Here is a 243,793-nt window from a genome sequence, read left to right on the forward strand (position 1 = left end):
CTGATCCTGATTCAAACGGTGTACCTGTGGGTTATCTCCATTGTTAGTATGTCCTGTCATGCAACTCTCATTAATTGGAACTCCTCAGAATAGAAAGTGTAATTTATGGTAGCTCCCTACAACTCAAACCAAATGATCCATTTGCTATCTGCACCATACAACCACCCCTTTAAAATATTTACTTTAACCTACTGTAGAGTTAATAGTTTCAGGGATCTCATAACTTTTGGTTTCCACTTCCAAATTTGCCAGATTCAAGGCCTTTTCTCCAGTCGTTACCAGGTATCTCCCAGTCTGCCTGCAACCTCCTGACCTCACCAATCAACTATGCCATCTATGCAATACAACCACTCATTCTTTACCTGGAGTGACCCCAATGCCATCACTCAACCACATTACACTTACAGTGTTCCCGGTATTACCACCATTTGGCTACACTAACTGTGCTCCAACTTGCCTTAAAATGCTTCCCTTCTGTTATTCCCATAGTGCAACTTGGCCCACCTGTTTACCTTATCTAAAAGAAGACCAAGAGGTGATTTACAGCTTATAGGTATCTTCACAGGGAAAAAATAGCAGATGCTAAAGGGCTCTTTAATCTAACCAAGAAAGGCATAACAAGAACCAATGGATGGAAGCTGAAACCAAACAAATTTCAGATTAGAAATAGCTCAGTTATCAAGGGAAGTGGTGGATTCTCCATCTCTTGACATCTTCAGATCAAGATTGGATGCCTTTCTGGAAGATGCTTTAGCCAAAAATGAATTACTGGGCTCAATACAGAGGTCACTGGGTAAAATTTAATGACATGTGTTATACAGGAGGTCAGACTAGATCAGTGGCTCTCAACCTTTCCAGACTACTGTACCCCTTTCAGGAGTCTGGTTTGTCTTGTGTACCCCCCAAGTTTTACCTCATTTAAGAACTACTTGTTTACAAAATCAGACATAAAAATACAGAACTGTCACAGCATGCTATTACTGAAAAATTGCTGACTTTCTCATTTTTACCAGCTAATTATAAAATAAATCAATTAGAATATAAATATTGTACTTACAGGTCAGAGTACAGTATATAGAGCAGTGTAAACAAGTCATTGCCTGCATGAAATTATAGTTTGTACTGACTTTGCTAGTGCTTTTTTTATAGCCTGTTGTAAAACAAGGCAAATATCAAGATGACCTGATGTACCTCATGGAAGTCCTCTGCGTATCCCCAGAGGTACACATATCCCTGGTTGAGAACCACTGGACTAGGTCATCTAATGGTCTCTTCTGGCCTTCAGTTCTATGAATCCATAATATAACTTGATTGGCCGATAAAGAGGAGGAAGAGGTAGGTGAGCTGTCTCCCAAAATCCATCCCCTATCTAGAGTTAAGAAAAATGTTGCACTCATTTTGTTCATAGTCGGAGTATTGATCTCAATTTCTAAATTGCTGGGGCCAGACCCCCCAGATGGTGTAAATCTGTGTAGCTCCACAAAAAAGTCACTGGAGCTTCATGGATTTACACAGGCTGAGAATCTGGCCTTAGTTTTTTAGTATTTGAGCTGAAAATTAACATCAGTTGTAAGACTCTCAATATGGCAGGACATTGAGATTTTCTTTGTGCTAATGATGCTGGATGCTGTTCACATCATTCGTTTTTCGATTAGCTTTTGACAGTAGAGGATAATACAGTGGAGTCAATATCTGTCAAATTGATTAGATACTGTTGGATTCCATACTGCAGTTAGAGAATCCTGCCCAGCAACAGGGGGAAAGATTGGACACAGCAAAATAATATTAACATAAGAAAAGACACATGTAAAAGCATCTCACTGTTCCATTTGCTGTGTACTTTACTTAAACACATAGGCCCTTGGGCCCAGCTGGTAAAACACAGGTACAGCTCCACTGAAGAGTCTGCAACAATGGTACTTTGGCCATTTATACCAGCTGATGATTTGGCCCATAGTTCTGACTTCTGTCTTCTGTTCAGTTTTGGTTCGGTTTCTAACGATGAAGTGGTGGTTTTTTAGGTCATAATACTTTGGCCCGTGCAGGGAAGCACAGTGCACCTTTATGATTGTGCAAATGTTTTTATAATGGTAAGTAACTTGTTCTTTGACATCAACATTGCTTTGCTTTCCATTTTTTTCCAGCGTCAGCTGAATCTGGCTTGTGGAGCCAAAAATTGCAGTGTAGATGTTCTGGCTTGGGCTGGAGCCCAGGCTCTGAAACCAGGGGTAGGGCTCAGAGCCCAGGCTCCAGCCCAAGCCCAAACATCTACATAGCTACTTTTTAGCCCCACAACCTGAGCCCCAGCAGCCAGAGTCAATTGACCCAGGTTCTGAGACTCAGTGCTGTGGGATTTTATTGCAATGTAGACATACCCTCAGACAGCCATAGAGCTCAAAGCCACACATTAGAGCCTTGATCCTGCACTAATGACTTCATTATCTCTACCGCAGAGACCCATATGCATGGCTCCCAGTGCATTACTTGGGCCAAAATCAACAACTGTCCTGCAAAATTCCCTCACCTCCCCATTACTGGCTGAGGATTCCTCTTGGATACAGGTTTTGCAAGTCCCAAAAGCCAGTTCTGAGTGTCTGACCATTCACTCCCCACTCTCTTCCTTTCAGAAGGTCTACTAGAGAAAAAAGAATGTGATACCATTAGACAAAGCCTGATAACGTGCAAGTGTGGGAAAGATATCAGCATTGTCAAAAGCACCTGCCAACGTGACTATATTTAACCAAGCCTGATCTCTCTTGATGGCATGAAAAGTTAAACATTTTATCCCAAAGGTTTTGTTGGGCGTCTCTACTCATTTCTTTTCAAACTGATTTAAGTCGTCAGCATTTGATAATCTACTTAAGGCCATGATGCAACATAAAACCCATTACTTGGGAACCACTTGACAAGAGTCCAACCCCAAATCTCTTCCTCTTTTATGCTCCTTGGCAGGATTCAAGAGACCATGTGAGAAAGAGTTAAGTGTCTGGGAGGTCAAAGCAGCTGGACCAAACAAGCAGGAAGGAGAAGCCAGAGACTAGGAGAGAAGGATGGCTATGAGAAAGATAATGAGGTCACCACCAGCACCCTAAACTCACGAGAAGGTGACTGTGGGTGAGAAGCTCAGAACCAAAGGGTCTCTGATTTCTGGTGGGCTGTTTGTTCCTGGCAGAAGTGGCCAGGAGATCTCGGCTTGTGACAACAGCCTTTGGCTCTTGTCTAAGATAGTCAAATTATTTTTAAACCACATTGGAACATGAATTGTGATGTTGCATTTGTTTTACCCATTGCCAATCCGAACCCCATTTATTTCCCTTACAGGGCAAGCTCAGCCAATGAATCTGTCTGCTTATTTTTGTCACCCAAAGCCAGCATGTCAAGTTACATTTCTTCATTTCTTCCATCAGCTATCGTGGTATGAGACCTGGACATGTTCCAAAAACAACATGGAATACAGACTGCTGTGTTTTGAAGACCTGACCCAAATTATGTATTTATCCAGAGGTTGAAGTTCTCACGAGCAACGGGTGAAATTCTTAGGGCAGAAGCTTTGGGCAGGAGAGGACGTAATACTGAAAATCAGGAGTATGAGGGTAACAAAGGGCAATGTTAAAACCAGGAAATTCATATTTCGAAATTATTTCATGATTGACACCAGAGTCCCCTTTACATTAAGAAGCCAAGATGAGCAACGTATGGATCCTCTTAAAAATAATAAAGGCAAAGCTCCTATAAATGCTAGAGTATGTTAATACCAGTAACACACAAGCTGATTGCCTATGGAAAGGAGAAACTTTTGCAGTTTTCCAGGAGGTTCATTCTCCTACTGCAGGATACAAATATTGTAATTCCCTACTGACTTCAGTGCATCTCCCACAGTGGGGTAGTAGGAATTTATTAGCTTCAGTAGGAGTTATTCATATCTTGCATCAGGAGAATGAAGCCCCAAAGTTGATCTAATCATTGTCTTTTTGATCACTGTCTTTTCCCCCTGAATCAAAATATGCCGGTCCTGTTATCAGACTTAAAGAGCTGGTGTTAGCACAGGATACATACTCAACTCACTAATCTTATCCTTCTGTATTATCCAATATCCGTAACAAGTCCTAGCCCTGGTGTACAGTGGGGATACTGCTGGAATCCCTAGGGGAAAGGAGCGGTGTATATGATTGTACTAGAGTTACCAGTTGAAGTGTTGACTGATGACATCTGCACTGGAGTTAGATGGTCAAGATTCCTTCAGAGTGCAGATGCACACAGAATAATTCATGTCCTAACACTTTGTACCATTTAGTCAAACAGCTGTTTTAGCTCTGCATTCTTTCCTTGCTTCTATGCATTTACCATTAGGCAAAATACACTCAAGTTAAAAATAAAGTAAAGTAGCACTTTGCATCTCGGCCAATCCTGCGTATAAACTTCCATACTGGAACCACCTCTCAGTAACACCTCTTGCCTCCTTTAGGAACATTCTTTTTGATGCAAGAGAACAGTAATAACATTAAATGATATAGAGGATAGTGCATTGTCCTTGGCTTACCGGCAGATGCAATATAATAGAACCATAGGGTTAGAAGGGACCACAAGCATCATCTAGTCTAGCCGCCTGCCAACATGCAGGATCTGTTGCATCTAAACCATCCACGACAGATGGCTGTCCAGCCCCTTTCTGAAAACCTCCAGTGAAGCAGCTCCCACAAACTCCCGAGGCGTCTGTTCCATTGTCCTACTGGGCTTACAGTTGGAGTTTTTCCTGAGATTTAATCTAAATCTGCTCTGCTGTAGTTTGAACCCATTGCCTCTTCTCCTGCCCTTTGTAGCAAGAGAGAACAATTTTTTCCCATCTTTTTTATGGCAGCTTTTCAAGTATTTGGAGACCGCTATCATGTCTCCCCCTGCCCCCTAATCGCCTCTTTTCCAAACTCAACATACCTTGTTCCTTCAGCCTTTGCTCTCATGGCTTGCCTTCCATCCCTTTGATCATCTCTGTCACTTGCCTCTGGATCCTTTCCAGTTTCTCTTCATACTTTCTATACACTGGTGACCAAAACTGGACACAGTGCTCCAGGTGAGGCCTGACCAGCACTTTGAGTAGAGCAGTAATATCACCTCACTAGACTTGCATGTCATGCTGCTGTTAAAGCAACCTAAAAGTGCATTTGCTTTTTTTTTTTTTTTTGGCAACAGAATGATAATAATAATACCTAGCTCTTCTTTAGCACTTTTCATCCGTAGATCTCAAAGCACTTTACAAGAGAGACCAGTGTCAGTAACCCCATGGAAAGTATAGAGTTGTTGGATTGCCTAGAGCAATGTCTAAGCATTTCACTGTGGGAGAATACTTTTATATGCATGTGCGCATCCAGCGATGCTGAGAATACTGTTAGAGATCAGGCTGACACCTATATGGGAGGCAAATATCCCACATCTGCCTACTGTTGGGTTCTCATGCCTTCCTCTAAAGCATCTGGTGCTGGTCACTGTCAGAGGCAGGGTGCTGGGCTAGATGGACCTTGTGACAGATCCCATCTGGCAAGTCCTATGCCAGATTTCCCCTATTGTGCCACTCATCTGAATGGCATTGGTCAACAAACCCTTCCAGGAACATATCTGTCAATAGCAAAAAGGGAGTTAACAAGTCTTATGGCCAAATCCTACTTGCTGAATGCTTCTGCTACCTCCAATGGGGCTGTTCGCCTGAGTAAGGGGAGCAAGATTTAGCCCTCAGTCTGTAAAGAAAAGATCTAAAAATTGGAAAGGTTTGGGTTTAAAAGTGAGAAACAAAAAGGGTGATATCCACTCTGTACATATGTGCTCATATACAGTGAAGAGTTTGGATTCAACCAAACTTTCCCCAAGTTATCAGAGGCCACAAGCTGAGTAACATGTCACCACTAAACAGGAAATGGAGCCCATTCCTCAGGTAAGTCGTGTCAACTTATCTTTTAACAATTCTCCTTTCCCCCCAGGAGCTCTGCCGCTGGTTCCTTGTAGACACCGCACAATGCATCACTCTTCTGGATTGTCACACATGGTACCAGAAAAGGCTCTGGTTCCACCCACATAGCCTCAAGTGAGTCATGGGGCTTTTTTGTATCTGTGGTAAAACTTCCTTTTTATCATAACATAGCTAAAGGGCCTGCTCTGGCAAGAGACAGGAGAGGCACACAGCACCTGGCAGGAAGTGTTCAGAGCCATGCCAGGAGACGCTGCCAATCCATTAAAAAGGTGTTCCTGTTAAATGGACTGCCTAGACTGATTAAAGCCCATGAGACTAGCGCACGTCTTCTGCAGAGAAATCACGGCACATTTCTTCCATTTAAACAGAAATGCTTTCTCACAGCTATACCCGAAGAGGGAGAAAACACCACTTGGCAATGAAGTGCCTCTGCTGGAATTGTTTATCCTTTGCGGCTGAAAACTATCCTGATTTTATTGATAGACTTAACACAGTGTGTGGCTTGAAGGAGGCGGGAATGAGGATGAAGACCTTGTAGGGGAGACTGGGGGGCAGAGTCTCCTCTCCTGGGAGGTTCTTAGAAAACACTTGCCATAGGGGCAATCTGGTTCATTCCCAAGACAAAGCAATTTGCCCTTCAAAAGTATTTTTATGAGCTTCAGGGATAGGCCATTGCTGGCCACGGAAGACCCAGCAGCATCCATGGTGGGGGAGTTTTAATGGGGGTCTCCTTCCAATCGGTTTTACTGGGTCAGCCTCACAAGTAGGGGCAAAAGGGATATACATACTCCTGGTCATCCAGGTACAATGTAAGAATGTGTCTCTCTAGTCAAACCACAAACAACGTGGAATAACTACTCAGAGCAAGATGACCAGGACTTCCCACTTCATGATGACTGTGATTGTTTATGTAATATGTAATGACAGTAAATCATAACGCAACCTAGAAGAAACCCCCAGTGAAAGATAAAACATGACCTTTTGAATTTTATCATTTTCTCAGTTATAGAGCCCTTTTCTTTATTACCCCATCCCACAACCCTTACGTCTATTATTTGTATTCCAGTAGCTTGTTGGGGCCCAGTCATGAAACAGGGCCCCATTGTGTTAGGTGATGTAAAACCACAGAACAAAAACCCAACCTTTGTATATTAATTAATGGGATTATATGATGTGGTTGCTTGCAATAGATAGATCTTTCTTTGGTTTGTTTTATTAATCATTCAACCAACCAAAGGAAGAACATTCCAAACAGGGGGTCTTGCATATAAACTTGCTACAGTTCAGAGCTCGTACCGCTCTAGTATATGTGGCAATTAAAAGATCTAGTGGAAAAGAACAGACTTTAATGACCGTGTGTCCTTGGGCTCTGGAGCGGGGGCCACAGCAACTAATAATAGATGAAGGTTTTCATGTTTTCCTTGTGTTTCTGCTGGGGCTGCTGTGTCATTAATTCAGCGTGTGCCTGAGTACTTAAGTTAACCATTCCTTTTGTGGCTTACTCTAAATCTTAAATTTTGCATCTGCCACATGCAAATGTGTGTTTTTAAAGTCCTGCAATCTCAGAGCTTTTAAATCCCTCTAGTTTGAAGGCAGACAGTGAGCTGAGGCAGAAAAGCTTGGTCAGTTTGTGACCATTTAGAAGTAGTTCATTTGCTCTTTTTGAGTAGATTCAGTTCCTGAGAGGCTCTTGGCTTTAGTGAAATAGAGGCAAGATAAGATCTATGAACCTAATTAGCCCTGCAGGGCCTGTGAATGCAACTCATTAGAAAATAGTCAAACATTTATATTTAAGTACCTTATTTACTGGAATTTATGTTGTATTTCTGAACAGATTTACATGCTTCACATTCATGCTTTTAACCACACAAAACAGTTAAGGAAAATTATGGAATCTTTAAAGATTGAGCTCACAAACAACTGGATTATAAATCTAAATAGTCTGGGATCTGAGAGACTTCATGGTAACACACTCAAGCACTAAACATACCATTTGTACCTCTTAGTTTGCAACAAACTTTTATGAGATGAACTATTTCCCTCAATCCCTCCGTAGGATTCATGTTAACAAGCATTATTGTGTGCTCACATTCAGGCCACCAGGGCCTATTCTGAGGGCCCGTCTGTTGGGATTTTAGGGACACATATAATCTATGGCAAAAAGAAAAGGAGTACTCCTTTTCTTTTTGCGAATACAGACTAACACAGCTGTTACTCTGAAACATATAATCTATGGGACGTAGTAAATCACTCCCTCTGACTACTTAGGGGGCTACACGAGTATAAACATGCTGGGGAGCCATCTGCTCAGAAGAGCTTTCACGAGAGGCTAGAATCAGGGTATAAAACCCTCCATCCTGAGCTACCCATCCACCTGCAAGGTTTCTAACACGTGCCTATGTCAGATGATGTAAAGGCAGACAGGTATGTCTGTGGCAGCCAGGATCTGGCACTAGGTGCTTCAGGAATATATATACTCACCCATTTGAGAACAAGAATTCTCCTCAGTGATTCTGAATTCTCCTTTCCTATGGTTCAGTTCCTCTGATTAACAATCAGTCCTCTGCCCCGAGAAGTAAGAATCCCAGCTGAAGGGGGGATCAGTGGGAATATTGGGTCTGAGCCTATACTTTGAAAAATGGTAATGGGACTTCGATGAGCCACGGAACTTGTATTCACAAGCTTAATTACTAGTCGTATTCCACATCCTAGACGTAACAAACGCCTTGGTAAACATCTGATCCAGCGCAGAACTTGAGCACAACGAGGAGTACAGTTGACTAATGGCTTCACTAGCCAATGGAACTATTGGTGTTCTTGGGTGTTTTGCTGGGTGTGGCCTTGTCTCTGTGACGAGTTACTGAATGACAAGCCAGAGCATGAATCTACATCACACCCACTTCTAACACTGTAACTTCCCACACGGTCGCTGCTACAGTATAGTGAAAAACCCGGAGTGTGGATGGGTGTATTACATTTCCACACAGCACTCCAAGACCGTCACTGCAGTGCCCACGTGGTAAGTTGCTGCACGGAAAGCTGGTGTCCTGCAGATGCAAACCCTGGCTTGGCGTGCAGTAACCCACCATGTAGACAAGCCCAGCGACCTGGATATGGGCAGACTTGAAAGCCAGAAGTAATGTTTTGAACTGAGGAACAGCCTTAGAGCTGGGGCTGGCCACCAGTTTATTAGGCCATGAGCATCTGGCTGGGCAGTGAATAAGGAAAACAAAGCAAATAGGACTTAAACACATTTCTTAGTGTTAAGCATTTGCTTAAGTGCTTTCCTGAGAGGGGTGGATTTAAGTACACACTTAAGTGCATTTCCAATGCAAGACCTATTACAGTGCTCTTCACTACTTTTGAAGTGGGGGCCACTTTGGGCAAAAAACCTTCACTGTGAGAGCCACATCAACTACTAAATTAACACGTTGCTTACTACTCCTTAATGATGTAATGTTACAGAGCCACTCGTGTAACTAAAGCAAAGTCTACTGGTACAATAAAAAGATACTCCTTTTATAAAATAATACCCAGGATAATATATGGAATCAAAAAGGCACCCTATGCAAGTAAACTTTTTAAGAGCAGAATAATGCAAAACTTGCTTTAAAAACTGGATGAGGGAAAGTGTGCCTGTTCCTCCTTGACTTTGTTCATGCAGTGTTCGTAATCTGTCATCGCAATCCTACTAAGGCAGTCCAAATGTTCATTGGTCAATTTGTACCTCTGTTTTCTTTTCACAATATTCATTGCTGAAAATGTGGATTTGCAGGTATACGTGCTGACAAAAAATGACAGCACTATTTGCACACAATGTTTCAGAGATGGGTATTGTGTACCAGGGACCATGTTCCAGAAATGATAAACACCTGTCTTAAGTTCAGACTTCATGATGTCATTTGTCTGAAGTTCCACAATTTCTCTCTCCAGTTTAGCACAGTCAGAACAAATGTCTGTGATAACTGGTGACAGAGATGTTACTGACACGTGGAAGGGGTTCTCAATTAAATTTTAAAACTCCTTGTACTCCATTACGTCTTTGAATCGAGACTCGAATTCCACCCTCAATTCTCCCAGCATTTGTACAAATGAATTGTAATTGAAGTGTTTCAAAAGCTTGGGATTTTCTGAGGTGACTGCGCTTAGTTTTGGAAAGTGAACAAACTGCATGTTGGGTATGAAGAATGTTGTAATCTTGTTTTGAAAAGCAGTTACAGCATGCAACATGTTACTAGGAAGTTTCTGTTTCCCTTGCAACTACAGATTTAGGGCATTCAAATGGTAAATGATGTCAGTCAAAAATGCCAGCTTAATTATCCACTCTGGATTTTCTAAGTCTTTCTCCTTCTTCCCCTTGCTTTCAAGGAATTCACAAATCTGAGGAAGGAGACCCAAAAATCTGTCAAGGACCCTGCCACGAGATAACCACCTCACTTCATTGTGCATCACTAGGTCGCCATATTCTGTCTCGTGCTTCTTGGTGTATAATGCAACGAAAGATGGCGAATTTGGGTATTTCCTTTCATTTCCTCATCAGGCCAATCAATCCATTCTCCTTCCCTCGCACATTTGGTGCACTGTCTGTACACACAGAAGTTAGCTTTGTCCAGTCCAAGTTATTCTCAGCAAAAAAAAATTGAGTAGGACAGTCAAAATGTTTTTCCCCTGTTGTTTGACCTTTCAAAGGTATTCAACACAGCAGTTCTTCCCGGAATAATTCTTCTTTGGGGAAACAAACCCAGACACACAATTGTGAGATGTCACATATATCTGTACTTTCATCCTATACTAAAACACGGTACTGCCAAAATATCTGCAGTTAACTGTTGTTGGATTTCTTTTCTGATTTCCTCCACCCTTCTCATTATGGTTGTGTCAGACAGTTGCAGCCCTTTTATTTGCTTTAGGATTGCATTTTTGTTATTAAAATCAGCATACAGGATGTCTGCAGAAGCCAGAAAATACTCTTTAACGATCTCTGCGTCAGTAAATGCCTTTTTATGTCTTGCTAAAATCCATGCAATTTCGAAAGATGCCTCTGTCAAACATTCTGCAATGGACCTCGATCTCTGTATTATTTTTTGCTGGCCTTATAGTGAAGCAGCAAGTTGTTCAATGTTACTTTTCCTTAGATTACTTAGATTTCCAGGTGGGTAATTTTCACTGACATTTGCATGCACTGTTGTGTATTGGCGTTCTACATGTCTGCGCTTAAAAGCAGAACACGTCCGCTGACCAATTAAACAAACTGGCTTCATGCATGTTTCATTAAGCACAAAGAAAAACTCATCAGTGCAACTTTCTTGAAACGTTCGGTTTTCATCTTCTAAACCACGTATCTTTCTCTTTTTTTGGCTGGCTCTGGGAGGGGCTCACAGCTGGGGCAGGGACTTGGGGTGCAGGAGAGAGTATGGGGTCCTGTCCCCAGGAGACTGCAGGTTGGGTGGTGGAAGAGAAATGCTGGTCCAGCACAGCTACTCCTGGTCTTACATGCTACTCCTGGTATTTATGCTGCAGAGCTATTCAGAACCTGCCCATTGAAGGGCCGGCACTTACTTCGGGCAGCCCTAGCCACAGGCCGCTCCCGGAAGGGGCCAACGTGCCCCACAAATCCCATTGGCCACAGTTCCCCGTTCCCGGCCAATGGGAGCTGCAGGGGTGGCGCTTGCAGGCAGGAGCAGTGTGCGGAGACCTCTGCTCTTCCCCAGCCGCTGGGGGCCACAGGGGTGTGCTGGACGCATCTGGGAGCGGCATGGGGCCAGGGCAGGCAGGGAGCCTGCCTCAGCTGCTGTCCCCCTGCCGCTGGAGAGCGCGATCGACAGGGAGCTGCACTTAGGGTCCATGGGAGCTGTCAGTGGCTCGTGGGCCTTGCAGTGAAGAACCCTGCCCTATTAGATTGGAGATCCCGGCAGAGGGAAGCCCCACATAAGACACCTATTGTGTCCACAGGATAACTTTGCATTTTAAATGCTTGGCCATGTGCACACTTTGAGACGTACCACCCCCCTGCCTCAATGAGTGGGGGAGCTTGATGGGGCTGGCGGAGAAGGGGGACAGTCCCAGCAGAAAAGGAGGGAGACACTTGCCAAGGAACACTAGGTAACTCCTTCCCTTAGGAGTCTCTGGGGCATTGGCCAGCTGGCGAGAGAGGCGCTGATTGGCCAGCATTCCCCAGCTCCAAGGATTTAGCCCAGCACAGGGGCCCTGTGGACCCTTTTTCAACTCCATTCCAGGAGCCCCACCCTACCCATTCGAACTAGGAATGGGAACCCAGCCTGGCAGATGCTGCAGGTCTAGCCTTCTAGTCAGGAAGGAATTTTTTCTCTCGTGGGCCAATTGACAGAAGACCAGGGAGTTTTTTGCCTTTCTCGCAGCACCCGCAAGCCACAGTGAGCTAAGTAGGAACGCCTACGGTACCTGACTGGGCTGGAGTTGTTTATTCACCACAACTTGCGGCCAGTTTCCAGTGTGGTTAAGAGAATAAAATGAACAGTTCCAAGAGGTAAAAGGCCTGGGATTTTGGTGATGGACGTTGGGCTCATAGGATAAGGTGAGACCTTGTAGCCTTCACAGGTCAAGGTCCCCATTCTGCTGCACATACTGTCCCCCTCACAGGATGCGAGGGGAGAGGGGAAGGTGCAAGGACTCAGAGAGCTGAATCCTGGTGGGAGGGTAAGCTGTGGAGACCCTACACTGCATTATGGATTATATGGGAAGGAGCCCTATAACCCTGACACTGGAACCAATTAACCGTCTAGTATGGGTGATGCGCAGGTAAAGTTTAATAAAGTTTAATAGAAGTCGCAGCCTGCCACTTAATTCCATACATGTGTCTGTCCTCATTTTGCCACTGTGTCCACATCAATTTGCTTGCTCTTTTACAGAGTGGAACTCTTAGGGTAGGCACTGTCTTTTTGTTCTGTGTTTGTACAGTGTCTATCACACCAGGGTCCCAGCCAATGACTGGGGCTCCTGTGCACTTCCGCAACATCAATACGTAATAACTTTTTTAACCCCATTGGGTTAAAACTGAAACCAAAGGTTTCAGATGATCTTTAAAAAGCCTGTAGTTTGAAAAAGCATGATCGTGTCTCTAGGGAGAGCCATGATTTACTTCTGAATGGTTTTAGCAATAGCAGCAAAGGCCCCTCCCCTCCCCCAAGTTACTTTTCAGCCTGCACGAATAAATCCTTTGTTACTAGAATTCTTTTTCCCACATTCCATTTCAAAGGAGACGTCGAGTGAGGGGGTTTTGGTTTTGGTTTTATATTTTTTAATATTAGGCCTTGTTGTTTCCTCTTCCTATTCATTGCAGAAGCTACAACTGTACGTGCATCTTAAGCAGTCATTGCAACTAGAATGCAGCGCTGAGGCAGAAGTATCTCTGTGAAATCAAGTTTAATGAGATATCAGAATATTACGTCTGCAAGTCTTGGCAGCTGGACAGTCCTTAGCAAAGGAGAGCCAGTTTTCCTAATCCAACATCAGGTTCATTTGTTTCACATTTCACAAAACATTTTCCCACATTTGTCCAACTGCGGATTGAAGGTTGTAGCTGACAACATAAATGTGCCCTCAGGTGAAAATCCCTAAACATTTCCCCTGGTGATCTTTGGGTCTGGCCATTACTAACCCAGATGCCTGTAATCAAGAGATCTCTGTGGACCTGCTAATTACTCCCTAGACTTTTCCACTAGCAATAAAAATCCCATTTGTCGCAGCTTGTTTGCAGAACTGCACTCATTTCCACAGAAGTGGCATTAATTAGCAAAAACCTGTGAAAATGGCTGGAGTTTATAGGTTAAAAAACAAAAACAAACAAAAAACCTACTCACAGAGTCGCTCCTAAATATTCCTATAAATTCAGGCATAGCAACCAGAGACCTGAAAGCCCAACTTTCTCAGCTGGAGCAATTTTTCATGCTTGCAGCAATAAGAGGGACATAATGGGGTGGTCTCCGTTTCACATGAAGGAAGTGGCTTCTCTGAACTCTATATGCAGATAGATGGTGAATGGCTCAGATAAGAAATCAGAGTTTCCTGATGGTGTCGTGGCATCTCTTGCTGTGGCCTGTAGTCTTGCTGGCTGCCCCCTATTCAAAGGCAGCAGGCCTCTACCCTGCAGGATACTTTCTCTACAGATCCCTCAGTTAAGGCCAGGAGATATTTGGGCCTCTATAAACTGCCCAGGCACTTTGGGGAACAGCCAGCATCCTGCTGGGAAATGAACGCTTTTCGCATTGGGCCAGCAGACTTTCCTTGAGGAATTAAAAACCCCCAAAATAGCTGTGAGGTTCGTGTTTCCATGCAGATTTTATTAACTTTCTTCCAAATAAGTCCCAGCACGCAGAAACTGCACTGATTTTTATCAGCAATATCTTTCTTGTAAGTGATGCGCTAGCTCTCAGGGTAGCAATGCCTCAGGTTTTTCAGAATTAATGCCTTTTCCCAACTGCCACTAAAACAGGCGTGGGAAAAGTAGAATTGCGAATACAGGAATGAATTTCCAGTTAATATACTTTTTACGTATAGGTATATTAGTTACGTGGGTGCTGAAGCGTTTCACGAGACTGGGCTAGAGTGCTCCCAATCTCGCACGGTTGAGCCCTTACACCATTGCAAAGTGGGGACAAAACACTACCAAATTGGAATGCTGCCAAAACAACAGAAAGGACCACACTGAATCAGGCCCATAGTTGCGATGGCCATATTAATTAGAGCTAAACGTTCATTTCTGTTTTCAAATGTTGGCGTTTCAATTACATATCCACACATTATTTTTTAAAACGGGAAACAATTTGATGAAATATTTGCAAAATGATTCCCTTATTTTTCAACCAGCTCTAGAGTTGGTAGAAATTTTTCAAATTTTTGTATTTTGAAAAAAAAAAAGGGGGAAATTTTCCCCCCCCAAATCCTCTCTCCCTCCTTTTTCAGACAGACACATTGTTCACCTGTTTGGATAAATGGTTTGAAAAATATTCTTTGTAGCTCACTATAAACATGACAATAAATCATTTGAGGGATTTTAAAATCATTTGGATATTCTACAGATAATAGAAGGCTCTTCAGTCCAGCAGACATAAGTATAACAAGACCCAGTGGCTGGAAGTTGAGGCTAGACAAATTCAGATTAGAACTAAGGCGAATATTTTTAACAATGAGGGTAATTAACCATTGGAACAAATTACCTAGGGTTGTGGTGAAGTCTTCAATGCTGGAAACTTTTCAAACAAGATTGGATGTTTTTGCTAAAAGATATGCATGAATTCATTCAGAGAAGTCCTATGACCGGTGTTATACAGGAGGTCAGACTAGATGATCACAGTAGTCCCTTCTGGCCCTATAATCTATGTAACTATGAATAGCGATATGTATTAAAGAGTGGTATATTAAATATTATCAAGTCGCCATTCCATATTTAAGATCTTTAGCCGAATGGATTAAAGGAATAGATTGTGAAGGAAGGGTCATCTGAAACCATATTTATTTAAACATTTGTTGATCTGATCCTATTGCTACTACAACTACTGTACACTGTAATAAGAAACTGTCAAATAATTGCACCAGTCATTATCATATGGAAGGAATTATTTGATTTTTTTAAACTAAGGAAAATCTTGAGGATTGCTGAATTTGCATTCATGAACCCATCTTATTTTCATACCATTTCATTTTAAAAACGAAGACCTTTTTGTTCTGTAGAGTGGGTTATTTTCTTTACCCCACCCTGTTTACTTCTTGTCCTTTAAAATCTTACAGTCTTTCCAAAGGATTCTATGAGGAAAATGGAAGTACTTTGTACTCCCTTACTGCAAAGAGACAAATTCATTCATCTTCTTCTGACAGCTCTCACCACTTTTCAGTTGTTACGGAAGATAAACTAATGACCTAAGGTTTGAAACTGGAACTGCCTCATGCTGAGAAACTTTGCTGTATATAGGCCACATGGAAGGTTTAATTTATTCCATTAGCTTTCTCGCTATCACCCAGAAGTTTATTGTACAGTACTTTTCTCCTTCAACTTTTACAGTTCATATACCTCATGAGAGACATGAAAGCAAGTCATCAAAGTTCCAAAGCAGTATTTTAGAAATCTTCCAGTAACCCTTTAGATTAGATTGAAATACAGGAATGGTAATATAGATGCTCAACAACCGCATACAATGTGACATGACAGATATATAATTTTCTGTTCTATGAACAAAAAAGAAGTTAGAAGAAAAATAGTTATTTTCTCCTGGAACAGAAAAAAAGCTCATATATCTTACTTAACTGGATTGTCCTTTGCTAAATAAACTTGCTAAATCCCACCCCAATGGGAGTCTTTCTATTGACTTTAATGGGTTTTAGATTAGGCTCATAATCATTCAAGAATATACCATTAGGTGCATTTTCATTTGATGCACAGAAGGGTATGTGGCGTAAGGCTAGAGTCTGCCCTGATATTTCAGCTGGGTAAATAGGTGTAAGGGAGAGCAAAATTTGTCTCGCTTGTCTGAAATGGTATTGTACAGAGATCAATTCATTAATGCACTGATAAGTAAGTTTTCAGAGCAAAGTCTGACTGAAGCCTAAGTATTCATCTTAGATAGGAACGTTGAAGAAATCCATTAGGTATTGGAATGAGAACACTTAAAATAAATGTAGCTATAATCCCAAATCTGCAGTAAACTGGAGAAAGGAGACTTGTTTAACCAGAGTGGAAAACATACTGCTGGAAAATGGAAAATTAATGTGACTAGAAAGCTAACTGGGAATCCAGACTAATGCTAGATTCCAACACACTCATGCAAAGGGCTTTCCCGAGACCACTTCTCACCCGCCCCCCACCCTCCCTCTATGCCAGTGAGGGAATCTTCTGTCCCACAGGCATTTTGATAGGCAAATTCGAAACAGTAGTACTGGCTCAAAACAATTCCTTCATAAACCTCACAGAAATGGTAGTACACAGGCTATGTTATTCTCTCCTATATTGGTTCTTATACCGCCCTTGTTACCATAGTAACTGAGCATCTTCCAGTAGTGCATTAAGCAACATGCGTAACATCTGTCATGTGAGGTTTGTTCTCTCAGCCTTGCCCCCTAAAATTAAATCCACCTTAATTAGTTCTCTTGTCACCCTCAGCGAACAAGTGTCTTGTGGAAGCAGTCTATTGACTCGCCATCCAGCATGGGGCATATGACCTAGCCATCTGGAGGAGTGATTGCTCAGTGCGGTGTTTTGTCATACAAACAAGTAAGATGCATAGGGCAGGAGTGTCATGGCAATGAGGTTTGCATTTTGAGCATCTTCTCCCATTGACATTAGCTACCCTCAACACCTCCGAAAATCAGGCCCCTGGTAGCTAATTTTTATCTGCTTTTCCCCTTCCATGGAGACTCTCTGGATATAGTTTAAAATGAGACCAAATCAAAACGTTATACCACTTGTGGAACTGCTGATTTCAACAATAATACTTTCTGCCATGATGGAGCAAGGTGATTGCCATTCTAGTTTGGACCAGTGTTGAGGGACCCCGATCAACATCAGGGCCCCGTTGTGCTAAGCACTCCAAAAACAGATTAAGAAACAGTCCCTGGCCTGATGAGTTTACAATCTAAACAAACAGGATGTGAAAGGGTTGGGGGAAAGGATATAATGCACAGGCAGAAAGGACAATGGGATGGCTTGCAAACATCATGCTAATTCTAGGAGTTGTTTGCTTGGGTGAGTTTGATGGGAGGGCTTATCCAAAGAGACACAAAGGAAGGGAAGGGGGACATTGAAAAGGAGGGGAAGAAGAGGAAAAAGAACCAGTAACCTGGTTTGTACAGTGGCCAGTACCAAGTTCAAGAGATTTTAGAGTAAGCAATTGTGGAATAACCTACCCATAGGGAATGTGTCTTCCTAATCTCCATTAGTTAGTAGTTGGTTTAAGCCTTGAAGCAGAAGGATTTATACCTCTGACAATATTCTTAATTTACATTAGTCAGCGTGGGTGTATGTAAGTCAAGAAATCAAATTAACCAAGTATACCCACCAGCTTCAAACAGCCATGTGTTTGAGATAACGGTCCTTTGTAGTTCTTTACCCACTCGGGACACCAGTAAGGTGTCTGCACCATTCATTGTGTGGTCCTGTTGCACTCATATGAAACAACTGTAAAAACAAATGGAAGGTTTTATTGGTTTTCACTGGAGTGGCACCCCCAGCTCTTCCAGCTGCCACGCCTGGCTCTTTGCAGACCAAGTCTGGTATTTTGGCTACAGCATGTGTTTTCTAAGTGCATACATAAACTAAAGCATCCCCATAAGGCCACAGGAGGCCTTCCTTTAAGTTTAGCAGCTCTAAGCATGATTCTTCAGCTATTCTTATATAACTCTCATCACCATCCTATCTGAGCAACTTCCAGTAGTCCATTGGCCTGTGCATCTCACCCTTTTCTGCCTTCTCTGTACTCCCAGGCTGCATTGCAATGCTGTCAGAGGCAGTCACACCTTGAGATCTATCAAATGCAAGCAAGTGGGAAGGCAAAACAGCAGATCCTACAGCCAGTCCTGAAGCTGTGCTGATATTTTCTACCACATTACCCCCCCCCGTTCTTGAAGAGCACCTTACATTTTTGCTTTTGGACTTGAAGTAATTTTTTCTAAATTGAATACATTTGTGTGCAAGTGAAACCACAAGCAGAATGAACCAATATTCTCCAACCAGTTTACAGACCATGAACAAAATCAAATAGCCAGGTAACTACAGCAGCTGTGGAAAGAAATGCTTAACTGCATGATGATGTGTAACACTTGTGTGCAATCAAGAAATTCCCTTGCAGATCAAATTTGATCAAGCACTTACACTGTTTAGGGATGCAAAAACAATGAGTCCTTGTGGCACCTTAGGGACTAAAAAATGTATTTGGGCATAAGGTTTTGTGGGCTAAAACCCACTTCATCAGATGCATGGAGTGAAAAATGCAGTAAGCAGTATATATATTACAGCACATGAAAAGATGGGAGTTGCCTTACCGAGTGGGGGGTCAGTGCTAATGAGGCCAATTCAGTCAAGGTGGAAGTAGCCTATTTTCAACAGTTGACAAGAAGGGGTGAATATCAACAGAGGGAAAATTACTTTTCATAGTGCTAACTAAAGTAATTTTTCCGCTGTTGATATTCACCCCTTCTTGTCAACTGTTGAGTATAAGCCACTTCCACCTTGACTGAATTGGCCTCGTTAGCACTGATCCCCCACTCGATAAGGCAACTCCCATCTTTTCATGTGCTGTAATATATATATATATATATATATATATATATATATATATATATATATACTGCTTACTGTATTTTTCACTCCATGCATCTGATGAAGTGGGTTTTAGCCCACGAAAGCTTATGCCCAAATAAATGTGTTAGTCTCTAAGGTGCCACAAGGACTCCTCGTTGTTTTTGCTAATTCAGACTAACACGGCTACTCCTCTGAAAACTGTTTAGGGACGGTTTCATTACATATAGATTTGACACCAAACTGACATCAAATCCTTCAATAACCAGATTCATCCGTTCAATAAATTAAATGTTCATCCAAGGACTTCATCACTTTACACCTTTGGGACAGGGAGCTTTTTCTCTCCCGGTTATCTGAGACTGCTTTTACACTAGAGATAAAGGATGTCTGGACACTGTCATATTCGAAAGGCTTATTCGTCCATTCTTTATTTGTTTCAGAGTAGCAGCCATGTTAGTCTGTATTCACAAAAAGAAAAGGAGTACTTGTGGCACCTTAGAGACTAACAAATTTATTTGAGCATAAGCTTGCATCCGATGAAGTGAGCTGTAGCTCACGAAAGCTTATTTCCAAATAAATTTGTAAGTCTCTAAGGTGCCACAAGTCCTCCTGTTCTTTATTTGTCATAAGTGAGTTTCTTGCAGGAACTCAGTCACATGTTCATTCATGGACAGGCTGTATTTTTAATAATGGGTTAAGCACTCCACCCACAAAGCATTACTTCCAACATATTAATAAATGAACAAGTGGTCTAAGTAATGCTTTTTTGGACACCCTGAGCCAAAATGAAATCATAGCTGGGGAACCAGCACACACCACATGACAATTGTGTCACCCATTTGAGCACTCTCACTTCAGTCAGTGTGCTCCTTGCAGCAGTTGGTTCATTTTTTAAATTAGTTATTAGTAGTATTATCATCACCATCTACTGAGTTGTTCATTTTCTGGGCATGTAATCCAGCCATGAGGACAGCTGCTTTGCTCATCAACACTTACTGCATTTACAATAGCTTTGGCATTGAGCATCCACAGGTCCCTTGGACTTCACCAATCCAAGGTTGCTCAGTGCCTCTCACAAGAGGTGTTCAGCAGTTTGCAGGATTAATCAACGAGGCAAACATACTCGAAAGAACTCTTTGCTCTGCAGGACCAACCTACTTAACTGCCTTGGCAGGACAGAGCCCTTAGAAAGTGGACTCTACTAACTTGGAGGTAGATAACATATATAGCACACTCACAGACCTCCAAATATCCCTTGAAAATTAACAGGTGAGTGCACCCAGGAACACACCTGTACATTCAGGAAAATATACAAAAACAGAAGGATTTTTGAAGGAGAAAGAGGCAAACTAGTCGCTAAAAAAACAAACAGATTGCCTCTACTAATAAAATAGCTAAAATATAGTCTGTGGCCATGATTCAGGAAAGCATCTGTCTTCAGGGAGGGTGCTTATGTACATGCTGAAAATTAAGCAGTTGTTTCTGTGGTGTCCTGAAAAGGGATGGACTTAAGCACAGGGTTAAGTGGTGGTCGGAGGCAGAGCTTGAGTTTGTTCACTTTACAGAAGGTACATTGTAAAGGTTTGCTCTAACTAGTGATGTGCAGTTATATTTCGATTCTTGTTTTTTTTTCTTTCTCCATTTAATATACAGGGGAATGACATTGCAGCTCAAAAGGGTTGCTTTGGGAGGGGTTATTCAAAGTGTGTCACAGGTACCTGGTTCAAGCTTGCTCACGTGCTAGGATTGCCTGCTTTCTGGTGCCTACTAAGTGATGATTAACTGACAAATATTTCTAAGTTAAACATTGATTTGCCTGTGCCTCCCTTCAGTCAGGTCTTCAGCGACCGTTCAGATTGTGTTATTACAAGAGAAACAACATGCGTCAGGTGCTTTACATTTCACAGTGAAAAAAACATAATTCTTAATGATTTGCCTCTTGGGGTTTTATTGTATGAAGTAATTAGACAATTCTGGGCAAGGCCCTCAGTTGATATAAATTAGTGTAGCTCCACTGAGATCAATTTAGCTAGCTCAATTTACAGGAGCTGAGGACCTGGCCCACCAGGCTGTGGGAAATAATGTAACAGAATAAGCTAGGTAAAATTCTGTGGCCTGTGTTATACGTGAGATCAGATAGACGGTCTACCGGTTCCTTCTGGCCTTTTCAAATCTATGAATGTATTCAGCTATTTTCCTCGCAAAGGAAAGATTTGCATTTGACAAGACCTGGATGTATTTATTACTGTGTCCCCACCATTGCATCAGCATTGTCCCAAGATCGGTTGTGAGAGCGTGAGAAAAATGTCTCCGCTCTGGATTTTGCTTCTCTCTTTTAAATTGCTCACCAGGCCGATCATAAAAATGCCCAGACTACATGTATGTAACACAAGATGTGGCACTTTCACCTTCAAAAACATAGAAACACGCCGTGTAGTAGTCCGAGCACAGAGTCAGAGACTTGGTTTTGTTTCAGATTTGCTACTCACTCTCTGCCTCTGGATTATTTGCTTGATTTCTCTGCCTCCTTTTCCTCTTGTGTGAAATTGCGGCCTACTCACCTTCCTCTCAGCCATATTGGAAGAACTAGTTGATTTTTATGGGTGCTTTATTTTGTTTACTTCAATTTAATAAAGACTTGGTCCATCAAAGCACTTAAGCATGTTCCTCACACCAGACATGTGAGTAGTTGCAGTGACTGCACTGGTGAAATGTAATGAGTACAATTTACAATGCCTGAAACCTAGCCTATGCCTTGCCACTGATCTTGTCCTTTTATCCTTTAAAACTGCTGCCCCCCTCTAACAGGAGAGTGGAACGGTCCCTGTGTCAGGGTGCTTCCCTCCATCTAGACTCCATGGGAGAATGCCCCTAACCCAATGGGGACAGTGGAGAGAGAACTACCGTAACTGGGGTTGGAGAGGAGTGATGGACTTGGAATGTTTTGTGTTCTCATGAGTTAGGACACATGAAAGTGTTAAAAGGGTTGGCTAAGGAGAGAAGCATGGCAGAAACAAGGAGGGGCTTGAGTCCTTATTGGATGAGGAAGGTAGTCACATCCAGAGGGGAAACGAATCTGTTGGGGATTATAATCTAGGTTTCCTGTTTTAACCATTGCCCCACTATCCCAGTTTCTGTGGAAGAGGGAGGTACGCTGACCAACCAGTTCCATAGAGATCAGACTGGAAGTGGTTAGGTGGCTGTGTTTGGCTCCATGGTTTTACTGGGAGGAGGAAGGACATAGCTAGATGCTATTTCTGCTCTTTTTAATATATATATTTTTCCATTGGGGTAATCCTTGGTCAAAATGTGCAGACCTGTGCTTAGCTGTCAAGTGTGCAATTAATGAGGTAGGGCTCCACTCACTCCTTTGATGTAATCCAGTAATTTGTCATCCATTTACAATACACTGCCGTTTGGCCAAATGACCTCTATCCAAAATACGTAGTTACTTGAATCCAGTGTGTGTCACCCATGTAGTCCTATGTTAACCAACCGCTAATACTTCTCAGTTAGCATCTTAGCAACTATGATTAGTCAGTTTAACAGACAAATATTTCAGAATGCAGTTGTGTCCACAGTGGTTAGTACAATTTTGGTGTTTTAATAAAGTTAAAAAATAACTTTAATAAAATACAAAGCATTCGAGCGAACATCAGCATTATTCCCTTTCTTCCCCATATTTCTCAATCAATGAAATTGAAGCTCAAAATAGCACTTCCATTTATTCAAACAACGGTTATCCAAAAGTTTTGGCTGTCCCCCAGGTCATTTGGATAAGAACGGCCATATTGGGTCAGACTAATGGTCCATCTAGCCCAGTATCCTGTCTTCTGACAGTGGCCAATGCCAGGTGCCCCAGAGGGAACGAACAGAACAGGTAATCATCAAGTGATCCATCCTGTCGCCCATTCCCAGTTTCTGGCAAACAGATGCTAGGGACACTTCAGAGCATGGATAAACAGAAGTGTACTGTATATCAGATTTTAAAAGTCAGAGAGTCAGATCTTCACCTAACACAACTCCATTGACATCAATGCAGCTAAGATGATTGACACCAGCTAAGGATCTGCTCTGTAATCTTCATTTACGTATGCAAAAGAAAAAGTTAGATATGTAAAAAATTACCTTGGGAAATTCCAAGAAACAAAAAAGCTTCATTTCAAAAGCCAGTTACGGTTACTAAATAGCTGTTATAGTTACTTATGACAGCATTTACAAGTACTGAAAAACAAGGGAGTGAATAGTTAAGGGCATCCTAAATCTTGCATTACTCACATATAAACCAACGGGCTCTTTAAAAATTTAAAGAAATGCATATTTCATCCCCCACAAAAATTAATGCTCTAGAAGCTGCCGGAGTAACTGGGTCTCATCCTATGTCTTGCGACAGGGCTATTAACACTTTCAACCCTAAGTTATGATAGGCAGTTGGAGCCATAAAATAAAGTTCAGCCTCTTCCCAGCTCTTCTGAGGGTCACACCTTAATTACAAATACTGCTTTCAGTATTCTCAAGATATGAGCACAAACGTTATACTTGCACAGATGGATAGATCTCAAAGGTAGGTCCAGACACATTTGTATTTACAATATACATTTTCCTACTGAACATACACAATTACAAGAAACAGTTACAAATTCTTTCAAAAAAAAAATTCCAGCCAGCCAGTAAGTGTATGACAACATTTTTCACGTATGCAGTCTTGTTGTAGCCCTGTCACTCCGAGGCTATTAGAGACACAAGATGGGTGAGGTAATATGTTTTATTGGATCAACTCGGTTGGTGAGAGACATGCTTTCAAGCTACATAGCGCTCCTTAGGTCTGGTAAAGGTACTAAGGGTGTCACAGCTAAATACGAGATCAAACAGATACGCTAGCATAAGTAGTTAGCACATATTCTGAGGGACCATTCCAAGTGAAGGGGCCCATTAACATCCCCAAAGTCACAGGACAAAAAGGGGAGTTAGTGGATTACAGATTGTTGTAATGAGCCATAAATCCAGTGTCTTTATTAAGACCATGATTTTTAGTTTCTGGCAAAGTTGTGAATTTAAGCTCCTAGACTTGCCTTTTGAAAGCGCTATGCAGGTTTCACTTTCCCGAACCCCCTCTTCTGGCTTTCAAACAACTTTCCCTAAGCTCATCATGAGAAACAAGCTCCCCACAGACCAGGGCAGCAACTCAAAGCAGCACCAGACCCTGCCAGAGCATACAGACATCTCTCCACTGCTACAATGATCAGCACCCACCAGAACACACCATTCAAGATCCATGGGTCCTACACATGCCTATCACAACATGTGGTGTACCTCATCCAGTGAGCTGAATGCCCCTGCCAAAATTATATGGGTGAAACCAGACAATCACTGCGCCCTCTAATGGACTTGCACAGGAAAATGATAAAACAAAAACACCCCATCACCTGTGGGTGAACACTTTTCAGAAAGGTTTCAGAGTAGCAGCCGTGTTAGTCTGTATCCGCAAAAAGAAAAGAAGAACTTATGGCACCTTAGAGATTTATTTGAGCGTAAGCTTTCGTGAGCTACAGCTCACTTCACTGGATGCAATGTAGCTCACGAAAGCTCATGCTCAAATAAATGTGTTAGTCTCTAAGGTGCCACAAGTCCTCCTTTTCTTTTCAGAAAGCCATCACTCTACAGCTGACCTATCAGTTCTCATCCTGAAAGGAAACCTGCACAACACTTTCAAAAGATGAGCCCGGGAGCTTGTTTGATCTTGCATTTAGCTGTGACACTCAGTACCTTTCCCAGACCCGAAGAAGAGCTCTATGGAAGCTCGAAAGCGTCTCTCTCTCTCTCTCTCACCAACAGAAGTTGGTCCAATAAGAGATATTACCTCATCCACCTTGTCTCGAGCATTTTTCATGTAAGAGTATCCTTTAAGAGAAGTTTAGATATTAAAATCAAGACAATAAAATTAGTATGTAAGGGGGAAGGTGGAGGGGGGGGGGGATTGGAGGTATGAATTTATGCATTTATTTATACCTGTTAAGAATAAAGGGCCAGATTCTCAGCTGGTGTAAATCACTGTCACCCAGTGGAAATCATGGAGTTATGTTGATTTACACCAGTTGAGGATCTAGCCCAGTATATGTGTTACATGGACAGTAAAATGTACTGTAGGACATCTATAGCTGGTAAGGCTAATGGCAATCTGGAGCGTTTATGTAAATCATAGAATATCTTGATTTATATGTTTGATGAATACATATTTAACTTTTACCTGAATGACAAATTGTATCTGTTTGATCTTGTATTTAGCTATGGCACTCGTAGTACCTTTCCCAGACCTGAAGAAGAGCTCTGTGTGGCTCAAAAGCTTGTCTCTCTCACCAACAGCAGTTGGGCCAGTAAAATATATGACTTCACCCACCTTGTCTCACTAAAATCCTGGGACCGACATGGCTACAACTACACTGCATACATCAGACTATATACACACACACATACCTATATGGAATATAAAATGTATATTCCCAGTTACCTCATCCCAACCACTTTCTATATCATTACTAGTCATATCCCACAGACTCACAGCACCCAGACGAGCCATATCACATCCTGCTGATACCAACATCATTGCTGATGCCAATGAGCTTTAGATCAGGCTGGGAGGTATGAAAAGACTGGTTGGGTGAGGCATGTGATCATGTCATTAAAGACTGTACCATAATGCATATGCACAAGGGTCCACATTAAGGTTACATTGGCAACCTTAATTCTGACATCTCCTAACTTTTGAGTGCTTAACTTTTCAACCTTAATATTGTGTGTGTGTGTGTGTGTGTGTGTGTGAGAGAGAGAGAGAGAGAGAGAGAGAGAGAGAGAGAGTGTGAGAGAGAGAGAAAGAGAGAGAAAAAAATGTTATTGGGCCCCAATCCCCTGCTCACTTTACACCTGTGTTTTTCCTCAGATAACATGGGGGAGAATGTGTGGATGCTGAAGGCTGATATAGCCCTGGAGTTTATCCAGTTACTCCTCTCCTGTGTGCAATTGTCTTTTGTATTATTATCAAAGCGTATTCCCCACCCCCTCCCCATGTTAGAAACCTTCTTCTCCAAATATTTGTTCTGGGTAGCAGTATACAGAATAAGTCTTATGTTGATTTTGTGCAGCCAGCATTCCTGAAATGTTACAGCTAAGCACAGAATTTGACCTGTAGCACAGTGGAAGAGAAGTTCAAACACAAGTTGAGATATCTATCCGACAGTACGAATGCCAATAAGCAATTTCCTTTTCCCAGTCCACCGTAGATTCTCATCAGATAGGCAATAACAGACACTTGCCAATTTTTTTTTTATAACCCATAAAATTTCTTCAAGCAGATTTCAAGCCTCCTTTGATCATTCTTTGCAACAATGAATCCAGGCCTTTGCCTAGGTATGATTCCTAGATCCCAATATATACAATAGAAGAGTCCCAGCCTACAGAAAACCTTCTCATTAAAGCCCTAATCTGTTCCACTACATTCTTGCAAGAGAATTATCCAGCTTTAGAGCATGCCTCAATAGTGAGCAGTAATAAGACTGATAGAAACAGCTTAAGTAATTGGATTGCTATATGGTATTGAATGTCTGACAACAAAAGATATCAATCGCTATTCTACCACTGAATCTTTGTTCCAGCAATGAATTCATTTAGTAATGTACTTGGAGGGTTGTGGTCCCTGCAGGAGGAAAAACAGATGAGGGACACAAAAGGCAGGCCCATCTGATGAGCACAGAGAAAGCAACTGTGCCATTCTAAGAAGTTAATTAGAGCCAACAAAAGCAGCAGACTGACTTGTTGATCATTACCATAATCACATTACTACACTCTTCTCTCATTCCCAGCAGCAGAAGGCCGGGTCTCTTTTTGTCTGGCCCATGAGCATCATATTAATTTTGTCACCTGAACTATACCACAGGCAGGACCTTTCTCTGACGATAGTTGTGAATGTTGCATTTAATGTGTTTTGGGGTTTTCCTTTATTTGTGAAAGGAGCCAAGAGAAATAACTTCACAAGTTTATTTAAACCTTGATCAATGACTACTGTCTTCAACTGTTTCTGCAAAAGAAGATTTATGTACAAAAGGAATCGTCCATAAAATTGTCTGCTTTTGACATATGATTCTTACTGGGCATGTACTTTTATGGCACATACTTTCTGGGTTACAATAATATATATGTAACCTTTCCATGGGGTATTGCTTACACAATAGCGATTTGCTCCTCACATTAGTTTTGTAGCAATATAATGCCACTAACTTCAGCTGAGTCATTCCTGACTTACACCAGTGCAAGTGATCTTGGCCCCTTGTTACTAGTATATAGGTTTTTTTTGTCTTTTTGAACAGCAGGATGTGGAGATTGTTCTGCGTTTAGATCACATTTCTGGATGAAAGCACATTCTAAAATGTTTAGATATTTCTAAATGAACCCGGCATTAGTACATGGTTTCCTACACTGAACAAACATCATGTCCAGTAGAAATTGAAATACATTTGATCTGGGCAAAGGTTTTCAAAACAGCCAAAGGGAGCGGGGCAATAGTTGTGCCTTTAGGTGTCTTAGACTCAGTTCTTCCACACCTGTATACCAGGGACTAGATTCTCTGCTGCGGTAGGTAAGTCAGCCTGGTACCACTGAGACCAGATTCATTGGCTGCAAGAATTCTATGCACCTCACAGAGAAACATAACAAGGGTAAAACACAGCTAGATTTCCACACGGACATTCTTCAAAATTACTAATGTGGTATCTAAAATGATTTAAATGACCCTGTGCCAAAGACTACAGGGAATTTAAAAAGGGCTAATCCCAGTTTGAACGGAGCAACAAGCACTTGTCAATTTAGGAAAAAGGGGTCTGATAGGGGACTGAAATAGAAAACATGGGAATGTGCCCATTCTTCCCATCAAAAGCCCAGTGCCCTCCATCAATAGGGTCTGAGATCAGTAAAATAATAGACTGGGTCTTGCCTAAGGGCTTTGGACGTTCAAATTAAAAGTCCACACTATCTAGGCACCCAATCAATAGCCAGGGAGCAAAGTGTCAAGTAGGCAGAACTTGCTGACTAGCCACCCCTAATAATAAACAGGCTCCCATATTCTGCAGTGAGGGCCCCGTCAAGCTACTCTAAGTCAATGAAAAGATCAGGTCTTAGCTAAACAGCTTGCCTTTTAGGTAACCAACTTTGGAGTGCATTGCAACAATCCAATCTCCAAGTGTTAGAGAGACGCTCCAGTCTATCCACATTTGTACAATGCCGAAAACCTACCTTGATCACGGCTGGCAGCCGACTTAAATCAGCTGCTGATTAAAGCCCACGCCCTGGCTCCGTACTGAATTGGTCTACTAAAGCACAACCCCCTCTCAAAGACAAGATCTGAGGACACGCTACTGCTCTCCATGCACCTCCAGACCAAAACCAACCAGCATAATTTGCATTTGCTAGTATTCATCTTAGCCAGTCTGATCTCTGCAACCATCCTTTCGCACCCCAAAAGTCCCCTTGTGAATCCGGGGTTGAGAAGCCAGACCTTTGACAAATCTCTACAACAAAGCAGCACATACCATACATCATGAAAGTCACTGGAGCCAGAGAGCAGATCTCTGGAGAGAGCCATGTGTGATCGGAGAGTGGTTAGATAATAGTTACTCACTATCGACTGGAATTGCTCTCCAAGGTATGGTTTGAAACACTTCAGTACATTTCCTGTCATACCCAACCAATATTCCAGCAAGAGCCATCAACAGCAAGAGAGAACCCATCCTCTGCTTTCTACACTGGCCTCCCAGAGAGTTCAAGATCTCAGCCCTTATCTTCAAAGCTCTCTATAGCTTGGGCCCAGGATACCTAAAAGGCCATCTAAAGCTCTGGGACAAAGACTTGGTTTGACAACTTCACTCCTCTGGCACAATGGAATTAATAATAAGAGTATAGTTCATCCTTACAGGAAACAGAACCTTCTCCAGGGGTAGTCCGAGACTGCAATCAATTCCCCAGTAACTAAGGACCATCACCAACCTCACCACTTTCTGTTCCAGGTACAAGGCACATTTCTTTGATCTTGTCTTCTCTAAAACACACAGGACGAGGTATATTTATTTAATAAAGAACACATTTGTACAAACTCTGGGGAGAGGATGGGAGAATAAACATTGCTTGATGCACCACTGGGAGATGCTCAGATACTACTGAGAGGAGCGTGGTATAAAAAACGTACATAGAATAGAATACGACAAATATTCAGCTCTTCTAGAGCACTTTTCTTCCATGGATCTCAGAGCACTTTACAAAGAAGGTCAGTATCATTAGCTCATTTTACAGGTGGGGAAACTGAGGCACTGGGAGGAGAAGTGACTTGCCCAAGGCAATCAGGAGTTCAGTGGCAGGAAAAGGACGCAGACTTCATTACTCACTAGGCCTCCCCTACCCATTCTGTTCAATCAAGACTCCCAAAAGCGCTCTATCAGAACGCTGAGCACTCAAGCCAGACTTGAATTTAACACAGAGGTCACTGCTGTTTCAGCAATCTCAGTGCTGTAGGCGATTCTACGTGGCGTGCTGATTAAAGTCAGCAGCATTTTGCCCTCTTGAAACCTACAGAAGTCTTTTTAAAACAAGAGTGATTTATTTCAACAATGATCTTCTGGTGGATTAAATTATGTGCTTTTGTCGCTCCATTCACCACAAATATAAGATCCCTGGATGCCAGTCATGGAAGCTCTGTCATTCTTTGAGACTCAGCACAGACAGCAACTAATCCTGATTCAGGAAAAGGAACTGTCTCTTTCCCATGGCCACAAAATGCCATCTCTGCCCCTCTGCTCAGCCCCACCACTTGCACAAATCCTTTGGCTTCCCCCTCCTGGACCCCTGGTTTGTTGCAATGGACATATAAGGCACATGGCTTCCAGAGACTCCAGTGAGCATGCTCGGAGCTTGATGGCATGACAGAAGAGTTAGGCTCTGAAAGGACTGATTGGTCACAAGCCAGATGCCCCAAAGCCATGAAGTTTAAGAGTATCTGCTTTAAAATACTTTAAAAGAAGAAAGATTTATTGAAGACGTAGTGCGTTTCAATGGGAGCAGGAGGACCCTGGCAGAGATATCGTGAACTTTTTAAGAAGGAATAAAATTTAAAAAGCCTTTCCTGCATCTTACAGATGGAACCATAACCCCAGCTAGTGATCTAGGAATTTATTAATCATCCATGTAGGGTTAGTTTTTGGCTCTCATGAAGCAGGCTGAAAGTTCAGAGGGAGGGCGTCAGTAAACTTGCATGAAGGAATCGGATCTTAACAGCCAAGACCTACAGATCCAAATAAAGAGGGTCAGAGGGTCAGGCCAGGTTTCTAGTCAGTGACTCACCCGAGTCTTGGAAATGGGGGAAAGCTGTGGCTCTTTCCTGGGGAAGATCCCATAAGTGTTCATCTTTCCCCTGCCTCCCCACTCCAGTAGTTCTATTTCCCTTGATTTCAACTTTTGCTTTCATGGCCCTTTTAGTTTTTCAGCACTGACTCAGTAAACAAAAGCCCGTTGTTCTGCATGTGCTGTTCTTTTCACCACCGACCAAGTTCATCTGAAATGAGCCATTTACTCCAGCTATCATCCATGCCAGCAGCAAGGCACCCTAAAATAAGGAGGGGGCAAGCCATCCTAAGACACGTGCTGCAGAATTAAAAGATATCCAACTCAACAGGCCCCCTCCAGGCAACATTACAAACACAATGGGATCATCTAGGAAGACCACAGGCCCTGAATCAAAGGAAATTCAGCACCCCCATGCTATAAGTCACTTTCAGTTTACCTATAGCAGCAAGTCTGATATACCATGGTTTCTGTCAGGTTGAAATGCTACAGTTCTCATGTAATTTAAATGCATTTCTTCACTCAGACACACTAAAAGCTAAAAATAGCCTTGAATATGAAATGTAACTGAGGCCTAGACTCTAACCTAATATAGGTATATTATAAAGAAAAGTAAAGTTTTATTACTTTCCTATTGTACTAATGTCATCATAAATCCCTCACTGGAAATAGGGAGTTCACTTCAGGCCTCCCTGTCTCCCCCCTCAAAAAAAAAACAACAAAAAACAGAACCAGAAGGGCTCCAGATATATTTAGAGGCCTGCAAAGGTTTCTGTATTAGGCAAAGTGGGAAAGTTTGGGAGAGTCTAGTCTAAAGACAAGTTAGGGGACGTGACAGAGGCTTATAAAACATTGAATGGTTTAGAGAAGGTGAACCAGGTTCTTCTGTTTATCCTCTCACCATATGAAAACAAAGAGACTGCCAGTGAAATGGAGAGGTAAATTTAAAATGGATAAAAAGAAAGGCTTTTTACACAGTGCATATCAACCAGTGGATCCCCCAAAGTATTAGCATTTATATGGCTAATGTTAATATCAGTCGCTAGATTAGACAGGATGAAACAAAATCAAGGATACAAACCCACATGCTCCCAGGCATAAATGACTAACGAAAGGAGTCAGGAAAAACCTTCCCGTGTAGGCTGGGAATTAATAATTGTTCACTCAGGGATTTTTCGTCCCTTCATCTGAAGCAGATGGTATTGACCACTGCTGGAGACAAAATATTGGGCGGGAGGGACTACTGGTCTGATATGGTATGGCAATGTTTATGTTCCTATATTGACAAGTTCTTTATCATGAATACACTACCTGTTTATACAAATAGCATTCTCCTTTTTAGGTACTGTCACTATTTTCAATTCAAAAATTATCAAAAAACCTTCAACACAAAGCTAGTACTGTGAAAGTGCTACTTATATAAAATTATTCTGCATAATAATATATTGACAAAAATCCAAGGGCTATTTTGAGCGAGTATATGATTCTGCTAACATCTGTAAGCGTAACCAGACACTGCAAAGCAACTACAGTGTAATAAAAGGAATAACTATGTAAAAGCAGCTGGTTTTAATGTTTAAAGATCTTTGTGAGAGGATTAAAAGCTTCTAGATATTTTTAGAAAGCTCGCATTATGAGCTGATCATTTTAACTGTGGCCCACATTACGAAGTCACCAAACATTTCATTATTTGAGAGAGATGCCTCTGTTAGGACACATTTGTCAACTGAAAATCACAACTTAGACATAACTCCAAAGTTGATATTAAAAACTAGCAACCATAACCGGGTCACTAGAGTGAAAGATTGGTCTTGTGATTAAAGCACAAGGGCATGGAGTCAGCAAGCTACTTAAGCACGTGCCTAATTTTAAGCACATGAGCAGTGTCACTGAAGGAAGTATAGCTGAAAGTTGGGCACGTGCTTAAGCACCTCCTGGACTGAGTCAGGGTTCAATTGCCTGCTCTGACACAGACTTTCTGTACAACTTTGGGCAAGTCATTTAGTCTCTCTGTGCCTCAGTGCCCTATGTGTAAAATGATAATAAGGCCTCTTTTCCTGTCCTGACCAGCTAAAATATAAAATCTTTGAGGCAGGGACTGTCTTACTATGTATCTGCACAGCTTTTAGCACAATGGGACCCTAGTCTCAGCTGAAACCTCTCGGTGCTTCTGGAATAATAATAATGGGGCATTTTACAGAGACGTGCGTTTTACACTTCCTTTGAAAAGTGAAAAGAAAAAAAGTGTTTCAGACACTTTGACCCAAAGCGTTTGCCTCCCTTGCACAACTAATCCCACTCATATTTGACCCCCTCTCCAAAGTCCTCAGTGTCCAAGGCCAGCTGAAGTCAGTAGCACGACAGGCCTGCACCAAAGCCCATGAAGTCAGTGGAAAATGTACCACGGTATTTGACACGCTTTGCATAAGGTGTGTAACAGGGACTTCCTTGACTGGCTCAGGGCCACCGGCCACCTCAGTTTGCACTCATCTCCACTGTTTCTCTCGCCTTTGGCATGGCTTGGTTGCCAAGGTGACCCGGCCCTGTGGCTAAGTCACATAAAAGTCCACCCCTTCCAAGTATCAGAGTCCAATACACACAGGAGTCTTTCATGCCAGTATTAAGCTAGGCACTGCCTTTCTTTCCTGAGGGCCCGCCCTCTTCCACTGCACACTTCCAACATTGGCCTTCCTCTGGGCTCAGCTCCAGCCCCTCCTGGGCTCTGATGAGTCCTGCCCTTGTTCAAAGGCTCATTGCAACGCCTCAGTAGGTAGCAGTGAAACACCTATTCAGTCCTCTGCTCAATAGCAGGGGTCACTGCCCCCCTCACAGGGTAGCAGCCATAGGGAGAACCTCACACCCACCATCTTGTCTGGGTTCCTGGTCTTGAGAGTCCTAAACAACTCAGCTTGCTACCTTCATAGCCTCAGATTTACCCCACTTCTTCCCAGGACCTTTTTCTTTATTACCCAGCCCTCCTGGCTGCATTTTTTATGGAGCTACAGTTCACCCTAGAGTTTCTCTCAGCTAAGCTTCCCACAAGCTCACCCCCAGCAGGCATGGTTTGGTCACGACATCATCTCTTCCCCTTGCTAAACATGGCAGAGGTGCAGCTGAGCCCCAACCCCCTTAAAAAGGTCCAGCTCACCCTGTGACAAAGCCCTTTTAATGTAAGGCCACCAGGTTTGGTCTGCAAAGGCCTGTGTACACCTGCAACATCATGCGTGTGTCTAGCCATCATAGATAACACCACCACACGTAAGAGGAGTCTGTCTAGGGAACACAAGTAGGGCTTCTGAGTCTAAGTTTTAACTGTTACAAGCAATACAACAACCCCGAGACCAAAAAGAGAGAGTAAGCCATGTTTATCCAATGAACACCAGAAATGGTTACTTGGTTTGTGTTGATGGTGCAATGACTGGGGCCTGGGCAGAAGGTCTAACCCAAAGATGAATCAGGTGCCAGCCCAGAGCCAGTGTCAGGGTAAGGTGGAGGAGCAGGGACCTGGAATAGGGCAGGACAGCAGGAACTGGGAGAAGACGGGGGTCTGGGAGAAGAGAACAGGAACCACCAGGAAGCAGGGCTCAGGAGGGGTCCATAATCACACCCAGCCAAGGATTCCTCGAGTTACTCAGACAACTTCCTGTCCTTACTTGCTGGTTTATATAGCATTCCTTAACCAACGGAGGGAAGAAGCAAGGGCCTCTGCGAGCTAGCCCTTCCCTAGTGAGCAGCTGAGGGGCAGTTGTGGCCTGAGCACTACCCATGGGCCCGGGTTTGAGGCCTGTGATCCCTCCCCGATGTCACCCCTTCCTGAGAACAGTTTGTTTATACAGGCAGAACCCCTGTTCTCTGGCTTGTATTTAAAAGGCATGTGTACCCAGAGCAGTAATTCAGGCTATGGGGTGGGGGTGATTTCTAAAGTGCACTAAGGTGCGGTGCACTAACTGGGCTGTGTAGACATCAGTGATGTGCACTAAAGGCTCCCCAGTGCCTTGAACATTGTACTGCTTGAAAGAGTAACTGTGTGTTTTTACAAAGAGAAAGCCCCATTTTTGGACATTTACATAGAACTCAAAAATTGCTAAAAAACAACATCTCCCCCCCTCCAATGAAATTAACCTTGCCAGAAGCCCCAATTATAAAGAACCCTGTACTCCCTGTGATCAGAAATGGCTGATCCCAGGCAAGTTCCCCCTTCAGAATCTCTCCCCACTTTGCTTTCCCCCTTCACCGACCTTCCTTCCCAAGCCCTGCATCGCAGGGACCTTCTCTCTAATAAGAGAGCTGGATGTGCCTCCCCCTTCAGGGCATGCTCATTGCTCTGTCCCCACTGAGCAACTCATATAGCCTCTGCTGGGCTTCTGGCTAGGAGTAGATTCTGGGATCCAGACCTAAGCACCACACAGTTTGTGACACCAAACACCCTGATCACACTGGGATTGTCCCAACTCTGAGTATCTGTCCTAGGGTCCCACGCAATTCTACAATACAAGCCCAGAACAATCTCCATAGGTGTGGAGGGACCCTTCATAGCATAGCCCTGTACTGAAACCAGCATGGCATTGATTTCCACTCCTGCAAAACCCACAGCTCCATCCTTTCACCAGCCACTGTTCAGCTGAGCAGAGGAGACATCTGGAAAGCCCTAAGGCAGCAACACTGTTCCTATCTGTTGTAGGGCTCACACCCGCCGATCACCCCTTTGCATTGAGGCAAGATGTTGTCACAATCTTCAACTCCAGCACCTCCTGCCAGCAGCCTGCCTCCGGCCTTCTGTGATTCAGGCCTCTAGCTAAGTCACCTAAGTTCAGACCCCTTCCAGGATACCATAAACAAGTCCAGATAAAATTAGATAGTTCTCCTATCCTCTTAACCCACTGAAGTCTTGTCTTCTCTACTTACAAACCCTATCTCAAGGCTTCCCTAGCAGGAACCTATATTATCCCTGTAGCATTCTGCCTACTTGTCTGTCTACATACCCTAACCCTGCGCTTTGCTCAGCTAGAAAGAGCTCTTTCTCTCTCCCAAACAAGCTCATTCAGTTTATTTATTATGGCTTAGGTCTGCCCCATCTGGTCAGGAGCCAATTAGCTACTTTCCTCCCCAGATCCAAGCATTACTAGTTGGGTGTATTTGCTAGCTTCAAAGGTGATGGGAGTTAAATCCCATCACTCAAGGATTTTTCAGCCTGTTCTGACCTAGTAGAAGGTGCTTTGGGCCTACCTCTGACCCACCAGGTTCAGTGACCTGATCTCAGCAGGTAGAAGGAAAAATATGAAGTGGAGACTTTGCTGGGAAATAAAACAGAACTTGGGAGGGAGAGTGAGGAAGAGAAACCTGAAAGAGAGAAGAAGGAAAAGAGAATTGGAGAGAAGAGATGAAGAAAACAGAACTGGACACCAAGGGAAAAGGAAGAGGAGACTGTAGAGGCGGAGAGGATAACATTCCCCTATTTGCACAACAAGATGGGGGGTAACAGAAGAAATAGACTGTAAGGAGGCCGTGAGGAGACCTAGAGAGGAAACTGGGCAGAATGGAGATCTGATTTCCTCATGAATCTTTCAACTCTGTGCATTCAGGCCAGGCCCCCTCCCCGTGCATGCTGTTTCCACTATCCTGCTGACCCCATGTCTAAGCGGGGAGCCTATGTGGGGTGCCCCTCTTTCCCAAAGGTCTTTGATCGTAAGTGCTTCCCCCTCCTTACCTATTTGGAAACAGACCGCAGTTATGCTGCACCTCTCTAGGAACAGATCTGAAACACAGGGCTCCTGTTTTTGAGGAGGAAAGGATATGTGCCCCTCTAAAGGATAGCACATAGCTCTTATCCCCAAAGTATAATCTAGATGTCCCCTTCGATAGTTTGCTTGTGGAAAGTCCCCTTTCCTCCCCCTAATGTAAAATGTCCGGCTGCCCATGGGTCTAGTGACAGTAAAGATGGCTGGTTATATATGTAATTTTCTCCTGTACTGGAAGGTATTACTCTGAGAATAAAGAGACGTGCAAAAATCTTTCTCTTGTGGTGAGTTTTCCTTAGCAAAGCTAGCTTGGACTGTCGGGGAATCGTCCTTCAACAAAGAAAACATTGTACACACACACACATTTATATGCATCCACTTTATCTTGCTAGTTATGGCCTTTTGTTGGAGAGAGACATTGCTATGTTGGACGCAGATAGTTTGAAACAACCTAAAACCATGCTGTGTACCACTTTCCTATGGCTACTAATCTCTCCAATCCCTTCCCACTAATGCCTGCAATGCATTCACAATGCCTACAAAACATCTTAAACACTGTTTCTAAATGAAACATCATGCTTAGAATCACAGTATAGGAGAACTGTCAACACTGATTTCCTTTCTTAATGTTTTAGTTAGATGGTCTAACTTTTTTTTTTTTACAGGCATCTAACTTGTCAGTTGATAGTGTCTATTCTTGGCTATTATTTTTAAGGAAGCCTACTTTGGCCCCAGCACAAACATCTCATTTGCTGGAGGCTGCTCTTTTGTCTAGCAATCTGATATACAGAGTCTATTGACTGGTCTACTGCTCACGCAGAGATGATCTTCTCCAGATACAGAAATCAAACTTTCACTGGGCTCCATTCATGCTAAAGGGCTAGTAACTGCTTTGTAAAAGAAATCTAACCCCATCCAACATACTGGAGAAATTAAAAATCAAAGGGCCGCCTCCTCCGCTGGTGCAAATCGGCTTACCATGATTAAAGGGAGCTATACCGATTTGCACCAGCTAAATTTCTGGCCCATTGTATGCTGCATTCCAATGAAAGACATGGATGAAGTGATGCTGATTTACACCAGCTGAGGATCTGCCCTCCGGGTGCAGTTTTTTTTTTTAAAAACACAACAAGGTCATGAAAAAACCCAGTTCTAGTGCTATGGAAGTCGATGACGAAACTCCTATTGACTTCCATGGAAGCAGGATCAAGGTCTCTGAGGCAAAGGATAACTCCAAGCAGTTCATTTGCAGACTGAGTCTGGGAGGTGCTGAGCATCTCCCAAGAGCTACCAGTTACCCTGCATTCCCACTGGGTTTTGATGGCGAGCAGCTCCTTGGAGGATCACATCCAGTGGAAAATGAGGACATGCAGCATTTCATTCTTGGGTTTTGTGCAAACGGCACACACTGGGCCAGATCCTCAGCTGGTGTAAACAGGTGTGGCTCCGGTGAGGCAAATGGAATGCATGGGGGCCAGTCCATTGAAGTCAATGGAGTTGGACTGATTTACACCAGCTGAGGATCTTGCCCAGTTTGTGGATACAGCTGACAGCACTAGCCAGCCTTACTCCTTGTTTTAATTTCATTTCTATGTTCAGCTGTCCTTGGCAAAGTGCAGACAAAACTATGGGCATGTGTAATTTTGTGCACAGCCAATGGAAGGCTGGGCAGATGCCTGGCTGAAAAGTGACCCCAGGAACTATGTGGGCCAGCCATTTTTGAGATGAGATTGCCATGGAAAACAATGGGAACTGGGCCTGAGTAAGGACTGCAGGACTGGCCTTTATTCACCTTTCCACTGCAAGACAAAGCAAAATGGGGCAGAATATCCCCAACCACAGCAGCTGGGGGGAGTGGAATCAACACAACACATGCCCCCCCACCTACCGGTCCAAGATCCTGGGAAACTCATTCTGCACTGACTCCAGTGGGGCTCCGAAGGCATAGGAAGAAGAAGAGACCAGTCGCTCTTCTCTGCACACTCCCCGAGGGCTGTACATAAATTAGCGCTGCTCAAAGAAGTGTTGACTTCACGTGTGTGCCTCTGTGGGATTGGGAGGCCGATGCTGCAAGGAGCCAAGCCACCTGCTGCAAGGGGCAAAGCATCCCCAGTTCCTATTAAAGGCAATGGGTGTTGAAGGCACATGGCTCTGCAGTTGTCCCTGCATTCTGGGGAAAGTTCCAACAGCCATGCTCCATCAGAGCAGGGGAGACAGAGCAAAATGAGGCTCTGAGATCCACAGGACAGAACCTGGATAGCCCAGCAGAATCTTAAATGGCTCCTGGGCTGCAGTCCTACCCCCTACAAAGACCTCTCCCTTATACCTAGACTTCTGGGAAGTGAAACTCATCACAGTGCAGGAACCCTTTATCTATGTTAATCCCTCCCTGCTCATGGGTTTGTTTGTGGGATAGGACATAAAGCTCTTGATTAAGTTTTCATTAGGCTAACGAGTGTAAATCTACTCCAATAATATTTTAATAGAATTGAGATATATTCTAATTATTATATACTATTATATAATATAAGCATTATATATCTTAGTGTTGAATACATAGGCTATTATTATAGCACTATATATACATACATATTTCAAAATATTTAAAATTTTGATCCTGGCCTTGATCCTGCACCATGAGGTCAATGGGAGTTTGCAGCATCAGGCAGTAAAAGGAGGAAGGAAAATAAGAAGTAAATTGCAAAAGGATGGGAAAGTATTAGAGAGGTCCCTTAGCACTGAGGGCATCCTTTGTATGTCACTTTATAAATATAAAAGGAGGACTTGTGGCACCTTAGAGACTAACACATTTATTTGAGCGTAAGCTTTTGCGAGCTACAGCTCACTTCATCGGATACATGGAAAGCTTATGCTCAAATAAATTTGTTAGTCTCTAAGGTGCCACAAGTCCTCCTTTTCTTTTTGCGGATACAGACTAACACGGCTGCTACTCTGAAACCTGTAAATATAAAAGGGGCATGCAAAAAACAATGACTAAAAGAACCTCTAGCCTCATATACCCCTCTCATGTATCTTCTTTAGCACTCTTGCATTCAGCGTGAGTGTAATATGAACAGACCTATCCATTTACAAAAGCTCTGCACTTCCCACCAGCCTTGTTTGTTATTTTATGTGTTTCTGCATCATTTGCAGAGTTTGCTTTGATCTACATTCCTCCTGGATGTGTGGTTTCCTTTTCGGCTACCAAAAGGAAAACTGTTTGGTTTGAAAATTTGCTTATTTTGAAGCTCTGCTGGCCCCAAATACCTATAAACGAGCAAAGCTCAAAGTTTGCCACTCTCCATCACCGGCTGCCTTCCCCTGAGGGAAGCCTACTTTGAAATAATGAGAGGCCTCTTCAGACATCTATGAATGGTGGGGCTAGATTCTCAGCTGGTGTAAATGGGAGCAATTCCACTGACTTTGATTGAGGTTTGCCGTCTTACACCAGTAGAGAATTTGACACGTGGTTTTTATTTAAGCACAATCCTGAAAAGTCAGGATTTCATTCCAGATATGAAACATTACAATGTGCGTGTAGTTTATTGCACTAAAACACCAGCAAAATAGGCAAATAACCGTTCTCTCAGCATTTCTCTGTTGTAGGCCTGATCCTGTTCCCATTGAAGACAATAGCAAAATTCTTATGAACTCAAATAGGAGGAAGGCCCTATATTATAGGCCCTATATTTTTTGCAATCTGATCGATAAAGCCCTCGGCTTCAATATGCGGCGGTGAATATAAAAGCCTGAGCCATTGTAATCCTTACTTCTTTTCTAACAAGTATTGCATGTTATCAACAAACTAGAAATAGTCCATAGACAAAACATAGTTCATAAATAACAGGTAAACAATCTTCAAATGAGACTAGACGGCAGGGCACATCCTTGGAGTGATTCTGTGACTGGGAAACAGGATACGTTCTATAAGGACCGTGCTGGACAATGGCCTCTGGGGAAAGCAAGAAATTAGACCTTCTTCTCTATGGGTTAGGCAGAAGGAGTCAGCTGGGGAAACTGGTTAGACAAACAAAACGCTAGAGAGAGGAAGGATGGTAAAAAATTGCCTCTGTGGCTTTAACAGAATCCTGACTTTAGGTTGAGCTTTGCTGCAGGAACTTTGTTGGAAGTTGCACATAAACATCAGGCAACATGACGAGACAGTTGCAGCTCAGGAGCAACCCCTCTGATGAGAGTCTCTCCGACCTCTCCCAATATTCTCAGCCAGAACATCCTTTCGAAGCATGCTCCCTTCAGAGAAAGTGACCAAAACCATGGACATTTCCACACACACACCCCTGCAGCTGATCTATTTTACCCCAGGCGAGCCCAGATCCTGGGGGGCTATCCTTTAATGAAAAGCTATCTATTCTTCTTGTTACAAGGGTCAGGATGACAAAAGTGTATCCTTGTCAACCCGCAACCAAAGAGGGCGGTGTTCCTCATTTAAAATAAATTTCTTCCCGGAAACGTATTCATATTTTATGAGGAGGAAATGTTGGTCCTATTTTCCACGGGGAAACAATAACCCTTCTGGCAAAATGTCTTTGTCAGAAACTTTCCAAACAAAAGAAGGCAAAGCAGAGTGGCTGACCACGCAGGCTAAACTCCCACTGAAGACCCATTGCTACTAAAATATAGCTTAGTACACTTCAGAAGAGTAAATAGAGAAAAACACAGGTTCTCATGGATCAGTACCTGAAATGATAAGTTCTGTGTAAGAATAGCTCCCCTTCTCACAAGGATAAACAGGGCAAAGTAAAACAGAAGTAAATATACTGAGAAATGCGTTCATATCCACAAAGGGCTATTTTCATTGCCAAGTAGCTTTGCTTGCCAGAGGGTGATGATGCATAGGTAGGGCCCAATCCTGAGCTGTTCCATTATGAACATTTTTCACAAAACGATCACTCTATCTCCAGCCTCTCAGTTCTCGTTCTCCAAGGAAACCTGAACAACACCTTCAAAAAATGAGCCTGGGAGCAAATCTTTACTAGACACTAAAAATCATGGTCTTAATAAAGACACTGGATTTATGGCTTATTACAACAATCTGTAACTCACTAGCCCCCCTTTTTGGTCCTATGACAGGTGGTATGATCAGGCCACTTCGCCTTGAACGGTCTCTTAGAATATGTGAGAGGGAAGTGGGGGGCAAGGTAATATCTTCTATTGAACCAACTTCTCCTGGTGGGAGAGACAAGCTTTTGAACTTACGCAGAGCTCTTCTTCAGGTCTTAGAATATGTGTTAAACTACTTATGCTAAGCAATCTGTCCCACCTTGTATTTAGCTGTGATACTCTGAGTGCGTTTCCCAGAGCGGAAGAAGAGCTCTATGTAGCTTGAAGGCTTGCCTCTCTCACCAACAGAAGTTGGTCCAGGAAGAGATATTACCTCACCCACTCATTCTGTGCCTGATCAAAAGCCCACTGAAGTCACGGAATTTGACTCTTAGGGGCTATGGATCAGATTGTTTCAGATACTGATATATGATAACTTGTGTTTTTCTGTACTTACTCTTCTAACATGTATTTAACTATATCTTAACAATAAACTTAATAAAGAATATATATATATATATATATATATATATATATATAAAAATACTGATGATGTTCTATGCAAAACATGCTATGATACAGACATATTTAAAATCCAAACATATTTCCATTAGTTAAAGCACCATCTTGTATGTACTGACATGACTTGTTCCGCCCTGAAGAGTTGTTACAACTGCCCACAAACTTACTGGTAGTCTACCAATTGGTTTTGCGAAGTGGCAAAAGGTTTTGGTGTTGTCAGGCAAAGAATGCTGATAAAACTCACCCATTTCTGCCAGAGCTGTCATTCTTTCTCATATCTACATGATATATGCCATTGGAAAGCACAGGCCTGGAGACTTGGATTGTAAGCTCTTTGGGGCAGGAACCGTCTTTTTGTGCTACGTTTGTATAACATTCAGGTCAACCGATTTTCACCCAGGACTGGAGTACTAGGCACTATGGTGATATAAATAATAAACTATAGTAATACAGAGGAGCAAGAAGGTTTTAAACACAATGGTGGTACTGTAATCAGATACCATCTGTCACATCCATGCCTCTGGATACTGCTCCATATCAAAACAAGATCTTTATTTGGCCCATTGAAATTTGTTTTGCCAAAATAAGAGACAATCCTTGCCAGTGTACAGTAACCACTAACCAAGGCTTAGGTGGAACCATACCTTGCTTCATAAAGACCCTGTGGAGGACAAGCTGATGGGAGATGAAAGGGCCCCCATCTCCTGCATGCTGGAGGAGGATAGGCTGTGAGGAGGTTCTCATATCTCCTGCAAACTTATTGAAAACTGCTGGGGGCAAAAAAGAGCTCTGAAAACTGACCCCTGAGCTTTGCCAGTTAACCCCAAAGCATTTATGAAAGTCCCAATATCGTGAACAAATTGGTCTCCCTGGATCATGCCTGCAGCTTCAGGCCCCACTTTATGGATGGTCAGTCCAGCAAGCTTCAGCGTCGTTATAAATAATTTAGAGCTGTTCTCAGACGTTCTACTGAGAAGGTGCATTTATTTATCAAAAAACATGTGGAGTTTTCGAAACATAGCATGTCCAAATCCCAGGTGAGTCACTGTGATGAACTTACCCATGACAAGGAGCTGGATACTTCAAATTCAAGGATCATCAGATTTCGTGCACTGAAGCAGAGGGAGCTGTTCACTTCAGATCTTTCATCTGGACTTTTAAAATCAATTGTTAGTATTAGTATTATAATAGCACCTAGAGGCTCCAGATAAGGTCCAGGGCCCATTGTGCTTGGCACTATACCTACATATGGTCAAAGACAATCACTGTTCCAAAAAGCTTGCAATCTAAATAGACAACACAGACAAAGGGTGTGAGGGGAAGCAAAGTTAAAGTGATTCACAGCAGGTCAGTGGCCTACTACTGGATCACAGTGACTCTCATACAAAATCATCCCCTCTCCTTTCTCTCTCCCTTTCCCATCCAGTCTTCTGCCTTGCTCACACTCTTCCTTCTTGCTCCCCCACATTCACAGGTCCTCACCATGTTTTCTCTCCCTTTCCTCTCCCAGTCTTCTACCCCACACATTCCCCTGCACAGTCACACCCTAATTAGTTGCATCAGCTCACACTCTTCAGTCTCTCTCATGCTTTCCCCTCCTTGAAGATCCCCTCAGTCTCCAGTGTCTATCATGCCCCCTCAGGCCTACAAATACACTCTGTGTAGGCCTTGGAGTTCTTTGGGGGATAAAAAAAGGCCAGCCAGTAGAGTTGACCCCATATGGGCCTACAGTGGGGTTCAAACCTGGGACCTTTAATATTAAATCCAGGAAACTGCCACTTGAGCTAAAAGAGGAGATAACTCCATTTACTGACAGCAACTATCATCTCCTATCTTTTTCTATGGACCAGCAGTGGAAGGGGACAAGCATCCAGTCTCTCCTCATGTGTGTTACCTCATTATCACCAGTCAAGACCTAGCACCTGACAACTAGAATCCTCCACAGACAAGGTAGAGGAGAACCCTTGGAAAGGAACATTTCAACAGTGTTTTCAGTTGCTCTCATTTGGTAATATTAATTATTATTATTTATGTTGCAGTCACCCACTGAGGCCCTCATCAGGATCAGAGCCTCATTGTCGTAGGCGCTGTATAAACACATTGGGAGCCATAGTCCATGCCCTGAAGATCTAATAGTCTAGGAAGCTGAGGGCACTGTGGGGATCCTGCAAATGCATATGATCGGTGCCCCCTGCCCTGGCCTCTCTGAGCCAGTGGTTCTCAACCAGAGATACGTGTACACCTTGGGGTACTCAGAGGTCTTCCAGGGGGTACATCAACTCATCTAGATATTTGCCTCGTTTTACAACAGGCTACAGAAAAAGCACCAGTGCAGTCAGAAGAACCTAAAATTTCACACAATGACTTGTTTATACTGTTCTATATACTATATACTGAAATGAAAGTACAATATTTATATTCCAATTGATTTATAATTATATGCTAAAAATGAGAAAATAAGCTATTCTTCAGTAACAGTGAGCTGTGACACTTTTGTATTTTTATGTCTGATTTTGTAAGCAAGTAGTTTTTGAGTGAGGTGGAACTTGGGGGTACGCAAGACAAATCAGACTCCTGGAAGGGGGACAGCAGTCTGGAAAGGTTGAGAGCTACTGCTCTAAGTCGTGTTATTCCCCCATAAAGGGGCTGCCCTGTTTCACTCTGGGAGCTCTGCAAATGAACAATTACACCTCCTTCATGGATTTTATTATTATTATCTGTATTGCGGTAGTTCTTAGTGGCCCCAGTCCTGAATCAGGGTCCCATTGTGCTCAGCACTGTACAAACACAGAACAGTCATTGCCCCAAAGAGCCATCTTATATGATCAGGGGAAATTTCTCATCTCTGGGCAAGAGTTAAGATCTCTTGAATTAAAAAAACAAACAAAGAGGAGAAGGAAACATCTCTAAGATAAGGAAGCTGACAGCATGAAACGCAGTGGGCCACATACAGAAAGAGCAGTATCTTCCACCCAGGCCGCACCTACCATCTTCTGCACTCTCAGTACCACAGCTTGAATCATTAAAACTGATCCACTTCAGTGATTAGGCTGATCCAAGGCGAGCGACGGAGGACGAGGAGGGGAAGAGAGTTAACACTTTAGAACATCTTGGCTTGGCAGAAGGAATTGGCTAGCTCAGGGGATTAGTAATGGAATACTGAGCCCGTCAGCTCTAGGTGACCAGAATGAATACGACCCCAGGTCAGGAGAGATCAAAAGCTGTTGCTGTTTGTTGGCCTTTATGCCATAAGTTGGTGGTCTTACTCCAGTTCCTACTGGACAAAGTGTCCGGGCCCCTAAAACTGGCAGTAGCTAGCCCCACTTACTAAAGAGGCCCAGGCGTGAATGGGTGTTGAAACTGAATGACTTGCGGAAGGATGACCCAATGCTAGCCTGGGATTTGGGAAACATGGGTTCGATTCCTTGGTCTACCACAGACTTCCTGTCTGAGACGTCACTTATCTTCTTGATGCCTCAATTCCTCATTATCTGTCAAATGGGGATATTGCACTTCCCTCCCTCAATGGGGTGTTGGGAGCATAGATTCCTTTAAGATGCTCAGGTAGTGCAGTGATGGAGGCCACATAAGTATCCGAGATAGCTCTCCTCTTGGCCCTAGAAGTGCAGCACCAGGTCAGGATGGGGGCAGTATGTTCTGTGACTGCATGTGGGATACCCCTCTCCAAGGCTGTCCATCCAGCCCCATTCAAGCGCACTAAATTCACTTAGTAAAATGTATCTTCCACAATGAAAGTGCTGACTCTGTGCTTCAGTGCCGTGGTAACAAGGACTCAAGCTGCCACCAGCTTTTACGTGACCCGTGATGCACACAGAAGATATCTGGGATGAACGGCTACAGCCTATGTCGAGCAATGTGAAACTAGATGATTATAACATCATGGACTTGACATCCACCCTCATGGATCTGACATCCATCAATCTATGAAACCGAAGAGGGAACCGTGAGGTATCGGTCACTGCTGAAGGCAGGATATCAGACTGCACAGCCCGGCGACGGGGCCTGATGGGGCAGAGCAAGAGCAATCCCTAGGGTCTTCTACCACATGAGGTTGGGAAATTGACATTTTGCCTCCTTTGTTGCGCCTTCGGAATACGGAGGGAGGTGCAGGTGACTGTAATAACAAACCCAGCCCACCCGCAGGGCTGCCTCGGAACATGGCCGCTGACGGATGCGAGCGTGTGAAGGATTCAGAAACACTAGCGTTTGCAAACTGGATTAAGTCTTTCAAACGCTAATAGGTTTCCAATGAGCCGCAGGACTGCTGCCGCTGCAGCTGTTCTAATTGGAGAATAAAAGAATGCAGGCTTTGTGCCTAGGGACCTGCTATTGATCCGAGCGGGAGGTGGGGGGGTGGAGAGAGGAGAAGGAGGAGGTTATCCTCCTTTGAGCTGGGGCAGCGGGGACGTTCTTTTCAAAGTCACATTAGCTAGTAGTAACAACAAAGACGACGAGCTGCTCTATACAGGATTGCACTTGTTGAGGACTAAAAGCATCAACAAAAGAAAGTCTCTGTTGCCTTGTGCAACTTGCAGCATTGTGGGCCTGCGAGACTCAACAGATGGGTCTCGAGGCTCCCTGATTAGGAAACAAGTTGCCTCCCATTGCATCTGGTCCCCGACCCCGCCTTGTGCTCACAGATTCCTTAGCATGTGCTCCCAATAAATATCCTGGGGGGAACCACAGACTTGAGTTGCAATAAGAGAGGGTTGTCTGCTAGGCTGATAAAGCCTTCCCACCCACGCATCCACCCCACCTCCTCTCTCCCCAGGGAGGAGAAGGGACAATAAAAGGCAGCCAACCGAAAACTCATTTTTAAAGGGGCAGGTGTGGAATTGCTCCTATGCAAATCGGCAAGAGACCCATTTGTTCCCCTCTGCCACAGTAAATAAAAATCATCATTATGGTTATCAAATAAAAGCAACACACAGATTAGAGAGCTGGGAGATTTGGGGGCTTGACGTTTGAGTCCTGGACCCTGATTCTAATCTCATGTACATCTATGTAACCCCACTGTCTTCAATGAAGTTACTTCTGATGTAAGCCCTGATTCAGCAGTCCATCACTATTCAGAACAGCAGGCTGTCTTGAATAGGGGTGGATTTAATCATGGGTTTAAATGCTTTCCTAACTCGCAGCCCTGGGCTAAGCGAGGGGAGAATCTGCTCCCATGTGTTTATAAAGACAAAACAGCAGACAGGGAGGAATGAACACAAAAGGCTCAAGGTGTTGCAGGAAGATCAATTGAGGACTGTCAAACAAACAGATTGGGTGGCACTGTTTTGTCATCTCACCCAACCCTCCCAATTCAGAGGTGAAGTCCTTCCCCTGGTGCTACCAGTCCTTTCTCCCCGTCTCCATTTCCCCTCAGTCATCTCAGCTCTCCCACTAACGTTCATGCGCATCCCCAGACACTTTGATCCCAGCAGCCTCCAAAGCAGGGTGAGAAAAGGTGAATAACAGATTACACTGGGCATCCAGAAGAACCTTTACAAACTATGCTTTACAAATTCTGGAGCTGCTCCCATCGAATTCAATGGCAAAACTCCCAGTGAGTTCCACGAGAACAGGATGAGGCCCTACTGAATGCAGATGGCTCTAGGATGGAGTGCACCAGGCAACTAGGACACAGCATACTGCCTATTAATGGAGGTGGGGGAAGGGAAATGTTAACTAAGGACACCCAGCAAAGCCCTCCTGTTGTGAGACCCTGACATCAATCCATATCTATGGCACTTTTAATATCCATTCAGAATTGACACAATCTGTGGTTTTAAGCTCCCGTTTGAAGGATCCACATAGAGTAAGCTGCATAGAACTCAAGTTATCTACCTGGGAAGGAAAAACGACTGAGGCCAACTCTGATGGGGTTTGGCCAGTAGCTCCAGGTGGTCTAAGTATCATTACACCTGAGGCTGAGACCACTCACATACTCCACTCACCTTGGAGCTTCAGTGCACATTGGAAACGGTACCGCCCACTTTTAAATTATTCCCTTTGCGATGACGGGCTTTAGCTGAGTATGACACTCAGAACAAAGTCTGGCCTACAGCTGTGGCATGCCGTTTTTCAACTCTTTGCCCAACAGTCAAGTGCCGGCCATGCCACTATGGATGCTACATACCCTTTGGGGCCAAGGCTTTGTTCAAAACACTTACCTTACCCAAAAAGTAGCTTCTACCAGCCAGCTGCGTGCAGCCAATGCCAAAGGACTAGGTAAGCATATGCCATCATGCCACTGTGTACATTTTTAATTTCCTGGGGAAACATTTTCCACGCAGCTCGGCCAGGGTGTTTTTTGGCAAGTGCGTTTCGGGATCTGGGCCTGAATTACTTAAGCACATGCCTAACTTTAACTGGGTTTACTCTTGTGCTTAAATATAGGCACTTGCTTTTGTACTTTGTGGCATCAGGGCATTTGTGGTCATATTGTTCTAAATGCATCCCTGGGGTAACTCCACGTACATCATTCATGAGGAATAAATGTCACCAGTGTGTGTAATTTTGTGGCAGCCGCGGGTAGAAATATCCTGGGCAAAAGAGCGTAAGCAATAGGACAAATACTGTGCATGTAAATTTCAAATTGCAACCCCTACAACCCTATTCTTTAGGCTCACTCCCTCAGTGTTAGGAAGCACTCCAATATGGTTCAGGTGAACTGCTCTCAGGATATTCCGAGATGAAGAGAGCACATAACAAATATACCAAAATGCCGCAATCAAACAAAAATTCAACATCAGAGAGAGAGAGAAAATGTGAAAACACTGGAACATTTTCTTGCTTCAGTTACAAATACAATGAAACTGGACCTCAACAACTAGTCAAAGACCTAGTAGGATTGGCTAATTGAAGTGATCGTCAAATAACAACGGATAATTAGAAAACTGGAAAGCAGGAGGTGTCTTAAACCAGGGCGCTGCTTATTGGAGATAGTCTTTAGCGCAGGTTTCACTGCAGTCACATTTGCAATGGACCAAGAATAGCTGAGGTTACAGTTTATCAAATGCAAGCGTCATCTTGTCCCTGATAGAGATGCCAGTACTGCTCAGTGTCATGGTCCTTGCATCTCCTGTAGGCTGGTCTGATTTGATAAGATGTACCCCTAACCAGAGTTCAGACTTACGCCTCATCTCTTTGTTTTTAGAACACAGAGATCTGTGATCCGATCACTGATGTGAAAGAATTCAATTGCGGGTGAAGAATAACATGACAAAGAAATTATTTCACAGGTCAATGTGGAGGCTTCCCATGCTTAAAGGATTAGCACGTAACAGCCATAAAAGTCATTTTTACACACACAAATACATAAAGGTAAGGGAGAAATTGTATTATTTTTCTTGGGGAAATAACCGTTCGGAATAATAGTTCATTACAACTGGATAAAGTTTTAAGGTAGTTTTTAATACAGCTTTCCTCACAACACCCTGTGAGGTACAGATGGGGAACTGAGGCACACAGAGACTCAATGGATAGATTTTCAAAGTCACAAAATCATTAGTCACTTTTGAAAATCTTGGCCTAGGGCTATAGGTTTAAAACTCTGCTGGGTCTGAAGAATTGCAGCCTTCCTGGAAATAAGCATGTTATTTAAAAGGATTGCTTGGCCAGTTGGTGAGCTGAATCTCTCTAAAACCTCAGCAGCTAGCCCAACTTCTAAAATATGGCTGTTTTCCCCTCTATTCCATTTGTTAAATAGAATGTAATTAGGGGAGTGGCCTCCACATTAAATATTTCCCATTAGTTTCCGACTGTTAAATGATTATGGAAGTGTAATTCCCATTCCATTCAGGTGATGACAAGCTTTAAAGGAGTTCAGTCTCACTTTGTAATTAGAGAAATTAACTTTCTAAGTTTAGATCACTCAACTGTGCAAATGGGTTCATCGGGTGGAATGTGTTGCTCTGAAATGTGTGTCAGCCAGCCATGAAGTGGCACAGCCACAATCACTGTATCTGTCACTGCCATGCTTGCCCAACCGGAGGGGTCAATTTCAGGATAATAGGAGGGAAAGAAAGTGTTCCGGGGGCATTTATGGACATGACTTTAACTGGAACGCACCTGTGACTCAGTGACATGGCGCGTATTCTTGCAAAAGGCTGCATTTTGCAAAGGGAATGCAACCCCAAGATAAAGAATTACCTAGTGGGTGACACTTACCCTTCAACCCCACCCAACAGTGGGTGTAAATGAGGTTTGGACAGGAGAAGGTTGGAGGAAGGAAACCGCCTCCGAGCATGCGGGCGGGGCTTGGTACTATTCTGTAGCCCCTCTACAGCTGCGAACCTCCCTTCACACGCTACCACAGGAGGTTTCATGACCACTCTATCCATGTAATTGTTGACCCACTGGTTAGCCCCTCTCCTGAATGCCAGTCTATAGTGGCCTATGCAGAGCCGGCACAGAACTCAGCCCCCACGATCCTGCATGAATTTCGCCGTATGGCCCCGATCTGCACCAGACATAACAGGAGTTTTGCCAGTGACTTCAGTGGGAGCACAATCAAACTCCTGTCTGAAGAATTTTGAAAAGTGCTGTTCTTAGTTTGCCCTTATATTGCGTGATTTAAAGCAATCCTGTGGGATTGTTTTTAGCTGTAATCCAGTGAGTCATAGACCTTTAAAAGGAAATTACAACTTCCCTAATGCACAAAAGAATTGATTTCATGACACCAGATCCTTGCAACCCAGACACTCTTTCTAAAGGCCATGATTCTGGTCCTACCAAAGACCTGGGCATAGTCGCAGTGACTTCAATGTGAGCAGGATCCAGGTGCTAGATTAGGAAACTGATTCAGAGCTGAAGTGCAGGATTACATGTAACACTGGCCCAGAGCCTGCCACATATTTATAACTGCGAACGTGGCTGTAACCTAATTATGTCAGAATGGGAAGATTAGCAGAAAGTAACTTCGCACAATGCAAAAAGCTCCGAGCTAAATCGTGAAAGGTTCCGAGAACCTGGTAGGCTCCCATATCTCCCACTGACCTCCAGGGAAGTTGTGCTGGGTCCATACCTTTTAGGATTTGGCCCTAAGCTAATGTGACATTATGACTGAGATTTTAAATGCACTGTTATGGCTCCCAAAGCAACCACAATTCAGCTCCCTTGGGCACATGTAATATTTGTATATTACTGCATATGCTGATCAATGTATGTCACAGAAACAGGTCATGGGCTGGTGTAAATTGGCTTAGTGCTCTTGACTTCAGTGGAGTTATGCTGATTTACACCAGTTGAGGAGCTGGACCTGTGAGTCTAGTGATCAGAGGTGGGGACTGAAAATTAGGACTTCTGGGGTAAAATTCTGAATTCACTAAATTAATGGAAATTTTCCCATTGATTTATGCGGGGCCAGAACGTCACCCCTTCTTTCTATCCACCTCTACCACTGACACACTGCATGACTTTGCCCAAGTCACTTAATCTCTCTGTACCTTGATTTACCCATCTGTAAAATGTGTATTCTAATACTGATGTTGAGAGGTTTAATTCATTAATGTTTGCAAAACACTCTGAGTTGCTTAGATAAGCAGTTTTCTATAAATGCAGTTAATGTGCCAGGTGACTGAGTCATGGATAGTGTGGGAACCATAACTTTACATTTCCTGAGTACTGGGAAGTACTCATCAGGTTGAGTAACCTTTCACTTAAAGCCCAGCCCCGGACCTGCCCTTAAGGCACAGTGCATGCTAGCAGGCAACAGGATAGTTAAAGCCCCAGAGTAACACTGGGTGAATAACGTTGGAATTGAATGTGCAGTCTAAGGAGCACACATTCAAATAAGCACAGAAGTCAGTTCATCCTCCACCAAAATGCAGCCACTTCATGGATAAAACACAAGTGTTCACCACCCCCAGGAACACGGTGAAGAGTAATACATTAGCAAATCTTTAGCGTTCAAATCCTTGGTAGCTGTGATAATATTGCTACTATAGTATCAAACTCTTGTACTTGAGCTCACAAGTTAATTAAAGGCGATCTGTGTGAAACTAATCCTACAAACACTTAAGCATGTGCCTAACTTTAAGCCCATACTTAACGTTACATATGTGAGTAGTTCCATTGACTTAAGTAAGACTACTCACATCTGTAAAGCTAAGTACATGCTCAGTGTTTGCAGGATCAGGGCCTATGCATACTTAAAATGTGGCATTTGTTGTGTCCTGTGCTGAAGATTCCAAACAGCAAAGATAAGAAGGAAACTAATTTTACATTTGCCTCTTTCTGGACCCAAGAGTCTTTTGGAAATGACTATCTCTTCAAGTGAGATCTCATTGTGGACTAGGTCTTCATGAGCATGGAGTAGCCTCCACTCAGCTGTGGCAGTCAGCGAGGTCCCTCTGTAGAGGTAGTTTTGCAAAATAATGTTGGATATTATTGTATAGCCTCCTGCAAACTGGAATGCTAAAACGTGGACTGAAATAGAAATGGTCCTAGTCCATTCACACTGTTTTGAAAGGCTAGTCTAAGTAGCCATGTTAACAGGAACAAGTTCTAAGCAAACACTGATCCTACAAACACTTGGGCATATGCTTAGCTCTATATACATATAAGCAGCCCCAATGAAATCAATGGTACAACTCATGCTTGCAGGACTGGAAACTAACAGTGTTTATCTAATGAGATTGAACCTCCCCGAACCACCAGTTGTAGATGCACAGAACTTCTCATCATACCAGGTTTATTTTCGAAGAGGGTGATGTACCTGTGTAATAACGTCACACAGGTATTATTCCCAAATATGTAATTCACTTTTGCCATAGAACTGAAAACAAGGAAAAGAATGTTGGTTCTGAGGTTGGCTTTTGCATTGCTGGATGAACTGACTAGTGTACAGTACAGCCTCTTAAATCAGGGTTCAGTTAGAAGGTGGGAGGTATTTCCCGCCTCCCAGCGCCTGGAACCATGTGCTTGTGTCAGAATCTCAGCATTCCTCTAAAAAAAGAGAAAAGTTTCTAGCCCTCGTGATTGCGAAGAAAAGCATGGAAGTGTGGCCGAGTATATGTTAGCCATACAGTGGGGCCTGCCTGAGTCTGCAGACAGCCTGAGACAACAACTGAGTGAACTACCTTGTGCAACTGCAGGGGTTGTTAACTCCAAGACCCACTGCTCTGGGAAGCCCTACTGACCCCCCCCCCCCCCCCAGCAGAGGACTGTGTGTTTGGCAGGAGAAGCAGCCTGCTGCAATCACATGCACAAATACTCTCTGATAAGGGGGGTAAACACTGGGTACCCCCTGCTTTTCTGGGGCTCCTCATGGAGGATCGTGGAAGGGTTCACATACCACTGCTTTTGCCTCTCTGGGAGAGGAGGGGATCCCATAATGCCTGGGGGGAGTGGGGGTCCCTGGCTGCTTTAATCCAGCCTTGGGCTGTGTGACTAGGGAATCCCTCCTTGTCTCTTGCCTTCCCAATAAGGGAAGGAAATGTAGCCCATACAAGAGCTGGAAGGCCCACGTTGCTAGGAGCGGTGCCAGCCCATTTCCCCTACAGCCACCCCCGGCAGACCTCTCCCCCCAACTCCGCTCCCCGCCGGGCACGGCTGGGAGCCGCCTATAGGTGCAGGGCCCCCAGCGCAGCTTCCACTCGCAAGGCAGCAGACGGCAGAGTCCTTCCCGCACCCCAAGGGGATTCAAGCGCTGCCAGCCCCTCCCCAGCCACTAGCAGGCGGCTCCAGAGACGCCCGGGGGAAGCCGTGTGAACCCAAAGCGGGCGCACCCGGAGCGCCTGGGCTGTAGAGGGCGACGGGTTCGCTGCCCTGCCCACGTGGCTAGCAGCAGGTTCTCTCCAGGGCAGGCTCGCCCCTCACCGCGGCCCAGGGGCTGCCAGATCACTTGGGGGGTTCCCCCCCTCGTGTGCACGCCGGTGCCCCCCGCGCTGCGATCGCAGAGTGTAAAAGGGGGGGGCGGTTATTGGTGGTGTTGCTAGACAAGCCCCCAGAGGCTTTGCAATCTTTTGGAGGGTGCTCCTGTTGCAGACACACGTGGGCGTCGCTACTGCCCCTTCCTCCCTCAGTCTGGGCTGGATCCTTTCCCGGGGGAGGGGGGTCGCTGCCTAGGGGCTGCTGCTAAGGCCAGCGGTGGATCCGCTACCTGGCTTCAGCAGGGAGCGGGCTTTCCGAGCCCTCTTCCTCCCGGCGGGGCTCCGCACCCTGCCTGCGCTTTGCATTGGCTGGGGGGGGGGGGGGCGGGATGGGACGTAGCCCCCTGGGCTGCACCCGAAAGGGTTAACAACCCCCCCGGTCCCGGCTGCAGGCAGCAGCCCCTGGGGCGTTGATCGCCCCCTCCTGCAAGAGACACCTTGGCTTGCTGCAAGCCCCGTCCACGCTGGCCCGCTGCGTGAGGCTATTCGTTGTGGCCAGCTCATCCTTATCCCCCCCCCCCCATACCTGTCGGCCATTGCTCTCACCTGCCGCGCAGCTCCCGCCCCACCCCTGCTGCTATCGCTCTCCCCTCCCCCCCCTCCCTCCAGGGAACCAGGCGGTGCCACTCCCCCCCCCACCCCCCCCCCCCACCCCCTCATGCATATTAATAGAGACGCATGCGCCGGCTGCGGCTTCCCCTCCCGCGGCCGCGGGATAGATGAAGCGGGCCGGCGGCGGCGGGGCTCCCAGACGGGCTTCCAGCTCCCTCTCTCTGGGCGCGTCGCCTGTGTCTCCCGGGGGGGAGGGCGGGGGGCCGCATTGTGCTGCCCTGAGCCGAGCGGCGGCCGGTGCTTTGAAAGGAAGAAAAGGCTCCGAATAATCGCCATAGAAAAGAGAAGAAAAGGCAAAGACAAGAGAAGAAAAGGCGAGGGCGGCCGCGGGAGGATAAGAGGCTGCCGGGCTCGAGCGGGGCGCTGTCGAGGAGCCGGTGAAAAGCGGCGGCGTTTGCCACCCGTGCATGCTCCCCGCGGCGGAGGCTCTGCGAGTCGGGAGCGGCGGCGGCGTGCAGGGAGGCGGCATGCTCCTACCCAGGCGACCCGCCCTCGCCCCTCTGCTCCTCGCCCTGCTCTGCCTGCGGGGAAAGGTACGTGAGCGCCCGCGCGCTGGGGGCTGCGGCGGCACGGGCCAGCCCCCGCTTCCTTACGCGGCAGCCGGGCTTCGCTGCGCTTTGCCGCGGGCGGGCGGGCGAGCTTCCTCCGGCGGTCCCCGCGTCGCCCTTTCTGCGGGGGCCCCTTATGTGCAACCCCCCCCCCCCGCAAAAAAAAAAATCCTTAAACGACGCGCAAGTGTTGCAGGCAAGGTGTTTTTGGACTCATTTAGTGAGATTTAATCCTAGCTTGGGGGGGGGGGGGGGTCCGTCCTTCAGCAAGCTGCAATTGCTGCACGGTTCCCTACTTTGATTTTCAAAAGCCCCTTAACTGGTGCAAGTCGCTCCTGACGAATTCGTTTTTATTAACCAGGCTCAGGGCACTCTTCCCTCGAGGCTTCCGTGCGGATCAATTTTGGAGGCGTTTTAAAAACCTCCGCGGTTTACCCAAGAGGTGGCACCTGGTTGTGATGTCCCTGTTGGACCGATCTGATACGCACACCCAATTTAAGGCTTTGAAAGCCGGGGTCCCGGTTCCCCGGGGGCGGGGAGGGGGTCTCCTTTGCAGCGCTCCTGGCAGGCGGTGGAGAGGAGACTCTGGTCTCCTGCCCTCCCGATGATCTGGGAGCTGCAAGTTTGGCGCTTGGCGGTGTGCGTAACTCGCTTTCAAAACCCCTCCGTTTGGGACTGAGTTCCCCCGGCCTTCGCGCTCTGGTTGCAGCCGCTTAAAGCAGCCAAACAGCCCAGTGATCCCTTTCTCTCCCTCCCTGTCTTGGGGCGAACAGGTGACTCGAGCGTCCGGACAGTTCGAACTGGAGATCTTATCCATGCAAAACGTCAATGGCGAATTGCAAAATGGGAATTGTTGCGATGGCCCCCGAAACCCAGGAGATAGAAAGTGTACCAGAGACGAGTGTGATACGTATTTTAAAGTTTGCCTGAAGGAGTATCAATCCCGGGTCTCTGCTGGCGGCCCTTGCAGCTTCGGCTCCGGATCTACGCCTGTCATCGGAGGAAATACCTTTAATTTAAAGTACAACCGGAATAACGAAAGGAACCGGATTGTTCTCCCGTTCAGCTTTGCCTGGCCGGTGAGTCAATATCGTGCTGCGCGGGGGAGGGGGTGCTCCCAGGTGCTCTGCATGGAAGCCTTTCTCTGAGTTGTAATATGGGCGTGGGGGGCTTGTGAAGTCAGTGTGGGGCCCGGGGGGGAGAGGGGAGTGGATCCTCTCTTTACAAAGAGGGAAGGGAACCCCCTAAGCAAACCCCGTTAGTGCCTTTCAAATCAGCTCCTGCTCTCAGTGGGTCAGAGGAGCGAACCCAGGATCGCTGCACTTTACAGCACCAATAAGGCTCTTAAGAGTTGTAAGGTCAGAAGTTCACTCCCCCCCTTTGCCAGTTAAGGCTTGTGCAGCCGCCAAAAGAGTGGCGGGCTGTCCAGCGATCCCATGTGAACAGTGTGTGTCATGCCTGGCTCCCTTCCCTGGGAGTGTTTGGGGAAGCTGCCTGCTTTCCCCAAGGGGCATCTCATTGCAGGCCTTGGTGTTGATGGAAGCTGCTGCTGCTGCTATTTGCAAACTAGCTGCCAACTTCCCAGGGAATCTTGTTACCGGCTTCGAGGCACTTGCAGACTCCAGAAGCTAAATAAAGAAAGAGCCGGGCTTAACTTTCCACCTTGGTACATTGGACTCTCTTCTCTCTCCCCCCCCCCTCACCGCTGGATAGTTGGCTCCATGTTCCTGGGTTCCCAGCACCCCTCCCTCCCCCAACAGCTGTGTTTGCAAACTCAGTGGCAGGGCAGAGACCACAAGGAGGTGGGGCCCAGGGCCATGTGCTTTGCTAGAACTGCTGTTAGCTCTTACTGGGAAGCTTTAATAGGATCGGGGCTTAAATTCTCAAGAGTGTTTCCCGGAGCCCCCCATGAACTCCCCTTCCCCCCCCCCCCGCCCCACATGCTGTGATTCTGAAAACTCTGGGGGGTTGAGAATATCTACTGGAGCTCCTGACAGCTGTGGCTGAATTTAAGCCCTGAATATAGTCAGTTTTCCAAATGGGTCATGAAACCACTGCTTGGAGTACATCAGCTGTCTATACAACACCCCCTCCTCTTGCTGTATACCTGTAATGTGTATACTCCAGTTCTGTTAGGGTCTCCTAAACTGGCTAAGCTTTTCAAAGCTAGGTGCCTAAACTTAGCGCCCCCCCCAAAAGCCTAGATCCCTTTAACACCCCCCCCCGGGTGCTGAGCAAACATAGCTTCACTGGGCCATCTGAGTGCTCAGCATTGTTGAAGGTCAGGCCGTTCTAACCTAGGTGCCTTAATATGGTTTTAGGAGTCTGACCTTGGGCACCTGGGCTTCCTTGCAAGGAAGGAAAGTAAAGTGCTCTTAACTGCATGCTGGGAGAGGAGGGCGTGTCAGTTCCCAGCCCCAACCGCTACCCTTGCTGGTGAGACTGAAGCCTATGTCCGCTTCTCACCCTCTCCCAAGCTTGGCCCACCCGCATGGGATAAGAACCCAAGGAGTCCCTGGATCACCATCACGGTCCCGCCTGCTCCCTCCAGTTGTAGTGCAGGCATGGACTCCATAATCTCGAAGCAGGCAGCCAGCCCTGTGCTGCCTCCTACCTGCTTTTAGTGAGTGCCAGGTTGGGGCTTTTTTTCGTCCCCCCCCCCGGGAACTGAAGGCTGCAGGGATAAACCCAAGCCCATGTTCTGAAGCGTTACAAAGTACGATAGTATAGTTTGCACAACTGTTTGGAAGTGTAAGCCCTATTTTAAAAAAAAAATTGATAAGTTTTATCTCCTTTCAAATATCCCATCGAAGGGATCAAGGGTTTTGTAAAAATCGGTGGTATTTTAAGTACTGCCAGGGGCTGTGGTGCTTCTGCTCTGGGCTCTGACGTTTTCACAGAGGCCGGGTTGATCTAGGCTGTTTTTTATCTTGCGTGTTTTTTTTAAAAACACTCTGAAGTGTGTTCAGTTTTTTGGTAACTTATTCACAGATGTGCAAAAGTTGAAGGCATTAAAAAAACCCAACCACAACCCTGGCTACATGTATTGAGCTGGTCTCCACTTAGTGAAAGACTTGCTTCCATTGTCCTGTTAGCTGGATCTAATCAAGCCAGGGAATCCCAGGATAGTAGAACCCCATCTTTGCACCATCACCTCTCAAAAGTCTTTTGGATGGTGTGAAGTTAGAAGTGCTGACTCCTATGCTAGAACTCTGTAACTGTTTCATGCCCCCCAAAGAAAACAAGCTGTTCTAAGATTGATCATCTATTTGTTCACTTATCGAACCTGCTTTCGCTTCCATGGGGAAATGGTGTTTACTGCTAGCCACTGTGGTTCTTAAAGCAATTGAACAAAGGAATACTTAATGTGGCAAAGCTCTTAGTTTGCATCTCTAATTTTAGTCCAAACATTTCAAGAGACCCTAATCTTTTTTTAAAGATACAAAGAGAATATTGAATCCCTTATAATGTGGTACTAATGTAACTCTGAAATGGAAACTTTGGTCTTACTCCATTCAATTACCACATTTATGATTACTTTAAAATGCTGTTTTCTCCCTATCTTAAGCGTGAGGACAAAAGTTTGTCTTGTAACGATTTGTCAGATACAGATTTGACTTGTATACACCAAAGTGAGAATTCCATTGAAGGTTAACAGAAGGCAGAGCTAAGTGTTAATCAAATTGCTAGTTGGCAATTCGTAGTAGCCTCTGAATATGCATCAGTTCTGTTATCTTTCTGTTTGAGGAAGGGCTTTTCTTGGACATTCCTGCTTTAGTGAGTAACATCAGGAAGCCTTGTTGCCTTGACTACACTTTTTTGACATCTTTTTTCCTATGCCAAACTGCTTCTCTGTGTCTTGTGTTGAAAATAGTTAAGATGTTTTTAGATCTGTAAAGATTTTTATGCACCAGGCAGGGTGTTTTTAAAAATAACAAACAAAACAACAAAAATCCAAGTTTGCGCTGATCACTTTAATTCTTAGATTCAGTTCCTAAAACGAATGTAGATCTGAAGAGCTGGAACTCGCCTTCTAAGAACATTGCATGATTTGCTGTTGTGTAGGTTTTGATATGTACCCTTGTGAGTAATGGGAGTGGAGACAGTGAGCTGTAAATTCATTTAAGTGATTGGAGGCTTGAATAAGTTGCTAGGCAACAGGGCAGTGGACCAGCATGAAGGAAATAAAGAGTACATCCAGAAAGCTGCACCTGCAGCCCTAAGCCAAAGAATGTGCAAATTGCAGTTCTTCTTTAAAAATACAACTATACTTTAGCTAAATACAACAGTTCATTTTAAGGCACCAGGAACTTTCTTCAGAACTTTGTACATCCATGAAACCTATAGGGAAGTTTCAAACCAAAATCTTCCTTGTTCCTTACATTGAAGTTTGTCTTTGCAGGTTATTGAGCATAATTCTGCTGTCATAAATGGTCAGTCAAAATCCAAAAGGATTAATTTAGAATCAGTTATAAGAATGGCATTTTCCAAAATGGACTGCAAAATCTCATGGCTTCTCATGCTTTAAAGGAGCCCTGCGTTCATTCAGCAAACAAAGTTCAGCATTAATGTTGTGTTTATGCAAAGAGTTACCTTCGGCTTCATTGAGGCTGTAACCATGAGGCAGGTCAAAGTTGGCAGCCTCTATGGTGTCCATAGATCAGATTTCAAAAAAACTTGTGATCCTTGTAATCATTTAACGTTGGCAAATTGTGTCAGGGCACCAAGAATCTGAGGTGCAAAAACCTCTAAACTGCTTCACTGTAAAACTTAAAGAAAAGTTTTGGATTTCACCCTTTGGCTAAGAAAACACTAGCTGTCTGTCCTTTTTATCAACAAAATTTATGCCTGTTCCTGAAGATGTGAAAGAAACACTCTGAACTGGCATTACATATTTTCTTCTAGTAGACACTAGCCAGAAATATAAAGACTTTTTTTGTTGTTTGTTGCTGGTTATAGGTTTTAACAGACGTGTGTAATATCAACATCCCTAATTTTAGGTAGTGCCCCTGTCCAAGGAAGAAGAATATATCAACATTGGAACACGTTTACCACTTTAATTATTGGTAAACAGTATTTTTCCCCATCTGAGTGCCATGGTTTGAATGGGTGGTATTATCCAAAATGGAGTGTGTATATTAAATGACATTCTGGAAAATAACTGGCATCCACATTCAAACTCTTTCCTAGGAATGTAGAGGAGTGATGTGTTTTTAAAAGGTACCTCTTCCACTCCTAATCTATCACTTTTTTAGGGACGCTTATGTTCCAGTCCAGTTTTGGATTTCACCTTCAGTGTGAATCCATTTTATTACAGTGCTTATAGCTGTAGTCCGTCCATAAGTAAATCAGTCCCACTAACTATTTTTTGTATGTAGGTACTTTTAGTTTGTTCTTGATTAAATAAAGGCTTGCTCTATCTGACTTCGGTGGGAGCTGAATGGGCCCAGGGTAGCCCTCCTTAAAGCGTGTGTGTGTGTATATATATGTATATAGAAGCTTCTTTAGATATCTCTCACACACATGCATATATATATATATATATATGAGATATCTAAAGAAGCTTCCATATATATATATAATTTGGCACTGTCATCTCATAACCTATGTAGCTGAATATCTGACTTTGTATTGCATAAGACTTGATACCTTTTGCGTTAGCTTTCCTCAGGTTAATTAGAACCTTATGTCCCTTTATTTCATTATGAACTGAGATTAGAGTGTAAGCACACTAATTCTTATTGCTGTTAAAACTGATGATGCAGTTCATTACATGAGATGCTATTTTGTCTCTAGACTAGAGATTTTTTTAATAAAAACTAGGTGCTGTTTTCCCAGGCTCGGTCCAGTAATTTAAAAGTCATATGGCACCTGTGGATTTCAGCTACAGTTCTTTAATACACTTTTAAAAACAAACTGGGAACAGGATTGTTCTTAAACCCTGAATTCACACTTAGTGTAGAATCACTAGCATTGAGGGTCTTTTAGTAAATGCCACTCGAACCAGTAACCTACATGCATCTTATAGATGGGGAAAGATGTCAAAAGAAAACTGAGTGGTGTGACTGCATGGAACTGGTGATTCTATGGTCCCTGCTCTACAGCATCAATTACACTCATTACTGTTGTTGTGTTCCGAAGAAACTGTAAAATGTGGATAGAGGCAGTTAAAGTGGTTTGTAAATAGTCAAACATTGATTCCTTTCCCAGCTCAGCCCAGGTTTTATGCACTTGGGTAATAAGTAGAAAGGCCTCTTGTTCAGGCTTGCTCTGTGTGAACCTGACTGTTTTGCTTGGCTGGTTACTAGGTATTTTCTCTATTAACCTTGCCACCCTTTTGTAACTGGTGCATTTAATTATCACTGGGATGCTTTAAACAGGTAGGGAGAAGGACAAGAATAGTGGGTAATCTTATTGGAGAGGGTTTAAAGTGACCATTGACATCTTGGCCTACTTACTGGGTCTTTTTGGTGACAAGTGAGAGCTTTGTGAAGAAATAACCTTGTAATCAGATAAGGCACTGATTAAAATGCTATTGTAATATTCTGCACCCTGCTGCTGAGATTCCCCCCCTGCTGCCCCCCAAACTGAAGTCTGTTAAAATTGAGATGCCATAGTTTTTTAAAGATCTTTTTCTGGCGCATTGTTTGGTTAGTGCATTCTAGTGCTGTGATTAGAATACATTGTAGTCCGGCCACCCAGACGGAGGCATTGACTGCTAATATTAACCAAGAACAATAGCGTGGCCATACTGACTGCAGTGAGGATTACAGGACATAATGGGGCCTATCCAAAAATAATGCTAATACAGGACAAGCAACAGGAAGCAGCAGTAGACTCAGCAGAGTTCGGCTCCCAGACAAACCATGGACTGACTTCACACAATGGCAACTTCAGCACATTATGTATTCACAGGATACTCATTATTCCAGCAGGCTTGCCAGATCAGAGATCAGCCTGGTTTATTGGATGCAGCACACATAGTTCGGATAGCGGTAATTTTGTGTCCTTCATCGTTTGGCAGGAGGAGGACAGCTGTATCACAGAGAAGTTCTTGACCAGTTTGGCTTGTGCTGTCAAAGAGAGAGGCTCCTGGCAGCTGCTAATGTAGTTACATTTGTTTGTATGGCCCATTCTTAATGTGGCAATAAAGTGTTTTACCTCGCTCAGCAGAGCCGAGATGGTGCAGAAAGTTGCTCTGTCAAAAGCTGAGTGTGTTATCCCATGGGCACATTGTGATTGGTCCTCAGATACCCTTCGCACGCAGGGCAGGGTGTTAATATAACCTTTGAAATTCTTGAAAGCCAGGGCCTATGGGAGGTGAGGTTACTGCCTGCATAAACAAAACCTGAGTGGTGTGCAATGTCATCTTGGGTATATAGAGTAAAACTTGTAGGGTTATGTTTTACATAGGGAGGCCCAGTGAGAAACTTGCAAGCTACCTTGTGCTCAACGAAGGAGATGAGTCTCTCTCTCCTCTTCCTTCTCCTGCCGAAGGGGCCATCCAGTGAAATATAGCAAACCAGTCGTCTTCAGCTCTGACAGCAGATGGAGTGGAAGCCAACGGGATGGCCCTGATGTGATCGGGCGTTCGTGTGGTGTCTTGACTCTGTCGTCATGTGATGATGTGGCACTGCAGTGAGAACCTTGCTGAGCAATCTGAGGAAGTGGTATTGTGGCTAGCTGTAAATCTGTTCTGGGCTGTCTGTCTCGCTCTCCCCGCCCCCTGAAGGTTTTAAAAAGTTCCTCATTTCTTCCTTTCTTCCCTGCCACGCCCCCTTCTAGCTAATGGGCGGAGTTGCTGTGGCTCTCAGCTCAAGGTCTCCTGTTCCAGGCTGGAGTGCGTAGGGATTGGCACGCTGCCGGAGACCCAGGCAGAGCGAGTGGAGAGCTGCAAGGCAGACTTGTCTCCACATGTGGCTGTCAGGGCACAGGTTGAGCATTGCTGTGGTTAACCTGATTTCCCTGTTTGACAGAAGAGAAGCATATACAAGTCAGATCGGACTTCCCGCTGCTCGTCACGAAGCGTGTGAAACATTGAATCGGCAGGTGTCTTGGGTGCTTAATCCTCTAGGACAGGAGTCGTGACCCCCAAAGGGGGAATATCCCTTCATAAACGACAATGACATTCCTCTGCTGATCTGTCCTGTTGAATCAGTATTCTTCAACATGTGGGGGGCCAAGATCCCAAAGGGTCTAACGACTTTTTTGGGGGAGGGGGCTTTAAAGGAGCTTGCTTCCCACTGCCGACAGTCCTCTGGACTTGCTTTCTGAAAATCTGGCCTCTTTATTGTGTCTCAGTTTTGGCCCTTGAAATTTAGTCCCCCGTGAAAACATTGACACCTATTTCTTCCAAAGACTTCTCTGCTTTTTAAACCCCTCCTGGATTATGCATCCATTCTGGCTGTGACTTAAAGCACTGAATAATCTGGAAAGAGGCAGCATTATCCTGTCACCCTCATAAGTGACTCCCAGTGACCGATTTAAAGGGCCATGAAAGTTCATGGGTTCTGTCATCTACAGATCAGGAATAAATATGGTGATTGTTGGCTTAGAACTGCCTTTAAGGTTCTCTAAACTCTTTGGTTTCACTTCGCTATCTAATCCACCTCCATAAATGTGTTTAGTGCTCTGAATACTACCACGCATAAGACCAGCTTTTTTAACTGTCTCCTAGCTTTGGTAAAATCATTCAGATGTGACCATGATGGTAACACGTTCTTGGTTTTGATTAAACCGTGAAAGTGTGAACATTCTGCAGACTAGTGGCTTGAAGTTCCTTTCTAGCATGAGACCAAAGCTGACTTGAATCTTTGCCTTCTGGTCAAGATTAGATTTATAGTGGCTAATTGGGTGTGACTCCATCATAGTTCACTGCTGATTTGCTGCCTGGTACCTTGCTTTGATGGAATAATGTGCATGATATGGAATTCTTGTGTCTGGATGTATATTTATTCAAAGATGTGCAGAGGTCAGTTGTGGGCATGGGAAAAATTAAACCTCCATGCTGTAAGTAGTCATTCCTGAGATATCTTAACTGTTGATCTGTAAAGTGGGAATGATGGGCACCTTTTAAAATAGGCTAACATCTCAACACTGTGTAGTCTTTGCAGAGAAATTCCTTATCATGGGTTGGTCAGATTAATGCAGTCACCTGATTGCATCTTAGGGGGTTTACTAGCTTTTTTTAAGTTTCAAAAAACAAGTATCTCATTGATAAACTTCCTTAAGCACAAATTTTTCACTTTGTCAGGGAGGGCACAACCAACTGGATGAAATGACAGTTCTCTCCCAAATCAGAAAATGTGGCTTTCTTTAGCTACATTTTTTTCTGTAAAAATACTTGCAAAGGTAGGGTTTTTTTTTGTATGGGCTTGGGGAGGTTGCCCTGTTTGGTGTTGGTTTAAGTGAAGCCCTGTGGTTTGTTGAAAATTGGTTACACAGGTATGTGGCAACAGTAGCTCTTAAAGCAGGGATCCTGCCTTTCCTTTCCTCGAGGGTGGATTGTGTTGGTAAACAAGCCTAAGGACTAAGCAGGGACTGTTGCTATGAGTTTAGACGGAACATCTTCCAAAACAATTATGCAAGGCCAAAAGGAAAACATCCTTAACTTTATTGAAATGGTGCAAGTTGTTGTCGTCATTTCTCAGTTGTAGCATAATATTTTTGCAAGCTTGCTGTAACATGTCATGCTCTCTGTTTTGGGTTTGGCAGTGTTGTAATTAAATGGAGGAGGAGAGGTGATGGTAGCCATGCCACAAGTGAAATGAAATGTACATTTAATTATGTCTCAGGAATTTTTACCTCTGACTTGTGTGGGAAAGCCTTCTAAAGCTGTTTCAGAGCATTTTCTCCAAGTTGCAAGCCTTTTCCCAGAATAGTAACAAATAATGTGTAACTTTATTGATGAAATATTAACCAAAAATGGTTAGGGCCGATCTATACTTTGCTTGGAAGGTTGGGCACATGTCTTGGCTTGCCCAGCTTTGCTTGCTTTTTTCGAAGCATTTTCCCACAGTTATCAGTGGACGAAATGGAATCTGAGTCTGCTTTGAATATGAAACGTATTTAGGCTAGATTCCAAGCTAGTGTCCATCACAAACTAGATTCTCCCTCCCCCCCCCCCCCCTTCAAAGGCTGCATGCTGTGTCCAGTGGTGAGAAATTAGTTGGCTTTGACTTTTTGGGGGGAGGGGAAGTCAGGAGGGGTTTTGAAGTCTGCCTGATGCTTACACCTTGCAGCTATAGTCTCTTATAAACGTGGTTTTGTGTCCGGTAACAGTATTTAATTACTACATGCGACTCTCTTTACAAATGGACTGATACTTAGTGCTGGCAAGAATATAAGTGAGTGTGAAAAATAAACCTCACTAATCTCAACTTCTCTTGCACAAGATTCTAGCTTGTGAATAATTTTGTCACACACCCTCCTTGCAAAAGGTTAGACTGACATCTGACTAAATCAAACCCATCACCTCTGTTTCCCTTTTTTCTAAATTCTTAACCTTTTGACTCTTTAAAAATCTGTATGTAAGCCTAGACATTTTTGGTAGCATGACAGTATTGGTGGGAGGGGGGGGAACACAGGATCGGGCTAGAACATAGCCAAATAAAGGTGGGGATAGTTCTAATGACTTTTGTTCCTGAGTCAGGTTTGAAGATAAAGGGAGCTTAGCTGTAGTACCTGGCATACTTCCAGCCTGAAGCAGTCTCTTTGGTTATTGGAGCTGCTGATGATTATTTACTATTATGATGATGGGAATGCTAGAGACCTGATTGGCAGATTAGTCTGTCTATAAATGTGACACACAGGTGTGTACTACTTCTCTTGCTTCCCTAATTCTTCCAAATAGTGTGATCTGAGGCTTTGTTTTACAGAGCCTCTCCCTCCCCGCCCCCTTCGGAGATTCATCAGTTTTTGCCTTAGTTACCTGATACTTGTGGGAGCAGTGACGGCCTAGTGCAGACAAAGCTTTCAAAGGGGTGCTGAAAAGCAAAGCCCTCTAGAGACTGCACTGCCGAGGCAAGCTGAATAATCTTTGCAACACCCCGGCTTTCAGGATGGAAAAAATGTCGGGATCTAAAATTAAATACAAAGCAGAAATTTCGTAACTAAAACTCTCTTCAAGCAGTTGATTATTCTCTCCTCTTCCCCCCTCCAACTGTGCATTTTTGCCAAACTTGCTAAATTCTAACTTACAGCCTAGTGTCAAAAGCTGTACTTCCAGGTTAAGTACATAAGATGCATTAGTGATGACAAAGATGAGCAATCCAAGGTGAAAGGTCTCAAGTCAGAGTGGATAAGGTGACTTAAGAGGTTACAAGAGGATCATGTTTGTCTCAAGTATAATCTGTTGCCTATTTATGTTTTCAGTGGATACAGTCTCGAGAGAGATGGAGATTTAATTTTTATTTTTTCCCATCAGATGCATATTAAAAATGTTTGCTTTTTTTAAAGGTGCTGTCTGTTTGAGGTACTAATACATATATATATATACATTTTGTTTTGTAGCGATCCTATACGTTGCTTGTTGAGGCATGGGATTACAGCAATGACACTTCTAGTAAGTATTCATTCTTTGGTTTACTCATTCAAAACTCCTCAATCAGCTCTCTGCTGAAAGGCTTTTATGTGAACGGGGCTAGTTTGTGACTGTATTCTCTCACAAATTGAGGGTGGGGCTTCTGCTGGAGCTTTGCATGTGGTTCTAAAGCACCTTGCAGGACGTAGGGAAGTCACACAATGCAGGGATCTGCGGCGCAGATTGCAGGGTCTGGGTCTGATAAGCGAGGACATGGGTTGGTACGGCCTACATCAGTCCCCAGGGAGGGGAAAAATCCAAGTGGGGAAAAAGCACATTTAAAAATTGTACCCCTTAAGTCCCCTTTTTTAAAAAACTACTTGAGTACCAGGAACCTAAATCCTCTTGACTGTCAATGAGATTTAAGTGTTGGTCACTTAAGCACCCTTGAAAGCTTTTTCTAGGCTATGCATCACTTTTATAAAAGCCACAGTGAGACTTAACGTAGTCATTATCCAGACTATTTTGGAATGATGAATGATGAGAAACTGGTGGTAGTACTTGTTTTTCTTGGGCGGGGGGGAGAATAGGTTCTCTATCTAGGGATTTGTATTCAGGAACTGAAAATATGTAGCAGACACCACCTGATAAAGTTGGCTGAAACATGGGGGATGCTTGAGGGAGAAGATCTTCCCCTGGAATGTCTTTGTTTGGTCAATTTCTTTGTCCTTGTGTGGTCAGTTTCAGCTTTACATACTAGTCAGAGGAAGCTATAAAGGCCAATGGCTTGTGAGCTGTGCTGCTGATATCCAGCTGTCACTGGGGTGTGTATACCTATAATTAAATGTTAATATTCACTGTATAAAACTACCACTAAATTTAGGAGTTCAGCCTTGTGCCTCTATTGTGGTTCCTTCTCTGGGTCCCTAAGACTCCCATGCTGCTGTTAACACAATAAGCAGTTTTGCTTCTGACCAGGAGTTGGAAATGCTCTGCCAAATGTTGCAAAGAAAATACTAGACCTTCTGTGCGCCATCCTGACGTCTGTGTCCCCTTCCCTCCCACCACCAAAATGCAATGAGCCCCACTTGAACTGTGAAGACAAACTACTTAAATCATCCACAGCTTGGGACTGGAATGGACTCCAGACGCAGCATGGTAGAGGGACCCACAGATGTGTGTGAAGTGTTAAAGCCTACTCTTTCAGTTCAATCTGTAGGGGCAAACCCCTGTGCCTGTGTGGACCCCACAGAGGCAGTGGCTGGGCACAGGATCCCTCTGCACGGATCAGAATTCAGGAACGGCCTTAACTTTCTAAGAAGTCCCACTAGTTCCACAAGTTAAGAAGTTCTCACGTAACAAAACTCACGAAAACTGCCAATAAGTGACACCCATGCTGTCCCTTCCTGTCAGCTGTGACTAATGACACTGTGAAAGAGCAGCATGCATGATTTGAGGTCCAGGACCACTGATCAGGGAACCTTTCTGCCTCGGTTGCACAAACTTCATTCAAGGGGGAAAATATCTAAAGGTGCTGCTATACTGGCAGTGTCCAACTATAAATGGAAGAGGTCTGCATTTAAAATGAAGGTCTTGTTTACAGTAAGATCGCAATTTTTTTTCAGCCTGGATCTCTGCCATCTCTACTATTATTTGAGCTCATCTTTTTTTCATGAAACAGACTTTCCAAAGCTTCACAATGAAGCCTTTCTTTGCTCTAATCTTCTGGAAGCAAAATTGTCTTCAGAGAAAACTGCCTCATGGTTTTCCCCCCCCGCCCAAACAGCATGTTTGACCCAGTGCAGACTTGTTCTTGCATATGTTCCTGATTAAACTCTCTCAATAGCTTCACCATTGTATATTTTTAATTGGGTCATCTAGGTGACCCTACTGCACAAATGCTTCCTCCTTCCTGGGGTGTCACCACCTTGCTGACAGTAGATTTGGCCAACTTTAAAGGAGATCTCCATAGAATTTTTAACAGGGAATGCTAAGCTTTCAATAAAATTTTTAAATGGTTGAAGTTCTGTAGGCTTCTATAGCATTTTCTATGAAACCCTAATAGTTTAATTTCATAAAATTCTACTGGACCTTTTTTTCTTTAGGGCTGTTGGAAAAAGTAGGGCATAGTATCATTGTGTCCTGGACACTGCTCTGGCAGGGTTCATTGTTTTAATGGCATATAACGGACCTGATGGAAATTTGGTCATTTAAAAATAAATCTAGACTTGACCTTCCCTTCTCTGTATCCTTGTCTTCCCCCACCAGCCGTTCTGCTGTATCCCCTGTAGCACTTAAGGTGAAACCTTGGCTCCATTAGGGATGTCTATGCTGCAAGTAAACCCCCCCCACCCCAGCTGGCCCCTACCAGCTGACTCAGGCTCACTGGCCTTGGGGCTGTTTAATTGTGGTGTAGATGTTCATGCTTGGCCTGGAGCCTGGGCTCTAGGACCTTGTGAGGTGGGAGAGTCCCAGTATGTCTACACTGCAGCTAAACAGCCTGATCTCTGCAAGTCTGAGTCAGCTGGCATGGGCCAGCTGTGGGTTTTTAATTGCAGTGTAGACCCATTGAGGTCCAAGGGAGTTTGACTTCCCTGAGGCCAGGATTTAACCCAGAGTTATTCTTCGCTTTGTCCTGGATTAGGTTCCAGCTCACTACTACTGTCTGTTGCTTCATCAATAAAATAAACAGCGCTGACAAGGGGTATGCCCAAGTGCGATTATAGCTTACTTGTATCAGTTGCACATGAATTCAAATCAAGCATAAGAGGCTTCAGCATAATGTGAATTAAACCATAGCTGGAAGATGTTTGGTGGCCCAGATCTTAAAAAGCAACCAATCAATTTGGGTGGCCACAGACAGCTTATGGTGCCTAACTTTTCTGAGGGTGGGTGCTCAGCAGTTTCTGAAAATCAGGCCCCTACAAGGCATATCAAGTGGGGTACCCAACATTGCTGGTCACACTTGAAAATTTTTTTGAACTTTAGCTGCACCACCCCAAATCAAAAAGAAACATTTATAGCTCTGCAGCTGAGCCAAACACTGCCTGAACCCTACCAGCTCTGTGGTGTAGAGCACAGTACAAGTTTTAATATCTTCAGAGGGCTTCTCTCTTCCACCTCATCACTTTCCAATTGGTTAATGTTTCCTCTAACCTCTTTATCAAAGCTTGAGATCCCAAGTCTGATGTCGTCAAGGGAATGACCAAGATCACTGTCACTAGGCTGGCTGGCTGGCTTCGTTCTTTACACTGTGTGCCTATTATTAACCTTAAACGGTTTTTGATGTGGACTGGGCGTCGAAGGGCTGTGGTGTCCCCTCCTGTCCTGCCAGGTGGGACTGGGGGGAGGGGGTGGAAAGAATACAAGAGAACATCGCATACTTGATGATGAAAATGCCTTTGCTCTGAGTGATGGCTAATGGCAGGTGTTGACCAGGGTCATGTATGTCTACATGAGCTCTCATCAGGAATTACGTATGCAGTGATATTACTGTGACCTGTATCCAAGAAAGATACTTTAATGATAACCAAAAAAGACCAACTCCGGTCACCTTTATTTCATGGTAAAATTCGGTGCACTAAAGATCTGATCCAAAACCCATTGTATTCATGGGAGTGTTGCCATTGGTTTCAGCAGGCTGTGGCTACGGCCCTAAAGGTCTAAGCAGCTTGAATGAAACATGGCAGTGCTACCTATCTATGCAAGAAATACATGCTCCCAAATGATATGGAGGGAGGGGTGACTGCATGGAGGCAAGAAGAGGAGCTTTGTACCTTTTTTTTTTTTTTGAGGGAAACATGGCTTTCTGGTGCCATGGAGTGAAATGGGTGTGTATCTTTATCCTTTGAGTAGTCCCACTGAAGAATAACAGATATGCATATGCTTAAGTACCTTGCTGAACTGGAGACCCTAATTTTATAGAAATAAGCTCACAAGATATTCCTTTATCCCAACAGAATTGCATTCAAGCTACAGTGTTGTACTGATGCAATTATACTAGTTGAAATCAGTACAGTTAAAGCCGTACAAAAACAGTGTCAAAAAGTCCTTAGGTACCTAAATCACTCTTGAAAATGGGATTTAGGCTTCTGAGTCACTTAAGTGCATTTTACCTCATGTCTGCTCATAATGGGAAGAATCTATATTACAAATTAATCATAGATCTGAAAAATGAGTTGGAAAGAGAACCTTTTAAAACCTAAAGTAAATAAGAAGCTGGTGCCATTAACTCTGAACTGTAAAAATGCAATAGATGCTGGACTCCTGAACCCAAGAATACCATGACAGTTTAAACACAGATCAACATAAAAAGAAAAGGAGTACTTGTGGCACCTTAGAGACTAACAAATTTATTTGAGCATAAGCTTTTGTGAGCTACATTGCATCCGATTAAGTGAGCTGTAGCTCACGAAAGCTTATGCTCAAATAAATTTGTTGGTCTAAGGTGCCACAAGTCCTCCTTTTCTTTTTGCGGATACAGACTACCACGGCTGCTACTCTGAAACAGATCAACATGCTTCTCTAGTGGGATAGCAAATACTTTGATTTATTTGGTTCTCTTCAGCTAGAGATGAATTGTTACTGCTCTGAGTAAGTAGTCTTTTTTGGAAGTTCCTTCTGAAAGCTAAAAATGGGCTCTCATGAACACATTTAAAGAAATTTAGAAAGAAAATAGCCCATGTGTCTTCATCAGCTTTGCAAAAGTTTTATTCAACTTCAAGTCTGCCTTATGTAAAGTCCCAAACTGTAAGTGTTGAAAGAACAAGTAAATGTTTTGATTCATTTTAATTCTTAAATGTGGTAGTCCTTCAGATAGAGCATTCTAACACATTACTGGCAAAGGGCCCTTCTATCTAGAATATTTCTGACTGTGGATTATGCTCCCATATACAGAAGTCTGGCCTGGTACTTTATTTTTGTTTTCGCACTGGGTTTGCAAGGGTATTTTGGCTATTTTATGATAAACTTTCACTCTGCAGGCAGGTGCTGCTAGCAGCAGGTCGTAAGGCAGTGTCAGATCATTTTAAGTCACAAGACCTGGACTACAAAGTGAAATACCACAGACATATACAATGTTCCATGCTCATGTGAAATATTATTATTTCAGGCTGTAATTTAGACAGTTGTAGGTTTCTAAAAGCCAGAAAATTTTGCTGGAACTAAATGTCAAGTACAAAGTTTAAACTCTTTGAGAAGTGCTCTTTAAGGAGAGAAGGGGAAATCTATACTACATGTATAAAGCAATTTGAGTTTGCACAGATCTCTGTTAGGCTCGTGTCTGCTAACATCTAAAGAGCTAATTTTCACAGTATTTCCTGGCCAAAACCGAGTGAGATCACTTATGCCAAATGTCACTAGATTTCTCCTCTAGAAAACTCTTTATACCTGGCTTCCAGAAGCCTGCAAGCCTTTTGCATGTGTCTGTCCAATTTGAAAGGTTACCTTATTAGACTATAATATGGCTGGAGGTTTTCACAAATGCTGAATACAGACAAATACAATACTAATTGACCAAGTGGAGCAAAATGCATGATGCACCAAGCTTAGATTCCTATCCCTGTAAAAGGTAGGAGTAAACGCAGTTTTGTTTTTTCCCTCCTCTATTTGCTAATTTTTTGATTCTTATTGGGAGTCATAAGGATGAGCTGTTCAAAAGGGGTGGTCAGCATTGGTCTAACTGTTCTCACTGATTTCAGTCTGGTTTCTGATCCAGTACACACAGTATGTGCATTTCTGTTTATGGCATATAGGCTTTGGGGCAACTTTTTCTTCGTTTTGGACACACAGTTAAATAAAGGCAGCATACAGCAGTCTCTCAAAATCCTGTTTGTGAGATGGACTTCCATCCAGTTCAGATGACCAACAAAGCATTAACCTCCCCTTTACTTCTGACTTCTAGACCCTGATAGCATTATCGAAAAGGCATCCCATTCCGGCATGATCAATCCGAGCCGTCAGTGGCAGACTTTGAAACAAAATGCAGGCATTGCCCATTTTGAGTACCAGATCCGCGTGACTTGTGATGAGCATTACTATGGCTTTGGCTGCAACAAGTTTTGTCGACCAAGAGACGACTTCTTCGGCCATCATACCTGTGATCAGAACGGCAACAAGACTTGTCTGGAAGGCTGGATGGGGCCAGAATGCAGCAAAGGTTTGTAACTAATTTTGAAGGATGTACAGATAATAATTTTGGATAGTTCAGTGGACATGGAGCACTTAACCTTGAGGTTGCTATTCTGTTGCCTGCTCATGTCAGCCCGATTCCTAGAGGATAACCATCCACCCCATCGTAACCCCTCACTGGTGCCTTTGTTGGTAGCCTTGGCAGAGAGGCCAAGGATTGATTGGGCAAGGACTGTTCTATCCAGTTCAGGGTTAAGGTAGACTGGCTGGGCAGTATACCACTGCTGCCCGTGTATCGATTATATAGATAATGGATTTTATTCTATGGGGCTTTCTATTTAATGGGCACAATTTTCAAAAGTGCCTAATGACTTGTTTAAACTTTACCCAGCATCTCTTTTGAGCCCCATATCAATTCAAGAAGCACTGGAATATTAGCAGGTGTTCTCTTCAATTGAGTAACATTGATTACCCACATCATAGCCTGGGAGTGAAATCTGGCCTCATTTGAAGCCAGTGGGGGTTTTTGCCACTGACTTTAATGGGGCCAGGATTTCCCTCGTGGGGCAGAACGTCTTCTGTGGTGCTTCAAAGCGAGCAGGAAGATGAGATGTGTCGTGAAGCTCAATGGGCAAACAATAAGCCTTTCAGCCGCAGAGTTCCAGGCGGTCTCCTACATGAGTGGACGTTGGGGAGCGTGTTCTCAATCCCTTAACAGCGTGAACTTTAGCAGCAGAAATGCAGAACCCTGAACTGGAAGAATGGATTGTCACCAAAATGTGTTTATAAAATATATGTGAAGTTTCAGTCTAGACTCATTGAAATGGTGTGTGCACACAGGTCTGGGGAAAAACATCTAGCTATTACCAGGCCAACTAGCACTGCATTTTTTGTAAGGTGAGGGAAGGGCTTCTCTCACTTTCAGATGCAGAAAGAGAAATTCTTGTAGAACATTATGGTGTGCAAGTTTATTAGGCACAATGGCTTCTCTTGGGTTGACACAGGTTCTTAAAACAGCATCATGTGGGATCCCTATTTAGTTAGCTGCCTGGATGAATTTGCTGTCGTAAGGGACACCCTACAACTCTTTCCAGTAGAGTTGATATAAGAGACCTGTTAAACCTTGGCTTTGGTAGGATTACAGTGCTAGTGAGAGATTAAAACATTCCCACGAGTGTGAGGATGTGGGAAATGGACAGCATACTTATTGATGCTTGCTTTTTTTCCCCCCCCAGCTATTTGCCGTCAGGGTTGTAGTCCCAAGCATGGTTCTTGCAAGATTCCAGGAGAGTGCAGGTAAACAAAATGATTTTGCTAACAAATTTGTAACAACTCATGCTGTGAATGCTGGACAAGGGGAAAAATCGAGCTGTCCAGCTATTTCAGGCAAGGGCATCTTTTTCATGCCAGTTGCACTGGATAAGCTATAAATGCATCTGAGACTTAAAGGGAAAAAACTTAAATGGCAGCATTTATGAATTGAATGGGACAAAAACAAATTATGGTGAATGCTTCCTAATGAGCAGTAACTAATTGTATAAATTGGTGCAACTTGTCTTTTAAAATGGACTGCTGACTGTGGGCTTTTCTGCCAGCAGTTCTAAATACAGCATTGCTTTTCTTCCTTACTCTCCCACCCCCTGCCCAGCTTTTCCCATCAATAGGCAGAAGTCAAGCATTCTTTAGAATGGGATTAGTAAAATCTCTTGGTTCTTTGGCTTTTCTGAGCCAGGCTCTGAGTGCTGAGAGGTTAATAGCGGGGATGGAATCTTGTCAGCAGACACTGATGAATGCAGAATTTTGTTGCTGTGCTTTGAAGTTGATTCCGGTCTGGGCAGGAGAAAATGAAAAGCAGAGCTTAGACCTAACTGAACCATTTAACAATTAAATTTTTGGAATGTTTTGAATTATTTTTTGTATTGGTATTTACAATAGGGGAGGTTTATTCCCTGATCAATGCAGAGTATTCGATATTTTAACATTGACACTACTTAGAGACGAACTGTGCTTAGAAATTTTGTTTAACCACTGATGGTGCCCATCTAGCAGGGAATAAGGAGCTGTGGTCTTATGTATGAAGTCATTTGGTCCAGTGACAGCATGTTACATACATCCTCTATGGCCACGGCTAAGAATGAGGAAGATTGGCAAAAGACAGAAGATGTTAAAAGGAACTGAGCAGTTTTCATCCCTTCCTAAAGGAAAGTTCAGAAACTGCATGTAGGAAACAAAACAATGCTACCTGACACTGTTGCTTTTCCCTTGTCTGGCTTTGGGGGGGCGCTAGAGTGAGGCAAAAGACATGACTCCAGTGGGTCTGATGTTTAACAGCATTGGTGTCAGCTGGTCCAGCTCCAAAACACCAAACCAAGATTTTTAATTGAGGCGCCTGTTGGAGTGGATCTGATCAGAAGTATTGGTCCTTTAGAAGTGGGCCAGATGCTTGAGGCCGCCTCAGCTGATGTACACCAAGGATTTGTGCTGCTGTCATTAGAATAAGCAGGCTGTGTGAGGGTTGCTGTCTCCTCACCAGAAGCGCCATTGTTTCCAGATTTCTTGTTTTTAAGGGTCTTTCTCTTTAAGTCTCACCTCCTGCCCACTGCCCAGACATGCACTTGTGCCCTTATTTACTTAAGGTGCAACGTTCCCACACTTCATTTGCACAGTCTTAAAACAATGCTGTCCTTCCGGCGCTCTCAGATAACTTCTGCTTGCCAAGGGAGCCTCGTATCTTTTCAAGTGAACACAGAAATAAGATTTGATTTTTTTTTTCCTCTGAAGTTTTGATGAGTCATATAGGCTGTGTTGTAAATGCAACCGAACTTAAAAATGTCCCAGCAGAGGCTTCTCTGGGGGCTGGTGTAACAGATGACTTGCAAACATACTTAAAATATCTTTTCCCCCTTTGAGAGTCAATCTTTTCAACACAGAGCTGCCAACAAAACCAAACTTACTCATGAATCATTATACAAGCAAAGGCACTTCACATTTCTCATGAGAAACTGCTCCATGCCTGTTATTAAATGAAAATAACTTAATGGATTTCTGTCTTGGAATTAATAGAAGATTCCTGTTGCTCTGCTTTGTTGGCTTTGGGCCTGTCCTTCAAAATGGAAGTCAGATCTCTAGCCTCTTTAAAAAGTTTGTTGCTGTAGCTTTTGTTTAACTAAAGTAAGAGTAAAGATTTTCAATGATTTGCCTCAATTTCCTAGCAGGGAGTGGAAGTGTGTAAGGGATGCAAATGTTTATAAAACTAAGGTGTTCTCTTGGACATACTTGGAAATAAAGTTGCATGCATATGAGCAGTAGCACTGGATTCAATGGAATTTTGCAGGTTCAGATCCTAAATTTGGTCTTTTTGCATCCTTCTCACTTTCTGTAAATGGAAAGACTTTTCCATGAGTTGTTGGGGAAAGACTGTCTCTCCCCCCCCCCATTTCCATTTTTTGGTGTCCTTTGCTCACAAAGAAACTTCTGCAAGTTGGACACAGGAACATCGTGTTTCACAAGGGCTTTGAACAGGCTGCTGTTGAAATAGCTATGGAAAAATTAATTAGGAGGATTTTTAGAAAGGGGAGTTAAACTTACCACTAGCTGTGGGTGATGAGCCATCACATAGAGCCCTCTAGCTTTTCCCATGAGATGGATTTACTGGTCAGAGAACAGCTTTTTTGAAAACTGAAAGCCTACCTGATGGCCTCACAAGGTTTATTTTCATAATTTAGTGATGGCTTAGTGAATAATTGCTGCTGATCACTTACCGCAGGCCCCATTAATGAAATACATTACTTTAGTTAGACCCTTGACTTCACACTTAAAATATATTGGGAATTGAGGGGTTTAATTCCTGTGAAAAATAGAACTGTTGAAAGTCTGAAGTGCACTCACATTGAAGAAAATGTCTTACTTTTGCACAGTAAATATTTCTTCTTCCTACCCTTTTTAAAATCAAACGAATCTCTGTAGTTTGAAGATTAGTAATGCTTATATTTTAAAATCCATACTCTAGACAGTAGATAAAACTAGTTTAGACCTGAATGCGAAGTGACTAGATATTCTCCCCCCACCAAGTGTAAACACTAGCTCTGAAGTACAGGGAAAGGGAGGGTTTTTTGACCAAACACCAAATTATGGGAGCCTTTTTAAAAATTCCATTATCATGCACGTTATATAACTTTATATAAAGGCTTTACCAGAATCTAGCAGAAACTAAAGGTAACTTCCTCTAAGATTGAGATGACTTGCTTAGTGCTTTATGACTTGCCTTGCAATGGGCTCTGAGTTGGTGTTTATGGCTTGGTTTGTTTGTCTTCCTGCACACACCGTGTGGCTCGAATGCCTGGAACCTTGCATTCATGAGGCTCTCCAGATAACCATTGTTTCCCCTGACTTTTTTTAAATGTATAATCCATTCTGTCAAAGTCCAGAGATTGATTTGTTGCACGCACCCACCCTCTTTGCCTCGTTTGTATGAGCCTCAGAATAGAGTATTATTGTGATGAATGGCCCCATGCTGCTTCTCTCAGAACAGTTATTCTTTTGTGAGCAGGCCGGCTTTAGAGACCTTGGCAAAACGGTTAAAATGTTTGTTTACAAGAAACCATGAAACAAACCTTGAATGGTTTCCTCCTCCCCTCCCCCCCCGCCCCTCCACCTCCCCCCCCCCCATCTATCTTAAAACCTTGGAGTTCTGCAGTCCCTTGTACTCTCTGGAAGTAATTCCAAGTTTTGTTTCCCTGTTCTGTTTTTATTAAGGTGTCAGTACGGATGGCAAGGCCAGTACTGTGATAAGTGCATTCCGCACCCAGGATGTGTCCATGGCACTTGCATTGAACCATGGCAATGCCTCTGTGAAACCAACTGGGGTGGTCAGCTCTGTGATAAAGGTATGCTAATCTTGTAGATAGCCAAGTGTAAAACTTGAATTTTAATGCTGTTGGACTTAGTTTTGAGAGAAAGCATCCAGAAACGTGGTGGGTTTTTTTGTCCTTTTTGTTTCTGCCATGCATTGGTTGTTAGCATACACACTTATCTTTCCTCTGTCCTGGCCCGCTTTTGTGTGTAGATACTTTATAGAACGTAACAGCACAAACCCCTCGTTGTTCAAGCCGTGTATTCTGGTGCTCCTCTTCTTACAGATCTTAACTACTGTGGGACTCACCCGCCTTGTTTGAATGGTGGTACCTGCAGCAACACTGGGCCTGACAAATATCAGTGTTCCTGCCCAGAGGGCTACTCAGGACAGAACTGTGAAATCGGTAAGTGCTTTGGCACAGCTGCGAATTGCAATCTAGCATTTCGTGGCTATTTTGCACACCTTGTCTGGGAAGCTGGCATTTTTAATACTGTTACTAATGTTGGCAAAGGATATCTGAGGAGCTCACAGTTGTTCCATGGTGAATGACTAGTATCTCCTTAATCAGACTCCGTCTAACTTTTGATGACTTCTGTAGCTCTCTTGTTAAGGAGTGCTGGAGTTGGTAGGAGAGCTAAATTGGCTCTAACCCAAGCAGATATAAGTCACGGTATGCTGATCAGGTCAGCTTAGCATGAAAGATGATTTCCTGCCTGCTTGATACTGTGTAAAACCAAAGGGTGCTAATGAGAATAAGATAGTGGTGTCTTGTGTGGTGGTCCAGGCGTGGAAATCTGCAGAGGGAGTGGTAGTGTGGTTACTGGTAGTACCCTTGGGCTGTCCCAAAACTGATGTGGTTGTGTGTTTGGTGCAGCGGAACACGCCTGCCTTTCTGATCCTTGTCACAATGGAGGAAGCTGCTTAGAAACCTCTACCGGATTTGAGTGTGTGTGCATGCCTGGCTGGGCTGGACCAACGTGCACTCTTAGTAAGTGATTCTTTAGGAATTTAAAAAAAAAAAACGAAACCACATATTGTAGTAAGAGGCTATTTCTTCCTAAATATTACAAAACTTACTTGTAACCACTGCATTTGTCCAGGAAGCAAACTTGTGCTTCCAGGAAGCTTGCGAATACCTCTTGCAATTTTTGCATTGGTTTTAAGTCATTTCTTCTGATGATGTACTGCTATTAGTGGGGCTATTAATACACTCAGGAAAATAATTAGAACAAACTGTGTCTTAAACTCAATGCTTTGTCTCTCAAGACCACTAACTCCTGTTTTAACAGCTTGCCAAAACTTTGCTTCTAGAGCCTACGATAAATTCAAGAGAGCAGGCCTAGCTTTCATTTACACTACGCCCCTTCATGCTGCTCCGATGTAAATTAAAAGCATCTTCATCTAAATGAGAATAAGGCCAGAAAGCTCAAGGAAAGCCTACTCTTCTCCCTCATGGACAGATCATAGTGGTGGCTGCTGCAGACTAATTCTATCAGTGGGGTGCCAGAGCTTTGGTATCTTGTAACAAATCTAAGTTTCTCCCTCCCATTCCTGCCCTTCATTTGCAGATATCGATGATTGTTCTCCAAATCCCTGTGGTCATGGAGGCACCTGCCAGGATCTCGTTGATGGGTTCAAGTGTATTTGCCCACCTCAGTGGAGTGGGAAAACGTGCCAGCTAGGTAAATATTGACTTGCTGTATTTCACGCTTTTCGACAAAACTGCTACTAGAGAAACTATGCAACTAGCAGCTCTGATCCTGCAAACACTTAAGCACGTTTGACTATAAGCCCAGGTCCCTCCATTGAAGTCAACGGGCTTATTCAGGTGCTTAAAGTTCAGCTTGTGTAGAGATGTTTGCAGAACTGAGGCCTAAACTAAACTCAGAATGGCTTCCTTGGTTCATTTTACTATCGATACACACTAGTTATTGCAGAAAACGCCTAATTATCACAACTAAGCGAACAAAGCCTTATGTAGGTATTTAAACTGCAGATGAACCAGGGTTTGTTTTTTTTAGAGAGTTTCTGCCCCACTCCTTCTCCTCCCTTTGGCCTTGTGGGAAAGTTGCTGTATCTCTTCAGCCATGTCAACTCCTCCAGACCAAGGAGTTCACAGCTGGGTTCCAAAATGTGGGTGATCTCATGAAGAATGAGCTGTCTGCATTCTTTATGCAACATACTAATCCCAGTGACCAAGCTGCAGTGCTCCTCCGAAATGCTTGATTGAGTCTCCATTGTCTTTTGTTTTTTTCTTTTTTTTTAAGTTTTTTCTTAATGAGTGGCTGGGTAACTAGCAATTAATTAGTGTAGCCAGTATGCTGTAATTAGAGAGAAATCAAAAGGTACTTCAGAGACTAATGTTTGATTGCCTTTTATTCCACTCTGGTGGTTAGAGGCTCTTTTTAACTTTGAATGAATTCCTGATTATTGCTATGAAAACAAGATGTAGATTTCCTCCCCCCCTTCCCCTCCCCACTGTATCTGTAGCTCAACATTTTGCTGTTCAAATTGTCTTTCAGATGCGAATGAATGTGAAGGCAAACCTTGTGTCAATGCCAACTCCTGCAGGAACCTGATTGGCAGCTACTATTGTGACTGCATTGCTGGCTGGTCTGGCCAGAATTGTGATATAAGTAAGCATCTGGGGGCATTCTGTGTCCAGCTCCTTGATCTGCTAAAAGCTGAAAGTTACTATACAGTCCACTGAATTGAGCACCACTTTCAACTTCAAGCAAGCAGCCCTTATAGCCAGTGATCTTTTCAGAAAGGGAGTAGCTTGTCTGGAATGAAAATACAGTTTTATCAAACTCATTAGTCTTTTAATGTGGCTATGTTCTGATAAGGTGACTAAAACAATGGTGTGAAGTTTCACAAACTGTACTAGAAGAATTGCTGAAGATCCCCACCCATTATAATAACCTTATCACAAGGAAGGCATGCAGGAAATTTGACAAAAGGTTTATGTAGCCAGAGTTTTCGAGACGCTTGAACTAGTAGTGTCTAGAGTAAATGTGAGTTGCCTCTAAATGTGTCCTAATTTTATTGCAGATATTAATGACTGTCTTGGACAATGTCAGAATGGAGGATCCTGCCGGGTGAGTTGATCATATTTTAGATGGTTATTAAATGTTGAAACCAAAGCAGTTGAGTCTGAATACCAAAGATGTAGGAAAAATACATGGGGCAAATTCACAACAGATGTAAATCAGCATGTCTCCACAGAAGTCACGGGAGCTAGGTCGTATTACACTAGTTGAGGATTCGGCTCCTTATAGTGGGGGAGCCGGGGGGGCAGAGGAGAGGTGTCCTTTTTAGGGGAGCAGGGCAGGGGGACTGTAGAACTGTGTAATAAACGACACATCTTCACCACCAGTGACAATCTTTGCAATAAACAGACACAGTATTATAATACATGCACAGTAAATGTGTCTTTTGTTTTAAATTTTGGCTTAATGTGTCATCCTGAGAAACATGCTCTTGCCATGTTTAATTTGCACTAAGGTTTTTGAGACAGTGGTGGCATGTTAGGGGTGATATAGTTTAGGCCTTTTTAAAAAATTTTTTAAACTTGAATATTCCTTTGCAGGACTTGGTTAATGGTTATCGATGTATCTGTCCGCCTGGCTACGCAGGAGATCACTGTGAGAAAGACATCAATGAATGTGCCAGCAACCCTTGCTTGAATGGGGGTCACTGTCAGGATGAAATCAATGGATTCCAGTGTCTGTGTCCTGCTGGTTTCTCAGGAAACCTCTGTCAGGTGAGCCTGGCTGAAATGCAAGCCCCAGATTACGGGAGTTCCTATCAGCCCTTTCTAGGTCTGCACACACTGAATACCTTGTATCCAGTGAACCATACTGTAGTTGTATAGCTGCCTGCCAAGGAAATGCTTGTGAAAAATTCATGGCTGCTGAAGATTTTTAGTTAAACAGATTGCAAGTGTTCGCGTGTCAAGTTTTGTTGCATGCTCACTGTTAACCTTCAGTGGCTGTTAAGTATCCGAGTGCTGTCTGTTGAAATCACTGCATGTATAACTGTACTCTGTATTATGCACTGTTAATAGTGGGAGCAGATAAAAGGGTCAGATTCCACAGGGTCTGCTGCTTGTAGCTCTGACCAGAGTGATAATCAAATCTTTGTTTTGCTCACTTTCTCCCTGCCCCCCTTCCCCGTCGTTTACAGTTGGACATAGATTATTGTGAGCCCAACCCTTGTCAGAACGGAGCCCAGTGCTTCAATCTGAACACAGATTACTTCTGTAACTGTCCTGAAGATTACGAGGGAAAGAACTGCTCCCACCTGAAAGATCACTGTCGCACTACTCCTTGTGAAGGTATGTGTTACGTACACACGCGGGGGGGGGCTGTTGTGCACGTGCATGTGTGCCCAAAAACATTTTCAACTCTTCTCCCAAAATAAGGCTCAGCAGGCCAAATTCAGCCTTGGAATAAATGTTTGTAGCTCCACTGAACTCAATGAAGCTGTGTTTCTTGTACACCAGAGCTGAATTTGGCACAGGGTCAATGCTTGGATGTAAGATACATTCTTTAAAACCTGCTGTGAAGTTCAGTTAGGCTCTGGAAGTAAAACATGGGTAGTAACTTGGAGGAGATGAGAAGCCAGCTTGCTTGGTAACTTGATAGATGTGACTAGATCACTTCCCGTTCTGTTTTTCTGCAGTAATTGATAGCTGTACAGTGGCTGTGGCTTCTAACAGCACACCCGAAGGAGTTCGTTATATTTCTTCAAATGTCTGCGGTCCCCATGGGAAGTGCAAGAGCCAAGCAGGTGGAAAATTCACCTGCGAATGCAACAAAGGCTTCACTGGCACCTACTGCCATGAAAGTAAGAACTAACAATGTTTTTGTTCTCTGATCCTGAATCTGCCTTTCGCAAATCCCAGCCTGTGAGACCACTAAAGGGTTTGCTCTGCCACAGCAAACTCTGGAACTTTGCATATTGCTCTTGGGTGAGGCAGTCAGGAATTCCCTAGGCCTATGGGGAAGTGTTACAACAAACCCTCTAGCCTTGAAATGTAGGCTTACAAGGTCTGAAGTGTTTAATACCGGATTTCACCTCAGAGTTTATGGGCTGCCTTTAAAAGCTCTGTTAAAGTGTGTGTATCTTTTAGAAAAATATTACTGGGGCAACTCGTGCTGGCTTTTCAGTTTTAGTCTGTTTCAGCTATTTCTTGTAATCCTTATCCGCAAATGGTGTTTCTAGAAAGTGTGTGTGTGTGGGGGGGTGTTCCTTCTGGCAAAGCTTAATTATACAGTCTCCAGTAATTGTATTTAGCTAGTTTCTTCAATCTGTTCACAGATATCAATGACTGTGAAAGCAATCCATGTAAAAATGGTGGTACTTGCATTGATGGCATCAACTCCTACAAATGTATTTGTAGTGATGGATGGGAAGGAATTTATTGTGAAACAAGTAAGTTAAACCCTCGACTCCCATGAAGACTAGAGATCCTGAAGCAGCGTTGGGGAGGAGAAACTTTGAATATACAGTCTTTATAATGTGCAGTGACCACCTGTAGTCTTGAGGCATGATTCAAAGCCCCCTAAAGTCAATGGAAATCTTTTGAGTTTTGGGCTGGGGCCGTTAATGCTTGGGGAGTTAGAGCTTCATTACACACTTGCTAGGTAGGTAAGTACAATTGGGGATGAGGGTAGGGCTGAGTCACAAAGGGCTTGCCCAAGTTAGCAGCAGAGTGGGAACTAGAAGTTGGCTCTGGTGGTCTAACCCTGTAGACAGTCTCCAGCAGAAAGCATTAATGTACTTGCTAGAGTAGCAAAATTGTGTTCGTTATCTGCATGTGGCGCTTGCATTTTGCATGTCTTGGCAGCAGACGGGGGAGAGCCTGCAAAGAACTGCTAGCCTTTGACTGACACCCAAACGGTGTAATTAGGCCTCGTTCCTGGTGGCTTTTATGCTGGGGGACTAGAGAAAGGTTTACTGACATGAAACAAAATGAGCTGTGGGGACACAATACAGAATAAGCATAATAAATCAGTGATCGCAGATTAAGAGCTGCAAGCAGATAATCCCCAACAGAGATTTGGGGCCAAATCCAGGGCTAGAACATGCCGCTGTCAAGCATGAAGTGTCTCCAAAGATGCTGTGCACTTCTTGCTCATTTTCTCTCTCAATACTTTCAGATATTAATGACTGCAGTAAAAACCCTTGCCACAATGGAGGGACATGCAGAGATTTGGTCAACGACTTCTTCTGTGAATGTAAAAATGGATGGAAAGGAAAAACTTGCCACTCCCGTAAGTCTTAGCATCTAACAAGTCTTCATCCACTTGCTGTCCTGCATTGCGAGAGCACTGGAACTAAGGCTGGTTTGGTCTTCCTAGGTGATAGCCAGTGCGATGAGGCTACATGCAATAATGGAGGAACGTGCTACGATGAGGGGGACACTTTCAAGTGCATGTGCCCTGGCGGATGGGAAGGAGCCACTTGTAATATAGGTAAGTGTGCTTTGTAACCTCCAGGGAGCAGATGACGCTCTCAATCTGGGGCTAAGCCCTCCCTCCCTCTGCACTTAAGTTGATGGCTTTCAAATCCTTATCAACTCTTGTTTCTGTTGCAGCGAGAAACAGCAGCTGCTTGCCAAATCCCTGTCATAATGGCGGTACCTGTGTCGTCAGTGGAGATTCTTTTACTTGTGTCTGCAAAGAGGGCTGGGAAGGACCTACTTGCACTCAGAGTAAGTCTCTCTGCTTGAGCTCTTCCAAAGTGTTGCCTGATGAGAACATTAGCTCATCCTGTTGCCCTCTGAGATTTGAGATGGAAACCAGAAGGGAGAACTGTTTGATGTAGGCTTTAGCATCACCTGAATCTTTGTTTTTAATGACATTCTATGATAGAGCCTTGACCTGGGCATGAGAAAGTTGCAAATGAGCTAAGTGGAGACAGATGTCGGCTTGTTTTCTCCTACATTCTTTTTCTACCAGCAGCCCTGTCTGCTTCCACTCATTTCTTCCTGTTAGATTCTTTACAAGGATTTCTTCCTGTGTACATGTGTTCCCCAGCGTAGCTAACAAATTTTGTGGTGGGAGCCTGGAATCAATTTAGCATAGAATTTCAGCATATTTTTTTTAAAAGTTAAACTAACTATATGTAGCTCAGGAACTGTGGAAATTCAGCACATCTTCACTGACGGCAGTGCTGTACTAGCCCATGGCTTTTATATTCATGTCTGTCATTTTCTCTTTGCAGATACAAATGATTGCAGTCCTCATCCTTGGTAAGTTATGTGAGCTGGGTGTCTCTCACGTCTTTTGCGTTAAACTGTTTTTTTGTATTACTCCTAGTGATTTGCATATTGGTGAACTGAGCTCTCCTGTCTGACCCTTTTTTAGTTACAACAGTGGAACTTGTGTTGATGGAGACAACTGGTACCGCTGTGAATGTGCTCCAGGCTTTGCCGGTCCAGACTGCAGGATAAGTAAGTGTTTTATGATTCTTGCTGATCTGACAAATGCTTATTTAAAATGTGCTGCACAATCAAAAGTTTTAACTCTGCTCTGCAAATCAGTTCAGCTGCAACACTTGTCCATATCTGGCATTTATGATTAGAGCCCTGCAAATCCACAGATATCTGTGGACCATTTTTGCGGCTTGGATGCTGATACAAATTTTGTATCTGCGCAGGACTCTCTTTGTGATCTCTAGATTGGGGAGAGGGGCAGGAGAAAATTCCCTTGAAAACCATTTGGGTTAAGTATATGCCTAATACTTCCAAGGATGTGTCTTGGTTCAGCAGAGGGGTTAGACTGTCCTTCAGTGTAATCTTCCCAGTTAGAACGTGTTTATGCTGCAGAGTTTTCTGTTTGAGGAGGAAGCATGCTCATTAAAATACTTGTAAATTAATAATCCACTTACAGACCCTGAGGTGATATAAGTACCCTGTAATTTAATAATTACAGGTAAGAGGACACTGACCTATCTTAATAACATAGCCATGGAAATGGACTTATTCATAGCAATAATAAAACTGGAAGGGGTTTAAAGTGGTCATCAGCCAAAGTATTTAGTATGTGGGCTAACCTGCACTGTGTCAGAGGAAAAAGTGAGCAGGTTTGTTTATGTAACAAAGAATGTGTCCTTGCCCTTTAAGAGCTTAAAATAGCCATGCAGTGCCAGGTTCTGATCTTCATTAGAATAGTGTAATGCCAGTGACTTTAGGAGTTATTTCAGAACTGAACTGGGGTAATGGAGATCAGAATCTAGCTCCCTGGGAACTGTGGAAAAACAAAGACGTTCAATACAGCTGATTGTGTCTCTCTCACACACCTGTTTATGTAGAATACTGTTTATAACTATATATAACTTCTCCTCCACCACAGATATCAACGAATGCCAGTCATCACCCTGTGCCTTTGGAGCTACATGTGTGGATGAAATTAATGGGTATCGTTGCATCTGCCCACCTGGTCGCAGTGGCTCAAGATGCCAAGAAGGTATTCCAGGCAGCATGTGACTAGCAACAGTATCAGATCCAGTTTACTTGCATATTAGCAACTTTTAGTAGGAGGAGCATGTTTAAGAATGTGAAAGTTCATAAATACTAGTTGGGCACAGGGATTAGAAATCCAACAGGACAAGTTCTTGGGTTTTTAAAAACACTTAACTGTATTTGATCTCTGTTCTCAGTTACAGGAAGGCCTTGTATTAACAGTGGGCGAGTGATGCCTGATGGCGCTAAATGGGATGATGACTGCAATAGCTGTCAGTGTTGGAATGGAAAGGTCGCATGCTCTAAGGTACGCTTTTTACTGTATCTGGGTTGCATTGTTTTCAGCTATATCGCAAACAGCGGTGCTATAAAAATTCATTCTTTTTTAGGTTTGGTGTGGTCCTAGACCTTGCTTGATATCTGCCAAAGGTCATGAGTGCCCAGCTGGCCACACCTGTGTCCCTATTAAGGATGACCACTGCTTTACACATCCCTGTTCTGGAGTGGGTGTATGCTGGCCTTCAAATCAACAACCGATAAAGACCAAATGTAATTCGGACTCTTACTATCAGGACAATTGTGCCAACATCACTTTTACCTTCAACAAAGAGCTGATGGTCTCAGTAAGTAACATAGTAATATAAATGTTGTTCAGACTACTGAAAGCAAGCTGCCATGTGGTATTGCACAAAACAAATGATTTCATTTGTGCAAGTCAAATGTTGTGGAGAGCTTCTAACTTCTTTCAATGGAAATCTGCAGTATTGATCCTGATCCCTGCCCTGTCACCAATACACAGATTTTCAGCTCTGCCATATCTAGGTATCTACTAATTCCTGCTTTTTGGATACGGTGCTTTTTCAGAAGATGCTACTTGAAGCCCCTCCAGTCCAAATTCTCACTTGTGTGTTTGGTTTTTTGGTGTTTTTTGTATTTTCAGGGTCTTACCACTGAGCACATTTGCAGTGACTTGAGGAATCTGAATATTTTGAAGAATGTTTCTGTTGAATATTCTATCTACATTACCTGTGAGCCTTCACACCTAGCACACAATGAAATCCATGTTGCTATTGTAAGTATACTTCTGATACCCTCTTTAAAAAAATAAATTAAATAAATAAAAAATAAAAAAACAACCAAACAAAAAAACAGGTTGTGGATATGTGTAACACATGGATTTAATAAAAACCATAATTCTAGGCTTTATCAGCACTTCCCATGGCTTCAAGTGCAGTTTCTTCCGAGAGTGGTAGGGGTATCCTACTTTTAGATGTAACATAATGTGCCTGAAAGTTTAACATCTGATAGCAATTCTGATAGTTTAAGGTAGCAAAACAGTTAGAATTAGAAGTCATCCCTTCATGTCTTCTATTTCCTGATTGATCTCTGCCTCTAGATGAGCTTGTTTTGAATCTTTTTCTTTTGCCTTCTGGAAAACTCTCAACTGATTGCAGAGGCTTGCTTGCGATGGTTGGTTATGGATGATATAGTTTTGGTATCCAATATTAACTAGACTCCTTTTGTCTTAGAGTGCTGAAGATATAGGAAAGGATGAAAACCCTGTCAAAGAAATCACAGATAAAATTGTTGACCTTGTTAGTAAGCGTGATGGAAACAACACACTAATTGCTGCTGTTGCAGAAGTCCGGGTACAGCGGCGACCAGTTAAAAATAAAACAGGTAAGTTTTAAATTGAGACTCCAAAAATTCATCTCTTGTAAAGAGGCAGCTTCATCTTACAATACAACTTGCACTGGTTTTAGTGGGCCAAATGTTTCAAACTATTTAACTTTCTAATCTTGAATCTTGGCCTTGAAGTTTCTGCCAAACTGTCCTAAAAGAGATTTGACTTTTCCTCTAAAATAGTGCCATTAAAGTCATCCCCTTGTCACCTTTTTACCCTCTTTTCCCAAATGGCCTGCACCATGGAGAAGGAAAGAAAAAATACCCAGGTGCCATTTGCTGGCTTTTGATAGTGACAAGTATTGCTATGTGATGGCTGTTACTGTCCCCACATGGAATGAATTGGATAGTCTCAGTCAAGATCCTAGTGGACAGTCCTGCTCCATGACAAACCCTTCAGAAATTTGGCATTCTTGTTGACAGCCTTAAGCAGAGAGACCAAGGATTTCAATGAGTATGGAGCAAATTACCCTCAGGCCAAGAGATGTTCCATCCAGGCTAGGGTCTTTGGCAGGGCAGTGCAGGGAAGCTTGCATTACCACTGTGATCTGGGCTATTTGTCAGCAGCACTCAAGTGAATTTAGCACTCACTAAGAACTTAGTTTGTTGTTTAAGAAGAGATTGTCTCCAGCCATCCTCTTTCTGTAAAGAAGGCTTATGTATAGAGGGTATTTTTGTGGGGGAGAGTCTCAACTGAAACATTTTACAGGTGAGGTTAATTGGTCTCACGTCTGTCTTCCAGATTTCTTGGTGCCATTATTGAGCTCTGTTTTAACAGTAGCTTGGATCTGTTGCCTGGTAACTGCCTTCTTCTGGTGCATTCGGAAACGCAGAAAGCAGAGCAGCCACACTCATACGGCATCCGATGACAACACCACAAACAACGTGCGGGAGCAGCTGAATCAGATCAAGAACCCCATTGAGAAACACGGCGCGAACACGGTCCCCATCAAAGACTATGAAAACAAGAACTCCAAAATCGCCAAAATAAGGACACACAACTCAGAGGTGGAGGAAGACGACATGGACAAGCACCAGCCCAAGAGCCGCTTTGCCAAACAGCCAGCGTATACGCTGGTAGACAGAGATGAAAAGCCCCCCAATAGCACTCCGACAAAACACCCGAACTGGACAAACAAACAAGACAACAGAGACTTGGAAAGTGCACAAAGTTTAAATAGGATGGAGTACATTGTATAGCAGACAGCGGGTGCTGCCATGCAGGGCCTTTCAATATCATTATAAGGCACTCAGAGCTTGTAGTTCTTAAACTGTTGTGTAATATTTGAGTCTAAGGCTATTATTTACTTAGAATCCCTGTGTTAATTTAAGTTTTGACAAGCTGGCTTACACTGGCAATGATAGTTGCTGTGGTTGGCTGGAATACCAAGTGCTGCATTTCACATCTATGCAAAACTAGTCAAAAGTGCCCTAATGTAAATTCAGCTGTAGCTGATACATCATGGAAATGTTTCATAAGGTATTGCATAGCCTTATTAGGTCCTCTTTAGTGTCAACTTTCTTTTTGCCAGATGTGTCCTGATTTATACATTTATAGAAAATACATTTTATTTATTTATTGAATCTGAGTTTTTTGTATATTGGTTTTATGGTGACGTACAACTAGTTCTGTATTTGAAAGTGCCTTTGCAGCTCAGAACCACAGCAACTATCAAAAAATAAGTTTATTTATTTTTTTATTGTATTTTTGTTGGGGTGGGAGGGGACTTGATGTCAGCAGTTGCTGGTAAATGAAGAATTTAAAGAGGAAAATGTGTTAAAAGTAGAAGTTTGTATAGATATGTAAATAATTCTTTTTTATTAATCACTGTGTATATTTGATTTATTAACTTAATAATCAAGAGCCTTAAATATCATTCCTTTTTATTTATATGTATGTTTAGAGTTGAAGGTTTTTGATAGCATTGTAAGCTTGTGGCTTCTTTATTTTGAATTTATTTTCTTGTTACATGTTGCCTATATGCCAAAATTAAGGTGTTCTAAAAATAGTTTATTTTTAACAATAGGACAGGCTTTCATGCCTTGATACGGTTTTGTTTTTTGTACAATGTCAAATGTTTCAAACACCTTCCATAGTATCACTTTAAGACTATTTGTAAGTACTGACTGAGGCAGTTTAGATTAGAACAATATTTTTTTTAATTTTTTTTTTTTTTGCTGCTTTAGACTTGAAAAAGAGTGACAGGCAGATAATCTGCTACAAAGCAGTTTAAGGGAACAAAAATGAGCTATAACTCTTATGTAGATGAAATGTGAGTGGTTGCATGTAATTAATTAAAATATCAAAATAGCGTGTGAAGTTGGAAGCACAGCAATCTCATTTTGTAAATTCTGATTTTTTTCACCATGAATATTGTAATACTGAACCACTTGTAGATTTGATTTTTTTTGTAATCTACTGCATTTAGGGAGTATTCTAATAAGCTAGTTGTTGAATACTTGAACAGTAGAATGTCCAGTAAGATCACTGTGTAGATTTGCCATAGATTACACTGCCCGCCTTAACAAGTGAGGAAATCGAAGTGCTATTACAATGTTAAGATCAAAAAGGCTTATAAACCTAGTAGTCTCATTGGTTAACCAGTGAGATCATGAAGATACCTTGTGATATTAGTGTTATATGAACATGAAAATGCATCTTTGATGTGTTTTTGTTCCTGGCAATAAATCTTAAAAAGTAATATTTATTAAACTTTTTGTATGAAAACATGAAACAGCGTGGCGGTTATTAAGCTTCAGTGAGGCACTTCCAGCTAGCTTTGTCACCCCAAAGGTTTATTAGTCAATAGTGATGGCCAGTGATAAGCTAGTGAGAGAAAGGATAGATGAGCTATGTACTCAAGGGCCTGATCCAAACACTACTGAAATCTATAGAAAGACTCCCACTGATTTTCAGTGGGCTTTAAATCAGGCCTAGGCTGCTTAAGTCTACTGTGTTGTAAGCTTTCATGCACTGCAGTTGTGAGACTCCCTGAAGGGGTGAAGAGAGGCATGCCCATCATAGCCTTGGGCTCTCTTAGGTGTCGGCAATGGTGGGTTGTGATGTAAGCAGTTGGGCTTGCACCACAAGCTCACTTCACATGGGCCATGGAACAGCTCAGCCAGATTCAAACCTGGGCAGGTAAAGCTCCACAAAAATTCTAATCTTCCTCCTTCGTTTCCAGAAAGCACAACAGCTGTTTTTGAAGTAACAAGTACTCCATAAGGAATTACACTTGCTTACATGTGGTGTTGGGCAGTTAGTGCAGTGAGTGTCCATAAAGGCAGCAGCCCTATTTGCATTACTCTTGTTTGACTGGCTCCATTGCTGATGGCATAAAACTGGATGAATTCTACCAAAATCAATAGAGTTACTTGAATTTTTATGCTGGTGTAGTGGTTAGAGGGGTAGCTGAGAGGACCTATTTTTTCTGATATTTACCATGGAAACCTTGTGGTAATGTTGAGCCTGATTTGCCCTGGCCTAGTGTAATCACACTCAGAGCAAAGGTGTAAGACACTGCAACCCTCATTCTGCTAGTGTTAGACCTAGACTGCACTAGTGTGAAGTGCAGACACTGCAGGACCAGGCTCATTATCTTACAATATCGGAGGGATTTCTTATCTGAAAGAGAACTCAATATAAACTGTAAAATTCTAGTATTACGCAAGGAATTTCTAGTAGGATCTCATTGAAACAAAAAATATCTAGAAACACTGGCAACACTCAAAACTTAACTTTCTGCCTTAGATGATCATTTAAAGTACAACTTTTTTCCATTCACAAAGTAAACTTTCTAGCTTGTCACTGTATAACCAACTTGAAAGTGCTCTAGTCTTCACAATCACATGTCACATTACTGACTCATTGCAACACCAGAGAATTGTCAATTTGCTACTTACCGAATGGAAGTCAATAAGATGAGCTATGGAGCAGCCTGCCACCACCTCTGCAAAGCTTGTGGTGAGTTCCCAGCAGCACTAAAAAACCAGAATATTTAGTGCAATTCATTTGTCTAGGCCACATCCACTTCCACAAACAGAGCTCTTTTTAAAACTGCTTAAAGGGAACTGGCAGCCCTCTTGCACAGCAATCTGAAGTTGAGTAACTAAGTACTTTCAGCTAGGATTGGTTTTTTCAGTTAACATCTGTATGTTTAATGGGGTTAGCCATCTTACCGCAAAGCAGCGCCACTGAAGATTTTGGACCTAAGGTAAGCCAGGAACTTGCCTTTACTAATTTAACAACTACAATTAAATGTTTGCCTCCTGTGAGTAGGCCAGTAGACTCCCAGTGTGACTAAGAATAGCAGTTTTAATCCCACTTTCTCCTTTTTAAACCAAAAACTGGGTTAGCACTTTGCATTAGGTTCTGCCTCTGCTTGTCTCAAATAACATCCATTTAATGGCCATGTCTACAGGTTCAAACTATTTCACAAGAGGTAACAAGTTCTTTTTTAAGATCTAGGCTGAGCAAAATCTAAATGAAACATAATGAAAGTTTCTAGACTTAATGAGTGTCAGTCAAGTGTTTTGTACTGAGATTCTTGTATGAAACCTACCATGTAACTAAAGAGGGAAAGTTTTATACTGTCTAGGTGGGACATTTGCTAAACAAAGGGCCCATTTTTCAGTCTAATATAAAAGACTGGACTTCATGTATCTGTAATACCATCTCTGAGCAGAGGATGCTTCTTATTCATAACCAGATAATCAAATTATGGGAGGTTGCCATAGAGAAACCTTGCACTACATGCTCATTGTGACTAAGTGGTAGCAACACAATTTACAGTGGTGAATTCAGAACATGATACAGCCAGGAGGGGGGGAGCTGGTCTCTTCTATTGTAAAAATAAATAGGGATGCAGAAGCTTTTTTTCACATGGCAAAAATAAAGCCCACATTTATTTATTTTTTTTTTTTTTTGTGGAAGTTACTTTGCCAGTGTATTGGGCTGGGCAAATACACAGTTTTGGTCAGGAGCAGCCTCCTGCTGCTGGAGTATGTTTATGCTTATTCAGCTCAGCATTGAAACAAGTCTACTGCCTGAGTTAGTTTTTAAAAATACAACTATTAAAAATACAAACTTTATAAAACAATTAAATTATTCTCCATTGCTCTGCATCAGTGGAGCTGTAGCTGCAACCAGATTAACCTATAAACTGGTTTGTTTACACTTGCACTGAATACAGCAAAGTCACTGCCCCTTAATATGGAAAATACTGTCCAGCTTATATAGAGGCAGGCATTTCTAAAACCATTCAATGTATTAAATAACCTTTAATTCTAATATTCTTGTCTCCAAGGGGTGGGGAAAGGTACTTTCTTCTGTGAGCAATTATTTCCCCACTGTTAATGTATGCAAATTGCACTTGATGTTGTAAACTTATAGCAATACCATTGTCTAGCAACTCTAAAGTGCATAAGCAGGCTCAATGGCAGCTTGCAAACACCTTCAGTGGGGTGATGTGTATCTTCCTTCATTAGATAGCATACCAACAGCACTTGCTCTTGTACTTACTGAAGCATGTGCATGGCAAGAGCTAGTATTTGCTCATGAAGCAGCTCCCTGCCACTACAGGTAACTCTGCCCACTTCTCCTTAGAGGTAGCATCATGCAGCTTCTCACCTGTCACCCAGTTTGAGCCCTCTTGGTGTTGGCTGGGTGCCTTCGATGCTGGTTAGCCACTCTAAGCATTAGGGCCCCAATGGTAAAGGGTGAGGTAAAGCTGCAGCCCACTCCACTAGCTGGCGACAGCTCCCTGGACTTCTGACAAGGTATCAAGAACTCTCTGCAACAGTGGCCAGGGGCTTTCCCCCAGCTGGCTTGTCAGTGTGGCTTAGGTGGACACTGTTCACTGCCACCTCTGCTCGGGCAGCCAGTGTTTCACAATGGCAGGTGTGGTTAGCATGGCTCTCTCTTTCCATCATGGAAGGGTGCTTCTCCTCTCACTGCAGCCTCAGAGGGAAGCTGGCAGCTGCTCTTTCCTCCTGCAGACCACCGCTCTGGAGCCCTGCTATGCTGCGCACCTAGCCTCACAGGCAGAGCCCCTGCTTTAGTCCTGTACCACAGGAAGCCCTGTGGGACCAGGTCAGGGGCACAGCCTAAAGCTTTTATTTATGCCATGAAGCCTGGGAATTCTCATACAGATGAATGAGGACTGGTCTCCACCCCATCCTGTGAACAAGGCTCTTCCACATCCACCCCTTTCTCCCTGTGAAGATGGAACAGGCCATATTGGCTCCTCCCCCTAAAATGAGGAGCAGGATCCTCCCAAACATAGACTGATGATATTCCAGGGTTCCCTGTCATTGCTGGGGATGGGGGCAGAATCTCTTCCTCCTCAACCTCTCATCTAGGTCAGGGGAGACTTAGATCATAAGGAGGAAGGTCCATGTCAATCTCCCCTCTACAGAATTTTCCAAATTAGGAGGTGGACAAAGCCATCAGTCCCAAAAAGCAATTCCCTAACAGAAGGGGAAAGGGGAAAAAAAAAAAAAGTCCCAACAAGGTGTTCGCCTTTTCCCTGGGGAAAAATCACAGATTCTGAGTGGCCTCACCCAGAATGCTGGAGGTCCATCAAATAAATGTGTCAAGCTGTTAAAGGCTTAAAGGCACTTGCCAGAATGCAGGGTCCACTGGAAAGTGCACTGGATTGGATTCTGCTCCCACTTCTAACACTGAATTGCTCTGTCACCTTGGGCAAGTCACTTTGCTCCTGTATTCAATGGAAAAACTGATCTTTGTCCTCCTCTGTAAAGTGCTTTCTGGTCAACACACCAAAAAAAAAAAATTATCCTTTTACATACTATTTTTACTTCAGCCCATCTTAGAACGGCCATACTGGGTCAGACCAAAGGTCCATCTAGCCCAGTATCCTCTCTTCTGACAGTGGCCAATGCCAGGTGCCCTAGAGGGTATGAACAGAACAGGTAATTGCCAAGTGATCCATCCCCTACCGCCTGTTCCCAGCTTTTGCAATCAGAGGCTAGGGACACCATCCCTGCCCATCCTGGCTAATAGCCATTGATGGACCTATCCTCCATGAATTTATCTAGTTCTTTTTTGACTTCCCCTAGAAACACAAAAAACAATCAACCCATCCCAACACCTTTGTCCTATTCAGCGAGATGTGTCATATGCCATTCAAAAGCCCATGAGATGTAAACATCAAAAATCTGCTAGCACTCAACTCATATAACCGACATGCAGATTTCTTACTGGGAAGGCAACTTACTTGAGGAGTCAGTCTTACTGGGCAGTTTACTTTGCACAGCTCACTTGAGCACAAGTTTCCTTTAGCAGAGCCACAGATAGTGACAAGTGGAGTTTTCTGCCGATTCTGTTCTTTTGGTGGAAACAAAATAAATGATTTTCTTGCAGTTACTATGAGCCAAGAAAAACAACTGAAATGGGTGCTGTACAATTACAAACACACACAAATACATAGTTAGTCTGATCCTTGATATACAGAAATGTGACTTCTGACATGTAGACTAACCAGAACTAGCACATGATTTATTACTCCTATGATAAGACCTCTGATAGCTGTATAATATTCCTGCAGACTACCATTGACCAAAAGTGAACTTATTTTAGCAGCTTTCTCTTCATACATAAAACTTGTAAAGGCCAAGCCAGCCTTTGATCTAAGACATTTACTAAGTTTAAAATTTTAACAGCTTTAATGTTAAAAACACAAAAAGGATAGTTTTCAGACATTACAGATTACCAAACTTTGAAAGAACTGCTTTATTATGTGTGTATTCAAGAAATCACAGCAGTTAAAAGTTTCCTGGATGATACATTTTTAGGGCAAGGAGGTCTCATTCTTTACAACAAATACATATTTTTAAGCATGATTTTTGCATTTCCTGGGGTTGGCCAGTCAGTTTCTCACAGCCTTAACCTTTCCCTGGACCTCTCTTGACAGATCTCTGCCAGCTGTGCTGGCAGTAGAAATTTCTAGCAAATTATGCCCTTCAATTTTTTCAGTTCTCACAGTGATTTGAAGTCCTACTTTAAAAAAGAGGGTATCACAGAAAGTATCACAGAAAGTATTTATTATTTCATGCAAAGTGGTTCATCATCACTGCAGAATACAACTGAGTCCTTAATATTACCTTTACCTGGAAGTATACTAAACATGTTCTGAAGCAAATTTTCTGGAAAATTAGGGTCCCAATAATCCACGCTGCTAGCTCATAATCTGTTGACCACGAAAAACATTTCTTACATTTTTCTGTTCCTAAGCCTAGCTCAGGATATCACTCAACACCATTGACCAGCATGATCCTGGATCATAACCTTTTCTCAATGAGCTGTATGTGGTTGGAGAGTGCATCAGAAAAACCTAAAGATCCAGGACAGCCAAGATCAGAAGGACAAAGGTAGCAAGAGTGTATGGCAACAGATGGTTATAGAGGCATGAAAAACTTCAGCAAGATCTGCCCACACCTGAGTGAATCATTCATGGTAGTCTTACCTTACACAGATGAAAAATGGTGATTATGCACAGCAGTGCCAGCTGAGGCTCCAGGAGTAATTGGGGATTATGCTGTAGCAAGGTGCTTTGGAAAGTCTCACCACTGGATAATTTCTTGCCTGAATAACTGCTTTAAAAGTATATGCATTCTATCTTATTCAATTAAGATGAAAACTAAATTAAAGGGAGTGTTTCAACTGAAAATGTAACCATAACTTTGAACTGTAATACCGACTAATAATAATACATGATGATACACACTGTATGCCATCAGATTTTGCTTTCCAGAACTTCTTGAATTAATTGACTTTATGCTTTTTCCCCCCTTTGTGAAAAAAGGCTTTAAAGCATTTAAGAAAATATAACAATGGGAAATTTGAGCCCTGCTTGCTCAAACATGTTAGTGTTTATTACAGCTGTAGTCAATGAGTTTGCCAGTCTTGATGAACCATGCATAGGATCTCTTAATAGGCAGAAAGGGATAAACAGGAAAGAAGAAATTCAAGTGATTTTCCATACTCAAGTCAATGCATGTTAACGGATTATCATCTGAATTTCTCCTGTTGTTAACACCCTAATTGTGCTACAACCTAGAATGTATTGGAAAGCTCACAGCAAAAGGGATCCAGGCACAAGCAAATTGGAAATAATGGAAATTGAGAACTCAGGTGGAACACGTGCTTATAACCTTTCCTTGTCTCAGTCTCTATACTACTCAACTATTTCACATAGACCATGCACGCAGCGATATACTAAATGTCTAAAATATTTGTATTGATACTTTAATATGACACTGATAATGGAATATTTTTTATATTTTTAAATCAGTTTTCTGGCAGAGCACCTTTTAAATAATGCCCCAATACTTCATTTAAATCACTTAATAAATATGCAAATGATTTCTGTTTCCCTCCTGATATCTAAAATGATCTTGTGGGGTGGCACTAAACATGTCCACCCTTCCTCCATCTACACTTCTGCCTGATACCTCTTCACTGTCAGCTTTGCTGCTCCTGTTACTCGTAAATGTCCTCTTGCATAGACTGGGGATGGGTGAGCATCAACAGGCATGCTGTGAAACGGACTATACAAAAGTGCTGTCAGATACACAAAGTCACCAAACTGAAAAAAAAAATGAAGAAAATGTCTCTTTCTTTAATCTCTTTCACATTCATAGTAATCAGAGGGGTTACTTGTAACAACTGTGGGTAGAGCCCTGTGTGGATACAAATTTATATCCGCGGATGCGGATAACCGCGGATATAAATCGGTATCTGCGGAACCGCAGGGCTCTCCTGGGAACCGCAGTGGTGAAAGGAGCAGAACGTGGGGCTGCCGCTCCCAGGAGCCAGTGCCCCACACCAACAGCTCCTCTGGCACGGCTGTACCGCCCGCAGCCCCACCCACTGTGGCGGGCATCAGGCTTACCAGCAGCTGTCCCTGGTCATGCTCTTGTGTTCAAGCAGCGCGCATGCTCCCAGACAGGAGACGCAGACAGCTGTGTGGAAGGGCTGGGGTCAGGGCTGGGGGCGGGGTTGCGGGCAGTACAGCTGCATGGAGGAACTACCATCGGCAGGGCACTGGCTCCTGGGAGCAGTGGCCCCACACGTTCTGCTCCTTTCACCACTGCAGTTCCCAGGAGAGCGCTGCGGTTCTGCGGATACCGATTTATATCCGCACATATCTGTATCCGTGGTTATAAAATTGTATCCGCGCAGGGCTCTAACTGTGGGTACAAAAGTGCCGTTCAAGTTGACAGTGTCCTACTCTCAACTGTTAAGATGACTGCTATCATCTAAGGCCCAACCTGCCAACACTTAGATTACTAAGTGCAACACTTGAAGCCACATATATTCAAACTGAAGTACATGGCGGCACTCCTGTTAGTAAGCTCTGTGCCAAGTAGCAGGAGTTTGTGAGACTGACTCCATATACTGTAGTTTCAGTGGCCATATTGATTTTAAGACTGACCAAAAATGAAATTTCTTGCCATTTTATTGTATCCATTTTAGGAAGAAAACTACAAATAATGAGTTAATTGGTACACAAAATGAAGTACACAAGTCATAAAAGCAATATTAGAAAAGATGTGACATTAGGAACTAACTCCAATGCCATATTGATAATAGTCAAATACTACAGATTTAGCTTAAACCCAAATACACAAAAGGAAGCTTTAGTAAGTGGCCCTCAAGTACAGATAATGTTTGATTTTTAATGTGTGTGCGTGCACTTACCCCAACAATAACTCCTGCACCTGAAGGTGATGGGCTTTGCACATACAAACTTCATTTCTCTCAATGAAGCATGCATGTGAAAATTCTACCACCCGTGTGCATAGCTAGCATGAGAAAAGTGTGTGCATTTATGTTGAGTCCCTGCTGAAAAACCAGGCCCTAAATGACTGTTGCACATATCAGTTTTTAATCTGGCTACGGTCTTACTTGAAAATATTTTAGATGAGAGCCCTATACTAGGGTACTTTTTCGTGAGTATTTATTTGCTTGACAAGGTTCCAAAGACCAAATGAATTAACCAAGTATTTTTCCCCCAAAAGACTAAATGATGAGCTTGTACCAATGAATAAAATGGTGAGTTTAGTAGTCCGCAGAAAAATGGAGAATCTGTACCAGTTAACTGACTATAGTGGAAGTTACTTTAGCATTTTTTGTCATCAGATCTCCAGATGCTGATTTATTAGTAGAATCAAAACATGTCCCTATAGAATGTCTAGCTTTAAATATTAACATTTTATTGTTAGAAAGTTTAGCAACATGGACACTATGTTTAACATTCAGTATTTTGATCACTTCTCTTTATTTAGAACTGCTTCCTAAAAACTCACCATATATGTCGGTCCATTGAATACAAGTTTGGTTGCACAACTGATTTCACCTTGGTAATATTTAATACATCATTACTTCTTAAGTCTCCGTAGTTTTAACTTTCTGGGCCCATCTTCTCCCTCTTTCTTTCTTTTTTGGATAAGTTTCTCTGAAGGTTTGAAGTTAAATTTTAAATAAGAGGATAGCGGCATTAGGGATAATTCTTCAGTGGTTGCGGCTGGCTCATTTTGGTTTGTCTGTATTACTGGTATATTATTTTTTATGAAAACAGGTCTTGGGGGAATTTTTCCCAAAGTAAGTGACTCTTCATCAGACATGGCTTTTGCCAAGTCTTGCTTAGAAAACAACTTGGGATTCAGTAGGGACTTCTCCTCCGAAGATGGTTTTAAACAATCAGAGTTGCTCTTTTTCCTTTCTACGTCTCTGGGGATTAAATGACCCTGTTCAGAAGATACTTTCTTGCAATGGTCTAACCCTTCCTCTGAACCACAACTCTTTTGTTGATTCTGTGTTTTAGTCATTCTTTGACTTTCTTTTGGACCTGGCAGTGCTGACTCACAGCTACATGGAGGGTTACTGCTTAGAAGTCTCATCTTTAACCACTCTGCGGAGTGAAGTGTTTGCTGGCTGCTAGCATCATCTGGCTGTCTCTGATTAACATGATTTTCCAGTTCTAAGGCAGGAAGCTCCGAGTTGCTCTCAGCTGTATTCATGCAATCCTTTGGTTGTCCTATACTCCTACATTTTACTTCAGACTGAGGATCGGAAGGAGCTTGATGTTCCTTCTTCCTGCTCCCTATCTCCGAGTCCCCTGAGCCAAGATACACTTGCATTGTGTCCTTGCTGGTTTGAGGTTTGCTCATGTCACTGTTCCTTGTTTCTGTCCTTTTCACACTGTAATAAAAAAGTATTTTGTTTTGTTTAATAAAGAATTGTTACTGATTTTTACAGCCCTTTTTACAAATTCTGAAAGACTGCTAGGGCAACCCCATTCTGAATTTGGAAAAAGCTGGTCTGTGTATCATCTTGACAATAATGTTTGTCTAGTGTGGATAGTATCAAGCACTATCCATCTGATTTTCCACTGCACTAGGGGAATCCTAATTATTAATGACTAAGCTGTGAAGGAGTTCAAATTTTATTCTAACAGGCAGAACTTTAGATTTATTACAGATGTTAGGGGTCAATACTGCATAAGTGTATTGAATTCCTTCCCAAACTGGCTAGATAAAGAAGTGCTTCAAAATGTGACTATATGGTTTCAAACCATACACAAACATACATATGCACAACATGCAGAGAAAGAGGGAGAGTTAGTTTCTAATCTAATTTAGAATGTTTCTCTGGAATTTCTCCTGGTACATTTCAAAGTATTACTAAAATTTAACCACTACCCCACTGATATCAAGCCTGTTCATCTGGAGGAGGACTTAGGTAAAATAAGTGGATGATATTCCAAAAGATATTAAAGGAAAATGGAATTACAAGAGACCTGATGGAGTGTCAGTACATAAACACTGTTCAACTGCACAGGTTACACACAAATCTAAACTTCACACAGGTTGGAAGATTAACATGATGCAGAAGTACAGCAGCTGCATACGTAGGATTTAAAGTCTAAGATCTCAGCACAGCTTCTCCCTTGCTGAAACTGCTTTCTGCTGTTCTGCTGATGCAAAACAGCTCTAAAGCTAGTATATCCTGCTCTGGGAGGATCAGTTCAGAAATGGGGAACCTTCCAGTGATGTAGAGCCAGCATAGCGGCTCCCATCCTAATCCCCTCTCTGTAGCCAGCACAGGGGATGTGACTAGGGCTAAAGGGGGTGTTGCCAGGACTCACTGCAATCCATTGATCCCCAGGTGCTGTAATAACCCTTTAGGGCCACTGGATTCTCTAACTTGCACCAGAGGACCAGTCTGACACACAGCTGGCCCAGGAATGGGGGAGCACAAAGCAGGCTTAAAAAAACTTTTGCCCCGACCCTCTTTCCCATCTGTATATTGCAGACTCATACACACAAGGAGGGGTGGGGTTGTGAATCTTTTTAAAAAATGTTTTCCACCAGATTCAAACATCACATGTATTTGTTTTGGCTCAAATTTTCTTTAGAGGAAGCATGTTGGCTCTGCCTGTTGCTACGAGGGATACAAGTGGGTTGTAAGGGCTCTATCTGGTATTCTATAAAATGAGAATGGGTGTTTTTATATGCTTATTCATAGTCAGTTGCCTGTCTATGTTTACTAGCCTACAGTAATCCTATATATACAGAAAAGGGTGCACATAGTATCATTTCACTATGTATGCCAGACTGCATTACTCATTGTCAAATCATATATTTGACATCTTACAAATAGAAAAAAAAAAAGAGGTAGACGTACATCTTTTGCAAGATGTCTTGCTTTATCTCTCGAGTCGGAGGAATTTTACATTTTTTGTTTTCAGTAGATTCAGCAAAATATTCAGAGGTCCCACTAGAAAGCTTTTCTTTCTGCTCCAAAAGAAAACACAGGTTTAAAATGTGAGCCATTAAGCTTCTATTACTGAAAATAAAACTCCGCTGCTAAAGCCATGACTTACAGATGTTCTTTATTATTTTTAATCTGAACAGCCTAGAGAAGCAGCTCAGAATAAAATTCTTTTTAATTTTATAATATTTGGGACACCTTGGTCAGTTTGCTCCCCTCTCAGGCTCCCACTACACATATTTTGTATGTTAAGATATACCACAAACAAACAAGAATGTAATGTAAAGGATGTAGATTCCAGTCCATCTGAGGAAACCATTGGCAAATATCTGACATCTTTGTGGCTCAAACTGTGACAAATGCCAGGAATCTCTGTTGCAGACAGTGTGTTTGTCAGTTTTTTTTCTGAAGAGACTGAGTGGCGCAGTGGTCTATACCCTTATTCTCTGAAGAATTCCCATAACTTTCCATATTTACTAAAAATATGCAGAGTATTACTTACTCAATTTAAGAAGGCAAGGGTTAAACTTTTAATACTAACATTTTGATGATCAGGGCTTGACGTGGTTGGCCACTCTCAGACCACAGGGGGATTCTTTCTGGTCTCAACTAACAGCAGTACCATGGTTTTATATAATTTGGAGATGGGGAAAAAGAAAGGGAAATGCTCTTCTCCTCAAGCTGTGAGCATTTCCTTTCACAATGAACCAATTTTACACAGAGTTAGGCTGTTTGCTGACCTCACTGCTAACTCCCGGACACTTTACATCAGTGTAATCTTTTGAGGCTGTGTACAGAAGGGATAAGAACTTGGCAGAGTAATGTGGCGGGGAAAAGGAGAAATGGCATTGGGGTGGGTGGGAATTGTCTCTCTTGCAGAATTGTTCCTCTCCAATCTAGTTAAAGAACTCCATTGGGGCCAGCCTCTGCAGATGGGGAGACTGCGGTCTTACTATGCCCCCTGCACTGGACTGTGGGTCTAGAAGGGGCAGTTATGCTGCTAGGCAGCCAGCAAGAGCCGAGGAAAGCCAAGAGGGACTGTGGAGGCACAAAGCAAATGTGTACATGACCAGTGCCTGTGACATAACTTGGGAACCTGATGGCTCTGGGGGACTAGCCCTGTTTGTTCTTTGGGAGGGGGCCAAACCTCACCTCTCTCCCCAGTGAAATGACTCAGTGGAAACAGTTTCCTGCTTTGTGAGTGGAGAGGAGAGGAAGGGTGGGGGAAGAAATCTGGCCATTTGGGTAGTAAATTAAAAAAAAGTACAGATGTTATGAGCCTGATTTTCACATGTAAATTCTATGAACAATTGTGCGTGCATTAATAGTTTCACAAAGCCATCTGGAGCCAGACATGGGCACCTATTCTCCATGCACGTTTGTAGTAATGCGCACACAAAGTAAGTGCAGGCAAATACACATATAATTTCAATCTCAAAATCAAACCCCAATTATTTTAACATGAATCATAAATACCTGCCCCAACTCTCTCCCCCATTTTATATAATGCGTTCCCATAAGGTTGTGCATTATCCGGGAGGGGAGCCCTGTAAGGGTGTGTGTGTGAGGGCGAGCTGGTTTGGTTTTTATTTTTTAATTGGAAAGTGAATTTCACAGATTCATAGATTTTATGGCAAGGAATGACTTTTACAATCATCTAGTCTGCCCTCCTGCACAATACAGCCCAGAGAACCTCACCCAATAATTTCTGGATGATAGTCCTGGAGAGTGAAGTCCTATTTAGCCAAAGAACAATTAGAGACTGGGTAGCAGCAGTGTTTCCCCTATGCTGCCCCACCAATATGCTTCCACTCTGCCCTGTAGGGATTAACCCTAAGGCTGTTGAGGTAGCACAGTGTCAAATCTCATTCACTCTGCTGAGATTGCCAAAGAGGGGGTCAATTGAGATGTGACCACTTGTCCATTAGGTGCTTTTTTGGGAGGGGGGGTTGGGGAGAAGAGTAAATGGTTGGTGAAAAGTAGCACTTAGAAACCCGAGAATACGAAGTAGACAAAGGAAGACTGTACACAGGTGCTGCCCATACTCAATATGTCAGCCAATGAACCTCAGCTCTCACCTATACAGAGAACCCTACCTGCCTGGACTGTGTGGTGGTTTTGGAATGAGGATAAAAGGTCCCAGACAAACACTGAGACAACAAATATCATTTCACTTGTGACCTGAGCCTGGTTTGAAATGAATAGTTCAGAGGTGAAATCCTGAGAGATTATAATGCTACCTGAGACCTTTCTATTTTGTTTTCAAATGCTTCTCCCATAAACTGTGATAGAAAAGAGTTAAGGCATCAAAAATAAAAACCAAAATGATTTATATGTGAAACACTTCTGAACATGCCCTATAAGTACAGTGGATGTTCCCCTTGGAGCCACACCCTGTAAGTGCTGTATTTTGAGAGCTGAACAATTAACATAAGGAGTATGAGTCAGTCTCTGAATGACTCTGTGGGAACTAGAGAGCCTTTTGCTATTAGGAGTAAAGTAAACTCCCTAAGGCTGGAATAAGTCCACACTAGAAGGCAGAAAAGGTCATAAATAACAATAGCGGACACTATATATACCAATAAGATACTCAACTATTATTGGTGATATTTCCTTTATGTTCTCTATTAGGCCTAATCATTTTAGTTAATTAAAAAAAATAAAAAACGCTGTATGTTTTGGGAATATTATTTATTTCCTATGGGAACTTCAAGGTTTGTTGAGGAAAGAAAAAAGGCTAATCTATTCTCATCCTGTCTAGTAATCCCAAATTCCTTTTGGCCAGTGAAATAATTAAAGAAAAATATTCCAGGCATAAAAAGGAGGACTGAAGAAACAGACATCATATAAACAATGACACAGTGACAGAGAAAAACGTCAAAGTGCCGCCAAACTTGTGACATGACTCTGAAAAAGCTGCGGGAAATGGGGGTTGCTGCTAACAAATTAAAACCAGATTTCTTGGCAAATAGTTAAAGAAAGATATTTACATTTGTATGGAGACTGGGTGGGCACAAAAGATTAAAATGCTTCTTTAGCCCTTGAACTGTCAAGACCCATTAGAAATCTTGTGTTCTTAAAATTCTAGGGTCAGCTCACTCCTTTTTGTCACTAAATCTCTGCATGTGAGAGCCTTCAGAAATCAGGCTTACAGAGAAAGAAAAGTTACTACTTACAAGCAGAGTTCTCTGAAGTTAGTATTATGTACATGTATTCTACTCGTAGCCACATACATGGCTTCTACCACCTCACTTCAGCAGGCAATACACAGCTCTATTTAATTAAGACTTTTGCACATAGGCAAAACTATTGGGGATGCATCATGAGTGCTTCAAGGATAGTCTAACCATCAATTCTTTTCCATGTAACCCTAATTTAGAGTGAAACAGCTGGCAAAAGCCAGGAAGCAAAGTGATTACCGTTTACAACTAATTACAGAAGAGTCTAGTTTACAGACATTTAACATTGGTTTGCTAAAGGAACTATTTCTGGAGCCACACTTGTGAAAATATCCCCACAGCTAATTATCCCAAAGAAGATAGAAAGGGTTGGGCACTTAGGAAATAGACCTGACAATACAGCTCATACAGACATTGAACTTTCTTGCATCAAAGATTTGGGATGTTGCACTGAAAGGAAGGTTTGTTTCCTGAGCGAACAACTCTTCCCCACTTCCCTGGTTTGGTTTCAGTCTCTTTCTAGCTTGTCTCAGCCTGTTTCTATGTTCAGCCTGGTTACGTTACAGTAAAACAATGGATTTCTGGATAATTACATTCTATCTCTGGTGGAGGAAATTTATTGGTTTTGAACTGCACTTACAGATTTTTATCCGTTTGTCTTGACCTGCTCATCAAGTGACAAACAATAGAAAATATCTATGAAGTCAGTTAATCGTTATTATTTGTAGTAGAGTAGTGCCAAGCAGTCCCAGATGGGAGCTCAGGGCTCCATTATACTGGGCTCTATCAGAGACAACATATGCCCTGAAGATCCTACAATCTCAACAGAAAAGACTGACAAAAGTTGAGAGTAAGGAAGTACTGTTATCCCCATATTACAGATATGGAACTAGGTCACGCAAGGGGTCAGCCTAGGATAGAGCCTGCAATTAAACACAGGTCACTTGAGACTAAGTTCATGGCCGTAACTTGATTTACTCTGGTGTAACTGAGAGAAGAATTTTGCCCTGTATCTCTATTACTGAGTACAGATGTAATTTGCATTCATTTTCAGCCACTCCGCTGAAATTGTAGTTTGGGACTTACTGTCTTATATTTTCTCTTAATAGTCTCTATCAAGCTATCACTTGATGAGCAGGCCGAGCCAGAATATTCTCATAAGGCGAGAACAAAGAAAGATGCTGCATGTAATTTTGTTTAGATTTACAGAGCTCTCTCCTTTTGAAATGATGCTCCTCTAGGATGGACATGAAATGGGGGGGAGGGGGGGAAATAGTAAGAGAAAGACTGAATACCACACAGCTAGATAAACTGAACTAAGATAAACTAGCAGAAATAGTTATTCCTTGTGGTTTAATGAAGTGCTACAATTGTAAAAACATGACTTTCTCTGAGGGCCAACCTAATTCATATTAAAGGTACTCAAACAAGACATCTGGCTCCACATGAGTTGGAGAATCCCTTTCATGTGAATGGGGGAGAGAGTGCCCTTGATTTGGGTAATCAGGTCTGACAAAATCCACAATCTGGTGGGATCAGCTACAGCCATCTCTATTAAAAGAGAGAACTAACCTGGATATTGTTAGTACCTTGGACATTAACATTTATTGGAGAGAATGCTTTTCCCTTCACATTCTGTATGTGCCTGTGCACTGGAAGAACAGAAAGGAAGAGGTCATGAAAGATAAAGTTCTTTGACTTTATATTTGGGCCCAGATCAGCCTCCTCAATACTGCGGAAATTCATTCTTCTCCTTCTCCTCCTCTTCCATCTCCATGGATTCCATAGCTTGTTGCAAGCAGGGGAGTTCCTAGCAGTACAGGTTCTCTAGAGCAGCACTGCCAAGAAGTTGGAGCAGGATGAAGAGAGCCAGAAGGGAGGTGCAGAGGCCAAGGCCTCTTCACCACTAAGGCTGAAAATCCAAAAAGCTGGAATTGATGCAAAAGAAATTGTTGCCTTAATTTGCATATTTGGTGAACATGCATTGGTGTGACAGGTCCTTATTTGGTAACTAAGTCGACACAGCAATGTAGCTTGAGCTTAACCCCCTTGTGTCCACACACCAATTGTGTTAACCTTGGGCTCAAACCTATAGTCCCAGGCCCCTGCAGGACTGGAGGGTCTGAGCCTGTGTTCCTTGATAGATGGTCAGAAGGGACCATCATGATCATCTAGTCTGATCTCCTGCACAATGCAGGCCACAGAACCTCACCCACTCCTGTAATAGATCTCAGACCTCTGGCTGAGTTACTTAAGTCCTCAAATCATGGGTTAAAGCCTTCAAGTTACAGAGAATTCACCATTTACACTAATTTAAACCTGCAAGTGACCCGTGCCCCATGCTGCAGAGGAAAGCAAAAAACCCCAAGGTCTCAGCTAATCTGACCTGGGGGAAAATTCCTTCCTGACCCCAAATATGATGATCAGTTAGACCCTGAGCATGTGAGCAAGACCCTGAGCCTGTGCTAAGTTGGGACCCAGGGGCTGAGCCCTATTGCTTTCCTGTGTGCATGCAGCCCCAGCTTGACGTTCGGCTTGATTTTCTTGGGTTCAAGAAATCCTCCAGCTGTATCCCAGAGTTTCTTGGGGCAACTTCCTTAGTCCTCTCTATGCCAGCAATCTGTGGGGCAGTCTATTGCACTCTATTGCAAACAGAAGCCCCATCTGCCTTTACAAAGGGCAACAGCTCAGATCAGCATTAACCCATTGCCTGCTGAACAGCGGTCTGCAATCACGATATCAGAGAGCCTGCAGGGTTTTCAATGGAGACGGATCAGAAGAAGCTTTTTGCAAAGAGAGCTGCTTCCTGGTCACATGAGCACAGCCAGATTTTGATGAACACTGCCCAGATGCCCTTGCACATGCAGCCCCAAGGAGTCAGGGGAAGCCAGAGAGCAGAGCAAGGACCAAGCAGCTGCCTAGCAGGGATGCGGAATGGCAGCACCGCTGGGGGCGGGATGATCCCACAACACCCTGGCTGCTCCCCCTCCCGGCAAGGCAGCTGCTTGGTCCCCACTCTACCCTCTTCCACCTCTCCCTCCTTGGGGCTGCCTATGCCATGGCACCTAAGCGGCGTGCACTGTCAGGGCGGTGAGTGGGAGCCAGCCAGGGCCGGATTAACCTTTTGTGGGCCCCCATGTAGTCGTCGTGGGCTCCGAGTGTGGGCCTGGTGTAGCAGTGCCATTGGTGCCATAGTGTACCCGGTACTGAATCTCGGGGACATTTTTCATTTTGATCACACACCTCTGCATGACTATCTGCATTGCCGTACACAGCTCCCTCAGCCCCCAGGTTTTCTCATTAAGCTGTATATATCCATGTGGGTTTACCAGTGTCCACAGTGAGCAGTAATTTCACAATGATCAGGGGAAACTCCTCACAGATTTATCTCCTTCCTCATTCAGACGTTCTGTAGCCATGTCTCCAGTACCACCCTATGTCACCAGTCACTGTATGTGGTTCTGGTCTCAGCTCAATAAAGTTTCACAGCCAGCAGATACCTGATCAATTCTGACAAATCCCTCCCTCAGCGCTCATCCTGCCATTTGAGCAAGCCACTTGCAAACACCATTTCCCCAAAGTGAAGACTTAGCCCCTGGGAACCTGAAGTCACCAGCCTTTCTCCCTCTGCTCCCATCTACATGCTAGTCTACTGCCTGCTCACCACCACCTCTCCCTATGCTTGTTTCTCTTCTACCTTGGACATGCTCCCTAGCCAGCTGGGTCTATTCTCCCCCTGCAAGCCTGATCTGCTTCCTCTTTTCCTGCTCCCCTTGACGTTCCTTTCCTACTGGTGGCCTCTGTTCCTTGAGGTTAACTCCGGTTTCTTTATCCGCTCCTAGCTTAATGGCCCCAATAGTCACAGAGCCACCTGCAGCTTCTCTGGCTACAGCCATGGGGTCAATTGTCAGAGGCCAGCCTTAGATAGCTGCAGCTGCTAGCAAGGGAGGGCTGGCAATTCCAAGGCTGAGCACGCTTGAACCTTGCAATGGCAGCACTAGGGGTTCTAAATTCTCAGCGCTGGCCCTAGGCGCTGGAGTTAGGCGCTTCCCTCCTCCAGGCCATGACTTTAAGTACCTGAGATGCCCATCACCTGCAGCAGAGGCCACCAATTCCCGCACACCTCTCAGCTAGCACATAGTCGTGCAGAAAGTGCAGCCTGAATTATTTTGGAGGCTGGAGTGCCAGGAGGTTCCCATCCCCGAGCAGCAGCTCTGCAACAAGCTCACATGGCCACCCCTCTGCTGTGGGACCAGGACCCTGTGAAGACAGTGGAGTTACCCTGTGTATAACCAGTTCTGTTGCAGTAAATGGGAGTTACCCTGTGTATAACTTCTGTTGAAGTGAGAGTCTTTTCATTGTCTTTAATGGGCTGCATATAGAAGCAAAGGACCCCATTCTAGACTCCACGAGCAAGATGCATTCTGTGCTGCACTGGTTTACTATTGTAACAGGATGGTCTCACATTACCTAGTGAATAAGCAACACTTCCTACGGCTCCTAACTTTTTCTGAGAGGCCTCCTGTTTAGCTTACCAGGGCTGAAAATATCACGTAGTATGGTTACAAAAGCAAGGACCTTCTGAATTCAACCGGAATTTTGGATGTGCACAGACAGGACTGGTTCCTGCATGGTTACAGAACTGCAGACAAGTGGAACAATTTTCAGCTTGTGTGATTGGAGGATATCTGATCCATACTGTAAGACTGTCCTACATAAATGCGGAAAAGTTGAGGTGCCTTTGTTATTCTTTTCTTCCACTCTTCATTTCTGTGGGGAATTTGCCAATGCAATATCACTGTCTTCTTTTTAAATAAACAAAACTAAAAAAAATGGCAATGGCTATTGAAAATAGCAATTCAAGTCCTAGTTAGCACTGGGAAGACCCCAGCATTTGTTGCTCAATTTTATCCTAATTTTTCTACAGCAAATTACAGTGGATCAGTATATTTGATTTGGGAGAAATGAAGTAACAGCTTCCCAAATTGAGCTTAAGCACTCCTGAATTTTGAGGGTGTTCAAATCTGGAAGGCAGGTGCTAGATTCCCTTGCTGAATATTGGATAAATCTGGAAAGGAAAAGTCAATTTCTACTTCCATGGCTCAGAAGTGGAAATCCTCCTGTGTGCCTGGTACTGTACCTAAAGCTGCCCACGTCCTCTAATAGAGCCTCTCCTCCCTTACTTTTCAGTTTAACTTCTCCTGCTGGGGTCCACATACCTCCCCTGCTAGGCTTCAGCTAGAGAGGGGCACTGTCCATTCATTCCACCCAGTTCCTTCTTTGGGGACTGCCAGGCGAAGTCACACCAGCATCCCTAAGCCAGTCTGGGGAAGTCTTCTAAGGGTGGTATCTGGGCCAAAGCCTTCTACTCCTTGGGCATACTTGTTCCCCATTCACAGCGCCACCCCCTTCTAGCAGCCAGCTCCCCATTCACAGCAAGCTGGAGCACATGGGGTCTCACAGCTTCCCCACTCTGTCCCTCTCCCTTTCCTGTTGATAGTGGCCAAGGGAATGCTGGGAAATGTAGTTCCGTCCCTGCTCCAGGGCTGGCTCTCTAGGCAGGGAGCTGGACAAGGAACTACATTTCCCAGGGTCCCTTGGGTTCTCAGTTCCCATGCTGGATCCCTGCTGCTCCGCTCGCTCTCAGACCCTCCGCTTCTGCAGTGCTGCAAAAGGGGAGGAAGCGAGTGCTATGGACCCCCTTCTGAGCTTGTGCCCGGCGCTGTACAGAGATACCTAAGAGACTCTGGTGTTGTTCCTATGATACTGTCCCAAAGCCTCTGGCTGCTCTTCACTGATTGCTGCTCCCAGCCACATATGCCCATGGAGAGATGGCTAAGAGCACTGTCCAGAGTCACTCTACCCATAGCACCAAGCTTTTGGCCATGTGTGGATTGGAGAACTAAGCTCTGGTCTCCACCCCGCTGGAGGACTCTAACCACAGAAACCCTTCCTAGAGAGGTCCTAACCATAGATACACAGTCAAGAGCATATATCTGCAGCCTATCTCAATTCTGGGAAGGTGTGCCAAACCCCACCCAGGATAAAAATCTCCATCCCCACCTCAGTGGAGGGAGGGGCCACAGAGCCCAACAAAACAAGTGATTCCATGGGACAACACATGATCAAACAGGAATGGGTGTCTAAGTCAAAGGGTCAAAATGAGGGAACTGGCAGGGGGCACTGAGCAGAAAATCCCAGAGCTCAAGGCTCCGCAAAGGAGTCCAAGGAGTAGGTGGATGCCGCCCAAAGGAACTCTGCATGGATCCACGAGATAACCAAGAAATGGAAGTAGGCCCCACAGGCACAGAGAACCTCGCTGTCAAGCTGCCTCCTCCTGGACCGATGGCCAGTTTGGCCAGTTCCAGGTGGAGGCTGATGAGGGGGTCCTGCAACTTTGTGGAGGCCTGGATGATATGTGTATAGGAACAGATGTGGGGGAGAAGTGTAGCCAGAACCTCAGGAGGGGATTCTAGAGGAGGTGGAAATGGGGCTGCAACCTGGCACACTAGGTAGGCACGTGCCAGGGTCTCCCGCTTGTTGCAGAAGGGCAGGTGTTCGATGTATCCAAGCCCATGCTCATAATCTCATGCAAGACCCACCAACTAATATCTCTAGTGAGCTGTGGGACTAGAGCTGAATAGAGGCTGGCCCACTGGGGGTCTTCACACTCGCTAGGTGGAAGGATGTCCTGCTATCAGGGCAAGAAACAACAGCAGGAAATGCACAGTGTGCAACATGAGTGCATAGATAAGTTCCCTGAGTGCAACTGGGATGCAAACTGGCTGGATACTAGATAGTGTGCTGGAGGTGGCTGAAGGCTTCACAGGGCAGGGATCCTGGCATCATGCTCTGGAGGGCCAGGAAGACAGGGTGCACATCCTGCATGACCCGCATAAGATATGCAAGAGAATTGGAGAGCAGGGTGGCCTTTACCTCCTGGAGCACACAGAGGGGGAGACAAGGGGTTATAAACTGCATGCGCTGGGTGAGCACCCTGAAGTCCACCCAGACCCACCGGCCATGGTCCAGGAGGTCTCTGATTCAGGTGATACCAGTCAGGATCAACCTCCAGCACACCGAAGGGGTCTCCACCACTTGTGAATAAGGATGGGGATTGTGCAGCAGGAGCTCTAGGAGAAGGTCTTCTCTCCAGCAACCACTACAGACCTGCTCTCACAGAATGCTTTCAGGTCCTTTGGAGATCCTAATAAAAGACTGGCTACTCAGACAGATCTTTGGGGAGACTTTGCAGGCTGATGTAAAAGAGCTGCTAGTCCTATTGGAGCTCTTAGCGGTGGCAGAGGTCAGTGTACACCAGCAGGCTCCAGGCTGGACTATGAGCACTATAAAGGAGCATCTACAAGGCCTGGAATTGGAATGTATGAACCTGGCTCCTGACACAGATCACGTCCTGACCGTCCTCTTTTAGGGAGAGGCTCAGGACATATGCAAAGGCTCACTGTTTCTCTGGACAGAAGATCTCCAGGACCATTCTCTGGAAACTGGCCAGGGTAATGAGGGATGGGGTTAGAGCATGGAGAGGACCAGCTATTCGATGACCAGAGACCTGCATCAATGGGAAAGGCACTGGAAAAACCCTGTCCATGCCTTCAGCCGGTCAGACACATGGGCCTCCAAATCGGTTCAGTTAACCAGCAGGGACGACTTGGTAGTAGAGACACAGATGCCAAGACAGAGCAGCAAACCCATGCCCTACTGGATGGCACAGAGCACAGGTGAGAGCAAGCCTACCTGACACCCAGTTCCAACCATTGGGCCAGAGCTCTTGACCCAACTGACTTGGATGGGGAGGCTGCCGAAGAGATGTATTGGCAAGTCTCCACTCACACCAGATATCACAGGTTCTGGCCCATGAGGCAAATGTCCCAGTATGCTGGCAGGACTTGCAAGTACACCTCCTGGAGCACCAACCCCTGATGGAGGAGGGCTTAATGACAAAGGCCAGACTGGGGGCACACTGATGCACTCCTTGACCAAAGATGACAGGTTCGGTCAGGGCCCATTTGAGTTTGACCAGAAACTGCAGAGGTATATAGCACCTGGAGGAACCCTAGAAAACAGAACGTTGAAGCTGACTACCTGGACAGTGCCCACGATCCACCCTATCAAATGCCTCCTCCTAGTCAAGGGATAAAAGGGTGAGTGACGGACCATCCCTACGTGCCAGATGGAGAATATCCCAGACCAGGTATAAGCTCTCAAAGATGGTCCAAGCTTGACTTATCAGGAGATTGAAAGTTCTAGGTGAGAGCAGTGTAGAATTGTAGCTCAAAACAGGCAGCTCCCAGCCAGTCAAAGAGCCTCAACAGGTTTGTGGCCTCTGACTGCAAGATGGTCCTAGCCTCTGGCCGATCCCAAGATCCACAAGTTAGGGCAACTGAACGCCCTATTCATGAAGAAAGTGTGGGACACTGCCCCTGTCCTGCTGTTCTTTTCTCCCTACCCTGAGAGAGGCCCTCACAAAATGTATCATTTTCATGTCTCCATATCCCATTTCCCCCAGTATAGGGACGCTCTTGTGCCCTGGATTCTATTTATGAGAGTCCAGCATACCCTAAGCAGGTGCACATAAGCTTTCTTCCCTGAAAGACAAGTAACAGACAGGAAGCTTTCACCGGACACCAAATCTCGAGGGCTTTCAAGTACCAAAGGAGTAACATTCTTTCTACTTGCTGGCTAATTTGAAGCTACACCATTCCTTGGCTGAAGTTACACAATTTTGTTTTATGCCAAGTTTTAAAAAGTCTGGATGGTCCTAATCTCCAGGCCACTGATGCGCTGCTAAACATTCTAAAAGGATCACATCCCCTAACTCTTGCCAATGGGAACTGTTTCCCAGTTCGGATTGCAAATGTTTAGGAAATGTTGAGGGATTTGATAATACAACCTTTTGGCCAGACTGAAATTGGATTAACAACCTGATGAACTCAAAAAATTGTTGCTGTTAAGCATGGGCCTTGGACAGTTTCTCTTCTAGGGTAGGTAGGCCTATTGACCTGCACGATGCAAGACACAGGAAGCTATGCACAACTTCTGGAAGCCATCTGAGAAGTCTTCACTACCAAGTATCAAAATCCACCCTCACTTGTCTCCATAACTGAATACTTTACTTGCCAAACTTCCTATGTTGTTTTGTACTGTCTAGGGCAAGATTAGGCCCATCCCAGTAAAGCTCTTTTCAGAAACATAAGACTCACATTTTCAAAAAAATGACTGGTGAATTTAGGTACCTTTTAGGAAATTTACTTTCCTTTTGAGAGAAAGCGAGGTTCTCTCAGAATAGAGTTGAGTTCAAGGGATGGTGCTTTATGAAAAACATGAAATGTGGTGAGACTCACAATAAAATTGTGAGAGTCAGCAACACCGGACATTCCAAAGGGGGCTTGTTTTCAGGGCTGCTGAATACCTGCCTCTGAATACCATGCCCTATAAGATATCTCAAGCTGGGTACCAAAATCTGAGTCTCTTAAACACACTGGTCACTTAAAAAAATTAATCTATAAATTATTCTGTCATGGCTATTCAGTAGAAAATAGCCCATTTATGGTATTATTCATGATAATCACTTTCTTATGTCCTAGAAACTCTCTTATTGACACCAAAAGGGAGATGGATATTTTGACATGAGAACAGTCCACACAGGTATCAAACAGTCCACACAGGTATACACCATGTTTCAAGAGTTTCAACATTAGACAGAACTCTAAAAACCCCTGATATTAAAAACAAAGAAGAGTGTGATCATCAGAATTTGGTGCTCCCTAGCAAAGAACGGAATGATTAGGAACCCAGAACTTTTCTAATACAAGTTTAGGAAATTTTGCAGTATATTTCAGACTAATTGTTATTGATTCTGGAGTTACTTAAAGTGGCATGGAGCTGGGCAACCGATAAATAGGAAAAACTCCCAATGAAACTTAATTAAAATAAAGTGACTATATAGTATCAAAAATTACAATATTGTAACACTAATAATTAGTTTAACAACTTGAAACTCAGAACACAGAAATGATCAAGTACAGACACTCCTAATGCCGCAGAAGAAAAGGTGGCTAAAACAAATGTGATATTGATGTGCTTTAAGACACATGCGATACACATTTTACATGTTTGCTTGAAGGCAAAAATGTTAATTAATATTTAATCAGTGTTAACTGATTGAACTATAAAACACTCCTGATTTCATATGCTGATGCCACAAGACTCAGAACTATGAATTCACAGATAGTATCTTCGTGGTGAGTGTGTCCAATGATAAGAGAACGGAGAAAAAGGCAGTTGTTTTTCAGTCAATCTGAGAACTTCTCTTAATGAAATTTAAGGCAGATTTAAAACATACCTAGACCCGATTTTTTTGTATTAATAAAAGAGCAGTATTTTTCTGACACCTGTACCATCAACCAATTTTCCCTCAATTGTAAGTTTCCTCCCTCCAAAAGGTATGCAAAAGGACTTTGTAAAAGTTCTCCTCTAAATGACTTTTTATAAAATAAAAGCAAAAAATCAGTTATTTTATTACACATTTCAAGACAAAGGAACTTCTTGACTAACAGCAAAATGTTACATGGATTCCTGAAAAAGTAATGCAATCCTGTATTGTAGCTTTGAGTCAGCTGAAAATAGGGTACTCTCACCTGTCTGATAAGTCTAAATGTTATAGAATCATAGAATATCAGGGTTGGAAGGGACCTCAGGAGGTCATCTAGTCCAAGCCCCTGCTCAAAGCAGGACCAATCCCCAACTAAATCATCCACTGAAGCATCCACTACATATAGTGTAAACAGTTAGATATCCTTTATGTTCATTTTTCTATATAGACAACAGTTACTCCCTTTGCTCTGGATTTATATGCTGGGTAACAACAGAACAAACTATTGATTAAAGAACATGAGTTACACAGTACTGTGTTTCATTTATAAAAAAAAAAAATCTGGTTTTGCCAGGAAAAATAAGCTTTTAGTATAAAAGGATAAGACTTAAACTTAGAAAAAAACAATACACCAACAGGTAAAAGAACGGCATTGTTTATATAACTATGATACCATGTGAAATGACTGTAGGAGACCTTAGAAAGGTTAACAATAATATCCTTGATCTTGCCACTTATATCTAGGCAAGGCATATAAAACAGGCAGTACCAGCAGGTCTTAGCCTGGTATCATAATGGCACAATCAAGCTCTGGAAATATTACTACCAAGGACAGACTTTTTACTTTTAGATTCTTTTTCATTTTATTTTAGTATGGATTAGATTATATAAATTGGGGAAGAAATAAAGTGAAAAGTAGTAGAGCTCTCACTAATTTAATAGATATCCTCAAACTCAATCTCTGTCAGTTTATAACCATTATCTATTCCAGTGGTTTTCAAACTTCTTTTCTGGCGACCCAGAAAATTGTTGAAGCCTCCAGCCCAGCAGAGCTGGGGATGAGGGGGGTTGGCGTGTGGGAGGGGCTCTGGGCTGGGGCAGAGGGTTGGAGAGCGGGAGTGGGTCAGGGATCTGGGCTGGGGGTGCAGGCTCTGGGGTGGGGCTGGGGATGAGGGGCTTGGGATACAGGAGGGGGCTCTGGGTTGGAGGGGTGGCTCAGGGCTGGGGCAGAGAAATGGGGTGTGGGAGTGGGTCAGGGCTCTGGGCTGGGGGTACAGGCCTCTAGGGTGGGGCTGGGGATGAGGGGTTTGGGGTGCAGGATGGGGTACAGGGCTGGGGCAGGGGGTTGGGGTGCGGGCTTACCTCAGGCGGCTCCCAGTCAGTGGTGCGGCGGGGTGCTAAGGCAGGCTTTCTGCCTGTCCTGGCACCGCAGACCGCACTGCGCCCTGGAAGTGGCCAGCAGCAGGTCCGGCTCCTAGGTGGAGGTACGCAAGCAGCTCCGTGCAGCTCTTGCCTGCAGGCACCGCCCGCCCAGCTCCCATTGGCTGGGAACTGGCCAATAGGAGTACAGAGCTGGTGGTCGGTGGGGGGTGCAGCATGTGGAGCCCCGTGGCGCAGGGCAGTGTCAGAACAGGTAGGGACTAGTCTGCCTTAGCCAGGCAGCACCGCCAACAGGACTTTTAACGGCTCTGTCAGTGGTGATGACCATGACCCAGTGCCTTACATTCCGCGACCCAGTACTGGATCGTGATCCACAGTTTGAAAACCACATGTGAACAGAAGAATGGGGAAGGGTAGAGATAGTGGTGAGCAAAGTCTGACAGCAGTGTGTTTGTGTAAGGGCTGAATGTAAGTGATAGCAATGAACTGTAGAAATTAGAGACTGCCCAAAATCCCTTCATGACATTTGGTCTCTTTATACTATATTTATTTCAGTTTATTTTGAAGTCAAGATATAGAATTTATTTCTTATTAACTGCTATGGAGTTTTCTGCTGAAGGTAAGAGGATGGTTTGCTCTACAAAACAATCCTGCTGGTTATCTGCTGGAGGCCCTTGGGACAGCAAGAATGCAGTCATGAATGTTCCATTAAAATGTAAAGTTATTTAGGTATTGAAAAAGAGTTATATGATCCCACAAAACTTTTCACAGATGCACAGCCCTTAAGCAAGTAGTTAGATTTAAGTCAAATGAAGTACCCATGAGAAAGGATTACTCACCTCAGTAAAGGATTGCAGGAATGCGTCCCTATTATTTCAACACCATGTCAAAAGGAAGTCTTTTCATGTACCTAATCTTTTGTATTGCCAGCCACTGGACCCCTTCTATTTCTGCTATATCTTGCTGGGGCTTGCATGACCCAAGCTGCATACCGTACTCCAATGGGTGGATGCTACTGAGTTATATATTGGCATTATGATATGTTCAGTATTTTCTATTTAATTCTGTATGCATCTAACATTTTGCTTGCATTTTGACGACTGAAATTACTGAACAGAATACATTGAATTATCTATGACACCCAGGCCCTTTTTGTTACAGTTAACACAGAACCCTATTACTTTGAATTTGGCAACAATGAATTTAATCTGTCATCATGCTGCCCATCTATGCAGCTCTGCTAGGTCTCTCTGAAGTTCTCCACAGTCTTATCTTGTCTTGTCTTGGGAATGGTAAATAATTGTGTGTAATATGCAAATCATGCCATGTCACTGCTCATCCACTTCTCCAGATAATTAATATACTAAACATCAGCATTCCTTGTATGGATGCTTGGGGTACACAATTGTTACCCTTTGCCATGCTGAAAATGGACCAGCCAATTTCCAAACCATAGGAAAACTACATCTTTTAGTGTGCGACGACTTAGTTTTTTTAACAGTTTCTTGCAAGGGACTTTGTCAAAAGCTTGGGGGCTGACTCTAAAAAAAAAAAAAAGCAATTTTCCTATATCTGTTCTGTCATTGACAACTTCAAGAATTCTGGTTGATTCAAGTGGCACAATCTTTGTAGAATCCATGATGGTTTGTATCTATCATAATTTTTCATCTAGTGTTTTATAATGCAATTTTTAAATTACTGATTTAACCAATATATTTTCTGTGACAGATATAGCAACTGTATACTATATCTTTTGGGACCATAAGAATGGCCATACTGGGTCAGACCAATGGTCCATTCAGCCCTGACAGTGGCTCATGCCAGGTGCTTCAGAGGGAACAAACAGAACAGATGGATTGGTTTGTTCATATGAAAGGTTGATGTTACTTTCGGTAGAAATTTTGTGTGCGGATGTAGCAGGACTTTGTCTTTGAAGAATATTGTGTAGGGAGGATCAGCCATGAGCGCCCCGATCTCACTCACCTGTCTGGCAGAAGTAATGGTGACCAGAAAGGCCACTTTCATGAATAAATGCAGCAGGGAACTAATTGGCGGCTAAGGCTTCGAATGGTGGTCTGATGAGGCATTTCAACACCAGATTGAGGTCCTAAGCAGGGGTAGGTTGGCAAACTTCTGGATAAATGTTCTGGAGACCTGTGAGGAAGCATTTAGTAATTGGGTGCATGAAAATCAAGTTCCCGTCAATCTCATGCTGGAACGCAGTAATGCCTGCAAAATGGACTTTGATCGAGCTTGTTGCTAAACCCAATTATTTCAGCTCCATTAGGTATTCCAACACTAATGGTAGTGGTGCTGTGGAGGCCGTCAAGTGTTTTACGGGACACCAGGAGGAGAATCTCTTCCATTTTTGAAAGTAAGTATTCCTCCTGGTCACTTTCCTGCTGTTTAGTAACACATGTTTAACTTGTTCCAAGCTGACTAGTTCGCCAGGATGGAACCATGTAGGAACCACACTTGTAGGTGGAGTTTCTCCAGATTCAGGTGAAGAGTATGACCGTTATTCTGAGACAGCAGGTCTAGACGATAAGGAACAGTTTGAGGAGCGCATATCAACATGCACATCAGGTAAGGGGAAAATGCTTTTTTGGGCCATGTTGGTACTATGAGGATAACCTTGGCCTTGTCTGTTCAAATTTTGTGTACCATATGCGATATCATTGGAATCAGTGGGAAAGCGTACATGAGTTATGCAACCCATGTGATGAGAAAGGCGAACCCGAGTGACCGAGGTCCCATCCCCACTCTCAAGCAGAACATTGCGCATTTGCTGTTCGTTGGGGATGTGAACAAGTCGATTGGGGGAGTGCTCCACCGGTGGAAAATGGGGAGCAAAACTCTCCTATTCATTTCCCATTCCTGGTCTCAAGAGAAGTACCTGCTTAGCGTGTCCGCCGTTGTGTTCTGACAGCCAGGAAGGTAGGAGGCTGAAATGTTTATGTTGTGGTGTATATACCAGTTCCACAGTTTCATGTCTTCAGTGTACAGCAAGTGAGATCGAGCACCCCCTTGTCAAATGATGAAAAACATACATGCAATGTTGTCAGTCATGATGCGAATGAATTCGTTCTTTAAGTGCGGTAGGAAGTGTCTGCAGGCATTGCGGACCACACATAGTTCTAATAGATTGATGTGTAACTGAGTCTCTGCAGGAGACCATTTGCCTTGAACCATGCGCAGGTGCATATGGGCGCCCCAGCCTATCAGCGAGGTGCCTGTTGTGATAACGATTGATGGGGGTTCCTGTTGAAAAGGGATGCCCATGCATACATTTTCTGATCTTGTCCACCAGTGTAGAGAATCCAGGACACAGGGTGGTACAGTATGGTTTGTGAAGACTCGGTATGTACTCCAAGCTCAGCCAGTCCTGTAGACAGTGCATATGTAGTCTTGTGTGTCGTACCATGAATGCTGTGGCTGCCATGTGCCCTAGCAGTTGCAAGACAGTATGAGCTGGTATTTGGGGGCTGACTCTTACCTCTGAGATAAGGTTTGTCAGAGTTGTGAACACATTCAGGGGCAGGGATGCCTTGGCTTCTACGGCATCGAGATGTGCCCTGATAAAGTCCAGTTGCTGGACAGGGATTAGAGTGGATTTTCATTCATTTATCTGTAGTCCTAGATCCCTGAATATGTGATCATTGTCTGGACTGAGTCCAATGCTTCTTGTTAAGTTGGGCCTTTGAGAAGGCAATCGTCCAGGTAAGGGAAAATCGTTATTCCCTGTTTGCGCAGATGTGCCGTTACTACCACTAGGGTTTTGGAGAAAACTCTTGGTGCAGTGGATAGGCCGAACGGTAGTACTCTGTACTGGAAGCATTTGTGTCCTACTGTTAAAGGCAGAAATTTCCTGTGAGTGGGGTGTATAGTAATATGAAAATAAGCATCTTGGAGGTTGAGGGGTGAAAACCAGTCCCCCTTTTGCAGCACTGGAAGTATCGTGCTGTTTTGAACTTTGGAGTGCATACGAACATGTTGAGTTTCCTAAGATCCAAAATAGGTCTCCATCCCCCATTCTTCTTCTGTGTCAAGAAGAAGTGGGAGTAGAACCCCTTCCCCATATATTGCGAAGGTACTTGTTCCATGGCACCTAGTTGTAAAAGATGATCGATTTCTTGTTGTATCAGGTGCTCATGAGAAGGGTCCCTGAAGAGGGACGGAGAGGGGGGTAGGGTAGGTGGTCGGGAGGTAACGGGGATGGTATATCCTGATCGTATGATCTCTAACACCCACTGGTCCATTATTATTGACTTCCAGATGTGGCAGAATGGGCGAAGGTGGTGTCAAAAGCATGGGGACAGATCAGGTGACAGCGCTGCCTGGTGAAGGAGGTTGTCCAAACCCTCGACCAAAACTGCCTGGTGAAGAATTTAGTGGGTGCGGTTGGTGCCGACATGGTTTTTTCAACCAGTGCCAACTATGATGTTGGTGCTGAGGGCGGAGGCATGGTGCCTGAGGAGACACTCAGCACCGGGTCCCTTTTGGGTGAATTCAGTACCATGGAGGAGGCATGTTGCCATCTGTGCCTCGACTCTGTCTGCTTTGCTTGGGACTCGGTAGTGCCAGAGGTGCCCAGAGTATCATAGGTGCTCACCTGAACATATGTTGGTACCGGGGGTAGTGACCTGGCAGGAGACCACTTATGTTTCTGTGGTGCTCTCTGAGGACACGTCTGCGCCCTCTTCTACAGTCCTTTAGAGGAAGGCATGTCTCCTGTCCCTGCAGAGGGAGTACCCGGAAAGGAGGTCCATTGGTCTGGCTCTGGTTGGAGAGATTTCTCCATCAGTATAATTTTCAAGTGGAGATCTCAGTCACGCTGGGCTCTCGCTTTCAGATTACTGCAGTGGGTGCATTTTTGCAGGATATGCATCTCCGCATGACATCGGACACACAAAAAGTGTCCATCTGAAATGGGCATTGCTTCCTGGCAAAAGCCGCATCGCTTAAAGCCTGGGGTGCCAGGCATCTCTGACGCTTAACTGATCCCCAGTGCGGGGAGGGTAAACAGGGGAAGTAACATTAACTATAACTTTTAAAAGACTATTTAAACTGCTATCTTTTTTAAAGGTTTGGCGAGAGTACGAACACTGCCCCAGAGCTCCATCTTCAACCGAGGATGGTTGAGAAGGAACTGGAGGACTTGGGTCATGCGCATGCTAGACGTGGTACCATGAGATGCCTGCTGCATATGCATGACCCACATGGACGCTGGTGCCATAAATCTCTGATTGACATCACCGGGACACACCGACACCTGAAGTGGAGCACTGAAAGGGACATCATTCGGAGAAGAAGTATCAGTTTCACTCTGCAGCTACTAAAGCTCTCAAATTCTTCAGGTCAGGGATAGCCCCACCATGAGGACTGCCTTGGGCCAGGAACCCTAGGGCCTCCATACACACAGGCCATCTGGCTCCCTGGGATGCAAGCTAGCCCAGAAGTCTGGAAGTTTGGGGTCCCTTGACTCTGAGTAGTCCACCTGGAAGGGCTGCCCCAGAGCTACAGACCCTGGGAGCTGATCCCAAGACACTCAAGCTCCTGGGTCCACAACAGGGAGCTTGGAAGCTGTGGCTAGAGCTGAGATTCTCAGGTTTCCAGGCTCCCTGCCATGAAGTCAGGATCTAAGCTCTGGTTAGAGTCAGGGCTCCCAAGTCTATCAAGCTCCCAACTCCATGGCAGGGATCCTGGAATCCCTGGCATGACAAGGCTGGCCCAGAGCCACAGACTATGGAAGCCCGGGGTTGCCTGGTCACTGGGCAGTCTACAAAGTGGAGCTCTCTCTCTCTCACCAGCTCCCAGAGCTAGTGGAAGGTGTGGAGGAAGAGAAGCTGGGCTCTGTGCCTCTCTGGGTCCGGTAGCTGCACCTCTCCAGCTCCCAGAGCTGCAGGGGAGGTTGAGTGTTCCTGCTCTCTGTCTCCAGAAAATTTGTTGAAAGTGAAATTGACAAGACGCTTCCAAGCAGGCAGCCAGGGAGCCCTCATTTCAATTTTCCCAACAGAAAATCAAAATCTTTCAGCAAAAGTGAAGTTCTTTCATGGAAAATTCTGCTTTTGCAAAAAAAAGCATATTTTTTTTTTTGGTCAGAAAACCATTTAGATGAAAATTTTGTGACCAGCTCTAATAGTGATTGTAACGCAATCCTATCAAATCTGGCACCTGATCTTGTAGCCAAGTCAAGGGCATGGTATTTAACAAAAGTAAGGGAATTACACCATATTGCTGCCTTGCAGATCTCAGATATGAGGACGTTCTAAAAACTGCAGAGGAGGCATCCTGTGCTTCTGACGTTTGGAGGGAGAGGCGTGCCAGCCATATGATAAACAGATTGAAATAACATGGGGTAATCCAGTGACATATTCTCTGGGAAGAAATGGCCCGCCCCTTAAAAGAGCTACTTATGGAAACAAAGAGAAGAGGAGCCTGCCTAAAGGGCTTCGTTCTATTAATACAACAAGGCACTAGAAACATCCAAATTGTGAGGTTTCTTTTTCCCTGGAGAGGAATGGGGTATTTGGAAAGAAAATGAGAAGATTAACAGATTTAAATGGAAGTCTGACACAATTTTGGGAAAAATTTGGGATGAAGACTCAACACCACCTTATCCCTGTGGAATATTGTGCAAGGTGGGTTAGCAGGAAGAGCTTGTGTAAGACCTCTCAGGTCTAGAACCCAGGCCTGCAGAGCTATCGCACAGTTAACATCTCCAGGCTGCCACTAAGTGGCAGCTGTAACCAACCGGCGCTCCACTTACCATGATTCACTGTGGACACCGACCACGGGAAGTTCCGCCTTAAGGGTTTGACAGGCAGCACTTCTGAATGGCTCCCTGCCCTATATAAACCCCAGGGTCATTTCAGGAAGTGTCCAGGAAACAGCGCGGATCTCTTGTAGCTGCCATGACTGTTCCTGTTCTATGCTCTTGAGCTCCTGGCTTGACCTCGGCTTGTTTTGGACTTCATCTCCTGACTCGGACCCTGAAACCTCAGTTGGACTCTAACCCTGACCTGGAACTGACTACAAACTCCTTAGCTACTCCTAGCCTCAGGTTTGCCCCTGCTTTGACCCTTGGCCCTGACTTCCCCTTGTTGGGATCCTGAAAGCTTAGAGTTTGCTGACTCTTCTGGCTGATGTAATGGTGATCAGAAAGGCCACCTTGAGAGCAAGGTGAGAGCATTCAGAGGGAGACTCAAAGAAGGGGCTCTGTGACACTTGTAAGAACAATACTGAGATCCCACATTGGAGGGAAGTGAGGGACAGTTGCATGTGCCCTTGGGTGAGGGGCACACAAGGACATGCACTGTGCAGGCTACAACTCATCAGACACTGCTATTCAAAGATTACACATGAACACCTAGCATGCGATCCACATGAACAGTATCCTCTATTGCCCAACCCAAAGGCACACACCTTATGTCTACTAAAATTACCATACACCTGAGCCCATACACCATAACCTTAACTCTGTTCTCATGCAGCAATTCCTTTAGTGAACCCACTCCAACACACCGGCCCTTATTTCTCTCCCTGCTCCACACACCCCAGGTTTCCTCCCTGTCCTCCATATTCCCCTCCCCCACTTTCTTCCCCCAAATACATACTTTCCCTCCCTTTCCCTTGTATTCCAAAAGCCTGAAAATTCACCTGCTCCTCACAGTTCTTATTTCTGCCCCATGACAGCATAAGGGAACCTCTTCCCTGAGGACAACATGGCTTCACTCTCGATAGGACAATAGGAGATAGTGGCCATCTCTGCTAAGTACAACCTAAAAACTTCCTCCTGCAGCAGGTATAAGGAAATGGTAGCCATTTTAAATGAGGGAAACCTATGGCCTCTTTCCCACTGAGGATAATGGGAGATGGTAGCCATTTTTAACTTTGTTAGTTTCTCTGAAAAAGAAATGCACCAGTCACTGAAGAATAAACTCTCGGTTATAAAGATTAAAAGTGAAAAACTACCCTTAATCCTAAAGATTTGTTTTCAAAAACTACCTGTTGCATTAGATCTCCTCAAGGTTCAGCTGCCTGACAATATTGGTTTTAAAGATGCATGTCAACAATAAAACATGAGAACCCCTGAACAACCCAGAGACAAATTTCAAACACTTCCTATTGCAAATTTATTATACAAAACCAACCAAATACTACATACGAAATTCAAAGGGCATATAAAGTAACACTGGATGATGTTTTATACTTCAAGACCATCTATGTGTAGAGAAATGTATGCCCTATTTTAAGCCCAATTCAGAACATCTTAGCTATAGAGTCATAATAAGCACCTAAATCACAGAACATGCCATAGAAGAGAATCTGGGGGGAGGCTTCTGCAGTCTAGTACAGAATCCAGGCATACTTCCTGTTAAACTGCATAGCAAGCACATTAGTACTACGATAGCACGTGCTGTAGGATTTCATATACGTAGTGGGGCAGACTGTAGCAGCAGACGCTGCTGCTAGAACAGCACAAAGGGATCTGAAATCCCACTGACACAGCTACCGCCGCTCATTGAGGTGGTTTTATTATGTTGATGGGAGAGCTCTCTGATTTAGGGTCTGATCCTGCAAAGAATTAGGCACCTGAGTAACTTTACTCACATGAATAGCCCCATAGAACAAGCCCTTGAAATGTAAAGTTCACTTTTTAAATAATTAGGGATTTGTACAGATGAATTTAAGTTTTAAGTTACCACAATTTAAAATCAATATTGTAATATTTATGTGAAACAATCAAAATATTCTTGACAGGAGTACATTATTCACTTGCCTTTCCTCTTCTAATAGGAATCATATGAAAGGGAAACTAAGGAGGGGAATTCTTATTTGTTGCTTTTTGGAGAAATTAACTCTCTCAAATTGGAAAGAGAGTTTTACAAGAAACTTTAAAAAGAAAAATATAATAATTCACTTCCCAATCACAGGGTTTTTCTTCCAGTCAAAATGCATGTTAAATAGTCCCAATTTAAGGAATCTGAGTGGCTTTTAAAACACATGTTGTGAGAGTAGTGTTTTTTTGTTCAGGTTGGCAACAAAAATATTTTCAAAAGCAGTTTACTAGATTTTCTTTTGAGCAACCTAAACATCTTTTTTTGCTGGGTTACTTATTTTGTGGTGTTTATCAATCTTGGGACCAAGATAACAAAGCCCTCGCAGCTGATGTTAGAAAGAAACTTTCCTGTTACAAAGGGACTTCAATTAAATTTAATGTTTAAATTTAATATTTCCATTAATCACTCCAACAATACATGCACAGACCTTAATGTGTATTTATGACATTCATCATCAGTGCAAAAGAAACTGCCTGTTATAAAACAGGCCACCTGGGTCAATGTTAGCACTCATGAGACAACCAGTGGTTAACTGCAGTATAAGATTCATAAGCTGTTGACCCTGATAGAGCCTTCTAGATGAAATATATAAGTAATAATTTTTACTGGTAATGAACTACCGAGCAATACCTTTTTCCCTATAAATTTATTAGGGGAGCATATTTTGTTCCAGCAATGCCACCGCTGACCTTTATGAGTTGTCTTATAGAACAGAGATGCCAAAAAAATATGCAAAACAAATAATACAGTGGACCTTATAAATCTTAATATTTGGTAACACAAAAGGTTTCAAGACCAAGTAGTCAAAAATGGACACCTAAAGTTAGGTTTCTAAATAAGTGGCCTGATTTTCCAAAGTGCTGAGCTTCTAGCAATTCCTACTATCTTCAGTGGGAGGTGCTGGGTGTTCAGTCCATTTGATAATCAGACCACTTAGGTGACAAAATATGCATTTAGGAGACTAACTTTAGGTTCCCATTTTGAACATCTTGGCCCAATTGTTTAGATGATCTTTTCCATCCCTAGAAAATATCAGATTAGCATTTGAATGACTAAGTCTACACAGAAACATGTCTCACCACTGAACAATAAATCAGACTATTCTAGTACTCCTCCATACATACCAGTGCTCCATTTTTGCTTGTCCAAAGACTGGGATTAGATTCAAGTCTAGTGACACAAACCACAAATTTGTCTGGAAATACACGCAGCTCTGTGCAAAACAACAAACCCCAAAAAGATTACATGTATCTTTCAGTATATAATATAGTTTTTAATAAGGGCAACGTATACGTGTACTACATTTTGTAAATCAAAGCAGCCGACATTTTAAAATGCAAATAATTCTTTTCTCCCTCCTCACTTTTTGCAATTCCCCACTCTCTCCTCCCACTTCACTTGTTTTGTTTTTGTTTTTTGGGGGTTTTTTTGGGTGGGGGAGTAAATCATTCATTTCTCAATAGGGCAGAGTAAGCTCAGTTCTCCAGAGAAAAGACTAGGCTGCAAATTAGTCCACCTGAGCCCCGGACAAATGTATCACATGGAACCCACAGGCAAGTCATTCAGCATGATTTCCTTTGTGCTAGTCTGATGATTCATCTTTTCATCTCAAAAATTTTGTCATGTTTATAACATCAGTATAATGTATAGCATGAAAATTGGACATAACATGGCATATGGAAAACATCTTTCAAACTATGACTAAGGTGATTTTAAAGTGTTTAAACGATTTATTACCATTTACCATCACGATCTCACATATCCTACTCCTAAAACACAGTTCCCAGAGTAAACACATAACAACAAAACTTCTTAATCATCTGAGATTACTAGAGGGAAGAGGATCCAGTAACAACAATTCTGAACCACTTATAAGAATAGAGTACATCAGGCATCACTCAATTTAGTAACAAAAATACTAGAGAGAGAGAGAGAGAGAGACAGAGAGGGTGTTCTGTTTTAGCAATCTAAAATTATTTCCACATCCATTAAAATGGCATATTTTTATTTAGGATTTATATGTGAAATTGTCAGACTTTTATAACAATGGGCCAGAACATCCTGTCTTATGGGAGGGGGAAGAGGTAAGATAGGCAGGAAAACAATGAGGCTGACCACACAGTTTCCCTCAGAACATCCCATCAAAGGGCAGCAAACAGGGGAGGAATATGGAGCTATCTGCATGGACGGCTGCTTCTCCACAAGACTGTGTTGTTTCATTGACAGCATGCTCTGTGCAGCCATTTGCCAAGTCCTCCTATGGCTGCTAAGCAGGAGCCATGAAGGTAACTTTACAAGAGTTAATGCTGTATTAATTACTACTAGATCTGTGGGTTGGTGCAGTGGCTTGTAGTCAGATCCCTATTCTTCTGGTCTCACCCACAAGCCCTGCAGAGCTCCAAGCAGAAAGGCTCCAGAGGAAATAAGGAGTGGTGCTGGGATGGGGCGTGGGGGCAGTAATCCCCACTTTCTGTACAGGAAGGAAAAGATGCATATGCAGGAGGGTTGCTCCTACCCTCAGATATTAAGCATTCTGACAGGGTGTTATTTCAGCTTTGACTGTAAAATGAACCAATGCAACACGAGTTTCAATTTTAAAATACAGAATTCTACTTAGATAATAATCAATGTGTTCTTTTTGATTGCGGTATTACATGTATCCTGACTAAAAGAACTGCTGAGGCCGAAGTGTTTATTAGCTCAGGAAATATACTTATTAGAGTGCAGCAGCAGCTTTTATTAATAATAAAAATTATTATTAATGACAAAGAAACAACAACAAATTTTGGCCACTGTCTTTCAACGACCTCTGTGTGGGAGCAGGGGGCTCTATTCATGTGGCGCTCGTTACAGGATCGTGGCCTTAGAATTTTTTCTGATAGTATTGGTAGATCAAATACATTTTAGTTTGGCTGTTTTAACTGTTACATTTTGCCAGATAGTCTCTTGCTGGTTAACAAAACAAATCTGTCACTAGACTACAATACTTCCTGTAAAATTCCAATAAAGCTTAGATCCAAAACAAATACAGTTTTGATGTAAAAGACATTATTACAGTATAATCTAATATTCCAAAACAGCCATGAAAATGTACAACTTTGCTGAAATACTTAAAATCAACACTCTAATCTCTGCACTCACTATGAAGTTAGACAAAATTAGTAGTTAATTGAAACAGAAGAGACTTAACAAATGTCCATAAACATGGTAAATAAAACCCTATAAAATGTAAGAAACATTACTCTAAGATTGTTATTCAAGCAGTTAAAAGATTTTAAGGCCGCTTAGTTGATTTACTTTATTTTTCTTTTAAATTTAAAAGATCAACTGAAAGGGCAGTCATTGTTATGGTTCCTTTTTATTGTTGTTGAAGCAACAGGATTGATATCACTTCCTTACAGAGCATCTTGGCTTGGAAAAACATGAAGAAGAAAAATATCTGGCCCAATGACATCACCTATGTAGGGGTTTTACAGCAGTGGGCCCAATGAAAGCATTTGCTTGCATACACTTGTACCATACAGTTGATGCCATAAATGATATGATATGACTCATCGGAGTGCAACCTCTGGTCGATTCACCCTGTGGAGACTCAGTAAAATGCTAAGCCTCATCACAAATATCAAATCTGGTATGACTGAGCTGATTATTCTGGAGCAGGCAGAAAGCAACTTTAAAGTTAAATAAAACACACAAACAACTGTTTGGAAATATTTTTGATTAAAAAAAAATCCCACAACAATAACAGAAATTAATGAACTGAATCAAAATTCTAATAGAAACGCTGTGTTTATGATTTACTCCCTTCTCCCAATTGTGCTAAATGTTAAGTAACGGAATAAGAAACTGCCTGCTTACCGCGATACTGCTTCCCCACCACACAACGGAGATTGACCCATCTCTTTATGAAGTAGGCTGTAATGTGAAAATTGCCACCTGAAACATTAAACAGAGTGATGTAATAAATGTAAGGGCATTCTGTTCTCACAGTGTGCTACACATCTCCTATAAAGATCTCCTGACTGTTTGGGGAAAGGAAGGCATAGCTCTCACTTACAAAATGTGCATCTCTCCAAAAGCAGTATTTTTAATAAAAACTTCTTAGAGTCAAGAATAAACTAACTAATGTGCAGCAGAGTAAAAAAAAAAAAAAAAAAAAAACCACTGGATTTTAAAATTGATCGGTTCTGCTATCCAATCACAGAAATTAATTTCAATAAATTAATTGCCCACAAAAGGTGCCAGACGAACAGCTCTGCAGACTAAGACCCTGTTCATTGTGACCCCGTTGCACCCACACAAATCAAGAAAGCAACTGAAAATGTTCTTAACTAATTGCTTTTTAGAGAAAGACCCTGAGTTATGTAAAGTTTTTAAAAGTTTGGTATGGAGATGCCAGCTATGAGCAGATTCTGAATGATGCTAATCATCTGCCAATCCCATTCAGTTCAACAAGAAAAGCAGCACCCTTCAAGATCAGGCTACATTTAATCACAGTGATATATACTACGTGGTGATCAATAATTGTGCCCAGCCTCAGCATGGGTGAGCCAACAGGGAGGTATAGGGTGCAAAGGAGCCTCGTTCCCAGCGGCTGACCACACTTAGAATCCTTGTGCTATAAAGGTTCTGAAGGCTAGAAAGATGATCTTGTGCACTGGATTGCAACTCCAAAAAAATTGTGTTCTATTCTATTCTCTGCTTTGCCATCAACTTCCTGTGGGACCTTGGGCAAGTCACTTAGTTTCTCTGTGCCTCAGTTCAGTCTGTAAAGTAGGGATAATAATTCTTCCCTACCTCACAGGGATGTCACAAGGTACTCAGATACCTCGGTGACAAGTGCCACAGAAAAGCTTATAAATAAATATTGCCATTCTCAACTCTAGAAAGAAGGCAAGGGAAGACACAGGACCACATAGCCCCATCCCAATTCCAGCCAGGAGAGCTAACCAGGAGCAGAAGGTCCGGATGTTGACCACAGCACAAGGATGACAATGCAGCTTCATTCCCTCCTGCATGCTCCAGAGCTTCCCAGCTGGCACAGTGCCTCTGGGAGCAACCCCTGCAGTGGTGTTCCACCACACCATCCTTCATGCAATACCGTGCCTATTTACCATAATCAGTCCCTAAATAATTTATCAGCTATCTTTTTCCATTCGGAAGACAACTGAATACTTGACTCCCTTTAAAGATCGAGTCAAGATGTATCAAGTTAAGCCACCCTTTAAAGAGAAGGAACACTTTGGATGCAGTCCATCACCTTTATTAGTTGCATATTTACAGCACATGATTAAAGAAAATTGTTGTTAGGTATTTCCAGTTTGGCACCCGCTATCCTTTTGACACACTGTCAGTGGGGTTAGCCAAATCAAAGACAACAAGACTTTGCGCATTCTGTAGACAAAGTGTAAGTGTGACAGTACAATGCCTTCCACTGTGATCTCAAGAACAGTGGAACAGAGAGATGTCTGTAAAAACTAGAGCTGGCAAAAAAAACAAGAATTCTATTTTGTGAAAAATTTCAAGGTTTCAAAGTTTGTTTTTGTTCCACATCCGAAACTAGACCTCTTAAAACTTTTCACAAAAAGCACACAAGAGCGACCCTCTGCAACAGCCAACAGTCTGAATCTGTCCGATTCAGAAGAGGGACTTGAACCTGGGTCTCTTATTCCAGATGAGTGCCCTAACCATTGGGCTAGTGGCTCTTCTCAGGTGCAGGGGGGGTGTTTCTCTCTCACACACACACACTCTCCCCCCACACCCGGATAAACCTTTCCAACAAAACTTTGATCTAAACTGACACATTTCCACAAACAGTTTCTATTTTGATGGATCGGTATTTTTAGATTAAAAATTCTTCCTTCTAAAAAAATCTTGACCATCTCTAGTAAAAACACAAATTTACCAACCAGTCTCTAAATGAGGAAAATGGATAACTAAATGAGGAAATCCTCTCCGCCTGAATGTACCTCACAACACTGAACAAGCACTTCACTTTCATCGTATTTTTTTATTAAAACATCAAACAAAAGGTGATAATATTTTACATTTCCCACCACACTCTAAAACACAATGCTTCATGCCCGAGATTCTTCTAAGAATGGGAGTGACAGATCTATCTGTTTAGTTTTCCTGCTGTTCTGGTGTCCTGTAAGAAGTAAGTCTTTAATCATATATGACCAACTAACAACCTGAGCAGAGTTTCAAATTGATCTTAACGACCTCTGATTTACAATATGTCTGCTCTTGGGAGTAAGACAAAACCCCCGCAGCTCTATGGTATTTTCAGTTCAGTTGCCCCTTGTTAGTGCATGATTTCAAGTTGACTTCTGTTGGTGACAGAGTCATACATGATATGTCCAAAATGTAATTTGAGATATTGTTAAATATGTCTCTTTAATTTTCCCCCCTTCATTGATTCTTCCTTTGTGGAACCTTTCTACCAGCAGGAAAGATATATTGTCATGAGGCTCTAATGGAAGCTCAATTAAATACCATTCTGCTGATCAGTCAGTAGGGGATACCATATCAGTATAGCAGCTCCAGCAGCCAAGGTTTACCACTTAAATGATTAATGCAGTCTGTGTCTGTTTGCATCAACTGGTACAATTGCTGCACCTCAGGAATAATTTTCTTCACTATTTCTTTTAGGAGGTGAAAAATATTTACATGCAATGATTTAAAACTTGTGTTCATCAAACCCGCCTAATAAATTGTTTTCTTCACAGTTGTATCAATATTTGAGTATTTAATGTATGATCGTGCAGTGAAAAGAAATTACAATGTAGACATTGTGTAGTCAGTTCTAGCAGTAAGTACACTTCTTTTTAAAGTGAAACCAATGCGTAAAAACTACTGTTGACAGCTCTAGAGACCAAAGTCCTCCATTTATCATGTTCATAACCCCTGTGGATAAAAGAGAAGGAACAGCATCAGCCATGGCTGATCAAGCTTTGCCACACTGCTTCACGAGAGTGCATCAACTCAGAACTGGAAGAACTCTCACTAATAGTAAGAGAGAAGTTCAGTCTTCATACCCATCCATTCTTCCACTCTTTGCTGAGAATGCTAGTAAGGGTGCCTGTTATTGCTAATTGTGGTCTGTGTTTTAAGATGTGGATAGCTGCATGCCAGGAATTGGGGTGTAATATATGTTAAAAGAACATTATATTCCATTTTTAACAAATATTTTTGAAAAACCTCTTGCTAGTGCATTAATGTCTTTGGAACTTCTGAACTGCTCCATCCAGTAACATCAGTTTGTTTTAGCAAAACTACAGCTGTGCCAATGTCAACTGATAATACAACAGCGCTGCAATGCTACTAACACTGTAGAGTTCTTTCTGCTTCTTCCAAGGAAAAATATCTGCAAATTACCTATTCTCTTCACAAGATCAAGAAATGAAGATACTAGAGAAATGCCTTCTTTTTCCTATCTGAAGAGCCTGTGCACTTTGCAACCTCCTACATGTAGGTTACTAACACAGAAATCGGAAAAATGTTTTCATGTTTACAGTAAATAACGCAGAAATGAGACTTCTATTGGGAGGAGGAGGATATTCTGATTTTGAAACTTTACATCTAAGTCATGATATCAGAGTTCCAAAAAAATTCCTGAGACACTGGAAACCAAAACATGACCGAATAAATACAGTCCTAGCAAGGATGCAGTTTAGTTTAAGAAACAATGTGCTCCAGTGAGTAATGCATTTTAAGGGAGTGGTAATTTGCCCTGCCTGATATATTTCACAGTCCCAGGACACTGAGAGGAAATATCAGACACTGAGTTTATACTGTAAAACTATCCAGCAACACTTGTTTTCCAAAGGAATTACAGCCAAGTTGACTTGAGCTTCCTACAAGGCTGCCAAGAAGAGCCTGTGGTACAGTGTATAACAGTGGAAAGCCCTCTCTCACGGCTATTAGAGACCATTCATCTGGGAGCCTGGGAAAATGCCTCTGAGCTGCTGAGTTATCTGGAATAGCCTGGCAGGTGTTCACTTCCCAGGAAAATCTGGCACCTGCTTGGCTCTGCTACTGAATTGTGCAAAGTCTTCTCCAAAACCACAAGACAGGCCTAAGAAGGCCGAATGCACTCAAAACATTTTCATACCTGACACTCCTACATTTCTGATTGTACAGCTTTTCTTGCTGTTTTCCAAAATATCTAATTTTTTCTCACGGCTCAGCCATTTTAAATTTCTGACATATTGTTTTGGATTAAAATTGCCCCTTTGATTTGAAAATACAACTTTTATATTTAAAATAGTTTAGTCCATGAAATATAAAAAATGTGAACTTGTTATATTAAATTGGACAGGAAAAGTGATGTGTAGAATCTATAAATTCAGAACATTACATTGTTGCACAGATTAAATCCTAAATATAAAGCCTGAATTTTCAATATGCTGTATATTAATTTATAGAGATTAAGCTAATAACATTTACAGCAGATAGGGTTTTTCATCTTCAAAGTGTTCTACATACATTAAGTTAATATACTGAAAAGCAATGAGGTCTAACTTCTTAGCAACTATACTTCTTCATTCGGTATTATACCATCACATTAGTGAACGTATGTAAACTGAAGAGCCATGCTCATTCTGAACCTATTTTTTCGTCAATTTGTGTGTGTACCATGAAATTGATGTTTGCCAACATTTATTCAAAAAATCAAATCCTTTCAAGCCTAATTACGTTTAAGTTGACAATAGATCATGAACGAGGAGATGGGGACTACTTGCATTGAGTGAAGTTCTTCACATGCGGAAGTGTTTGCAGCATCAGATCCTATATATGTGCATTACGGCTGAGTTACAGTCACTAGGAGAAACATATTAAGGAATTTTCTTACTTTTGTAGACAGAAAATCTTACCCATTACATTGCATTAATGTAGCATTTTGCACTTAATTCTCTTGGCTGTCCCACCCTCCTCTCCAACACACACCGAGAATTGTTTAATGTAAGAAGATGTATATTCTTATATAGTACAAATCGATACTCCACCCAAATGTCTCTGATTTAAGGATATTTATTTTGTATATTTTGATATGTGATGTTGACCATTTGTGTTTTAACAGTTATAAAACTTTAACTTTTTGACTCTCAATGTTTACTGTCATTAAATAATTATTGTTTTCTTTCCCCATTGCCTGTTTTCCCCCATAATTTCCCACAACTGTGAAAATTTAAATATATAAACAATAAAAAAGTTTTAGACCCGTAATTTTGCACAACTGTGAAAATATATATTGATATAACTCTAAAAATGTTTTAAAAATAAACATCAATATGTCAAAATGTCAAAATTATAAAAATTGGATTCTGTCAAGCCTAAACAAAATATGGTCAAAATGTAACTCGTGTTCTTTTTCTCCTCACTCCCCTCTTTCTTTGTTATTGTTAAGAATAGTACCATCCTTCCTGTCAGTTAAATTTTCTCCTGTGCATCCAGGCCACAACCAAATCTTGCCATGTTTTCCTTTATATAATTTCCAAAAAGGCAAACTTTGGGTTGCTCAAACAACTAAAACTCCATAATCCCCCCCCTTGATTATTGCACTCCTCTTCTCTGGCCTCTTTGAACATCCACACCGTCTCCTCCTTCTTATCCATGAAAAATGCAACAGCCAAGGTTATCTTTTTTGTCTATCACTTTGACCACTGCAGCCGCCACTGGCTTCCCTTCTCCCTCCAAATCAAGTTCTACCTTCCTTCCTGACCTTAAAGGCACTTTACAACTCAGACTCTCTCCCTTACTGCCTCCATTTGCCAGCAATGCGAGCCTCAGATGCCTACTTGCATACTCCTCTCACTGCCTACCCCTACTGCCACCCATTACACATGAAGCAATCTCCCTGAACTGCTCCATTAGGCTACTACCTTCTCCCCTTCAAATGCCTTCTCAAGATCCACTTCCACTAAAATAAATCAGACAATGTGTCACTGGTTAGAGGCTGTGGACCAGGTGGGGAAAGTCAGTATTTGTATAATTAACGGGAATATGTATGTCAATGATTGTCTCCCTCAACTTTTGTACACCTCATGTCAGCTTAGAGCCCAATTCAGCAATGTGTAGTTTTACTTGAGTGAGCAGTCTCACTGAAAATGACGAAACACAAAATGCTGTCAAAACCACAAAGTAAAAAAGATGAAAAAAATATTTTCTCCTAAAATCTCTTTCACTAATAGTTATCTTTAGGATTACTTGTAACAAAAGGTATGGAAAAGAGAGAAGACAGAAGCGGTTTCCAGATTTATGTTGTCTATTAAGAACATTCCACTGAAGCATGTGCAATCCATGCAACAGAGCTAATGAAAAACAAAATGAAACTGATTAGAAATGGACTAAAACCAAAGCTGAGACTGAACATTCTGTTTTCATTGTCCAGGCTGAGTGAAGTGTCACAAATAGGCTAAAAGAATAAACTGTGAACAGTAAATTACAATTAAATTATTGGATTATTAGTAACACATTTGCTTTAAAAATGTATATATACAATTATAGATAGAACATTTTAACTTGACACTGCATCCTTTAAACCAGAAGAAAATTTCTTTTTCACTGAAACAGCTTAAAAGAGCCAAATGGATTTTTTCTTAAAAAACCCCCAAAAAACTGTGTTACTAAAGAACCTTCCCCAGGGAATGACCTTACATTCCAAATTCCAATCCAAGGAAAGGTTTAGGGTTTAAATAATTTCAAAAAAACAGGATTCATAGTAGAAGTACTTAAACCTGAAGTATAATCACAAACAGCAAGTTAGTTTTGTATAATTTCCATACCAAGCCTACATTTCTGTGGGCATAATTTAGTGCCTGCAATGAAGAACAGTCTATTTAGCACCTGTAAAGCATGGGAAAGCATTAATCCAGCAGGTGGAAAACTGCGAATTCAAGTCATTGCACCTCCCCCACCCGCCACAAAAGACGATGACTTCTAATTTAGAAAATTAGGACTAACATACTTCTCATCTACATAGCATGAGGTGAGGGGAGGGAAGGAAGGGAACCCTAGATCTAAGGGAATGGGATAAAAATCTGTTCTAACATGCTTTTTTCTGGTGAAAGTAATTTACAAAAATTGTGATTTAACACCAGTTTACATGACATGATGACATATTAGGAATTAAAATAGAAACCACACCTGTTATAATGATGAAGAACTGAGAGGAGACTGTGTGTCGATTACAAAATTGTTCTTGTGCCTTGAATGCAAAGAAGGAAATACCCTTATGTTTATTAGCCACCACTATGAATTTTCAAACTGTTGTCAGTATTTGAATGGTTTCTTGCAACATGTGTTAACTCTTTATGCTTAACAATCTAGCTGTGACACTCCGATTCCCCTTCCTAGACCTGAAGAAGAGTTCTGTGGAGCTCGACAGATTGTCTCTTTCATCAACAGAAGTCGGTGTTGATATTATCTCACCCACCTTGTTTCTGTCAGTATTTAAATGCAGTTACAACTCAACTATATGACAAAGCCCAAATTCCTTACCTGTGTATTCCAAATAATAGACCAGATCCTTAGCTGGTAGAAATTAGAGTAACTCCATTGACTTCAATGGAGCGACATCAATTCACACAAGATAAGGATCTGGCCCAGCGTGAGTTGTCATACTATCCAAAAAGTGACTTTTTGCATTTCTCTTTACAATCTCATCTAAGGAGGGAAAACAGAGATGATATAGAAGAGAGGACATAACCAATCCAGAAACTGGAAGTCTGAACAAGTCAAACAAATGTCAATATTACATCAGTTCAAACAAAAATACACCTGCTTTTTATGTATCTTATCATTTAAGTTATTGACGTTAGTTTAATTGTTAAAAGAGATTTCTAAACTGTGAGTTAGTGTTGTGAGCCTGACTTTGGTTTCCGCAATAGAAGATAAATACTTCTGTTAATTAAAAGGATAATAAAAAAATATTCCGCAAATAAACAAGCATGAGATTGCCAGCTTCCATTCTTTTTCCTCTAAAGCTAGATTTATCAATTTAAATCTCTTTGCTTTGCATGGATTTGTTTAGTGAATTAAAAAAAAACCAGACATTTCTTTCAAATTAATGTTCTAAATGATAAAAGAAATTACATTTATTATTTGCCTTTATGGCACTGCTGGAATTTACTAAATCCTATTAGTGTGTCCACAAAGGATCCACAAATTGTTTTTTCACTTTTCAAGTGATGAAGAGCTTTGTCTAAATTTGTACCAGTTTTACTAAATTTTAGTTATTTACTTTTTTCAATAAGTATTTTACAAATTAAGGCCCGGATACCACACTCATATATTTATCTTTACACAAAGTCCCTGTGAGATCAATAGGAATAATATTCACAGTGTATAAAGTTAAGCACATGTGTAAGTCTTAGCAAGAGAGACCCCTAAAATACAGACACATGGAAAGTCTGGCCCAATCCTGCAAACACAAACATACATAACTGTACTCACAGGAATGAAAAGCCAGTGGAACTACTCATGTGAGTAAAGTCTGAAATGCCCATATATTTTTCCCAGGTCAGGTTCTTAGTCTATCTCAGTCAACCTTTCAGTTAAGTACTGCAGCAAAATTTTCTAAGCATAGGAAAATAAAGGTTACATGATGGGTAATTAAAAAAATAAATTAGAAAAAGGATTTTTTAAACCTAAAAATGCTACATTTTCTCTCTACCTCTGTCATATGGCAATGCTGTTTAAGAAGAAGAGAAAACTAAGCAGAATATTGCTGTATATCATAGTAACCTAAAAAATAAAAAGATACTGCTTGTCTTGCAACAATAAAAAGTGTGCCTGAAACCACCTCTTGTGACAATTAAAGTAAGGAGAGCTTCACCATTGAACAAGCATTTTTAAAACAATTTTCTTCCTTGTAAATTTAATTTGCTTGGTTTGTTTTTTAGGGGACTGCTGGTGGTGGTGGTTTGATGTCATTTTTACACTGGTGCTTTTAGGGACACACAGGGTTAAACATGTGTAAAATAAATTTTCTCAGTTTAAAGAGCAAAAAACAACACATTTAGGAAACCAGACAGCTAGCGGGTCAAAACATTACACTTCCAGGTCAAGCTTCTGGTTGCAATTAAGTAAAATTCCTACAAGCATTTCTAGGGAAATCATATTTCTTGCAGGTTTTTTTAATCCCTGCTTTCTTGCTTACATTGTAACCACAGCACTTTCACTCTCTTTAGCAATATAGAATACCTGTGTATCTGAAGATTTTATACGAGCCTGAAATGACATTTTAATCTAAAAATTAAACCCTCTCAATTTTTCCATCTGAGTCTCATTCATTTAAAGTTGAACTAATTTAAGAAAATTAGATAAATTTATTAAAGGGAAACCATTAAACCGAAATCTAGTCTATTTAAAAACAAACATTAAAAAGCTTTTCTCAGGAGCCACACCTCCCCCTTTTGACCTCCTGCAGTATTTGTGATTTCAGTCATATTTTTCTTATTCAAAAAAATGTTTTTCTCTCCCTTGCAGCTGTGTGAAAGACCCACTCGAACAACAGTAGAAACTGACTGAGGACCCAATCTTGCAAACACTCTGTGTATGCACAGCTTAAGTTTAAGCACGTGAGTAGTCCAGCAAGACTACTCAGATCCTTAAAGTTAAGCATGTGTGTAAGCGTTTGCAGGACTGGAGCTTAACTGACCTACTATACAAGAGAGTGAGTGTGTTGTCAAAAGTAAAAACAAAAATGAAACTGTAAAAATAGAAAAATATGTTTTATCTAATTTATTTTTTAAATAGTAATCTAGGTGCTACCTGTAGCAATAGTAGATACATTGTTTTTAGACTTAAGTATTACTTTCCAACTGATGGTGTCCTTTTAAAAGGAAAAAAAAAGGATCTTTTAAAAAGTCCAAACAACTTTTTTTCCTTTTCCTTAGGCCATTATTTATTTAGGGTTAGATCATATGAGGTGCTGTTTTCAACTCCCTTTGAAGTTGAGGGAACTCGAGGGCACTTAGCAAATTGTAGAAACACCCAGCACTGCACAAGCACTATTACGCTATGTCACAAACCTCGTACAATACAGATGCACAAATTCAAGAAAATGAATATTCACAACTGTAGCTAAAAAGTTTAGAGGTGCCTCAGTTGTACTGCTTTAGCTGGAACAAGGGTTTCCTAATTCTTTTGGCAACAACTTCTTAAGATCAAATTAAAGTTAGTAATTTATGGAGTTAATATAAATGCCATAATTTCATTTGATAAATTACCAAGACTATAAAATTATGGTTTCTAGTAACTGCTTGGCTAACAAAGGGAAAATGAACAAGCTATTTATATATTATAAATAACTCAAATTGGGACGTAGCATTTTATCTGATGTTAAGTGTAACAGATGGTTAGTACAGAATCTCCCTCTTGTTTCTATCAAGTTATTGAGCTGAGATGCTAACCAAGTGGAATTTGCCAAAACAAAAGATTTCTTGGACTTACATAAACTACATTTGCTTTTACTCCAAAAAACAAAAATGTTTTGCATTAGCAGTGCTGTGCATTCAGACTTGCACTCAACCTGCCTGCATTGTTATTGAATGTTGAATATGTGAATGATGAATATACCTGCAACTGTGTTCAAGGTTGTTGAGCATAATTTTCTCTTGCATTATCGTCTCAAACTTGCTTACATTTTAATGATCAAACATTAAGTCAAATTTTGTCTGAAGAAGGGAGGATTATATGAGAGTTTTTGCAAAGAAGAAGAAATTGGGGCTGTGTTGTTAGTCTGAGTGGCATCCTGGAAAGAGCAAGAAAAGGGAGAAGAGGATTGCCTATGGGATAGGTCAACATACAACTGTTGTAAAGGGTGAGTAAGGAAGACATGGTTGAGCTCCTGACTTTGCATGTATAATCAAGCTCTGGCAAAACTTTTATTGCTCAGCTGCCCATGACTGATATTTGGTTCAGCAACAGTTACCAGGGCACTAGGAAGGAGGTGTGGCTACACTGGTTGCATCTGACAATCAAGCCAGAAGATTTTTCATGACAATATGGGATTTCAAAAGTGTGTCCAATTCACATGAAAATTCTAGGATGAAATTAGAATGAAATTAGTATTGGTGGGTAGTTGCACCATTAAACCTCAGAATCCTTGGTGAACTAGTTGTGTCATTAACCACAATTATCTTACAGTCACTAAGATTGATTGTCCTCTGGATGACTTCAATATCCATGTGAATGTCATCTCTTCAGGATCAGCACAGAAGTCGTGATCAGCAGACTTATTTCAGATGTTGGTGTATGTCAACCCCAATGGCTGAGTGAACTGTAGGTGGATCATTTACAGTATGTGACATAAGGGTTTATGGTCACTGTTGCAATACATAACTGACATACTGAATATCAAATTTTGTACCAAGAAATACACTCAACCCAACCATGAAGCATGTCAGGAACACACGGCTATCACTTTACAAAACAACGTGAATTTCAATACATACATCCAGAACACTGTGATGATCTGGGACAACCAAGTAATCAAACAAAAAAACATGACTTGATTATGGTCTCATTTACATAATTTTACCTTAGTGCAACACCAACGATTTCAACTAAGTTACTCTTAGGGGTACATCTACACTGCAAGCTTCTTTCAGTGGTGTGTAGTGTATTTACCCACATAGCAGCCCCCCAGCACAGTCGCAATGTAGCCAGTGAGCCATGGCGTAGGCAAATAAAGACACACCTGAAGGGTGTGGATATGTACGCGAGTACATATCCTACATGGCTCTCTAGTCGCCCAAACTGCTTCCTGCCTACACTGCTGTTTTTTTAGCAGGGCAGTATCCCGCTGCCTCCCTGCTGCTGGAGTCTTTCCCCATCACAGGAAGAATCTGGCAACGGGGAAAAGCTCTGGCACAAGAAAGGCAACAGGGAAAGGTTTGGGCAGCTCCCTGCTGCTGGAGCCTTCTCCCATCACAGGGAAAGACCCCAGCAGCAGGGAAAGGCTCTGGCAGGGGACTTCCCCACTGCCTCCCCCCTGCCAGAGCCTTTCTTTGCCACAGTGAAAAGCTCCAGCAGTGAGGAGCTGCTGAAGCCTCTCATCGCTGCTTTCATCGACTTGGGAAGCTAGCTTCACAACAGTGTGTATGCAGCCTGCTTTTCACTCCAGGTGTAGCTACGCCAACACTGGTTTGTAGTGTAGAGGTAGCCTAGATTTACACTGATGTGAGAGCAGAATCCAGTCCATATTTTGGCCAAAAGGGACTTTGACCCACAGATCTTCTAGTTACCTGATAGTTCTTTTAAAAACTGCACCTCAGAGTCACAGAATCCATGGAAAAACATTTGAAGAATGAATTAACAAAAGTCTAGCATACCATGCTCTCAGAACCACCACCTCCTCTTTGACATTTTAGACATTCTTTCTAATGCAAGGTACTCAAACATCCTTGAAATGCTGAACCCAGGATTTGAGGAATGCTTAGAGCAGAGATCCAGAGTGCCATGTTGTTAGTGGATGGAAGAAGAGATGTTGAAACATGAATAAAACCACACATGGTCTCAAAATCAAACTTATTCAGCAGAAAATTCCATTTAAGACACTGGCAGAAGTAATACTGAACAAACTGAATTAAAATGCTTTGTAGTGGAACATACTGTAATGGTGATTTGTTACTCACATTTTGTGGTGCCTTATGTTTAATCGGGTCTGGAAGAAGGTACCAAGTAGATTAAATATCGTTTTGGGAACTGACATTCTTCACTAACCAAAATACCTGATACCAAGAGATTACGGGAGTTTTAGAATCTAAACGGAGTACAGAAAAAAATCTTTTCAAGAGCAACAGCTGTTGAAATGAGAAATCATACAACCCACATAAGAGTCAATAAGAAATGTTAGGGCCAGATATTCAAAATCACTCAGCAGCCACAACTTGGACAGATTTTCAAATGTGCTCAGTTCCCACTTAGACCAATGGGTACTGAGTTCTTCTGAAAATTCAGCCATTCATTTATATGGCTAAATGGGAGCTGCTGAGCTATTTTAAAGTCTGGCTCCGAAAGTTTTAGATCAGTGAACTGGCCAATTGCTTCTGGCCAAATCTGATAGATGACTGAGAAGACAGGATCACACTAGATACTTATGATTATTTCTAAATACCTATGCTTATCCGTATTGAAATATTACCTAGTTTTTTCTATATAGAGAGATCTTTTGCTGCTAATATTTCTAATGTTTGTGTGAAGATGTATACACACACACACACAAATTTTCTTGTAATTATCTTTATCTTCATTTTTTCTTATCTTAAAAATACAGCAAAAAATGGAAATGGAGACGACACATAGTAAACAGAAGAAAAGGGTTTTCTGGTGGATAGCAGATAGACATTGTTTAATAGTCAGTGTTAAGGCTGTTTTTAGAACTTTAACTCCAAACTACCTTTCTTTGTCACGTTTATTCATTTTAAAAAATAAATACAGTATTTTTTAAATGAAGTGATATTTATTTTAAACATTAACCATCTGAAAGATCCTATCTGAGAATATCTTTAGGTTGTGGGATTTTTAAGTTTTTTTAAGCATTTAAAAACCACAACAATAAATGTCTGCACTTTGTTATTTTTCCATTTCTTTCATAGGCTCTTTGAACTACACTCCTTTACTGCTTCAGCTAGTCAGAATTACAAACTTGGCAAACACTACATGAATGGGAGAAGCAGGAGATGGGCCTTCAGAGTTACACCTGTTGAAGTGTGAACATGGAAGTAAATGGTCACAGAGCTCAGGAAGTGGCCCATTTTGCGGTTTTCTATCTTTTCCCCTAAACCCTGTGTCTTGCACCAGTCAAATTTAATGCCACTGCCATGTCAGAGGAATGGATCACCAAGTGTCTTCTGAAGGAGAAGGGATCAAATAAAAATGATGATACTGCCAGTTCCACTGCAGAAAGGCTGACGATTCTGCCACCACCTTATCCACACCCTGTTGCCATGGAAGTAGAGAAGGATTCTGCTGCTAAAGACAAGCACAACAGCCCATTTCTCTGGGAAGTGCTATAGGTGAGATTTCTCTCACTGGAACCACTGGAGCTGGAACAAACTGGAACAAACTGCACAGAGAGCTAAGCAGTGTCTGTGGATGAATATTCTATCTTGGCCCATCTCTCAAGGTAGCAGTTCTGGTGGCCAGTTCTAATTTGAAGGTAGGTTGGGCTTGGTTGGGGAAGGACTATGAATTACCTGTGAGAACTGCTGTGAAAAGTGTTCAGTCCTAGCAAGTGATTTACATTTTCAAATCGATCCTTGCAACAAAACGGGCAAATTATATATATTTTTCTCTGTGTGAATGTTATACACAAAAGTTTAATTGGATAAGTTCATGAGTTTCACTGGGATTCCACAGAGAGCCAAGTTGTGCCTGAAACTTCTTGTGCAGAGGGGCACTTAATACTCAACCCAGTGCTGAAGGGGAGGTCAGAAATTTCTATGTACTGTTCTTCTCCCTATGCTGGATAAGGAGTTCCTTCCATGGGGGAGGAGCAGACTGAGAGGGTCAAAGCATGTGCCTCTCCCACTATTCATGCTATGAAAGCCTCATCTAGGGTTGGGAAATTCTAGGGTCACCTGCAGATGGAGAACGCCCTGCAAAAGAGCTGATGTAGTGGAAAGAAACAAGGCAATGCAGATCTTTGGGATCTCGGGACTGAACCTCTAGCTTCTTCTTTAGGGGTCAACCCCTAACTTTCAATGGCAGACAATTTAGTAAACAGTAAAATGGGGTTCTAGTACCCTAGAAGCATGATCAAGATCCCTATCCTTTCTAAACCACTACAGTGCTCTCATGAAAGAAAATGGAACACCACACACTGGAGTTTCTAGATCAAGCCATTATCCCACAACTCCAGCCTACTCGCTAACAGAGGGTTAGGTTGCGGTATTTTTGCATTTTGATAAAGCAGCGGATTTAAATGAACAAAAGGAAGCACTTCTTCATACAACACACAGTCAAGCTGTGGAAGTTGTGAAAGCCAAAAATATAACTGTGTTCAAAAAAGAATTAGATAAGTTAATGAAGGATAGGTCCATCAATGGCTATTAGCTAAGATGGTCAGGGACGCAACTCCATGCTCTGGGTATACCTAAACTTCCAACTGCCAGAAGGTGGGACTGGCTGATGGGATGAATCACTCAAAATTGCCCTGTTCTGCTCATTCCCTCTGAAGCATTTGGCACCGGCAACTGTCAGAAGACAGAATAGTGGGCTAGATGGGCCATATGTTTGATCCAGTATGGTTATTCTTATGTTCTTCTGTTGTGTAAATATTTCTAAAATAACTTTTGTATCATCCTTGCTCCCTTCCTACCTCCCGCAAAACAAAATAATTGGGAAGCAGGTTTTCTGAAGTCAGTGGGAGTGGGTATGGGTGTCAAAAATCAGGCTAATCAAAAGGTAGTTACAATCTTAACAACGAAATAGCTACCATGTTTCTGTACTAATCACAAGATTCATTTAATAAGCCCCCAAAACTGCAAATCTTAAAAGCTATGACAAAGAACTGAACAGAAACCTAAACTGGCTCAAATCCTGCTAATCTTACTTGTGGGAGTATGTCCAGTGAAATTGATGGGACTACACCCATGAATAAATCAAGCGCAACTGGTCTTTAATTATTATATAAAAGGAATTACTCTCACCTCTACCCTATAACACACAAACATAGAATCAATAATGCTCAAATCAGGTGAGATCATCAGTTGAAAAAGACCCCAAAGAAAACTCATCATCACTAACTAGTAAGTTTTTGCTACATTTAAAATGCTACAGGGCACTTCAGTGTAGACACTACCTACGCCAATGGGAGATTCCCAGCATAGGTAATCCACCTACCCAAGAGGTGGTAGTTGGGTTGACAGAAAAACTGACAGACATAATTCTTCTATCAACCTAGCACTGTCTCCATGGGGACTTAGGTCAGCTTAACTGCGCCAATCAGGGGTGTGGATTTTTTACACCCCTGAGCGACAGTGTTATGCCGACCTAATTTTCTAGTGTAACCAGGTCTGAGTGTAACCAGCCTCCAACTTTTTTATTTTTCTTAACGTCTATTACTAGTGTTCAGTGGCTAAGTTTCTGTTATACATAAATCTCAAGGGGTACAGCAAGTGTTGCTATAAATTCCCAGCACCAGAACACACAAGCTTGGGAGAGTAAAGTTCAAATGCAAACTGCAAAAAAGTCTGAATAGATTCAGAAATAAAGAAATGAATGTTGAATAATTTTAAAGCCTAAATACAATTTTCATCATATTTTGAAGTTGGACAACAGCAGTTTAGACTTTATTAGTAAACAGATTTTCTCATTATTTATCTATAACTCTGTAACCATATTCAGTGAAAAAATACACTTATTTTAATCAGAAACATGCAGTACAATGCAACATCCTAGATACTAAGGGTATTGGTGTACAAGCAATACCTAAGACATATTTACTAAGAAATATAATCCAGGGAATACATGGAAAAGTGGCACAATTATTACAAACATTCAGGTTAGGACTTTCAAAGGATCCTAAGGAAGTTGAGCACCCAAACCCCACAGAAATTCAGTGGGTGTCTAATTCCCTTAGGCTCATTTTTCCCCCATGTACTGTACATTACTAAAACTTATATCGTTATTACATGAAAACATAGAGTCTCTGAAGTGCCTTTCAGAAGAAGTTGGGGGATATTGATCACTATTCAAATTGCTATAACCATATGCAAACACCGATCCTTGACCCAATGAGCTCACAATCTAAGGACAGTCGGACAAGTAGACTGAAGTTAGTGTGAATAGAAAACAACGTTTAAAAAAACCCACTTTCAAATATATATGTCAACAAGATTCTCAGTAAGCAGCATAAAAGAAGTGGCTCTTCAAGAGAGACTTAAGGGCTCTTCAAGAGGGTTCTTGCAGATGAGCTCAGGGAAATTATGCTACTCATGGGGGCTGCGGAAGGTAGAGTGGTCAACCTTAAAAGTTTACCAATTTTGACTGAGATTCAGGTTACCTCAACATTTTCAGTATTTCCTATCCTGGTATCTTGCATAGTGCCAATACTTAGGTAATGCTATTTAATTATCTAGAAAAGACTCACTGGACCACCTCCATTTGTGATCATGTAACATCTTGGGAGAATTACAGCAATTCCTTAAATGGAAAAGTAATATTAGGAAAGTGTTCCATAAGTGGGTTGGAGTCATGTGACCAGCCAGCTCTCCACAGACCACAGTTTGGGAATTACTGATCAAAGACAACTGGCAGCTTTTAAAGAGCAACCACAGGATGAGGAGCGGGAGGCCAGGAGTGAGAATTTTATTCAATTTATTACCAAAAGAAAAAAGCCCACACACTATTAAAACGGGAAACATTTCCCTCTTCTGGAAAGAGAGCCTGAAATACCAGCTATGTTTTTCTGCATTTTGGGATTTTTTCAGACATTATAAAAGAAAGATTTTTTCTAAAACAAGATATATTTATTCCTCTCAAATTCTTTGCTAGCCTGATTTTCAGTTAAAACCACAAGAAATTGACATCCAAATCAAAGTGGAAAACATGCATATATCAGACATACAAACAAATATAAAATATTAAGAAATAAACAACAAATAAAACCACTCCATCAAAATATTTTTAAGAATCCACTAGCATAAGGGGGAACAATTATTGCTTACGTCTAGGAGCAGCCATCTCCACTGACAGAAGCAAAGTAGATTAAATGGATTGGCACAACAAAATGCTGAACAAACTCACCAAAGCTTTGAGTTTGCAATCAGTTCTGCATAGGTGTCCCTGCGTCCACGTGGAGCCCCATTTGACTTAAGTGAGGTTCTGCATAGATGCAGAGGTCTATCAAGCCTCATGAATCTGATTACAGGATCTGGGCCTATAGGATCATTTGAAGTACAGTCACTGCACAGAATATTGCATTTAAACAGGAGTAAAAGTCAATTAAGGTCTGCAGGATTGGCCCATAAGTCATTAAAGGATAAATAGGGCTACAATTATCCCTCTGAGAAACAAGAAACTCAAGCAGCTAAAACCCACAGTTTGAGAAATGTTGAGGCATTGTGAAGACGAGTATCAAACAAACTTCACCTCCTGTGGTAGCAACAGACACTCTTAACTGATCGCAAGTGAGAGGAATTTAAAAGGGATACTGTCTAAAAGATTTTAAGAAGCAAAAAAGATGAAATTGAGATGTGAGAGCAGAATGCTTTGGAAGGATCTTTTGGATGCACCTTTGTCTTTATTATGCTGGTTGATTTCACATTTCCTGTGCATTTGCAGGAGGTTAAATAGGGGAGGTAGGATCTCATACAGAAGGAGAGATAAAAGATGAAGTCAGGAGTTTGGGTGTCATGTGACATCCTGTTGTCATTGCATTTGGAATTGCTCTCCTGCCACACATACTGGAAAGCCCCTACCTTTTTAAACCCCCACAACTTTTTGAAATACCTTTTCCTTGTCCAGCTTGGAAAGCACACCTCTTGTGCACAGCTGCCCAGCTGACTATGCCTGCTAAATGCTCCAAACACACTTCTGCCTGGAGGAGAAAGGAGATATTGGATCTCCTGGGCCTGTGTGGAGAAGAGGCTGTGCAAGCACAGGTATGGACTAGCCGAAGAAATACTGGCATCCACAAGCAGATTGCACACTTAGAGGGGGGTCAGACTTGATGATCCTTGCGGTCCCTTCTAACCCTATGATTCTATGGAGAGGAGAGAGGCACAGGAAAAGGAGAGGTAGATGAGAGTACATAATGGGACTTCTCCATCAGCAAACTCAGCTGCTGCAGACAATTGTGAACCTCCAGATTCAACAATCCTGGGTTTGATTCCCATTGCAGTCTGTGGAGAACTGCTGCACAGTACCTCCCTACACCACCCCTTTTCCCCCAGCATTCAACATGGCCTCTGGGCCTGCACGCTTACCCCTACCACTATACACTGGGGGAAAGCCTGGACAACAATAGCTTCCCATATACTGACCTGTGGGAACCACAGTTGATGTATGTGAAGCTACAATGGACATTAATGTTCCCTCCTCTTGTTAATTTATTAAGATTCCTCAATAGTTTTAAGTTAAAATGCATTTCACTTAAGCTCTTCAGAGATTATTTTGGAGCTGTTTTTGTAAGCAAATAAAACTCTTTTGTTTTGAAAGTGATTCATTTTTATTAGTTTACAACATATGGTGCATCATGCCTGATGACAGTGAAAGTAGTGGTCTTGTACACTCACAACCCACAGGCTCAGTGCCAAACAGTGTAATTGTCACAAATGTACAGTAAGCACCCCAACATTTATAGGTGTACTGTCAGTGATATATGCACAGATGTGCAGCAAGCACCACACAGTTCCTAACACGCCCCCAAACTGCAGCGCCAGGTTGAGCACACAGTGGCTCGTTGTTAGAGTGCTCTTTCAAAGCCTCCCTAAGCCATGGAGCTCCTTGTTGAGCTTGTCTGATCGCCCTTGAGTTGGAATGTTCAAACTCAGCAGAAAGCCGCTCCACCTCTGCCCTCCACCCTTGCAGCAATTTCCCCCCCTTTTCTACACAAATATGCAGGACACAACAGGCAGCTATAACCATTGGAATATTTCTCACACCGAGATCCAATATGGTGAGTAAACAACATCAACGCCCTTTTAATCTACCAAAAGCACATTCAACTGTCATTCTGCACCTGCTGAACCTGTAGTTCAGGGGTGGGAAAACTTTTTGGCCTGAGGGCCACATCGGGGTATGAAACTGTATGGAGGGCCAGGTAGGGAAGGCTGTGCCTCTCCAAACAGCTTGGCCCTGGTCCCCTATCTGCCCCCTCCCACTTCCTGCCCCCTGACTGCCCCCCTGAGAAGCACCGACCCTCCAACCCCCCCTTCTCCTTGTCCCCTGACTGCCCCCACCCAGGACCCCCCACCCCTTACTCTCCCCTGGGACCTCACCCCTATCAGTGATTGGTAAAAGCGGAGCACAGTGATAATACCTCACAAATTATGTAAGCTGGGTCTGAAGTTAAGAGATAATAACTCCACTTATACTTTTATAGAAAGCCCCGTTCTTAATGGGCCAAATTTTCCAAATGGTGAGTGGCTGACTTGCATGCACTAAACTCCTGATGTGGGCATGCTAGTGAGGTTTATGAGCTCAGTGCCCATCTTGCACATCTCTGGGCATGCAAACTGGATGTGGGGGTGGGGCGGAGGAATGGGGAGGGACTGTATCTTTGTAAGTCTATCACACTGCATTTTTCTCTTAAAAAATAAGATAAACCAAAATCAAACACTTTTGGACGTTAGACCAAACACAGGAAATAAAGAGTTTACTCTGAAGCCAATGACTAAAGACTAAATTAAAGCTTACTTTGGCAGATAATTTACACTGGCCATTTGGGAGGGGCAGAGAAATTGTTCAAACAGAAGGAAGAATAGGAAGAACTTGCTTGTTTTGGCTACTTTCTCCCATTTTTCCATTCTCTGTCCCATTTTTTTTTCTTCTTCTCTTGTGTGTAACACCCACAGATTTCCTAATGAGACGACCCACCGCGCACTACTGTGTGGGTGTAAATGAAAGAGCTGTGTAAATTAACAAGTAACTTGCACAGATATTTTACTTATGTGCCACAAAAAGGGAAGGCAATATAAACCTCCATAATATCAGACAGAGAAATCTGTTAGCTGATGATTTTCTCCTTGAAGTATCCAAGGTGGCCATTTTAACAATGGATTCCCCTCTGCTCCGTAGCCCTAAGAGGCAGGTCCAGACTGCCAATCAAAGAAAGGTAGCTTGGCTCCCACTTCTGGGGAAATCCCCAATTATAACATTTTTCAGCTTCAGAAGCTGTTTAGGAACGTCTATTAACCTGATTACAACACAACATGAACTTTCCCTGAAATAAAAAATATACAGATAAATGTGCAAAACCAGTCTGTTATGACACTAAGGACTGTTCAGATTGTAAAGTATTCATTTCCTGGATCTTGTGTGCAGTGACTTATTCTGAAGGGCTGCAGTTCCTTTCTGAAGAAGCCAAAGATACAATATTTTTATCATCTATTAACTAAAGCTTTTATTGCCTTGTTTAAGTGCTAGTAACTGGTAAAGTGTAAAAGTTACCGGGCTGTGGATCTTCTGAATAGCGCTCTCCTTATGAGATGGGTTCTGATTGCCCTCGTGAACATTCACACATGCCCTTGTTTCTTTCCCAGGTGTACTGGCTTAGTGAAGAACATATGAATGCTGGACTCAAGCAAAGGACTTCATTTTCACAAAGTGCTAGATGGAGGCGCCACAGACAGAGCTCCAAACTCAAATGTTTAAGGCAGAGAAGGGCGTAAAAAGATGGCTTGGTAAGGACATTCAACATCAAGTCGAGTTTCCATGGTGCAAACCTGTGGAATTTTCTTTTTTTACATTTATTTATTTTCCATCTATCATTAATTTAGTGGCAATTAATCCAGCAAGGTGAATGGGATGATAGTTCTGGCAAATCCAAAATCCAGAGCCTCCAGGTTTAGAATGGAGTCATTCATGTTACTGATGACTTCTTTATCAGGGGAAATGTAGACAAGACACATAGATGATCAGTTTGCCAGGGCTAGAACAGTGTGTCAGTTTCTAATTAAAAGGTTGCTTTATATTAACACCTCACAAATGCGTCAGCCTTTCAGGCTTCATATATACTCTCAGATTAACAAATTATACAAGATACCTGCCTACACATCTGAGAACAATTAAATTTATTTTCACACAATTACTTTTAAATACACTTTATTCAGATAGTTAACCTTTTTAAAAAAATATATAAAAAATGTTTCTCAGTGGGAAAAGACATTCCTTAGCAGGATTTTTTTTTTAAATGGTATCCGTTTCTTTTTTCATAAGAAAATTCCATTTGTTTTCTCAAAACCAGAAATATAAGAGGATCTAAAAGTTCACATGCTTTATAAACATTGCACAGTTCACTCTTTTAGGGGGATAAGTTAAGGTTCCCAACTTGCAGGAAAGGCTTTTAAAAAAATCTTTACTGGCCTCCGGCACTTTCTACTCATATTCTATTTTGTACTTGTGGGAAAAAAATAGTCATGTCATAGCAAGCTAGTTCCCATGTATTCCTAACATATTTTTATAAGGCTTCTACAATCATTTGCTGCCCTAATGAGCCACCAAAACAGTGTTTAATCTTTGCTGTGCTTAATAAAAATATATGTTCATATTAATATTCATGACAGTAATTGCACTGGTACTGCAAATAGGGAGGAACTGGTTGAGAATTTGAAAGTGGAGGGCAGCTTGGGTGAGAAGTGATCACAAAATGGTAGAGTTCATGATTCTAAGGAATGGGAGAAGGGAAAACAGCACAATAGAGACATGGATTTCAAGAAGGCAGACTTTAGCAAACTCAGGGAGTTGGTAGGTAAGATCCCATAGGAAGCAAGTCAAAGGGAAAAAACAGTTCAAGAGAGTTGGCAGTTTTTCAAAGAGACATTATTAAGGGCATAAGAGCAAACTATCCCACTGTGTAGGAAAGATAGGAAGTACGGCAAGAGACCACCCTGGCTTAACCAGGAGATCTTCAATGATCTGAAACTCAAAAAATAGTCCTACAAAAAGTGGAAAATAGGTCAAACGACAAAGGAGGAATATAAACAAATAACACAGTCATGTATGGACAAAATTAGAAAGGCCAAGGCACAAAACTAGATTAAAGTAGCTAGAGACATAAAGGGTAACAAGAAAACATTCTACAAATACATTAGAAGCAAGAGGAAGACCAAGGACAGGGTTGGCCCATTATTCAATGGGGGGGGGGGAAGAGGAGGAAATAGTAACAGAAAATGTGAAAATGGCAGGAGTGCTAAATGACTTTTTTTCACCGGTTTTCACCAAAAAGGTTAGTAGCGATTGGACATCTAACATAGTGAATGCCAGTGAAAATGAGGTAGGATCAGAGGCTAAAATTGGGAAAGAACAAGTTAAAAATTACTTAGACAAGTTAGATGTCTTCAAGTTACCAGGGCCCGATGAAATACGTCCTAGAATACTCAAGGAGCTGACTGAGGAGATATGTCAGCCATTAATGATTATATTTGAAAAGTCATTTAAGACGGGAGAGATTCCAGAGGACTGGAAAAGGGAAATATAATAGCAGTCTATAAAAAGGGTAATAAGGACAATCCGGGGAATTACAAACCAGTCAGCTTAACTTCAGTACCTGGAAAGATAATGGAGCAAATAATTAAGCAATCAAGAAAGGGAAGGGAAACTACCAAGTAGTTTATGCCCTAAAACAGTTCTACAGACTCAGACCTGAATAAAAAGTATTTTCAGATACTAAAAACAGTTATTTTAAAACTTCACCTTTTTTTTCCCCTGCAATAAAACCTAGCAACAATATCCAGCTTAAATAAATGGCATTCCTATTTTGTTGTGTTTCTGCATACGATTAGCTAAACAGAAAAGGAGTACTTGTGGCACCTTAGAGACTAACCAATTTATTTGAGCATAAGCTTTCGTGAGCTACAGCTCACTGCATCCGATGAAGTGAGCTGTAGCTCACAAAAGCTTATGCTCAAATAAATTGGTTAGTCTCTAAGGTGCCACAAGTACTCCTTTTCTTTTTGCGAATACAGACTAACATGGCTGTTACTCTGAAACCTGATTAGCTAAACAGGATCACAACTTAACCCTGCTACCAAGCTGTGGTTACACGCCGATTAAATGACGACCAATTCTAATCACAACAAAACATGGTAGGTGAAATATACCTATTTGTCATACAGAACATTTTTTAAAAAGGATTTAAATCTCTATGCTTTGTAATTTTGGCGTCAGATGAAATCATATAACATGTATCTGTATGTGAGTGTATACAGAGAGAGAGAGAGAGAGTCTCACTTAAGAACTTTTACGTATAAAGAATATACATTCTTATATAGGAAAAACAATATATATATTTTTACATGTAAAATCACTTAAGTTAGACACTAGGCTCACTGGATTTCCTGGTAGGGACTATGTCATTTATAGTAATCAAAAATATAATAAAAATAATTTCTACCATTTAAAATTTTATTTACAATCTTTAAAATTATTGTACTTGACCCTACCTTTTAGGAACAAGGGAATGGCTTGTGTGCATTCCGTGTGTTTCCACTGGCCACGGTGTTTACGAGCTTCTAAGTAGTGCTTGACTCTTGAATCAATAGTGTCTTTTAGCAGCAAGCACAGTTCCTGAAATAGAATTCAGTTACAAATTTATGTCTAAATCGATACATCCTTAAAAATTAATATCAAAGCACTCAAAAATGTATGCAGAAACCCATTCTATGCAATTGTGCATTGTCATATTTTAAGGACTATTGAAAGTATAAATAAATGTTTTTAACATTAAAACGGCAACAAGGGTTGGAAAAAGAATTAGACTCTTTAGATATACATTTTGAAAAATGAAAGAGGAAGAAATCACTAAATTACAGTATTATGGTTATGGTCAATTATGACAAATTGCATGGCTCAGTAATTTCCCTAATCAATTTTACTGTGAAAATTCGCATTAACTAGATACATGAAATAAACATAACATGACATTAATATCACAAAAAGTAACATCACTTATACTTTTGAATAGAAATTACAATATTTTATTCAGGCAAAGTTAATAAATGATATATTTTAAAATGGAATCTACCATGAGAAAATTCATTATAACAGGGAGGTGTGGTAGGGGGAATCTCCCAGGAATTTGTAATGTCCTAATTTCTCTTCTAGGATCCTTGTAAACAAGACCAAACTATTTTGGTTCAGTTCCAGGAGATACTTTAGGGAAGGCTAGAAGTTGAGTAGGTCACAGAAAACTAGTTTCACTGATTTACTTAGAATTTATTCCTAAATTTAACTGATTACACCTTGAAAACTTATTTAAACACATACCACATACATACAAACACACACCATTCAAAAGCGCCTGAGCAAAAGCTTAGGTACAGGAAGCACTTGAATAAAATAAAGACTTCATCTCAACAGTACTTTGAACAAATTCTCAGTTGACTGTATATGGACTCGTTTTGGCCTTTCTCTCAATATTCCCATTTTCCATTGCACAGTATCTTGTCAAAGAACTGATGTTTTGTTGGACACTGAGATATAATTTTACATTTAAAATTTTTCAGTGTTCAGACAGATGAAAAATGAAATGAGTACTCTTTAAATTAAAGACTTTTGCTTCACATGTAGGGGTTAGCTATGACTAATCTAGAAAATATGCAGAATAGACACATGAAAACAGATTATCTAAACACAGGTATAAATGATTAAGTCTCAAAATAATGTACTATATGTATATCAATGATCCATGCACACTATTTTCTCCTTAATGTTAGAATGAAGTTTTCATTTTAATGACAGTGCACACAAAGTGTGGGTTCTTACTATCTATTCTGCTGTTTACCTCATCAAAGTAACCTCATTGCACATTCTCCGATCAAAAAAAATATTTTTAATTAAAAAACCCCCCAGGAAGTAGCTGAAACATCAGATGCATTTGGTTCCTTTTGCAATAATAAAGATTAATATAAACTTCCTTACATTTATATTCAAAATATTTCTTTTAGCTGTTATGTTTATGAAGAGATTACTGGAATAGAACTTAAAATAAACATAAACATACCTTTTAAAAATGTAAACTGGCGCTTTTAACAAAGAAAATTAATATCCCTCTTTTTCCCTTATAAAATGGAATTGTGAACTCAACTGATCTTGTTAATGAGGCATTATAGCTACACACATATAGCACAGCAATGAAACTAATGCAACAAACTCATCAGAATACAAAATTGTTGTTAAAATATAAAACCAGATCTTCTACTCCATTACCCCTGGGGAGAGGTTGAGAAGGGCAGAAAAGCAGATGAAGTTACTCAAATTCATCAAACGAAGGGCAACTGAGTCAATTCAGCAGCATTCTCCCTCCCCAACCACCATGAATACCCTACACACAACTTCTGTGTTAGTGGTGTTCAACCTGGGGTCCTCAAGGCTCTAAACTGGACACCAAGTGTGATTGTGTTAAGAAGAAAATTTGTATCTGATTACAAACTGAAAATATGTCTTTTACTAGAGGTTCCCCTCAGCCCAGGCATGGACACTAGAGCTCCCATCCTGCTCTCCACTGACTCAGTTAGTGAAGCAGATGCTGGAGCAACCAGTCTCTCTCCTCCTTCTACCAAGGCAGCATGGTGCCAACGGAGGAGCAGCTACAAAAGGAAAGGGCCAGGAATGCAGTATCATTCCCCTGCAAACTCATACGTAATTTCCTAAGTAATAGCTTTCCAGAGTGTCCCAACCCAAACTGTCAGCAGCTCACTGGATTGTGGTCCTGGGGCAATCAGAGAACCAATCAGAGACTTGGATTGCTATGGGGCAGGGAGTAGCCTGCACATCTCATAGTTCTACAGAGACCCTAGAGCACAGAGGAGCTGTTGTGATAACTGGGCCTACTCTAACTGAGCACAACTGTAAAAAGTGAGTGAAAGTTCATAAGATGTCACAATAACCTATAAACAATAAATGTTGATGGGAAAAGGTAAAAGGAAGGACCCCCCCACCCCCTGAATTAGTCCAAACAAAAATGCCTACTGATTGAACACCATGTATAAAGATCATGCCTGGTAAACAAGAAGAGTGTGGGCCTGGAAATTAATGAACTAAAAATTGGTGTTTCAGAAATTAGGCGTAATTAGTGGACAAAATAATGAGGGGATGAGCTATTCTTCCCATCACTCCCTATTGGGGGCCTCAAAAAGTGACTGGCTACCGGCGATGCTGGCTGACTGAAAGAAGGGGACGGAGCAAGATTCACCATCATGGCTGCCACCCTCACAATCTCCTGGGACTCTGGACCTACTTCATCCTAATCCTGAAAGATGCCCTAACCAAACTGGATAAGAGACAGAGGGAGCCAGAGGACATCATCATTGCCACTGGCACCTTCTAAATCCCGAACACCACCTAGGATGTGACCCTTTGTCCCCCATCACCCATGTCTTCTTTTCCTTCCCTATCTCATTTCTTCTCTCTCCTATCTCTCTTCTTTTTTTTTTCTTCTGCCTAATAAGAGGCTGGCTTAAAACTGTCTGCCAAAACTGTCTTTATTTTGCAACACTGCTATAAGTATGTGACCAGAAAGGCAGCTAAAAGCAATGTCCTAAACAGCCTGATGTTGGTATGAGTTTTCCAGGTCTCAGAGTGGCCAACAAGACTGTGTGGTATGCCTGTGTTTTTCTAGCACTGAGGTTGCAAGTGAGAGTCAACAACAGAGACAGAAGCTGCTTTTTCTATCTTTGCTATTCTTTTCTTTCCCGTTTTGTGTGTGTTTGTCTTGTTTTGCCCTCTAGAAAATGGGACTGGACTTTAACAACAGAAACAAATGACAGCCCCAGCCCATCTCAACTACCTTCTTGTCTTTTCCCCAAAAGGACAGTTACAGCCATCTTTACTGCCATCTAGGAGACTGCCAGACAAAGGGGGTTTCTTTCTAAAAACTCTCTCCAGCGACTGGGAAAGGGAATAAGGGATGTTGTTAAAATAAATGCCTTATTTAATATTTTACATTTCAAATGCTTAAATGTTTTAACCTTTTCTTTTCCCCCTTGTATCTTTAATCAAAGGTTAAAAAAAGGATTATTAATGATATATTTGCCATGGAACTAGGCAGGCTGAGGTGTCTGTAAACCAAACCAAACGGTTGTTTAACACTGTTTAATGGTGGACAGTGGCAGGGTCAGGTTAACACCTTTAACTTTTTGAGCCTTTTATTCCACCTAAATCAGTGGTCAGCAACCAGTCAATCACGATCGACTGGTTGATCCTGGAGACTCTCCCAGTTGATCGCGATCTCCAGCTGCGGTGGTGTAGTGGGGCTGCCGCTAAGGCAGGCTTCCTACCTGTCGCGGCCCCATGCCACTCCCGGAAGCAGCCAGGACACCCCTCCAGACCCAGGGGCAGGAGGGGTCTCCGCACGCTGCTCCTGCCTGCAAGCACCGCCCCCCCAAAGCTCCCATTGGCTGGGAACGGGGGTGGTGCCTGCAGAGAGGGGCAGTGAGCGGAGCCATGTGTTCCCCCCACGTGTTCCCCCCAGGGAGCCTGCCTTAGCCCCACTGCACCGCTGCCTGGGAGCTGCCCAAGGTAAGTGCCCCTGGGGGAAGCCCGCACCGCAACCCCCAGCCCTGAGCCCCCTCCCGGAGCCAGCACCCCATACACCCTCCTGCATCCTGAACCCCCTCCTGCACCCCAAGCCCCTGCCCCAGCCCTGAGCCCCCTCCTAGAGCCAGCACCCCAACCCCCTCCTGCAGTCCAACACTCTGCCCCAGCCCGGAGCCCCCTCCTGGACCCAAAATCCCTCCCAGAGTTTGCACCCCTCACCCCCCTCCTGCACCCAAATCCCCTGCCCCAGGCTCAGCCCGGAGCCCCCTCCCACACTCCGAACCCCTCAGCCCCAGCCCAGAGCCTGCACCCCTTCCCAAACCCAACCCTCTACCCCAGCCTAGTGAAAGTGAGTGAGGGTGGGGGAGAGCAAGCGACGGAGAGGGGGGAATTGAGTGGGTGGGGCGGGGCCTTGGGGAAGGGGCAGGGCCTTGGGGAAGAGGCGGGGTAGAGCCTGGGTTGCACTTAAATTCAAAAAGTGATCTTGTGTGTAAATAGGTTGGAGACCTCTGATCTAAATTAATACAACAGGGTCTTCCCCGTTCGTGGTTCTGCAGAGTCCGGAAAAGGCTAGCAGGCAAGCCCTACCCTTCCTTTAAATAAAGTGATTAGTAGAAAATTGTGTGGGTTGAAAACTGAAAAGCTCCCAGGCCCTGCACCAAGTTTTTCCACATGGTGTATGATTTTGACTATGGTTTCTTATTAATTGTTTCCCTTCCCACCTTATTATATCAACACAAAATCTCAATAAGGCTTTTAAGGCATATACTGTTGAACTATTATAATCACATTTCTCAGCTGGTGAAGACACTCGACCCTTGTGCTTTACTCAAAGTGTGAGGTCACAGACAAGTATCAAACACCCTGTTGTGCCTCATTATTAAATCCAATTTCCTGAAATTCACATCTTATATTTTGGCAGTCACACAAAATACTTTTTTAAAAGATTGGGAAGTCAGATAAACTGGGACAGTAAAATCAGTTACAAACAGAAGCTTTGACGATTCATTTACTCAGAAGCAAATTTTAAAGACTTTTCCTATAAACTTCTCTCTGGTTTTTAAGGCACGGATCAGTTGAATCATACTGCTAAATATTCTGCTAAATAACAAACTATTACGCCTTTTGATTTTACACTACTGGAGCAAAATATTTTGTGAGAAGTATTGGGATGTTCCGTGATGACAAGTCAATTATGTCATTATTAGGAAAGCAGTCTGCTGAAAAGTACCATAACAGAGACTTGCGGGAAAGGACTGGCACTTGAGGCAACTTACATGTCTCACATTCATTTTAATAGGAGACTCAAGTTCCCACAATAGCCTATAATGGAGGAAAAAATTCATCCAGTAAATTGTTACTAGAAATCACACAAAATGTCATGAAAGGTACAAACTTCATGTCCTTGGTCACTGATGCAGATTACAGTAATTTTGCAACATTTCATCTATGGTCCTAAACCTAGTTCCTGTTTGGAATTCTAATGGACCTTTGAAGAATAAGGCTGGATTTTCTTTTTACAAGAGATAAAAGATCTGCTGATACTATAGCCTGCATACCAAGAAAACAGTTTCTTGCACTTGTTATACTCTTGCTGCAACACTCATATTTCTGAGAGCAAGAAAAAAATAAACAATTAATAAAAAGACATTTGACAGGAACTGTAGAAAAGGACAGTATACATCTTATATAATCTTCATTTTATTAATCATTTTCTTAGCTTAAGATAATCACGCATACTCACTACAAGTACGTGTTTACATTATGTTTATAAATCTAAAAATTATCCAAGTGAGAAGTGTCACAATAGCACACAGAAAAAAGTTTAATATTTAAAAGCAGTCGCTTAGTGACCTGAGGGGAGATAACACACATCACAGGCCTCGTAGTCCCAAAGGAGTTGTTCAGGGTTAGGTATAACTCACAATACTGATACATCACAGTACTGAGAAGAAAATCTGAACAGTTCAATGCAATCCAACTTTTTCCCTGCAGCTACATGCTTTTGAAGTAGAAGTGATTTTGTTGTACCTCCTTCTCATGATCTGAAAACCAGCTGGAGTCTCTACTGGAGCCTTGAGGCAAAATATGAAAATCCACTAGGACAGCAAAGTTCCCACACTGGAAAAAAAAATACAAAGGAAAGAAAGAAAAGTTAAGTAGCAGTTGTTGTTGTGAGGCACATATCCAGCAGACAAGGAAATAAACAGTCAAGTGATCAGAGTCAGAGATGCAGTAGCCACAATTAAAGTCTGAGAGGTTTTTTTTTACCTTTTTAAAGAAACATTTCATTTTTAGATATGGAATTTCCAGTTATAACAGGCATTCCACATATTTAAAATGGGAAACTGCTATAAACAATAACATGTTGCTTATTATAACATACCAAATAACAGATATTGCTACTTGTTAGATGTACCAAGTATAAGCACTCAGATCCTTGAGGATGTGCTAGTCACAGATCCACATTTAAGGCTGAGTTGCATTTTGCACATAACTAAGACGTTGACTCCTCACTTTATCTATGAAAAAGACAGCATATCCTCCCCAAATTTGAAGCACTTACTCTATTGAATTAATTTTCGGAGACACTACAATTATTTTAGAGGTTAAAATTAATTTTAAAATGCGTCCCTTAAAAACAATTAGCAACTGTATCAGTCTTCTGTTTGTCCTACATTATCTTAATAACAGAATAATACACTCTTTAAACGTTCCATATATTTAACATTAATTGGAATCTTTGGTCTAGCCTATATTTGAAGAAATTACGTTTTATTATTAATGACTTTATCTAATCGTTAGGATTACAAAGGCTGCAACCAGGGTCATCTCAACAACTCAGATAACTCTTAAGTGGGGCCATTGTGACATCAGAGGCTCAACCAGTCACCATTCTTTCTTTACAGTTAATTCTAGTGGTTGGAATGAGACGGTGATGTGAGGGAGACTGGACATATGAACCAAGAATCTTCACTGGTAGATTACTTGGCCCAACTGTCACTGCTGGGTTCCACTGTGTTCCGAGTCAGTGCTGGCCAGGCAAATGAGGCAGGAGTGCAGTGGAGCCTTTCAAGTGCAAAAACATTAGAACTTAAAAGACTTTCATATGGCATCAGTCTCACTAAAACAGCTCTCTCACCCAATAAGTCAACAGCAAGTTAAGGGCCAAATTCAGCAGTACAGTTTGGCTGCTTTACGCTGTTCTTATGGTGCAAATCGGCTATAAAGGCAACTGGGAAAGTGTGCTCTTTCTGGTTTGGCACTCTTTACCAAGTGGGTTGGGAATGGCTGCAGCATCTCTTCCTAATACATTTGAACTTGACTTCATTCTTGAGAGAAACAATTTGAAAAGTTTATTAAAAAGCAAATTCAATAGCACCATTAGATAATGTTCACTGGTCACGTGTGAGAGGTATCCATGGGCTACGGGGGTAGAAAGCCCTTAATTCCCCTCCAATAGAAATATCTACCAAGACTGAATCTGGTTCTTGAACCTTTAAAAAGCCCCAGGGTTTTCACTGCTTTTGTAAAAGGGGCTTAGAACCCTTTGGCTTCAGAAGAGAAGGCACAGCTCTAACTCTTTTCATATGGGGCACTTTAGAAACCAATCTCAAGGATATAAACTGGCTTCTTCACAGCTCTTTTTCCCTTGCCCTTTATTGGAGCAAGAGAACTGAACCACAGATCACAGGGGAAACCTTCTCTCTTCTTAGCCTCTACTTTCTTTCCAAAGTCGTTCACTTCATCTTATGGCAAGTTCGGAAGTCTCTCCTGTTACTCATTATGAAAGCCAGATGAAGGCAGCCACACTTATGTGCAATTTCGATGCATGGGACACTTGTCCTCATCATCCTACCATCAACACCTTAGGACACCCATACCCAGTGTCTGGATGCATCCAGGCCATCAGCACACCTTTACATTCTTTGCATTTTTCCTGGGAGAATCTGTGAAGAAGTACAAGCCCCTTTCGACAATTTAAACTGTGCCTTGTAGTTTCCACTGCTAGCTGTTGCCACTGAAGAATGGCAAATCCTTTTTCCTGTAAAGTGCCTCAGTTCATGGAATAGGGGTTCCAGACCCTTAATCTAGACAGTCACAGTCCTTGCCACATATGACTGTATCATCAGAGTCTTGTAGGAAGAGTAGGAAACAGATGCCCAAAGTTTCTGTGCTTTTTTTTTTTTTTTTTTTTTTAATAAACTGCCTTATCAATAGCAGGGATAAAATGAGGAGACTGCGACCCCTCCTACATCAACTGGCGCAGAACAGGGTGCATGGGTAAAGCAATCCTTGAGTGGTTATCTTGTCAGATCCTGAAAGCTGCACAGGGTGACATCAAAGCGATATCTGGCTAGGAGACTATAAGAAACGTAACTTGTTGCAAAATGCAAAGATGCCAACTCAGTATGTAATAGTTTGCCCTATGAGACAGTAATGACCCATGGTGTTAGGATGTACTGTGGCCTGTCTGCCTCACTGTCTCAGGCATTTCTGAGGTGTCTATCACGATGATATCCAAGCAACATTGTTTATAAAAGACCTATTGCACATGGTCATTACAATACTCAGGAATTTTTCACAAAGGTAGGAAACATTATTCCTGGAGTCCTAGCCAAATCCCAATTTGGATATTTACATTCTGCCACTTAAAATTCCCCTGTAGTTTCAAATGAATAGTCTATGCTTCACTTCCTGTCCCTAAATATTGCAGGGTGTTGATTTTCCACTGCTAAACATCTGCATATTCAACCCCAGCATTTCAGTTGTAGGAACAATTATTCCTAGTAACAGCAAAATAGATAAATTATAAAATAAAGCACTTTTTTGATCTTTGAGACTGAAAGGCACATCTAGACCTAATGTTCAAGGTATTACAGAAAGTACACTACTTGATTGTCTCTTACTCTGAAAGAGTGCTAAATATGTTGAGCAGAAATCTAAAAAAATGTACCATGATTTCATTATAGTGATTTTTACCAATTGCAATGCTATATTAAGTAAATCAGACATTTCTCCCGTTACTTCGCATTTCAGATTAATACTTTTGGAGAAGTAATTACTGACCAGAAGCAGTCAACAATGGCTTAACCTCAATTACAAAATAATGTATGATCAACATTGTACCAGTAAGTAGAATGCACAACTCTGCCAGATGAGACAGGCATTGTGTAATCAGTTTGCAAAGCTTCTAAGTTACGTATAGGTATCACTCACTGAAAGAACAGAATGCTTTGATCTATTTTTCAAAAGGCGGCCTTCTCTTTCCTCCAGAGATCCAAGAATTAACAGATGGCTGCAATACCAAACCTCTCCAAGTTTTCAAACTGATGACAAAGTACCTCTAAAAATCTCAAGTAAATCATTAGTCCCAGCAAACTTTTGATTTGACTGGCAAACTTCAAAGTTACAGACAGTACATAATAATATTGGTAATATAAAGCCATTACACTGCACACATTCAAACACCTGGCATACTGAAGGTATTAGTTATAATTAATTTTAAAATGATTAGTAAATGCTAAATGTTACCTTAAGCCATTTTGAACTGAATATAGAAAATATAAATATTTAGGCCTGCAAGACATAAGCCTGAGGTCATATTTGCTTTTCAAATGTTTTTTGTTTGTTTCTGGGAAGGTTGTCCAATTTGCCAATCACAGAGAAGCAATTTGATAACTTAATTAAAGATATGTTGACCCATACAGCCATCTCAGTGCCTTATTGCTATACATGTGAAGCCTACGTACAAAATTTAATATTTGTTTCAATCAAGCGCGATGAACTATATTCTCAGGGCCAAATATCTCAAAATAAACAAAACAGACCGAAAGTTTATAATGTATTTCATACATGTACTAAAAAGAAAGTAGTCAAACTTCTAAGATATATAGCCGAAACAGACAAGCCTCCCTCAAAAAAGTACAGAATTCCAACCCGCAACCAAAAAGTAGCTTTGGGGAATCATCCCCCTAAGCGCCACATCTGGAATCATTTGAATAAAGAGGCAAATGATGCCACATACATTTAGAATGAATTCATAAAAGGACACAAGGCAGAAAGGGATCACCAAGATACAAGATGCTATGTGCGCAGTGGGCGTCCTGGGTCTCACGAATGCTAATTCTTCAAACACTTAGACCCTGCCCTATGATAGAAGGAATGGCCCTTGAGTAAGCTTCTTTATACCTTGCATCTACACTAGGCATCTGTCAGAATGGCATCTCAACATAGCTGCTGCCACTGCAGCAGTAGAGAAAACAGCTCTCTGTACAGACTAAACTCCAATCCAAGACATTAAAGAAAAAACTCTGGGACTTACATTGCTCAGCACAATATCAGTGTTGCTAACTCTAACATTTACATTACAAGTCTCACAATATTTGGTCTTTAAAGCCCAACCTCTTGGAGTCATGTGATTTCACGATGACAGGTTTCAGAATGATAGCCATGTTAGTCAGTATCAGCAAAAACAATGAGGAGTCCTTGTGGCACCTTAGAGATTAACAAATTTATTTGGCCATAAGCTTTCATGGGCTAAAACCCACTTCATCAGATGCATGGAGTGAAAAATACAGTAAGCCGTATATACATCACAAAATGGGCAAGTCCACCTTGATTGCATTGGCCTCGTTAGCACTACAAAAGTAATTTTCCCTCTCTTGATATTCACCCCTTCTTGCCAACTGTTGGGAATAGGCCACTTGCACCTTAACTGAATTGGCCTCGTTAGCACTGATCCATCCACCCCCCCCATTTGGTAAGGCAACTCCCGTTTTTTCATGTGCTGTGATATACATACTGCTTACTATATTTTTCACTCCATGCGTCTAATGAAGTGTGTTTTAGCCCACAAAAACTTATGCCTAAATAAATACGTGATTTCATGAGAATCTCAGCTTTTTTCCAGGAAAAAAGTAAGTGTATAGCCCTCATGGTTGCATAGGAAAGCTTTAAAATGTGAACCCTAAATGCTCAAAAATCAAAGATAAATAAAAAGAACACATAATTTTTTTAAAAAATTATTTTTAAGCCAATCTCATAACTTTGGGGAGCCTGACCCATGATTTTTCAAGGGTTGGGATTGGCAATACTGTAATCTAAAGCTCTGATAACATTTAAAACTGTACACCATATTGAAAAATACAGTTAAAATTGGCATTTCAAAACTACTAGTAAAGACACTTTACTGAAAAGTGATTATTTGTTATATCTAAATAGCTAGCAATCCAATTTTTATGCTGCCTTAATTTTAGGAACTTCAATGTAACCTTACTTTCCCCAGCCTGAAACATTTTATTTATATATTAACATTCATCACTTAATTATTAAACAAAGGGCTTAAAGTTATCTCAGGGTATTGCCAGTGTGTCAGAGTCCAGCAACAGATTTAATTAATTCATAACAAAATTTCTGGGCTCAGGCAACTTGAAAAAATACATCGATCATGTTATGGATTCTCTTGAGGGGGCATAAAAATGTTTTTTTAATAGAATCGGAATAGAAACCACCAGGATATGGTCTGAATTTGTCAGTCAAGCAATGCTGCTTGCCTACAGCCTGCTAAAACATTGGCCAGGGATAAGCTCAGATGAGCGGCTCTGCACAGCCTGGCAAACAAGCAAGACTATTAAATCCAACACTCCAAAAATCAGAACACAAATTAAAATAGACCGGTAGGGTTTATTTCTCAATTCAGATGTGCACATAACCTGTTTCTGGTGTACACACTCTAGTTCCTGTCCTTGCCCATTCATCATTTCGAGTAGCCTGAATAGACAGGCAACATCAAGGAAAATAATCTTGTGAATGGAGGAGAGGAATGGTGATTTTATGTTCAGTTTCGCCACTCCAAAAGTGCTTTATCACCACCAGTCATTCACTGGCAGCCAATTCCTTAGAGCTTTAATTTTTTGTGGGGTAAAATCAGTAAACTAATTCACTGTAATCTTTGGTTAAAACAAAATCAGAGAAGAATGGAAACAGATTAGCTTTTTTGTACTGCTGTCGTCACAGATGATTTCATTTCTCAAGAAGATGCCTGCGGACTTCAAAAACATGATCAACTTACGAATTTTAATTAAAACCATTTTGAAATACATTTCACAATTTAGATGTGGTGAGAAGTGCTTCGCAACATGTGAGCTTTCAGACTGCTGTGCTCAGCAAGTGGGTGCAGCTTCCTTTTAATGTACAATTTCCCAGGGCTAGACAATGCTAGTTACAGTTTTATTCCGCTCTCTGATGATGTCAGAAGTATGGAGCAAAGAACTAGATCCTGATGATCACCTCTTGATGATATCACAGGTGCTCAAAAAGCTGGTAGTGGTTAGGTATGTCACAATGTATAATCAGCTGTAGGGCAACAAAGGTATAAGCTCAGTTTGCACTAAAAGCATAATAAAGCCAAAAAGAAACTCTTGAGCTTTCCTCCAGTGGAAGGAGGATTTGGGCCTGCAGAGCTTCACTGTCTTTAACCTGCATTTGGGGAAGCTTTCTGGCCGCTGTTAGAATTTCCTGGCCCTGATGGATCAAAAGAGACTTTTGGTAGGGCTGGAAATCACAGCAAAGTTCCCTGAAGCTTCCTGGAGCATCTTAGCAATGGATGGATGATTATCATCGTATTCAAGTCCGAAGATGTACGAGATTTTATTTATTCGTTTGTTTAGTTTTGTTGGCTTTTTGTAAAGGAACCAGGGTGACCAGGTGTCTGGTTTTCAAACACCCGGTCGAAAAGGAATCCTGGCAGCTCCAGTAAGCACCGCTGACTGGGCTGTTGACTGTCTGGTTGGCGGTGCTGCACCACACAGCGAGACTGGCAGGCTCTCTGCTAGCCTCTGCACCTCCTGGGAAGCAGCCAGCATGTCCCCCCTCTGGCTCCTACGGTAAGGGGCAACCAGGGGGCTCCGCACGCTGCCTCTGCCCCAAGCGCTGCCCCTGCAGCTCCCAATCGGAGCTGCAGGGACGGCGCCTGCAGATGGGCAGCGCACAGAGATGCCTGGCGCACCTTCATGTAGGAGCCGGAGGGGAGACATGCCGCAGCTTCCAAGAGCTGCTTGAGCTAAGCGTCTCCTGCAGCCTGCATCCCTGACCGCCCCCTCCAGGGCCCCAACCCCCTGGCCCACCCAGCTCTGATCCCCCTTCTGCCCTCCGAATCCCTCAATCCCAGAACACCCTCCTGAAAGCCAAACCCCTCATCCCCAGTCCCACCCCAGAGCATGCATTCCTAGCCAGAGCCCTCACTCCCTCGTACCCCAACCCCCTGCCTCGGCCTGGAGTCCCCTCCCACACCCTGAACACCTTGGTTCCACCGCCCAGCCTGGAGCCCCCTCCTGCACCCCAAACCCCTCATCTCTGGCTCCACCCCAGACCCTGCACCCCCAGCTGGAGCCATCACCCCCTCTTCCATCCCAATCCACTGCCTCAGCCTGGAGCCCCCTCCCACCCTGTGAACTCATTTCTGGCCCCACCCCGGAACCAGCACCCCCAGCCGTAGCCCTCACCATCTCCCACACCCCAGCCCCCTGAGCCAGCCCAGTGAAAATGAGCGAGTGAGTGAGGGTGGGGAGAGTGAGCAACAGAAGAAGGAGGGGATGGAGTGAGGGGGAGGGACCGGGCCTCTTAGAAGGGACGCGGCATGGCCAGGGCCTCAGAGGAGGGGCGGGGTAAGGGTGTTCGGTTTTGTGCAAGTAAAAAGTTGGCAACTCTAAAAGGGACTCACTAAGGAACCTTATCCTTTCAAAAGGTGCTTGAATGCCTGAACCATGTTGCCTCTGGAAGCAGTGTCTGGATCTGGAGACTAGAGCCAAATTGTTCCTTGGAGCGAAAATGTGTTGCAGAGAAGAGTCTTGGCAGAGAATCTGGTGATGTCACAAGAGGCTCAAAAGGGAGAAGAAGATACATATAGTCATGTGTGTTACCGTCACCACCTCCTGGGTAGGGGGAGACTGAATTGCTGATTTGGCTATCTTGAAAGGGAGTTGTAGGCTCCATAACTTGCAAAATTTCAGTAGGATACAGGCAACCTGAATCACCTGATTCAAAGAGCTCAGGGCAGGAAGATAATTCCACTTCATAAGCACAGGATTGGGGTGAATACAAGTTATGTCTAGGGAAATCCTCAGAAGAGAATGATTTGCTTTTTTGGCAGTGGTGTGTACAGCTCTTGCTCCAAAGGTTCCAAAAGGGATGAGAGTCCAATACTTGGTGCTTCGAATGGGATGAAGGGAGGAAGGGACTAACATCTGGGGATTTAGCAGTATGAAGCCTTCCTTAAAGTGCTCCCCCTAAGACTTTCTCCTTGCTAGACAGAAACTAAGGTGGAGGGAAAGAACAGGGCCACACAAATTCTCAGAACAGACTGCAGAGAAAATCTCTGTCTGTGAGCACTGAAGCAAATAACTGGGGAGTGACATCAGAGCAGCGCGTTTCAGAGTGGTAGCCGTGTTAGTCTGTATCAGCAAAAAGAATGAGGAGTACTTGTGGCAGCAGATCATCAGGCACACCTGTAGAGGGTGCTGACAAGCAGAGAGCACTAGGGATTGTGGGAGAGCAGGAAAGAGAAAATGAACAACTTCTTACATGCCTCTGATACTTGGAAAGGATGGGGAAACCCAGAAGTTCCAAGTCTGATGGAGCAGCAGAATCTCATCATTGAGAAATTCAAACTCAGTGCTGACACACACAGCTGTTAATGCACACAATTATTAAAATGCTCCACACAACCTGACAGGCTCAAAAATCAACTATTTTCATACGACACAATACAATGAAAGAATGTTTCTATATAAAGCTCCTCACTCCACTTTTTTTTTTTTAAATTTTCTTCCTACAATCCCTACTATATGTAAAGTTTAGAACTGGTCTCCCAAGAACCACCCTGTGAGGTATACTCTTGAAAAAGTGGCAAAAAATGCACTAGAAAGAACAAGTTTATTTCAGTTGCCAACCAATGCAATTCTGTAGGAGGCAGTTTTGTAGCCTACAAATGGAAAGAAGACATCAGGGCAGGAGCGCAAGCAATTGCAAAACACAAGTTCTTCCTCAGGGCAAAGGCTCCAAATATCAGTTCAATTTCATCATTGTAAAGGATGTATGAGGTCTCTGCCTGTGTCAAAATGGATCCACGTAAACAAAAACTGCAAGATCACATTTGTGTCAGATTAGGGACGGATATCCTGAGCTCACAAGCTCCATGAACCCTTTCCTTCTCAAGTGCGACAGTTAACTTTCTGACAATCTGTGAAGCCACTGATGACAGGCCAAAAATGGATGAGCAGAAATGATAGTCTCTTCAGCAACTCATATTCACTATGGTTTGTTTTTATTCTCACGAACGGGCTTAATAACAAAAAGAATGGACAGACAAGTAAAGGGCGAGTAAAGGCATGAATAAAACACCCTAAAACTATTCCCACATGTATTTTATTTTACTTTTACTGGAAACAAGAAAAAGGTATTTCTAATATGACTCTGTTAGAAAAAAAAAAAAGGAAGGATTTTTCTTGGAAATATGTTCAATCACAACTTCTAGACCCTAGGTGATTAATACATTTACAACAAAGACTAAATCAATTTTTTGGGTTTTTTATTTACCAGTAGTTTAAATATGTTCATTTACCATGTTCCTCAAGCTCAATGCTTAACGTAATGGGCATAAGTACTTTTCTTAATGAAAAAGGCATCCAAAGGCAAAAGCAACCCTTCTCCTGCATCCACTCCAGACCATCTGCAATAAACTTTTCATCTTAAGAAACCGAACTGATGAGGGATGGATGGTCTTGTGGTCACAGCACTGGAGTGGACTCAGGAGAGCTGAGTTCAATTCTCTGTTCTGTCACAGACTTCCTGTGTGACCTTGGAAAGTCACTTAATCTCTGTGCTTCAGTCCCCATCTGTAAAACAAAGGAAACAATAATGCCTACTAAAAAGGGCTGTGCAAGGATAAATTAGTTAAGTGTTTGAGAGGGTCTCAGATAGTATGGTAATGGATGTCATTATACCCAGATATGTAGAACTGAGAATCTTAACAATTTTCACTTCTTCTTCCATGAACCCAGCTGACATTTCAAAAGATGTGTGTGAAACCCACTAGTTTTCTATTATTAAAACTAAACTGACCTCCTAATTTATTTATTTTTTAAACATGAACAACTCTACATTCCCTTCTCTCCCCAGCACCGGAGTCAGATTCAGGGCTTCACATCCAAGAATAAAATTGTTCATTGAAGTCCCTAGCAACTTTTAAACAACAAAATTAGCATTAAAAGTGGTCTCTGGGCTAGAGAACATTGTTGAAAAGGTAGCTGAAAGGAAAAAAAGGGGCCAGGAAACAAAAACAAAGAAACAAAAAAGTAAAATAATAATTTTATGAAGATATAAATAGTAGTTAAAGATACTTTTGAGCCTTTTCAATACCATTCTCTTATATTTGTAGTCATGAAATATTTTAATAGACTTGCATAAAACACTTTCCAAATTGCATTTTAATATTAATTAGTCAAATTTTAAAAATAAAAAGCCAAGATTTCCAGGGTATGCATTAATATTTTAATAGAACATTTCCTAGGAAACTAAAGGTAAAAGGCAAAGCATACCCAAGGTGTTTTACTAACTGCCTACTAATAATACACAACCTTTTTTATTTTACACACACACACACACACACACACACTAATCATGTGGATATACAAGGTATATTCTACAATACCTCAGATTAAATTAGAATCACTACAAAATTGCTTAACTGCAATAAAAATGATATTTAAAAATTAGGTAGAAAGCTACCATCTCTTTTGATGTATGTTATGAAAAAGGATATAGATCTTACATCTTGGCATCATGGGAAAGACACTTTCAAAGTTCTTTTAAGGTGAAGATGAGGTAAAGCAAAAAGTAAGGTAAGGTAATGAGCCAGTCCCTCAAATGAGGAGGAAAAGGAGTTCTGAAACAAGTAATGCACACAGGCTCATATGTCCTGGACACATTTCACAGCAGCTGCAGGGAATTGGGCTAGATTATTCTTCTGCCCCACCAGTACAACGGGAGGGAGAGAATCACAGGAAACAAACTGCTCCATGTCCCCAGACATGCAGCTAGTTCAGGAAGACTTTGACTCCTCAACTAGACCGTGAGAAATGCCCCACCTGCCCTAGAACACACTTCCTTCCCCTTGTCTTATGAAGTTACCTACCGCAGAAGGCAATTCTTTATGAAAAAAGAAACACCACATGCAGTCCATGTTCCAGTATAAAGTATCTGCAGATGTGAAATCCTTATGCCAAAATAATTTAGCAGATTAAAGATACATTGATTACACATGCACAGACTTGTAACTTTAAACCCTTATAACTTTAAAAATACTAGTTTTGTTTTATATACTTTTCTCAGTTAACTTTCCTCCTCGAACACTGTGATCATGCCAAGTTTACAGTTTTTTGGTTCTACTGGGGTTTTTTGTTTGCTTTAGTTTTTGCGGGGGGTTGGGTTGTTACATTTTTTAAGCACCAAAAAGATTTTTTTTTAAACTTTCCATTTTAATAATGGAAGAACTGTTTTAATTTGTTTTAATTTATCTTTCAACCCGGAAAGTTTTCAGAAAATTATGAGAGAACAAAATATGTGGTTTTCTTTCAAAAATTGCGTATTACAGAAATGATACACTTTAAATAAAATTATTAAATTAAGCAGCACTGTACATTACTCAACAAGTAAAGTACTACTCAACATGAGTAAGGGCAGCTTTTAGCTGCAAAAAAATCAGTGGAAGGAGCAGCATGAGCTATAATCTTAGCTGAACAAAGGGTGCTAAAACAGCAGTTGCTACTTGGAAAGGAGAATCAAAGTTTAGGTGAGGGAAATCATTTCAGAATGAAGAGATAAGCAAAAGTTCATGGTTAGTAGCTAGAAAAGTAGGCTGGAATTAGCAGATGAGAAAGAACATTTAAGAAGAGACTCCAGAAAAATTGCTTCAGTCTGCTTTAAAATGGATTAGATTAAACTAGACAAGCAGTATTTGTGCACAGCTAAAGAAGAATGAATGAAAAAGAAAAAGAAAACAGCAGCACCTAGTTGAGAGAAAAATTTGATTTTCTAAAACTTTAACACTTTGAAATATACAAATTATGTGAGCAAATGTATATTTAAGAACTGTTCAAGTATTTAAGAGGTTGTGACAGGGTAAACTAGCTGTAAAACATCTTAAACATAAAGACTACAGTAAAACCAGTGACAAAAATCTTATTACAATGCTAAGCTTACCACTTTGACTCATGGTGGCTAAGATTAGGGGGTTCAGGCTGGGTTTAAGTAGGGTTGCCAACTTTCTAATCGCACAAAACCAAATACCCTTGCCCCGCCCTGCCCCTGTCCCCCCTTCTCCAAGGCCCCACCCCTGCCCCATCTCTTCTCCGAGGCCCCTTCCCCCACTCACTCCATTGTCCCTCTGTCCGTCGCTCGCTCTCCCACACCCTCACTCACTTTCATTGAGCTGGGGTAGGGGGTTAGGGTGAGGGACGGGGTGTGGGCTCTCGGGTGAGACCAGGGATGAGGGGTTTCAGGCATAGGAGGGGGTTCAGGGCTGGGACAGGAGGTTGGGGTGTGGGAGGGATGTGGGATGAGTGCTGTGGGAGAGAGTTTGGGTACAGGAGGGGACTCTAGGCTGCAACAGGGGGCTGAGGTGTTGGAGGGGATTCAAGGTGCAGGTTCCAGCCGGGCGGTGCTTACCTTAGGCGGTTACTGGTCGGCGGTGCAGCGGAGCTAAGGCAGGCTCACAGTCTGCCTTGGCTCCTCGCAGCTCCTGGAAGCGACCAGCATGTCCCTTCAGCCCCTACACGGAGGGGGCAGTGGGCTCTGCGCGCTGCCCCGCCCCAGCGCCGCCCCCGCAGCTCCCATTGGCCGCACTTCCCAGGCAATGGGAGCTGCGGTACCGGGACTCAGAGCAGGGGCAGCACATGGAGCCCCCATGGCTGCCCCTGCACCTAGGAGCTGGACTTGCTGGCCGCTTCTGAGAGCCACGCAGAGCCAGGGCAGGCAGGGAGCCTGCCTGATCCCCGCTGCACCACCGACTGGACTTTTAGCAGCCCGGTCAGCATTGCTGACAAGAGCCACCAGGTCGAAAACCAGATGCCTGGCAACCCTTGGCTTAAGTGACATCACCCACTTTAAAAAAAACTGAGTTTTATGCTAACTTCCCTAACAGCTCTTAGAAAACATTATCTAGAGTAAAAAGGCTGAAATACTGGGAGCAAATTGCTCTCATACAGGTACTGAATAGCACCTCAGTGAGGTTTAAAAAAAACACCTATGTAACTATCATATTCCAGAGTGCAATCCAGAGGGGTTGCATCACCACTTGCTCTGCAACCTTGGTGCCTCACAATGGTTTGCTGTTGTAACTCCCGACTTGGGTAGTTCACAACCAGCCTAACAGCATGCAGGTCACACCCTGTGTGCAGTGTCTGTATATAGCTACAGTCCTGATCCAGCAACTACGATCCCAGGAGCATGTCAGGAACACACCAGCCACACTCTGTCTTCCAGCAGAGTTGGTTACTATCTGTCGGGTGACCCCAAGACACTCCCTGTCCCAAATTTCCCCCAAAACGTGTATTTCTGCACAGTACAGCCCTCTCCTGGGCAGTTCAGATATTAGAGGTCCATTGGCCCTGTAAGGAGTCAATATACAACAGTTTGCTACTTTAACTGAAGTTACCCAAACAGTTCATTTTAAACACAACATTGGATTAGTTTTGATTAAAGAATAAAACAAGTTTATTTAACTACTAAGAGACAGATTTTAAGTGAGTACAAGTATAAGGTATTAAAGCCAGAAATGTTTACAAGAGTAACTAAAACTTAACAAGCTAGACTTGGTTCAGTAAAATCCCTACCACATGTTCCCAGCAACAGGGCTGACTAAATTCCCCGGTCAGCAACCCTCCCAAAGGGCTGGTTCCTTTGTCTTGCGAAAGAAAGAAAGAAAGAAAGAAAGAAAGAAAGAAAGAAAGAAAGAAAGAAAGAATACCTGGGGTGTTTTTGCCCCTCACTTTTATAGGTCCGTCACCCTTTGAAATGCATTTTCCTTCCTCCTGTGAGTACAGAGACATGGAGTCTTGTGGTGATAGAGGTTCCATGTTGTAGTTTGTTAAAATACAGATCCATCTGTTCTTGCCCCCTTCGTTGCCAAAGAATGGCCATTTGACCAGTGATTGCCAATCAGCTTTGATGACACCCGGCTAGAGGCATCAGCTTGTCCTTTGTCTTTGAGAAACAGGTTTACTCCCTCCCCAGACTTGTCTGGTAAACACGTCAGTCATAATTTCAGCTTATGTCATAACTTTACATACAATGTTGCTACACACATTTCACCATGATATTACTGACCAGTGAGTTATTAGTTTTCAAATGATACCTCACAAGGCAAATGTTGTACAAAGATTATTACAATATGTGTAGGGTCTGAAGGTAGGGGTGCTATGGGTCACAGAAAAGTAAAAAGAACAAAAGAATGGTAAAATTATAAACATTAAAGCAGAAAGTCAGATCTTCAAATGTTGCTATTAAGAATGATTTTGAGAGAGACTCCTGGTCTAATATGCTGAGTTCAGTACTGGAAGCCCAGAATTCTTGAGTACTAATCCCACGTATATCCTTAGCCCCATTCTATGGCTTGGGACAAGTCACTTTGTTACACCTTTTTAAGGCAGCCACTAATCTTGCATGCCTCCGATGCTTGTCATCTATCCTGAGCACCTAGGGATTGATTTTCGACAATGTTCAACATTCAGAGGTGCCACTGACTTTGAGAGGAGTTGCAACATGCTGAGAAATCAGACCCTGTGTTTCTCAAGCTGGGCACTCAAAAATTGGGTCACCTCAAAATCTAGTGAACATTTTTGCAAAACCTGACCTGAACTTTTCCAGGTTTCAGTTTCTAAAATAGAGCTAATATTTACCCAGCAGGCTCCCTCACAGAGGTATTATGTGGATTACTTAGTTAATAAAGCCTGTAAAGCCATTTGAAGAGGAAAAACTGCATATGTACTAAGTATTGTTATTAATTTTTTTATAGGAAAATAAATATTAAGGTGACAGGAAAGGAAAAATCCCACAGTATTTTACACTGGCATTGGCTAATCTATAGTTGCATCTGTCAAACTTCTTTAATTGCTTGTTAAGCACGACAGGCATCTTTATTCACATGTAAGTGAGTTAAGAAATGAAAAACCATTAATAAAAAGTAACCCTGCTTTTATAACAAGTTTTGGTTTTAGAATACAATATGTATAAAGCATATACAGAACATGTCTTTCCTGTTGTTCATCTTCACCTTCAGTCAAGAACAATGGAGGAAACTTGCTCTCAGGAATTCAGAGAAATCAAATATAGGAAAAGAAAGAAAACTGAGAGATTGATTTGTTAATGAGCAAAGTCCTCTATATTCTAGAGATTAAAAAAAACAGGATTTGGTTTTAAGGGGAAAGGGAAATTGATTTTGCTAAATAAAATTAAAAGGTAGCCTAGAAGCACCTAAAATATCAGCTGATTATTTGAAAAAAACAACATTACCAAACCTGTTTTAAAAGTTTAAAGCTTTAAAGACAACTTTTTAATTTTCCAGGGTATTGAGTTACTAACTGGAAAACATTTCCCACAATTATGTTTGTAAAAGTCAAGTGGCTGGGGTAACTGGCAGTAATCAAGAAAACTATCATAAAATGCCTGAAAAACATTAAATTGATTTAAAATGATAAACAGCATCAATTTTAAAGTGGCCAGAACTGAATTCACATCAAAGTAATCTGCAGAGCTATAAAATCTGTTTTATGATTATATTTTCTATATTAAACACATATCCTAAAATTTGGCTGTTATTGCACTTATTTCAAAGACACTAATAGATACTTTAAAACCATTTTTTTAAAAAAAATAATTTGTTATTTTACTCTTGTAGCTAATAACATCACAAAATCTAAAAGTTAATTTATTTTCAAAGTTAATTTGCATGTGTCTTCAGTTCTGCAGCTTTTCTATGTTAACTTTTGGAAAAATTGAGGCAGTTTGGGCATGTATCCTAGTACTTGCTCTACACATGCCCCAACATGGTAAGATCTTCATGCTCATACATCGTCTTGGAAGCCTACACAGACTCTTTCATTCACCCAAGAGTAATAGTATTTGCTAGATCTGACCAGCTGCTTTGAATCCAGAGGTGCAAATGAATTTGTTATTTAATGCACGGTAATTTTAATAAATTAATAAAAGCACGGGAATGTGTGTTCCTAGTTTTATTCAGGCTTCGATTTTTATGCACCACTCACTATATTTCTGCCTCCCACCCTTCAGTCCTTAATAGTTTTCCATCTTCTTGCTCTCCTACAAAATCCCATCAATACAGCATTCCAGAATAGTCTGCATATCTCAGATACCCCACCTTCTGTTTCCCTCCAGTGCCATGACAAAGTCTTTTCTACCAGTACGACAAAAATCTACCCTGTCACCCAATTCTGTATCCCAGGTGATGTCTTCTTTGGGTTCAAGACCACGGCATCAGGTTGTTTATTCATTTCAATATTTAAAAAAAGATTTTCCCAGAATACTTAGATTTTTACTCTTGATTTATGTGACTGACCTCAGATTGGTGAACGAGATTTTTATTCCTCTGGCATTAAGCATCTGGCTCTGTTATTGCTACCGCTGCTTTTAGAAACCTGTTCCGCTCACCTGCAACAGGAAGATTCAGTGCCACCAGCTTTGTTCACATGGACTGCTATCCTGTAGCACTTTTTCACAAGCAAGATTTTTAAGAAATCAGAGGGCTTTGGTTCTAAGTATGTGATGTCCACTAGAGCAAGTGAATGAGCCAGGTCTCTGGAATTCTATTCTTGGCTCTACTACTGATTTTCTGTGTGACCTTGGACAAACCTTCTCATCACCTCAGTTAATGTATTTGCCTCCCTACCTAGGATGTTGTGGGGCTAAAATTGGTGTTTACTGACTGTTTTAAGAGACTCAGATGAAGGATGCTACAGAAGTGCAGTCTTATTAAATCAGTTAGATCCACTATGTCTGATAACAATAAATGACAGAATATGTAGATTTTTTGTATCATATCCAATTTGTAATCATAAGAATATAAGAACGGACATACGGGATCAGACCAAAGGTCCATATAGCCCAGTATCCTGTCTTCCATCAGCGCCAATGCCAGGTGCCCCAGAGGGAATGAACGGAACAGGTAATCATCAAGTGATCCAACCTCTGTCGCCCATTCCCAGCTTCTGGAAAACAGAGGCTGGGGACACCATCCCTGCCCATCCTGGCTAATAGCCATTGATGGACCTATTCTCCATGAAATTATCTAGTTCTTTTTTGAATCTTGTTATAGTCTTGGCCTTCACAACATCCTCTGGCAAGGAGTTCCTCAGGTTGACTGTATGTTGTGTGAAAAAATACTTCCTTCTGTTTGTTTTAAACCTGCTGCCTATTAATTTCATTTGCTGACCCCTAGTTTTTGTGTTATGAGAAGTAAATAACACTTCCTTATTTACTTTCTCCACGCCAGTCATGATTTTATAGACCTCTATCATATCCCCCCTTAGTCGTTTCTTTTCCAAGCTGAAAAGTCCCAGTCTTATTAATCTCTCCTCATATGGAAACCGTTCCATACCCTTAATCGTTTTTGTTTCCCTTTTCTGAACCTTTTCCAATCTATCTTTTTTGAGATGGGGTGACCACAGTCTGCACACAGTATTCAAAAAGTGGACGTACCATGGATTTATATAGAGGCAATATATTTTCTGTCTTATTTACTATCCCTTTCCTAATGATTCCCAACATTCTGTTAGCTTTTTTGACGGCCACTGAGTGGATGTTTTCAGAGAACTATCCACAATGACTCCAAGATCTCTTTCTTGAGTGGTAACAACTAATTTAGACCCCATCATTTAATATGTATAGTTGGGATTATGTTTTGCAATGTGCATTAATTTGCATTCATCAATATTGAATTTCATCTGCCATTTTGTTGCCCAGTCACCCAGTTTTGTGAGATCCTTTTGTAGCTCTTCGCAGTCTGCTTGGGACTCAACTATCTTGAGTAGTTTTGCCACCTCACTGTTTACCCTTTTTCAAGATCATTTATGAATATGTTGAAGGGACTGGTCCCAGTACAGACCCCTGGGGGAGTCCACTATTTACCTCTCTCCATTCTGTTTCCTATATTTTAACCAAATACCAATCCATGAGAGGACCTTCCCTCTTATCCCATGACAGCTTATTTTGCTTAAGAGCCTTAGGTGAGGGACCTTGTCAATGGCTTTCTGAAAATCTAAGTACACTATATCCACTGGATCCCCCTTGTCCACATGCTTGTTGACCACCTCAAAGAATTCTAGTGGATTGGTGAGGCATGATTTCCTTTTACAAAAACCATGCTGATTCTTCCCCAACAAATTATGTTTATCTATGTATCTGACAATTTTGTTCTTTACTATAGTTTCAACCAGTTTGCCCGATACTGAAGTCAGGCTTACCAGCCTGTAATTGCTAGGATCACCTCTGAAGCCCTTTTTTAAAATCGTCACATAAGCTACACTCCAGTAATTTTGTACAGAAGCTGATTTAAATGATAGGTTACAAACTAAAGTTAGTAGTTTTGCAATTTCACATTTGAGTTCCTTCAGAACTCTTGGGTGAACACCATCTGGTCCTGGTGACTTATTACTGTTTAGTTTATCAATTGTTTCAAAACATCCTCTAATGGCACCTCAATCTGGGACAGTTCCTTAGATTTGTCACCTAAAAAGAACGGCTCAGGTTTGGGAAATCTCCCTCACATCCTCAGCCATGAAGACCAATGCAAAGAATTCATTTAGTTTCTCCGCAATGGCCTTATCATCCTTGAGTGCTCCTTTAGCATCTTGATCGTCCAGGGGCCCCACTGGTTGTTTAGAGACTACCCTGCTTCTGATGTACTTTAAAAAAATTTTGCTATTTCTTTTTGAGTCTTTGGCTAGCTGGTCTTCAAATTCTTTTTTGGCCTTCCTAATTATATTTTTACCCTTCATTTGCCAGAGTTTATGCTCCTTTCTATTTACCTCAATAGGATTTAACTTCCACTTTTTAAAGGATGCCTTTTTGTCTCTCACTGCTTCTTTTACTTTGTTGTTTAGCCACAATGGCACTTTTTTGGTTCTCTTTCTATGTTTTTCAATTTGGGGTATACATTTAAGTTGAGTCTCTATTATGGTGTCCTTAAAAAGTTTTCCTGCAGTTTGCAGGGATTTCACTTTTGGCACTATACCTTTAATTTCAGTTTAACTAATTTCCTCATTTTTGTGTAGTCCCCCTTTCTGAAATTAAATACTATAGTGTTGGGCTGCTGTGGTATTTTTCCCACCACAGGGATGTTAAATTTAATTATATTATGGTCACTATTACCAAGCAGTCCAGCTACATTCATGTCTTGGACCAGATCCTGTGCTTCACTTAGGACTAAATCAAGAATTGCCTCTCCTCTTATGGGTTCCAGGACTAGCTGCTCCAAGAAGCAGTCATTTAAGGTGTCAAGAAACTTTATCTCTGCATCCCATCCTGAGGTGACATGTACCCAGTCAATATGGGGATAGTTGAAATCCCTCATTATTATTGAGTTTTTTATTTTCATAGCCTCTCTAATCTCCCTGAGCGTTTCATAGTCACTATCACCATCCTGGTCAGGTGGGTCAGTAATATATCCCTACTGCTATATTCTTATTATTCGAGCATGGAATTACTGTTCATAGAGATTCTATAGTACAGTTTGGTTCATTTAAGATTTTTACTTCATTTGATTCTATGCTTTCTTTCACATATAGTGCCAATTCCCACAAGCATGACCTGTTCTGTTCTTCCAATATATTTTGTACCCTGGTATTACTGCGTCCTGTTGATTATACTCATTCCACCAAGTTTCTGTTATGCCTATTATATCAATATCCTCATTTAATATTGGGCACTCTAGTTCACCCATTTTAGTATTTAGACTTCTAGTATTTGTATATAAGCACTTTAAAAACTTGTCACTTTTTAGCTGTCTGCCAGTACATGATGTAATTGAATGGGACTCTTTTTCATCTGACTGTTTCTCATCAGATCCTACCCATATTTTATCATCTTCCATGCTCTCCTCCTTACTAGGACATAGAGGATCTCCATTAATAGATCCTCCCCTATGGGATGTCTCTGTCCGAACCACGTGCTCCTTCACATCTGTCAGCTTTCTCCCAGCCCTTAGTTTAAAAACTGCTCTACGATCATTTCCATATTCTGTCCTTTATCTGATGGTTTGTCACTACATATTTCACTACAGATGTCTACTCAGGCTCCTCGCACTTCCTGATTTTCTTCACAGTTCTAAATCATCATTCAGTTAGCTCTTTGTGCCTATCTAGGCCAAGACTCCTTCAACCTTATCGTTAGGAGACATGAAGTATATGATCAGTTTAATCAAGAGCCTAGTTCAGTAACACAGGACAATCCACCTAAAACTGGATCTACTCTATGGATTAAATCTTAGCCCCATTAAAATCAATGCCAAAACTCTCAGTGACTTCCATAGGGCAGGATTTCACTTTATGGTTGTAAACAGCTTTAGATTGATTTAGCTTAACCTGTTGAAATATTTCTTCAGTGTGGACAGGCCCTTAACATGCAGAGAGTCTGTCAGTGCATGAAGCAAGTTTTCCTTCTTTGTACAAGAAGACAGGCTAGATCAGAGGAAGAAAAAAAAAAGGGCATCTGAATTGTTTCATTCATCTCTAGCAAGCAGTATTTAAGTAATTCACTCTTAGTCCTATGTGTACTCATTGCTGCTAATTTTCTGCAATCGATCCTCAACACTTCAGATATGTAACGGGAAAGAAAGACATTTAAGTGTTTTATATGCAACAAGTGTCACTCTCTACCCTACCACAAAAAACTTTCGAAACAACAACAAATCCAGCAGTGTCAGAAAAGAGTCAGGGTATGTGTACATAGCATTGTAGGGAAGAGGTGTGGGCTTCCGAGACCAAACTGAGGCTTGCTCCTGCTCACTCCAAAATGCTGTGTAGACATACCTCAAAGGTGTGGACAATTTCCAACAGTTCAGACTCTATCCCCACAGGAAATTGTTCTTCATCCTTATAGTGCATCAGTTTAAAAACATTTACTCTGAGCAGAACACACAGTATTTGAAGATAGTCAATAAGAAATTCGATTTTTTTAAAAAAAACAGGTCAAAAATGGGTTGTCAGGGAAATCGAACTGCAAAAACCAGACCCAGTTTGTGTCATGTGCCAACAAAAACAATGTTGTTTCTTAACTTTTAATTTATTACCACAACAAGATTATATAAACTAGAATTTCTATTTTTATTTCTAATCAGTGAACAAATAGTTATTGGTGCATTGGTGCATGTAAGAGAAGGCTTTTTCTTCCTGCTTGATGAAATACAGCTCTGGTCTACATCAGTCTCAGTTCCCAAGCATCTTTCCACCTCTCCTTATCACTTTCTTAGTTTTCCCACTGTCAAAGCCTGTTTTTCCAGGAAGGAAAGCAATGGTAAAGATGAGGAGTATTGCTCAGCACCTCTTTGCCCTTTGGCATTGCTATCAAACATTGGGATTTTATCTGCCACATTAGCAGAGATCTTACAAAAAACACGTTCCTTTTTGTATAATGTACATGGTGGTCACTCAAACAATAACCAGTAACAGATGTTTAAAGTGAGGAGAATGGACTGCTTAAATAGAACTTTATAAATTCTGATGATGCTTTCCCAGATTTGAGACCTTGACACTTAATTTATAACTATCAGCATGGCCATATACATTTCTTTATGTGTTTATTTCCAATTCCAACTGCACTAAATGCACTCTATCCCTCATGTTTTAAATTTCACTGTGACCTAAAGATAATCTTGCCTTTAAATTGCATTCATTTAATGGTGCAAAGATAGCAGTGGAAGAGGGAAAAACCTCTGTGAAGAATCCTACAGCCAAATAAGGAATTCCAACTAGGGCTGTGAACTTAAATGCTTATATAAAATTACTGGCCACTTTCAGTAAAGTGCAATGACAATCTGGAGAAGTTATATTTTAAAGATGAAGTGAAAGCATAAAAGAAACACAAACCAGACTGTCTATTGTGAGGTTAACATGCGAGACTCTTCCTCCTGTTTTATTTTATTTAAAATGGAAACATTAATAATTAGCTCTGGAAAAAATGAAACTTCTGATTTTCAGCTTTGTACATCCATTCCCACTAAAATCTAAGGACCCGGCCAGAACAACTATTCTGTATGATCCAACTATTCTGTATGGTCTATTATCACAAGAAAACATGGGCCCATTAATTTAATTGGAATTATCTGAAAAAAAAATCCCCAGAAATCCATGTATCTGAACCCCCTCTGCCAAACACACACCTTTTGTGCATATATAATCAGTTTGATCATTTGTTTGGCATATACTAGAAGAGGCTTAGCAGCTGAAGCCCCTATATACTTTAGACTGCCGCTTTATGCTCAAAAGGTGACTGTGAAAATAACACCTTATTTAACAACTTATGAAGTTCATATTTATAGCTGCTTGCTGTAATGAAAAGTAAGTTTTCTACTGCTTTTACTACCGTTATCACTGTAGATCCATCTCAGCTATGAGTGAGTGAAAGTGAGACCTAGCACATATTAAAAATCTGACATCATCAACAAAACTGTTAACTAAGTTTCCAGTGCAGAGACAAATTCTTCCATTAGACCCCTACGGCACAGCTCTAACTGAGGGTGCAATTTGAAGACAATGGGATTGCACAAGTGTAACTAAAACAGATTTTTTGGATAGTGGAGTTACGCATTTAAAGACAACGGGGGTGTTTTGGAGGATAAAATCTTTAGGGCTTGCTGACATGCAAGAGAGAATGGAGCCAGTTTAATGTTCAGATCCAAAGTTAAGTTTGTAGAGCTGAAAGTTAGAAAAATATAATTTTATTTGTCAAACTAGCAGAATGGATATGAAGTCAGATGTAACCCAAACATAGTAATTTTTTGCAATGACCTTTCAGGACATAAATATATTGCATGGAATTTTAATAAAGTAAGGTATTCAGCAAAGTTTTTTGGGGGGCCATGTTTTTGGGGAAACAATTCCTATCAAGGAGAAGAAAAATGCAACTTAATAGCAGCCTGCTGTGTAAAGACTTTACCCTAAACCAAACTCTCGGTGGGCAGTAAAGTGGCTAAATGGATCTATGAAGCATTCTTCCAATCGAGAGATCATATTGCAGGTCGGAAAGTTCCTTTTCTGTGTTGTTACAATATTCACCTGTACCCATGTTACTGGAAACCACAAAGTTAAAAAAAAAACAGGCAGATAAGCTAGAATGCCATCTGCCCATGGAAGGATGTTTTCATTAGAATTAGAAATAATATTTTGCAAATACTCAGGACTTTAGTAGAAAGTATAAAATAACTAATATATAATAACTAATGCACCTTGTTTTCAGGTATTTTTTGTTTGTTTTTCTGGCTTTTATCAACAATTTTAAAATGGGAAAAAAATCAGTAAAAACCAAAAATGAAGGGCAGTAGGCCAAAGGGAGGGAGAGATGCCCAGTAGTCATGGTGTGCCGGGGGTGCTACTGACCATGCAGCAGTTGAGGAAGCTTTGTGTTCCCTGCAGCAGTTGGGCAAGTCTCGGCTTCCAGGACCTGTCTTCTCCACCCATCTTGTTCCCCGACTATGCAGAGGAAACGAACAGAGCCATGCCAAAGGTCTGGGGTCAGGATGAGTGTGTACTGACCACCCTGCTAGCCAGAGCTCCCTCCTGATCCTGGCCCTTTAGCACAGCTCCATCTGCTTTCCTTGCAAAAAATGTCCAGGTCCGGAAATAAGACAAAATTTGGATGAAAAATCAGTGAATACTAGCTTTTTCCAAAACCCAGGAATTTTTTAGCAGAATATAATTGGTAAAATGTTAACAACGAAGAGCCTCAAATATGCTGAATTTTAATATAATGGCACGTCAGTATTACAAATTAAGCCACAGCTCTCATATGACTGCAAGCTTTCAATTCCTGGGAGCGACACCATGGGACAGATCCTCAATTTAAACTGAATAAAAATTTCTCCTCAGATCTGCAAAACTTGACTTTCATAGCAAATTCTTCAATTCCCTCCCACTCTCCAAGTGATGGTGTAGCTGAAACTTTATAAAACATACTTGCGGCTGCATTTTTTAAAAAAGGCCCAGAGTATGGGTTGTTTTTCTTAAATTAAATAAAAAGGTCTAAAATCTCTCTTTAGAATTATTTAAATAAGAAGGAAAAATTAAATCTGGGGTAACTGATGGCAAAACCCTACTGAAAGCAGTACCTTCATCCAACAGCTCACTTTTAAAGAAGAAAAAGAATTATGTGGTAGGCTGCTCTCACCACTGGTTCAACTGACACTGTTAAAAGGAAGGAGAGATAAAAAGCAGAGATGAACAAGGGTGTCCAGAAATGTGGAGAGAAGAAAAAGTGTGAACATTTTCTCTCTTATCTGAGGCAAAATCTCTGTGTTACATTAAGGAAGATTACAAAAAAAGCTAGAATGATACCTTACTGTGAGTTTGACTCTCACTAGCAAATATACACCTTCTATATACTTATATACCTCAGGGTAATTTAGTGTAAGAACATATACAAAGATACAGATTTATAGCTACACCAACACACACACTGTCAACTAGCATACATAGCAAAACTACATATTCCAATAACCAACTGAAATAGACCAAGATGTTGCTGAGGGAATGTATCAGACAAAGAGGAAACATTCCTTTACTTGTCATACTGCCAAAAGGAATTTAGATGATCTACCTGACGCTATGCCAAGAGAGATCTAAAAACCTACTGCATGTAATAAACGTCAAAGAGTACATTACAGCATAGGGAAACAGCCATTTGACTCTCATTAGTAGTAACAAGTGTCATGTGACAAAGGACCTGATTGACTTTAATGGGCTTTGAATCAGGTCTTACATCCCCTTAGATTATGCTGATATCTAGCCCCAAATGGCTATTTTGGAGATCTTTAAAGGCACGATCAATCTGAGCTTGGCAATGGTCACTATTTCTGGAATGTTCAGAAAAATGCTCTCCTTGAATAACAATGCAAAAATACACAGCAAATCATTTAAACAAATTTATCTCACTAACTGAAGTTATCCAGGCAAATTTCATTCAGAAGTCCATCCACACTAGACCAAAGTGGCTCTAGCAGACAAGTGTTCAAAAGCAATATGAATCTTATTTTCACTTAGTATACTAAAATCTTCCACAATGGACTGTTGGGAAAAAGAAAATGAAATTGCATAGCTCTGCCTTTCTCCATAGTTCGGATAGCTTGAAATAGTGTAGCCCTGTCTACATATGAAAGTTACATTAGTGTAAACTTTACTTTTTCAGCAGAAACTGCCTTGCATCCACACACAAATTGTCTTACATATCGGTTCTCTTGTTCCTTATACTGGAACCATTAAACCAACTTGGAACTAGTTTTAGAGATTCATATTCCTTCATCTTGTACCTTCCTATTTTCTGCAATTTACCTCCCTTTTCTTAAGACATGAAAAGTGAGTATGAGCAGTTGAATGATCTGCTAGATGGCTCGGGGAATGTTTGTAAACAAGAAAGATACCCTTCTCTGTTTTATCTATCCTGCTAATATGCTTCATATCACATTACCTATCAACTTCTTTAAGAAGTTAAATCTCTCATCACTCAATAACTTGGAAAGGTGGTCAATACAAATTAAATACAAATTTGAGGATGAAAGGAAATAAGGGGTTTAGAGCTCCCTATTTTTAAAACTGCATTACCATGTCATAGAATCATAGAATATCATGGTTGGAAGGGACCTCAGGAGGTCAGCTAGTCCAACCCCCTGCTCAAATCAGGACCAATCCCCAACTAAATCATCCCAGCCAGGGCTTTGTCAAGCCTGACCTTAAAAATATCTAAGGAAGGAGATTCCACCACCTCCCTAGGTAACGCATTCCAGTCAATATACTATATATAGATCTAGATAATACTTAGTCCTGCCATGAGTGCAGGGGCCTGGACTAGATGACCTCTCGAGGTCCCTTCCAGTCCTACAATTCTATGATATGGTTCAATATTGACTAAGTCAACCAAGCCATGTCCATTACAATGTAGACCAACCTTTAAAACAAACAAAACACCCACCACATTTATAAAAAAGACCCCAAAACTTCACCCAGATCAGACTAGAATGTAAAATAAAGTAAGTGAAAGTGTCACTATTTCTTAATTTCTTTGTTCTGCCATAGGCAATTCAGACCTCAGGGAAATGAGATTTGATGAGTCTTGATGGTTGGACTTCTAGTCTAGGCTGTGAAGATGATTTTGTTTTTTCAAAGAAATAACTCCTAACCTAAGAACACATCACAAAAGTCGCAAAATAAACATTTTCTGGTATTTGAAAATGAAGCATTTAGCGCACATGTCAGTCCATAAGTAAAGGACACTCACATGCCCAACAGAAGTAGAAAACCAAATCTTCAGCCCTAGTTAGGGTGACCATATTTCCCTATGCTGAATACAGGACACTTGGTAAAATTACTCATATTCAAGCAAGTTCAATGGCAATCAATCAGAACTGTGCAGTACAAATGTTCAAATTAACATCAAGTGGACTGAACCCCTGTTAAAAAGAAATACGGCATAGCTGTATTCTTTTTATTTACCTTCTGATCTTTAAGGTTTTTGGGTTCACACAAGGAGGGGTGACATACACACCTCTACCCCTCTCCACACATGGGGAGATGTGACACACACACATTCTCGTACACCTTTCTCACATGGTGGGGTGACCAACCGACCTGACCCTCCCTGCCTGGTGCTCTCCGCACCCCATGCCTGGTTGGGCCCCTGGGACGGACCTGCCTCTCCTGGTACCTGGCACCGTGTCTTCCCAAGGAAACACATGGGGGGGGGGGGCATGCAGGGTCACATGTCCCCCCTCCCCAGATTTCAGGCAGGGTTCACACCAGAATGTGGTCAGCAGCAGCCTTTCAGCACTGTGCTGGAGGAAAGGGACAGGAGCTGCTTCCAGCCGCAGGGCAGGAGGAGTGGAGGAAGGGATGACCTGGCCTGTGTCTTTGCAGAGCTCATCTCTTATTGTCTCCCTCCTCCCCCCGTGGCTAGAAGCAACTTGTTCCTTCTGGGCCACACAGGGTTGAAAGGTAGCTAACACCTCCAGGCTGCTGCTGGCCACCAACATAACCCAGCTGCCTCCTGTCCCCCAGCTACAGCGTGGGCAGGAAGGGGTTAACCCCTAAGGATACATTGTGCATCAGGGCCCAGGGAACCTGACTGCAGGGGCTTCCGAGAACCTGACCAGAGAGGTGGCTCAGCAGGGGAGGCTGCCTAGGGGACAGAGCAGCCCCACGCTCTCTAGGGGCAGGACTCAGGACAGGGGTGGGGCGGGTAAAGAGGATGCTAAGCCCCTGCCCAGGGGGCTGCTGTGGAGCCTGCAGGTTTGGTGCGTGAAGAAGCTGGAAATCATTCTGGTGCCCTCCCCCCCCACTCCAGAGCTTAGCTGAGGGGCAGAGATGCTTCCCCGTGCCAGTGCTTTGCAGGTCTTGGCTCCTCCTGGCCAGCACCCTGGGCTGGAGGGTCTTGGGCTTTCCTGGGGCACTGGCCCAGCCAGAGGCAGTGGAGAAACGAAGGAGCCTGCAGGCCAGGCAGTTGATGAGCTGAGCGCTCCGACCAGGGGATGGTTCTCTGAGCGCTGTGAGTGGGACGCGCCCCACCAGTGCGGGATATGGAGGAGCAGCGTGGCTGGCGGGGGAAGGGGCAAAGCAGGGAGAAGACAGCGAGAGGGGGAGCACGGAAAGGGCCGATGGGCGGGCAGCAGAGGCAACATGTAACTGACTGCTGCCTGGCGCCTGCCCGCACACACCAGCCACCACAGCTTGTAGCGTGCAGCCAGTGCTGGCTGGAAATGGGAAGGGGTGAGGGGGCTGTGCTAACAGACCAGCATGGGGAGCGGCCACCAGCCTCGCATACCCACCCCCATCGTCGGCCACTGGACCCCCACCCACTCACCCCTAGTGACCAGTTGCCTGGCGAGCCAGGATCCGGCCAGCAGCAGGACCCGCCAGTACTGATGAGGGAGAGACAGAAAATATGGAACAATTTGTCCGTGTTTAAGAAAAAGTCGGGACACCTGCAGGAGGGCTTAAATATGGGACTGCCCCTTTAAAAATAGGACATCTGGTCACCCTAGTGGATGTAAAGGAAGTAAACCAGGAAAATATTCTGCTCTCAATACACTTTTTAAAAAAATAAGTTAAACTATATTCCACAGTAGGAAGCAGAGAAGAGGTACAATAAGAAACCACATATAAATTTTCGAGCAAGTTCGTACAGTATGAAGTAAATAAAGCCTGGGGCCACGCACTGAACAATGAGGAGAAAACAAAATATTGAGTAGCTGTTCAATCATCCTGTGGACTGAATAAAGCAGAAAAGAAAAAAACAGTTATCTAACTTTCCGTAACTGTTGTTCTTCGAGATGTGTTGCATCTGTCCAATCCACTGTAGGTATGTGAGCACCTTGAGCACAGTTGTCAGAGAACATTTTCCCACAGCAATACACCTTGGGGTAAATCAATCACCCAATGCCATCACACACCACTGCTTGCTGGTACCAGAGGATAGAGCCACTGTCCCTGACCCCCTTCAGTTCCTTCTTACCAGATAGACTCCAATAGAGAGCAGAAAGAGGGGAGGTCATAGAATAGACATGTGCAACACATGTTGAAGAACGACAGTTATGGAAAGGCAGGTAACCGGTTTTTTCTTCGAGTGATTTTACATGTCCATTCCACTGTAGTTCATTCACAAGCAGATTAACCTGCATGTGGGCTTGGAGTCTACCTGAACTGTGATGGTAGAACAACCCATGCAAACTGGCACCATTCCTGGACTAATCAGAAATAGCATAATGAGCAGCAAAGGTGTGAAATGATGACCAGGTCACCACTTTGCGAATGTCTCGAATAGGTATTTGCAGCAGGCAAGCTGCTGAAGCTGTTTGAGCTCTAGTTGAATGAGCCAACACTCTAGGAAGTGGCATGACATTAGCTAATTGGTAGCACAAACGAATACAATAGGAAATCCAGGAGGAAATCCTATAAGTGGAAACCAGTTTAACTTTCAGTCTGTCTGCAATCGTGACAAATAATTGCACGGCGGATCTAAAGGACCTGGTACAGTCCAAGTAGAAAGCTAAAGCTCTCCTCATACCCAACAAATGAAGTTTCTGCTCATCTGTTTGCATGTGAGACTTCAGGACTTGCCTGGCTAACATGGAAATTGGAAAACCACCTTTCTCAGGAATTTTGTGTGAGGGCGGAGGTAAACTTTATCCTTATGGAAAACTATACAAGGAGGCTCTGAGACCAAGACTCTCAATTCACCCAGTCTCCTTGCTGATGTTATCACAATCAGAAATGACACTTTCACAGAGACGGAGCAAGTTGCAAGAGGTTCAAAGGGTGGTCCCATTAATGTTGTTAGCACCAGGTTGAGATTCCATGGGGCAACACGTTCTTGCACCTATGGATGTAACATGTCTTGGAGGGCAGATCTTGGAGGGTCTGCTGTACTTCAGGAGGGAGACTGGAAGACTGCAGCCATGAACATCTCCTCATAGATATGGCAGACACCATGGACTGAGCTGCTGAGTTCACAGTATCCAAGCTGTCCTGGAGAGCTGTCCTTGACATCAACTTGCCCTCCTCTACCACCAGAGTGAACTCCTGCCTGGAGTCCTATGGTAGCCTGTCTTTAAACTTCACGATGGTTTCCCACAGATTGAAGTCAAGGTGACATAGGAGAGCTTGCTGCTTAGCAATTCTAAGTTGCAGCCTGCACATCAAATAAGGTTTACGACCACACAAATCCAGTCTCTTTGATTCCTTTCCCTTTGATGTCTATGCTTGGAGCCCCTGCCTCTCACGCTCATTAGCTGCTGCCACCAACAAAAAAGTCTGGGGGCAGGTGAGAGCAGAGGTGTTCGAAACCTGTAAAAGGGACATAGTATTTCCTCTTTGCTGGTTTCATTGTAGGAACAACATACTTCTCAGAAAGACCTCAACCGTTTTAGCTGAAGGTTTCCAAAAAATGTTCGGTCTGAGATAGACATCCACTGCAAAAATTTCAATCCAAATGGTTAGTTTGGCAATGCTACAAGCAACTGAAAACAGGGTCTTATAATGGGAAGTGTCAGACAGCCTAAACAAGAGGCAGTGCTACCAGGCCTGCCTACAAAAAGTGACAGGTTTCAGAGTAACAGCCGTGTGAGTCTGTATTCGCAAAAAGAAAAGGAGGACTTGTGGCACCTTAGAGACTAACCAATTTATTTGAGTATAAGCTTTCGTGAGCTACAGCTCACTTCATCGGATGCTTATACTCAAATAAATTGGTTAGTCTCTAAGGTGCCACAAGTACTCCTTTTCTTTTTACAAAAAGTGACATTCCTTTAAGATTTGGAAGCACAGCACTATGGGCAAAGAAGCACAGGACATAGCTTCATCACTGTCAGCTATGCCCAAAAATTAACTTCTTTTATGAATAAACAGTAAGTAAGGCCAACCTCTTTCTACTGGAGTCAGGTCTTGTCTATGTGGGAGTTATTCTGGAATAGCTATTCCCAATTAACTTCCAAAGTGAATTAAACTAATTCAGAATAAGAACATCTATGCAGGGTGTTAATCAGGAATAGCTATTCTGCTTTAAATTCACACCCCAACTGAACTCAAATTAATTTTTGATTAGCTATATTGGCGTAGCTATGCCAGCATAACCCCATAGTGTAGATGCAGCCTACACTGATGGAAGGGGTTTTTCTCTTGATGTAGGAACATCAACATAGCTGTGGCTACGCTGGGGGTTAGGTTTACATAGCTATGTCAATCACAAGTGTGGATTTTTTACACCCCTGACCATCGTTGCTATGTCAACCTTACTTTTAAGTGTAGACCCAGCCTGCCTGACAAGCCCTTACATTACACAGTGAATTGTGTATTCATCTTCTCAAGGGGTAACTATGTTATCACCGGTAGCTGGAAAAGAAAAGGTTTAGAAATAATGTTTTGGCTGTGTCCCTTCATTATGAACAAATATTTCAGTGCTACAAAAAAACACCTTTTCTGATTACTACTCTAAAAAGCCCCTCTTCTTTGTTGTACGTTCAAAATTTTGATTACGTCTAAAACAATGGCAAAGAAAACCAGTGTTGTGTACAGGGCTTTTAAGCTGTGGGTAGCAGCCATTTACTGCTCCATGCTGTAATTTATAAATTTACGTTTATAATTTTGCCACCACAGGAAATTAACTTGGGACCACATACTGCTTAATAAGAATGGTGATATACACAGATTCTCCTTGCTTAGGTTATACCCGGCATGTCATATGGGATGGGGTGTGGGTTATATGTTAGTTATGGTAATTGCAAATTACCTGTACTGAGTGAAATAAATAAATGTTTAAAAGATTTAAGGGGCAAATTGAGTGTTTAGCTATCAAAAGAAAAGACATATACATAGAAAGACATTGATGTGCAAAGAGAAAGCTCTATTAAAGTCTTGTATTAACTGTTATGCATCTATGGAAGACTTTATAAATTTGTATGAATCCTGAAGGGTTCCAGATCAATGGTTATTCTACACAGCTGGATTTCCATGAATCAACATATTTCTTTCTGTTTGTATTTACTATGATTGTTTTACCTTTGTATGATTTCAAGCTGCGAAATGACAGTATTCCACACTGCATGTATTTATGTGTATTCATTTTAATGCTGATATTCTTTCCTCTTTGTACTTTGTAGAGAAAAATGTGACCGATTTATTACTACTTTTTTTTAATTAGGAAAAGCTCAATTAGATATTTAGACCAAGTGCCCTGAGGTTTATGCGGCTAACAGCAGGTTTTTTATGAGTACTGCCATTTTATTATTTAATGACAACATTCTGTTTTTGAGTAACGGGAAAGATCCCCTTACTACAATATTGTAGCTATTACTAGCCATCTTCAATTTTTAAAACAAAGACAAAGGAAACTGTCATTACTTTTAAAGATTATCTGCAAAGCAAAAAATGGTGTTTGTGTCCTTTTTAGTATATGTATCAAAAAAGCTTGAGACATTGCAGGGTTGGGGGCAGGGAAGGGAACAGGTTCTCTTTTTCCTGATTGTTTTTATTTGAACAGTATTGCTAACACAAAGTGTTCAAAAATGATGAATCTGACCCTCAAATCATGAGATTTAAAAAATGAATAAATGTTGGGATTCTTTTTATTTGCCTTCTGGCATTTGAGCCCTTCAGAGTGCACTTGGATCATACTTTCAAGCTTTTCTCTGTAACCATGCGGGCTAGAAACTTTTTTTTAAATGACAACCAAGATGCTCCCACAATCACTTGACTGCACAAGCTGATGTTTTAGTGAAACTACAAGAGTTGGGAACATCAGATATTGTTGACTCAGTTTTGCGAGGTAGATACTAAGGATGGCAGAAGAACTAATAAAACCATGAAAAATAACCAGAAAGTGAAACCTGCACAATTGAGAGAGGAAGTCTGATCAGTCTGTTTAAAACTTTGATTGTGTTTGTTTTTGTTAGCACTCAAATGTCTAGGGAGAAAATGAGAGAAAAGTTCTTTATGAAACATTCAATACTTGTCCCTCCAACTGAGGATCACAAAAGCCCCTATTTCCAATTTTCTAGTTTTTCAATGATTCCCCTAGCAAAAACAGGAAAGGCAAGACTGGATATTCTTGATATTTCCAGGGTAAAAAAAGTAAGTATCAGATTCTCAAGAGAACTCATTTCCCTTTTAGGCTCCTAAAAGGAGTGGACAGCTGGGTGCTGAGCATTTTTTAAGATCTGGGCCCAAAGCAAAATTTACCACATGCCCACATCTACACCCCACTTCTTATACATGAAAGGTAAAAAAAGGACACATTTTATCCTTAAGGAGTGTGCATGAGTGAGAGTGAGAGAGAGCTTTTTAGGTTTGAGAAAAGGAATCTTGGTTCTGAATAATGAGATCTATTACATATGTACACGTGCAGTGCAGAAATAGGTATACATGCCAGGGATATTACTTTAATCACTGCATAAATTTCCAGCTGCTGGTAAAAATAATCTTTCTCCATCACCCACTAAATGTTTTCCTCTGTGCAGAGCAGGACAGAAGAATTGTGAATATAATGTAGTGATTAATTTCACCATGTTACATGTTACAACAGAATACTGAGTATAAGGACAAGTGAAAATAAGGGATATTAAATACTAACAAAAAATAAGTACATGATAAAAATTAAGTATCCTAAGGGTTTTTCGCCTTCCTCTGCAGCATGGGGCACGGGTCACTTGCAGGTTTAAACTAGTGTAAATACTGAATTCTGTGTAACTTGAAGTCTTTAACCCATGATTTGAGGACTTCAGTAACTTACCCAGAGGTTAGAGGTCTATTACAGGAGTAGGTTCTGTGGCCTGAAATGTGCAGGAGGTCAAACTAGATGATCATGATAGTCCCTTCTGATCTTAAAATCTATGAGTAAAGCCTTGTGCAGATACAAAATTTGTATCCGCATCCGAGATCCACAAAAATGGTCCACGGATATCAGCATCCATGGATGCAAATATCTGCAGATATTAAGTGGATATCCACAAATTTGCAGGGCTCTATTAGCAGCTCCACAGGTCACCAGTGACACAGGACTGTGTCAAGCCCCCAACCCCCAGTCACCCCCCACTTTTCCCCAGAGACTTCCTGCACCATCACCCGCTCCGTCCCTGCCACACTTCCTTCCCCACTCCGGGCAGAGAGGCTACAATCCTGGGCCCTTCCTAGTGGGGGCTCGGACACCCTACACAGCCGCGGCCGCTCTAGCACATGCAGACTGAACCAGGACAGACTACGGCGACAAATACTCTCCTCACAGTGCCCACCGTTGCCACCCGCTAGTTTAAAGTACAATGGACACCTCTTTCAAAATGGCACTTGGCTCCCTACACAGGAGCACATGGTAGCGCTCTCTTCTGGGAATTGTAGTTTACCTCCTCTGTCCAAGCAATCTAGGGACTACAATTCCCAGAATGCCCAGTGGGCTACTGTCACATATCACAGCCTGCTGCTGCATGATTCAGAGAGCCAAAGTGGAGCCTGAGGGCCGGGTAACAGCCGCCCCATTTGGGTGTGTCCTGCAGTCAGAGCTCCATCCCCGCCTCCTCCACCCCTATCCTACCCACCTCCTGGGCTCCTTACAACTTCTGCTGTTGGGACCAGAGCGTCTGTCTTGCCTCCATCCCATCCATTACAGCCTCACCCTGATTTCTGTGGGGAGATCACTAGTGCCTTGTGCGGATACAAAATTTGTATCCGCATCCCAGCTGCAAAAATTGTCTGTGGATATCCATGGATTTGCAGGGCTGTGTCTATGAGACCAGCATTAGCTAAAGATGCACAACTATCAACATATACATCTTAAATTATCAAAATGGATTTTCTTGGAAGTAATTAAGGAATACAAACATATTATATTTCAGAAAAAAAGTGTGACATTCAGAATGCCATGATACAGCATACACATAAATGTGTGTGGGATATACATATTCTAACACTGGGCCAATCACCACAGTGGCTAGGTGCCAAACTGGCAACACCAGATTAAAGGCAAGTCTACACTTAAAAACCTGTCCAGTAGCTGTAGAATCCACCTCCATGAGAGGCAGGAGCCATGTCGAGAGAAGAACCTCTCCCACTGACATAGCATTGTCTACATCGGGGGCTAGGTCAGTATAACTGCATTGCTTAGGGGTGTGGATTTTTCACACCCCTGAGTGACATAGTTATACCGATGTAAGTTTGTACTGTAGAGCTGGCCTAAATATTTTGAACAGGTCAAATTTATTCTCATGAAAGCAGGGTGACTTCATGCACATTTGTAAAGTTAAAGCACATTTGCTCCTACCCAGCTCCATCTTTAAAGCTACTGCTGGAATAAAAATCCTCTCCACTGTAGCCACTTGTGTTGCTCATCCCCCACACTTGACTAAATAACCCTTCTTGGCAGTGAAAGGGAGGTGAAAGACGATATTTACACACATGGAATACACAGACTTTTTATTTTAAACAACACTTTAAAGGAAACCTCACATTTTTATCATGATGCTATCACTAGTTACATTTTATTTTTCTAAGCATACTCTGCACTATGACTGAACTAACCATCTATCTTTTAGAACATTATCGTTATTATTAACTACAGTAATGTCTGAAGAACTCAGGAATTATTGCCCCTTTGTGCTAGACCGTGTGCAAACAACTCAAAGAGTCCCTGGCTCAGAGTGCTCCTATTCTAACTTTCTTTCACAATATTATTACTATGATACAGCACAGGAGATGTAGAATAGCCAACCATATTTTTAAAATATTAAACTGTAAAAGGAGTTGAATAGGAACCATTATATTTGTGTGTTAGAACTTTTATTGCAGTAATGCAGGGGTGTTCAAATTTTTCCCAAATGAAGAACATATTGGCAACTTGTCAGGGCTCTTAGAGCCAAGTCACCCTCCCTTGTTAATAACTTCCCTATCTCATAGAGGCGTTGTAAAACTAAATTCATTAATATTCATATGTGCTTTGGGAGCTCAAATGGAAGGTGCTATATACAAGAATAATTATTATTTTAATAGAGTTTCAGCTCATAAGGATCAGGGCTGTTTATACGAATCCTCCATCTTAATCCTACCAGCCTAGCAGCCAGATCAAGGTAGAGCATTGCATGATGGGACTTGTAATCTCTGCAATCCTTTATACTGAAGATGAGGGTGTCCTCAAGCCATACTGTACATCTGTGTGCGTTTGCATTTTGGTTATCACTGCAGTAACTAACTATGCTGAGAAAGTGCATTAATAAAAAAAAATCTGAAAGACTTCATGTCATGTCAGGTTTCAAGAAAACTAGATTTGTGAAGAAAGAAATATATGTTGCTGTGTCTGTGGCCAATCAGAAAGCTCAAATTCCTGTGTGAAAAGGCAAAGGCAGAGTCTTATTTGAAATAAACTGTCCTTGCCTGTTAAAATGAAAATGTATTTATAGTAAAATATTTATGATACCCATTGATCCAATGTCCCTTCCAAGAGCCCAAAGCAATCTGTAAAAAAACCCAAAAAACATACACACACACACTAACCCAAAACCTTAGTTGTTTTAAACAGCAGAATGATCGCGCAAAGTAATTCTTTGATCTATTATCTATTTGAAACTGCAGACAGTAATTGCTGCACCAATCCCAGCAGTAAACAAACCAGTTTCACATTTTACATATTATCAAGAGGCTACAGAATTAATGGTTATGGCCAAAAAAATGTTGACACAGTTGCACACCGCACTTTAATATGCTGATCTTTTTAAAATAGTGCACCAGAAATATTTTTCCACTTTGTAAAAAGCCAGACTATTTACATGCTTAAGTGGCTAGAGACTTTGCTGTCTGTGTGTGGTCTTAACATTTCAGTATCATAACTGTGAATATACAGAGCATGAAACAAGCTATTACACTTACAACTAAGGCCAGACTCTGAATATTAAATGTTGAGATACAAATTCCTCAAAACGGGCATTAAACACACACACACACACACACACACACCCCTATCTTTTTAAATTAAAAATAATCATTCACACAGAACACCTTTTTAAATAAAATCATTCACAAAAATGTTTGTCAAGGTAGTCAAGGCTGTTAGAACATATCAGTAACTTACGTTACTTTGAAGGATTTTTTCCTCCGAAGTTTAAAAAAAAGAAAAACTAGAAAGTCCGGAACTTTTAAATTTAGATACAGTTAAAACAGAAGCAGTGTGGAAAGCATGAAGGTGTTCTGTAACTTCCTTAACTTTGATCCCATATTCCTACCACTCTTCCATGTAAAGTAGATACTTGTCTACAAGTTTTGTCTCATCGATGACAAGTATAATATCACATCTACAATAACTGAGAACTTAAATTCTGTGTATATTGTTGGTTTGGCTAGGAACCTCAGTGGCTCTGAACATCTTAAACCTCATATACTTTGGTGGTTCTCCAACAAAACTTCAAAAAAAAATGTGAGCTCGAGACTATGAACATCTTTCCCAATGTCCCCCCATGGTTTACAGAGTCAGGTATTAAGTAGCCAAACCATGTGGGAACAGAAGATGTAAGAGGTCTGCAACACAGGGAGACCAGCTTTTGTGGAGAGTTACAGTTGACATAGTTGTGAAATGGCTGGAATACATGGCTGGTGAACAGTAAGGGGAAGATGAGAGGAAGCTGGATAGAGCCTGTGGTGTTTATAAACTGTAAAATGTACATATTGCTGTGGCTGTTGTGTCAGTGAAGGGGATTAATAAATACAAAAGTCCTTGCCCTTTTCCATACCGATCCCCCATGACTCCCCTCCAGTCTTGCTGGGACTCCCCACCCCCTAAGCAAAAAAGAAGGTGATGGGTGTCATGACCTCCTGACACCTATTTGTTCCCGGTAGGCTGAGAATCCCTAATGCACCCCTGGAAGGTGCCCAGATTCCACAGCAATGGGCACAGTATAAGAACCTGAATAGAATACATTGTACATGTAGGAGGTGATATGTACATTAGTAAATGTATAGCATGGTAGTATGCAGCATGTAGTAATGGTATGTGGGTCCTGTTGTTAAAGTTATAGATGAGAGGTGTGTGGGGATAAGATTAGCTCATGAATGTGGGTGGAAGAGGTTACAGATGCAGAGGTTTCTGTGTACTTTCCCCACTCTATCTCCATATGTGTGTGTGTTGTTTGTTTTTTAAATTTTAACAGATTAATATTTTGGCTCTCCAATGTATTTTTTTTTATTTTCAAGTTCCTTTTATTTTCTTCTTTCAGATTATGGATATATACTTGAAACTTTTACTACCCCATGACACTGTTTTGGCTTTCAATTGCATCAGAGTAATTCTTCCACTGTTCTTAAAAACCTAACAAAACACACAGATTCCAGGCCCACGCTTCATAAGCTCTTTATGAGCAGTCAACACTGATCTGACTGCTGAGCACCAGCAGGATTATCCCTTCTGTGCCATTTAAACTTTATAAAATATCATGTGACTCATAAGCATTTTAGAAAGTGAGCATATCCCCAAATATACTGTCCTCCCTATATCAGGAAAATAATCAAGATAGGTATTGGAGAAAAGAAGCAATATCACTCTTTCTTAAAGGACTCCACTTGCAGAATAAACAGTAAGTGATCCTGGAAGTAGAAAGATCAGAGTCACTCTCCTTCTGACCTTTCTTTGAAGAGGAAGCAAAGTGGACCTCTGAGGAAAAGGGAGAAATTGACACCAAAATTCTGTGCTACTACTGGTTGCCACCTGTCTGATTTTCACAAGGGAAATGGACTACCCACAATATACCTTGGCAACCATTATACAAAATAAAGTTTCTTGCACACTGGCTCCAACCATTTTAAATACTAACAAGAATTGTAAATCTTAAATGAAAGTCTGTTTGCAATTAAACTACGGATGGTCAATTTACCTAACCTGAGTATGATATTATTGCCAACCAAGGTCCCTCTAGTTAATTAATGTGATACTCCAAAGAGAACAGAAGAAACAATTCAGTTTGTAACAGTAGTATGACCAACGCTACAGAGCAGCACAGAGTTCTCAGTTTGGACAATGACTTTAGAGGTTGCTCTCAAATTAACTGGGATTTGATTCTTGGGCTCCAGGGTGCTGGATCATCTCAGAGCATCATTTACATTAGTTTCAAGTCACTGATCTTCTATCCAAGTCCAGGCAGAATATGGTATTTATAGACTGTGATCATGGTGAATGGACTAGTGTGATCATCTATTCTGACCACCTGAATACCACAGGCCACAGAATTAAAATAATTCCTTTTGAACCAGATCACATATTTTAAAAAATACAATCTTGTATTAAAAATTGCCAGTGATGAAGAATTGCAGATATCTGATTTAATCCGCTCACACATGGAGCAGCAATACTCAAGGAACATTATTCCAGGGACCTTTCCATTGTTTGACCACTAAGTGTAGGTATATGTAAAAATGATAAAAACGATTCATATTTTTCATTTTACTAAACTCCCAGTCTCTCCAGGTTCAATCAGAACCAACAGCTCTCATAATTTAAGTTTTCTGCACATTGTTTCTTAAAAAACATTTACTTTTAGATTCATGTTGCCACATGTAATAACATTTCCCGTTCCATGGACAAATTTACACAATGTAATTCTCAGCTAGTCAATAAATGGAATGAGGAATGGCATGTTTTCAGCTGGGAAAGCTTCCTGCAGTTATGTAGTACAGAATTATCCATTGCTTGGAAATGAGATATTGTTCTGTTGCTATAACAACAAGATAAATAAGTAGGCTTTAAAACAATGTTTGATTAAAGAGTGTGTGTTCCTATCCTTCAACTGCAGAATTCCTGCTATTTTCATCTAGTTTACCACCAGTCCACTCCCAGAACAAGACCAAGACCCAACTTCATGGTAAACATAGTGACCAGGGTGAAACTTAATGGGGTTGGAAGGAAAGCTCATTGAAACACTTGTTCCAACTGTTGCACCTGTGAGAGTCTCTGTCACTAAAATAAGGATAGAAAAAGGAACATTCACACACATTCAATTGCCAAATATCACTGTATTAGCAATATTGTATATGTGTATTTTATTATAGCTGAAGTGCTCCAACATTCGCAGCAATATTCAGGTTCAGAGAAATATCCTGAAGGTTACTGAATCTGGGGTTTTCAGAAGGAATAAGAATCCTCTGCTGTCAGCTATGCCGACTATTAATGGACATAGTCTAGAGCAGCAGCTCCCAAATGTTACTGGTTCACATACCACCTTCATAAAAAATTACTGGGAAGTGACTGATGGAACATCAAGCTCATGCACTACCAGTGATAAACATACCACAGCTTGAAAACCTGTGGTCTAGAAGATGATGACAATGGTCCCTTGTAACCTTATAATCTTATGAATAATTCATAAAGCCCTGAAGTACATGCAAATTAGTGACGGTTTTGCTGAATGGGGAGGGGGGAATCGTTGTTTTATAATAGACTGGGCTTTGCAGATAGACCTTTTCTAGTCTGTATCACTATTCAGTTTCTGCAAATAACACTAAATGAGGAGAGTAAATTCTGTAATGCCCATGGTAATTGCAAAACATTTGTAAAATTACTTCTTTGGATTAGGGATTTGTAATCACAGTCCTAATATAATTAATGGCCATGCTTATCTATGTCCTAATTGTCTGAGAGAGATATAGTATCAACATATTTTCAAGGCCAAACCAAAACATTTTGTTCAGCTGCCAGAAATTGGGGACAAGTAGATGAGAGAAACCTTTCCTTTGAATTTCTGGAGTCTTTCAAGACCAGCTTTTCACTTCTGTAACTTTCCAAAGCACATGGATTTAACTCTGGGAAGGATACAATTAAACTTCGTGAACTGGCAACAGAAAACATCTCATATTCATGAAACACCTGCTCCACACAAATCTATAAATTCACTACCCTCTCCTCAGGGTCAACCTCTGCTGTGACACCTGCCACAGCCAACCAATAAGGGCTTGATGCATATCTGGCAGAGATAGCCAATTTATTTAAAATTAAAAAGAAACATGTTGTGCAATAGTGACCTATTTAATTGGATGATCTTATTTCTCTCACTGTAGTCCTCCTATGGTAGGACACACTCATTTGTTGCCACACTTCTCAGTTTAGACTATAACCTCTTTGAGACGCAGCCTGTCACTATGTGACTGTACAGCTACTAGCATAATGCAAACGTTTTCTTGACGGGAGCCTCTAGGTGCTACTCCAGTATGAATAAATAAGAGTACAACACACCTGTTCACAATAAACTTGGTCTCAGTTAATGAACATTGCCTTGTTAGTATGGTAACGTTGTGCAGATTAGTTTCTATTCTATTTTACTACTGTCGGAATGAGTTTTATCTCTTGAATATTAGGAACTGAAAAAAATAGAGAAGAGCAAGTTATGCGTGGCATGCCCTGCTAACTGCCAAAGTCTAGGATTTTGGTACTGAACAGATCCTCCTACTAATGGCCTAAAATTTAGCTTTTCCTAAATCTCCAGTTCAGCAGATATTTTACATTCACCATTTATACGGTTTGCAGTGTTTTTATCTAGATGATATAAAACAGAATAATCCATAACCATGTCCTTAGCCATGTCCTTAGCAATAATCCATAGCCATGTCCTTTATTAAATCACTGTTACATTCAAGGAACAGAGAAGAAAGACATTGCCTTGTGAAGTCCCTGAGTTTAAATGAAGAGTACGCTGGTTTAGGCTTGAAGAACAATAATTATTTGTGTGTCATATAAACTGCTGTTTATTCATTTCAGCAATGTCTGATACACCAGACTCCTTGCACCTACTTACTAGATCCCTTAGGCAAACTTTGACAATCGTTGAAAACTCCCTAATTTAAGCTACACAATTAGAATATTCCATTTCTGTATCAAAGGACAAACAGTATATAGTTAATTTTTCAGATTCATAACCAAGCACATTGTTTATCAGAGTACTGCACAATCCTTATGCTAACATCTTTCAAAAAAAACCAAGCAGAGATGGAAATAGTAACAAGCTGATACAGCTGCATATACATTTATCAGTCATTACAAGTAGGCACCATTAAAAATGGACAGTTACCACCCAGGGTATTTCCCATTCAAAGTATAAAGAATATTGCAGCAAAAGAAAATTCTGATGGTAAATGTCTAATTGCACAATACATGTGATACAGTTGTGTAGGAGAGTGATACTTGAGACAGAAAAGAGTCTCCATGTGTGCAAAATACTCTTGTACAGCATTCAGTTACCATTCAGACTATCTCTAGTCTTTCCCTCAGTTCTCCCTCACAAGTGAGAAGAACTAACTGCTCATCAGTACACAGACTGAAACACTTAAGCAGCATTTACTGTCTGGAACCAACAAGTGCTTTTTAATTGGGTTAGGATACCAGCTCATATTCTGTGTGTGTTTTCTTTATTGCATAGTCCTCTGTTCTTCAATTTTATATATTTTAATATTATTATTATTGGTACCATCACTGCAATTTATTATTGAATGGAACTGAAACCCAGTGTAGCTGTATGGATCTTTCCTACCATAGGTTTTAAATACAGGCTGGACAATTTTCTGGAACGCAGAGCGATGGGAGAAACTGGAGATGACTTCTGATGTATTCGAAGTCAAAACAATATAATCTTCTTCTTTCATACATTATTTATTTATTGCCATGCTGCTGTCAGTACTTGGTAATGTTTTCTCTATATGATACAAACCTGCTAACAAATTTATCTTGTACCAGATTTTTTTTCCCCTTGGTATCTGAAATGCAAATTCAGTTCTAATCAGATCACCCCTTGTGTTTCAAGTAACAGAATATCAAGTATCCTCTTCCTGGAACAGCGGATCAATTCATCTCTCCTCCAAAATCCTCAGTCTCTCCATTCCACAATTAGCTTGTCTATTTTACTTTGTATGAAAAACCCCTCAGTCAGCAGTTTTAGTTAGTATTACTAAACTCCTGTTGCAGCTCAATTCCAGCGACTGCAGCACAGTGCTAGGAAGAGCAGCTCAAGTCTATCATCTAAGTTTTAAGTTCAGCAACAGGAAAATACGTGATACTGCCTAGAACAAATAACAAAATAATTTGAAGAAAATGGATTGTGAAGAAAAGACTTCTGAAGCTCACCGGTTAGTCTGCATGTGAATTTTACTGCATTCAAATCCAATGCATTTGGCCTTCTATCTTCATATTCCTGATAATATATATCAGTGGTATCAGTTCAGTCATCAAAATATGAGTTTTGATATTATGTATTTTGAACCATGCAGTGATACTTTGCTTTGCTTCAAGAACTTCTACTGGAAGCATAGTGGGCCTCACAGCAAGTCAGAAGTAACTGTAGTCAAAAGAGTGACACCAGGGTAAAATGTGGGTGAATCAGATGACAAACAAGATTATAGTGCTTTGGAGTTCCTCCCCTAGAATCTGCCTTTGGTTTCCATATGAAAGTTAGATCTTGTTTATAACTGATTTGGAGTTACCATTCCTAGAGAGGGATAGGGAGCGCGAACACTGACAGACCTTGAACTTACCTTAATAATAAAAAAAAACTCAAAAATAACTAAGGCTAACAAGCCAAACTGAATAAGGCTGGTGACAGAACAATTTTACAAAAAGAAAAGGAGTACTTGTGGCACCTTAGAGACTAACCAATTTATTTGAGCATGAGCTTTCGTGAGCTACAGCTCACTTCATCAGATACTGAGCTGTAGCTCACGAAAGCTCATGCTCAAATAAATTGGTTAGTCTCTAAGGTGCCACAAGTATTCCTTTTCTTTTTGCAAATACAGACTAACACGGCTGTTCCTCTGAAACAGAACAATTTTATAAATCCTTAGAGTTAGGCTATATTCTATTGCCAATATACTCTTCCAGGCCCTGATCCCAAACTCATTGATTACAATGGGGTTGGGTCAGGTCCACAGAAAGAGCCATTATGTTTCATTATCATCACTCAGCTCAAAAGTATTACTTAATCTGAAAAGGCTACAAATGTGATTTCTTCAAGTTTCACATTTTTAGTTCCTTAAACTACTTTTAAAACTTTAACTGGAAGTTATAGTTTTTGCCAATCACACTGTTGTGGCTTGATTGAGCAGCTGTCAACTGTTAAAGAATAAGTGCAGCGTCATCCCGGACAGAGTAAGAGCAACTGTGGAAAATGAAACATTTATATGGACACTAAAGTTTCTGAAGCCATGGCAATGCATCTATTTTCATCAGCTGACCATTAGTCATCATTTTATCAGCAGGTTAGAAGGGTTTTCACAATAGTCAAGAATCATCAAACATCATGGATTACAATGAATGCAGAAAATACACAATGTGTCTTTCTCTGCTCTACTGTTATTTAAGGAAACGTTAGCATGCTCAGTCAAAAAGAATATTTGCAGAGTCACAGCTGACTGGTAAATATTGTAGTATGCATGAGACACTCACTTTTTATTGGAGAACTGAAATTGAATAACCTATTTTTTGTCCACACAGCTTAAAAGAATAGAACAATTTTAAGGAAATTGTGGACTACTGAATTTTGTCTTTTAGTTTATCCTGCATACACTCTTTTGTCACATCTCTTCCTCATTTCACTCTCCTTCTATCATAATGTCCCAACACACTGAACACTCAGACAACAGGGATAATACTGAATCTTCACCCACCAGAATCAATTTACATAGCACATGATGGGAGAGGAAAACATAATTCAGAAACCTCACTTTCTAGGTATAAAAGTAAATTTAATTATTTAAATTACTGAAAACAGAAGGCTAAACGAGTTGTACCAGCAGCCCTTTACTCTGTACCACATCAAGTGACTGCCAGGAAAGTTCTCTCATATTATTGGCATGTACCCCAGCTTCTTCCTACCCTTTTCCCTCAAGGTTCCTCTGTTATCACCCTTAATCTCATTGATCTCCATCATTCCTCCCTCCTTTCCCCAGGCCTGATCCACAGCTTTTTCAAGTCTGAGGAGATCTGCCCAGAGATTTCAGAGGGGTTCAGATCAGGCTATCCATTCACTCCTTTCCTGATTAATGTTCTTCTTCTATTCTTTTTCCCATTCCCTTATTTACTCACCTCTTTTGCCATTCCATATCCTGCCACTCCTGCCCCCATAAATATAAAAGAGAAATTGCACAGTAAGAAAAAAAAAACAATAAAAGCAATTAATAAATGTGCCCATCACCCCTGACAACTTTGTTTTTATGTTGTTTCCATTTCTCCAACCCTTCACGCTCTTTAAAATCTAAAAAACCAGGTGACAGATGAAGGAAAAAAAACACATTTTACTATGTTTACATAGTGTCAAGCAAAATGGGGCTTCAATCCTGATGGCAGTATTGCTGTGATACTAATTAGCATTATTATTATTATTATTAGACCACCACCACCCAAAGCTGTACATTGTACTGGTTTTGTATAATGCAGTTGAAATAGACATATCATAGAATCATAGAATATCAGGGTTGGAAGGGACCTCAGGAGGTCATCTACTCCAACCCCCTGCTCAAAGCAGGACAAATCCCCAATTAAATCATCCCAGCCAGGGCTTTGTCAAGCCTGACCTTAAAAACTTCTAAGGAAGGAGATTCTACCACCTCCCTAGGTAACGCATTCCAGTGTTTCACCACCCTGCTAGTGAAGAAGTTTTTCCTAATATCCAACCTAAACCTCCCCCACTGCAATTTGAGACCATTACTCCTTGTCCTGTCCTCTTCTACCACTGAGAATAGTCTAGAACCATCCTCTCTGGAACCACCTCTAAAGTAGTTGAAAGCAGCTATTAAATCCCCTCTCATTCTTCTCTTCTGCAGACTAAACAATCCCAGTTCCCTCAGCCTCTCCTCATAACTCATGTGTTCCAGACCCCTAATCATTTTTGTTGCCCTTCGCTGGACTCTCTCCAATTTATCCACATCCTTCTTGTAGTGTGGGGCCCAAAACTGGACACAGTACTCCAGATGAGGCCACACCAATGTCGAATAGAGGGGGACGATCACGTCCCTCGATCTGCTCGCTATGCCCCTACTTATACATCCCAAAATGCCATTGGCCTTCTTGGCAACAAGGGCACACTGCTGACTCATATCCAGCTTCTCGTCCACTGTCACCCCTAGGTCCTTTTCCGCAGAACTTCTGCCTAGCCATTCGGTCCCTAGTCTGTAGCTGTGCATTGGGTTCTTCCGTCCTAAGTGCAGGACCCTGCACTTATCCTTATTGAACCTCATCAGATTTCTTTTGGCCCAATCCTCCAATTTGTCTAGGTCCCTCTGTATCCTATCCCTGCCCTCCAGCGTATCTACCACTCCTCCCAGTTTAGTATCATCCGCAAATTTGCTGAGAGTGCAATCCACACCATCCTCCAGATCATTTATGAAGATATTGAACAAAACCGGCCCCAGGACCGACCCCTGGGGCACTCCACTTGACACCGGCTGCCAACTAGACATGGAGCCATTGATCACTACCCGTTGAGCCCGACAATCTAGCCAACTTTCTACCCACCTTATAGTGCATTCATCCAGCCCATACTTCTTTAACTTGTTGACAAGAATACTGTGGGAGACCGTGTCAAAAGCTTTGCTAAAGTCAAGAAACAATACATCCACTGCTTTTCCTTCATCCACAGAACCAGTAATCTCATCATAGAAAGCGATTAGATTAGTCAGGCATGACCTTCCCTTGGTGAATCCATGCTGACTGTTCCTGATCACTTTCCTCTCATGTTAGTGCTTCAGGATTGATTCCTTGAGGACCTGCTCCATGATTTTTCCGGGGACTGAGGTGAGGCTGACTGGCCTGTAGTTCCCAGGATCCTCCTTCTTCCCTTTTTTAAAGATTGGCACTACATTAGCCTTTTTCCAGTCATCCGGGACTTCCCCCGTTGGCCACGAGTTTTCAAAGATAATGGCCAATGGCTCTGCAATCACAGCCGCCAATTCCTTCAGCACTCTCGGATGCAACTCGTCCGGCCCCATGGATTTGTGCACATCCAGCTTTTCTAAATAGTCCCTAACCACCTCTTTCTGCACAGAGGGCTGGCCATCTACTCCCCATGTTGTGATGCCCAGCGCAGCAGTCTGGGAGCTGACCTTGTTCGTGAAGACAGAGGCAAAAAAAGCATTGAGCACATTAGCTTTTTCCACATCCTCTGTCACTAGGTTGCCTCCCTCATTCAGTAAGGGGCCCACACTTTCCTTGGCTTTCTTCTTGTTGCCAACATACCTGAAGAAACCCTTCTTGTTACTCTTGACATCTCTTGCTAGCTGCAGCTCCAGGTGCGATTTGGCCCTCCTGATTTCATTCCTACATGCCCGAGCAATATTTTTATACTCTTCCCTGGTCATATGTCCAACCTTCCACTTCTTGTGAGCTTCTTTTTTATGTTTAAGATCCGCTGGGATTTCACCGTTAAGCCAAGCTGGTCGCCTGCCATATTTACTATTCTTTCGACTCATCGGGATGGTTTGTCCCTGTAACCTCAACAGGGATTCCTTGAAATACAGCCAGCTCTCCTGGACTCCTTTCCCCTTCATGTTAGTCCCCCAGGGGATCCTACCCATCCGTTCCCTGAGGGAGTCGAGGTCTGCTTTCCTGAAGTCCAGGGTCCGTATCCTGCTGCTTACCTTTCTTCCCTGTGTCAGTTCAAATACTATTTATTTTAGGTACTTACATGGCCCTTATGAAAAGAATTCCATCCCTGGGAACCCAGCATTTTGAGTGGGTAGTATAGCCCTTGAAGTAAGTGGGTCAAAAAACATACTAAATTATCGGGCCTCCTTCTATATCAGGAAAATTCATTCAGCAGCCTCTAAAAACAATTCACAGAACTCTGGCATCTTACTTTTAAGATTAAATTGAATTCTTACATACTGTTTTTTAATATTAAAAAATAGTTTAATTCTTTTGAAAATGTTTTGCCAGAGTATCCCTACTAATATAACCTATTTGATTTCACATATAAAATAGCCTTTATAGTCATACTAAGAAGAAGCAGAAAAATACATTCACTATAATTATTTAAGGTAAGCCATCCCTCTAGAGAGCTGGTTTTCCAAGCTAAGTGATATGTCAAAAGATATGCACAATATATAATGTAGGAAAAACATTCAGCTGCAAGAACCCGATACAAAACCGTTGATCTGTCATGACAGATTTTTATGAAAATCTCTTTTGTTTACTCTATAAAAGCAGTATCTTGGAAAATAGCAATCTTTTACATAAAGTATTTTTTACCCTTGCTCTCCCTACACCTTACAAACAGTACATTCATATACATATGGATTTAACTACTCAGAAGAGTAGTAAAATGCACAGCCCATTCCCCATGGTCCTAAAACAAAGACCTAGCCACTATCCTATCAACAACAGATTAAAAATCTAACTATACTTTATATTTTAAACCGAACTATTTACTGGAAAAGATAGGTCAAGCCTTGTTTTCCACTACAAGGATAGTACTGATCGGCTATCTCAGGCCAGTGAAACTTACAAAATCATTAACCTCAGTAGCTATCCAAGTAAGCAAGACAATCAGCTTTAAGAGTCAGCCACAGGATCACCACTCGATACACAAGTTATTGTCAATACCCTGGAAAAGGTCTATGGCAGCTAAGCAATCAGAGAGCAAAGAAATGAGGAGAGACACATAAAAATGAAATATTAATTTTATTAATGGTTTTCTAAAAGTAAGTTACCCTGCCCCAATATTACAAATGAAACCACAATGAATCCACACCAAAATAAAGTGTCCAATTCTGTATTCTCAGGCCCAACCAGGTCTCAGTGGCAACTCGCACATATCTGGGGGCAGAATTTTGTTCTAAAATCACATGCTATTGTTATTATGGTATAGGTCAATACTCGTATACAGTCTGACAAAAAAAACCCATTTCTCTCAGTATATCTATTCAGTCCTTTTCCACCCTGATAAAAAGATTAAAACTTTTTAGTATATTTCCCTTAATGGAATGCTTTAAGAAGTGTAAAAATGTTCAACAGGAAAACTTTTAACAATGTTTGATGGTTATATTTAAACTAAAAGATACCAAGGGTTCTCTCTGCATTTATTTATTAAGCAATGGCTGTGTGTTTGGTCCCGTACAAAACAGAGGTAAGACATGTTCCCTGCCTCAAGGAGTTTGCAACCTATAGACCTTAGCCCTCAACAGCTCTCAGTGACAACAATGAGAAATGTGGGGAGCTGACCACTTCTGAAAATCTAGCCCAAAATGTACTGGCTGACCAGTGGAACATTTTAACAGCAATTATTCTAATCTCAGATATGTGGCAGTAAAGGTCCACAAATCTGAGTTAGAACAGAGCCCTTAATGTGTAAATGCAAGGAAGTCCAAAGTGAAAAAAAACCATCTCAGAGAAGAGATTTATTATTTTAGCATATTTTCACTAAAGCTTAAGAGTTACCAACTCAGATGTACTCTTTTTGAAAGGCATGACAGATCAACATATTATAAATAGTATATGAGGTTGATTTATATTATGGCTACATGGCTTACTATATTTAGTTGAGTAGTTTGGCATGGGTAGATGCAAATTACATAATTTCAGGAGAATTCTCCTTTTTAACCTTTCATCAACTTTAAACAAAAGCCCAGTGGTATTTTTTCTCAAATCTATATACAGTTCATGATTTTGCTTTAAGCCTGCCCAATTAAGGTTAAGATTTGCTTACTTATAATAGCACTAATATATTTTAGCAGCATAGACACACACAGACTTTATCCTAATTAAGTTCATATGCCTCATTTTTTAGTTTTTTTGATTCTACCATATAGCACACCATGAAGCAAGGAGGTATCAGTATTGCTTAAAACTGAAAATATCTGCTCAAATTACTATTCATTAAATGTTAGCTGTCGCATATCACAATATACTATGATTTCCAGCCAATTGGCAACTGAAATATGTGCATTTAGGACTTAACTGTAGTTTTTGTAATAAACGTATAAAAGCGATTTTACTGCATCAATTAACTTCATTTCATTTGCTTTTAAGAATCTCCCACAAAAAGGCTTATGCTCTTCTTTCAAATGTGGACCAACTACTCCCTCTGCTGAAAATAATCTAACATTACACAGCAGAAAGATGTTAAAAGATCCTATGAGAGCCCTCTGGTAGAATACATGTATCTTCATATAAAGTAAAGCTATTAAATATATTGTATGTGTTTTCTCTTTTTAAAACACATTTGAAACTATGAAGACAAAAATGAAAGATGGGATAATAAGCTGTATATTCCAGATTCTGACCACCACTTATAATGTTGAGGTGTTTCCCTCCCATTTCTACATACTACTCATGGGAAGACAAGCCCAAATATGTATATTTCAATTGTATGCAATATTTATTGCAATAGTGGCACAATATTTCTATTATTTATTACTTTAAATTGTATTACAAGCCTCAACAGAGTAAGAACATGCTATCTTATATTGCCTCTCCGTGTAGTGGAGCAGAAGCAATTTCTGGTCCTTAATGGGGAGCCTTTTAAAGAAAAACCTTCTCCAGAAAGTGGAATATAAAGGAGAGAGGGAGCAATCATATTTATATTCACTGGAGAACATATCTTTTGGTAAGCAAAAACCCATAAATGGAAATCTACGCCCAGTAAATAAATAAGCCTGACAAAGTGATCCTTCAGGTTTCAATTAATAGGAAATTGCTTCTACAGCTATCAACCTGGAAAAACTTCATGGACACAAAAAATATTAAACTAATTTATATTCCTATTCAGCATTCTGTATACACCAGAAATTTGCCTTTGCTTCTCCAACATTACAAAGAGAAATAGAAGTAAGTATCCCAAACCTATAGCATTCCGTGGCTGATGTGACTGGTACCTGACTCATACAGTAGCAATATGAAACACCTGTATGAGAAACCATCAGTTTGCTCAGCTGAGCTCTCATGATGTCATTGACAATAGTGTGACTGCCAAAGTAAATGGCTGGATAGAGCTGCAGTGTCTGTGGCAATCCACACCACATTGCTGATCAGAGACCAAAGATCTCAAGACTCTATCCAGCACAAACACGCCAGCTCAACCCAGCCGATTACCTTGGCAATGGCACTAGTGTTGATGACACCAGGACTCAGCCGATCAAATAACAGGATTCCCGTAGGGCTCCTGTTGCTATTTTTCTACCAGTAGAACACCAGTGATGTATACTCAGGATCTCAGCCACAGAGTGCTATAAATGTGAAACATTAATCCTATCTTCCCTTGTAATGATGGAGAAGAAGATGCAAATTTCTGGCATATATAGTTGTCCTTGACCAAGACATGGGACTGTATGTACAGTCAAGTTAGAGATGATATGAGGAGGAAAATGCTAAAAAGCTCATTGCATGACTTATGATTCTCTTTCCCTTGTGGTACAGCCTTGACTACATACCATGGAGGACTAACCAGATGGTCTCTTTGTTAAATAGGTTAGCTTGCCATGAAACCAGGATATGGCAGCTTAGATGACTGCCATATCTGGATGATCATGAATATTTTCTAACAACCCTCCAAAAAGTAAAGCTACCTATCCACAAAGGACAAACATAAGTTCTCCTATGAAGAAAAATCTTGGAGAACACCCCACCCAAGATCAACACGCTGTTCTAATCACATGAAATTATAGGCAAAGTCTAAATTACTGTTTGCATTTCTCCATTTAGGATAACGGAGAAGAAGGTCTGGAAGCAGAAGCAGATAATCAGATCGAGTGATTTTTTTACATACCCATTGCTTTGAGTTGAAATAGTTTGCAGGTGGGCAGAACTATACAATGCTAGTTTACATGGTACCTCAATAAAGACAGTGCTAATCTTTAAATATTTAGATATTATATAATGAAACCATATATAAACAAACTATATATATATATACACATATATAAATAAACACATAAATAAATAAATAAAAAAGCATACATATATGCTCTTGTGATTTATTTTACAGTTAATATTTTACAGTGTGGTAATAAAAACAATTAACACCTGGAAAGAGCTACAGAAGAAGAGGGAAAAAATAGGAATTGTGGAAAAAAAAAACAAGAAGCAGTGACTGACCACAAAGAAAGTTTAACAATATGATTACCTGCAAAAAAACAACAAAAGTCTTAGATGATCTGATGAGGGAGTTACTTGGTTAATTTTCAATATTAGTCAGAGAGAAGTGATTCCTATTTTTAATCCAGATAGTTAAGACTATTACACCTGCAATTCATGCAGTTTTCTGACTCACTAACTATGAACTATAAAGTGACTAGCTTTAAATTACACAAGCATAGTTTTTTAAATTTCATTTGAAAGGACAAAACCTCCAACAGAGGTACTCTGCCAAGGTCCAGTGGTGTACATGGTATACCAATTGCATTTTTATTGTCATGAATATAGTCTCCATTTTGTAAGTGCGAATACCAAGGGACAAAATGTGCTATGCTGGCCTGATACTTTATCATTAATTTAAATACAGCTATATATAGTGTAGCCATATATTAAAGATTACCGTGGTAATATTGGTTATTATGAAAGATTTGAAGCTCTGCTTACCTTAATAACAAACTTGCTGGATGCCATGATTATCAGTTCAAACAGAGCCCCTAAAATATCAAAAAGAAGTTACAAATAAAGATCTGCACTAGAAAAAAAGAATACCAGATCTTTATACAAACAATTTTAGGTCCACTATGGGTTTATTCCACGCTCATGTTGCTTTACATATTGTAGACTCTCCTCCCATTGAAATCAAAGGAAAAACTCTTACTCTACTTTAACAATATCAATCTAGCTACCTACCTTTGGTACTTTTATGGCCCCCGCTACCATAATATCTCACTATGTTTAATGTATTTATCATCACAACACCTCTGTGAGTAGGGCAATACTATCCATCCTGATTTTACAAATGGGAAAGAGGCATAGATAGACCAGTCTATAGTCACACAGGAAATTCTTGTGGAACAGGACATGGAAGCCAGGCCTCCCAAATCTTGGGCAAGTGCTACCACTGGACCGTCCCCAGACCCACCCAACCTCCCCCCGACCCTTTTCTTTTTCCTTAGGCCTGCCCTACCAGCTTCTTTTCTCTACCAGCAATTCTTATTCCTTTAGTACTTGCACCCTAAAAATTACATCCATCACCACCACCTGTTCTATGAAAATCGAAATGTTGGCCTTTCTCTCTACAGAAAACCCTGGTGAAGCAGTTTAGGAGACCTTCAGTGATTCACAATTCTCACTTCCTGAGTGCTCTAGTGAAAATCCCAGAAACATAGCCCTATCCAAGGACACATCCTACAGGAGAAATTCCTTTGCACAGCAAACTAGTTTTCTTCAAAAAGAGAAATATAAACTGAAGAGGAGAGAGGATATCACCTGCTCTAATGAGTTGTCTCCTCAACCCTGTGTCATGGTCAGATGATGGTTTTGGATATCTTTTTCCTCTCTCCCCTCACAACCTTTCATTAAAAAGGAGTCTGTGGCCCAGTAAGTCCCTTTCTCCTCTACCTGGATGATAACTCCATTCCTGCCAGTCAGAGGGACCCTATGACAGCTTGTATATCTCCTATTGTGCTCCATGTGCGAGGAGTCTCTTGTAGTGATGACACATCCCATTGCAGTGATGTCCTAACTGGGTCCCTTCAGAACTACACCATGGTATGGGATTCTGGGAAATAAATCCTAGTTTTGTACCTGCACTTGAGTCAATCAGGTGCATAGGAGGTTAGTTAGGATCAGAAATTTAAAATGGGGTAGAGTTCTTTTCAGGAAAGAACTGACAAGTGTTTGCTGACCAAAAGCCAGGACTGGAAGCTCTAATTGACAAAAAAGCTGCCTTGTCTATATTGTTTTGTTTAGATTTTAGACTATTAAAATGGATTTAGGGAATGTGGCCAAAGATATTGCCGGCGAGCATTATTTTGATTGGTCTATAGGAAAAATTGTAAATAAACCCGAAACCCTAAAATGGGTTCTGCTGCTTAATTTGGGAGCCCTGCTGAGGTTCTGTCCAGCTGCATGGACTCTGGCCCTGCTCACAGATCCGTATGAATTTGGATTATAACCTCTATCCAATTATATACTAGCTGAGAGACATTCATCAGTTTATTGTTGTTTGCAGTGTTGTTGTAGCTGTGTCAGTCACAGGATATTAGAGAGACAAGGTGTATTTCACTGTGATACTCCGAGTTGGTTTGCAGACCTGAAGAACTCTGTATAAGCTGGAAAATTTGTCTCTCTCACCAACAGAAACTGGTCCAATAGAAGATATTACCTCACCCATCTTGTCTCTCTATTTATCAGTTTAGGAAGAATTCACCCCCGTGTTAGAAGCTGAACACATTTTCCCTTTATCTTATTTGAACTCTTTGGCACTATGGTCTGACAGCAGGTCAAACGGATTTTACAGTCTCTTTAGCTAGTGTCCTGGGTAAAGGTATGCTGGAAGACTCAGACCTCTGAAAATAAAATGGTCACTGCTCACTTTCAGAAGCCATTCACACCTGAAGATGTTTGTATCATAGCTAAAATTTTGCCCCTCAACAATGACATAAAAGAATACCTAACTTTTCATTCAGATCCTGTGCAGTTGCAGGGCCTGGAAGGTTTGATTATACTTGTTCCAATGGTCACAAAAGTAACTTTTGCCTTAACTGTGCCCATAGTAAGTCTCAGATCCTGAAATTTACAAAATTAGCTCCAAAAGGTAATACTGAGAAGTCAAAAATACTAAAATGTTCTGATTTAAAAGGACACTGCCAACTCAAATTTTGCCCTCAAATTAAATTTTGTAACAAGAACAAAAATCACACGCTTTTACAAACTCTGAAGGCCAAAAGAAAGACTTAAATTATGATGCTAAATTCCAATAGCAACCATTTGAAATAACCATTCCCACGCAGTATTTGCACCCCAAACATTGCACCTCTGCATCTGCAATTGCAAATGACAATATTCAAAAGCAAAAGTGACTGGGTCAACAATTCAATATTCTTGCCCAAGGAAATTTCTTATTGACACGTCAGTGATTTTCTTGCACAATGAAAACAGAATTAGGCCCATAAATGAATTTAATTATTCAAGCTGAAAGAAATTCTAACAGTAAACAAAGGATCGTAAATAGTGAAAAGTAAATTAGGTTTTCAATATTGTTTGTTTTACTTAGGTAAGGATAATTTAAATTGAGAGCCCCTTTAAAAGTAACTGTTGAAAATTAAATGTAACTACCAACAAAACCAACACTTGCATTATACTTAGAAGTGGAAGAATGGACTATTGGAGTGATGGGGCTCTTGTACTGTATTCTATCTGTATATAGCTGAGTGTTTCACTAGCGAGCAAGCAGACAAAATTCTTTAATAAAAATCTACTCACAGACAGAAAAGCAAGATGCAGGTCATGATGCTGTGTTACAAGAAAGGGCCACAGTGGTCATGCTTTCTCCATAATGTGGGTAGACACACATCCTCACATAAAATCGCCACTCTCATAACATTTCTGCTTTTCTGGCAGAGTTCATCCTATCCAAATCATTGGTAGGGTTCAGCAGATTTCCCACACCACGAACTGGGGAGGAGGTTCTGCTACCCTTCCAGCAAGTAGCATGTTACTCCCACTGAGTACCCCCCTACAATGGAGCCAATCATGAAGTAAAGTGCTACTCGGCATAAGTAAGGGTAATAGAATCTAGCTGTCTTTTTGGTGGTATCCAGAGCCAGATTTAGAAACCACTGAGCCTTTACTGACAACTATTTAAATGATATAAAATGTGGTTCTGACTAACAGTTCTTGAAACAGCAGCTGCTAATCTAGGTCAGAATTGAAGGTGAAGGAAAAAGGCACTGACATGAGAAACAAGTCAGAAACCCAGCTTTCAAATTTTGCATACTGTTAGTGTATATCTCTGGGACTCACAGGACACCGTACTTTAAAAAGCTCTTCAGACCAGCAAAAAATACAGGCCAAGTAACAGAAAGGCCAGGACACTTTCAGCATCCCACAAACCATGGCCAATATAACCCTGGGCATACATTATATTATTTTAGATCTTCGTTTTTCACCATAAGGCTCTTGTGAGTCTGAGTCTGAGACATGTAAACATTCTCTAATAAAGGGTCATCAGCAAGAGCTTGTTTAATGATCCACCAATTAATAAATAAAATAGGAATGACAGTAGGGGGGGAACAATAGGTAAGAGTTCAACGTCACAAGATAGATTGTCACAGCAGGGGTTATCCAAACAGCTTGAATCATGACTAAAGATTGCTTAATCACTAAAATCCCCATGCAGCATAGGGGAACATGGGCTTATAGGGTCACTTCCGCTACTCTGAAAGGCACCATCAAGAGTCCTCTTAGCTATGTGGATTACTTAGCAAACCTGTGGATTACTTTGGGTGACCAGTACCCCTGGACACACAAAGTATAAGGCTGGGAACATAGGCATGCCAAGAAGTGTGTTCAATGCTGCTCAGCAAATATGGTGCTTCTAAGCACCTCTACTCTCAAAAGCACTGAGGCTTAAAAGACCACCCATGGTGCTACAGCTGGGTGAACTGTATTTGGAGAGCTGATGCTTCAATATTACTTCCTAATGTACAGCTGCCCAGGAAGAGGTGGGAACTACCACAAAATATGGCAGAGCATCTTTCCATCAAACGCTCATTGCATTACAGACATCCCAAGAATCAGAGAGAGGCAGACTCTTATCTGACTCCCCCAGGCTGCATCTTGGTGGTGATGCTTGCATGAGAGGTCAGGTGCATAGAGGCTGCAGCTATCAGGCCCTGCTACAAAAAGATTGGAGGTGTGCCTTCTATCATCCAAAAATATTCTGGTGTCAGAAAGCCGCATTAGTCTCACAGCGTTTCACACAGAACATTACCACAGAGACAAATTCCCTCATAGCATGCAAAATACATCAGTGGATTGAAAAAGAAATGCGAGAAAATTCATAAGACATCCAGCAAATTAATTTACAATCACGTGCGTTGAGGTTCAAGGATGCCCTAATTTGTACAAAATCCCACTCTCTTCCTGCTCAGACAGATAGAAGAGAGTTTGAAGACAGAACTAACATAAATGACTCCGAAGGAGAACTTAGAAAAAAATAAATCAGCTAAAAGATTAAAAATATTACTTCTGCATGAGCAGTCAGAAACAGCCACTCATCTGTCAGGGCGAAAAAGGAATCAACAACTGAAATATGAGAGGATGCTGAGCTACCTTACCCAGCAGTGGTGAATTGTTCCACCCAGTATAGGCAGAAAGGGGCCAGCAATACTTAAGACACATAGCTTTGGGAGTTCCCAGGCTAAATAAAACACAAGAGGGTGGGATCTAGTACAACTGGTACCCTTTGGAGTGAAAAGTGTGCTTCCGGGAAAGAGTGTACATGACATGCCACCAGCCTGTCTTAGGGTGACCAGATGTCCCGATTTTATAGGAACAGTCCTGATATTCAGGGCTTTGTTTTATATAGGCTCCAATTACCCCCCACACTGTCCCGATTTTTCACGCTGGCTGTCTGGTCACCCTAACATGTCTAGACCATAAACTCATCTATGTGCATAAATAAAAGCCTGTAGATATTATTCAGGTGATTAGAAAACCAATCCCTCGCTCCCTCACAAAAAAGCCCACTTTTATTTATAGAAGTACATTTTAAAAAAAAGAAAAGGGATCAGTTTTGTATAACTACTGAGGGTGACGTAGTTAGGCCTCCAACTCAACTGAAACAGAACTGTTAGAAGCAAAGAAAGTTTCAGGAGCAGAAGAGCCTCCTTCACACATGATGACATGCAGAGTGAAAAGGAGAGCTGGTCTATTTCCAGCAAACAATCTGGCTATTTTAAGCTAATGTGGTCCAGCAAATAGGGCCTTAGACAGGGAATCAGGAGACCTGGATTCCATTATGCCAATGCCCTACTGTGTGACCATGGGCATGTCACTTCAGACCTCTGTTTCTCCTCCTGCCATCTGTCTGTCTTTTTAGATTATAAGATCTTCACAATAGGGACTGCCTCTTACTATGTATATGTACAGTGCTTAGCACAATGTTGCCCCAGTGTCATTTGGAGCCTTTGTACTGTAAAACAAATGATAGCTTATTTGTTCATTAATTATCCACACATACTTCTTTTTTTACAAATCTGTGTAAAAGGATTACTTGCACAAACTACAACTTTGCTTCATATATTTACAATTAATATATTCGTTTCATGAGTCTGGTCACTAAATTCACATACTATTGTCTATGTTACTTGGCTGTTTGACTCCCAAACCTACAGAGTGGACACAATCAGTGCAAGTACTCATGTGTACATACATGCATTGGTATTTGCATACAAATATGTATTAATTCAAACATTTGCCATGCTTTTCCTTTTTGCAAACATTATTGTAAATACCAGACTTGTAAATAAAGAGGAACAGGAATACCAGTGAAACAAACATGAGGTTTTCATTCAAGTGGATATTTGAAGAACTTTTTGGAAATATTTATCCAATTCTAGCAAAAAAGTCCATCTGAAACATACAGTGAGACAGGTTCTTTACCACTAAAACTCTTTACCTGGAGGTTAACTGGATAAGAGCTTTAGAAACTGTAAATAGAAAGACTTGGGCATCAAAATCAATTGACAGCACCTGACACAAACCTGCAACACTATGCAGTCCCACCACTCTGTGCTTGTTTCCCGGGCCCAGAATTGGCGTTCCATGGCATGAGCCTGCCCCAGTAACACCATGATCTCCAAATTGCTGGGGACTATGGTTTTAGAGAAATCTGTGTTCATATCCTCATCACCGCACTGCCGTCGCCTCCTCGCCTGGTTTTTCAGGTGCTGAGTCTGCATAAACTGCACAATAATGCGCGAGGTGTTTACAATGGTCATAACTGCTGCGGTGAGCTGAACGGGCTCCATGCTTGCCGTGCTATGGCGTCTGCTCGGGCAATCCAGGGAAAAGGGCGTGAAATGATTGTCTGCTGTTGCTTTCACAGAGGGAGGGAGGGTTAACTGATGACATTTACCCATAACCACCTGCGACAAATTTTTGGCCCCATCAGACATTGGGAGCTCAGCCCAGAATTCCAATGGGCAGCGGGGACTGCAGAAACTGTGGGATAGCTACCCACAGTGCACCGCTGTGTTGGAATGTCGACACTTGCCATGGTACTGTGGACGCACACCGCCGAATTAATGTGCTTAGTGTGGACGCATGCACTCAACTGTATACAGTCTGTTCCCAAAAATCAACTTCTGTAAAGTCAGAGTACTTTCGTAGTGTAGACATGGCCTGAGAGAGGTACAGTTAGGGCAAAATCCACCAAGATTAATAATTGAGTTAATCTCAATAGCCCACCCACCTGTTACAGACAAGCTGTCAAACACTGTTCCAAAAGAAGAATCAAAGTTAGATGAACATGTGGAATACAGAAAAATATATAAAGAGCAAATTAGCCACACAGTACTTGAAATTAAATTTGTCATCTATGTATTCACACTACAAGGATGTAGTATGGAAGAGGACCATGGGGCCAGATTCTCAAAGGTATTTAGGTGCCTAAAGATCTTCATCCCAAGGGAATTAGGCACCTAGGCACTTCTGAAAATCCCAGTAGGCACCTATCTGCATCAGATGACCTAGAGCAGTGTTTCTCAAACTAGGGCTGCTGCTTGTTCAGGGAAAGCCCCTGGTGGGCTGGGCCGGTTTATTTAACTGCCACGGCCGCAGGTTCGGGCGATCGAGGCTCTCACTGGCCGCAGTTTGCTGCTTCAGGCCAATGGGGGCCGCGGGAAGTGGCACGGGCCGAGGGATGTGCTGGCCGCCCTTCCTGCAGCCCCCATTGGCCTGGAGCAGCGAACTGCGACCAGTGGGAGCCGCGATCAGCCGAACTTGCGGTCGTGGCAGTTAAATAAACCGTCCCAGCCCACCAGGGGCTTTTCCTGAACAAGCAGCGGCCCTAGTTTGAGAACCACTGACCTAGAGCTTGATCAAAGCCCAATGAAATCAGTGAAGGCTCCCATTGACTTCAGTGGCTTTGAATCAGGCCCTCAGTGTAATACAGGCATTGAAATTCTCCAATTTGTCCACACCTTTCCTGAAATGTGGCACCCAGAACTGGACACAATACTCCAACTGAGGCCTAATCAGTGTGGAGTAGAGAGGAAGAATTACTTCTCATGTCTTGCTTACAACACTCCAACTAATACATCCCAGAATGATGTTTGCTTTTTTTGCAAGTTACTTTTTTCACACTGTTGACTGTTCAGCTCTGCCTGTGGACACTAGCGTAGACTCATTTTAGAAGGGCTCACCTTCTTGTCATCTACCCAGGCTCTGGATTTTTCAAAACCATAGCTTCCAATCCACTCTGACCAGGATTAAACACAGTGATAAAAATGCTAAAGTCTTGTCCATATTACAGCTACTACTAATGGAGTTACAACTGCTGGGAATTACTGGTCTGAAAAAGAACCTAGAGTAAACATGTTATAGTGTGGGTGTCAGTTAAACTTATATTTTGATGTGTTATTAAATGTTAACTGTGTAAAGTGGGAACAACGCAGTTTGGAGGGTAAATGCCAATGGGGCAGGCAGCAGCGGGGGTGGTGAGAGTTGGGGAAAATGCGAAGTGGGCAGGCAGCACGAGGGGTGGCAAATTTTGGAGTGAATGCAAAGGGGCGGCTGGCAGCACTGGCAGTGGTGAGGTTTGGGGAGTGAATGCAAAGAGCATGGTGAGCACCAGCAATGAGGACTGGTTTGGGGTGAATGCAACGGTGGCAGGCAGGTAGCACTGGGGGTGGGGCGGTTTGGGAGAGTGAATGCAAAGGGAACAGACAGCACTGGGGGTGGGGCAGTTGATGGGGTGAATACAAAAGGGATGTGGAGATTTGGGATGAAGGAAAAGGGGGAGGCAGCACTAGGCACGGGGCAGTTTGGGGGTGAATGCAAAGGGGGCATGGAGATTTGGAATGAATGAAAAGGGGGCAGACAGCACTAGGAGGGTGGAGAAGTTGGGGGAGGGAAGGTGAATGCAAAGGCGGAAGGGATGATGGAGGGGGTGAATGCAAAGGGCACAGGCATAAGAACATAAGAATGGCCATACTCGGTCACCAGTATCCTGTCTTCAGACAGTCACCAATACCAGGTGCTTATGAAGGAATGAACAGAATAGGCAATTATCTAGTGATCCACTCCCTGTTGTTCAGTCCAAACTTCTGGCAACCCGAAGCTAGGGGCACCCAGACCATGGGGTTGCATCCCCGAAATCTTAGCTTATAGCCGTTGATGGACCTATTCTCCATGAATTTATCTAATTCTTTTTTGAACCCAGTTAATAGTTTTGGCCTTCTCAACATCCCCTGGTAATGAGTTCCACAGGTTGTCTATGCACTGTGAGAAGAAGTACTTCCTTTTGTTTTAAACCTTCTACTATTAATTTAATTGGCTGACCCCTGGTTCTTGTGTTATGTGAAGGAACAAGACTTCCTTATTCACGTTCTTCACACCATTCATGATTTTACAGCCCTTTATAACCCTCCTGCCTCCCCATCATCTCTTTTCCAAGCTGAAAAGTCCTAGTGTTTATAATCTTGATTCATGGAAGCTGTTCCATACCCTTAATCATTTTTATTGCCCTTCTCGGTACCTTTTCCAATTTTAATATATCTTTTTTGAGAAGCGACAACCAGAACTGAACGCAGTACTCCATCTGAGGGCAAGCCATGGATTTATAAAGTGGCACTGTGATATTTACTGTCTTATTATCTATCCCTTTCCTAATGGTTCCTAACATTGTTAGCTTTTTCCCACTGCACATTGAGCGGATGTTTCCACAGAACTATCAACAATGACTGAAAGGTCTCTTTCTTGAGTGCTAACAGCTAATTTAGAAAAAAAGAAAAGGAGGACTTGTGGCACCTTAGAGACTAACAAATTTATTTGAGCATAAGCTTTCGTGAGCTACAGCTCACTTCATCGGACTTCTTTTTGCGGATACAGACTAACACGGCTGCTACTCTGAAACCAGCTAATTCAGAACCCATCATTTTGTATGGACAGTTAGGATTATGTTTTCCAATGTGCATTACTTTGCATTTATCAACATTGAATTTTATCTGCCATTTTGTTGCCTAGTCTCCCAGTTTTGTGAGACCCCTTTGTAACTCCTCACAGTCTGCTTTGGACTTAACTATCCTGATATTGTCTGCAAATCTTGCCACCTTAGTGTTTACCACTTTTTCCTGATCATTTATGAATATGTTGAACAGCACTGGCCCCAGCACAGATCCCTGGGGGACCTTGCTATTTACCTTTCTCTGCACTGTGAAAACCGACTATTTACTCGTACCCTTTGTTGCCTGTCTTTTAACCAGTTACCAATCCATGAGAAGGCCCCCCTCTTAGCCCATGACTGTTTGCTTTGCATCCAAACCTTTTGGTGAGGGACCTTGTTAACAGGACCCGCTCTAGGCATCAGCAAAGCAAGCATGTGCTTGGGGCGGCACAATTCCAGGGGCAGCATTCCAGCCATCCTTTTTTTTTCCCTTGGGCAGTTGCACTCTTGGAGCTTGGGGCGGCAAAAAACCTAGAGCCGGCCCTGCTTGTCAAAGGTTTTCTGAAAGTCCAAGTACATAATATCCACTAGATCCCCCTTGTCCACCTTTGTTAATCCCCCTCACAGAATTCTGATAGATTCGGAAGGCCCTCTTTACAAAAGCCATGTTGACTCTTCCCCCAACAAATCGTGTTCATCTATGCGTCTGATCATTGTAATTCAGACAGCACTGGGGGTGGGTTGGTTTGGGGGTGAATGCAAAGGGAGCAGGGAAGTTTGCGGGTGGGGGAATACAAAGGGGACAGGCAACACTAGCAGTGGGCTGGTTTGGGGGTGAATGCAAAGGGAGCAGGGAAGTTTGCGGGTGGGGGAATACAAAGGAGACAGGCAACACTAGCAGTGGGCTGGTTTGGGGGTGAATGCAAAGGGAGCAGAGACAGGTTTGGGGGGTGTATGCGACGGAGGCAAGCAGCCCTAGCAGTGGGGGCAGTTTGCAGGGTGAATGCCAAGGGGACAGACAGCACGGGGGGGTGGCAGTTTGGAAGGGGGGAGTGAATGCAAAGGGCTCGGCGCCCAGAGGTGAGGGATTGGCCATTCACTGCAGGGGGCAGGACTGAGCCAAGCAGTGGCAACGGCTGGGTGCGCAGAATGGACGAGAGCTAGAGGCGTGTGGGGGGGGGGGTCATCGGGGGCTGGGGCCCCTGGCGGTGCGCGGGGGAGGGGTGTTTATTGGGGGAGTAGATTATATTGCCGTAGAAACAGGGCCATACCCGCCCGAGCTAAACGGGTTCGGGGGGGGGGGGAGATACTCACGCTCCAGCCCCTCCCCACACCGCGCGTGTCGCTCTCGGTCGCCTCCACCGGCTTCTCTGCCCCTATCCAAAATGGCCGCTCGATGGAGCCTCTCTGCCCCAATCCAATATGGCGTCTCCTGGCCTCAATCCAAAATGGCGACCAAAGAACCCCATGCCTTTATTACACTTGGAATGGCAACCGCGCACAGACATCCGGGTATTTCCCGGAGTGTCCCTCCGGTGTCACATGACCCGGGGACGTCCAACGGAAGCGAGGAGATTCGAATTAACCCAATTAAATCGATTGGAAAGGGATGAGGAGGCTTTGGGACGATAATTCCCCCTCACGGGAGAAACGAATTACAAAAAGCGTATGTAATTGGCCTTCCTCCGACCTTTAGGGTTTGGCTACATAGGTGCCTATGCAGATGCCTGAGGGATCTGACGACATGTTTTAAACAATTCCCGTTGTCCGGGCATTTTCCTGAGTAGGAATAATTTTGAAATGCCCGTTAGGCTATTTCCGGGAGGAGAGTAGTTCCGGGTGGTTAGACAGGCGTTTGGCCAGGCTACCACCTCTCCCTAGCACAGGGCCTGCACCGGCTTCTCGGACGGTCCCTGACCCTGTGTTTCTCGCGCGCGCGCGGCAGGCGTTGGCTGCTGCCGGTTGGTCGCCCCTGAGGGGGAGTTGGCGGGTGGTGTGCGAGTGGAGGTGAGGAGGATGCGGAGGGGGGCCCGAGTGGGGCTGATGCCTCCTGGGAGTGGGTAGAGGGAACCCGGCTGAGGGTTACAGCGAGGCGGCTGGTTCTCTTCCTCGCCCCGGCCCCCGCCTTGATTTGTTCGTAGGGGGCGGGCAGTGATTGTTCTCTGGGGTCACATCCTGCCCCTGTGAAGTCAATGGGAGCGGGCCCCAAGCCTGCCATTCACGGGGCGGGGGGGTCACCAGCGCCTCTGCTCTGACCCCCCGTGTGTCACGGGCCGCCCGCTGAACCTGACACGGGACTAGGCCATTAGGGGCCATGGGCAGAGAATAGGAGGGACAAGGCTCACCAGTGTCCCAACACCCCCGCCCCCATGGCAGGGAACTGATTCAGTCACGTGCACAGATGATACTGGCAAATGACCTACATGTGCTGCAGAGAAAGGCAGAAAAGCCCCAAGGTCCCTGCCAGTCTGACCTGGGGGGGGATTCCTTTCTGACCCTCATAGTTGATCGGGAGCCCGTCAGCAAGAGCCAGCCAGGCAAGCACTTGGGAATGAGAGAAAACCTGGAGCCCCCTCAGAGCCCCAGTGATGTCCCAGTCCTAGGAGCCACCCACCTGTAGGACTGTATGGCCTCTATTACTGCAGTATGTGCAATATCCTATCAGGGTTTTTTTTGTTTCCTTTCCCACACCTGAGCTGCAGTCCCTAGACAGTGGGTTACAGAGGACCTGTGTGCCTGAGGCCAAAATCCAACCTAGGTCTCCTGAATCCCAGTCCAATGCCTTTTGCAAACCACTAGATTGTAACCTCCCTTGGGATTCAAAAAAAGGCAGTCGGGTCACTAGGCACTGAAAGTTTTATTACAATCTAAAGCAAAGAAAATCTTGCATGCACACCACCACTCATATGCCCACTAGTGTCAAGTAGTCTGTGGCAAGCTGCCAAAACACACAGTCAAGAAGGGTTGCTAAACTGCACAGATTTAGAAACACTGCCCTTCCTTCCACTCCCTGTCTTTTTGAGTTTACAGCAGCATTTCCCACATTAGTAGACCTGGCTGATTTTTATCATGTTTTGAAATGTTATGGAGGAGGGGGAATTGAGAAATTGTTGGATTATTTTTAATCAGTTCTAGTCATGGTGATGGTAATGTTTAGCTCTCATGTGGTGCTTGTCGTGTATAGATTTCAAAGTGTTTTACAGAGGAGGTGTTTATCAGCACCAGATCCTTCTACCACATAGACATACGTATAGTGTTAGGAAGACTAACTATATACCTGAGCAATTCTCAGAGCCCGTCATAATGCAATCTGTGTCTTAGAACAGCTCTACACTATAAAACTTTTGCCTATATAGCAATGTTGATTAGGGGTGTATTTTAGTGTGTGTGACATTTCTGTAGTTGCAAAAGTCCTGCAGTAGATGCAGTTATAGCAGCATAAAAGTGCCTTAGGACTGTATAGCTTGCCAAATTGTATAAACTGTATTGGCAAAGTACTTCTTTCCTGCATCTACCCAAGGAGGGTTTGCAGCAATAACTATTCCAGCAGACCTTTTCAAATGCAGATCTGGCCTTGGAGTGTTTCAAGGTATTTGAAAATATTAGGACATTGTGGGGGAAAGATCTGACTAGTTCTAGGGGTCAGGCTTATTTTACAACAACCCATCAAACCTCTTTCTACTCCAGAAGAGTTGCTGCTTACCTCTCCCCCTACTTTCTTTCTACCCTCCACTCAACCTCCCCCCCCCCCCAAAAAAAACACCACACCCAGAATAGTGGGTTAAAAAGTAAAAACACCAGGGCCCCTATAATTTTTGTTTTCAGGTTCCTGTCTAATAATCATTATCTTGTACAATATATATTCCTGGGGGAATTCTGTGCCAAAAAAATTAAAAATTCTGTGCACAATATTTTAAAATTCTGCATATTTTATTTGTCAAAATAACAATATAATCATGCCAGTTTCAATTATTTTGGTAATTTATTTCAAAATACCTCTTGGCAACTATATCTGTAACAATAAAGACAACAAAAAAGATTCAGGAAATGTTTTTTGATGAATAAATTCCTTACTAGACATATTAATACTGAACTCTGAGTAATAATTCATTTAAACTACAATACAGAAACTTATTTCCCACACCCCTCAGAAGCAGTGCAAAGGTTTGGGGGAGTTTTAGGAGTAACCGAGGAGCTGGGGGAGAGGGGAGTAATTGCTGGGAAGGAGCCTGGTATGAACTTGGAGAGTTGTTGGGTGTGGGTGGGAGAAGTATGGAACAGGCTTTTTGGGGGTGAGAAGGGATTGCTAGGGAGCCTCCACCATGCACACCCTAGCATGCTCTCATTCAGTCAGGCATATCTGCCCTTGTTCCCCTGTGGCCCTGCAACCCTTCCCCCATCCCTATGAGTCCTTGCACCCTCACTCAGCCACACCCTCCCCATGTGCCCCTGCACCTTCCTTCCTCTGTGTCCTTGCACCCCCACTCCCATTCAGCCCCTGCCCCAATCAGTCCCCCCCAGACCTTTTGAACCCCAGTCTGTGACCCCATAGCAGCCCCATGTGCCCCATGCTGTCTGTCCCCCATATCCCATGCCTCCTGACCTGGCCCCATAGGCAGGGCGCTGTGAGGAATGCAGCCTCTTTCTCTTTCCTGTCCTCAGCTGGGGCTACTTGCGCTGGGAGTGGCTGCTCTGTTCTGGTGCAACAGCGGCCCCTGATGGGTGAAAGGAGTAACTTCAGCACCTTTCTGACAGAATGTATTTTTTGCGGGGAAAAAATTCTGCGTGACACATGAATTCTGTGTGTCTGCAGTGGTGCAGAATTCCCCCAGAAGTAAATGTAGCACAAGAAGCTTATTACTGAAAAATAATGAGACCCCGACTAAGAGCTTAAAATCTGGGTTTGGGAGACCTGGATTTTATTTCCAACTGCCACTGAGGTGCAGTGACACTTGCGGGAAGTCACTTAGGATGTGTCTTCACTGCAAAGAAAACCCAAAACCCATAGCAGCCAGTCCTGGAGTGTGAATCAAGTGATTTGGGTTCACACTATGGAGGTAAAAATAGCTATGTAGACATTCCCACCGAGGCCCTGAGACCCATCCCCTTCACCAGGTTTCAGAGCCCAAGCGGGAATGTGTACACAACTATTTTGTACCCACATAGCATGAGCCCAAGTCAGTTGACCCAGCCTCTGAGAGTGAATGCTGTTGGGTTTGAGATTTTTGTTTTGTTTTGTTTTTTTTATAGTGTAGACATACCTTTAGTATCTGTTACCATGATCTTGCAACACTCACATGGGTGTGTATGTGTTTGCAGAATTGGGGCTGATGTGCCTCAGTTTCTTCCTTTGTAAAACCTTTGAAAAGCGCTTTGAGATTTATGAATGATAAGTGCAAAGTCTTATGATCCTTGCAGATCTTATACTGTTGTATACCCTTTCAGTCTTCTTTGAAAAAGAAAAAAGTTTTACACACAAAATTGGTATAGTTAAAGCAGCACAACCCCAACAAAATGGAAGTAATTATCCAGTATAGCTTATAACTGCATGGGAAACGAGTACAGCAATTAGCATTTCTTTTTAGGTATCTGAACTGAGGTTATTTTTAAAGACAATTTTAAAGTTCACTAAGCAAGGCTTCCTTCTGTCACTTTTTGTTCTTAATCATTTGGCATGCTGCAATATAATTAAAAATGTTAACATTCAGGTTTGGCTGTACTGTGCTATTATAGTGGTTGGGGAGAAATATTTATTGGAACATGTTTAAAATAAAATGATCAACTGTCTTTACATAGGTAGATGCCAGTATGGGCCTTAAAACCATCTGGAAGAACTACAAAGTTTTGATTGTTATGGGAGCTAGCCTTGGGCTGATACACTGGGGGTGGTTTAACATCAAGTCCAATTCTATTTTCCAAACAAAAAGAGAGGACTATGCACCAGAACCTGGCATTGTGACATATGTGATGCAACATGAAAGTCAAAAAAAAGGAAAATAACAGTAGTACTATATATAAAAGGTAAGTTCCCTACCTAGCCAGACTGAAATATTTAATGTAGTATATAATTCATATGATAATCACATTTCTAACAATTATAATCTTGTTATAGATTACCTTCTAGCCTTTTCTTTCTGTTTAATTTTTCAGAAAGTGAGTTAACCCTACCGTTAAGTACTGAATACACCACATAGCAGGAGTTAGAAGGCAATTCAGTACATAAATTACTCTTTTCCTTTTTCTTGTGTATAGCTCCCATTCTGCTATTACACTCGAAAATCCATCAGTCTGTGTTTTCAAAACTGCAGCTAAATCCTGCTAGACTATGGAATTAGCCTATAAGTGTTCAGCTAAGTGACTTTTATTATATGGCTTCAAGTTATTTTATTATTATCTTAAAAAGGCTTTTAAAGTCCATCTAATAAACGTGTGCAAGTCCAAGAGGGTCAACTCTACCAACAAACATGGCTCAGTGACAGTTGTAGCTTCATAAAATAATGCGTTCTGCAAGTTACAGTAGAATAGAGCTAGCCATTAGTACTTTGGAGGAAAATGAAAACCAAACAAATATGTTTAGAAAAACTTGTGCAGGAGATGTCTAGATAATATAGTTATGTTATATAAATGCATAGGTAGGTATAGATACTATTGTTTTTAAGGACTTTTGGCATATAACTAAAGCACTTCATTGTTTTTGAAAAACTATGTAAGTCACTAACTATAAACCTAGATATATAGGGTAAAATCCTGGTTTAAATGAAGTTAATCGTAAAACTCCCATTGACTACAATGAGGCCAGGATTCCCCACTCATAGAATCAGTCCTTTCCCACTCCAGAATAGTATTTAAATTCTTACGAAGTAGGAATAAGTGAGATATACTATTAAAGAAATAACATTATCAGTGTTGTTAGCTTAGGGATAATTAAATGTTTTCAAATGAATGTATCACTTAATCTCAATTCACAGCACAGTATATTTAAAATCCTTATATTTAACATCTTGTGCAACAATTTAATTACATAATTTTAGTCTGAATTATTTTTATTACTAGCTTGGTATTTTGTTTTCCACCAGTTTGATGTGATTTAAGGATTTAAACATGTCTTGAACAAGGTTTCAGAAGTGTAAGCCACTGAGTGATAAAATGGTGGATGATTACAATAGCTCAAAGAATATTAATTTTAAATTTAAAAATAACACCTTTAAATTTTGAAGTATTTAGAAGTGAGCGGAGAAAAGTGTGTAAATTTAAACATGTCAAGGTGTCACAGGGCTACAAGTTAAAGGGCCATTCTATGCCCCCGACCCCCATAAAAAAGGGAATGAGTTCCTAGACTTCTGAACACAAGAAAACATTTTGTTTTGAAGTGATTGCACATTTAGGGAGGTTGGTATTAATGTACTAGCTTCTTACCTGTATAGATCTAAAGTAAAATGAGGTTATCAAAATCAATATAGACTCATATTTTAGCACAATCTGTTACAGTTGGTAAGGGCCTGCTCTTTGAAGACTTGGGTAAAATGGGATGGATATTACAAGTCATCATTGAAGAGGTTAACTGGCAGAAATGCATAAGTGTTTGAGCAGTGCCTTCCTGCACTATATTTAACTGTAGCAGGTTTTCTCATCTCAGTTAAAAAGTAGGGCTTTCGATTAATTGACGTTAACTCATGCGATTAACTCAAAAAAATTAATCGCCGTTTTAATTGCACAGTTAAACAATAGAATACCAGTTGAAATTTATTAAATATTTTGGATGTTTTTCTGCATTTTCATATATATTGTGTTCTGTGTTGTAACTGAAATCAAAGTGTATATTATTATTATTATAAATATTTGCACTGTAAAAATCATAAACAAAAAATAATATTTTTAATTCACCTCGTACAAGTACTGTAGAGCAGTCTCTTTGTCGTGAGTGCAACTTACAAAAGTAGATTTTTTTTGTTACATAACTGCACTCAAAAACAAAACAATGTAAAACTTCAGAGCCTACAAGTCCACTCAGTCCTACTTCTTGTTCAGCCAATCTCTAAGACAAACAAGTTTGTTTACATTTACAGGAGATAATGCTGCCGTCTTTGTATTTACAGTGTCACCAGAAAGTGAGATCTGGCATTGCAAGGTATTTACGTGCCAGATATGCTAAATATTTATATGCCCCTTCATGCTTCGGCCACCATTGCAGAGGACATGCTTCCATGTTGATGACACTTATTACAAAAATAATGTATTAATTAAATTGGAGGAGAATTGTGTGTCCCCTGCTCTGTTTTACCCGCATTGTGCCATATATTTCATGTTATAGCAGTCTTGGATGATGACCCAGCACATGTTGACAGCCCTATTAAAACGTAGTACAGTTAAGTGTTTGCGTGTGCATGCATGCACACTGTGTTTGGGGAAGAATAAAGGTGCCAAATTAGTGGTCTTGCCTTAAATCAATGCTGATTTGCTCAGTTATTGATTATTAACATAGATACAATCTGATTTCTCATAAGAGACAGTTGTAGTCACTATACAATATATTGTCTAAAAGGTTATACTAATATCCTGTTATTTCTTTATTGTAGGTATAATTAACCTTGAAAGTTTGCATCTGCAATCTTACCATCAAAAGAAAAAATGAGAAAAACTAGCTGGATTAAAAAGAACTGGCTGCTTGTGGCAGGGCTTTCATTTCTGGGTGTTCATCTTGGTACCTATTTTATACAAAGAGCTGCAAAGAACTCTGCTAAATCAGCCTTGGAAATTAAACAAAAGGATCTTGGAGAATGAAGTAATTTTCTGCAATCATCACATATTAACTTATCACTTACAGTTGTATAATTTGTTAAATATTAAACTATGAACAGCTACATGGACATAGTTGTCATTCTGTATGCAAGGTTTCTCTTTTATAATGTGCTTGGTTACAAAGAGTAAAAATATACTTCTGTAGATTAAAACATCCATAATTTATGGATTCAAGGAAAATGGAATAAACTTGAAATTTTGTTGGTCAGAATGAAAATCTTGTCTTGAAGATGTCTCGCATTGAAGCTAAAAAGCCTTCATTGTGTACTAATGAACCTCTAACTAAAGAGAGAGTTAGTTTCTCTCTGTCTGTGTTAAGTGGAATAGTAAAGTCTTGCTATGGCCCTACTGGTAGACTCAAACAGCTCCACAATGGTATGGGAGGCTATGTTCGCACAACTTCACAATCTTCTGCCTTGCTTGGTGGCCTTTCTATCACCCATCCAGTATTAAAGGTTCTGACAGCCTCTGTACAGAATCATATATCACGCTTCAGCGACTGTGGCTTATTTACAGCCATTCTTTGCTGTAGCTTGGTTGAAAATTTTCAAAGAATAAACTTTGCGCCCTGTACTGTCACTAAAATAAGTAGACATCTTTTGAGCTTATGTACTGACTATCTCAAGTCTGAGGCCTGTGGTTGCCGAATATCGGTGGATTTTGACAGTATTAAGACTCTTCTTTCTTTGGTACGTAGCATATTAGCAAGCAAACCTGCCTGCATGCTTAACAAAACAGAAGCCAATCACCTCAGCACATTGGTTTTAAAGGCTTTTTTGGTTACAATTCCGCATACCATTGAAACTAATGTTGTTTTAGGAAAGTGTGTAATTGTTCCTGTGAAGGAAAAAAGAGTTATGGATTCTACTGTATTACCTGGACTACTAATAGAAGTACCAGAATTTCAATTGGCAAGAACGTTTCCTGTCAAAAGAGTTTCTTCAAGCACTATCAAGATGGCACTCTTCTGTATCTCTTTGTCAGGAGACCTTTCCAATATTGGAGAAGGAACTGTAATTGTCCATCATGGAATTTCTCTAGAAGTAGCAGTATTGGATCAGTTGCTTAATTTAGGAAAGCAGTTGGTTAATGACCGAGTAGGCCTTGTAGTGTGCCAGAAAGTTATCCACCCATCTTTGAAACAATACCTGAAAGAGCACCATGTCATCACTATAGACAGAATTGGAGTATCTATGATGGAGCCCCTGAGTCAAATGACAGGTAATAAATGAACTTTGTACATGGCATCCATAACATTAGTCTCAAAGGAAACATAGAAATGTCATAAAGTAAGATGGTAATCCATCTTTCCTGTATCTGAGATGGATGTATCTTATGTATCATCAATTTGCTAAGATTGAATAGTGTACTGTTTGAAATCCAACAAACTAGAATCTCATGATATACATCTTTATTTCAAACTCTTTGGCAAAGAGAGCTTGATCCTGCCTTCACATATGTGGCCATATCCTATAAGTTGTTTCGTAAAAGTCATTACTGCATGTGTCTACAGAAGCACAATAAATGATATTTACAAGACAATTACCCACTCTGTTACCTAGAGCAGATAGAATCAAGGTCTAAACCCTGTGTTTTATATAACATTAAACAATAATGGAAGATTTAATTATTTGGTATAAACACTCGATGTATAGCTCATATACTGTAAAATAGAGACCCTTTAAAAAAAAATTCCACTGGCAAGTAATGTTGTTATCAAGGAAATAAAAGTTGTACTGCTCATGAGCCAAGATGTGCTATCATTCCTGAACCAGTACTAAAAAAGCACGGCTAGATGGTTACAATAGTTAAGTATGTTTTGTGAAATACCAAGACTAAAAATGGTGAGATTTGCTAGTGAAAAGTAAGAAGAATCTCATCTTTCTAAATATATGTATAGAAATTGCTCCTAGTCATTTGTGGTGTTGATTTCAAATCACAAAATGACATTCCAATTACTATTTTCCTTTCCTCTCCACTTCAGGTTCAAAAATTTTAGTGTCATGATAGCTGTGACAACAGTTATAGGTAGAAAACACTGCTGTACATTTATACAGTACTATTTGAAAATGTAGGACCTAGCTTCAGATGGTAAAACATTAAATTCAGCTGCTATAATGTCAGAGTTGTGAGTAGAATTGGAGTCTGTGTGTTCAAGGGTGGGGAAAGAGAAACATAAGAATTATATGATTAGGGTCTAATATGTCAGGACTTGCCATCCTTAGAAAAGCTTTGAAACAATTCAGACTTTTTCAGGATTAGTTAACTTTCAAAGTACTTTAGTCCTGAACGATTGGAAAAAGTTACAGACAGAACCCAAATTCTTTCTGTGTTGCTAGATACTGTAAGAGCTGTGCTCTTATTTCTCATTAACTTTTAAGATTTCTGGTGTTCCTTTACCTTTATGAACCAGTAGCTGTTTTCCTGGCTAAAAATAGAACAGTCTCAGGAGATAAAGACTTTAATATAAAAATAGCATTGCCAAATACACTCCACTACTACACTGTCAAGATTGAAAATAAAATCTTCACATTTTTTGTAACCATCAAACATTTCCCCCTCTGTTTTTAGTTAATCAAAATGCCAAAAGTTTGCATACCAAGCATAGTGGTTACCTGGTGCTACTGAACAGATGTTTTTGATGTTATACAACATGGTGGCTTTCCTCATCAGTTTAAACATCTAGGTACTTGTAATACACTCATCTCAAGTATCGGCATCAGTTTAGAAGCTTCCTTCACTAACTTATAACAACTTTAGGCTAGGTCCACTATTTGTGTGCCACTGTTCATAAAGAAATAAATAGGGATACTGTTATGAAAAGCCATAATCTGGTAATGGTGAGGCAGGAGGTACAAAGTTACAATGGGAAAATGCTTACAGTAATGCTTTCATTATTTTAAATCAAATGTAATTTACAAAAAAGTTTATACCTATTTAATAGGTCCAACACATTTTAAACTACTATCCCAGCTGAAGTCTTAGTTCATGTTCATATGTTGTAACTTGAGTTCCTGTTTTCTTTTAATCTCTGCTGCAACCAGATTGCATCTTGGCAATTCTCGAGTCTTTCATTGAAATTGGTTCAGCTATTTTGCTATAACTTACCAACATACAAAACCCTCAAGAGGGCAAGTCACTGGATCTTTTAAGAGAATGAAATATATGACTATCATAAAGATGAAACCTTTAATGAGGAAACAGATTTAAAATTATTTCTATTTGGGGAAGAAGAAGAAAAAAAAAGGTGGGAAGTGAAGGTTCAGAAAATTATATTCCCAGGCAACTTTGGTAAAGTCAAGTTAAGGGTAATTATTTTTTCTCCTTAAATACAATATTTATAAAGTTTTAATTAAAAGCTTGAAAACTAAGAAGTTCAGTGTTATAATTTTAAATCTCTTTGCTTGCCATTCTGTGCAGCAGAAATTCTTTTTCTCCAGTCTTTTCAATCTACCTTTCCAATCTGAGCAAGACATGTCACCAGTGAGACTAGCAGAATATGGCCACAGCTGGTTAGAAACCAGATTTTTCAAACATTAATGAGAACCTTTTCTGGCCAGCTCTAAAGCTGACGCATGGATGCTGCTTACAGCACTCCAGGCTAGAGTCCCATGGTAAACATTGCTTACAGATGCAGCCTTTTTAAATTGCCTAATCTAAATAATAAAATTCCTACTTTTATAATTAACTAGTACCAGAACCTATATTTTCAAATCACTGTACTGGTTTGTGTCTGCATGACTTCCATCGTTGTTTGAAAATTTACATGAATATGTCTTGAAAAGCATTTGTAACTTTAAAATATAAGCAAAACAACCTTTCAGTCCATGTTCTACAATACACAGTAGACAGCTATTCTGATAAGATAATAGATGCTGTTCTTTGCTTTTTCTTAATTGTACAGGTTCACAGCCCATTGCTGCCCTACATTCTGTATCTCCTGCTTGTTATGGCAGTCTGAAGGACTTGAGCACTGAGAGTTTTGTTTCAAAACATTTCTTGCATCTAATTCCCAATGACACACTTGTCTGCAGCTTGATACTCTGTAACAGAAATGAAATGGCATGGGATGAGCTGAAGGTAGGCAAAGTTTTTCAAAATATCTAATAAAAATGTATACTCTTCTGAAGGGAGAAGGTTGGGAGAGCATTGTGTGACGAAAGGTTTATTAACAGTTTTAGTCACTATAACCAGAAGACTTTTCCTTGATCACCAGCCCATCTCAATGAATACAGCAGAAACAAAGAATTTTTTCCACACCATTTTGCACATAGTTATTTCTTCCCCTTTTCAGAGGCCACCACTTTGGAAAGAAATGGAGGATGTTATTTCACTTTTTCTCCGTTGTGTGAGGAAAGTTTCAGGGTCACTGCTGACACTTCACTTGGAAACACTCACACTTGAGTAATTTAGATAGTTAAAGTGTGGTTCTATGCTGACATGGGGCTCCATGTTTGTAACTGATTGAAACTTAGTAAGTACTGTAATTTTGATTATGCAAAATGAGGAACAGAATGCAGCGCTCTTGGCTGTGATCTGCAATGTTAAGCAGCGTGAATACCAAAAGCTTGTTTGTTCACTATGTAAGCAGCTATGATACTGAAATCACGCAGAGCAGATCTGTGAGTAAGCAAGTGCCATCTGTAAATTTACACGTCTTAGAGAAGAACTGCACTTTAAAAGTATATCCTAAAAAACAAAATTTTTAAACCTTTTTAAAACAAGATTTTTTTCCTGCTTTAGTGATATATGCAATGACAATTTTTTCTTGCTCTTCAGCTTGCATGTCAAACTGCAGAACATGTCTTACAACTAACAATCAAGCAACCATTGGCACTGTTAGGAGGTGGCTGCACAGAAACTCATTTGGCCTCATACATAAGACACAAGGTATGTAAGGCCTTGAGAGGATATTTAAAACTGCTTAATTCACTTAAGATGACAAGGAATTTAGTTTATATGGGATTACGAACAGAGTTGAAGCATCTCACTTGTCTTTAGCAGATTCAGTTGACATTGAGTGTTGCATTTTATTTTCCAAAGAATGACTAATATAAAATTAAATCGTATGAGATTTTAATGTGCTGATAAATACTGCCTCAGGACTTATTACGTAAGAAATACTGTATTTTTATTCTTTGACAGGTCTTCAGATTTCCATTTACCGTAGCAAAAGTTCATTCATTTTATTCCTATAATATTTAATTGAAAACAAGAGTGTACAGAATTATTTTGTCTTGAATGCTAATAAGGATAAGACTTTTTTGGCTTTGATTTTACTTGTGGGAAACCTTTTATATTTGAATTGTGCCATCACATTAACAATTTTTTCCTCAGTTAAAAATGTTAACTTGGACTGCTTGTTAAAAACAAAAACAACGAGGAGTCCGGTGGCACCTTAAAGACTAACAGATTTATTTGGGCATAAGCTTTCATGGATAAAAAACCCACTTCTTCAGATGCATTGAGTGAAAATTACAAATACAGGCATAAATATATATTGGCACATGAAGAGAAGGGAGTTACCTTACAAGCGGAGAACCAATGTTGAAGACCAATTTCGGGTCAGGGTGGATGTCGTCCACTCCCAATAATTGATGAGGAGGTGTTAATACCAAGAGAGGGAAAATTGCTTTTATTAAAAACAGCAAAGCTATTATCCAGTAGTTTGGTAGGAGACTATTTTGTGTGTGCTCAGTAATAAATAAGCTGTTTATTAGTTTGTTTTTCTGTTTGTGCAAAGTACACATATTTACAGTTGTCTAATTATTTTTATTATTTTATCTTTTTAGAGTTTTACCCTTCCTACTAGTGTTTTGAAAGCCATAGATTGTTCTCGGACACAATACCAGTTGGTTGCTGATGCCTTTTGCCACTCGCTGGAGTGTGTAGCTTGCTGCCTGGAGCACGATGATGGTGAAATTCTTACTGACATGGTTTATGGACATTTTTGGTCTGTTCAATCAGGTTTTCCCTCTGACTGTAACTGGTCAGATTTAGTTTTGAAGTGTGGTTGTGGGATTTACAATAACCAGCAGAATCTCAACTGGACAGTTTTACGAAGCCAATGTATCCCTTTTACTCCACAAATCTGCTCTAATGAGCCTTCTATAAACTCCACTGACGATCTTGTACTGGACTGTTTTACTGCAAAATGTAGTGGTCTGCAAGTGGCAGTGGAGACAGCCAATCTGATTTTGGATTTGTCATATATAGTTGAAGATCAAAATTAGTTTAGTTTTCATCTGCATTGTTTTGAACTTCATATTTATTTGAAAAGGTTCCAAAGCAGCATAAATAATATATTAAGAGACTACTATGCAGGATCAGAGTCTATAAACAGAATTTTAATGTCAAGCATAGTTGCTCATTAAGCTACTTGTTTGATTCCTACTCCAGTTATAAACATTTGCAATTATATTTACCATTTTGTTAGAAAAACTAAACATTAATAGTCTAGTGTGCACTCAGACATAGCCAAATTTTAGCAACACATGATTGAGAATTCAGACTATACTGTATTCTATACATTCAAACTATATATGCAAATATGTGTTATTACACACACAAAAAACTACATTAAGGGAAGATGAAGGTTGCAAAGTGAAGCATTCAGAATTTAGGAAGTGCCAGCATTAAGGTTGCCTGTGCAACCTTAATACAGCCTCCTTGTGTGTATGCGGTATGATTCAGTCTTTAATTATCTAATCACATTGTACTTTTTCCACAAGACCCCTGACTCATTCAGTCCACTGAATGACCAGTGCTGACTGAGTGAGCAGCTATTTAATATTTTGTTATATCCTCATGTGACTCCATGTCTTATTTACTTCATGCTATTCAAACCATGCTCTGAAGACAGAATTATTAGTTTCTTCATGAGCTTTTGTATGGCTCTCTTCTCTGTAGTATCTGCATGCTTCACAAACATTAATTTATTCTCGTAATACTCTTGTGAGATGAGGAGCTAGTATCCCCATTTTATAGAGTAGGAACCCAGGCACAGGAAGATTAAGGTAAAAGGTTTGCAATAATTTTGGTTGTCCAATTTGAGCTGCTTAAGACCTGATTTTTCAAAATACTTAGCATTGTGTAGCACTTTATATGTTAAAAGCACAGCTTCCATTAACTTCACTTGCAGCTGAGAGTGTTTTTGCAAATCAGACTCAGGTCTCAAATTAAGCACCAAGAAAATACACAGTTTGTGACCATCTTTGAAAAGCTTGCTTTAAGTGATTTGCCCAACATCATGTAGAAACTCTTGTGGCTGAGGCAGGGATAGAATCCAGTGCCCAAGGGCAGCTTTCAACTGCCTTGATCATGAGGCTATCCCTTTTCTTCCCACCTCATTCACTCCGTATATTTCAATTTCTGTAACAAATGTAGAGGGAATGTTGTATGGGACCCCTGCTTCATTTTCTTTTTACTGAGCAGGCTACATACTCTACTGAGAACTAACAAAAATATAGTTTTCAGTGGAGTTTATAGCCCTGACTACCCCATGTCTCCCCCACCCCCCTCCTTACCCTCCCTGCTGGACCTGAGAAGTGGGTGCTGAGATGTGCTGTTCAGCTTGTGGGGAGAGGGGGAGGAGCCCTTCTGTCACCTACATCCTATTTCTGCAAACACTGCAGATTGCTCACTCCATTTTATATTCTCTACCTCTATAATCTGCAGTAGTCCCCTTCCATCACTCTCTAGCAGTGCCTCTATTCCTTTTTTAACCCCAGCTCCTATCCTCTATCCCTGATTTTGCCTATCTGCCCTTCCTTACTCTGCCTCCACCTGTTTGACCACCCTGCTCATCTTTTGCCCCCTGCAAAAAAACACCAATAGATTTATATAATACATAAAAGATTATACAAAAGAGAAAATATTAAAACATCACAGCTGACTAACTCAGGAGTTGGTACTTTTAGGCACGTGTGCTGGGATTGCATAGATGCCAGATATTTTCAACCACAATTAGTGGCACAAAGTTTGATTGTTCTGTGATAGTAAGTGTCTATTATTTTCTTTCCGTTAGATAATGAACAAAAGTTTGCCTTCGTACTTGTTACCTAGCAGAGTCATTATTATAATCCAGTGAAAAACTCTATTACACCTATGTTGTGCAATTGGTTTGGTGCAGTGAGCAATATCTGTTATAGAAAAATGTTATGAATATGGAATAAAAAATACTGTACTTTGCTTCTGTTTATTAAGTGTGCTATATATGATATATAGACAGGTAGGTCACCAATATAACAATCCATTGTATCATTTTGATTTCCTATGTAAAACTTAATACTTGGAACCCTGATTATTGTATTTATTTGTTCTACCCCATCAGTAAACTTTCAAAGTTGTTGAAGGTTTTAGCTGTGCAGCTCTTAATAATAATGGGATTCACGCGGTTAGGATTTAGTGCAGCTCTTTCAATATGTTCTTTAATCATATGCCATCTTCTCATTTATTTTCATAAATATTTCTTTTGTCATCATAAACATGATTTTGGAGTTTCTGACTTTCACCATAACTTGTTTTCAGGACTCTTTTAGTAGTTTTATTATCTTCAAAAACAGATGACTGTTCTGGAGTTTTAGATGAGAAATCTTGTCCATTCAATACTTTCTAGAAAAAATCTTGTTGGTTAAAGTAGCATCCTAGTATAATCTGGGAACATGGTGATCCTGGACCAGCAAATTCCAGTTTATTTGTTCATTGAACTAATTTAAAGACTGAGGTACATATTTATCTCTGTTTATATGGATGGAAGGTAGAAAGGTGCATAGAAATTAGCAGGTACACATGGAAATGGGTAATAGCAGTTCCACATCATGGGGCAGATCCTCAGCTGATGTAAACAGTCAGAACTCCAGAAAGCTATGACAGTTTGCAATACCTAAGGATCTCTTCTCCCCCCCTCCTCTCCCCCCACTGAGTTTCTTCTAATCCTTCACTCTGAGATTAAACCCCAACTTCATGGTAATGTTGCTCCACAGGAGATGTCAGAATATGCAGCTACAGTGAAGAGGCAATGGGAGCATGGCTCAGAAGTTGGTCAGCCAATGGGGAGGGAAGTACTAGCAAAACACAAAAGTTGCATTTGGAGATCTACAGTATTAGGGATTAATTCTCCCTGATATTCTATCTCTACAGACCACTGTTCACACCTCTACAGCATCCCAAACCCCCTCTCACCCAGGATGGCTGAACTAGAGAAACATAATCCTGTGTGGTTTTTAATTTTTTAATTCCTCCCCCTTCTGCAGTTACTTCTGTGAAGGCTATCCTTTGTTAGGGAGGAGGAGATCTGTACAAGAAGTTAATACAGTACCATAAAATAACTTTGCTTTATTCATGTGGAGAAATTGGCCTTGTTCTGTTTAAGGAATTCTGAAATATCTAAAAAAAACATTTACCTGTCCCTTGCAAAAGAGATTCCCTCTGGAAGCAGCCTGGAGCCAAATGATCCTGCTAAACACTCTAAAAAATTTAAATTATGGCATACTTCTGATGTATTTTATGTAAGATGGATCATGTGAGCTATCATTGGAAAGGTTATGATTTATGAATATGATTATCCTGTTTGTATGCATGTGTCATTTTGTATCTGAAGTTAGGAATATTGACAATGTATCTGTATCACAAATGTGTTTACACCTGGGAAACGCTCACTAGGCAAAAGGCTGTCAGTCTAGATGGCTGGCTGGGAAGGGCCCATTCAAGTTAATGAACCATTAGGGAGAAAACAATAAGTCTTAGAAGGAGCTTATTTCCCCCCTGGGGGTCTTCCTGAGGATGCTACAAATGGCCTCTGAGCAATGGCTGCTGTGGCACTACAGGGACATGTAACCAGTTCACCTGGTGTTCCATTCCATCTTGGAATACCAGTGTTTTTCCACTGACTGGCGTAGGAATCAAGTTTTGAGACAAAGGGTTCCCGCCATATACAAAAGCTATTTAAGGAAGGGGAGTGACATCATCATGATTCTTCACTGACTCCCTGCCCTAAAGAGACTCTTGAAAACACCTGACGAACAAGGACTGAACTGGGGGGAAGTGCTGGACCCAGGTTAAATACCTGGGGTTTTTAAGCTGTAAGCAAATGCAGATGGCCCCTTAAGAATCTCTGCAGGCTGCTTGAATCATCATTTAGGGTGAGAATTTGCTACTCATGTCCAATCTCTTTTGTATATTAAGCTTTGTTTGCGTGTTTTGTTTGTTTGCTAGGTAATCTGCTTTGATCTGTTTGCTATTCCTTATAATCACTTAAAATCTATTTGTTGTGGTTAATAAACTAGTTTTTGCTTTGTCTGAAACCAGTGTTTGAGAATCATAACTTGGGGCAGAAAGCTATTGCATATCCCTCACCACATTGAGGGAGGGGGAAAATTTCATGAGCTTATGCTGTACAGATCTCTGTGCAGTGCAAGACGGTATAATTTTGGGTTTATACTCCAGAGGGGGGTGTGCACTTGAGTAGCTGGGCAGTTCCTTCACTGTAGCCTCCCCATGCAGAGCTGATTATGTCTGGGAGAGGGCTTGGCAGTGTGAAGGGAGCCCAGGCTGGTCGGTCAGTGTGGCTCAGTAGTACCCCCGTTCCAGTTGGCACCCCAGGGGGAACCCATCACACCCAGAATCTATTTTTTTAGAATATCTCATGCTGACATTACCTTCCAACACCGACCCACCCTCTTTATTTTTTTGAAGTGCTGCTATATACCGTGTTGTTACAACCAGCACAAAACTTTCCTAGCAACTGCAATTTTAACATCATTCCTCAAAACTGAAAGTAACATGGAGACAAAGGAAGCCAACTCTTTATGGGCCTAATCCAGGCACTCAAACGACCTCATTCAGTTCTCACAACCTTGACTCAAGCTATTTTGCTGTATAGGTTCAATGAGGCTGCTCTGCTGCCATTTTGTTCTTGTGGAAATACATAATTTTTTTTAAAAAAAGTTCATTTGAAAGAAAGACTACTATTTTGCTTGTCAGGTTTCAGAGGGATAGCTGTGTTAGTCTGTATTAGCAAAAATAACGAGGAGTCCTTGTGGCACCTTAGAGTGTGTATCCATTGTGTGCCTTCTAGCCAAACTTTTCAAAATGCTTTAGAAACAGTGAGTTTATCCTCGCAGTACTCCAGTGAGGCGGAAATGTAATCCTCATATTATAGAAAAAGACTGAGGCATAGAAAGACTGTGACTTGCCCAAGTGACTTATGAAGCCTGTTGCAGAGCCCACTATAGAAGGCAGGTCTCATGTACCTTACCCAAATCTTTTGTAGGTGAAAAAATTACATTGCAAAATAGGAAGAGTAAAGTCATGTCCTTCCAGTAAGCTTGAAGGTGCCTTTAAATATATGTAAAAACTGAAGTTAAATGACATTGTCTGATGTACCCCCCTGTACTATGTAAAGGTAGAATGTTTGATAGCTCCATTCAGATTAGTAGGGGAAATTAAATTGAGTTATTCAACAAGGAGCATACATATCAAATAGAATTTCTGCACCTTCACCATATGCTTTACACAGTCAAATAAACTACTGAATTACTCATTTTTAACTTCAGACTTAAAAAAAAGACTTGTTGACCCACTTCTTACTTTCATATTTTGTTCAGAAGATCTTTTTGCCATACACTGTCCACGCTATCTGACTTTAAATTGCTGCAAGCGAATTTTCAATGCATAGAACTAGTTCATATAGCAAATGCTTAAAAAACCAACCTGGACTTATTAAGGGAAGACTTGAAAAGGAATCACAGACTAACTTAGGAAATAGGAGGTCTTTTGTATGGTTGTACCTGACTGTTCTGCAGAAAACAAGACAGTTTATAAATAATAAAGTTTCTAACACCATCTTAAGCAAAGATGCAGATAAGTGTCCCACTTACTATTCAATTCATTCCTTGACTGCACATGCCATCCCTAGATTAAATAAAGCTTTAAACTATGCTGCCTTGTTTTGATCTTAAGCCTGAATGATAGAAACCTCTTTTTCTTTGCTCGTTTATAGCTTGCGGCCAAGATCAAACAGGGAGTTACAGTTCTTGCTCAAGATTCATTTTCTCTCCCCTCTTCCTCCCCCCCCCCACAGTTTTCTGGTCACATGGGACAAGCTGGTTTTGGCATAAATTAGCTCTGAATTACTCATGTGGCCAAATCTGCCTATTGCCTGTCTTCTGGTCTTTTCATTTTGTATTTCAAATGAATATACATGTATATTGGATAAAAATGCTGACAATCTACTTTGTGTAACTCAGTTTTGAAAAAAAAAACAAATTTTACCAGCACAGAATTTTTATTCACTCTGAGCATAAGTAATCTAGTTATCATTTTCATAAACAAGGAATGATGCATAGAGAAACCTATTAAAGTGTCTTACATTTAACTTGAAGTAATTATTACACTATTATAAAACATCAGTTGAAAATGTGTAAAGCATAAGCTGTTTGGGTTAAGAGACAGGCTGTGTTAAGTTATTTTTGTACCAAGATTTTCAGCTCTTGATCCTACACTATATGAGGCAAGCTATGAAAACATCAGGAATAATTAAGCCAAATGATGGAGTGTATCTTAAGGCATAGAAAGACTGCTGGTAATACTTCAGTTAATGAACAATGTGTAACATCTAGTACCATGAATACTATATGTATCTTTAGTAGCAGCTTACCATCCAATGCAAGAATTGGAAATGTAATGAATACAGGCAGTCCTCGGGCTTACGACACAATTGGTTCCTGAAAATTGCGCCATAAGTCAAAATGTCGGAACCGCAATCCACTCCATTGCAGGACCGAGCATCGTAAAGTCGAAACAAAGATTGTAAGTCAAATCAGGGTGTCAATTCAGAAACATCGTAAGTGCCGTTCCTCATACATCGAATGTCATAAAGTCGAGGACTGCCTGTACTGTTAAAATGACAGTTGCTTTAATTTTCAGTAAAGTAGAAACTGTTGCTTGTGTCTTTGTTTATTTTGCTAAAAAAAAATCTACTTAAAGGCACTGTAAAACAATTGAATTACATCTGATATATAGAGATCAGATGTAATTCAATTGCATCTAGACGCAATCATATCTCTCGATTTTTTTTGCAAAAAAAATCGAGAGATATGATTGCTAAAGATTTTCTAGGAACATCTCCAGTGTCTCAGCAAGAGGCAAGAGAACGTTTTTGGTGTTGGAAGATAATGAGATTGGAGGTACTTTCTGGTGACCTGGTGCAAACTGACTTTGATTTGATCTAGCTACAAGCATTTTAAAAGTCTATTTCATGTATGAATAGTAATCTGTTAATGACACCACAGGTTAATATGCCAGTGCTTGATTGAGAAGGATGGCCAGTGGTTAGGGCACTAGTCTGGGGCCTGGTCAATTCCCTATTCTGCCCCAGAGTTCTTGTGTAACCTTAGGCTCTTCACTTGCAACACTCTCACAATGCCTAATTTTTAGGTGCCTAGAAAAAGTCATGGGAACAACAATGCAATCCACAATGCCTAAGTTAGGCACCCAGGCTTCCTAGCCAATGAATGGAGAAAGAGAGGCACCTTAGAATGCAATCCACAGAAGCCAGCATGCCAGTCCAGGTGCTGCCTAAGATAGTCAATGGGAGGTGCTGATGACAAGTGTGTGCTATGGCCTCACAGAGTTAGGCACCTAAATCTGGGCTGCAGGGGAGCCCCTATCTCTGTTCAGCAATCCACAAATGGGAACCTGCTGCCTGTAGTCATGC

The 243,793-nt window shown here is 41.8% G+C and overlaps 5 protein-coding genes and 1 long non-coding RNA gene across 14 annotated transcripts; 4 read left to right on the forward strand and 2 right to left on the reverse strand.

The window, feature by feature from the left end:
• The first annotated feature begins 54,521 nt into the window (after positions 1 to 54,521).
• JAG1 (jagged canonical Notch ligand 1) lies at positions 54,522 to 90,361 on the forward strand. 2 transcript variants are annotated; one of them, XM_048842595.2, is made up of 26 exons: positions 54,522 to 54,953; positions 55,742 to 56,047; positions 66,480 to 66,531; positions 72,392 to 72,646; positions 73,854 to 73,914; positions 77,374 to 77,504; positions 77,757 to 77,876; positions 78,348 to 78,461; positions 79,042 to 79,155; positions 79,996 to 80,109; positions 80,525 to 80,571; positions 81,063 to 81,236; positions 81,659 to 81,809; positions 82,157 to 82,321; positions 82,796 to 82,909; positions 83,638 to 83,751; positions 83,839 to 83,952; positions 84,075 to 84,191; positions 84,704 to 84,731; positions 84,847 to 84,932; positions 85,834 to 85,947; positions 86,141 to 86,250; positions 86,333 to 86,566; positions 86,884 to 87,015; positions 87,473 to 87,623; positions 88,369 to 90,361. In XM_048842595.2, exons 1-26 carry the CDS (start codon positions 54,828 to 54,830, stop codon positions 88,824 to 88,826), a joined length of 3,702 nt encoding a protein of 1,233 aa, XP_048698552.1. In that variant the 5' UTR covers positions 54,522 to 54,827; the 3' UTR covers positions 88,827 to 90,361. The 2 variants fall into 2 exon arrangements, with proteins under 2 accessions (XP_048698552.1, XP_074983342.1); XM_075127241.1 differs by lacking the exon at positions 78,348 to 78,461.
• On the reverse strand, positions 87,005 to 97,729 carry LOC125633390 (uncharacterized). 2 transcript variants are annotated; one of them, XR_012667877.1, is made up of 3 exons: positions 94,865 to 97,729; positions 91,530 to 94,537; positions 87,005 to 87,503 (listed from the first exon to the last, which is right to left on the reverse strand). It is a non-coding gene; the product is annotated as an uncharacterized LOC125633390 (long non-coding RNA). The 2 variants fall into 2 exon arrangements; XR_007355585.2 differs by having other exon boundaries at positions 91,530 to 91,607; positions 94,437 to 97,729.
• A 360-nt stretch (positions 97,730 to 98,089) lies between these two features.
• Positions 98,090 to 222,692, reverse strand: SLX4IP (SLX4 interacting protein). Of its 7 annotated transcripts, XM_048842591.2 has the most exons (10): positions 222,592 to 222,689; positions 217,874 to 218,074; positions 211,767 to 211,816; positions 169,054 to 169,327; positions 159,462 to 159,551; positions 153,338 to 153,461; positions 129,078 to 129,155; positions 126,344 to 126,432; positions 101,338 to 101,450; positions 98,090 to 99,852 (listed from the first exon to the last, which is right to left on the reverse strand). In XM_048842591.2, exons 4-10 carry the CDS (start codon positions 169,054 to 169,056, stop codon positions 99,030 to 99,032), a joined length of 1,320 nt encoding a protein of 439 aa, XP_048698548.2. In that variant the 5' UTR covers positions 169,057 to 169,327; positions 211,767 to 211,816; positions 217,874 to 218,074; positions 222,592 to 222,689; the 3' UTR covers positions 98,090 to 99,029. The 7 variants fall into 7 exon arrangements, with proteins under 7 accessions (XP_048698548.2, XP_048698547.2, XP_048698545.2 ...); XM_048842590.2 differs by lacking the exon at positions 217,874 to 218,074; XM_048842588.2 differs by lacking the exon at positions 169,054 to 169,327 and having other exon boundaries at positions 222,592 to 222,685.
• A 125-nt stretch (positions 222,693 to 222,817) lies between these two features.
• Positions 222,818 to 227,277, forward strand: LOC142071657 (uncharacterized). The gene is made up of 2 exons (XM_075127242.1): positions 222,818 to 222,943; positions 227,074 to 227,277. Exons 1-2 carry the CDS (start codon positions 222,887 to 222,889, stop codon positions 227,275 to 227,277), a joined length of 261 nt encoding a protein of 86 aa, XP_074983343.1. The 5' UTR covers positions 222,818 to 222,886.
• A 2,628-nt stretch (positions 227,278 to 229,905) lies between these two features.
• On the forward strand, positions 229,906 to 230,138 carry LOC142071658 (uncharacterized). The gene has a single exon (XM_075127243.1). It carries the CDS (start codon positions 229,906 to 229,908, stop codon positions 230,056 to 230,058), a length of 153 nt encoding a protein of 50 aa, XP_074983344.1. The 3' UTR covers positions 230,059 to 230,138.
• Positions 230,139 to 230,284: 146 nt separating this feature from the next.
• Positions 230,285 to 240,380, forward strand: MKKS (MKKS centrosomal shuttling protein). The gene is made up of 4 exons (XM_048842586.2): positions 230,285 to 231,297; positions 233,981 to 234,156; positions 234,856 to 234,966; positions 235,869 to 240,380. The coding sequence occupies exons 1-4, from the start codon at positions 230,307 to 230,309 to the stop codon at positions 236,307 to 236,309; spliced, it is 1,719 nt and encodes a 572-aa protein (XP_048698543.1). The 5' UTR covers positions 230,285 to 230,306; the 3' UTR covers positions 236,310 to 240,380.
• Positions 240,381 to 243,793: the final 3,413 nt, after the last annotated feature.

Source organism: Caretta caretta, chromosome 3 (genome assembly GCF_965140235.1).
Source record: "Caretta caretta isolate rCarCar2 chromosome 3, rCarCar1.hap1, whole genome shotgun sequence".
Lineage (NCBI taxonomy): Eukaryota > Metazoa > Chordata > Testudines > Cheloniidae > Caretta > Caretta caretta.

Coding starts and splice junctions, on each gene's coding strand:
- JAG1 (XM_048842595.2), top strand. CDS start 54,828: ATGCTCCCCGCGGCGGAGGCTCTGCGAGTCGGGAGCGGCGGCGGCGTG. Junction 86,567..86,883: donor ACAAAGAGCTGATGGTCTCA/GTAAGTAACATA, acceptor TTGTATTTTCAG/GGTCTTACCACTGAGCACAT. Junction 87,624..88,368: donor ACCAGTTAAAAATAAAACAG/GTAAGTTTTAAA, acceptor TCTGTCTTCCAG/ATTTCTTGGTGCCATTATTG.
- SLX4IP (XM_048842594.2), bottom strand. CDS start 211,793: ATGGCATCCAGCAAGTTTGTTATTAAG. Junction 126,433..129,077: donor GGTGGGGAAGCAGTATCGCG/GTAAGCAGGCAG, acceptor TGTTTTGCACAG/AGCTGCGTGTATTTCCAGAC. Junction 101,451..126,343: donor CAAGCAAAAATGGAGCACTG/GTATGTATGGAG, acceptor TTTCTTTTGGAG/CAGAAAGAAAAGCTTTCTAG.
- LOC142071657 (XM_075127242.1), top strand. CDS start 222,887: ATGAGGAGGCTTTGGGACGATAATTCCCCCTCACGGGAGAAACGAATT. Junction 222,944..227,073: donor AGAAACGAATTACAAAAAGC/GTATGTAATTGG, acceptor GTCTTTACATAG/GTAGATGCCAGTATGGGCCT.
- LOC142071658 (XM_075127243.1), top strand. CDS start 229,906: ATGAGAAAAACTAGCTGGATTAAAAAGAACTGGCTGCTTGTGGCAGGG.
- MKKS (XM_048842586.2), top strand. CDS start 230,307: ATGTCTCGCATTGAAGCTAAAAAGCCTTCATTGTGTACTAATGAACCT. Junction 231,298..233,980: donor GCCCCTGAGTCAAATGACAG/GTAATAAATGAA, acceptor TTAATTGTACAG/GTTCACAGCCCATTGCTGCC. Junction 234,967..235,868: donor CCTCATACATAAGACACAAG/GTATGTAAGGCC, acceptor TTATCTTTTTAG/AGTTTTACCCTTCCTACTAG.